At 50.9% G+C, this 255,201-nt stretch overlaps 5 protein-coding genes and 1 long non-coding RNA gene across 37 annotated transcripts; 3 read left to right on the plus strand and 3 right to left on the minus strand.

Annotated features, from left to right (window-relative positions):
• On the plus strand, window positions 19,124-134,347 carry ARHGEF11 (Rho guanine nucleotide exchange factor 11). Of its 14 annotated transcripts, none has more exons than XM_021089639.1 (43): window positions 19,125-20,660; window positions 78,075-78,107; window positions 79,259-79,273; window positions 79,604-79,692; window positions 81,214-81,312; window positions 85,154-85,203; window positions 85,989-86,046; window positions 87,129-87,307; window positions 89,213-89,284; window positions 95,890-96,009; window positions 98,094-98,139; window positions 98,717-98,793; window positions 100,251-100,388; window positions 103,757-103,831; window positions 104,034-104,135; window positions 105,062-105,160; window positions 106,352-106,394; window positions 107,554-107,650; window positions 107,875-107,997; window positions 110,351-110,374; window positions 111,478-111,622; window positions 111,935-112,034; window positions 112,811-112,840; window positions 116,577-116,703; window positions 120,132-120,311; window positions 120,399-120,446; window positions 120,657-120,844; window positions 121,126-121,272; window positions 121,538-121,617; window positions 121,710-121,835; window positions 122,301-122,418; window positions 123,514-123,692; window positions 124,225-124,300; window positions 124,615-124,782; window positions 126,128-126,218; window positions 127,211-127,336; window positions 127,806-127,867; window positions 128,778-128,996; window positions 129,370-129,732; window positions 130,791-130,886; window positions 131,654-131,901; window positions 132,137-132,326; window positions 133,156-134,347. In XM_021089639.1, the coding sequence occupies exons 1-43, from the start codon at window positions 20,629-20,631 to the stop codon at window positions 133,212-133,214; spliced, it is 4,737 nt and encodes a 1,578-aa protein (XP_020945298.1). In that variant the 5' UTR covers window positions 19,125-20,628; the 3' UTR covers window positions 133,215-134,347. The 14 variants fall into 14 exon arrangements, with proteins under 14 accessions (XP_020945306.1, XP_020945298.1, XP_020945299.1 ...); XM_021089640.1 differs by having other exon boundaries at window positions 111,938-112,034; XM_021089647.1 differs by lacking the exon at window positions 130,791-130,886 and having other exon boundaries at window positions 19,124-20,660.
• On the minus strand, window positions 136,044-149,604 carry LRRC71 (leucine rich repeat containing 71). 15 transcript variants are annotated; one of them, XM_021089658.1, is made up of 16 exons: window positions 149,241-149,604; window positions 145,340-145,489; window positions 144,926-145,051; window positions 144,758-144,833; window positions 144,473-144,550; window positions 143,219-143,287; window positions 142,828-142,987; window positions 142,650-142,733; window positions 142,480-142,569; window positions 141,207-141,356; window positions 140,916-141,009; window positions 140,500-140,588; window positions 137,716-137,757; window positions 137,526-137,637; window positions 136,993-137,114; window positions 136,044-136,276 (listed from the first exon to the last, which is right to left on the minus strand). In XM_021089658.1, the coding sequence occupies exons 1-16, from the start codon at window positions 149,401-149,403 to the stop codon at window positions 136,160-136,162; spliced, it is 1,722 nt and encodes a 573-aa protein (XP_020945317.1). In that variant the 5' UTR covers window positions 149,404-149,604; the 3' UTR covers window positions 136,044-136,159. The 15 variants fall into 15 exon arrangements, 7 of the variants coding, with proteins under 7 accessions (XP_020945317.1, XP_001929554.1, XP_020945313.1 ...); XM_001929519.5 differs by lacking the exon at window positions 137,716-137,757 and having other exon boundaries at window positions 149,241-149,601; XM_021089654.1 differs by lacking the exon at window positions 149,241-149,604 and having other exon boundaries at window positions 145,340-145,810.
• PEAR1 (platelet endothelial aggregation receptor 1) lies at window positions 152,445-178,777 on the minus strand. 4 transcript variants are annotated; one of them, XM_001929517.4, is made up of 24 exons: window positions 178,599-178,777; window positions 168,633-168,752; window positions 166,654-166,763; window positions 165,832-165,936; window positions 165,088-165,188; window positions 163,697-163,789; window positions 163,179-163,422; window positions 161,845-161,965; window positions 161,512-161,648; window positions 161,213-161,425; window positions 160,736-160,910; window positions 160,529-160,649; window positions 159,107-159,270; window positions 158,902-159,004; window positions 158,625-158,771; window positions 158,308-158,433; window positions 156,412-156,540; window positions 156,168-156,296; window positions 155,766-155,978; window positions 155,491-155,573; window positions 155,250-155,385; window positions 155,035-155,109; window positions 154,685-154,933; window positions 152,445-153,625 (listed from the first exon to the last, which is right to left on the minus strand). In XM_001929517.4, exons 3-24 carry the CDS (start codon window positions 166,752-166,754, stop codon window positions 153,474-153,476), a joined length of 3,117 nt encoding a protein of 1,038 aa, XP_001929552.1. In that variant the 5' UTR covers window positions 166,755-166,763; window positions 168,633-168,752; window positions 178,599-178,777; the 3' UTR covers window positions 152,445-153,473. The 4 variants fall into 4 exon arrangements, with proteins under 4 accessions (XP_001929552.1, XP_013852407.1, XP_005663319.1 ...); XM_013996953.2 differs by having other exon boundaries at window positions 155,223-155,385; window positions 178,599-178,750; XM_005663262.2 differs by lacking the exon at window positions 155,035-155,109 and having other exon boundaries at window positions 178,599-178,750.
• On the plus strand, window positions 183,795-192,900 carry LOC106510126. Its single transcript, XR_002343414.1, has 3 exons — window positions 183,795-184,143; window positions 184,765-184,861; window positions 192,813-192,900. It is a non-coding gene; the product is annotated as an uncharacterized LOC106510126 (long non-coding RNA).
• NTRK1 (neurotrophic receptor tyrosine kinase 1) lies at window positions 193,100-211,535 on the minus strand. The gene is made up of 17 exons (XM_001929525.5): window positions 211,262-211,535; window positions 208,032-208,106; window positions 207,656-207,727; window positions 205,577-205,645; window positions 204,674-204,819; window positions 204,280-204,422; window positions 201,186-201,318; window positions 198,996-199,322; window positions 198,560-198,577; window positions 198,348-198,400; window positions 197,957-198,059; window positions 197,306-197,452; window positions 196,885-197,015; window positions 196,472-196,644; window positions 195,529-195,769; window positions 195,010-195,168; window positions 193,100-193,493 (listed from the first exon to the last, which is right to left on the minus strand). The coding sequence occupies exons 1-17, from the start codon at window positions 211,471-211,473 to the stop codon at window positions 193,308-193,310; spliced, it is 2,388 nt and encodes a 795-aa protein (XP_001929560.2). The 5' UTR covers window positions 211,474-211,535; the 3' UTR covers window positions 193,100-193,307.
• On the plus strand, window positions 213,269-231,666 carry INSRR (insulin receptor related receptor). 2 transcript variants are annotated; one of them, XM_001929524.5, is made up of 22 exons: window positions 213,269-213,885; window positions 217,862-218,413; window positions 220,483-220,786; window positions 220,882-221,024; window positions 221,268-221,412; window positions 222,286-222,500; window positions 222,792-222,918; window positions 224,794-225,032; window positions 225,244-225,411; window positions 225,509-225,704; window positions 225,892-225,933; window positions 226,010-226,230; window positions 226,437-226,573; window positions 226,657-226,819; window positions 227,026-227,131; window positions 227,810-227,862; window positions 228,046-228,275; window positions 229,214-229,324; window positions 229,445-229,604; window positions 229,890-230,019; window positions 230,143-230,277; window positions 230,554-231,666. In XM_001929524.5, the coding sequence occupies exons 1-22, from the start codon at window positions 213,759-213,761 to the stop codon at window positions 230,795-230,797; spliced, it is 3,948 nt and encodes a 1,315-aa protein (XP_001929559.3). In that variant the 5' UTR covers window positions 213,269-213,758; the 3' UTR covers window positions 230,798-231,666. The 2 variants fall into 2 exon arrangements, with proteins under 2 accessions (XP_001929559.3, XP_020945319.1); XM_021089660.1 differs by having other exon boundaries at window positions 230,558-230,647.

Genomic DNA, 255,201 nt, shown 5'->3' on the forward strand with positions numbered 1-255,201 from the left:
TTACCCTCACTTATTCATTCTCCAGTGCTCTTCTTTCTTTGCATAGATTAGGGTTGCTGACCTAACTATTTTCCTCCTCTCTGAAGAACTTTTTTTTTTTTTTTTTTTGTCTTTTTGCCATTTCTTGGGCCGCTCCTGCGACACATGGAGGTTCCCAGGCTAGGGGTCGAATCCAAGCTGCAGCTGCCCGCCTACGCCACAGCCACAGCAACGCGGGATCCAAGCCGCATCTGCGACCTACACCACAGCTCATGGCAACGCCAGATCGTTAACCCACTGAGCAAGGGCAGGGATCGAACCCACAACCTCATGGTTGTTAGTCGGATTCATTAACCACTGCGCCACAACGGGAACTCCTCTGAAGAACTTTTTAAAATTTTTTTATTTATTTTTTTTGACTGCACCTGCAGCATGTGGAATTTCCCAAGCCAAGGATCAAACCCGTGTCATAGCACCAGCTGAGCCACCAGGGAACTCCCTGAGGAACTTTTTAAAGCATTTCTCGTAAGGCAAGCCTGATAACAAAAAAATTTCCTAAATATGCCACAAATGTGAGGGGGAAAATTTTCCTCAATTTTTGTTTGTCTGAAAAAGTCTTTATTTCTCCTTAGTTTCTTTCTGTCCTTGCCCAAGCCAAGCAAAATTTCCTGAGCCAGGGATCAAACCCTCACCTCAGCAGCAATCCAAGCCACTGCAATGACAATGCTGATTTTTTATTTAACTTAATGAATTTTATTACATTTACAGGTGTACAACAGTCATCACAGTCAAACCCTACAGCATGTCCATCCCAAACCCTCAGTACATCCCCTCACCCCCAACCTGTCTCATTTTGAAACCATGAGTTTTTCAAAGTCTGTGAGTCAGTATCTGTTCTTCGAAGTTCATTGCATCCTTTTTTTTTTTTTTTCTTTTTTGTAGGGCCACACCCGAAGCATATGGAGGTTCCCAGGCTAGGGGTCTAATCGGAGCTGTAGCCACCAGCCTACACCACAGCCACAGCAATGCGGGATCCGAGCCACGTCTGTGACCTACACCACAGCTCATGGCAACACCGGATCCTTAATCCACTGAGCAAGGCCAGGGATCGAACCTGCAATCTCATGGTTCCTAGTTGGATTGGTTAACCACTGAGCTACGATGGGAACTCCCGATCGTGTTCTTTTTTTAGATTCCACATGTAAGTGATAGCATTTGATGTCGGTGTCTGGTTGTCTGACTGACTTCACTTAGCATCATAATTTTAGGTCCATCCATGTTGCTAAAAATGCCGTTATTTCTTTCCTTTTAATGGCTGAGTGATATTAACGCTGAATTCTTAACACCGTGTACCACAACAAACTCCCATCCATCTGTTCTTTTTTTTTCTTTTTTTTCTTTTTCTTTTTAGGGCTGCACCCACAGCACATTGAAGTTCCCAGGCTAGAGGTTGAATTAGAGCTACAGCTGCCAGCCTACACCACAGCCACAGAAACGCAGGATCTGAGCCGAGTCTGTGACCCATGCCACAGCTCACAGCAATGCTGGATCCCCAACCCACTGAGAGAGGCCAGGGATTGAACCTGAGTATTCATGGATCCTAGTTGGGTTCGTTAACCACCAAGCTACGACGGAAACTCCACTATTCATCTACTTTTTCAGGAGTTCCTGTTGTGGTGCAGCAGAAATGAATCCGACTAGTATCCATGAGAATTCGGGTTCAATCCCTGGCCTCAATTAGTGGGTCAGGGATCCAGCATTGCCAGGAGCTGTGGTGTGGGTCACAGATCCCGAATTGCTGTGGCTGTGGAGTAGGCCGGCAGCTGAGGCTCCAATTCGACCCCGAGCCTGGGACCTTCCATATGCCGCAGGTATGCCCCTAAAAAGCAAAAAGCAAAACAAAACAAACAAAAAAGTCCTGAGCATATTAATCATAGCTTTTTGGAGTTCCCTTCATGACTTAGTGGTTAACAAACCCAAGTAGGAACCATGAAGATACGGATTCCATCCCTGGCCTCACTCAGTGGGTTGATGATCCAGCATTGCCATGAGCTGTGATGTAGGTTGCAGACATGGCTCAGATCCCGAGTTGCTGTGGCTGTGGCATAGGCTGGCAGCTGTAGCTCCAATTCAACCCCTAGCCTGGGAACTTCCACATGCCTCAGATGTGGCCCTAAAAAGCAAAAAAAAAAAAAAAAAAAAAAAAATCATAGTTTGTATTTCAGTTCCTGGTGGGGTAATTCCAACATTCCAGCCATATCTGAGTCTGGTTCTGATGCTTAGTAGTTCTCTTCAAACTGTGTTTTTTGCCTTTTAGTATGCCTTATAATTTTTTGTCAGCATGTAGACATGGAGTTCCCTAGTGGCTCAGCAGGTTAATGATCTGGCATTGTCATTGCTGTGGCTTGGGTCAATGATGTGGCATAGGTTTGATCCCTGGCCAGGGAAATTCTACATGTCATGGACGTGGCAAAAAAAGAAAACACACACACACACACACCGCAGTTTAATCCTCTGAATAATAGTTTCTCCTGAGGGCAAGCCTCCTTAAGAAGGACAGAATACACAGATGTATTTCAAAATGGTTCCTTTTCTTCCCCCCAGACCAACCCACCCAGAACACAAAGGGATTCTTCTCCAATATTCATTACGAGGACCTGATAGAGCTTCCAAAAGTAAAACTCACATAAATGGGTACCCCCACCCACCCATGACTGGGTCTTCCTGGAGTTTTTTTTTTGTTTTTTGGTTTTTGTTTTTTTTTTTTTTTTTTTTGTCTTTTTGTCTTCTTTTTTGTCTTTTTGTTGTTGTTGTTGCTATTTCTTGGGCCGCTCCCGCGGCATATGGAGGTTCCCAGGCTAGGGGTCCAATCGGAGCTGTAGCTGCCGGCCTACGCCAGAGCCACAGCAACGAGGGATCCGAGCCGAGTCTGCAACCTACACCACAGCTCATGGCAACGCCAGATCGTTAACCCACTGAGAAAGGGCAGGGACCAAACCGCAACCTCATGGCTCCTAGTCGGATTCGTTAACCACTGCGCCACCACGGGAACTCCCCTGGAGTTTTTTGGATTAGTTTTTTTTTTTTTTTTTTCTGATTATAACATGTGCTTTTATTTATTTATTTATTTATTTTATTTTCCCACTGTACAGCAAGGGGGTCAGGTTATCCTTACATGTATACATTACAATTACATTTTTCCCCCACCCTTTCTTCTGTTGCAACATGAGTATCTAGACATAGTTCTCAATGCTATTCAGCAGGATCTCCTTGTAAATCTATTCTAGGTTGTGTCTGATAAGCCCAAGCTCCCGATCCCTCCCACTCCCTCCCCCTCCCATCAGGCAGCCACAAGTCTCTTCTCCAAGTCCATGATTTTCTTTTCTGAGGAGATGTTCATTTGTGCTGGATATTAGATTCCAGTCATAAGTGATATCATATGGTATTTTGTTTTTATGGCCACACCTTCAGCCTATGGAAGTTCCCAGGCTAGGGGTCCAACTGGAGCTGCAGCTGCAGCTGTGCCACAACCATGACAGCACTGGATCCCAGCCTCATCTGTGACCTTCTCCACAGCTTGGGGGGGGCAACACTGGATCCTGAACCCACTGAGCCACAATAGGAATTCCATCCCTGGAGTTTTCATTTTCAGACTTGTCTACACTGAGCCCCCAGCAATTTGTCAATCACAGGTCAGGTTTTTCTATCCCAGCTCTGGTTCCGATGGAAGTTTCTCCTCATGGGTTTCAGCTCTGGTAAGATGTGATTCTTTGTATTTGTCTGTCTATTACTCCACTTTGGGAGAGCAGCAGTTTGTCCTGTGATGTCACTTATTTTGTGGATCAGAATTGCATTTTGATTTTGCATTTTCTTCAGATTTTACTTTTTTTAAAAGATGGACTGTTGGCTTCTAAATTCATGAATACGTGGCAGACTAGAACAGAAAGCAAAATTTTTTTTTTTTTTTTTTTTTTTTTGGCACAAGACAAGAATGAGAAGGGCTATGGTGAGGAAACTTCGGGCAAGTGGGGAGATTTACAATAGCTGCTGTAGAGAAGAAGAGAGAAGTTGATACCTCTCAGAAATACACAGGATCAGAGTTCCCATTGTAGCTCAGTGGTTAACAAATCTGACTAGGAACCATGGGTTCGATCCGTGGGTTAGGGATCTGGCGTTGCTGTGAGCTGTGGTGTAGGTCACAGATGCGGCTTGAATCTGGCATTGCTGTGGCTGTGGCACAGGCCGGCAGCTGTAGCTCCGACTGGACCCCTCACCTGGGAACCTTCATATGCTGCAGGTGCGGCCCTAAAAAGCAAAAGCAACAACAACAACACAGGAATTCATGGCAACAGACAATGAATTTGTACTGATTTTAAATTCCATGGTTGGATGACCCTCCAGCCGTCCTCAGCAGCGCAGATATAGGGTCAGAAAAGGAGGACAGGTATGCTGCTCTTTGATTAGAGTTTACAAGAAAGCAATGGATTGGGGAGTATTGATAAGTGAGTTATTGAAGTGACAGATCATGGATCTAGGCCAATAGACTGAAGAAATTGGAGTGGTAGGGCAGGAAGTTGTAGTCAGGGATACTGGGCATAACATGAAGAATCAGGTGATAATAAGGTGATGATATGGCCAGAAGAGTAAGTGGATGAGGAGTTCCCATTGTGGCTCAGTGGTTAACGAATCTGACTAGGAACCATGGGTTCGATCCTGGGCCTCACTCAGTGGGTTAGGGATCTGGTGTTGCCGTGAGCTGTGGAGTAGGTTGCAGACGCGGCTCGGATACCGAATTGCTGTGGCTGTGGTGTAGGCTGGCAGCTACAGCTCTGATTAGACCCCTAGCCTGGGAACCTCCATATGACACAGGTACGGCCCTAGAAAAGACAAAAAGACAAAAAAAAAAAAAAAAAAAAAAAAACCTGCACCACAGTGACAGCAACACCAGATCCTTAACCCCTTGCATCACAGGGGAATTTCCTGTCCATCTTTGTACCCATATCCTCCAAATCCCTCCTTCACTCAGCTCCTCTCAAATAACTGATTCTCTGCTGACTCTCTTCTGTTCCTCACAGCCACCAACACCTTGAAGACTTGTTAACCCCATAAGGAAAATTCCACGCTGCCAAGGGCCTCTCCTTCTCCCACCTAAGAACCCCCAGACTGCCTCTTGTTGGATTAGAGTTGCCCCTTTCATCCAATGCCCATTTTACTCATTTCATTTCTGCTCCTCAGGGGTTCCCACTCTGGCACAAAGGGACGGGCAGCATCTTGGGAGCACTGGGATGCAAGTTCGATCCCCAGCCCATCACAGGGCATTAAGGATCTGGTGGCTTAGGTCGAAACTGTAGCTCAGATCTGATCCCTGACCCGGGAACTCCATGTGCCTCGGGAGGCCAAAAAGAGAAGAAAAAAAAAAAAAATCTGTTCCTTCATCTTCATTCATTTCTTCTTATTATTATTATTATTACTCAATTCATTCATTTTAGAACGAAATTTTTGCCTGCCCCACGCATTCATTTTAGGACTCCCAATTCCAGCTTTAGCCTTCAGCTCCACCCCCTCCTCAGCCTCTCACTTCTATCCTTAATGCTAACCACTTTTTAGAAAAGTCCACCTCTATCCCCCTCTTGGAGTCTTCAGGGTCTTGGTAGAGGATCGATCCAGTCTGCTGTGTGCTCGCCAGCTGTGAGGATTAGTGAGGCATCAGAATAGTCTGGCAGCCACGCTGGGCTCTCCCTGCAGCTGCCACACACGCTTCTGAGAAACCACCAAGCAGGGAGCCCATCCTGCTAGCAAAGAGCTGCAGACAGCAAGACAGCAGCAGCTCCTCGTGACAACCCTCTCAAAATGCAGATCATTATGTGTGCAAGTCCTTGCACAGGACGCCCCAAAAGCTCCTGGAGAAACTCACTCAAGTATATAAAGAAGTACATTCATCAGAATATCTGGGTCTTATCCATCCCACTTTATGTAGTGCTGTTAGAATTGCATACCATAATTACCCTTTTCCTTCTCCACCAGATAATCTTGCTGACTCCTTGCTGTCCTATATTAACGTTAAAATAATGTAAAAAATATATTCAAAGTTTTTATTAAATACATATAGGTTATTGCAAAAAAAACTTGGAAAAAAAAGAGACATATAAAGAAGATATAAATCGGGAGTTCCCGTCGTGGCTCAGTGGTTAACGAATCCGACTAGGAGCCATGAGGTTGCGGGTTCGGTCCCTGCCCTTGCTCAGTGGGTTAACGATCCAGCGTTGCCGTGAGCTGTGGTGTAGGTTGCAGACGCGGCTCAATCCCGAGTTGCTGTGGCTCTGGCGTAGGCCAGCGGCTACACCTCCGATTGGACCCCTAGCCTGGGAACCTCCATATGCCGCAGAAGTGGCCCAAAGAAATAGCAAAAAGACAAAAAAAAAAAAAAAAAAAAAGATATAAATCACTGGTGTGATGGTGTGATTTACGATAGCATATAGTTGGTCTTTGTCCAGTTTCTGACACAAAGCTCCCAAAACCCTTGGAATTTCCTAAGTGCTGAGAGCAATAAAAAGTGTCTTTTGTTATGTTAACGAGGTGACTTTTGGACCACACCTGGGATGGGGACTGACTGCCTACACCACAGCCACAACAATGTGGGATCTGAGCGTTACCTACTAACTACCCCAGAGCTCACTTAACGCTGGATCCCTAACCCACTGAGCCAGGCCAGGGATCGAACTCACAACCATGGTTACTAGTCGGATTTGTTTCCTCTGTACCACAATGGGAAGTCCTTTTTTTTTTTTTAACTGCCCCTGTGGCATGCAGAAATTTCCGAGCCAGGGATCAAACCCATGTCACAGCACAGCACAGCACAGACAATTAGAAGGTTGGAACTTGCAGTCTCTCCACTTAGGTCCCATCACCTCCATAGAGAGGAGAAGGTGTAGAGGTTGTTTAATCACCAATGGTCAATGACTTGATCAATCATGCCTATGTGGAAAAAGCCTCCATAAAACCCTGAAAGGACAGGGTTTGGAGGGCTTCTGGGCTGGTAAATACATGGAGGTTTCAGAAGCACAGCATTCAGAGAGCATGGAAGCTCCAAGGCCTTTCCCACATACCTTGCTCTCCGCATCTCTTCCATCTGCTTTTATCTAGTAAGTGAATTCTGAGTTTTCCTGAGTTCTGTGAGCTGCTCTAGCCAATTAACAGACATCAAGAAGGGGATTGTGGGAACCTCTGATTTACAGCCAGTTGATCAGAAGCAATGGTGACAACATGGACTTGTGATCTGTGTCTAAAGTGTAGAGCACGGAGTTCCTATTGTGGCAAAGCAGAAACGAATTCCACTAGTACCCATGAAGATTCGGGTTCGGTCCCATCCATCTTACCAACCTCACTTCTCATGATTTCCCACTAATCCACATCCCATAGTGACCAAGCTCATCTGATGGCACTCTTCACACGTGTGAACAGCTCACATGCAATAATCATCTACTACATATTAGGCAATGCACAGTGCTTTACAAGTATTAACTCATTTAATCCTCACAAAAACTTTATAAGGAAGGTATTATTATTATTATTCTATGCATTTTAAAATGTGGGTACAGGGTACAGGCATAAATAAATTAACATTCCCAGGATCACACACAGCTTGAATCTTGGAAGATCCAAATTTCAAACCCAAAGAGCTGGCTCTAGAGCCCATAACAGGTTCCCTTCTAAAATGGTAGCATGAGAAGGCTTCCTTTAAAATTTAATTCCTCCAATAAGAGTTTTTCAAATTTTAAGTACAGAGTTTGGGCTTAAGTTTGAAAATAGAGAGGAAGAAGTTCCCTGGTGGCCTGGCAGTTGTCACAGCTGTGGGTCGGGTTTGATCCCTGACCTGGGAACTTCTGCATGTTGTGGGCATGGCCCCAAAAAAAAAGATAAGAAAAGAAAAGGCAAGTCAGAATTTCCTTACCTGAATAAGAAGGAATAACAGGGACTGATTCAGTTCTTTCAACTGAAACAACTAAAAAAATTGACGAAATATGTGAAACAACAGTTTTCAAGAGATTGGTACACAGTGATTTCTGGGAAAGAGGAAACAAATGAGGTGAGCCCGAAAGTTGCTCCAGTTTACTTCCTGGACAAAGTTTCCAGGCCAAGGCACAGGGAGGGGGAGCCCAGGTGGAGTCCAGGAGTGCGCCAGAGTTGAGAAGACAAAGCTGAGAGTTCTGGAGGGGCAAGGTAGCTGGAGGCCAGAAGCCAGACCATTAGAAAGACCAAAGCACAGGAGTTCCCGTCGTGGCTCAGTGGTTAACGAATCCAACTAGGAACCATGAGGTTTCAGGTTCAATCCCTGGCCTTGCTCAGTGGGTTAAGGATCCAGCATTGCCGTGAACTGCAGTGTAGGTTGCAGAGGTGGCTCGGATCCCACGTTGCTGTGGCTGTGATGTAGGCGGGTGGCTACAGCTCTGATTAGACCCCTAGCCTGGGAACCTCCATATGCTGTGGGAGTGGCCCTAGAAATGGCAAAAAAAAAAAAAAAGAAAAAAAGGAAGAAAGAAAGACAGAAGCACAGAAAGAAGACTCCAGAGATGTTCATGGGGCGCCCACTAAGCATTCAGCTGAGTTTAGATCAGTGCCTATGTGTGAGGAAACTACCTTAGATTGAAAAGAGAACTACCTGAAAGGATTTGGAAGAAGAATCCTTGAAACTCACACAGGTCCAGGAAAGGTACCTGTTTCAACCCACCAGAGTGAAAGGTTTCCAAATTCATGGGACATAGTAAAGGAGTTCCCCTTGTGGCAGAGCATGAACAAATCTGACTAGGAACCATGAGTTTGCAGGTTCGATCCCTGGCCTCACTCAGTGGAGTAAGGATCTGGTGTTGCTATGAGCTGTGGTGTAGGCCAGCAGCTGTAACTCCGAGGAGACCCCTAGCCTGGAAACCTCCATGTGCCGAGGGTGTGGCCCTTAAAAAAAAAAAAAAAGTGTAGGACATAGTAGAGAGTATACAGATATACCCTCAGTAGTGGGGCAGGGGGGTGGGGAACAACTTTAGACTAAATGCTATCCTCGTTCCACCTAACAAAGCTTAAATGCAAGAACTGAAAGTGTCAAACTGCTTCTAAGAAACTTAAGTGTGTTCTATAGTGAAATTCAAGAATATATATATATAAGGGAGTTCCTGTGTGGCTCAGCGGAAACGAATGTGACTAGTATCCATGAAGACACAGGTTCACTCCCTGACCTTGCTCAGTGGGTCAGAGATCTGGCGTTGCCATGAGTTGCGGTGTAGGTCGCAGGGATCCCAAGTGGCTGTGGATGTGGTGTAGGTCGGCAGCCACACCTCTGATTCAACCCCTAGTCTGGGAGTTTCCATATGCCTCAGGTGCAGCCCTAAAACAAAACAAACAAACATAAAGACTATATATAAAAATATAACAATCTCCAGTAACCAACTGAAAGTTGTAGGCATGCAAGAAGGAGGAAATCATGGCCCATAATGAGGCAAAGTATCAATCAACTGAACCTGACCCAGAAATGACACAAACAATAGAACTAGCACACAAAAATAGTTATTATAACTGTAGTCTGTATGTCCAAGAAGCAAGAAAAAAGACTGGGCCTATAAAGTATAGGTGTATAAGGGATTTTTGAAAGAATGTAACTGAACTTCTTGGAATAAAAGCTCTAATACTTGAGATGAAAAATACCCTGGATATGATCGCCAGCAAATAGACACTGCATAAGGATGACCTGACCCCCTTGCTGTACAGTGGGAAAATAATAATAAAAAAAAAAATAGACACTGCAGAAGAAAAGATGAATGAGATTATAGAATAGCAGTAGCAACCATGCAAAATGAACCATGCAGAGAAAAATGTGCATCTTGAGCCGTGAGACACCTCGGTGGTCTAATAAACACAAAGCAGTCTCCAAAGGAGAAGAAAGAGATGGGAACAGACAAAAATATCTGAAGAAATAATTATCCAGTAAGTGTCCTAATTAACAAAAACTGTAACTCAGATACAAGAAGTGCAAGGAACCCCAAGCACAAGAAAGCAGTAAAAAATTATACCAAGCACATCACCTACGCCAGCAGACCTACATGAGAAAAAATGCTTTTTTTGGTTTTGTTTGTTTGTTTTTTGTCTTTTTGCCATTTCTTGGGCTGCTCCTGCGGCATATGGAGATTCCTAGGCTAGGGGTCTAATCGGAGCTGTAGCCACCAGCCAACGCCAGAGCCACAGCAACTCGGGATCCCAGCCGTGTGTGCAACCTACAGCACAGCTCACGGCAATGCTGGATCATTAACCCACTGAGCAAGGCCAGGGATCGAACCGGCAACCTCATGGTTCCTAGTTGGATTCGTTAACCACTGAGCCATGACGGGAATTCCAAGAAGAAATGTTAAAGGAAATGTTTCAGGATTGTGATGATCATTGTGCAACTACAGGTGTGATAAATTCACTGAGTAATAAAAAAGAATGAAGCAGAAAAAAATTTTTTAAAATAAAATAAAATTCCATTTCAAAAAAATAAATAAATAAAATGACAGAAAAGAAAAGAAAAGAAATGTTTCAGGCAGAAAGAATGATACCCGATGAAAATTTCTTTTTTTTTTCTTTTTTTTTTTTTTTTTTTGTCTTTTTGTCTTTTGTTGTTGTTGTTGTTGCTATTTCTTGGGCCGCTTCCGCGGCATATGGAGGTTTCCAGGCTAGGGGTTGAATCGGAGCTGTAGCCACCGGCCTACGCCAGAGCCATAGCAACTCGGGATCCGAGCCGCGTCTGCAACCTACACCACAGCTCACGGCAACGCCGGATCCTTAACCCACTGAGCAAGGCCAGGGATCGAACCCGCAACCTCATGGTTCCTAGTCGGATTCTTTAACCACTGCGCCACGACGGGAACTCCCCGATGAAAATTTCAATTTACACAAGGGAATAAAGAGCACTAGAAACAGTCACTATGTAGGTAAGTATAAAGACTTCCTTTGTTTGGCTGTACCTGCAGCATGCAAAAATTCCCAGGCCTGGGACAGAACTCATGCCACAGCAGTGACAACACCAGATCTTGAACCACTAGGCCACTGGAAAACTCCAAAAGACTTTTTTTTTTTGGTCTTTTTAGGGCCACACCCACGGCATATGGAGATTCCCAGACCAGGGGTCAAATCGGAGCTGTAGCTGACAGCCTATGCCAGAGCCACAGCAAGGCAGGATCCAAGCTACATCTGTAACCTACACCACAGCTCACAGCAACGCCAGATCCTTAATCTACTGAGTGAGGCCAGGGATGGAACCCGCATCCTCATGGAAGTTATTTGGGTTCATTAACTGCTGAGCCACTACAAGAACTCCAAAAAGACTTCCATTTTTATTATTCAATAACTTTAAAAGACAATTGACTGTTTAACAATTTATTATAACACATGTAGAAGTAAAATTATATATGTTAACAATAGCATAGGGGTTCCCATTGTGGCTCAGTGGTTAACTAATCCAACTAGGAGCCATAAGGTTGCAGGTTCAATCCCTGGCCTTGCTCAGTGGGTTGGAGATCTGTCGTTGCTGTGGCTCTGGCGTAGGCCGGTGGCTACAGCTCTGATTTAACCCCTAGCCTGGGAACCTCCGTATGCTGCAGGAGCGGCCCAAGAAATGGCAAAAAGACAAAAAAACAATAGCATAAAACCTGTGGAGATTATTATATGTGAGGTAGTATAATATCACTTGAAGATAGCCAATGATAAATTTTAAGAGGTATGCTATAACCCACAACAAAAAGTTATATTTAATAAACTAGTAAGAGAGATATAAAAGAAATTATAGCGAATCCCCATTGTGGTGCATTGGGAATGAATCCGGCTAGTATCCATGAGGATATGGGTCCGAGCCCTGGCCTCTCAGCAGGTCAAGGATCTGGTGTTGCTGAAAGCTGTGGCTAAGGTAGTCTGCTACAGATGTGGCTCGGATCCTGCCGTTGCTGTGGCTGTGGTGTACTGTGCCGTAGTTCGGCAGCTACAGCTCCAAGTCAACTCCTAGCCTTGGAACCTCCATATGCTACAGGTGTGGCCCTAAAAAAAAACAAAAGCAAAAAAAACCATAAAACCATATTTTGGAGTTCCTTGGTGGCTTAGTGAGGTAAGGATCCAGCATTGTCACTTGCTATGGCTCTGCTCACCATTCTGGCACAGGTTCAGTCCCAGGCCTGGGAACTACTACAATCCACAGGCACAGCGGAAAAACAATTCCCAAAGCAAAAGACCAAAAATAACTGTATTTCTATGTATTTGCAGTGAGCAATCAAAAATTGACATTTAAAAATGCCATTCAGGAGTTCCCGTAGTGGCTCAGTGGTTAATGAATCCGACTAGGAACCATGAGGTTGTGGATTCGATCCCTGGCCTTGCTCAGTGGGTTAAGGATCCAGCATTGCCGTGGGCTGTGGGGTAGGTTGCAGACGAGGCTCGGATCCCACATTGCTGTGGCTCTGGTATAGGCCGGCAGCTATAGTTCCGATTAGACCCCTAGCCTGGGAACCTCCACATGCCGCGGGCTCGGCCCAAGAAATGGCCAAAAGACAAACAAACAAACAAAAAATGCCATTCAGCAATAAATTGATATACTCAACAATGTAGATGAACTTCGAAAATAATTGTGCTGAGTAAAATATGCCATACCAAAAATAACACATACTCTATGATTTCATTTACATAAAACTCTGGAAAATGCAATTAATCTATAGGAACAAAAATCAGAGCAGCAGATCAAAGATGGCTCAAGTATTGGGAGGGAAGAGAGGTTCCAGCTGGAAGCAATGAGAAGCAAGAACTAGAAAAGTAAGCTTTGAGATAATAAATATGTTCATTATCTTGATTGTGAGGACTGTTTCATGTGTGTCAAAACTTATCAAGTTGTACATTTAAGTTGTACATTTTATTGTTTTAATTATTATTTTATTAATTTATTTATTTATTGGTCTTTTTAGGGTCGCACTCGCAGCATTTGGAGGTTCCCAGGCTAGGGGTCCAATCAGAGCTGTAGCTGTTATTCTATGCTACAGCCACAGCAACTTGGGATCCGAGCCTCGTCTGCGATCTACCCCACAGTTCATGGCAATGCCAGATCCTTAACCCACTGAGCAAGGAGGCCGGGGATTGAACCTGCATCCTCATGGATGCTAGTCAGATTCATTTCCGCTGAGCAATGATGGGAACTCTTTAAGTTGTACATTTTAAATATGCATAATTTATTATATGTCAATAGGTTGTTTAAAAGGACATTTTTCCGTTTTTAAAGCAAGCGTTGAGGAGTTTTTTTTTTTTAAATCTTCCTCTGAGTACCTCACCTTTTTTGTAGCTCGAATTTGATCCAGTACTTTTTCTTATTAGGAGGAAAAAAAATAGCACACAAACTCACCCAACTTCTGAAAATATTAGCCTTCAATCTAAAACTGGTTTTCTTTCACACATTTTCCTTTACAGCTTATCTTGGCACCTTCCCTGGTATTCACTTCATCTCAGCTACCAGGGGTGTTGATGGGAGAGAGCTGGTTTCTAAGGTAACAACAGACAGGATGGTACCATGCTCGGGAGGCTGAGCACACACCTGAGAGGTGACACTGTAGACAACCTACACTTCCCCTCAACGGGAGTTAAGATGAAAAGCCCCTTCTTCACTGAATGCCTTGAGATCCCCAAAAGTGATGAGGAAGCAAACTTCTAGAGTGATATCCCAAGGGACACTGAGAAGGGAGACAAAGAAGTGAGGGCGCTAAGGTAAAATCTGTCACTTCACCATGGGAAAAATGAATGAGTCTGGAGGGCTGAGGAGTTAAACTGTTGACCTCTACTTCCAGCTCCACCCTCCCCAGTTTCTCCTCAATAAGCCCTGCAGCTCTTCTGCCTTTCTGATAAGGTTTTGTCTATGCATTGGTTTTCTTTTTTTTTTCCTACCAGTGCCTGTACAGCAGTACAGTTGACAGTTAAGCCTAGACTTTGGGGCCAGACTGCCTGGGTCCCCAGATCTGTGACCCTAAGCAAGCTATTTTACCTTTCTGAGCCTCTGTTTCCCATCCGAAAATGGGAATAATGATAACCACCTCGAAGTTCCCGTCGTGGCTCAGTGGTTAACGAATCTGACTAGGAACCATGAGGTTGTGGGTTCAATCCCTGGCCTCGCTCAGTGGGTTAAGGATCCGACGTTGCCGTGAGCTGGCAGAGGCAGCTCAGATCCCGCATTGCTGTGGCTGTGGCGTAGTCCGGCAGCTGTAGCTCCGATTAGACCCCTAGCCTGGGAACCTCCATATACTACAGGTGTGGCCCTAAAAAGCCAAAAAAAAAAAAAAGAGAAAGAAATTCCCTGGTGGCTCAGGGGGTTAAAGACCTGGTTTTGTCACTGCTGGGGCACAGGTTCAATGCCTGGCCCAGGAAATTCCACATACTATAGGCATGGCCAAAACATTTAAATAAATTTTTTTTTTTTGTCTTTTTGCCTTTTCTAGGACCGATGCCACGGCATATGGAGGTTCCCAGGCTAGGGGTCTAATCGGAGCTGTAACCACTGGCCTGCACCATAGCCACCATGGGATCTGAGCCGAGTCTGCAACCTACACCACAGCTCACAGCAATGTTGGATCCTTAACCCACTGAGCAAGGCCAGAGATCGAACCCACAATCTCATGGTTCCTAGTCGGATTCGTTAACCACTGAGCCACGACGGGAACTCCTAAATAAATAAATAAATAAATAAATAAATAAATAAATAAAGCAAGCATAATACTTTCTCATCCTTAGGACTTGCACAATACCTTAATTAAGCAAGCCTCTCCACATTACCTTTCTAACTGATGAAGGTTGAAGAGGGATAAAAGATCTCTAATAAACAGTAGCACTGTCCCTCCAGTGGTGATTTTATTTTGCTAGGCCTGTCTGCTAACAGCACCCCAGAAGAAGAATGACTGAAACCTGGAGTCTGTCTTTCTAGAAGACACACCTGGTTTGGGCTACGGATGTTTGCACATGAATAACAAGTTTCTTCTCTAGAACTCATACCGTGAATCATTCAAGTACCTCCCTCCCAGCTCTCTCTCAGCTATTCAGTTAAATGCTAAGTTTCTAGAACCCCTCTCAGCAAATAAGTTTTTCCCTTCACTTCTCACACCTAAAAATGAAGAACCGTAAATTCAAGCTTCAACCTATCAGAATAATGGGATTTCATGCAAATCACCTAAAACCTCTCTGTGCCATAGTTTCTTTCAGTGTAAATGAATTTAATGTAACAACTAATGAACATAACAATGAATGCCCTACCTTATCTCACACAATGATGGGCACAGGAGAGGGTCCATTTATGAATAGAGTTTTGTTTTTGTTTTTTGTTTTTGTCTTTTTGCCTTTTCTAGGGCCACTTCCCGAGGCACATGGAGGTTCTCAGGCTAAGGGTCCAGTCGGAACTGTAGCCGCCAGAGCCATAGCAACTCGGGATCCAAGCCAAGTTTGCAACCTACACCACAAGTCACGGCAACGTCGGATCCTTAACCTACTGAGCAAGGCCAGGGATCGAACCCGCAACCTCATGGTTCCTAGTCGGATTCGTTAACCACTGAGCCTCGAGACGGGAACTCCATGAATAGAGTTCTTGAACAAAAGTTAAAAGGATTATGTGGCTATTACTTCTTAATGTTTATCCTGATTTTCCTGCCCAGCAGTCTATAGTTTACAGAGCCCATGCTTGACCTTATTTAATCCTCACAACCTGCAAACAGCAGTTTACAAAGTTAGAAAGGGATACAGCCCCAAACAAACCCAGTTCTTTGGTTTCCTAGTCTAGAGCCCTCTTCATTAACTAAGAGTTGCTTGCTTTCAGATTCCTACAATCTAGTCTGCCTTGGACACAATCTAATTTTTTTTTTCCTCCTTTTTCCCTAAGCTGAGACTGGCAGTTCACTTAGATGGCTAACTAACTTCAGGGAGGTCTATCCTGCTAAGGCCACCCCCCTGCCCACAGTCTTCAAGGTGGAGGATACGAAGAGATGCACTTCTCTGCCAGAGGCAAATATTTAAGTGCATTCACAGTAGCATTTTTCTTTTGTTTTTACAGCCACACCTGTGGCACATGGAAGATCCCAGGCTACAGGTCAAATCAGACTGCAGGTGCAGGCCTACGCCACAGTGACAGCAACACTGGATCCAAGCTGCAGCTTGTGGCAACGCCAGATCCTGAGTGAGGCCAGGAATTGAATCCACATCCTCATAGAGAAAAATTGGGTCCTTAACCCGCCAAGCCACAACAGGAACTCCCGCACTGACTATAGTAAAAACAACTATTTAAGCTTAAATCATATTTACCTTTTAATATATGGACTGACCTGGCACCCCCACCAGGTCACTACTTCAGAAGTCATCCCTCACATGAGATGTTTCCAGGAACCTGTGGGAATGCCACACACAGGTCAGATATTGTTTCTTTACAATGTATGCCATCCACTGGATAAAAATAACCTCTTAACTGCTACAAACTTAACAATTTTTAGTAAAGATAGGGAGAATGACCATGAAAATTCTTATGCTGCAGAGATTCATTGGTTATCTCTTGGGAAAGGCCTAAAAAGAGGACAATGAATGTAGCAGGAATACACATTTTTTTTTTCCTTAGGAATACACATTTTTATTTTACAAAATTCTATGAGAAATAGCTGGCAATACTATCTAGCACTTATTTTTTTAAAAAAAGCAAACAACAAAAACAAAAATCCACTTAATCTGTCTCTTCAAGGTGAAGATGACAGTCTATTAATGAGTGAGAAAGTTACAGTTTTTCTAAAGAAACTAATGCTTATGGAGAAAGCATTTTGAAAATGCCCTACTGGAAATGGTTCCAAAACTGTTTTTTTGTTTTGTTTTGTTTTTTTTTTTTACCAAAAACAGTGTGTTTCACCTATAAAACTTTTGCATAGTTGAGGGAAAAAAAAACCTCTAAAATTTGTTTTAAAAATCTAAATGACACTTCCAAGGGCATTCAAACCCATTGTTAAAAATATAAAAGCTTCCAGTCATTCAGGAAGGAATGATTGACTTAAGATGTAAATTTACAAGCTGATTTACAATTAAAAGTCTTTGCCATAGAGTTCCCGAGTGGCTCAGTGGGTTAAGGATCTGGGATGTCACTGCAGTAGCTCCGGTTATTGCTGTGGTGAGGGTTCGATCCCTGACTGGGAAATCCTTTTTTTTTGCTTTTTTGTAGGGCCACATCCATAGTTCCCAGGTCAGGCGTTGAAAGAGAACTGTCAGTCTAGGCCACAGTCACAGCAACTAGGGTTACGAGCCTCACCTGCAACCTGCACCACAGCTCACAGCAACACTGATCCTTAACCCACTGAGCAGGGCCAGGGATCGAACCCTCATCCTCATGGATCATAGTGGGGTTAACCACTGAGCCATGAAGGAAACTCCTAGCCTGGGAATTTATGCATGCTACATATGTGGCCAAAAAAACCAGCCTTTGCCTTGTGGTGAATGTGATTGGAAGAGGAGTTATCATGATTTAACAAAAACAATCAAGAATGCACCCCTGGAGTTCCCTGGTGGCTCGGAGCTGGCGTTGCTGTGGCTCTGGTGTAGGCCGGTGGCTACAGCTCCGATTAGACCCCTAGTCTGTGAACCTCCATGTGCCGCGGGAAGCAGCCCTAGAAAGACAAAAAAAAAAAAAAAGAGAGAGAGAGAGAGAAAAGAAAAATGTTTGGTGATACCACCAAAGACGTTTAGGAAGGGAATAAAGAAAAGGCTAATAGCAATTTCAACTGTGACGCCTCCGATTTCAGGCAGACCTGTCTTTGCTATTTCTGGTTTAGGGACTGAAGCCAGATGGGGATGGGGTGAAATTCTTATATTTACTAACTTGTACCTGGTATAATTCAGAGGAAGCTTCTAGTTCATTCTGAGCCCGCAGCAGATGCTTATTAGTCTTTCTTCTTGCTCTTTGCAAGCTCATCACTTCTAACACTGCTGGGGTCCCTCAGCTCCCTCTTTATTGCTTCTGGATGTGTGCAGCTAAATACACATACACATGTAGTCCCCCCAGAACAACCAAGATGGTGTAGAAGGGAGAGAACATAATGCAAATACATCACTGCCAGCAGGGTGTTTTACAACAGCATTTACCTAGGCAAGAAGACAAAGTTCATCTCCCAGTCCTAATGAAAAAGGTTTCCTTGCTGTCTTAATTATTTTTAACTATAACGCTTGGGACCTTCTGACTAATGTCATGTTACTTGGAAAGATTTAGAAACTGTGATTCTATGAGAGGGGAATTGTGGAAAGAGAACTGTCTCTGAAAGGATTTTCCATCTAGTTCAAAAACACTTTACTCAGCCTGGTATTAAGATGCCCAAACAACAGGAGAGGGAAGAGCCAAAGGGTCTCTTCCCCCACCTTCAGTGGGTGTTAGAAATGAGGAGAACCACTCAAAAGGGAGGAAACAGTTAAAAGAGCTCCGGGAGCCCAGGCAGGAGGGCGCGACAAATTTTTGCAAAATAAGGAGAGGAAAAAAAGGTGGGAGAAGGGACGCAGGGGCGGTGGAGAGCAGGGGTGATGACTGGGAACGCAAAACCCAGGATACGTGGGGAGGGGGCCTAGGGGCGCCGGGCACCGCAGCGGGGGTGGGAAGAGGGGAAGAAACAAAGGTCGGGTCCGGAGGGCAGGGCAGTAAAAGGGGGGAAAGCACCCAAGAGAAAGCGGAGAGAAGGCGGTAGGGGTGGTGGCGAGGGCGGCGCGCGGTGCCTCGCGGGGTCCGGGCCGGGGCCGTCGAAGGACCAGGCCAGGAAAAGCCGGGGATTCGGCCAAGCCCGGGATCAGCTAGGCCGCAGCGACGGGCAAGGCCGGCGACTGTGGGGCCGCGGAGGGAACCGGCCGAGGAGCGGCGGCGAGGAGTCAGCGCGGGGCAGTGCGCGCAGGGAGAGCCGGAGAGGGGCCGGCGGGGCGGGAGCGGCGGCCGCAGCATCGCGGCAGGGAAGGGCGGTCGGTTTCCCGCCCCCGCCCCCCGGCCGCGGCGTGAGGGGAAAGGCCGGCGGGCAACGCCGGGAGGAGGAGGAGCCTGCGGCCCCGCCCCCGCCGGAGCGAGGGAAGGAGAAAGGCTCGCGGGGAAGGAGGAGGGAGGGCAGCGCGGGGAGGGGGCGGCCGGCCGGGCCTGCGCCCGAGTGAGCGGCGAGCCGGGGGGGAAGGGGCCCGGAAGGAGGCGAGCGCGGCCGCGACGCCGGGAGCCGGACGCCCGCCCGTGCCGGCCTGCCGCCGCCGCCTTCCCTGCCTGTGCCCGAGCCGGGAGTCCCGCAGCCGCCGAGGCCGGAGCGCGGCGGTCGGGCGTGGGGCGAGCGGGCGAGCGGGGCCGGGAGCCGGAGGCCGCCGGCGGTCCTGCGCGAGGCGCGGTGGGCTCCTGCCTGCGAGATTAGGCGAGGGGCGGAAAGGGAGGAAAAAGAGAGGCCGAACGAGAGAAGCCAGGCGATCGGATTGTCCGGGAGGCTGGTGTGGAGGAATATCCCACCCCGAACTCAAATCCACAATAATAATCCAAACTAGTAATAATAAGGGAGCAGTTTTTCTGGCCAGGCGAGAGGCAGAGCAGGGGGAACGCGAGGAAGCGAAATCTCCGTTTCATGGAGGCTGAGGCAAGAGAAATTTTCGGAGCCTGGATGTGGAGGAGCAAAACAGAACTAACTCAGGAAATTGTCTTTCAGAAAAAGGCCGAACCTGGGCTGGGAATCAGGCTGGGGTAGGTGGAGAAACCTGCAAGTTTAAAGGAAAAAGAAAAGGGGGGAATATTTTCAGAGACTTTTTTCTCTGATTTGTGGCATTGCTACCAATTTAAAGGTTAAAAAGCATTGCATTTCAGGTGTTTTTTGATTTTTTTGGGGGGGCTGCGATTGGCTCATTTGAGGATTTCAGAACCTTTAATGTAAAAGCTTTTTTTTTTTTTTTGAAGGAAATTCATAATTTTGGATCCCAGGGTTGCACTGGACTTGGAAGGAGTGCTGTTGTGTACATACTATTATATGGTTTATTTATTTTTTTACTGTGCAAATCAGCTGCAAGATTTTTTTTTTCCAGGTGCCAATTTGGATTTATTCTTTTTTTTTTTTCTGTCCCTCAATATATCTGTTGTTGTGGTTTTAAGCATTGGAGGCCAGAGAATTGTTTTTCCCCCCTTTGGAGCTTGAGGCTCTCTTGCCAACAGAAGGACAGCTGGGAAAACTGGATTAAAAGGATGGTTTTTATCCATGTTTTGCAGTTAAGACTGATATTTTGAAGGCACATTCTTTCTGTGATTCATTTTTTTTTTTTTTTTTTTTAAGCCCATAGCGCTAACCTTGAAGAGATTTGTGGTTGGGTTTTTGGTTTCTAAGAAGGTCACAGTTTTTCTCTTTTTCTTTCTTTCTTTTTTTTTTTTTTTTTTTTAAGAGGGGGGAGGGGAAAGGGGGCTGAGAAAGGAGACCATGTTAACTGGTAGAAGTAGAATGGAGCTTCAGTTACCAGGGTCCTGAGAGCTGGAGGAAAAAGGATTCAATCTTCAAGTTGAGAGGCCCTCCTCTCGCCCTTCTAAAAAAATTGCAAGCGATTCAATCTCGATCAAGACCTCAGAACTACAGGATTCTGGAACCGTGGAGACACCGAGAAACCATGAGTGTAAGGTTACCCCAGAGTATAGACAGGTAGGTTTGCTAATATTGTGGGGTTGTTTTTTTTTTTTTTTTTTTTTTAAACCTTTAAGGAAGAAGACTGAGAGGGAAGGTGTTGCATTTTGATAAAAGGTTGCAAAAGGGTCTGGGTGGGCTGTGGGAATTGGTGGTTTAGAAGCATTGGTCTTGGGTACTGTCTGGGCATGTGTGTTTATTCTCCCTCTGTGTGTGTCCATGTTCAAAGCATATCCCTGATTCAGTGTTTTTTTTAATATAAGCGATAGACGGTGATGCCAGGAGTGGGGAAAGAGAGGGAAATGCTTCCAGCCGCCTTTGACTTTTGCCAGGCCAGAGGCTGAATTTGAGTCTCCAACTTGCCAGCCTAGGGGTGGGAGGCGTGCACAAGCCTGGTCACGTGAGACCTCAGGGTGAATTGGGACCGGCTTTAGGTGTTGGATCTGCAGGGGGAAAGGCCCTGGCAGGGGCGTGGGCCTCCACCAGGCTGGTCATTGTGGAATGGTGGGGCTTAGTGGATGGATCCACTGAGAAGTGGGTGGATCCCGTTTCTACCTTGAGGAGGGTGTTCTTGCCCTGAACGATGAGACAGAAACACCCTTTGCACCCATGCAGGTCTGGATTTTTACCAGTGGCTGGTAATGGCCCCCAAATGCATAGATCACACTAGAATTTCTTCCTCTTCAAGCTTAGGGTTTAAATGGAAATCTGCCAATCAGCGGATGCGCCAGGTTTAATCTTCCAACCGTTTTTAATAAGCTTGACTCTGCGAAATGGGCCTTCCCTCTGCCTAGAGCCGGAAGAGGTTGTGTGGGGCTCTTAGGCCTGACAGGCAGAGGCACTGGGCCCTTAGAGTCTGAGCACAGGATGTTCTTACCCCCCACCCCAGAGTCTGCCCAGCCTCCACATCCCCAGTAACACCACAGTTTACAACTTTGTTAAGGTGTCTGCCTTTGCTTTTCCTCCCCTTCTCTTCAACCCTTTCTCCTTGAGGATCCTGAGAGAGGGTTGTTGTGTGGGTGCTGCACACGTCCTAACTGGACGGATGGATGGTTGGAAGACTGAACAAGCCAATGAAAGGCCTGGGGCGGGGGGTGGGGGGGCAATGGTTACTGGAGAGCTAGGGAAGAATATTTGGAAGGGAGCAATTGCTTTCTCCCTATGCAGTTAACCTTTGATTATCCATGGTAATAATAATTTCTTTTTGGCTGTGGAATGTGGCCTGAAATGCATATAATCTCTCGCGCGCTCGCTCGCTCTCTCTCTCGAAAACAGTAATCTCAGTATTGCCTCAGAGTCCCGTTTAGATTAGTTCAGCACTCCCCAGACGGGGACCTGACTTGGCAGTGGAGAGAAGGCAGACAGCCACAAAAGACAGAAAGTGTATGTGGCTGTTTGGAACCTCATCCCTTCCCCTTTTTGTTGGCTTCTCTTTAGCTTGACTCTTGTAGAGGGAGAACTGAGGCATGTCAAGGCAAGGAGTTGAAATGGTTTCATGGCTACCTTTCCAATCCCCTTGGAATTTGGGAATTAGCGCACTTGCCTTTTTGAGATTGGGGTGTGTGTGTGTGTGTGTGTGTGTGTGTGTGTGAACTCTTTCTCTGAATTCAGAGATGTGAGAAGACAGAAACCCAGGGGTTGGGGATGCAAGAAAGAGGCAATGAGGGTTCCTGGGCTGGTGTGAGAGGCGCCTCTGGGAGTTTGCATATCCTCCCAGTCTTCTCGGGATTTGTATAGCATGGTTTTTCTGAGCATTTTCATAGGAACATATTTCATTTGAGCCTCAGACAAATTGGAGATTATTAGTCCCCTTTTCCAGAAGGGGTGATGGAGGCTGAGAGAGGATCCTTGGCTAGTCCAGTGCCATCTTCCCTGATGAATGGCAGACTCTGGACAAAAACACCGGTTTTCTAATCCTGAACCTGAGGCTCTTTTTGTTGCCCCACCCTGTCTAAGAAGGTTTGTATCCAGGTCCTGTGGAATAGGTGGAGGGACTGTTTTAGTCTCCTTGTCTGGCGGTAGGGTGAGATGCTTTTCAGCACCCTCTTGCGCTGTTGGTTTTAATTGTCTTGGGGCTGGCACCTATAATTTCTGTGGTTATAGCACCATTTTCTTCTGTGGGATAATGCAGCCTTGCAGGGTGAGAGCGTTCCTACCTCTGCTCCGCCTTGATTCTCTTCCCCTTAAAGGATCAACTCTGGGGCTTGGGTGCCCTTCTAGATATCGCCAGTTGCAATGGATCTTACCCCTTTAGCTGTAAGTTCATTCTGTTGGTTGGACCTTATGACATCTCAGGTTCAAGACCCTAGGGATTTTATTTTATTTTATTTTTGTCTTTTTGGCTTTTCTTGGGCCGAGCCCTCGGCATGTGGAGGTTCCCAGGCTAGGGGTCTAATCGGAGCTGTAGCTGCTCTCCTACGCCAGAGCCACAGGAACGTGGGATCCTACACCACAGCTCACGGCAACGCCAGAACCTTGACCCACGGAGTGAGGCCAGGGCTCAAACCCACAACCTCATGGTTCCTAGTCGGATTTGTTAACCACTGTGCCACAGCGGGAACGCCAAGACCCTAGGGATTTTAAATAATTCACAACTGTACACCATACTGGAGGGATTGAGTGGAAGGAAATGCCCCAGGTTATGGAGTCAGGGATTCCCTTTGAGTTTATCAATTTGCTTGTGTAGAGTCCAGTGTCAGGTGCTGTGTTCTAAGAGAGTTTCAGAAATTCTTGCCTACAAAGAGCATGCGGTCTACTTGGGAACTAGGAAAGGTATAAGTTTCCTGAAGATCGTGTAAAAGCAACACTGGACTGTAAGCTCTGTAGAAGCTGGGATTATCTTTGGTTTTTCAGGTACATCCTGCATGCCTAGCTTAGTACCTTGCATGGGGTGAGTGCTCACTATTTGACAGATGAATGTTGGGATGAACAAACATGTCAGCACATATAAATTCTTCCGTATTAGATTTTTTGACATTCATGTATTAATTTCAAATGGAGTCAAAGTAAGGTCCATTAGAGAAGGCTTCCTAGGTGATGTGTATTTTCTAGGACATAAGCAGCATGGTGAAGGACCATGTCTGTGGAGAGAGATTGTGGCTCAAAGTGTAAAGGGCTGTGAAATATTTATCCAGCAGAGTCTTTTTATTTTTTTCTTCGTTTTAGGGCCACACCCACGGCATATAGAGGTTCCCAGGCTAGGGGTCGAATCAGAGCTACAGCCACAGCAACGCCAGATCTGAGCCATGTCTGTGACCTACGCCACAGTTCACGGCCATGCCGGATCTTTAACCCACTGAGCAAGGCCAGGGATCAAACCTGCAACCTCATGGTTACTAGTCAGATTCGCTTCCGCCGCGCACCAAGGGGAACTCCTCCAGCAGAGTCTTTAATCCCCTCTTGGGGGAGTGACTCCTGGGGCCAAAGAAACATGAAGTATTTGTAGCTCATCTTGGTCTTGAAGGGTCAATCAGTTGTTACTGAAAGTTAGGCTCCATTGTAGCCGTTCACGTCCCTTTCAGTTTTGTCCCTGGACAATTTATTGCCCATTAATGTGTGTTCTTCTCAAAAGTTTCTAAAAATGCGTTTGATATTGCAAGCAGAGATTATGATGCTGAATTATTTTTACAGGGATGATAATGAGTTTTGCTAAGCCATCTATATCCATTTGCCTTGTTCTCCATGGCAAATGTTTCCGAGATGGCCAGATGGGTTAGGAGTTTGCATCCATAAAACAGCTTTTCTCTGTGCAGAGATAGTTAGCTCATGTGAGGACCAAAGCAGATGGAGAAGTACTAGATTTAAGCTGAGAGTTCTTGCTTTGAGCCCTGGCATTCCCCTAATTGTGTGACCGTGGGCAAATCACATGCCTCCTCTGGTTTCCTCATATGTAAGGCAATAGCTTATTTATATGACATGCTTTCCGGTTTACATTTTCACATAGCTTGTCATTTGAGGATTATAACATTTATTATATCTTTCTTACGGTGCTATTGAAAGGAGCAAATCAGATTAGGTAATGTATTTCACATTCCTTTCTAAACTGTAAAACCCTGTAGATATAAGATGGCAAACTCATGGATTTGATTTAGCTTCATGCACTACTTTCTCAACTGGCCCCAAACAAATTAAGAGTGACTGAAAGATCTTTCCATTGTTTTGAAGAAGTTAACCAGAGTGAACAAGCTTTTTTTGTTGCAGAAATGCGTGAGGTTAGAAAGAAGGAATACTTTTCCAATGGTCAGGGTCGGGTGATGGTACTAGAACATGAGAAGGGGGGGAAGGTTATTGAATCTCTACTCCAGGAATTTTGATGAATGGGAGAGGCCTGAGCTACCTTGGCTTCCTTAGATGGGGTTAGAAAGGATTTGTTTTATGGTCTCTGGCTGTTCCTTGTTTTAGAAGCATCTGACTCCCTAATTCAGAATAAACCCAGACCCAGCCACTGCTCCTTATCAGGGATCTAAGAGTGAATGTAACTTTCTTCAGCCTGTAGCCTTTTTTTTTCTGGAAGAGTCAAAGTCTCGTATGGAGGAGGAGGAAAAAAGACGCAGAGGAGGGAAGAAAGAGCCTTCAGGCTGAGGGGACATTTGTAGAGAAGAGAAGCTGGTAGCCTAGGCTGAGGAGACCGGGCTGGTCTGAGGAGGGGGTGGAGGAGGTTTCCAGAACCTTTCCACTTCAGGCTCCCTACTCCCACTTCCGGTTCTTTATTGAGCCCTGGGACTAAGGAGTCCCTAGTCACTCAGCTGAGTTTCTGTCTACCTAATTTAAAGGTTGACAGTGAGCGGGATCCAGAGCTACAAATGGCATGTCTCCTGAAATGCCAGGTCTTCTCCAAAAGGTCCCCATGTGCTCTCCAGGCGTGAGATGAGAGATGGCAGTGCCTTTGGAGATGAAACGTTTGGCGAGTCATCACTGTTATCAGTAGCAGCAGGCTAAGTTTACCTTCAGATACTGGAAAACATTTCTGAAAGTGCACCCTTTGATGAATAAATTTATTTAGCTTTTTATTTTTTTTTAATAGTCAAAGTACTATCAGAGTCTTGGTCATTCCATTTAGGAGCATAGACAAAAAGTGTGAAAAATTAAATGGCAAATATGAATTCATCAGAAATAAAAAAAGATTCTAGAGTTCCCATCATGGCTCAGCAGTTAACAAATCTGACTAGTAACCATGAGGACACAGGTTCGATCCCTGGCCTCGCTCACTGGGTTAAGGATCTGGTGATGCCGTGAGCTATAGTGTAGGTTGAACACACAGCTCTGATCCCAAGTTGCTGTGGCTGTGGTTATAGGCCCGCAGTTGTAGCTCTGATTCAACCCCTAGCCTGGAAACCTCCATATGCCTAAAGAGCGGGCCTAAAAAGAAAAAAAGAAAGAAAGAAAAAAGATTCTATGAAGGATACATGGCTACTTCCCAAATTAGTATAAAGACAAAGGAGTTCTGGAAGCTTATAACCTCCGTGGAGTAGAGTTTGGAAACTTTTGGATAGTGTCCCTTGCTGCTTTGATTCTGAAGTTCCATAGAACGTAAGGGGCATGATTTTCATCTGCAATGACCGAGTCTGCTTCCCATCTTCATAGTGGCACTGCTTTTAAAAATATGCTTTATCAGTTGGTTATTTTTCAAACTTAATTTCAAGATTTATCCTGTGCCTTGGAAACCCTTTACCTCGTGGACTGTGCATTCTTCTTTTCTGGATCACTGTATTGGGAAAAGACCCGCCAGTGGCATCCAGGGTCTCGCCTTTGCCCCGTGGAGGGAAGCAGGACTAAAGAAGTTGCAGATGCTGGTCTCAAAAGAAAAAAGTGATCATGACTTTATGACAAGTTGTGGTGGATCTCCTGTGAAAAAGGAGGTCTGGAGTTCTGAGGGAAGAAGCCGGGCATCCGAATAAGTAGATGAGAGAATTCGGGTAGCCAGCCTAAGATTTGATTCCTTCTAGCTGTTGATGTTCTCTGAGCCTCTGAAAGCAGGATGCCTGTGTCTTTTCTTTCAGTGAACCAGGACTTTTTTCAGGAATCCTATCTGGCTTCCTGAAAACCAGTGAAAACGAAAGTTTTTTTGTTTTTTTAAAAAACCAAGGGACAGGGGACAGAGTTATGGGAGAGGAAAGCGGAAGAAGTACCGTGTTGGGAGCATCGGGAGGGACAGGAACATCTCTGGCCCCCAGGAGAACTGGAGTAGGATTTGGAAGGCGTTTTCAAGGCCTGGGAGAACATCCAGATTTGTGGTAGCAAAACAGTTGGACAGATTTGAGGGGAAAATCACAGGCGTCTTAAGTCATAGGGGATCCTCTTCCTGTCCCTCTTGACTCCAAGTAGGGTGTCTCTTGAACTGGTTCAGAAAGTTTCAGGGCTCCCATTTTCAGTGATCCCTTGTGGTTCCATGAGTTGAATAGTTATAAACTCTATTGGATACCAGACTTCCCTTTGCTAGGCTTTAAGTCCATCTTCCTATGTTTTTTTTCTTTTGGTCTTTTTGTCTTTTTAGGGCTGCACCTGTGGCATATGGAGGTCCCCAGGCTAAGGGTCCAATTGGAGCTGTAGCCACTGGCCTACGCCATAGCAACTTGGGATCCGAGCCGCATCTGCAGCCTACACCACAGCTCACAGTAATGCCGGATCCTTAACCCACTGAGCGAGGCCAGGGATCTGAACCTGCCACCTCATGGTTCCTAGTCAGATTCGCTAACCACTGAGCCACGACAGGAACTCCCATCTTCCTATCTTTTACTTCTGATTTTAGTACAGGTCTTAAAGTCACTAGTCATCTCTATTGACTTCTTCAAGATTCTCCTCATTCTAAAGAAGAGCAAACTTACACATGAATGTGTGAGCAAGGGGCTTTGAAAAGTTAAGAGGAAAGTGATTTCAGAGCCTTGATTTCTAGCACTTGCACCCCCAGTATTTAAAGCTACCACAGAATAGTGTAATGGGATCTATAGTCACCAGTCATGGCCTGGCACCAAATCACAGAGGGAACCAGACCAATCTAGCACCCTTCCAGATGATGACCTATCATCTGTGGCACTTGTAGTCAATCACTTGGACGGCAAATATTTATCAAATAGCTCCATGTTCAGCTCAGTTCTTAGTGTTCTGGTAGATAATTTGTAAGAATGTGGAGCTTACATTCTTGTTGGGAAATGTAACTAATGAAGCAACACGGAACAATAAAGATAGTACATCATTGTTGAATCTTGATGTATACCACTTTTATTTTTTTTTTTTTTTTTTTTTTTTTTGTCTTTTGTCTTTTTTTGTTGTTGTTGTTGTTGCTGCTATTTCTTGGGCCGCTCCCGCGGCATATGGAGGTTCCCAGGCTAGGGGCTGAATTGGAGCTGTAGCCACCGGCCTACGCCAGAGCCACAGCAACGCGGGATCCGAGCCGCGTCTGCAACCTACACCACAGCTCACGGCAACGCCGGATCTTTAACCCACTGAGCAAGAGCAGGGACCGAACCCGCAACCTCATGGTTCCTAGTCGGATTCGTTAACCACTGCGCCACGACGGGAACTCCGATGTATACCACTTTTATTGTTTTTTCTTTTTAAATAAGTATTTATTTATTGAAATGAAAAAAATTTTTGCACTGATTAAAATACATATATAAAAATTATTAGCATTACCAACACTCCCAGTTTACCTGGGGCAAAGGGGCTTTCCAAATTGTTTTCTACCAAACAAATCAGCTTAATTAATACTAAGAGGTCTCAACATAATTTTTATTTATTTATTTTTTTATTGCTCAATGAATTTATTACATTTATAGTTGTACAGTGATCATCACAATCCAATTTTATATGTATACCTCTTTTAGAAAAGAGGAGAAAGTTGGTGAAGTGTAGTTAGAAATTATTTAGGTCAGGAGTTCCCACTGTGGCGCAGCAGAAACAAATCCAACTAGGCACCATGAGGTTGCTGGTTTGATCCCTGGCCTCACTCAGCAGGTTGCAGATCCATCGTTGCCGAGAGCTGTGGTGTAGGTCACAGACATGGCTCGGATCTGGTATTGCTGTGGTTAGTGGCATAGGCTGGCAGCTATAGCTATGCTTAGACTCCTAGCCTGGGAACCTCCATATGCCATGGGTGAGGCGCTAAAAAGACAAAAGGAAAAAAAAAAAAAAAAAAAAGGAAATTATTTAGGTCAAAGAGAGGAGGCCATTTCAGACACGGGAAACGTCAGAAACAAAAGTTCTGGGGTAGAACCAAGCATGGGGTGGTCTCCGGATGGTGGGGGTGTTGGTCTTCATAGAGCAGAGAGAAATTAGGGTGTCAATGTGAGCAGGGTGGGAGGGTGAGGGGATAAACATATTCAGATCGGATGTGGTAGGAAAAAGGGAACCAGTGAGGTTTGTGTAATATATGGTGATAAAAGGAGGGTTTCAAGAAAGACTTCTGATATTAATATGTAGATGGGAGGAGAGCAAATAGCTCTCTTGTGGGAACAAAGAAGAGGGCCAGGAATTGAAAGGAAGTTTCAATAAGGTGTGTATGTTAAGCCTGAATCAAATTTGGTTCCCAGGTTTTGGAGACTGACTAGAAGGGTAGTGATGTTGCTAGAGAGAATAAGATCATCAGTAGGTCATTTTGTCTCCCATTGGTACCCAGCAGTCCCTGAACAAAGCATATCAAGTGAAACTTATCTTCCGTTGCTACCAAACAGTTGTGTGGGGTTTTTTTTTTGCCTTTTTAGGGCCACACCTGTGGCCTATGCAGGTTCCCAGGCCAGGTGTCGAATCAGAGCTGCAGCTGCTGGCCTACACCACAGCCACAGCAACTCAGGATCCAAGCCTCGACTGTGACCTATACCACAGCTCACGGCAACGCCACATCCTTAACCCACTGAGCAAGGTCAGGGATCAAACCTGCGTCCTCATGGATCCTAGTCGGATTTGTTTCTGCTGCGCCAGGACAGGAACTCCTAATGCAATCTTTTAAAGGGAGGGAGAGAGGAGAGTGAGTACTGGGAGATCCCTTAGGAAATTGGGTCACAATTTAAGGAGATTAGCATATATTTGATAGATCCTGATTGATTAATCATACCCCACGCCCACATAGCCAACACAACTCCAGGGCTAAAGGGATATCTATGCAGACACCATCCTAGTAGCATAATTATAGAGAGTTTAGGACTTTAAGCGAGAAGAGCTTTCTGTGAGCCCCAGCTCAGCCACAAACTAGCTGTGTGACCAGGATGATTTGTGTGAAAGCATTCTGTGCATTCTATAGTGCCAAACATATGGTGAGTGTCGCTGAGGCCTTTGGTTTGGCAAGGACCCCAGATTGGCCTCAACTCTCTTCAGCTGCCACTGGAAGACCTGTGCTTGGGGCGCTCAGGCCTCTGCTGATTCTGAACCAAGGACTGACAGTCGTGGCTCTGGGAGTATATTGAACAAACACAGGACCGTCATAGTTAAAAATCAGGTGTGGAAGAGCTCATCCTAAGACGATCCTTCTTTGCTAGGAACCCACGGTATCTTCCTTCCCAGCCCACACTCCCCAGCTGGGAATCTTTGTCTTTTTCCTTCAGTTCAGCCCACACCTCACTAGTTGTGGGTCTTATCACTGTCCCTTGCCAGCCCCCTTCGGTAGACTAGCCTGTTTCCAAGCCCATATCACTGTTCACACACCTTTGTATGAGTGTTCGCTTTCTCTCTGCAACTCCCCTCAGTCTTATTTCCCTTCAGGGAGACCTTTTCTGGTTAATATCATCAAACTCTGTAGTACGTTTCTGTTATTCAGCATTCCTTTCGCACAACCGTATAGCAGTTAGACTCTTAATATCCTCTATTCCTTTGTATAAAATAATTTATGTGAAAGTTCTGGCAGAATCTCTAGCCCATGGTCTGCTATTATAAATAAATGTTGGTGCTCTTCCATTCTTCGCATGCTTTATATTGGCTCTTGTGTCTCATCCTGTTTCTTGGGATTCAAAAGTGATGTCTCTTCCTTTTTCTAGATTGTCTTTTAGTGCCCAGTTGAGTTCTCTTTGTAGAGGTATATTCCTCCCTGCACTTAACCTGACTTGAACTGTAGTTCATCCTTTTTTTTTCTTTTTAATATTTATTTATTTTTGCTTTTGCTTTTTAGGGCCATACCCATGACATATGGAGGTTCCCTGGCTAGGGGTCGAATTGGAGCTGTAGCCGCTGGCCTATGCCACAGCCACAGCAGTGGGGGATCTGAGCCATGTCTGCCACCTATACCACAGCTCATGGCAACACCAGATCCTTAACCCATTGAGCAAGGCCAGGGATTGAACCAGAAACCTCGTGGTTACTAGTTGGAACTCCTTCATTCTTTTTTTAAAACAAACAAAAATTTGTTTTGGTCACGCTGGTGGCATGGGGAAGTTCCCTGGCCAGGGATTGAACCTGAGCCATAGCAGTGACCTCAGCTGCTGCAGTGACAGCACCAGGTCCTTAACCCAGTGTGCCACAAGGGAACTCCAGTGGTTCATCCTTGATATTGCCAGTTCCCTCCTTGCCTAGCCAGAGGATATCAGGAAAGCCACTCTAAACATTGCTGCTAGGAAGGAACTGAGCCCACGCGCTGCCCTTGTTCTCACTGAGGACTACGTCTTGGGCACTTGGATTTCTTCTAGGGACAGAGCAGCCTTGTTGGGGGTGCTTGCCTTCAGCTTCTCTCAGCTCTTGGGGGATTTCCCCATTGGCATCCCCCATTGGCGGCCTGATTTCCGGGCTGCTATTCCCTACAGGGGTCTCCCGGGCACAGGGCCCTCCCTGCTATTGTCCTGCTGCCCCAGGCTGGCCCCATTCATTTCCCAGAGCACGGCCCTCAGAAGCTTCCCTGCAAGAGACTTGCTGCTGCAGAGAAAGGCCACTGTTGTTCTGGGGGGAGGTGGCTAGAGAGAGTGGAGTAAATAGCTCTGTGAATGGGACCTTGTCTGAGACTAGAACCACAGACCCTTTGCTCCTCAGAGCCCTGGGGGTGGGGGCAGAAGACCACTAGGGCTTCAGCGTCTTCACAGGAACCTCTTCACAGGAGGTTTAGGAATAGTCACGCTATCCCTCAAATGAGGGGATTGGGCCGTTCGACAGATCTTCACTGGCTGGTACCCCTCGAGCCTCTAGGATTCAGCATGAATAAATTGCCTCCCCTGCCCTCTAGGAGCCTGTGGTTTTGGGGGCCGTGGTAGAAAGACATAGGTAAGTAGGGACTGTATGATAGCATGGAGGGGACAGCAAAAAAACTTTCCTGGAGGAAGGGACCTTACCTTCCATTGAGGCCCAAAAATGAGAGACAGGCTAGAGAGAGGGAAAGTCCAGGAAGAGGGCACAGCTACACAAAGACCGAAGGCAAGGAAGGGCATGGCGTGGCCAGAACTGAAAGCGGCTGTGGTCTATAGCAAGACCTTCCAACAGTTCATAAAATGAAACAGGAGAGCTGATAGGAGCTAGGGCCTGTGGTCCGTGTAATCCTCCTTGTCAGGGGTTTAGACTTTATCCTGAGGGCCGTGAAAGACAAGCAGGGAATGACACGGGTCAGATATGCTTCGAGGAAAACAAGACCACCTTGGCTGCAGTGTGGGCATTTCCATTGAAAGGATGAAAGAGAGAGGGCGGACCCAATAGGAGCCCATCACAGTGATCGGGGCAGGAGGCGAGGGTGGCCTCTGCTAGGGGAGTGACAGTGGAGATGGAGAAAAGGGGAGGATTAGAGACTAAGTAGTTATGTGGGCATAAGGATGACAGCCTTGTTCTTGGCTTGGGCTGCTGGGTGGTTCTGTTGAGTGGAAGGGGGGACTCAAGAGGAAGAGCTCTAGAGGGAAGGCATCCTTTTGGGGCATGATGAGTTCGAAGGGCCTGTGGGAGATCCCAGGGAGGGTGTTGGGTGTTGGGCAGGAAGGCAGCTGGTTATACAGGCCTGGAGGTCGAGGTTCTGGAACAGAGTCACAGTGGTGGGTCATCAACATCTAGACAGGACGGTGGAAGTGAGAGACTGTCCAGGGCCAGGGTGTAGTATGAGACGTGGGCCTTGGGCAGAACCCCCAGGGGTACTGCATTCAAAGGTGAGGCCAAGGCAGAGGATCCCACACCAGAGGCTGGTGGGGCGTGGCAGGAAGGCAGGAGCCGGGGCAGTGTGGAATCTCAGAAATGAAGAGAGGGAGTGGTCAGCGGTGTCAGATGCTCCCAAGAGGCCAAGGATGGAAGGTCTGGATTTAGTAACTAGGAGGATTTTCATGCCCTTGGGGACTTGAGGGGAAGAGCTGGTTTGTGATGGATTTAAGAGAGAAGAGGAAGTGAGGAAAGGGTGATTGATCAAGTATTTTATGTAGTTTGGCCAGAAAAAAAGAGGAGAAAAAAAAGTAGCCCTCGGTTCCCATCAGTAGGCTTTGAGTTCATTTTTTTTCCAAGGTAGAACTAGGTTGCCTTCAGTCAGAGGTTACAACCTTTAGTGTGCATCAGAATCGGCTGTGGGAGACGTGTGACAGGAAGAAAGGAGAGATTAGATGCCTGGGACTGGGTACTGAATGGATGCTCAGGAGTTTGACTAAGTGAATGGATACAGTTTTTTTTTTTGTTTTTTTTTGTTTTTTTTTTTTTTGCTACACCTGGAAGTTCCTAAGCCAGGCATTGAATCTGAGCTGCAGCTGCAGCAATGCCAGATCCTTAATCTACTGTACCACAGTGGGAACTCCAGGATACGGTTTTTTATTTTTATTTTTATTTAATTATGTTTTTGCTTTTTTAGGGCCACACCTGGGGCATATGGAGGTTCCCAGGCTAGGGGTCTAATCAGAGCTGTAGCTGCCAGCGTTCGCCACAGCCATAGCAACACGGGATCCAAGCCACGTCTGTGACCTATGCCACAGCTCATGGCAATGCCGGATCCTTAACCCACTGAGCAAGGCCAGGGATCGAACCTTCGTCCTCATGGATGCTAGTCACGTTCATTTTCCCCTGAGCCATGACGGGAACTCTGGATAGTTTTTTAATTAACAGCTTTATGAGATACAATTCACAGACCATAAGATTCACCACGTTAGAGTATATAATTCGGTGGTTTTTAGTATGTTCATAGAGTTGTGCAGCTATCCCCTCCTATCTAATTCCAGAAAGTTTTCATCACCTTAAAGGAAACCATTAGCAGTCCACTCCCTCTTGCCCCTCCCCAGCCTCAGGCCACTGTGAATCTACTTTCTGTCTCTATAGATTTGCCTATTCTGGATATTTCCTATACATGGCATCACACAATTTGTGCCTGGCATCTTTCACTTGGCGTGTATTTTTCAAAGTTCATCCATATTGTAGCATGAATCATTGTTTCATTCCTTTTTATGGCCAAATAATATTCCATTGTAGGGATTTACTACGTTCTGTTTATTGTTCATCAATTGGTGGGCTGTCGGTTGTTTCCGCTGCTGGGCTATTATGAGTAATTCTGTTATGAACACTTGCATACAAGTTTTTGTGTGGATCTATATTTTCGTTTCTCTTGGATATAAAGCAAGGGTGAGAATTGCTGGATCATATGGTATCTCTGTGTTTAGCATTTTGAGGAACTGCCAAACTGTCTTTCAGAGTAGCTGCACCATTTTATATTCCCACTAGCAAAATGTGAAAATCTAGTTATCCCACGTCTTCACTAATACTTATTTTATTGTCTTATTTTTTTCATTTTTTTGTTTTTGTTTTCTTTGTCTTTTTTATTATAGCCATACTAGTGGGTATAAAGTGGTATCTCATTGTCATTTTGTCTTTTTTGCTATTTCTTTGGGCTGCTTCCTGCGGCATATGGAGGTTCCCAGGCTAGGGGTTGAATCGGAGCTGTAGCTCCCGGCCTACGCCAGAGCCACAGCAATGCAGGATCCGAGCCGTGTCTGCAACCTACACCACAGCTCACGGCAACGCCGGATCGTTAACCCACTGAGCAAGGGCAGGGACTGAACCCGCAACCTCATGGTTCCTAGTCGGATTCGTTAACCACTGCGCCACGACAGGAATTCCTCATTGTCATTTTGATTTGCATACCTTAATGACTAATGATGTTGAGCATCCTTTCCTGTGGTTATCGGGGATTTGCATGTATTCTTTTGAGAAATGTCTATTTAAATCCTTTGCCCTTTTGTTGTTGTTGTTGTTGTTTTCATTTTTGGCTGACCTGCAGCAAATAGAGTTCTGGATCCTTTAACCCACTGCACCAGGCCAGGGAGCAAACCTGCATCCTGGTACTGCAGAGATCCTGTTGCACCACAGCAGGAATTCCCCTTTGACCATTTTTATTTCTCTTTTTATTGTTGAGAAATGGATGCAATTTTAAGCTAAGTCACTTAACCTCAGTAGGCCTCAGTTTTATCAGTTATTAAATGGGAAAGTTGGATATAATCTTTGAGATCCAACTCTGGTCATTCCTTTAAGATTCTGTGTACCACCATGTTGCAGTACAGTTTAGTTGTTCAGAGTATGTTTGTGTCCGATAGACCTGAGTTTCCTATTGCTCAATCCCACTAGGCCTCAGTTTCTCCGTTTGGAAAATGAGTCCCAAAGTATTTTTCTCATAGAGACCTTGTAAAAGTTAAGCAAAAATAATTCATGTAAGGCACTTAGCAAAATATCTGACATAGTTGAATTTAATAAATACCAGCTGTTATTATTATCTCATTACTACCTCATATCTTACAGTCTCCAGTTGGATGAGCCAGGTTCCCATCCCTTAGGTGTAACTTGTCCTGATCATTGAGGCTTTGCGCAGATGAGTGTTGTTCAAGGTACCCATTGCTGCATAACAAGCAGCCCCAAAGAGTGGGTTATAATACTAATTATTTATTTTGCTCACAGTTCTGGGGCTTATTGGGTTGAGCTAAGCGTTGTTCTTGGTGGGGATCACTTACACAGGTACGGTTATATAGGGGCCAACTTGACCTCAGTTTCAACGGCTTCCTTACTATGGCCCCTTATTGGGAAGACTCAAACAGCTGGAACTCTTCAGGCACACCTCTCTCTCTCTCTCTCTCTCTCTCTCTTTCTCTTTGCCTCTCTCTCTCTCTCCATCCCCGACTCCCTCTGGAATCTCCAGATTCTCTTTCCACTTGGTGGGGTCAGGATAGCCAGACTTCTTGCAGGGTGGCTGAAGGCTCCCAGAACAAGCATCCCAAGACATTTGCAAAAGCTGCATCACCCTTTTTGAACTAGCCTCAGAGGTCGCATTGTGCCACTTTCATCCCACTCTTACTAGTTGAGGGAGACACAAAGACCTGGCCAGGATCAGAGAAGGGATATAGACTCCACCTCCTGATGGCAAGGCTCTGGAAGAGCACGAAGGGTGGGAAATAGGGTTGCAGTTACTTTTGGAAAATTCAGGGAGTTCCGTCGTGGCGCAGTGGTTAACAAATCCGACTAGGAACCATGAGGTTGCGGGTTCGGTCCCTGCCCTTGCTCAGTAGGTTAATGATTCGGCGTTGCTGTGAGCTGTGGTGTAGGTTGCAGACGCGGCTCAGATCCCGCGTTGCTGTGGCTCTGGCGCAGGCCGGGGGCCACAGCTCTGATTAGACCCCTAGCCTGGGAACCTCCATATGCCGCGGGAGCGGCCCAAGAAATGGCAAAAAGACCAAAAAAAAAATTCAATTTGCCACAGTTCCTTAGCTTCTTTATGGTTAATTTTCATCCCTTCTCTCCTTCAGATACCAGGTCAAAACTTAGTTACTAGTGAAGTCTTACCTGATGAACTCCTTGATTCGGCTTTCTTCTTTTTCCTGTATCTCTCAACACATAGACCCCTGTTGATTTTTATATGACATCTGCTTATCTTTTCTGTCATCTCTAAATACTCCCACAGTACTCACAACTGGGCTCTCTGCTCTTTAAATGGTGTCAGCAAGTGCCCTACATTCTCCAGTTGGGGTTTTTTCCAATGACTTTAATTGGCTAGTCTTCAAATGTTGACTGGTTCTCTCTTGGTTAAAGGTTCTTGCAGTTTTTCAGACTTACTAACCCCTAATTGTCATCCTTCTGGCACCTCCTGGCACATCCTTCTCTCATATGATACCACATCCAGCCCTATAAGTATATAGAAGGGCAGATAGGGGAAGATCCATAGAACAGCTGGTATTTGTCCAATACTGTTTTTTGGAAAGTGCTTTAACAGTCATTCTGATATATTCTTATTTCAGATATTATTCTTCTTTATAGATGAGAACACTGAGGTTTACAAGAGTTAAGACTTGAAATCACAATTGTAGTGAATCTAATTCTCTGGCTCTAAATCCTCGGCTTCCTCTTCTTGATTGAGGAGGGCACCTGGTTTGGTCCTTGTGTAACACTCTCAATCATCCAGAGCTCTGGGGAGCCCCACAGTACGGATCTCAGAAATCACTTTCCACCTCCTAGTCTTTGCCGAAGGAGGTAAACTCAGATGAAATCTCCTTCTTCTTTTCCAGCCCTGCTTTCTCTATGAGATCATCCAGTGATCTGGGACTCTGAGTTTGTTTTCCTCCTATGATCTTGCCTCTGCCTCTTTGATTCTTTTTTTTTTTTTGGCTTTTTTTAGGTCCCCACCCGTGGCATATGGAAGTTCCAGGCTAGGGGTCAAATTAGAGCCGTAGCCACTGGTTTACACCACAACCACAGCAACATGGGACCGAGCCACATCTGTGACCTACACCAGAGCTCACGGCAACACCAGACCCCTAACCCACTGAGCAAGGCCAGGGATTGAACCCAAGTCCTCATGGACATTAATCAGGTTCATTGCGGCTGATGTGAACTCCCGCTTTGATTCTTAACAGCAGAGATTGAGTTGCTTGGGAGCCCTGTGAGCTTTGGTGCTTTGGAAAAGGGCAGTCTTCAGTTGAGAAGAGTACAGTCTGATACAGAACTAATGCTGACTTTGCATCTGACCCTGCTGGTGATCTGCCACTGCCTCCACATTGATGCTTATGTCATCAGGAGCCCTTCACTGAGAGTCTGCTTCATTTCATTTCCTGTCTTGGTGAGCAAGTGCTTGGGGAGTTTTATTAGGATACTTTTGGACGAACTGGGATACAACCAGGCAAAGGATAAGAACTACTTAGTATAATAATCCTTGCAGTACTGAGCATTTATGTAGTGCTTTTATTCTTCGAGCACTTTCCGTCTATTGTTATACTTTAGCCTCACTGCATACTTGTGAGGAAGAGCCTAGAGCATGATGAGGGAGGCATCTTCTTCAGTTGACTTAGTTTCTCTTTCTTCGTCCCCTTCTGTGGAGCTGGGTTCTCCCAGAACACACTGTTTTGATAGCTCTTTCCCGCTTTTGGAATTTCCACCCTTCTGATACAACCTAGCTCCTCTGTCTTTCCTGTGAATGGGGTGCCTTCCCTCTCTGGTGGTCATTGACGGAGGAGCCCACTCCTCTGTGTGGCTGTCCTGTCTGTCACCATCAATCTCATGGAGAGAGCCTTTTATGTGAAACCTGCAAGATGAGAAACTAAATTGGCGGAGGCAGAAGGATTACTGACTCAGAGGCTGGGAACCCACAGCTTCAGGAAGGCATGGGGGCCAGGCGGTAAGGAGGGTAGGATGAGATAACTAGCTGGCAGCATGAGTCCTCCTGGAATCTGCAGTTCTTCCCTCTCTATGGACTTATCCCCCATCTCATTCTGGCTGCCTTCATCTCTGTCAGCATCTACTCCTGCCCTGTGTTTTATGCTCATCTCTCTTCTGGATGCCTTGGGGAAGATAATGGAGATAACTGGCCCCTGGTTTTAGGGAACCTAAAGGCTTGTTGGGAAGACACCTGCAAAAGACCTCAGAACCCTTAAGCAGCATAATGCTTCACTGGTAGGGTGGAGTACAGGCACCACCACCCATGCCCGGTGAGCTTACTGTCAGCTTGGTAGAGATAGGAATCTCCTCTGCTTTCTGATTTTACCTTCATGTCTTATTTGGCAATTAACTGACTTCAACAAGAAACGTTTATTGATCCCAAGTTGATATGCCAGCACAGTGCTTGAGGTTATGGGGAGTTAATATTTATAAGCAGATCCTTAACCTGAGGTATGTGTTCAAAACATGTCAAGTGAATAAAGGAATAGTCTCTCAAGATACTTGAGAAGTGACATATCTGATGCACTTTTTAAAAGATTTTCTCTGGTGATAAGAATAGACTGGGGTTCATGAGAAAAGCAGGAAGGACTCTTAAACTATGGCAGTAGTCTAGGCAGGAGATGATTTTTACTGAGTTAAAAATCTCTATTGTTTTTCCTGTGGCACAGATACAAACAGCTTTTTTTCCCCTTAACCAACACACTGTGCTTTTATTTTTTAAGTTGAGGTAAAATTCACATAACATAAAAATAACTATTTAAAATGTACAATTCAGTGGCATTAAGTACATTCACAGTTTTGTACAACCATCACCTCTTTCTAGTTCCAAAACATTTTGTCTCCCCAAAGGGAAACCCCATACCCATTAGCAATCATTCCTTTTTCTTCCCCTCTTCCCTGCCCCTAGGATCATCTTAAACTTGCGCATAGGGTAGGTTTCTATGGGGTTTATGTTCCCTTTCCCCATAATCCTACCTTTGATGTATCTTTATTGGTCAGAGATAAAAAGGGAATTGTTATAAATGTACCCTAAAGTCAAGAGATGGATATGCTAGATGTAAAATACATGGCAGGCTGGGCACCTCCCATACCTGCAGACTTTTGAGGATTAGTGAATTGGCTGGTTTAATTGCTACTTCGTCTGTCCTTCATGACTTCACAATCCACAGCCGTTTATTTGTATCATAATAATCGCTTGTGTTGTGCATTACTTTGCAGTTTTACAGTTTGAGTGTTTTCACATATATTCTATTTTTTTTTTTTTTTTTACAACAGCTTTATTGAAATATAATTCACATGTCCTAAAGTTCACCCTCAGGTGTGAGACTATCACCACTATCTAATTCCAGACATTTTCATCACCCCAGAAAAGAAACCTCCTATCCATTGGCAGTCACTTGCCATTCCCCTCTCCCCACAGCCTTGGGCCGCTGCTCATCTACTTTCTCTCTCTCTCTCTCTCTATGCCTGTTTGGGACATACCATGTAAATGGAATCATAAAATATTCTTTTGTGTCTAGCTTATTTCATTTAGCATATTTTCATCTATGTTGTAGCATGTATAAGATTTTTATTCCTTGTTATGGCTGAACAATATTCTATTGTGTATGTATACCATCTTTTATTTATCTGTTCACCTGCTCATGGGCATTGCTTCCACATTTTGACGATTTATGAATAATATTGTTGTTAACATTGGTGTGCAGATATATGTTTGAGCCCCTATTTACAGTTCCTTTGGGTATATATGTCATAGGAGAATGACTGGATCATATGATAGCTCTGTGTTTCGCATTTTGAGGAACTGCCACACTGTTTTCCAAAGTGGCTGCACCATTTTACATTCCTACCAGGAAGTCTATGTGGGTTTCTGTTTCTCCACTTCCTCCAACACTTGTCATTTTTGTCTTTTTTATTTTAGTGGGTGTGAAGTAGTATCTCATTGTTTTGATTTGCATTTCCTTAATGACCAATGATGTCGCGCATCTTTTCATGTCATTATTGGTCACCGTATATCTTCTTTAGAGAAGTGTCTTATGTTAAACCAACCTTGCATTCCTGGGATAAATCCCACTTGGTTATGGTATATAATCATTTTTACAAGTTGCTGGATTCAATATGATAAGATTTTGATATTTTTGTGCATAGTCTTATTTAATCTTTATATCACCCTTATAAGATTGGGCTTCTCTTGAAAAAACTGAGGCATAAATTAAGCAGTTTTCCTGAGACTGTGTAGTGTCAAGACTAGGATAGGAAGGCAGGCCTTTTTGAATTTAGTCTAATTTTTTTTCTATTGCTTTACTTTGCCCCTCTTTGTAGCATAGATAACCAACATTTGATTTCACTTACTTGGGCTGTTTTCCTCTTTTGAAATCCTATCATTATTGCTTAGATTGAAAACTCCCATTGCATGGCCATGCAAGACTTAATATTAGATGCATTTTGAATGATAGTGAAATTTATATCCTTGATGGTTATTAATTTTATTTTAAATATGTCCTTGTCGTCTCTTTTTTGAATGAGGAGCATTACAGAGCAAGGGCATATGCGGGATTCTTCTTTCTTTTTAAGTGCTCAGCATTTGCTGTGCCCAAGTATATACTTAATAAAGGCTTTAGGATTGGAAGGATGCATCTCTGTAATACCACCTGCAAGCATCTAAGAATGGTGTATTCTGCTGACCTGAAATCCCAGTGTCCTCTTGAACAGCTCTCTTCTACCTAAACTGTGTACCCCATCACACCTCTCTCTCTGCCTCCTTCCTAAATAGCAGCTAGTTCACTAGAGACTATAATTGCTGATAATTTACTGACAGAATCTCAGCATTAAATCTTTGGCTTTTTCCACCTTTTCTGATGTGTGCATAGGCAGGCTATAACACATTTCACATTGAAGTACAAGCATTCAGAGACCCAGAAAAGCTCTTTGGGACAGCTCAGGGGAGTGAGTGGGGAGCACATGGGCAGGCATTTATCTGTAAGTGTATAACATTGGTGGGTGAATACTTTTGAATTCTTATTGTCTGCATGTAATTCAGTTACTTTATCTGTGTCAACATGTAATTTATCCTTGCCGTCTGTGAACTCCTTTGTTCCTGCTCTAGTATAAAATAGGGGGAAAAAGACTTTTTTTTAAACATTATCAAAGCCCAGCATCCCTAAGAATATGTCTTCTGCAAAACAAAACCAGGTATTCAGTGACAAAAGCAAATGAAAATGCTTTTGGGATTATATGTTTTCGCTGATTATCTGTGCTGCCCCTCCATTAATGTGGGTGTTTGCGACTTGCCTGTGCATCGGTTGATTAAATAATCATTTGTACGTGCAAACAGAATTCAAGAGTGTATGTTCATATTGTGATTTTTCTCCTGTTTCGAATCCAGAAACTGTTGCCTCATTTTATGATCTAGCAGCACTATGACCTTGATAATAAACAGAATGTCTTGGGACAGACTGTTACCAGTTAATAGAGTCTGCCTGTATCTCTATAATTGAGAAGGACAATGTTTAGTTTCTAGTATGGACCCAGAGTATTTTTTCCCCTTAATTCATCTTTTAAAAAATAGTTTTATTCTGGTATATTTGATCTACAATCAAAGTATCAATTTAAAGTATATAATTTGGTGAGTTTTGACATCTGTGACACTATCCCCACAATCAAGATAAGGAAACATATCTACATCCCTGAAAATTTCCTTGTGCTCATTTATAATCTCTTTCTCTTTCTTCTCCTCTTTCCCATTCCCAGGAAACTGTCCTAGGGAATTTCCTTTCTCTCACTGTAGATTAATTCAAATCTTCTGTAACTTTCTATAAGTGAAATTATACACTATGTCCTTTTTCTTGTCTGACTTCTTTCACTCAACACGTTAATCTATGCTGTTGTGTGTATCCGTAGTGTATTTTTTTTATTGCTCAGTTATATCCCATTTTATGGATAATTTGTATATCCATTCACCTGTTGATAGACATTCGGGCTACCACAGATAAAACTGCTGTAAAATTTATGTGCAGGTCTTTGTGTAGACACATTTTCATTTTTCTTGTGTAAACCTTAGGAGAGGAATGGCTGGGTTATATGGTAGGTGTATGTTTAATATCATGAGAAATTGCCAAATTGTTTTCCAAAGTGGTTTTACAATTTTACATTCCTACTAACAGTGTATGAAGGTTCCAGTTGTTCTACCTCTTGGTCAGCACTTGGTATAGTCGATCATTTTAATTTCAACCATATTAATATGTGTGTAGTGATATCTTATTGTGTTTTTAATTTGCATATCCCTGATGACAAATGATGCTGAACATTTTTTGTGTGCCTGTTTGCCATGCATATGTCCTCTTTGAAGTGTTTGTTCAGGTCTTTTGTCCTTTTTTTTTTTCCGTTTTTTTGCCATTTCTTGGGCCGCTCCCGCGGCATATGGAGGTTCCCAGGCTAGGGGTCTAATCGGAACTGTAGCTGCCAGCCTACGCCAGAGCCACAGCAACGTGGGATCCAAGCCGCATCTACGACCTACACCACAGCTCACAGCAACGCCGGATCGTTAACCCACTGAGCAAGGGCAGGGATCGAACCTGCAACCTCATGGTTCCTAGTCGGATTCGTTAACCACTGCGCCACGACGGGAACTCCCTGTCCATTTTTTAATTGTGCATCATTGCTCTGCATTAACTCAGGTATTAAATTGTAAGAGTTCTTGGTATATTCTAGATACAATTTCTTTGTCATATGTTTTTTGCAACTCTTTTCTCCAAGTGATGTGCTTTTTTGTTTTTGTAACATTGTCTTTTAAAACTTGTTTCAAATTTGCATATAGTAAAATACAGTCTTTGAAGAGCAAAAGTTCTTAACTTTTGTGAAATCCAGTATATCAGTTTTTTTCTTTTATGGTTTATACTCTTTGCATTTATTAAATAAACCTTTGCCAAATTCAAAGTAAGATTTCCTCTTAGAATTTTTTTTTTTTAATGGCTACACCCACAGCATATGAAAGTTCCCAGACCAGAGATTGAATGCAAGCTGCAGCTGCAACCTACACTGCAATGCCGGATCCTCTAATCCACTCCCCAAACCTCTGCAGCAACCTGAGTTTCTGCAGTCGCGGATTCTTAACCCACTATGCCACAGTGGGAAGTCCTTCTCCTAGAGTTTTTATGGTTTTAGCTCTTATATTAGATCTCTGCTTTATTTTCAGTTATTTTATTTTTTTTGTATACAGTGTGAGCTTAGGGTTGAAGTTATTTATTTATCTGTTTTGTCATATGGACGTCTAGTTATTCTAGCAACGTTTGTTGAAAAGAGTATTCTTCCACATTGAATTGCATTGGTACCTTTGCTAAAAATCAGTTGATCATATGTGTGTGGCGGGAGTCTTCTTTGTTCCATTGATCTGTGCCAGTAACACACTGGTTTGGTTCTCTTAACTTGGTATCAGATAATCACATTTTCTAGCATTGTTCTTTTGTTTTGTTTTGTTTTGTTTTTTTTGTCTTTTGTCTTGTTGTTGTTGTTGTTGTTGTTGCTATTTCTTGGGCCGCTCCCGCGGCATATGGAGGTTCCCAGGCTAGGGGTTGAATCGGAGCTGTAGCCACCGGCCTACGCCAGAACCACAGCAACTCGGGGTCCGAGCCGCGTCTGCAACCTACACCACAGCTCACGGCAACGCCGGATCGTTAACCCACTGAGCAAGGGCAGGGACCGAACCCGCATCCTCATGGTTCCTAGTCGGATTCGTTAACCACTGCGCCACAACAGGAACTCCTGTTCTTTTGTTTTCAGAATTGTTTTGGTTATTCTAGGTCCTTTTCATTTTCGTGTAGGTTTTAAAATCATTTTGTCCATTTTTACAAACATGCACTTTGGGTTTACAGTTGAGATTGTGTTGAATCCATAGATCAGTTTTCAGGAGACTGGCATCTTAATAATATTCAGTCTTCCAGCCTATGAACAATATATATTTCTCCATTTATTTAGGTCTTTAATTTCTCGCAGCAATGTTTTTTAGTTTTTAGTATGTAAGTCTTACACACCTTTTGTCAAAGTTACCTCTAAATACTTTGTATCTTGGTTGCTTTTTTTTTTTTTTTTGTCTTTTTAGGGTTGCACCCATAGCATGGGGAGGTTCCCTGGCTAGGGGTTGAATCAGAGCTGCCGCTCCCAGACTACACCACAGCAGTGCCAGATCCAAGCCATGTCTGCGACCTACACCACAGCTCACAGCAACGCTGGCTCCTCAACCCACTGAGCGAGGCCAAGGATTGAACCTGCATCCTCATGGATGCTAGTCAAATTCATTTCTGCTGAGCCATGCTAGGAACTCCTGGATGCCACTTTAAATGGTAGTTTTAATTTATTTATTTATCTTTGGCCACTCCCACGGCATGTAGAAGTTCCCAGGCTGGAGATGGAGCCCACAACACAGCAGTAACCAGAGCCACAGCCTTGGCAATGTTAGATCCTCAACCCACTGAGCCACATGGGAATTCCTAAATGGCAGTTTATAAATAACAATTTTCAGTTATTTTTTTTGTCAGTATATATAGATACAATGAATTTTTATATATTTACCCAGTATCCTGCTACCTTAATTCTCATAGCTTTTTTTGTTGTTGTTAATTCCTTGAGATTTTAGAATGAACTTATCTCATTCCAAGTCATGTTTACAAATAATGAGTTTTACCTCTTCACTTCCTACCTATAGATTTTTGGATTTTTGGAGACAAATCGGGATTTTAGAACTTTTTCTTGATGTGTGAAGCAGATGTTGGATTCTCTCTTACTAGAAAATCTTTAAAAATAAAAAAAGAAAAGAGATTATTAAATCCTTCTATCCATTTCCTTTCTTCATTCAGTGAACATTTAGTGTCGGTCGCTAGCTAGTGACTAATGGAAGAGGTAGACATATAAAGTAATTTTAATTTAACAAGTAAGTACAGTAAGTACCATAGTAGTTATTGATACAGAGTACATGGAGAATTTAGAGGCAGGGCTCTTCAGAATCAGGGGAGAGAATGAAATGATCTCTGCAGGCCTGCTGCCCTGGATGGGTATGACTGACAAAGGAGTAAGCCAAGAGGTTATTGATGGCAAAATGTTTAAACTATACTGTCCTGAGAAACTCTCCATCCTCTCCATCCTGATTGTTAGTTACAGTCAGCCTTCGTATTCTTGGTTTTTGCATCCATGGATAGCCAAGCATGGATCAAAAATATTCAGAAAGGGAGTTCCCATCATGGCGCAGTGGTTAACGAATCCAACTAGAAACCATGAGGTTGCAGGTTTGATCTCTGGCCTTGCTCAGTGGGTTAATGATCCGGCGTTGCCGTGAGCTGTGGTGTGGGTTGCAGACGCGGCTGGGATCCCGTGTTGCTGTGGCTCTGGCATAGGCCGGTGGCTACAGCTCCGATTCAACCCCTAGCCTGGGAACCTCCATATGTCACAGGTGTGGCCCTAGAAAAGACCAAAAAATAAAATAAAGTAAAATCAGAAAAAATAAAATTCTAGGAAGTTCCAAAAAGCAAAACTTGAGAGTTTCCTGTGCACCCGCAGCTATTTACATAGCATGTACGTTGTATTAGTAAATATAAGTAATGTAGGAGGATGTGCAGAGTTCTGTGCAAATACTGTGCCATTCTACATAAGGGACTTGAACATCCGTGGATCTGTGGATTTTAGTATTTGCAGGGCACTAGCGGGTAGAAGGGTCCTGGAATTAATCCCCCACAGATACCAAGGTACCACTGTATTTACTTTATTGTTATGGAGAGTCTGAAAGGACTGCATCTTTATCTATAGTTCTTTTTCTTCTTCTTTTTTTTTTTTTTTTTCATTTTAACATGTATGGTAACAGTTTTTGCTTCTTGCCTTAAATCTTACTGACCTGAGGCCAGGAGCAGTGGGAGCAGGGATATTTGATATTGTGTTATTCTTTTTCTTTTTTTCTTCTTCTTTTTAGGGCTGCACCTGTGGCATATGGAAATTCCCATGCTAGGTGTCAAATTGGAGCTGCATCTGCCAGCCACAGCCACAGCCACAGCAACTTGGGATCTGAGGCGTGTCTGCGATATACACCATAGCTCATGGCAACACTGGATATCCTTAACCCACTGAGCAAGGCCAGGGATCGAACCCACATCCTCATGGATACTGGTTGGGTTCATAACCTGCTGAGCCATAATGGGAACACTGATATCGTGTTATTATCCTTAATACTGAATTATGCTGCTGTACTCTTAAAGAACCCTGGGAGTTTGGCACTATTGCCATTTCTGCAGTTTTGTTTTGTTTTTTAAAAAGCACTTCAGCACGCATCCTGTTTGTTTTTTGTTTTTTTTACTTCTCAAAGCAACTCCTGGGAAATTTACATTTCTTCTGTCATGTACATTGAAGAGGAAGCACACTTCTGACTTTATAGCTCCAACATATTTTCCAGAATCTGGTGAGTGGGAGGTGCTAAACAGACACACTAATGTGTGTGTATTGGTATAGTTTCTCTTTAGCCTACTTGTCATACTTTGGGCTCCTTTAAAAAGTGTAGGATCAGTCCTGTTTTACAGATGAGGAAATTTCTCCAGGTCAATAGAAAACAAGTGATTTTAGATACCTTTTTTTTTTTGTAGAGGCTTTAGTGTTTTATTGGTTTGCAGAATGGTATAATTGAAGAAACACTAGAATAGCACTCTTCATTTTAGAGGCGAGGAGTCTTGTTTGCTGTCAGAGAGGACGACTGAAAACTTAGAGATGTCCACTACCTTGGCAGTCATGACCTCACTCTTCCCATCACCCTAGGGTAGAAAGAATCTCTCACTTTTCTGAACCCCCAGAGGGCAGGGAGCAATATATAGCAAATCGACTAGCATTTAGAATCAAATAAACATTCTTTTTTTTTTTTTTTTTTTTTTGCTTTTTTAGGGCCACACCTGCAGCATGTGGAAGTTCCCAGGCTAGGAGTCCAATCGAAGCTACAGCTGCCAACACACACCTTGGCCACAGCAACCTGGGATCTGAGCTGCAACCTACACCACAGCTTATGGCAACGCCGGATCCCTAGCGCACGGAGTGAGCCCAGGGATTGAACCTGCGTCCTCATGGATTCTAGTCAGGTTTGTTAACTGCTGAGCCACAAAGGGAACTCCTCGAATAAACGTTCTTGACCAAGTAAATGAGTGCATCCAGCTCCTCATGGGAAACACACCCACTGGACCAGCGCATTGAGAAAATGGTGGGTGATTTTCCATTCCAATGCTTCTTCATCCTTTGGGGGTAAGAAGAACTGAGCTGTACATCCCTGTGCTGTGTGTGTTAAAGCCCTCTGTGATCCTAGGATCATTAACAGACACATGCTGAACATATGTGACCATAGACCTTCAGGCTGCAAGAGTGAATATGACAATCCCTGCCCCGAGTTGCTCACAGGCTGTTAGGTGGGTAACTCCAGTGCACGCTGAGTGCAGTGATGAGGTTGTGCACTGTGAGTTAGGGGCATGGAATAAAGATAACTGACCCAGGAGTTCCCGTCATGGCTCAGTGGTTAACAAATCTGACTAGGAACCGTGAAGTTGCAGGTGGGTTAAGGATCAGTGGGTTAAGGATCCGGCATTGCCGTGAGCTGTGGTGTAGGTTGCAGACGTGGCTCAGATCCCGAGTTGCTGTGGCTCTGGTGTAGGCCGGGGGCCACAGCTCCGATTGGACCCCTAGCCTGGGAACCTCCATATGTTGCGGAAGTGGCCCAAGAAATGGCAAAAAGACCAAAAAAAAAAAAAAAAGATAACTGACACAGTCAGGGAAGGACAATGAGATTGCATGTTTGTTTGTGTAATAAAAACTAAGACAGTGTTCGTTGTGTTATCAGGCACTGTTCTAAACAATTTGCAGGTATTAACTCCTTTACTCCTCATAACAGCCCTTCAGGTTAGGGACTCTTACTGTCCCCATTTCACACTGAGGACAGTGAGCTATAGAGAGTTAGGGTCACACAGCTGGTAGGGTTAGGGTTAGGGTTAGGGTTAGAATCTCAGCTGGTAGGTAGTGGAGCTGAGATTCAAATCCAGGCACTCTGGCTCTAAAGTCTGTGCCCTTAGTCACAGTGCCATTCGGTCTCTCGTAAGTCCTGGAGTAGAGGGGAGGAAATTGAAGAATATAAAGATTGTATCAAACTGAGAGGATTTATTGTTTAACTGGCTATGTGGTTAGAGAAAAGGAAGACTCTAGATTGATTGCCAGAGTATCTACATTGGGCGAGAGAGAGATAGAGGAGGAGGAAGGAAGTGGGGTGTACGGAGATGAGATTTTCAGGGCACTGACCTTGAGTGTCTACAAGTCAAGGTGTCCCCCCAGAAAGTTACATATAGAAGTCAGGGGAGTTCCTTTCGTGGCTCAGGGGTTAACGAATCTGACTAGATTGCAAGTTTGATGCCTGGCCTTGCTCAGTGGGTTAAGGATCCAGTGTTGCTGTGAGCTGTGGTGTAGGTCTCAGAAGCGGCTCGGATCCCGCGTTGCTGTGGCTCTGGCATAGGCTGGTGGCTACAGCTCTGATTGGACCCCTAGCCTGGGAACCTCCATATGCCACAGGTGCTGCCCTAGAAAAGACCAAAAAAAAAAAAAAAAAAAAAAAAAAAGAAGTCAGAACCTTGAAAGAGTCTGAGGGCTGAAAATAAGATTTGTGAGTCATTAGTGTCCGAAGATCTGGTTTAAAACACCAGAAAAGACATGGTTCCCTATGAAGAGAGTGGCAGGCCCTAAAGAGTGGTCATTAATGTCAGGTGCAGAGAGAGGTCCAGTTAGATGAGATCTAGAAAAGAATTTCAAACTTTCATTTAAGAGACTATTAACAGTTCAGGGTCAAGAGTCTTACTGAAAACAGCCTCTTCAGTGTCTGGAGGCAGAAGTCAGATGGAAGAGTAAGTGGGAGGTGAACATGTGAAGGCAGTAAGTGTAGACTACTCTCTCCAGAAGTCTGCACGAGAAAAGGGATTGCCTCGTAAAAGCTAGAGGAGCTTGCTGGGTAAAGGAAATATTTTTTCTTAGGATAAGAGAGATTTAGGCAAATTTGTGGGTTGAGATGGTCAAGCCAGTCGAATTAGAGGGATCTTGAAGATTTAGGAGAGGGGTTCCTGAGGAACCAGAGGGAGTAGAATCGGGCATGAGAGGGACTGGGCTAGAGGAGTGTAGCTGAGATGTCTGTGGATGTTGATTGAGGAGCTCATGGATGGAAATAGGACACTGAAGAAGAAAATGCCTAAGGGCTCAGTTATTTCAGTGAGGTGGGGTAAGGCAATCTCATGGTAGAGTGAGGGCAGGCTTTAAATATGGAACTTGAGGAGAGCCATAGATGCCTGGAGTGGTGATGAAGGGGGTGTGGAAATATAATAAAGCCTGGACCAGCACTAAAGGCCTAACAAAGGCTGGAGACCTTGGATCTGCACCTAGGATTGCCAGGCAGTGTGGTTTTCTCCCCAGCTGAGTTCATCTCCCTGGAATTAGGAGCAAAGGCCTCAGATGGGAGTGTTGGTTTGCTGGGGAGATTGGCTGCAGTGCTGGTTTGCTGGACAGATTTGATGGAGGATCAGGGGTACAGAGGAGTCAGGCCTGTGACTTTGGGTCATCAGCTACAGGAGAGAAGCCAAGAGGGGGCTGACTGACACTTGGAAGGAAGATGGGAGGGTCTGGTGAGGTCTCTTACAGGTGAAAGAGCAGAAGTGGCAGGACTGAACATGAGTGAGAGTGAGGGAAATTGGAGTTTGTGTCTTTGGAGGTGGCGGTATTCTGAGCAACGTCAGGATCCAAAGTGTGGTTCTGGGAGTGAGTAGTGGAGGTGAAAATCATAGGAATTAAGGGATGAAAAGAAAATACATGCAAGGAATTCAAAGTGTGTTATAAGAGACCCATAAACAGAGGTAAGAGGTGTTGTAATAGAGAGAGGGAGGGTGTGAGCAACTGTACTGGGGAAGAGGCAGGGACATGCTTCACCAAAGTATTAATATGTCTGATCTGAAGCTTAAGAGAAATAAGCAGGAGTTCGCTAGGCATTCAAGGAGTAATCTTGGCCAAGCACAGCTGTGCTGCTTAAGGCAGGATAGGGAAAACCAAAATGACTCTGCCTTTGAAATAAACTCACCCACTGGACAAGGCTCTTTTTTTGGGGGGGGGAGGGCACACCTATGACTGTGGAAGATCCCAGGCCAGGAATTGAACCCGTGCTACAGCAGTGACCCAAGCCACTGCAGTGACAATGCCAGATCTTTAACGTGCTGCACCACAAGGGAACTTCTGGACATGGCTTTTGATGTGTGTGTGCTGGGATGGGAGATGCAAGGAGTTGGGAGTAGACCCAAGTACAAGCGATGTAGGGAAATGGAATTCAGCCCTGGAAATAAACCAGATTTCTCTAAGGTAGAGTAACCATGACCAACAGTTCAGGCATGTAGTCAGTTATAGGTGTTTAAGACTAGCTAGCAGGTAGGATGAGGAGTCTGTACGAATGCCAGTAAATTTATGTACCTCCTCCCATGTCACTGTCTCATCAATCCCCCCCCAAACAGCACCTATATCTAAAGACCCTTGATGACTTTGCACCAGACAAGGAAGGAAAATCTGACTTGTGTCTTGTTTTGCTTTTCTCCATGAAACCTAGCTGTGCTTCGTGTGTGTGTGTGTGTGTGTGTGTGTGTGTGTGTGTGTGTCTTTTTGCCATTTCTTGGGCTGCTCCTGCGGCATATGGAGGTTCCCAGGCTAGGGGTCGAACTGGAGCTGTAGCCACTGGCCTAACACCAGAGCCACAGCCACACGGGATCTGAGGTGCGTCTGCGACCTACACCACAGCTCACGGCAACACCGGATCCTTAACCCGCTGAGCAAGGCCAGGGATAGAACCCGCAACCTCATGGTTCCTGGTCGGATTCGTTAACCACTGCGCCACGACGGGAACTCCTAGCTGTGCTTCTCATACACATGAGGCACACTCTGTAAATTGCACTGAATGAATGGCTCAGAAATGATGATGCTGGTGATGATGGTGATGCTCGTAACTAAAACTTATATAGCACTTACTGTATCCCAAACACTGCTCTAAATATCGATTAATTCTTCACAGCAGTGCTGCAAAGGAGGCTCTCTTTTTATCCAGATTCAACATAGATGATTTGGCAAAAATACTAAACTGACAGATAAACTGTTTACTTCGGGTATACGAGGAATAGCCGTCCATCTGGAGTATGAGGAAAGCAGTCGTATGAGAGTTCCAGGAACAATCTTTTCTTCTAGTCAGTAAAACTGGAAAAACGGGGGGGAGTTGGTTCATGGCTGTTTCTTTTTTGTTTCATTTGTTTTTTTACAGCTTATTGAGATAGATTTTGCATACTTTTCAGTGTGTTCACAGAGTCGTAAGACCATCGCCACAGTCTGATTTTAGAATTTTTTAATACCCCAAAAGTGGCAGTTGTCCCCCTTTCCTGCTCCCCACCGTTCACCCTAGCCCCGGGGAGCCATTCATCTGCGTCCTGTCACTATGAATTTGCCTACTCTGAACCTTTCACATAAATGGAATCATACAACATGAGGTCTTTGTGACTGGTTTCTTTCCCTTAACGGGTTTTCAAGGTTCATCCATGTTACAGCATGTATCAGTGCTTCATTCCCTTTTTCATTGCTCGTTAATAAGTCATTGTATGGACACACCACTTTATCTCTTTATCAATTAATGGACATTTGGATTGTTTCTTCTTTTTGGCTTTCATGAACACTGCTACAATATGTACAACTCTCTGTGTAAATGTGTTTTCAGTTCTCTTTGGTATATACACCTAGGAGAGGAATTGCTGTGTCATATGGTATTTCTTTTTTTTTTTGTTTTTGTTTTTTTTTTTTTTTTGTCTTTTTGCTATATCTTTGGGCTGTTCCCGCGGCATAAGGAGGTTCCCAGGCTAGGGGTCCAATCGGAGCTGTGGCCCCCGGCCTACGCCAGAGCCACAGCAACGCAGGATCTGAGCCGCGTCTGCAACCTACACCACAGCTCACGGCAACGCCGGATCATTAACCCACTGAGCAAGGGCAGGGACCGAACCCGCAACCTCATGGTTCCTAGTCGGATTCGTTAACCACTGCGCCACGATGGGAACTCCTCCTCATATGGTATTTCTGTGTTTAATATTTTGAACAGCTGCCAAACGCTTTGTAAATAAGTGGCTGTGCCATTTTACATTCTCACCAGCAATATCTGAGGGTTCTGATTTCTCCACATCCTCACCAACACTTGTTATTTACCATTATTTTGATTCTAGCCATCATGATGGGTGTGAAGTGGTATCTTATTGTGGTTTTGATTTGCATTTCCCTAATGACTAATGATATTGAACATCTTTTCATGTGCTTATTGGCCATTTGTGTATCGTCTTTAGAGAACTATCTATTCACAATCTTTTGCCCATTTTTTAAATTGGGTTATTGGGTTTTTAATTGCTGACTTTTTTAAGATTAAAAAAAATATATTTTCCAGTTACAGGTTTCTTATCAGATATATGATTTGCAAATATTTTCTTCCACTGTGTGAATTACCTTTTAAAAACTTTCTTTTTAAAAATATTTAAAATTTTTATGATTGCACCTGTGGCATATGGAAGTTTCTGGGCCAGGGATTGAATCTGAGCCACAGCTGTGACAATACCTGATCCTTAACCCACCGTGCTGGGCCAGGGATCGAACCTGCATCCCAGCACTCCAGAGGTGCTGCTGATTCCATTGCACCACAGCAGGAACTCCTTGATCTTGTGCTTTGAAGCACAGAGGTTTTTATGTTTTTTGTTTTTATTTGCTTTTTGGTCTTTTTAGGGCTGTACTCACAGCATATGGATGTTCCCAGGCTAGGGGTTGAATTGGAGCTGCAGCTGCCAGCCTACACCACAGCCACAGCAGCACAGGATCTGAGTTGCATCTGCAACCTACACTACAGCTCACGGCAACGCCAGATCCTTAACCCACTGAGCAAGGCCCAGGATTGAACCCACATCCTCAATGGGTGAGCCACAATGGGAACGCCACACAAAAGTTTTCAATTTTAATAAAGACCAATTTATTTTTTTCTTTGTCACATACACTTTTCAGTTTTATAACTAAGAAGTTATTGCCTAACTCAGGATCACAAAGATTTATACCTATTTTCTACGAAGAGTTTTGTAGTTTTAGTCCCTATATTTAAGTCAGTGATCCATTTTGTGTTAATTTTTGTGTGTGATGGGAGGCAGGGGTCCAATTTCATTTTGTGTGTGGATTTCTAGTTGTCCCAGCACTGTTTATCGAAGACTGTTCTCTCCCTGTTGAATTGTCCTGGCATCCTTGTCAGAAGTCAGCTGACTGTAAATGTAAAGATTTCTTTCTTGATTCTCTGTTCTGTTGACCTATATGTGTGTCCTTATGCTAGTCCCATACTGACGTTATTACTGTAGGCTTTGAAATTGGGAAATATGAATCATCCAGTTTTGTTCATTTTTCAAGATTGTTTTAGCTATTTATTTTTATATGAACTTTAGGATCAACTTGTCAATTTCTGCAAGAATAAAAACCCTGGGATTTTGATAGAGATTGTATTGAATCTATACATCAATTTGTGGAATATTGGCATTTTAACAACCTTAAGTTTTTTAACACATGAGCATGGATTATCTTTCCACGTAATTTCTTTCAGTGGTATTTTATAGTTTTCACTAAACAAATCTTCTACTTCCTTTGTTAAATTTTTTCCTAGGTATTTTATTTTTTGCTGCTATTAAAATAGGATTGGAGTTCCCGTTGTGGCAAAGCAGAAACGAATCTGAGTAGGAACCATGAGGTTGTGGGTTCGATCCCTGGCCTCGCTCAGGTGGTTAAGGATCTGGCGTTGCCGTGAGCTGTGGTGTAGGTCTCAGATGTGGCTCGGATCCTGCGTTGCTGTGACTGTGGTGTAGGCTGGCTGCCGTAGCTCCGATTGGACCCCTAGCCTGGGAACCTCCATGTGCCACGGGTACGGCCCTAAAAAACAGCAAAAAAAAAAAAAAGGATTGTGTTCTTAATTTCATTTTTGTATTTTTCATTGCTAGTGTGTAGGGATATATTTTTTTTATATCAACCTTGTATCCCGTGACCATTTATTAGTTCTAATAGTTTTTTTGTGGATTCCACAGGATTTTCTATATACAGAATCATATCATCTGTGAAGAGAGGTAGTTTTACTTCTTTCTTATCAATGTGAATGCCTTTTATTTCTTTTTCTTGCCTAATTGCCCTGGCCAGAAACCCTAGTTGAATGGCAAGAGCAGACATTTTTGTCTTGTTCCTGGTCTTGGGGGAAAGGCAGTCTTTCACGTTTGAGTGTGATGTTAGCAGTGGGTTATTTGTTTGCTTTTGAGGGAAGGGTGGGGTAGAATTTGATAGATGCTCCAAGTAGCAAGTTCATGTTGGGAGAAGGCAAGAGAGGTTCAGAATGAGATTCACTGGGAGTTCCCACTGGCTCAGCAGGTTAAGAACCTGACATAGTAACCATGAGGATGTGGGTTCGATCCCTGGCCCCACTAAGCGGGTTAAGGATCTGGTGTTTCCGTGAGCTGTGGCGTAGGTCGCACACGCAGCTCACATCTGGTATGGTGTAGGCTGTGGTGTAGCTGCAGCTCTGACTCGACCCCTAGCCTGGGAACCTCCATATGCTGCAGGTGCAGCCCTATAAAGAAGAAAAAAAAAATACGCAGAATGAGATTCACTGAATATTGAACTGAGGGTGGGGTGCTTTTATATTTTTTTTTATAGGGGATGGGGAATGAAATGACTCAGAGCTGGATTACTTAGTGTGCTGCAGACTTCACAGCCAGATAGCCTAGCTTCGCCCTTTAACCCTGTAGAAGTTTTCCACCAGCCAGCTTAGACTAGCTCGTGAATTTGCACTGATAAGGCATCCATCCCCTTGTGTTTAGGTCAAATCATGGTTCACTTGGGTTTAGAAGTAGGGAAAAATAGAGGGTGTTTATCCCTTCTGGCTACCTTTAAGAGTTTAGTACAATACCAGGAACCTCGGGTTTGCTCTTCTTACAGGGTCCCATCTTCTCATTACTGAATTTGTTACTCAGTATATACAGCTGGCTCTTTGTGGCTTTGCACTTAACTTTTCTTTGTACATTGCACAAACTTAAATCTCTTTTGCCTGTGTCTTCTAATTCAAGGCTATAAATTTCCCAAGGGCAAAAATCATACCTCTACCTTATGTATGCCTCAAACATCTAAATCACTTCTGTGTACCAATTAACTATTGGTAAAGATAAATGCAATCATGAATATGAAGATTTCTGAGCTATTTGGGAAGCATATTAAGTATAAATCCATTTTGTACTTGATAAGCAGATTTTTGGAAGAGATTAAGGAGGTTACCTGATAGTCATGACTTTGAAGTTTAATATAGGAGTTCCCGTTGTGGCTCAGTGGAAACGAATCCAACTTGGGACCATGAGGTTTCGGGTTCAACCCCTGGCCTCGCCCAGTGGGTTAAGGATCCAGTGTTGCTGTGAGCTGTGGTGTGGGTTGCAGAGGCGACTCAGATCTGGCATTGCTGTGGCTGTGACATCAGCTGTGGCTGTGGCGTAGGCTGGCAGCTGTAGCTCCAATTGGACCCCTAGCCTGGGAATCTCCATATGCTGCATGTGCGGCCCTGAAAAGACAGAAGACAAAAAATATGTATATATGTAAATAAAGTTTAATATAGACTCACTTGAATTTTTAAATATGTGCAGGAGTATTGGTTCCAAACTGCCCCTGAAATTTATTTCAGTTCATTCTTACTTATCTGCAGGTGACATAGCAGGCAATGACATTTCACTTCCTGTGGACCTGGTCTTTACTAACTCCTACTCCTGAGTGCACCCTTGTGACTCAGTAATAGCTGGGAGGAAAAGCCTTTGAAAGCAAAGCTGTGCCTTGCCTTTTGTTCCTTTCCCCACCTCCTAAAGGAATGAAGCAGGACTTAGGAGTAGCTCCCTTTGTATCTTTCCCAGAGCCAAAGCCATTGGCTGTAAATATAGAGTGAGAAGCTCTGAGGACTTGAATAAAGGGTGAGATGGAGACACTGAAACCATTTTCCCGGCTTCTCTCATTGTTGTTAATCTCCAAGGTGTCCAGCACCCCTACACTGATGTGCAAACACATTCCAAGGCCTTGGTGTAATAGAAAACTTACCGGCCTGGGATAGGAGCCCTACCTAGGTTTTACCCTGTCCCTAGAGGACCTTCAAAAACTCACTTAAAGGCAGTCTTACTCAGCAGAGGCCTCCATGACAAATACCATAGACTGGGTATCTTCAACAGCAAAAATGTATTTTCTCACAGTTCTTGAGGCTCGAAGTCCAAGACCAGGTTGCCGCCATGGTCTCTTCCTGGCTTTCACTGTGTGCTCACAAGACCTTTCTTTAGTGTGTCCACATGAAGCGGGGAAAGACACCCAGGGGGGACACCCAACTTTCTGATGTCTTTTCTCATAAGGGCACAAATGCCACTATGAGGGCCCCACCCTCATGACCTCATTCAGCCTTCTTTTTTTTTTCTTTTTGGTCTTTTTGCTATATCTTTGGGCAATTCCGTGGCATATGGAGGTTCCCAGGCTAGGGGTCCAATCGGAGCTGTAACCACTGGCCTACGCCAGAGCCACAGCAACGCAGGATCCGAGCCGCGTCTGCAACCTACACCACAGCTCACAGCAACGCCGGATCGTTAACCCACTGAGCAAGGGCAGGGACCGAACCCGCAACCTCATGGTTCCTAGTCGGATTCGTTAACCACTGCGCCACGACGGGAACTCCTCTTTCAGCCTTCTTTACCTCCCAAAACGCATCTCCAGATACCATTACACTGAGTGTTAGGGTTTCAACATAATGATTTAGAGGGGAACACAAACATTCAGTCCGTAACAAAGGCCCTCAGTTTCCTTGTCCGTGAAATGAGAATGTTGAGATTCTTTCTAGCGCTCAACGTTTATGGTTCTGTGAGAAGTACATTTGCATTATTTCCTTTTTTGAGTCATATGCAATACTCCCTGCTCCATTCTCTCGGGCAGCTGAGAATTGAATAGGTTTAGATTTAAATGGAATTAGGTTTATTCTTTCATTTAATAAGTATTTTTTGAGCATCTGAGCATCTCCTTCGTGCCAGGAACTGTCATAAGCACTGAGACAATAGCGATGAAGAGACAAAAAAACAAAACGAAACTTTGCTTTCCTGGAGTTTACATTCTAGGTGAATTAAATGAGAAGTAAAATGTTACTGTGTTAAGTAATCATTGCTAAAGAGAAAGTAGGAAATATCAGGGTTGCAGTTTTACATCAGAGAAGTCCACCTTAGGGGTGTTTGAGTTGAGAGGGGAGAGAGTGTTTCATTCATTCTGCCCAGCCAGACTGGAAACAGACTCTGGGAAAGCTCTGTAATCCGGAAATCCTACAGCAAACTCGGTTCTTGCTTGCCATCTACCCACTTCTCTCTCCTGTAACCTTTTTCCCCACCACCCCGTCATCCTGTTTTGTGCCAGACACTCTGTGCTAATTAATGATTTCACAGCCCTTTTATAAATCTCAACCCAAAGACTGTAATAAGAAGTTCTCCTTAACACCCCTGCTGTCAGAGTCTGGGGGAATCTGGCTGGTTTAGAATCTGTACCAACTCCTGAGCTGGTATGATGTTTAAATAGTTCTACAACTCCCTTCTCTCCCCTTTTGAATGTTTGTTTGTTTTTCCTCTCTTTTGCTCTAATTTTCCCTCTCCTTTCTCCAAATCTTTCTTTCTTTCTTTTTTCGGTCCGCACCTGCGGCATGTGGAGGTTCCCAGGCTAGGGGTCTAATTGGAGCTGTAGCCACCTGCCTACACCACAGCCACCGCAACTTGGGATCTGAGCCGCATCTGCGACCTACACCACAGCTCATGGCAATGCGGGATCCTTAACCCACTGAGCAAGGCCAGGGGTTGAACCCGCAACCTCATGGTTCCTAGTTGGATTCATTAAACCACTAAGCCATGACGGGAACTCCTCTCCAGATCTTTCTACGTAGTGCTTGATCCCAAATCTTTTTATTCTGTCTTTGTTGCTTTACTCTCCCCTTCCTTTTGTGTCTTCCCTACTTCCTCCCCTTCTGTACTTTGTTCATCTCACATCTGCATTTATTCCATCTCTGACTCTTCCCATTCCATCTTCTCCTTCTCCCCATGCCCTGTGATGTATGCAGAGAACAGGGTCAACTTGAGGAGCCCTCTCCTTTTCCACGATGTGGCCTCTCCTGTCTCCCCCAAACTGCTGCCTGAGTGTACAGAACACATTAGGGCAGAGAGTCTAACAAGTAGGTTAGGATTTAAAGGGCTGCTGGTCTTGGCCAGGCTGGTCCTGTAGGAACCCCATCCTCACTTGGCCTGTGGCATGGCGCCCATGCTACAGATCTTGGGTTGCCACTTCATCCTCTGGCTCAGGCCCTTGACATATTTACAGTCTGTGGATTATGGGGATGGTAGCACATATCAGTCAGATCATTAAAGGTTCAGCGTGATCCAGGGACAGGGGTACCAGCAGATGGTAAAACCATTCTCACTGCCTTTCTGCCCTGACCCTTGTCCAAGTGCCTGAAAAGTCAGAGCCTCCTGACTTTCCCTCTGCCACCAAGAACCAGAATGTTGAGTCCTGTTCCGGAGCAGCCTTCTGGCTCTCAGAACCCTTTTTTTCCTCAGCCCTGGAAAGAGTGACAGAGAAACTAGATCCTGCCATATCTACCCTGTGGTTGCAGTGTTTTTGATGGGCTGCATCCCTACTTCCCATCTCCCTCCCTCAGCCTCACTCTGTCTCCAAATTAGAATCAGCCTCAGGATTGGAAGGAATCTTGGCAGACATCTAATTAATCCATCTCTCTGATTCTTAGTCCCTGTGGTGGTGTGGTTCCATTTTGAATGTCTCTCCTTTCTCTTTGGCCCTCTGGCCCCTTAAATTTGCGACTTGTGTCAGTGGCCATTTGTCAGCTGGTTTGAAGAATAAGTGAATTGAACAGTGGTTTGTAGATTCCTCTTTTTTTTTTTTTTTTTTTTTTGTAGTGGAGGCTGTGTGTGTGTTTGTGTGTATGTGCCTGTGCAAAAAACAAACAAAACAACAACAACCAAACCACCTGTTTCATCCAGATGGCCAACAGGGGAGAGAGAATGCAAAGATATTTCAAAAGTGGTAGACACATCCTTTCCTCTCAAGGAATTTACAGCTTAGTGGGGAAACTAAAGATGTAGAAGTATATTGATTTAAGAATACTTAGAAAAAGAGTGTCAAAACAAGTGCCATTTAATGCACAAATCAGGTCTTTGTAGAATGAACTCCAGAAAGTGGTCATCTTTGGTCGTGCTGGATATGTCAAGTGTAACTTGAAATAAATGGTTTGAATGACTGTTTGTTTTTCACTGAGATTGTTGTAAGTAATTAACCAATAATACAGAGTGAGTTTATGAGGGCTGAGGTTATGCCTGCCTAGGGGGAGAGGTTGGTTAGGAGAAGCTAAAGTAAGGAAAGCTTCTTGGGATTAATATGTTTTAAGTAAGGTTTTGATGGGTGGAATTGGGTCGTACCAGTCTGCTTTGTGGCTTTTCTCAGTTTGCTCTGTCACACAATTCTGGGGCCTCTGGACTGGCCTCAAGAAACTGCCCTGGGAGTTCCTGTCATGGCTCAGTGGTTAATGAACCCAACTAGTATCCCTGAGTATGCGGGTTCGATCCCTAGCCTAACTCGGTGGGTTAAGGCTCTGGTGTTGCTGTGAGTTGTGGTGTAGGTCACAGATGCAGCTCAGATCTCTTGTTGCTGTGGCTGGGGCGTAGACTGGCAACTACAGCTCCGATTCAACCCCTAGCCTGGGAACCTCTGTATGCTGCAGGTGCGACCCTAAAAAGACCAAAAAAAAAAAAAAAAAAAAAAGGAAACTGCCCTGACAACATTCAGTTCTGGTCCCTGAACCGTGACTGTTTCAGAGCCCTCTAGGATGTTGAAGCTCATGACCTATTTGGGATGCCACCCCATCCCTATGCTCGGCACTATCCAGCATTCGCCTCACCTCCTGAGCGTCCCTGGAGGTGATTCTGGGGTCCTCTTCCACTGAAAGCCTTTAGCGTTGTAGGGGTGGGAGGTGGGGACAGTCCTGAAACCACTGGCAGTGAGCACTAAGGGACAGTGTTCTCTTCTGTAGTGGTGTCTCCAGGGCAGTCATCAGAGCTAAACTGAGCAAATCCACCACCCAAGCAACAGACAGTGACCCTGGAAGGAAGAAGGAAGGTACTGCGTAGAGTGCCCTTGTGCTGGAGTTTGAGGGAGCTGGAGCATCAGTCCCGTGTTGCCGGATAGAAGAGCGGCATATTTAGAAAAGAAGGCCAGGGCTGGCGTTCCTTCCCATTAGCCAAGGTTGGGAGGTGCTGAGGGTGGGGTAGACTTCCTATAGGACCCTTCCAGGATCTGGGAGATAAAGAGTTCGAGTCCTAGATCCCCTTGGCCTTCTAGATGTCATCTTTCCCCCATCCCATCTCTGGCCAAGATTATTCCGTCCGAAGAGCTTGAGGTTGCTGCTTCCTATTCCACAGGATCCCCTTCATTTTCCCATTTGGGGGACTCATCCACAGAACTTCTTCCTGGATCATCTTTGTGGGAAATAAAGGCTGGAATAAGGGGAGGGGCCTCAAGCACGAGTCTCTTTCTGTGAAAATTACTTGCGGCTCTTGCTGCCACTCATCATCCCTTATATCCATGGAATGGCTTCTTCCCCCTCGCCTCACCCCACCCTTCTTCAGTTTCCTGGAAATGGAGCAGGGCTGCAAGAGAGAAAGGGTGGAAATTCCCATTGCATCTCTCTACACTGAGCAGTGGTTGAGATGGGGTTTGGGGAGGGGGGAAGGGGGAGGGTAGAGAGATGGAGTCAGCCCTAGAGGGAGAGGCCAAGAGACTGCTGAGCCGATGCTATGGGCCTAATTACTCCTCTGCCTTGAGCTTGCCTGTAATTGTGGTTTCTGGGAGCCAGCGCGTCCTGGAAATCTGCTGGAACAGCAGAGATTTGGGGTTTCCGCCTGGGATGGAGTTGAATTTTCCACTTGGAACAGCTTGCCCAGCACCCGTTTTTTGATTGGGGGGCAGGGTGAGTCCCTAAAGCTCTAAAGGGGCAGTTAGGACAGTCTTAGGACCTACAGGGCCCTCCTCTGAAAGTGAATGAGAGGTTGTGTATCCTGAAATTCTGGGCATTTTTGAAAAGTTTAGAGAGGCAGCAGATAGCTGGATCTGGTGAAGAGTGTACTCTCAAAGATAGGAGATGAACTGTATGCCGAACCCTGAAAGTAAGAGACGTTTCAGTGTCTCTAGACCTTGGTTTTCCCATCTGTCATTTGATTTGAACATCTGTCTTTTTCACAGCGATCTTCCTAAGTAATAGATGAGGAAATATTAGACTAATATAAGGGAGCAACTCAAGTCCCTTTTTCCCATGGTGGCAATAATGGTGATGGCTAATATGTATGTTGAGTATTCACTGTGTGCCCTGTGCTAAATGCTTGAATGAATGGCACCATTTACTCTCACACCAATCCAGCGAAGTAGTCATTAACCTCTGCTACAGATGGGAAAACCTGAGGTTGAGAGATTAAATATCTTGCCTGAGGTCACAGAAGCCAGTGTCAGCATCAGGATTACCAACCCAGGGAGCTGATTGCAAAGCCTGTGCATTTGGCCGGCAGATATATAAATGGTAATCCGCATTGTGTTTTACGCTTGTGCCAGGAAAAACCTAGAGCCAGACAGGCTTAGTGAGGACTGGCTATTGGACCCGGAGTCAGGGAAGCTGAGTTCCAGTCCTGGCACAAGCCATCACTAACCGCGGGGCCTCAGGCAAGTCCTTTATCTTCTCTGAACTGCAGCCTCTTCATCTGTAAAATAGATATGTTCAGAGTCGTTCTGAGAATCAAATGAAATACTACTTTGCACTACACCTGCCACCTAGCAGATGCTTCGTAAGTGTTAGCAGAAGCTCAGTTCATGTATGGAAAAGTAAGCACCCAGTCCTTGTCATCTTAAATTTGTTATGTGAGATTTCACGGGAACACTGACGTAAGTTAAGGATGGATCTATGGCAAAAAGAAATTTATGGCTACCAAAGGGGAAGGGAGGAGAGGTACATTAGAAGTTTGGGGTTAGCAGATACAAACTACTATACATAAAACAGATCAGCAGATCAACCACAAGGTCCTCCTGTATGGCACGGGAAACTGTATTCAATATCTTTTAATAAACCATAATGGAAAGGAAAATGAAAAAGTATATGTGTATATAAACTGAGTCACTTTGCTGTGCACCAGAAACTAACACGACATTGTAAATCAGCTATACTTTGATTTTAAAAAGAAGAAGGATGGATATATGGCAAAGTAAAATGGATGGTAAGGACTCAGTCTCTGAGAGAGCAATGTGTTAACAGAGAAAGGGCTCTGAAGTTAGACTGAGCCATGACGGGAACTCCCATGACCAGCGTTTCTATCTGGGAGAGGGACTCAGGAGCCTACACTCCTGATTGTACTGTCTTGTCTCAGTAAGTGCCTAAGAAACGTGCTAGCTCCCATCATAGTCATTGTAGGAATCTCACCTATCAGTTACCTCACAATCAGCATTACTATAACTGTATGTTCAGCACTGTGCTGGTTGCTGTGGGTTCTATCAACAAGGAATGTGGCAAGATTTCTCCTCTTAAGTTTGTTAGCTATTTGGAGGGAGACATGATCAATTGGTCAACATAATTTGAAAACAGTCAAGTACGAAGTGGTACAGTATGCCTCAAAATGCAGCAAAAATGGATTTAATAATTAAAAAGGTCATTGGAGTTAATAAGGAAGCTTCCTAGAGAAGGCAGTTCTCTTGAGTTTAGCTGCGGACAACTGGGCCAGAGGACAAGGGTGAACTATTAGGAGCACTGGAATTTGGGAAGAGTTAGAATTTCAAGGTTGGTCATTGAGCATTCACCGCATGTTCATTGGGTGTGTATTGAGTGCCCAGATGAGAGCAGCCCTGGTGCTCAATTGCCATTGTTTCTCTCGTGGTCAATCCAGGGGGGATCCCTAAAGATTGCATTTTAGAGACTGGCAATTTCCAAGTTGAAATACTGTTACTACCCTCCTCAAGGTGGTCCTTTGACATAATAAAATCTCATTCTAATATGACCTGTGCCTGGATAGAGGAAGAATATGTTTTCCAGGTGCCTGGAAAGGAGCTGCTGCGGGGAGCGTCTGGGTTCCTCTGTTCTCTCCCTACCGCTCCCCTCCACACATGCACGCACGCGCCCACGCCACCGTTCTCTTTGCTTGTGGGGAAACTGAGACGTGGAGCTAAGATTATAATCCAGAGCTTCAAACCCCAGGACACTTTACCTAAATGACCCCGTGCTGCCTGATAGTAAACTCTAAGATAGAGCTGCACAGAACAGACGGTTTTAGTTTCTGTTCACCTACAGAGCGGGTTATAGTCCATCTCCCAGCACCAGTGATTTTATCTTCTTTTTTTTGTCTTTTTGCTATTTCTTTGGGCCGCTCCCGCGGCATATGGAGGTTCCCAGGCTAGGGGTCTAATCGGAGCTGTAGCCATTGGCCTACGCCAGAGCCACAGCAACGCAGGATCCGAACCGCGTCTGCAACCTACACCACAGCTCACGGCAACACCGGATCCTTAATCCACTGAGCAAGGCCAGGGACCAAACCCGCAACCTCATGGTTCCTAGTCGGATTCGTTAACCACTGCACCATGACGGGAACTCCGATTTTATCTTCTTAATCACTTTCACTGTTGTGCACCCCACACCCCCGTATGAAAGAGTTCACTCAATAGGAAAGGGTATAAGCAACAGCAGCGCTTGCTGGAAGTGGTGGCAGCCATTGCTTTAGAAACCTACTACCACCACCATGTCTTCCCTCAATATGGTTGAGCATCTCCCCCAACAGAGAAGGCAGCCGCTGGTTTCCTCTCTTTATGTGTATGAGCAGGAGGAGTCCTTCCTTCAGAACAGGTCTTTTGTTTTATGGCCACACCCACGGCACGTGGAAGTTTCCTGGGCCAGGGGTTGAATCCAGGCCACAGCTGCGACTTATGCAGCTGTGCCAACACTGGATCCTTTAACCCATGGCACCAGGCCGGGGACGGAACCCACACCAGTGCGGCAACCTGAGCCCACTGCAATCGGATTCTTAACCCACTGTTCCATGGCAGGAACTCCCAGAACAAGTCTTTTATCAGACAGAACACAGAATACATCAGTTCCCTTTTAAAGTAATATGGTGGCAAGGATATATGTGTTTATAGACAAGTCAAATGTTTAAGGGCTAGCAGGATGCAAAGGATAGGAGTGGTTATCATTCAAGAGTTAATTGAAGAAAGCTTCTGGAAGGAGGGGAGTTCCCGGGCAGTTTTTAGAAGGATGGAACAGGAATCTGTTGCATGCTGGAGAAGAAACTTCCTCACCCACCCTTCTTTCTTTCAACCTCCTAGGCTTCCTGAGGTCACTAGCTAAGAATGTGGAGGGTAGTGACACTCAGCCTGTGATGGTCCGGGTCCCCTCCCCCATTGCAGTTGGTAGCTTAGATGCTGTGACTAGATTTGCATCTTTCTGCAGTTACCTCAGCTGAAGAAAAGGGCACCGCCTCCCTGAGGTAGAAAAGGGATTGTGAAGAAGAGCAGATGCGCTGCTGTCAACTCTGGTCAACTCACGTTACCTCTGGTAGTTACTCATTTTATGTTTTTTTTGAGGTTTTTTTGTCTTTTTTTTTTTAGGGCCACACCCACAGCATATGGAGGTTCCCAGGTTAGGGGTCCACAGCCACAGCAATGCCGGTCCAAGCCATGTCTGCAACCTATACCACAGCTCATGGCAACGCCACATCCTTAACCCACTGAACGAGGCTAGGGCTCAAACCCGCATCCTCATGGATACTAGTCGGGTTAACCTCTGAGCCACAACAGGAACTCCTCATTTTATGGTTTAACCTCAGCAGTTTTAAAATCAAAGACCAAATAACTTTCTTCTGCCACCAAGTACTTTCCTGTTGATTTTGTTAAGAACAAAGGGAGGTGAAACCACTAATTTAAAATCCACCTTAACAAAATAAATCAAAAAGGTAACTCCTCTTGGAGTTCCTCTTGTGGCTCAGTGGGTTGTGAACCCAACTAGTATCCATAAGGATGTGGGTTCAATCCCTGGCTGTGGCTGTAGTGTAGGCAGGCAGCTGCAGCTCTGATTCAACCGCTAGCCTAGGAACTTCCATATGCCACAGGTGCGGCCCTGAAAAGAAAGAAAAAGAAAAGAAAAAAAAAAAAAGATGACTTTTCTGAGCCAAATGACAAAATTTTTTAAAAAGCAAAATGGAGACTTCTTGGATTGGCTGTTACTCTGGGTTATTTGTTTTATGGTTGGTTCTTTTTTGTGCCAACAGTAAAAAATTGACTTAAGGAGTTCCTGCCATGGTGCAATGGGTTAAAAATCTGACTGCAGAGGCTCGGGTCTCTGCAAAGATGTGGGTTCCATCCTGGCTCGGTGCACTAGGTTAAAGGATCCAGCATTGCTGCAGCTCGGATTTGATCCCATACCCATGTGCCACAGGTGTGGCTATAAAAAATGAAAAATAGAAGTTCCTGTCGTGGCTAAGGGGTAACGAACCCAACTAGTATCTGTGAGGACATGGGTTTGATCCCTGGCCTTGCTCAGTGGGTTAAGAATCCAGCATTGCCATGAACTGTGGTATAGTTCGCACATGTGGCTCAGATCCAGCATTGCTGTGGCTGTGGTGTAAGCTGACAGCTATAGCTCTGATTTCACCCCTAACCTGGAAACTTTCATGTGCTGCAGGTGCAGCCCTAAAAGGCAAAAAAATTTTTTAATTAAAAAAATAATAATAAAATTTGGGAGTTCCCATCGTGGCATAGCAGGAACAAATCTGACTAGCATCCATGAGGACACAGGTTTGATCCCTGGCCTCGCTCAGGGGGTTAAGGATCCAGCATTTCCATGCACTGTAGTGTAGGTTGCAGACGCAGCTCAGATCTGGCATTGCTGTGGCTGTGGTGTAGGCTGGCAGCTGTAGCCCTGATTCGACCCCTAGTCTAGGAACCTCCATGTACCTTGGGTGCGGCCCTTAAAAAATAAATTAAATAAATGAATAAAATAAAAATTGACTTGAATAACAATTCGATTTGTATGAAGTAAACCCAGTCTTTTGAAAGTTTGTATTTAAAGTGTTATTATCACCTTCAGAAAGATTTCCTTCAGAGCACATTTCCCTATCTTTCCAGGAAAACTTTAGGTAAAACAAGATATACCTGTTGAGTGATTTTTGGTTTACAAATAATTTATCACAGTCCCCGTTGAGAAGTACTAATTTTATCAACATGAAAGCTGAAACTTAGAAACTTACACCACAGCTCACGGCGCCAGACCCTTAACCCACTGATCAAGGCCAGAGATCGAACCCAAATCCTGGTGGATGCTAGTCAGATTCGTTAACTGCCGAGCCACAACGGGAACTCCGTGGCTCCACCATTTAATAGCTGTGTGTCTTTGGGCAAACTGTTTAACTTCTCTGAATCTCATTTTTCTCATCTGTTAAGGAAAATAACAATGTCTACCTCACCAAGTTACTCTGCGGATTAAATGAATGCCTGTAACATATTAGGTGCTCATTCTATGTAATTTTCTTCTCCTTTTTCAAGGGTATACAAAAAAGTAGGGCAGAGTTGGTCTAGAACCCAGATGTCTAGACTGTCAATCCCACCCTCTCACCACCTCGGCCTGCTCCCTCCCTGCAACTGTGGCAGCCTCAGTGACTTCCCTTCCTGCCTGCACCCTGTCCCCAGCTTGAGCATGCATGTGGGGCACACACAAACACACACACTCTCACCCAGCTGGATTTTCCTAAATCTCGCTTTGCTGTCTCCGTGTCTGGAGTTATACGGCTAGTGAAGGAAGCATTAGCACCCATGCTGAGGTCTCCTGGCCCCTTGCTGTCCTAAAGCACATTGTTTTCATCAAAGGTAGCAGTTGGATGGAGGATTCTTAGACAAAAGTAAATGAGTGTGGACTAAATATAACAGCAGTAGGTCATTTGCTTCAGGGAAGGTCTGTGAAATGGTTGCATCTGCATAGATAACTTAAAAAGTGTTTATTTTGTTGTTGTTGTTGTTTTGTCTTTCTACTTTTTAGGGCCGCACCCGCGGCACATGGAAGTTCCCAGGCCAGGGGTCCAATCGGAGCTACAGCTGCTGACCCACACCACAGCCAGCAATGCCAGATCTGAGCCGTGTCTGTGACCTACACCACAGCCCATGGCAACGCTGGATCTTAACCCACTGAGCCAGGCCAGGGATCAAACCTGCAACCTCATGGTTCCTAGTTGGATTCGTTTCTGCTGCACCATGATGGGAACTCCAGAAGTGTTTATTTTGTGTTATGAGGTAGAATGTGATGGCTTTGGCAGTAGGTTACTAATTATTAACAAGAATAGCAGTCATTTTTTGAGCATTGCTCTGTGCCAGGCATTGTGCTAGAGACTTCACTTACACGTTACGCCAATTCTTACAACAGGGTGGGTAGTCAGTATTCCACTTCTGTAGATGAGAAAACTGAGGTTCACAGAAAGTCATTTTTCCCTCAGCCACACAAATGATCAGAGACAGAGCCAGGGTGCAAACCTGTTCTGTCTTTAACTCCACACTCTCCCACACCATTCCTCAATACCAGTTTAAATTCCTAAGCATATCCTCAGCATTGAGCTTTTTCTAAGGGACCACATGTCACAACAAATTAGAGAAATCAGCTATGCATCTATACCTGTGCTGGTAGATCCTGGGGGGGGGGGCGCTAGTCGGGTGTTGGGTTCTGAGTGAAGAGAAGGGTGCCCAGGCAGGCTGGTGTGGCCTCGTTCTCTGCTTGGCATGGCAGGTGGCTGCCCTTGGAGACCCAGAGATCATACGGCACGCTTTCAGGAGCTCACAGTGCAGCAAGCAAGGGAGAAAGCTTGGCGCCTGTGTACAAAATATTTTGGCGGAGATATATACCAGGTGCTGTGGGAAACAGGAGCTTGGGAGAGGTGACTCTGGGAAGGCTTTTAGTTTCCTTGGACAGGTCTGAAGGGCAGGAGGCCCTGCCATGGGAGAAAAGGCACAGAGTGGTACAGCTGCGGCCAGAGGCCACTGGACCAGCACTGTCTGATAGAAATAGAATGCCAGCCATGCGTGTCAGTGAAAACTTTCTCGTAGCCACATTAAAAATAGTAAAGAGAAACAGGTGAATTAATTTTAATGTATATTTCATTTAACTCAGTATATTCAAAATACTGTTATTTCAACATGTAATCACTATTTTATTTTATTTTATTTTATTTTATTTTATTTTATTTTATTTTATTTTATTTTATTTTATTCTATTTTTGCTTTTTAGGGCTGCACCTGCAGCATATGGAGGTTCCCAGGCTAGGAGTCGAAAGGAGCTACAGCTGCCAGCCTACACCACAGCCACAGCAACGCAGAATCTGAGCCACATCTGGGTCCTGCACCACAACTCACGGCAACACCAGATCCTTAACCCACTGAGTGAGGCCAGGGATTGAACCTGCATCCTCATGGATACTAGTCGGGTTCATTTCTGCTGTGCCATGATAGGAACTCCTCAGCATGTATAAACTATAAAAAGTTACTATTTTATTTTATTTTTATTATTTTTTTGTCTTTTCCTAGGGCGGCACCCACAGCAGATAGAGGTTCCCAGGCTAGGGGTCTAATTGGAGCTGTAGCTGCCAGTCTGCACCACAGCCACAGCAACATGGGATCCGAGCTGTGTCTGCAACCCACACCACAGCTCACGGCAACACCAGATCCTTAACCCACTCAGCGAGGCCAGGGATCGAACCCGAAACTTCATGGTTCCTACTCGGATTTGTTAACCACTGAGCCACGACAGGAACTCCAAAAGTTACTAGTTTATATTCCTTTTTTTTGGTACTTAGTCTTTGAAATCCTGTGTGCATTCTGTACTGAATGTGGCATTCAGTTCAGACTAGGCACATTTCAGGTTGCCTGTAGCCACACGGGACTCACGGCTCCCGATTACCCAGTGCAGGGTGAGAAGGTACTCCTGGTGTCAGCCTCCAGCCCCCACTCTGGGTGGTCTCTCTCCCGTCCGTGCTGTTCTGTTCGAGCAGCAGGACTTTCATGCCCATGCACATCCTCTCTGTCCCCCTGTGTGGAGCTGCTGTGTGCTCCAGAGAACGAGAGACAAGGAAGTTTGTCATTCAATGGAGAAAGTAAGCATCCAACAGTCCAAAAAATACGCAAATAATTGGTTACTATTGAGTTAGGCCCTGCAAAGGGCATTTCAGCGGAGGTCCAGCTTGGGTGTCGGAGAAGGCTTCCCTGAGAAGTGAACGCTGAAGCACGAAGAATAGGTGTGCGTTGGCCTGGCCGAGGTGAGAGAGAAAGCCCCTGGGATTGGCATATGGTGAGCAAGGTGGGAGGTGACAAGAGATGAGGACCTCACAGAGGACCTTCTAGGCCGTGCTGAGGATTTGGAACTTGTACGAGGACAGTGGGAAACCAGTGAAGGGTGACACGTGTTCCAACTGAGGCTTGGCGAGGCCGAGTGACTTGCCTGAGACTACACAGCCAGGACAGGGCCGAGCCGGAGCCGGAGCCCGTACTTTACCCCTAAAGCTGTGCTTTGCAAACCATACCTTCAGGGCTACGTGCCAGGTATGAAATGTGGAATCAGGCTGGCCAACCCTTTCACCATAGCAGTTCTCCGCCTCCCCTCCCTCCATATGCAGCTGTCTGCCAAGCTCCCTGCTCTGATTGTCACACAGGTCCTAAAATCTCTTGTCCTCCAAGAGACCTTCACAGAAGTAGAAAGGAGAGCTTTCCTGGCCCTGCCCTACCTAGAATTAGAACACAGCAGGAGCCACCCCCACTTTTCTGTTTATTGTTCACGCTCACCCATTCTTCTCCGGTTTCCCCTCACGTCTGACACATGGTGAGTGTACATCACCCAGTGTGGCCCTGGACAAGACTTCAGGAAGCACCATAACGCCCATTGTAAAGTGCCCAGGACCTGACACTTCTAAAGACCTGAACAAATACTACCTCTTTGGTCCACACCTCAGCTCTGGGAGTAAGAAAGGACATGCACGCTCCTTCAGCAGACATTTTGGGGTGAGTCCCCGTCATACACCAGATACTTGGCTGGCGATCCAAGGGCAAGTACGATGCTGTCCTTGTTCTTAAGGGGTTAAGATCTAGTGGGGAAAACTGATGACAGGCTCAGAAGTTAAGGGGCTTGTTTTGAGAGTTCCTCAAAGTTATGATACTCTCAATAAGCAACCACTTGGGCAGTCTGTTAAAATGAAAATAATATTCACACCGTAGACCTGCTGAGTTGAACCCCCAGGGGTTGGAGCCTCCAGTGATTGGTATGCTGCTCTACGGATAGTAAATGATCCACTTGAGATGTGAGCCTTTTCTGGCTATATCGCCGGAGACTTTTCTGCTCCTGTTTTTCTGCCCTCTACCTTTACAGGTGGAAGAATGGACACAAGAAGTCAAGTGGGTGGTGGCCCAAGGGCCCACAGTGAACTAGAGACAGAAATGGGTCAGCACCTGAATTCCCCTGATTTCCAAGCCCAACCCCTTTCTGCAGTGCCATGTAAAGTGTTAACTTTGGAGTTCTGTTGTGACACAGAGGATTACAAACCCAACTAGTTTCCATGAGGATTCTGGTTCGATTCCTGGCCTCACTCAGTGGGTTAAGGATCTGGCATTGCCGCAAGCTGCCATGTAGGTCACGAATGTGGCTCGGATCTGACGCTGCTATGGCGTAGCGGGGTGGCTATGGCTCTGATTCGATCCCTAGCCTGGGCGCTTCCATATGCTGTGGGTGCAGCCCTAAAGAGACCCCCCCCCAAAAAAAGTTAATTTTGCACTCTGGTTCTGATTGTAACTGCTACTTTTATTTGATCTGTACCCTTTTTTTCTCCCCTCTGAATGTTTTCAATTATGTAAGCTCTTAGGGAGCATTTGTATCATATTCTATTAGCAAGGGTTGTCTGCAGATAGGCCTCTTTTCTTTACTCGGGAGATGTACAGTGTTTCCAGTCTCAGACTGTAGGGAAACTTCTACCCAGAGGCAGAATCCTTGCAAAGTTAGGGTGCCAGGAGGCTGCTTAAAGCTCCACCCTGGTAGATAAGAGAAACCAGACCAGTAAGACTAGGTCAGGGTTCAGTGAAGGTGGACTTTTATCTAGAACCGAAGTTCTGGCAGGGTAGCTCTTTCCTGGTTTACTGCTCCTCACTTTTTTTTTTTCCGCCAATTCTAGGGCCACTCCTGCGGCATATGGAGGTTCCCAGGCTAGGGGTCGAATTGGAACTGTAGCCACCAGCCTGCGCCGGAGCCACAGCCACATGGGATCCAAGCCATGTCTGTGACCTACACCATGGCTCACAGCAATGCTGGATCCTTAACCCACTGAGCAAGGCCAGGGATCGAACCCACGACCTCATGGTTCCTAGTTGGATTCATTAACCACTGAGCCACGACAGGAACTCCAACTGCTCCTCACTTTAGGGAGGGATTTAAGAACATTACTTTGCCCCAGACTCAAAAGACCTAGTTCAGCCCATGTATAGTGTGCTTTTTATATCTATCATATGTGCTTTATATGTCTTTATATACCTATATTGAATGTATGTATTATGTATCTATCTCTTATGTATGTATCATGTCACATGGGTGTACACATGTGAGATGCAGCTGCCTGTGTGTGTGTGTGTGTGTGTGTGTGTGTGTGTGTAAAAGGAAAAAGAGAAAGTCCAATAAAGACCAGTTACCCACATATGGCCATAGGTCATATAACATTGTATTTAGGAGCACAGACCTTGAAGTCAGACCAACTTTATGTGCATTTTAACTCCGCTTAACCTCTCTTTTCACTCATCTGAGGATGGAGATGTGTGCTACCTACCTCACCAGGCTCTTGTGATGATTACATGAGATAATGTAAGTCACATGTGTAGCGCGGTACCCGGTCAGTAGTGAGAACTTAATAATTATTATCTCAGGAGTTCCCGTCGTGGCTCAGAAAAACGAATCACCCTAGTATCCATGAGGACACGGGTTCAGTCCCTGGCCTCGCCCAGCGGGTCGGGGACCCAGCATTGCCATGAGCTATGGTATAACTTGCAGATGTGGCTTGGATCTGGTGTTGCTGTGGCTTGTGGTGTAAGCCAGCAGCTGTAGCTCTGATTTGACCCCTAGCCTGGGAACCTCCATGTGCCATGGGTGCGGCCCTAAAAATAAATAAATAAATAAATAAATAAATAAATAAAATCTCAGGAGCAGGGATATTCTAAGCCTTTTCCTCCTTCACACATTTGTAGTGGAGGGGGATGAGTTGACCAGGAACCTCCCATTGAAGGGGCTGATACCACCTGCTTGTCACTGTGTGTGAGACTAAAGCCCCAGTGGTTCCAAAACTTCTGCCTTTTCAAGGGAAACCAGAAACCTATATTTCTTTTTAATGTGAAATTACCTGATTTTCAACATTTGTAACAACTGATTTGAAGTACTCACACACACACAAATACCACACATTGGCCAGTGGAAGGGCTCTGTGGGCTGGTTACCACTCTTCAGCTTTGCCTTTTTCTTGCTTCATCACACACCCTCTAGGCCAGGCTGAGGATGCTGTTTCACCACGTTTTTACAGAGTGCCTATTCTGTGCCTGCTGCTGGAGGGCTTACCGGGAAGGATCACAACCTTTGCCCTCTGGCCGAGAGGCGGGACTAACACACCAGGTGATAGGGAGCAGTGTGTGAGGGAGGAGCTTTTGTGCGACAGTGTGGGCCACGTGGTAAAGGAAAGGATGAGGAAGTGGAAGATTTCTGTGACCTGATCGTGGGATTTCTTTGAGGATATATTAAATGAAAAAAGCAAAATGTTAAAGATGTAGGAGCTACTACCTGTTGTGAAAGTAAGAAAGGGAAATAGGAATGTTTATATGTATTGGCTTAGTTTTTCCAAGAAGAAACACAAAGAAAACCAAAAACAAATGAAGATGGTTACTTACAGAGGAGTGGGATGAAGGGACAGGGATGTTTCTTCTCAGTGTACCCTTTAAATTGCATGTTGAGTTTTCAGCCATGTAAATGTTTGACAGATTCACAAAAAATTCAAATAAGCCTGAAAAATCAAACCCTAGAATTTAGTGCAAATATAAAAAGAAACCTAAATGCATTTCAAATTGATAATATAAAAAAGAATTAATCCAAAGTAACTTACACGCCCAGCATTGGCTGTGTACCTTTAGTGGGGTATAGCCCAAGGACAAAAAGAATTGCAGGGAAACTCTGGACTTTACGTAGAAAGTTTGATGCTACCAGTGTTATTGGTGTGGTAACCCTAGAAACAATCTTATAGAGCAAATGAGTAAATATATTACTGTTGTTTGTGAAAAAGGTTCTCACTGTGGGAAAAGGAAGATAAAATAAGGAATTGGGGAAGATGACGAATCATGCTGTACTGTTGGAGTCAAACGAAATTTCATCGTGAACTCACAATTTCTTAGTCATTCCTAACTCTGTCCGTTGAAAGGGCCTAAAAGCGGTAACACCTTAGCAGCAACGAGCACCTAGCATCCAGATCTTGTTTCTAAATACATTTCCTACTAAAAGGAACCAGGGTACCTTAGAGAAATGTTTGAGTCCAGTTCTGGCATAGGGAAAGTACAAGGTAAGCCTAGAGTATTTTTTTGTGTGTTCCAGAAAGCAAGGATGCACTCTAAGACAGATGGTGACACTTTAAAAGGATACAGGAGCTGGCTTGTACAAGCTCCCATCAGCCAAATCAGGACAATTTTAACATTTTTTTAAAAGCAGTAATGGATTATAATGCATTGGGGGAAAAAATTCCTAAGTTCATAGCACTACTTCAAAAAAGGGATAAAATGGCAAGATTTCCTGCTAATAGATGTAGAAGGCATGATAGAATTAGCAGAGTGCCATTTTGCAAGCACCAGTGCAAGAAGTGTTCCGGCAGTAGTCATCAGTGGATAGAAATCTTATTGGATGACTAGCATTTGGGCAAGATATTTATACAGTCTCCAAATATCTTCCCACAGATTTCCTTTTAATTCGAAAGAGAAAATACACTTACCATTGAAAAAAAATAGCTGGCCTGAACTCTTCCAGAAAAGTGGGCAGGTTGGGGAGGAGGATTGGGTACTCTAGATTAAATGAATCTAAAAGCCATGAGTGGAGTTCCCGTCATGGCTCAGGGGCTAACGAATCCAACTAGGAACCATGAGATTGCGGGTTCAATCCCTGGCCTTGCTCAGTGGGTTAAGGATCCGGTGTTGCCGTGAGCTGTGGTGTGGGTTGCAGATGCAGCTTGGATCTGGTGTAGGCTGGTGGCTACAGCTCCAATTAGACCCCTAGCCCGGGAATCTCCATATGCCATGGTGCGGCCCTAGAAAAGGCAAAAAGACAAAAAATAAAATAAAAGCCATGAGTAAATGCAGTTCTAAGATCTATGATTGGATCATGGATTGAGGCAGTTGGGGAACAACTTTGTAGGAGATTCATGAAACAACTGAGGAAATTTGAATATGGACTCTCTATTAGATAATATAATTGTATCAGAGTTAAACTCAGTGGGTGTGCTGATAGCATTGTGGTTATAGAGAATTCCAAGGGCCTTGGGGGACACATGCTCAGATATTTAGGAGGAAAATGTCACAATGTCTGCAACTTTCAAATGGGAAAAAGTGTCTAATCATAGAAAGAAAAATGTGACAAATGTTAATTGATGAATCTAGATGAATCTAGATGAAGGTGTTCATCATGCTACTCCTTCAACTTTAATAGAGGTTGGAAATTTTTCTCAAAAAATATTAGAGGAAAAGAAATGCAAGCTGTAGTGTCCCAGGAAGCCTTCCCGGAATCAATGCCACTTGACCGGAGTCTTGAAAAAGGAATAAGAAGGGATGGAGAGAAGGGAGGACAGAGGCCATATGAAGGCAGAGGTGAGAATGAGCGCAGCACCTTTTAGGATCTGGCAGAGGTAGGAAGAAGTGTACAAGTAATAAGAGGGAATTGGAAAGGTACTTGGATCCATTTGATGAAAGGCCTTTAATACCAGGTGATTGCACATACATCTAATCACATGGATAGTAAGAAGGGAAATCATGGGTTCTCAATTGGGGGGCCCAAAGAAATAGTGTTTGGGAAAGTTAGTCTGTTGTGGTAGAATGCTGGACGGATGGGAGAGTGAAAACAAGAGGTTTGTTTTTTTTTCCCCAGCATCCAGGCTTGAGGCAGTGGGTTATGTGGCTTAAAGTGATAGATATCAATGATAATACAAAGAAAGGAGCAACTCTGGGAAAGCATAAGAGGACTTACCAGGCTCCATAACTGACTGACTAAATAAGAGGGTTACTGAGAAGTTGGATCAGAAGATCCGTGTCGGCGATGCCATTTAGAGAGCCACAAATTTGGGGGAGAAACTTCTGTATTCTCCTGAGCCTTCTCTATACCCCTCAGGTGTGTATCTATTAGAGTAATACTTAGGCTGTAATCCACCTTGCCCTCCACTGTCCCTGCCCTAGCCTGTGATTTTTTTTTTTTTTTTAAGAGGAACTTTCAGTGGCTGCTGAAATGATCCTTGGCTATGCCCCTAACAGTCCTCTACAGCCAGGTACATGAACCTTGGCTTCATATACCATCAGTTATGTTGAACAGCTCCCAAACCAGGTTAAATGCAAACCCAAACTAGGTTAAGTTACCAGAGACCGCTCCTTCTAGGCTTTAGTATGGGCATAGGAAACCAGTTTCCTACAGAGCCAAGCAGAACAAGGCAAGGAAGAGGCCCAAGCTGTCCCAAGATAGAATGGACTTTCTCCTGGAGTAATGAGAGAGGAGTTTAAGCCTATTATGGGTAACCCGGTGGTGGGGTGTTGTGGATGCAGCCAAAGACAGTAGATGAGGAGCTGCGATTAAAAGACCTTTAAACGTCTATTCTGAGACTCCTTTACTGATGGGGGTGGGGTGGGGTGGGGTGGGGAGAGCTCTTGCCACTCAGTGTTTGCACTAAAGTTTTGTGCATTTGCTAGTCACCTGCAAGTGACCGTGTCTCATTCAGTTTTGAACCCCCTAGTGCCTGAAGCAGCCCTGTGCAGCAGGACTTTGTGCAGTGATGGCAGTGTTTCATTCTGCACTGGCCTGTACAGTAGCCATCAACCAACCGTATGTAGCCACTAGCCATAAAACAACTGAGAAACTGAGTTTTAAATTTAAATATCTACGTGTGGCTAGTGGCTGTTGTATTAGATAGCTAGCACATGTCTAGATTCTAGTACTCTTTTTTTTTTTCCAGTTTTACTGAGATGTAGTTGGCATACAGTGTTGCCTAAGTTTAAGATGTGCAGCATAATGACATGCATGTATTGCAAAATGATTACCACCGTAAGTTTAGTTATATCACCCATAGATTCTAGAACATTTATTAAATGGCGAACTAAGTTGACGCTTTACCTTGGATGAGGAGGCGGGGGGCTGGGGGTGGGCAGGGCATGATGAAATCTGAGCACCAAAAGTTGTAGCTTCTGAATTCTACGTTCTTGGAGTTCCCATCGTGGCGCAGTGGTTAACGAACCCGACTAGGAACCATGAGGTTGCGGGTTCGGTCCCTGCCCTTGCTCAGTGGGTTAACGATCCGGCGTTGCCGTGAGCTGTGGTGTAGGTTGCAGACGCGGCTTGGATCCCACGCTGCTGTGGCTCTGGCGTAGGCTGGTGGCTACAGCTCCGATTCGACCCCTAGCCTGGGAACCTCCATATGCCGTGAGAGCGGCCCAAGAAAATGGCAAAAAGACAAAAAAAAAAAAAAAAAAAAAAAAATGAATTCTACGTTCTTGACTGGCTGATAGAATGGGAACGCTAGGGAGCAGAGTAGCAAGAAGGAACAGTATGGGCAAAAGCAGGCGCTGGAAACCACATCGAGTGAAAGGACAGTGAAGGGCAGGGACCAAAAATAGGATGAAGGAGTTCCCATTCTGGCTCAGTGGTAATGAACCTGACTAGTGTCCACAAGGGTTCGGGTTCGATCCCTGTCCCTACTCAGTTGCCATGAGCTGCGGTGTAGGTCGCAGACGTGGCTCAGACTCTGCGTTGCTTTGGTGGAGGCCGGCAGCTACAGTTCCCCTAGCCTGGGAACTTCCATATGCCGCAGGTATGGCTCTTTAAAAGAAAAAAAAAAGTAGGATGGAGCACTTAACTGTGTCAGACACCAGGGACGCTGACCATCAAGACTACCTGACTTCATGGACTTTACAGCCTAGTCTGCATAGCCCTACAGACAAGCAGACAAGCAGGTCCGTTGGTTGGTCGTGCTGCAGTAGGGATAGGTCCTGGGAGCTGTGGAAGCCTGGCGGGGGGGCAGGGGGGGCTGGGGGAGGTTGGGGAGGGAGGGAAGCGCTGACTGGCATCAGGCAGTACTTCCTGTTCAAGGCTATGGCTAATAGCCTCACTTGAAGATAGGGTGACCTTTCTCCCGGGGACAATGGGGAAGCTCTGAAAGGTTTTAAACAGCAAAATAGTGCAGGTAAATTTGCGTTTTATTAAGATGGCCATACTGCATTGTGGCCAGTTTCCACCCTTGGGTCCTTCTTAGCTCAGTTGTGGCTTTTCTTTTGAACCGTCTCCAGTGTCTTGTCTGGTTTATGTCTTGTTTTGTTTTTCTTCCTTTCTTCCTCCTTTCCTGCGTCGTTCTCTCCTGGGCCCCACGCTCTCTTCTTCCTTGATGTCCTTCTCTCTCTGATCCAAAGATCAGCCAGTAAAAAGCAGTCTCACCTGTCCAGGTAAGTGGGGTGCCAGGGTGAAAGGGGAAGAAGACCCTCCCTTTAAATCTACAAGTTATTTATTTGTACTTTATAATACTTATTATTTGAATAGTTAGTACCTTTACAGGACTCAGAATTTAAATGGTACAAACAAGAATATAATGAAACGATTCCATCCCTTTGTCCCAGCACAGTTTCCTTCTTTAGAGGTAGCCAGTGGTATAAGTTTCTTTTGTACCCATCCAGAGGTATTTTAGATATTTTTTGTATGTGTAAACAAACATATAAGCAAATCATTTCCTTCTCTCCTATTGTCTGCTTAATTCTGCATCTTGCTTTTTTCACTCAACAACATGTCTTAGAGACCATTCCTTATCATATATAAAGAGCCTACTCATTTTTTTATGTGACTGAATACCATGTCAGTATATTGATATAATGCAGTTTATTTACGCAGTCACCCATTGTGAACACTTGGATTCTTTGCTGTGGTTTGCCGCTGCCCACGGTGCTTCCATGCAGACCCTTCTACATAGTCATTCCATAGATATGAGGAGCTGATGCCCTTTGGAGGGGGAGCAACTGTTGATTAGGAACTGGCAGCCCATAGGCTTTTCTAAGAAGGAGAGGCACAGCACTGGTCTGGGCTTCTGTTCTTGCAGGGGCCCTATTAAAGAGAGCGAGTGATAAGCCTTCTGGTTTGGTGATGTGTGGTACCTTGAGGTTTTAGGGCCTTATAGTTTCTAAGCAGGGTGCCTTAGCCGCCTGTAGGAAGGGGCTTGGAATACTGCCATCAAACCGACCAGATTCCTGTTCTCCTGTGGCACACACAAAATGAACAGAATTTCAGAGGCCTGAGCCATTGTTGTACCTCTTCCGTCTAGAAAAGTGTCTAAGTTGCCAATTACTCAACAGGTAAAGGTGCCAGTTACTCAACTGAAGGCCTCGTTACCCTAGGAGAGGGCCCAAGGGACAAAGCTCAGTGAGGGAGATTGTGCTACAGCCAGTGCAGTGCTCTGCTGTGTCCCTGTGGGCTTCTGTGTGTTTTGACCCACCCTTGCAGTCTCCCCCTCCTTGCAAATCATCGCCTAAAACTAACTAGCTGTTTGTTTTTCTCCTGTCTTTTTCTCGCATTCATTTTCTCTGCTGCCTCCGTTCTGTTCCATCAGCCCCATTGCAGCCTGGTAAGACCCACCAAGCGTGTGTATTTGTGCACACCCTGTTCTTGCTATTGTCTCTTTGTCTCCTGACTCCAGGATGGGCTATTTCCCTTCACGCCTTGCTGGGTATTAAAGAGATCATGCTTGCCCTGCCAGCCTAGGAGTCCAGATAGGTGGTATTGCCAGTGGGGTAGATGTGGCTCATCTCCCACTAGATTGAGCGGGTTACAGGGTGAGAGGGTCAGTCTCTCGTTACCCAAGACCTAGGGCCCCTTTTCACAGAGCTTCCTTCTCCTGCAAGGCTGGTCGCTCTCTGCCCAGTTCACTGATGTGCTTTTCTTGCTCTTTCTCCAGGTTAAGTAGCCTGTCTTTGGGAGATTCAGCACCCGAACGCAAGTCCCCTTCCCACCACCGCCAACCCTCTGACACCTCTGAGACAGCAGGTAAGCACCTTCTCAGGCATTAACACATGGACACAGGCGTGTTAGCCCACATAGATCTGCAGAGCGCAGATGTTAAACAGCTTAACCTTTATATTGAACTCGTATCGTGTTATATGTTTTGTACAAATTGCCCGCTTCAGTCCTTTTATCAATGGTAGAAAGCGGACTTTTATTATCCCTATTTTATAGATGAGGAAGCTGAGACCCAGATGGGTTAAGAAATTTACCAAGTGTGCAAGCTTGTCGGAGACAAAACCAGGACCTGAAACCAGAAGGGGCTTAATTCTAGAACTCGTGCTTTATCCGTTACGGGAAACAGTCACACATATATACCTACATACACGCACGATGTCGCGTACACACCCACAGGGATGGAGACCGTTGGGAGTTACAGTTATTTTTCTTTTTCTTTTTTGCTTTTTAGGGCCGCACCCATGGCATAAGGAAGTTCCCAGGCTAGGGGTCGAATCAGAGCTGTAGCCGCCAGCCTACACCATAGCCACAGCAACGCAGGATCTGAGCCCATCTGCAACCTGCACCACAGCTCAAGGACAATGCTGGATCCCTGACTCACTGAGCGAGGCCAGGGATCAAACCCATATCCTCCCAGACACTGGTCGGATTCGTTTCTGCTGCACCACAACAGGAACTCCTAGCCTTTCTTTCTTTTTTCCTACGGTCTGCATATGGTTGTACATGTGACAGAAGGGGTTTTCTCTTGTCATTTATCCTTCCCTGGATTTGGCAAGGGGCCAGCCCTGAGTCACCCCACATGACTTAGCCAACTTCTCAGAGAGTCAACAAGCACTGGTGTCCCTCCTGCTGAATTCATTGGACATAATTTGATGGAAAACTTCCAGTCTCATTTAGGCTTCAATCACAGGGCTGTTTCTCTGTAATATTAGTTTTTTGTTTTTTGTTTTCTCTTTTTTAATGGCTGCACCTGTGGCATATGGAAGTGCCTAGGCTAGGGATTGAATTGGAGCTGCAGCTGAAGCCTAAGCCACAGCCAACAAATCTGAGCCACATCTGGGGCCAGCGCTGCAGCTTGTGGCAACCCTGAATCCTTAACCCACTGAACGAGGCCAGGGACTGAACCTGCATCCTCATAGAGACAATGTCAGTAGATTCCTAACCTGCTGAGCCACAGTGGGAACTCCCTGTGATATTAGTCTTCAGCCTGGAGTTGGCTATGCTCCTTCTTTGGTCAGTCTCATCCAAACAGACCTAAAAAAACAGACACACAAGAGAGACAGACATCTCAGCGCCTCAGAGAAGGGAATTTCTTGTATAGAATACAAAGTTGATGAGAGGGTTTTGTCGATCACTGAGAAAAGCATGCAGTGCAGTAGTGTGTTTGGACAGGATAGATAGGTCTGGGGAATCTGGTTCAGTCTGGAAAGGCTTCTTGGAAGAAGAAACGCACCGGGTTTTTCCTGGGTTGGTCTTGGCTCGTGTGCACTAACTTTGCAATGACAGTTCCTACCCAACCCCTTCTTTCTCCTTCTTACCTCTCACCAGGTCTTGTTCAACGCTGTGTCATCATCCAAAAGGACCAGCATGGCTTTGGCTTCACAGTCAGTGGGGATCGCATCGTTCTGGTGCAGTCTGTGCGGCCCGGTGAGTGTTGTGTCCCTGCCACCTGTGTTCGTACAAAGCCATCATGTGTGTGACAGTGCCGTAGGCTCAGAGAACTTGTGTGTGCTTTCCCTACAGGCCCGGGCGTCCTGGGGCATAAATGAATTACTCTAGAACTGGTTCCACAGGGTGTCTCAGGAGGTCTCCACAATGCTGAGCCTCCAGGCAGAATTTCAGGCTCACAGGAGGCTTGTTTCCCCTGTGGAAAGTGTGAAACTGCCAGAATAGCCCTCAGGTCATCAGGCAGGCACCTGATTGCCCTCCAGGGGAGCCCTTCTTCCTGGGTCAGAAGATGCTGTGGAGAAATCCAAGACCCCCTCTTCACACTCACCTTCACGTGACCTTGCTCAGTGCGCTGTGGTGGTCACGTTGGTGCTCACAGTTGTTCACAGTTATGTTCACGGTTGAGCCAGGCCCAGTGGTCCCAAACGTATTTGCAAGTACCGTGAACACTAAGTAATAAATGACCAAAAGATGCGTGTTGGACAACACCCAGGAGGAAAGGGCGTTTGGAAGTTTGTGTTACGAAGCGTAGTCGTTTCCCTCTGATCGGTCTGGGAAGCCTTCTGAGAAGAAAGTGGGATTTCAGGGGTGGTTGGAAAGATGGAAATGGAAAACACACTGGCAGGATGGGGATTTGGTGCGAAGGGAGTAGAGAGTGGGAGGGCATTGCAGGCAAATCAGTCGAGGAACCGTCTATGTGTGAAAAAGCTTCGGATGTTTCAAAGCACCGTCATATGTCACATGGTAGAGTCATTGCTGTTAAGTGACCCAGAGTGAAGAAGACGGTCAGGAAGGACATGGGAGTGGGGGAGAGTGTGGGACAAGTATCCCTAAGAGCAGTAAACTTCACCGTAGCGCATGGGATTGGGCCTGGCAGGTGGCACATCACAGGCTTGAAGAAGAGTAGAAGGAAAGAGTCGGGAGCTGGCCCGCGTTTCCCCACCAAGTACGGGGCAAAACAGGAAGGAGATAGACTTTCCATAGTTTGGGACAAATATTTGGGATTTATTTATGGGAAAGGTGAAAGGAGAATTTCAGATTTATGAACAAAATGGGGTGTGAGTATCATACAAGGCTGTAAATAGTCATAGCTTCTTTATGTTTGTGAATTATCAGTGGGTGTTTCATTTTTCACATCCTAGGGTAGAACTCCAATAAGATACTTTTATTCGTTGCTTCCGTGTTCTGTCAAGGTTCCTGGACTAGGATGAGCCCGAGCGAGTGGGACCGCCAGTAACTTAGACTTTGCTTGATACAGAAAGTATGGGGATCCCCTCTGGTGAAGTGTGAGTTCATCACCCCTCCAGTTCTTTCTCCTCTGAGGCCTGAGCAGAGTCAGACTAGAGAGGAAAGAACAAAAAGATGGCTTGCAGTAAAATAGGAGTTTTGGAAAATGTGTGTGTGTGTGTGTGTGTGTGTGTGTTTTGGGCAGGAGAGAGGAAGAGACTTCATTTGGATTGGCATCGAAATCACAAGAGTAACAAAGCAGTTGTTATCTTTTCCAGATTTGGGGTTTCTCAGCTCACTAGTTCTCAAAGCGTGGTCCATGTCCTGCCTCCATCAGATTACCTAGGCCCTAGGACGACTGAAATCTTCTTTCCTGGGCCCAGTCCCAGAGGTGCCAAGTCCCTTTCTGGCAAGGGTCCAAGAAATATGCTTTTTAACAAATCCTCCTGGTGATTCTCCTGTTTACTGAAGCCTAGAACCTCTGCTCTAATTCCTTTACTCTGAAGAGTTCGTTTTGAATCACTCAGTTACGAGACGTTGTCTCACGTGTTTCATACAGTCAGGCAAGCTGTGCTTTCCTCTCCACCTTTAGTTTGTAGATGACCATGGAAGAGAGTTTTCGAGCTACTCACAAGTACTCTTCCATAAATAGCAGATGAGGGGCGTCTTGGTCCGAATACTGAAAAGCCAAATTGGAGTGTCGTCATCACTGTAATTTCTCTCTTGAGACTGGAAACATCTAGATGTGCTTTGTGGGAGTTTTGTTTTGATCAGATGAATGTAACTTACAGATTTAATGATCATCTTGGGGCACATTTACAAAAGACATAATTTTAATGTTTCTCATGAACTTATTTCAACATTCGTGTTTCCTATGCTTCCTGGGTATAACTTAAACGAGGAGTCTAGTTTATTTAAAACGGCATTTGGCTCTCCTTATCTGTAAGTTTTGCAACTGAGAATTCCACATCCACGGGTTCAACCAACTGCAGATTGAAGTTTCCATCTGCAGTTGGCTGAATCCACAGAAGAGAAACCCGTGGCTGTGTACTATGTCATTTCAAGTAAGGGACTTGAGCGTCTGCAGATTTTGGTGTCCATGTGGTCCTAGAACCAATCGCCACTGGATACCGAGGGATGACTGTACCTGGTGGTCAAAACCACTGCAGCTCGAGCTGAGTGGTTCCTCACCTGGAACAGTTGAGATGTGTTCTGAAAACCTCTCGGTCACAAATCAGAAGCTCTTAACTGAGTCCACTTGTCAAGGAGAAACTAAATAGTCTAAAGCAATTTTTTAAGAGAAAATAAAGCAATTTTCATTATCACCTCTTTTTTTTTTTGTCTTTTTAGGGCCGCACCCGCAGCATATGAGGTTCCCAGGCTAGGGGTGAAATCAGAGCTGTAGCCACCGGCCTACACCAGAGCCACAGCATCTGCCAGATCCGAGCCACATCTGTGACCTACATCACAGCTCATGGCAATGCTGGATCCTTAACCCACTGAGCGAGGCCAGGGATCAAACCCACGTCCTCATGGATACTAGCCGGGTTTGTTAACTGCTGAGCCATGCCAAGAACTCTCATTATCGCTTTTAATCATATGAGCCCCCAGAATATCTTTACAGGCCTCTCAGGACTTAGGGGCCACGGTTTGAAAATTCTTGCTGCAGTAGCCTTTATGTGAAATGGTTGTGTCTCCATTACCTGAATGTATTATAGGTATGGATATTGTGTCTGACTGAGGAATGCTTTTTCTCCTTAATTTTGTAAAATATAAGGCATATAAATTCAAAAAACAAAAGAAGAAAACCCACAATCCTTATACTTCTCTTAAAATGATTATTAATTCTTAAAAATGATTATTACTTTAATAATTTTATTTAATACAGTGGATTTGTTCTTCCCACTGTATAATAAAAGTGACTTTTTTCTTTTTCAGCTCGCCTGGTGGCATAAGGAAGTTTCCCGGCTAGGGATCGAAACCAAGCCACAGCTGCAGCAATGCCAGATCATTAACCCACTGTGCCCCAGTGGGAACTTTGAAATAACTCTTATTTGTCCTTGGAATACATCTGGACGTGTTCAAATAAAGTACACGTGTAGTTCCCATTGTGGCACATTGGGTTAAAAATCTGACTGCAGCAGCTTGGGTTGCTGCGGAGGCGTGGGTTCCATCCCCAGCCCAGCACAGTGGGTTGAAGGATCTGGCATTGCTGCAGCTGCAGCGTAGGTTGCAGCTTTGGCTCGGATTCAATCCCTGGCCCAGAAACTTGCATATGCCGCGGGTACTGCCATTAAAAACAAAAAAAAAAAACAAAACCAAAAAAACAAAAAAACACAGGCACTCTCCCCAGAGCCTGGTCTGGAAGATAGAGCAGGAGCTGTGACCTTGTACAGTCCACTCTAGCTCAAAGGTAGTTATGTCGCTGAAGCAGAATAGCGGACTAGGATGTACACCCAGCATTTGAGGGACTTAACCCAGAGAGGCGAGAAGAAATTTGTGGGGGAAGGTGATCTGACAGGGTCTTTGGTGTAGATTCAGCGACCTCTGGAAAAGTTGTGGGGCTCTGCTGACCAGGTCTTCTTCCTCACAGGAGGTGCAGCCATGAAAGCCGGTGTGAAAGAGGGCGACCGGATCATCAAGGTGAGTGACCTCCCACTCTGCCCTCAGCCAGAGGAGGGGGTGCGCTGTCACTCTGCCCTTGGCCCATCCCGCACACTTCTGTTTTGATGCTAGCTGCTGTCAGCCACTGAGGAGGGGGTGGTACCGTGAGGGTGAGTGGTATCCTGTGACAGTGTGGGCACTGAGATAGCTGCGTTCCGTATTCTAGGCCCCTCCTGGCTCTGACAAAGCTTCTGTGACAGGTTTTACTGTTCCCATTTCGAAAATGATGAAAGGATTAGGAGGGAGAGATTGAGACTAGTCAAGGCTCCACCGCCCTTGGATTCTCAGGTTGAGATTCCTCCATACAGCGCCCCCTTGAGGTCCCTGCCTCTGTTGTAACCTGTCTGCCTCATTCATTCAGTGCTTTCTTCTGCCATTCGGAGTCCTTGAAGCATCAGGGAAACCTTAGATGAGACTCCTCAGCCCTCCGGTGAGGAGGAAGCACACTCCTGAGCTGCCATGGATACAGGCTAATAGTTGGAAAAGGATATACAAAAATAACAATAATAAAAAATAATGAAAGAATGAACAGTTGAATGAATGGAGCTGCAGGTTTTATCCCTGAAAACTTACATGTGAGGTGGGAAGGGAGACCATTTGGCAGATGTGAACGGGAGCCAATTCCCAATGTGAATCTGAATAAACAAGTGAGCAGAGGGAGCTAAAGTGCATTGGGAAATGGCTCCCTCAGGGGGTGGCATTTGACCTAGGAGAAGCATCCCCTGGGTTTCCACTATTCAGTAATGTCATTTGTCCCCCAACAGGTGAATGGCACCATGGTGACCAATAGCTCACACCTGGAGGTGGTGAAGCTTATCAAGTGTGAGTTGGAGAGCACTGACAATGAAAGAAAATACGGGGGCAGATGGGCTGGGAGGACGGGACGGGGGGGAAAGCAGGCCTGTGGACCTGGGGAACTTTTTTTTGTAGACAAGTGAGGCGACCAGAGTCACGTCTTTTTTTTTTTTTTTTTTTTTTTTTTGGCTTTTTGCTATTTCTTTGGGCCGCTCCCGTGGCATATGGAGGTTCCCAGGCTAGGGGTCGAATTGGAGCTGTAGCCACTGGCCTATGCCAGAGCCACAGCAACATGGGATCCAAGCCGCGTCTGCAGCCTACACCACAGCTCATGGCAACGCCGGATCGTTAACCCACTGAGCAAGGGCAGGGACCGAACCCGAAACCTCATGGTTCCTAGTTGGATTCGTTAACCACTGCGCCACGACGGGAACTCCCAGAGTCACGTCTTTAATCTTGGCGTGGTCATCTTAGACTACCGCAGCGCCCTACTGTCATCTTAGGCGGAAGCACTGTTAGTCTCCCATCAGACTTCTTTATTTTCCCACCCATCTCTGCAATGCATTTAGAGCACATTCCCTTGAGACCAGGTCTCACTCAAGTACCACTCCTTCCCCTCTCCCAGGCCCAGGAAACAGGGACTGAGTGGGCGGCTCCCAGATAGTTACTTGGGGGATTTTGTTTGTGGTCTCTGCCTGAGGAGACGGAAGGAAGGGATACTTGTGTTGATGCAGGATAGAAGGACCAGAATTAGAGAATAGGTAGGGCATCAAAAGTGAGGAGAACTTGGAGTTTTCTGCTGTGGCGCAGTGGGATCAGCGGTGTCTCTGCAGCGCCAGGACGCAGGTTCGATTCCCTGCCCAGCACAGTGGGTTAAGAATCCGACGTTGCCCATAGCTGTGGTGTAGGTTGCAACTGTGGTTTGGATCCGATCCCTGGCCCGGAAACTCCATATGCCACGGGGTGGCCAAAAAAGAAAAAAAAAAAAAAGTGAAGAGAACTTTACAGAATTATAAGGTTAAAGAAGGGAAGGAAGACGCCCCGCTGTATCTTGAAAGTCTGCCGTCCAGAACAAACCACTTAAGACGCCTCCCTTTGTCTTCCTGCAGCTGGTGCCTATGTTGCTCTGACCCTCCTGGGCTCTTCGCCCTCATCCGTTGGTGTCTCTGGGCTCCAGCAGGACCCGGCCCCAGCAGGAGCTCCCCGAGTCACCCCTGTGGTTCCGCCACCACCTCCTCCTCCACCTCTGCCACCTCCGCAGCGCATCACAGGACCAAAACCTCTGCAGGTAATGGTCCTCCTGTGCTTCTCCTCATCCTGGGGTCCCTTTGAAGAGCTCCCCATGGGGATGAAAGCAGGTTAAACTGAATGGCTGGTAGGAAGAGACAAGTCAGAGAGCTATATGAAGGCTATCACGAAGTGGAACAAAATGAGAGCTGCGTTAAAACCGTGTTCCAAGCCTTAGCGTCCTCTTCCCATGTAAGTGCATTTGCGGTTTTTATCAGACAGCAGCAGGCAGTGTGTTTCCCGAGTGTGGATGACTCTCAGAAGGCCCTTTGAGAGTGCTCCTCCCCATCAGGGAGAGGGTGCACACTCCAGGCACGGTCAGAGGCCTGTAAGGGCTGTTGCCGGTCACTGTTAGAGGGGCATGGCGTGAGTCAAGGAGTAATGGAAAGGCTTCCTGCGGAAATAAGGCTGCTTGAGGAATGGTAAATGGAGCCCAGGAGTTCTCGTTGTGGTCCAGCGGAAATGAATCTGACTCGTATCCTTGAAGTTGCGGGTTCGATCCCTGGCTTCGCTCAGTGGGTTAAGGATCTGGCGTTGCCATGAGCTGTGGTGTAGGTAGCAGACATGGCTCAGATCCTGCATTGCTGTGGCTGTGGTGTAGGCTGACAGCTACAGTTCTGATTCGACCCGTAGCCTGGGAACCTCCGTATTCTGTGGGTGTGGCCCTCAAAAGACAAAAAATAAATAAAAAAAATTAAAAAATGGAGCCCAATCAGAAGGCAGAGAGAGTCAGGAAAGGACAGCAATAGGAAGGGAGCCCCAGGACCAGGGAAAAGCTGCGTGAAGAGTTAAAAGAGGACAAGAGGCAGACACAAGTAGACAGTGGGGTTTTCTGGTTGGAAAGAAGACTGAGCAGCAAGTCCTGGGAGACTTTAGAGAGCGGCTTGATATCAGAGGTGATTACCGCCAGGGTCTCTAGGAAGTTAGGAATGAAATCAAAATAAGATTTTTATGGAGAGTTCCTGTTGTGGCTCAGCAGGTTAAAAACCCAACTAGGATCCATGAGGACACGGGTCCAATCACTGGCTTCGCTCAGTGGGTTAAGGATCCAGCGTTGCCATGACCTGTGGTGTAGGTCGCAGACGTGGCTCAGATCTGGCATTTGCTGTGGCTGTGGCATAGGCCTGCAGCTATAGCCCCGATTCAGCCCTTAGCCTGGGAACCTCCATATGCTGCAGTTGTCGCTGAAAAAGAAAAAGAAAAAAAAAAAGGAGTTCCCGATGTGGCGCAGTGGTTAACGAATCCGACTAGGAACCATGAGGTTGCGGGTTCGGTCCCTGCCCTTGCTCAGTGGGTTAACGATCCGGCATTGCCGTGAGCTGTGGTGTAGGTTGCAGACGGGGCTCGGATCCCGCGTTGCTGTGGCTCTGGCGTAGGCCAGTGGCTACAGCTCCGATTCGACCCCTAGCCTGGGAATCTCCATATGCCGCGGAAGCGGCCCAAGAAATAGCAAAAAGACAAAGAAAAAAAAAAAGGAGTTCCTGTCGTGGCTCAGTGGTTAACGAATCCGACTAGGAACCATGAGGTTGCGGGTTCAATCCCTGGCCTCACTCAGTGGGTGAAGGATCCGGCGTTGCTGTGAGCTGTAGTGTAGGTCATAGACATGGCTTGGATCCTGCGTTGCTGTGGCTGTGGTGTAGGCTGGTGGCTGCAGCTCCAATTAGACTCCTGCAGCATATGGAACCTCCATATGCTTCAGGAGCAGCCCAAGATATGGCAAAAAGACAAAAAAAAAAAAAAAAAATTATGTTTACTGAATTCCAGTGAGATAGTGAGTGTTATACAAAACATTCTTAGGATGCAGGCTCTATTCTCATGCTTTCCTTGCCCAGGAATCCGCAAGTCAAAAAGAATAAAGCTATTGACCTGGTCCCCAACTCACTACTGTCATATTTTCCTTTCCCAGGATCCCGAATTTCAAAAACACGCCACCCAGATCCTTAGGAATATGCTGAGGCAGGAGGAGAAAGAGTTACAGGTAAGGTCCCTGCTGAGAGTAGTCTGACCATTGCCTTAATGGAATAATACTTTATCAGAGCAAGCTACCAATGTGTACAACTTAATTTGCAGGCCATAGCCTATCACAGTAAAACCTTAAAAAGTCAAACTTGGAGTTCCCATTGTGGCTCAGCAGGTTAGGAATCTGACTTGTGTCCATGAGGATTCGCGTTCAATCCCTGGCCTCTCTTCGTGGGTTAAGGATCTGGCATTGTCGCAAGCTGCAGCTAGGTCACAGATGTGGCTGGGATCCAGTTTTACCATGGCTGTGGTGTAGGCTGGTAGCTACAGCTCTGATTTGACCCCTGGCCTGGGAACTTCCATATGCCACAGGTGCGGCCCTAAAAAACAAAAAGGAAAAAAAAGTGAAACTTTAGGACTCCTCAAGAATTGTCATAGGCCAGTGAGATTTGTTAAAGCAGAATTGGACTGATAGACTGTATATTGTCCAATAGAATGAACGGAATGATAGAGCTCATGGGTGATAGATTAGAATGGTGAGTATGTAGACCACATGCAAGCACGTGATGAGACAAGTAACATAAAATGAAGGAATGTTAGAACTGAGAAAAATCGGTTGGAATTGATCTTGCAGGTTTCTGGGAAAGGAAGAGTAGGAGGGAAGGAAAGTGAGGATGGGGGACTGGTGAATGCTGGGCTGGGCTGATGGAAGGGGGGTGCAGTGTTGTGGAGGGGCTAGAGGGAAGGGAATGATGCAGGGAGAACAAAAAGAAAGTAAATTTGGCTGGAAGGGAATAACCAGATTCCTATAATGGCCATGGCTTACAGTGGGCTCCTCACCCCTTCGTTTCTGTCTTTTTTTTTTTTTTTTTTTTTTTTTTTTGTCTTTTTGTCTTTTCTAGACCCGAACCCACGGCATATGGATGTTCCCAGACTAGGGGTCCAGTCAGAACTGTAGCTACCAGCCGATGCCAGAGCCACAGCAACGCGGGACCTGAGCCATGTCTGTGACCTACACCACAGCTCACAGCAATGCCAGATCTTCAACCCACTGAGCAAGGCCAGGGATTGAACCCGCAACTTCATGGTTCCTAGTTGGATTCATTAACCACTGTGCCACGATGGGAACTCCTTTGGGGGTTTTTTTTGTTTGTTTTTTTGTCTTTCACCCCTTCATTTCAATTCAGGAAATTTCTGTTAGGTGCCCACTGAACATGAAGCGTTGTTTCAGTTCCTATGGTATACAGAGATTAAGAAGATTAGACAGCTCTTGCCATCACCATGTTTCCAATCTCATGGGAAAATTCATATCACAATAGGAAAGAGAGCAGGAGGAACAAAGAGCTTGAAACAAGAGAACAAAGAAGAGAGCAGTTAATTAATAATGGGAAATGTGGGGCAAACTTCACTGAGAGGATTGGATTTCAGCTGGGCCTTGAAGAACAGGACTTCAGTAGGCAAAAGAGATGGAGAAGAGAATGCTAGTGAATGGACAGCAGAGGTCAAAGGCCCCAAGACATGGAAATGCACTCATTTATTTAACAAACACTGAGTTCCTACTGTGTGCTGGGTACTGTGTGTGTTGCAGTGGAGCCAGGGACCAGTGCTCGGGACAAAGGTTAGAATGGTTATAAAGATAAGTAAGAGATGAATCTTTCCTTTCAGGAATTTATAATCCAGTAGAATACCAATGGATGAATGAAGATAGAGTTATATTATATTATAGGTGCTGATGCTTATATTTTGATGTTATAGAATAATCAAGATATGTGGTATTGGTATAAGGTTAGACCTGTAGATCAACAGAATGGAATTCAGGGTCCAAAAATTAACCCGTGCATCTGTGGTCAATTGGTTCGTGACAAGGTGTCAAGATAGTTGCGTGAAGAAAGAACAGTCATCAACAAATGGTTCTGGGACAACTGGTATCTGTAATGCAAAGAATGAATTTGGGCTCTTACCTCGCACAGTAAATAAAATTTAGCACAAAATGGATCAAAAGCTTAAATGTAAAAGCTAAAACTATTTTTTAAAACCTCAAAACTCAGAGTTCCTATTGTGGCATAGCAGGTTAAGAACTAGACTAGTATCCATGAGGATGCAGGTTCAATCCCTGGCCTTGCTCAGTGGGTTAAGGATCTGGTGTTGCCGCAGCTGTGGTGTGGGTTGCAGAAGCGGCTCAGATCCTGCGTGGCTGTGGCTGTGGCATAGGCTGGCAGCTGCAGCTCCTATTCTACCCCTAGCCTAGAAACTTCATATGCCGAAGGTGCAGCCCTAAAAAGAAAAGGAAAAAAAAAACTGTAAAACTCTTTAGAAGGAAACACGTAAATCTTCATGACCTTGGATTAGGCAGTGGTTTCTTAGATACGACACCAGAATTACAAACAACCAAAAAAAAAAAAAAGGATAAATTAAACTTTATCAAAATTAAAAACTTGTGTGTCAAAGAACATTATTGAGAGAATGAAAAGATGACCACACAGTAGGAGAAAATATTTGCAGCTCATATGTAACAGACATTTATAGCTCAGTGCCATTTTAAAGTTGGCAAAAAGGAATTCCCTTTGTGGCACAGCAGAAATGAATCTGACTAGTATCCTGAGATGTGGGTTCTATCCCTGGCCTCGCTCAGTGCATTTAGGATCCAGCTTTGCCATGAACTTGGTGTAGGCTGGCAATGGCAGCTCCAATTCGACCCCTGGCCTAGGAACTTCCATACGCCATGGGGCGGCTCTAAAAAAATTTTTTTTAATTAAAAATAAAAATAAAAGTTGGCAAAAGATTTGAACAGACAGTTTAATAACGAAGACGTACAGGGAGATCCTGTCATGATTTAGTGGTTAACGAACCTGACTAGAATCCATGAGGATGCGGGTTCGATTCCTGGCCTCATTCAGTGGGTTAAGGATTCAGCCTTGCCGTGAGCTGTTGTGTAGGTCACAGACACAGCTCAGAACCTGCGTTGCTGTGACTGTGGTGTAGGCTGGTGGCTACAGCTCCAAATTCAACCCCTAGCCTGGGAAACTCTTACATGCCACAGGTGCGGCCCTAAAAAGCAAAAAAAAAAAAAGAAAGAAAGAAAGAAGAAGACATACAGATGACCAATAAGCACATGAAAAGGTGCTCACCATCATGAGTCATTAGGGAGAGGCTACCCAAAACTACAAGAGGCCGCTTTACACCTACAAGGATGACTAGAGCCAAAATAACAGTTATTTGGTGAGAATATAGAGAAATACTTGTTTACATTTTCTCTATGTTCTCTATCCTAATCTGCTCCCACCATTGATAGTGAAAGTATAAAATAGTGCAGCCAGTTTGGCAGTTGTTCAAAATATTAAACCCAGAGATAGGATCTGTCAGTTCCACTCCTAAGTATCTACCCAAGAGAGTTCCACACATAAAGCTGGTACATGAACATTTGTAATAGCATTGATTAATAGCATAATAGCCAAAAAGTGGCAACAACTCAGATTTCCATCCACCGGTGACTAGATAAACAAATTGTATCCTTAAAATATGATATTATTCAGCCATAAAAAGGATTGAACTACTGATGCATGCTTTAACATGGAAGAACCCTGAAAACATACTAAGCGAAAGAAACCAGACTCAAAAGGCCACATAGCGTATAATTCCATTTATATGGAAGTCCAGAATAGCTAAATCCATGAAGACAGAAAGTATATTAATGATTGCCGAGGGGTGGAGGAGGGGAGAAGTTGGGAGTGACTGCTTTCTTGTTGGGCTGATGGAAACGTTCTGGAATTAGATAGTGGGGTGGTTGTACAACACAGTGAATATGCTAAAACCCACTGAATTGTATACTTTAGAATGGTAACGTTTATGTTACGTGAATTATACGTAATTTAAAAAAAAAAAAATTCAATGCCATTAAAGCCCAAAAGAAAGAAGATTTCATTATGCAGTGATCATCTGGAATTGGGTTTGGTCTGTTTCACTCTGGAAAGTGCTCTGGAGACAGTGGGAACTGATCAAAGGATTTGAGTAGGGGCGTGATCCTATCTTCAAGTCAGCGTTCTTTAAAAAAGTATGTTACGTGGATTGACACAAGGAAACCATCTCAGAGGCTGTTGCAGTAGATGAGAAACAATGACAGACTTAACAAGAACAGTAGGCGTAAGAACAGAAAGATGGGGATGGCAATGGGAGACACCTCAGGGATGAGCTCGATAGAACTTATGGACTGGAAGGGGAGGTAAAGGAGAAGAGAGAAAAGTTAGCCCCAAGGTTGGGTGCCCAGATAGATGGTGCTGCCATGGATGGAGTGAAACGGAGGAGAGGAGCAGGGTTTAGGAGGAAAAAATGAAGGTCAGCTTAGGATGTCCTGAGTTTAAGGTGCCCAGGAGACATCGAGATACAATAACTATCCACCAGGCCTATGGAGATAACCAGAATGAACCTCAGGAAAAAAGACTGGGTTGAAAGAGAGTCTCAGGTAGTCTCAGCATAAAGCTGGTCATTTTAAACTGGTGACCTGATGGCATTACCCTGCAGAGAAGAAGAAAGAGCTGAGGGTGGAATTTTGAACTTCCGTGCTTCTGGAGCACACTACACCAGCCTCTGACATCACACCAGCTGCTGTTAAATTTGTATTTTAATTATTTATTTGTCATCCTCTATTGGACTGGGCTCCATAAAGGCCAAGACCGTCCTGTATTTGCATATTTCTCCTGCTTAGCTGGTCCAGGGCCTGGCATGTATCAGTTCTCTGTAAATGTGGAGCGGAGAGCTCGCTTAGATTTAAGAGAGGAGGCAGGCATAAAGCTGCAGTCAGGGGAGCGGTGTGAGGCCACACAAGATGGTGTCGAGTTAAGAAGTCAAAAGATGGGGGGCTCTTCTACCCCCTCCCAGCAACCCTGGGAGCTGTCTGCATTCCTTTACTAAAGACTTTGCTTGCTTGCAAAAAAGAAAAAAAGTCTAAAGATGATAGTGTTTTTGAGGAGATGGGTATTTAAAGAAATCTGGAGGAGCTCCCATCGTGGCTCAGTGGTTAACAAATCTGACTAGGAACCATGAGGTTGCGGGTTCGATCCCTGCCCTTGCTCAGTGGATTAACAATCCACCGTTGCCGTGAGCTGTGATGTAGGTTGCAGACGCGGCTCAGATCCCGAGTTGCTGTGGCTCTGGCGTAGGCCAGTGGATACAGCTCCGATTAGACCTCTAGCCTGGGAACCTCCATATGCCACAGGAGCGGCCCTAGAAAAGGCAAAAAGACAAAAAAATAAAAGTAAATAAAGAAGTCTAGAGAGATGGGACTATGAAGAGACCATTGGATTTGACCATTAGGTCCTTTCCCTCCTTGGCAGAGTGAGGCGATAGAGGAGCTGTATATGTTGGTGAGTGGCTGGAAAGCTAGGAAGCTGAGCTCTACACATAGACCCTGGTTAGAAACATGGCTGTGCGAGAGAGGAGAAAAGACTGAAGAAGGCTTGAAGAATAATCAGAGTTGATAGCAAGAGTTTGGGTGTAGTGGTTTGTTTGTTTTAAGACAGGGAACTTGAGCATTTTTGTAAGATGAGGGAAAGGAGCCATCGGAAAAGGTGATATGAGAACACCGCCCAGGAAGAGCCCGCGGCAGTTGGAGGCATTTACTTTGTTGAAGGTTTAGATAGTTTCTCTTCCGAGACAGAAGGAAAGGATGGAGGCAGATGCTTTGAAATGGTTTAAAGAGGATGTTGTCTGTAGAGACAGAAGGGGGCTTGAGAGGCATGGAGCAGAACTAACAGTAAGTATGAGGGTTTGGGAGTAGGGGGTCAGGTAGCAGGGGGCGCCCAGCTGAGCTTGGAGGAAAATGTGTCTGTTGAATTACTTGACCTGCCAGCTTCATTGAGCATTTCCTTTGGTAGTAAAATAATAATAGCTGCCGTACAGTCAGTCACGTCATCATGCACCAGTCGTCGTACTTAGCACTTTACAGACAGTTTCTCATTCAGGCCATAGAGCCGTCCCTGGAGGCAGGTACCATCATCTCCATTTTATCAATGAGGACGTAGTAAAGCTTGCCCAGGTCTACACAGCTAGTAAGTGGAGGTGCCAGAGTTCGGAGCCAGGCATCCCCGACTGCAGAGCTCAAGCTCGGAACACATGCTGCGTTCTGCCGCATGCTGCGAGGATGCAGATTAGTGTCAGGGGGGTCCCCGGCTACAGGGCTGGGCACAGGGGTGCTGGCTGCCCTGGTCCTCGCTTCTTCCTTGTCTCCTGCAGTTCTCTCATTGCGTGTGTGTTTCCTCCTTAGCGCTTTTGTGTGTGTGCGGGTCTGGCCAATCACTTAAATCTCTGACCTGGGGTAGCAGTCGAGGGAGACCTCATTTTGCACATAGGCCTTAGGAACAGGTCAGATTAGGACAGGCCTTTGTGTTGTGTCTTCTCTCTCCAGTTGCCTCATGTGTTCTGTTTCTCATGTGTTCCGTTTATACCTCTTTCCGCTCCTGAGTGAAGGTGACACAACACGCATCTCCTCGGAGGCAGAGATGTCCTTTCTCTCGTCTTTGTGTTGGGATAACTGCCTGCCCTTTCCCCACTGGTGAGTCGTCCATTCTCTACTAACCACTCCTCTGCCTTTTGCCTCCCTCCCTGTCGTCCTCGCCCCCCCACCCCCAGCGAATCTGTGAGGTGTATAGCCGGAACCCCGCCAGCCTGCTGGAAGAGCAGATCGAAGGCGCCCGGCGGCGAGTCACTCAGTTACAGCTGAAGATCCAGCAGGAGACTGGTGGCTTAGTGGTGAGTGATGGTAGGCACAGCTCTAGGAGGGAGAATGAGGGAGAGAGCTAGGACAAAGGCCTCCCAAGTCATATAGGCCCCCCAGGCTGAGCTAGTGAGTGTTTTGTGTTTTACAAAGCAGCAGAGGGCAACAGTTCTTTATTTAGCACCACAGAGACTGATCACTGTCCTGACCCTTGGGACCCATAAAAAGAAGTAGCCTGTCCTACCCTCCAACAGCTTAGAGCTGCCATGGAAAGAAATAAATATGCAATAAATCAGACTGTCAGCCTTCATCTCCTAATGATCCGTCCTCATAGCTGATGTATATTCTGACACTGATTTTACTTGGTATTCATCTGGTGGCTTTTCCCACCACCTCTCCCTCCAGTAATGGGTCTTTCAAAGAAATAAGAGCACTTTTAAAAGTCTCATTTAAAGCCTAGGGAGTTCCCATTGTGGCTTAGCGGTAGCGAACCCAACTAGTAAACATGAGGATATAGGTTTGATCCCTGGCTCCGCTCGGTGGGTTAGGGATCTGGCATGGCTGTGACTGTGGTATAGACTGGCAGCTATAGCTCCAATTTGACCCCTAGCTTGGGAACTTCTACATGTTGTAGGTATGGCCCTAAAAAGCAAAATCAATCAATCAGCCTAAGTGAAGGATCCCCAGTCAGTTGAGAGGGATCTAGAGCAGCAGTGTACCCACACTTTGTGGGACATCCCAGAGAGGAGACCCTTCCTTATCTGTCCCAGTCAGGCACTTGACTGTGTGGGCCTTACTTCTCTCCATCAGGCCTTCATTCTTTGAGTAAATAAGAAGTGACTCTCCAAAAACTTTAGGATCTCCAAGAATAATATTTGCCAAAGCCAACAGAAATTATTTGAGGATTATCTACTTTCTTTTTCAGGACATCCAGATCAAAAAAAAAAAGTCAGGGAAACAGCCTAATCAGATTTAAACTGTTCTATTTTCTGAAGGACTTCTCAGTATCACATGGTCAATAGGAGCTCAGGTTCAGGACTTAGACCATCTGTGTTCACGTCCCAGCTGTAGTGCTCACCAGCTCCAAGACTCTGGGGCAGGATCTGCCTGCTGGTGTTATTGTCAGAATTAAAGGAGGCCCTCAGCACATGGGCCAGTGCATGTTTGCTGTTGCTGCTGCCTCTGTGTTCACGTGCTCTGTTAAGTGGTGAGTCCAAAACGCTCAGCTTAGAATCTGGAGGTCTGAGCGCCAACCCTGGCTTTAGAGTTTACCTGCTGTGTAGCTTGGGCAAGTTACTTAAGATTTCTGGGCTTGGAGTTCCCATTGTGGCTTAGTGGGTTAAGGACCCAACATTGTCTCTGTGAGGATGCAGGTTTGATCCCTGTCCTCGCTCAGTGGGTGAAGGATCCAATGTTGCCACAGCCGTGGTGTAGGTTGCAGATGCAGATCAGATGTGGTGTTGCTGTGGCTGCGGTGTAGGCCTGCAGCTGCAGCTTGATTCAACCGCTAGCCTGGGAACTTCCATTTGCCACAAGGGTGGCCATAAAAAAAAAAGAAAAGGAAAAAAAGAAAAAGATCTCTGGGTTGCTGTTTCCTCATTTATAATATGGAAGTAATATACCTGCTTCAGAGTTGTTAAGAAAAACTAAATGAGATGGAGACAAGAGTGCTTCATGAACAGTAAAACACTAGCAACCTCATTCCCTCCACAGTGGCTGTCAGTCTTCAAAGATCTTTAGAGGCAGAGCTTTCATCTGCCCTCAGTCACCTGCTGGAACTTTTCTTACTCCCTTATAGTTAGGAAGTTCTTTCTGTGTCCAGCCTAACTAAGGCAATAGACGATGGCTTTGAGGTCCAGAGTGAGAAATCAAGGGAGATTTTAGAATTTTACTGACAGTAAAGCTTCCTTTCCACCAGTAGGGGTCACCATTCTCCTCAAACTGTGCAAATGAGGCAACAGCTCTTCTAACTGGGCATTTTTAAGGCAATGAAGCAGAAGAGGCCACTAATTGTAAGCAGATGTTATCTGCTGAGACTGAGGGAAGGGCTGATTGGAAGAAAACAGTAGGGGGAGAGAGGTTCACAGACTTTGCCCACCCTCTGGACCTTTTTTTTTAGGACATACTTCCACTGTATGGTGACACCAGCCAGAGGTCATCAGAAGGTAAGTCCCCTCGGTACCCCTCTAGTCCCTTCTGGGCTTCTTATCTGTTGTCCCCCCAGCTTGGGTAGATTCAGGGGTGCAAAAAAATACATAATCCCTGCCTCTGGGAAATGGAATAATGAGAGAAAGCAGTACTGGTGTCAGGGATACAACTTATTCAGTAGAAATGAGAGTGTGTAACTAACAGCCCTGGATAGTTAAGTGCCAGGGAGATACTGGAATGCTGGTGGTCCAGACAACAGCATGCCTGCCAGCACCTGGCAGCTGGGAGCTGAAGAAATGCTGTCGTAACAGGAAGTGGATGGGAACCCAAAGAGGGCTGGGATGAGCTGAGGGCTAGGACACGTGAGATGGCGCTGTGGAGGATTATTTTAGGAGATGGCACGCCTGGGCACAGGTGTACAGGGGGGGTGAAAGCTCGGGGTGGAGGGTCTTGGGGAGAGCTCACGGGAAACTGGGAAAGAAAGGCAGGTGGCAGCTTCACCCTCCTGCTCTGGGCACAGGTTCCCAGCATAAAGGCTCTTCTTTCCCCTAGGCCACAGCTCCTTCCTTACTGAGTAAACTCTTTTCTTCTCAGGCCGACTCTCTCTGGACTCGCAGGAGGGGGACAGTGGCTTGGATTCTGGCACAGAACGCTTTCCTTCCCTCAGCGAGGTGAGTGCCATCCGGGGTGGGGGAACCCCATTTAAAACTATACTTTCAGTATCCCTTCTCTGGGCATCTAAAGGTTTTCTGCTCGCTGCTTGCACCAAGGGCTTCTTGGGCCTTTCTTCTGTGGCCCTTTGCTATGGACCCAGTTCCAAGAGTTGTAGTCATTCTGCTCTGGGTTCCAAAAAACGGGTTTCAAATGCATCCTACATACAAGATCATCAAATCTGGTTCTATTTTATCATAGTCACTCTGTTATGTAAAGAGTGAGGAGAGAAGCCATGTCGTTAACTGTAGTGAGCCCTCTTTGAGTATAAGGGAAGGGAGCAGAGACGGAAATCCTCTGAAACAGTGACTGGACCAAAACCACATTGCCACCTGGCTCTGAGTCACATCATCTTAGAGTAATCCGATGAACCCAGACTGATCAGAAGTGGCAGGCTCTCTTTCTTTGTTACAGATCTTTTATTTTTATTTTTTATTTATTTATTTATTTTTTGGTCTTTTTGTCTTTTTAGGGCCTCACCGGAGGCATATGGCAGTTCCCAGGCTAGGGGTCCAGTCGGAGCTATAGCCACCGACCTACACCACAGCCACAGCAATGCGAGTTCCGAGCCAAATCTGCTACCTATATCACAGCTGATAGCAACGCCAGATCCTTAACCCACTAAACGAGCCAGGGATCGAACCTGCATCCTCATGGATGATAGTCGGGTTTGCTAACCACTGAGCCACGACAGGAACTCCTATCACAGATCTTTCTGTACTTGAACAGCTCATCTTCTCCGGAGTGGTCCAAAGAACTTCAGTCTTGGGCCTCAAAGGTTGTCTTCTAGGTGTTCTCAGTCTGCATCTATTAATTGCAAATATAAACTTGCAGTATAAAAATAAGGGTGAATGGAAGAAGTAATAATGATGTTAGCAAAACATTTACTTAGCCAGGTTAATTAAATATGTGAATAAGTAATTGAAAACATGTTTAAAACCGAATTTTAAATAATAGTTGGGATTTTATTTTTTTACTGCTCCTGTCTATTTGTGGGAAGATGATGAATGTATGTGGAAGGATCAGTATGTCGGAAAGACACCAAGAAGGGGGAGAAGGTCCTAAATAATCCACAGTTGACATTCTCCTCCGGGCCCCACATCTGGAAGCAATGCAGCCTAGTGGGCAGTGGCTTTGGACTGTCTGGGTTGCATCCAGGGAATACCACACTACCAGCTATTCGACCTTCAGCAAGTCCCGGAACCTCTCCAAGTCTTAGCTTCCTCATGTGTTAAGTGGGAGGAATAATAGTTTCTAGCTCAAAGGGCTATCATGAGCATTAATTGAGGTAGGACATAGCCAAAGGCTAATACAATGCCAGGCACAGAGTAAGTATTGGATTTATATTGGCTGATGAGCAGAGCCCTGAGGATCTTCCAGGCAAGTTTCCTTCTCAAGGAATTTTCTGTTCCTCCAGTCATTGATGAATCGGAACTCAATCCTGTCAGACCCTGGGCTAGACAGCCCTCGAACCTCCCCTGTGATCATGGCCCGGATGGCCCAGCACCACAGGCGACAGGGCTCAGACGCACCGCTTCTCCCCAGCAGCGACCAGGTGAGTCAGAGCCACCCTGCATTTCCCTTTGCCTCTTTTCAGAGCTGGGTTACCCATCCATGGCCTTGAATAATCAGACTACACCCGTGTTTGGGGAGACACACTTGCTAGAGGACAAATAGTTTAAAAAAAAAAAAAAAACCACGGTATAAATACATACATGGAAGTTAGGCTCAGTTTCTGACTAAAGAATCCATGAATACATCTGTAGGGAAGTGATGTCTAAGGAGCGGATCGCTTGTCTTCCTTTTAGTGTCTGTGTCAAATAGGAAATAATTTTGTCCAGTGTTTCTCCAGGATACTAATTTTCTGTCATCTCTTTCTTTAGCAAAGTCCCTTTCTTAAGCAAAATCTTATATTTGGCACCCTAATACAGAAAACTCAGCTACCTCGGACTTTCCTTAAGCAACCTCCCCCCACCCTCAGGGGCACTTCTCTGGAGCCCTAAGTTTCTGCATAACCTGATTTGAAAGCCACTGCTTTCAAGGGTAGAACTGAGTCCCGGTGAGATTTCAGGAAGACAGATTTTGGCTCCATGGAGAAAGTTGCAAAGAATCTGAGCTGTCAGATGATGGAATGGGCTGACTCAAGAGCCAGGGATCTGCCTGTCATTGTTCAGGCAGAAGCTAGGTCACTACTTGTTAGAGATACTGGCAGAAAGCTCCAAGTTTTGTAAAGCAGTGTTTCTTAAAAGTTTGTCTGTACCACCACCATAATTTTTGTTTCTGTATCCTCATACCAGCTATAAAATGTTGTTTAATGTTTTTCTACAATATAACTCACTTTTTAAAACTTAAATTTATTTTTAAAGGAAATCTACCGTTACCTTAAATGAAAGCCAACATCATATCATTTGTTGCTCTAGTTCTACCCGTAGGGTAGAGTTGAGTTACTTTCAGATCTTGGCGGGGGAAAGGCAGAGAAATGGGTCTCAGGTGTATTAAAATGCCTAGTGCACCAGCTGCTGTGTTAGATCCTTTAGAGAAAAAAATCTCATTTAATTCTCTCCAGCAGGAAAGGAGACAGGCATTAGAATTTTCGTTCGGTGAGAAAACTGAGACAAAGAAAGGCTAAGGGATCATTCAGGGACTCAGCTTGCTAATGGTAGCATCAGACTAGAACTTAGTTTTTCTGCCTAATGCAGGGCTGCTGCCTGTCCTGGCTGCTCTTAGATTGCCCCTCCCAGACTGCCCCTTCCCCCACCCCTTAGTAGGGCCACAGGACCAAGGTCAGGTTGCCTGGTAGGGTCAGGTCTGGTACAGTGCACATCATGTTCTTTAGGGAGGTTTTCCTTTAGGTGGCTAATAGGAGCAGGTGTGGAGTAATTGATCTTAAAGTCCTTTTCTTTCTTCTCTGAATTTGTTCCAACTTCTGAAAACTATTTGAATTTGTTATTTACTCATAATATAGTTCCAGCATCTTAATAATAATCTATGTTAGTAAGAGCAAAAGTGGAAACCTATACAAGCTACGAAACTGTCAGCAGCTGGGGGTTGAATCATAGGGAACTCAGGCTTTGTTACATCATTCTGCAGTGTTTGATTTTTCTTTTTTTTCTTTTTTTTTTTTTCTTTTCTTTTCTTTTTTTTCTTTACTTTTTAGGGCATATGGAGGTTCCCAGGCTAGGGGTTGAATCACATCTGTAGCTGCCAACCTACGCACACCAGAGCCATAGCAAGGCCATATCCGAGCCGCGTCTGTGACCTACACCACAGCTCACAGCAACACCAGATCCTTAACCCACTGAGTGAGGCCAGGGATCGAACCCGAAACCTCATAGTTTCTAGTCACATTTGTTTCCCCTGAGCCACGACAGGAACTCCTTGATTTTTTTTTTTTAAATGATAAGCATATTCTGCTTTTGTAATCAGAAAAATTACATGTTTGTAAAGACTAAAAAACAAGCAAAAATGTAGTGCTTTCAGGTTTCGCTAGAGCCAGAATGGTCATACAGTACCCCCTGGGGATCCTGGACACCCCCCTGCCCCCAGGGATTCAGAGACGAGGGTGTTGGGAGAGGAGGATTCTCAGAATGAGTCTGAGAGATACAGACCCAGCACATCAGCCTGACTCTGCAACTTGGAATGTTCCATTGTGAGTGAGTGCTAGACTCTGATCCCCGAGATGTCTTCTGAGTCTTTCAGCTTCTATGACTTGCTCATTCTGAGCACAGAGTCTGTAAATACCCAGGAGGACAAGAGTGAGGAGTGTCAGGAAGGAACTGTCAGGAAAAGCCCCTTGAAAAGGTGGAGTAGGAGGGTGTCTTAGACCTGGGAAAAGGCAGGCATGAGAAGTGCCTACTCTAGATGGATTCCAGAGCATAGCCTTTAATGGGGAATCACTGGAAATGAGGTAGAGGAAATTGAGTGAAAAATCCAGTTGGCAGGAAATCTTTGAATGCTCAGGGAGCTTTTAGGAGAAAGGCATATCTAGCGAAGCATCTGAGAAGTTTATACAACATGAAACCTCTCATCGTCCTACCTAATCAGTGGCATGGAGGGGAACTCCAAAAGCCAAGCTAAGAAGCTTGGATTGACAAAAAAATAAAAATAACAAAGAGTTCCCGTCGTGGCTCAATGGTTAACGAATCCAACTAGGAACCATGAGGTTGCAGGTTCGATCCCTGGCCTTGCTCAGTGGGTTAAGGATCTGGCGTTGCTATGAGCTGTGGTGTAGGTCGCAGACGCGGCTTGGATCCCACATTGCTGTGGCTGTGGTGTAGGCTGGCGGCTACAGTTCCGATTAGACCCCTAGCCTGGGAATCTCCATATGCCACGGGAGGGCCCTAGAAAAGGCAAAAAGACAAAAAAAAAAAAAAAAAGAAGCTTGGATTGTAGACAGGAAATGGGGGTCTATCATAGATTCTTGAGCAGGCAGGGGGAGTGATGAAAGTGGAGTTGAAGAAGGATCAGCTCCATCCCCTTTTGCTCAAGGAGGCAGAGACTACGAGGGGACAGCACACAGGAGCTCGAGAGCCGTAGCTTTGGAAGGTATTGTGGCGGGGGCTGTTGAGACCAACAAAGCCCTCAGCCCAACAGTCCAGCAGGAGCTCTAGGTTCTTGTTTTGTGGGCTGACACTCCTTTCACAAACAGGAAGAGAACACTTTCTCTCACTTCCCATCTTCATGCATCATGTGACCAGGCTGCTCTGAGTCTGCCTGGCCCCACCCAGAAGCAGTTGCCTTCCTGCAAATGGAAATCATTTGTTCTGTTCTCTGAGATTTGGGGGTGGTAGTGAGACGCCAGTGTTTACCAGCCCCGTGTGGCTTTCCCTGCCAGCGCTGTGCTGTCACTAACCAGACACCATTGAGGGGGCTAGACTCCTGTCCTCTAACCTCTCATCTCTACAGCTCGACTCTCTCCCCCAGGGTGTAGATCAAAGCCCAAAGCCTTTAATTATTGGCCCAGAGGAAGATTATGACCCGGGTTATTTCAACAACGAGGTAACGGTTTCCTGATTTTCTCCTTTCATCATTCTCTGTACCAGCTGCTCTGGACTAGAAGCAGTTGGACTGGCACCAGCTGCAAGGCAGCATGGGAGAGGGGGCCGCGCTTATCAGCCCTGGAAGGCGGGGCACATGGGAGCTCAGCTGCAACAGGCAGTGCTGCTGTGCCCCCAGCCCTGTCTGTCCTTCTGCCTTCCAGAGCGACATCGTTTTCCAGGACTTCGAGAAACTTAAGTCCCGGCCAGCTCACCTGGGGGTCTTTCTACGGTACATCTTCTCTCAGGCAGACCCTGGACCCCTGGTAAGTCACAAGGATCTGCCTCAATTGCATGCCCGCTTGTGCTTGGCCTCTGACCCTGTTCTCTAGGTGTCATAAGTCAGATCCATGGACATGGCCAGGCATCTCGAGGACAGAGACAGAACAGAAAAGAAGATGCAACCTAGAAGGAGGGGACTCTTCCATAGCACAGGGAGGAGCAGGAAGAACCAGTCCAGGAAAGCTGTCATTCTGGGTCAGCTTGGAGGGAATGGTCTTTCTAGGTTTTTTGAATGAAGGTGGATTCAGGCTGACTGTGGGAGCTGAGAGAGCAGGCCTTGAGGATACAGTGTTACCACGAGAAAACTTGGCAGAGGGGCAAAGCGATAAAAGGTCTTCAGGCTGAAGGTGATGACAGGAAGGATTGTGAGGGATGGAGGGTGGGGGTCCTGCAGCAGCGCTCAGAGCCACAGCCTTCCTGGTTTCTGTCCTTCTGCTCAGCTGCTTCGAAAGGAAGGGGGGTGAGGGAGAGAGGCAGCTGTCCTGTTGTTCAGAATAAGCTTCTTGGCCATGGCACGCACTGCTGGATTTTCTTTCTGGGCCTGCCACTGGTAGAAGCCAGAGTCAGCATCCACTTGCTCGGGGTTCCCTTTGTGGCGCAGGGGAAACGAATCTGACCAGGAGCCATGAGGTTGCGAGTTCAATCCCTGGCCTCACTCAGTGGGTTAAGGATCCAGCATTGCTATGAGCTGTGGTGTAGGTCGCAGATGGCCTCTGGGATCCCAGGTTGCTGTGGCTGTGGTGTAGGCCGGCAGCTGTAGCTCCAACTGGACCCCTAGCCTGCGAACCTCCATATGCTGTGGCTGCGGCCCTAAAAAGAAAAAAAAGTGTCCAGATATGCTAGTTGTCCCCAGAGGGGAGAAGCAGTCCAGGCTGAGAATCACTGCTCTCACCCATTTTCTCTCTCCTAGCTTTTTTACTTGTGTGCAGAAGTTTATCAGCAGACAAACCCCAAGGATTCCCGAAGCTTGGGAAAAGACATCTGGAATATTTTCCTAGAGAAAAATGCGGTAAGGCAGTCATTGAGTGGATTACAATTTTACTGTATTGTTTAGACCACTCAGAGGCAGAGAGGAAAAACTGAGCAAAAAGTTCAGGCCAAATGGAGACAAGCTCTTGGAGGGATTCCTGGATTCTGTTCCTAGCCCCACTCTCTGAAGATCGATCTCTCTCTACCTCTTTCGATCCGCTTGGAGCAAGGTCGGATACACATTACATCTCCGAAAGCATCTCTGAAATGTTTGGAGAAAGGAGGAACTTGCATTGCCTCCTGATTACTCTCCCCTGCATTGGTTCCATGGTTCGCTTCAACCCTCTTGGCCTTGCCCACCCCGGGACAAAGAAACAGGCTCAGAGACATCAGATGATAGAATCAGTGAGCCAAGAGGCACACCCAGATTTCTGAGGCTCAGCCTGTCTTGCTGTGACTGCCCAGAGGGAGGGGACCCCCGAGTACCAGGGCGGATGCGCACGCCACCCCTGGACGTGGTTCCCAAGGATGTGTCGGGGATCCCGCTGCAGCGGCACCTGGGCCTGCAGAGGGCAGTTCCCATCTTAGGCTTTCTAATCTGATCAACTAAACTCATTCCCAAATGACTTGACTCGTCTGGCAGTAAGCTACTAGGACTAATGAGATTGAGAAATAAACTGTTTTTACCTCCAGATTTTAATTTTAGCCCCCTTAGTGGGTCTTGAGTAAGGAGATTAGAGCTGCCAGTTGTTCCTTGGTGGTGGTTATGGAACCACCCCAGGATCCAGCTGTCAGGTTCTCGTAAAGCCAAAGCCAGGCCGTGCGCACTCACTGGAAGATGCAGTAGCAGAAGGCCCGTGTTCCCTGGGGGGTGAAGGAGAAGGGGAGCCCATCGACTCACCTCGTAAGACTCCTCCCCTGCTGCTAAATTGTCCCCCCCTCCACTTTTTGGAACCTTTCCATTCAGTACAGCCTGAGATCCTTGAAATAAGAGCAGGAAAACTGCAGGTACCACCCTCAGAATATACAGTCCCAGCTTGCCTCGTAGCCTCCGATGCCAGTTCTCAGAATCCCTAGCTAGAGTTCAGTGGAGATGGGTGAGCGGAGGTGGGGTCGTGTAGGGAAAGGGGGAGGAGAGGTAGTGCCCAGAGCCCTCCTTGCCCCCGCACGATTCCCACCATGCCCTGGGGTGTGTGGACCTCACCACTCTGCCCCCTCTTCTGTTTTTCAGCCTCTGAGAGTGAAGGTCCCGGAGATGTTACAGGCTGAGATTGGTAAGTTGGCTCCTTGGTCATCTAGTCTCTTCTTCAGAGGTGGCTTCAGGGATGGAAGGGACATAGTCTCTACCTTGGGCAGCTGTTCTCTAATAGGGGATATGGGGACCTTTCCTCCAGAGCTCCTCAAAGTAGCTCATGGACAAGCACAACCACTGGGAGCTACTCTGCCTGATCAAGCCTGTCACGGCAGGGCACGAGTTGGTCAGGAGACCAGGGTCACTTCTGCCAACCTTGCACCTGACCTCTGTGGGCCTGGGTTGGGTCATCTGTACAAAGAGGAAATTGGATTCCTAAGCCTGGTCATCATCAGGATCCCTTGGGGGCTTCTGTCTTAGAATTACCAAAACCAGGGCCTCCCCCACCCCACCCCACCCGCAGAGTCAGACTCTCTGGAGTGTTTCTGCTCTTGTGTTTTTGGTGGTGTGTGTTCCTAAACCTGTGCTGGGTGGGGAGCCAGTGAGCTAGGTGATTGCTCTGTTCCCTTCTCGTTGTCAAATCATGAGTGGAAGAGCCAAGGAAGGGTGCCAACCTGAGAGGCTAATCACAGGAGCTTTCTAGAGGGTCTTGGTTCAAAGCTGCCTTCAAAAAGAGGTCCTTTAAAGGCCTGGATGATAGGAAAGCTAATGGGCACAGACAGAGGGTAAAGAGAACTTGCTCCAAAGCAGAGCAGAGGGTGGCCAGCCACTCCCGGAGACGTAGCCTCAGCTGAGTGAAGCCAGGTGCAAGGACAGGAGAGACACCTTCCAGTTTCTGGTGGGAAGTTGGGTTTCCTGTGCAGTGCTTGCCTTTTGCAGCCTTGTGAGCTGACCCTGGGGCGGTGGAATGAGGATGAGCCTTGCAGAGGTGTGCATTTAATGTCAGAGGGCAGTGTCTGGACACAGGCAGAGAGGGGATTTAATAGTTCTCCACTCAATGGAGTGTGGAACATCCCGGAAACGATTTTGTCCTTGCCTTGGGACTTGGATGTCAGAATTCCAGTCCTGAATTCAGGAATGACCTGGTAGGTCCAGGCCTCCACTTCCCTTGGCTGACAGGAGGGCAGAAAGCCAGCCTCTGCCCCCGGTGCCACAGGCAGCTAAGAGGCTTTGAGATGCTCAGCAGATGTGACCTCCTTCTCCCGACATCCCTCCCCTTCCTGTCTGGGCTCCCACCACAGACCTGCGCCTGCGGAGCGGCGAGGATGTGCGCGCTGTTCTCTGCGAGGCTCAGGAGGCCGCCATGCCCGACATCCAGGAGCAGATCCAGGACTACAGGTGCCCGGTGCCCCCCGCCCCGCTCTCCCCTCTGCCTCCTCACCCTTGTTCTTGACCTGCGGGGTATGTGTCTCGTGTGTGTGTGTGTGTGTGTGTGTGTGTGTGTGTGTGTGTGTGTGTGTTTGTGTGTGGTGTGTGTGTTGGTGTGTGTGTATGGTGTGTGTGTCTGTGCACCTCTCTGTCAGACGTTGGTATACGTTTGTTTCTTTCGCTCTCTGGCTCAGAACAAAGCGCACGCTGGGGCTGGGCAGCCTGTATGGTGAAAACGACCTGCTGGACCTGGATGGGGACCCTCTCCGCGAGCGCCAGGTGGCGGAGAAGCAGCTGGCTGCCCTAGGAGACATTTTGTGAGTCTCCGGTTCCACTCCCACCCCTGAACATGCCCAACAGTTTGACACAGTTTGTGGGTCTATTTCCTAGTCCCTCCCCCTCTGCCACTTCTTGCCTGATCCTTCTTCCCCCGAAAGCTGGGGAGAATCCTGCCCTCCTGCTCCATTTCTCAGGCCGGGTCTGTGGGAGTTTCAAGGGAATTGTGGAGCCTGGAGCTTCTGAGGGCAGTTTGGTGGTTATAACAAACCTCGGGCCTCAGCATCGCAGTGAGCTTTCTGGCCCCTTCCTGCCGCTAAGATCGCATCTGACACTGAGTACAAGAGCCATGCAGTGATTCTCCAGGGGGTAAAGTTCCTTCAGGAGGCAGGCAGAACTGGCTTACAGGAATCAGACCGTTTTTAACTAATCATATCGGAAGACTAACCAAACTAAACTTACGAAGGAACTCCTGGCACAGCTGCTGTGAATGCCTCTTTCCAGCCCTATTTTCTAAAGTGTTTCAGGTGCCTGGGTTGACTTTGTGGGGACACTTCCAGGCTTAGAGGTAGATTTTCACCCCAGTACTGCTTCTCCACTCAGTAATTGTGTAACCTTGATCAAGCCATTGCATCCCCCTCGGTCTCATCTATAAAATGACAGATCTTGGGCTAGACAATCTCTGTAGCCTCTACTAATGCTGATACTTCAAGCCAGCAAGTTTTTATGGAGTCTCCGATGGTGCTAAGCACTGTTCTAGGCTCCTGGGATGCATTAGTAGAGAAACAATGTTTGTGGAGCTTGTGCTATTGTGGGAAGAAAAAGCAGTGTGTATTATGCAGGTAAATTGCAGAGTACATTAGAAAATGAGGGTTGGGGATCAGGGAACAGAGCAGGCCAAGGGGGCCCAGGAGCATCTGAGCCAGGGGATTGCACCTTCAAATAGCGCCTCATCCAGACGTTTACATGTAGGGGGCATGGGCATCCTCGGAAAGGGGGCATGGGCATCCTCGGAAACATCTTGGAGGAAGAGCATCCCAGGCAGAGGGAACAGCCAGGGCAGAGGAGCGACATGCTTGACATGTTTGAGTGCAGAAGTCAGAGGGGCGACAGGAGAGGCGGCCTCCCAGAAGCTGTGGACAGTTGTAAGTTTCTTTCCTCCCAGTGAATGAGGAACCGTTGGAGCCGGGAGCAACTTGAGAGTGGTGGGAGAGCAAAGGAGGGTTCCAGGCAGGGAGGTCAGTTACAGGAAGTCCCCCGGTAGGGCTGGCATGGGAGCATTGCCCCTGGGGCTGTGAAAGGAGTTCCAGGTATGTTTTGACAGGAGGGCCAACGGGAGGATTTCCTAACAATTGATGTATAGGATGTGAGAGAAAGAAAAACCAAGGAAAAGGAAAAAAACTCCACGTTTTTTACCTAAATGACTAAAAGGACGAAGCTGCCATCCGTTGAGTTAGGTACAGCTGTGTGAGAAGCGATCCTGTGGTAGAAAATCAGGGCCTCGGTTTCAGACGTGTCAAAATCTCAGATCTCTTTTAGACATCAAAGTGGAGAACCGAGTAGGCAGCTGCCAATAGGAATCTGGCATTTGATGAGAGGTCCCACGGAGAGGACATATTTCGTCTTTGAAAACAACCCTCCAACCTTCAGCTGAGCCCTGAATCTTTCTGGGCCTTAGTTTCCCTAGCGATCAGATGGCGCTGATCACCCCGATGACACCAGGGATGGAAGCAAAAAAGCTGCCAGAGCCTGTTCTGAGATTGTAGGCACCACAGAATTACATGGGATTGTTATTGACAGCATAGGCACCCTGCTTCTAATGGCTTGTATTTAAAAGAATGCAGCCTCCGTTTCATTAAATGGAGATGTAATGGATTATTTGGGTATAAATAGTATACATGTAAATAGCCCTTGGCCCATAGCGAGCACACAGATATTAATTGCTGTTCCCACTTACCTCTTTTAAATAGGTTCCCCTGAATCAGGTCCCAAGGTATTATCTCCGCTGTCTCACCGTCTTTCCTCTTGCCTCAGTGTCAGCCCGACCCTTCTAATTGAGTTCTAGGTGGACACAGGGAGGAGCCTCTTCCTCCCTAACTTCAGAGGCTGAAACAGATAGCAAGCCAGAGGCTGCATTTGCCACGCGCCCCTTCCTTTTAGCTAGAAGGACTCCATCATCATCATCACTCTCTGCCCATTGAGTCCCTCAGCGGAGTGAGGACCCGCACCTCCTGAGCCCCAAGGCGGCTCCAGGGCTGAGACCAGGAGTCTGAGTCTGACTCCCTCCCCGCCATCCCTTCCTCTAGGAAAGAACTCACCCGCCTCCCGGTGTGGCACAGGCGGACAAGCCTCTGCCTTTGCAGTCTGAGTCATCTGTTCTTTCTTTTGTTCCAGGTCCAAATACGAGGAAGACAGGAGGTGAGTGAGTCTGTGGTGTGGTTTCAAGGTGGGAAGGAGTGGAATTGAGCTACCGGGCTTTGCATCTCTGCCCATCACAGGGGAACCCGCAGCATCATAGGATCACCAGCTGTGCAAGTTTAGTTCCCAGACGCCCGTGTAACCATAGCACAAGGAGGTCGCTGCCTGGGACGTGTGTCTGCTCCTCGGTGTGAAGACACCAAGCTGCCAGCCCTCCCGGCACTCCTGCTCCTGGTCTCCTCCACCCACGTCGCCCTGTGTCTGCCTCCCCACTTCTCTCTCGTAAACCGCCTAAAGAAGGAACAGTGATGGGGTCACCCCCCGGGAGCAGCCCCTGCATTGGGGAGCTGGGGCACAACACACGGCTTTTCTTGGCACACTTTTTCCCTTTCAGCCTGTATACATACATGTCTTTTTGTTTCTCAGCAGGCGATGTTAAATGAGTGTGCATTCCTTGAGCATACACACACTTCATAAGGGAGAGACGGTGGGGTTAGAAGTCTGTTTGAGAGAGGAGGAAAGCCAGGGCCAAAGCATTTGCTTCATTGAATCCGCAAAGTGGATAATCCATCTTCCAAATTGAGAGCCAAATAGATTTTTAAACACAGAGATCTGGATAGTTTCATTCGTGGCACTTGGAAGCGACTCGCCAGATCCTTTCCATCTCTTTTTCCCCCCTGTCCCGGGGGTGGGAGCTTGGTGGCGAAGGCAACTGACCTGTACTTAGAGGGGCCGCTTGGCATTTTTCCCCCATCCGTCTGCCACTCAGCCCTCTCGTGTGTGCCTGAGGACATTAGCCGTGGGCCACAGCGATTCTCCAGGCCTGTTCTCCTTACCTGCTTTTGTTTGGGGAACTGACACGTCCTTCCGCAGACCCCTGTCCTCTCGTCAGGTGGAGTTCTGTGTAGGAAAAGAACACAACTTCTAGAAGTCATGACAGCCAAGACTTTTGCTGGCTTCTGCCTGCTGTCCCATTTGAATATCCCAGGCGTCCTTCCGAACACCCTGGCTCTTCGCCACCCACCGGGTGGTGGCGAGATTTTGTGCAGCAGAGTTCGGGCTCTGCCACCTGCTGAGCTTTCTCACCCCCGTTCCTCTCGCAGTGCCCCCATGGACTTCGCCCTCAACACCTACATGAGCCATGCGGGGATCCGCCTTCGAGAAACACGACCTTCCAACGCAGCTGAAAAGGCCCAGTCTGCTCCTGACAAGGACAAGTGGCTACCCTTCTTCCCGAAGACCAAGAAGGTGACAGAGCTGCCCCAGAAAGCAGCCATCTCTGGGTGTGGCCCCCTGCATCTCTGGGTGTGGCCCCCTGCACTGAGGCAAACTGGGGTCTAGCTGCCTTTGGACGTGGAGTCATTGAGAATCCCCAGGCTAGAGCCATGCTCTCCCTTCCTCCAGCCCCAGGCCAGAAGCACATGTGCTGGTCCTGGGTACAGGCATGAGTCTGTCTTCCAGTTACTTGTTTAGGGCCCGTCATTGGGGCAGTGACAGGGGGATCCATGGCCAAGTTAGGGTACTGGGACCTTCTCCAAACCCTAGCGTCTTTTGTCTCAGCAGAGCAGCAATTCCAAGAAAGAAAAGGATGCCTTGGAGGACAAGAAGCGAAACCCAATCCTCAAGTACATCGGGAAGCCCAAAGGCTCTTCCCAGAGCAGTGAGTATTTGGGGAGAAGGCACTGGGCGGGGATCCCAGCTCCTTCACAGGCCAATTCATGGGCAGAGGGTCTTCCTGTGCATCTGGGAGCCACAGGCCCAGACTCCGAGATCGCAGCCTGCCCTCAGCGCTCCTGTCTTCTCCCTTCGCCACCCCCAGCACAGGCGCCTGAGGTACAGGTAACTGCTGCAGAGCCAAGGAGGCCGAGCCAGTCCATGGGTCTAGAAACTCAAAGCCGGTTGTAGGTACTGAGCAGCCATGAAGAGGAACTTTCCCCCTGGGCAAGATTGCCCTATTGACAGTCAGTGCCTGCTTCGCCTTCATCCCTGGGATTGGTCTGTCCTGAGGGCCTGTGTGTTAGGATGGGCCCTTGATAGTGAGTTTCAATTACTGTTTAGCAGAATTAGGTAGAAAGGGGGCAGGTTGGGGCCCCAGAGGTTCCCCTCATGCCATTGGTAACCAGACCTCCATTGAGCTTGTCACCCATTCTTCCCAGCTGTGTGTCATCTCTGAACGTTGCTGCTGGCCCTCCCAGTCACTATCTTAAGACCCCAGAATTAGTGTTGGGAACCCGGGAAGGGCGATGGCCCGGGGCCAGCTGCCTTTCCGGAAATTGCTGCCTTGGAGGAAGTGGGGGAAGGCGGGGACTCGCTAGCTCAGCCCTGATTTTTGCCACTACCTTTCATTTTCCTGCTTGATATAATTTTTATTTTGACTCTTGAAACATTAATTCGACTTTTCATGGTTTACTTTTGTTTTTGTTTGTTTTCTTTTAGCATTTCATATTCCCTTGTCCCCTGTGGAAGGTAAAAGGACCATTTTCTTTGGGTTTTTCTTTGCATTAGCATTGAGTTTCCATTTCCCAAGTCCTGTCTGCCCTTCTCCTCTCCTTCTTCGTCTCCTCCTGCCCTGGCTCTCCTTCTTCCTTCCCTTTCCTCACCCCATTGCTCTTATATGCACCTCCATTGCTGTAGAAGCTCCCTGTGGCACAAAGCCCTGCCCAGGGGTTCCTGTCCTCACGCTGGGCACAGGATTCTGCCTGCCTGATGCAGGGTGGGTGGGGCTGGGGCGCTGCCCCCCAGGAGCAGCTCCTCTAGGTGCCTGCAGAGACCAGCTTCTGGGCCCTCAGAGACTGTTCCATGGCCTGAGGCCTTTCTCCCTCATTGTCACCTTTCCATGGATGGGGCTCCAAAATCCAGGGCTCTGTGTCAGTGAGGAAAACCCTCACATGTTGAAATGTCCCATACGAATTCCTCAGATTTTGTTTTCAATTGAAAAAATTATAAAAATCCTTATTTTTGAATGTTATGTGAGGGGTTTTTTTGGTTTTGTTTTGTTTAGTTAATAATGAGCCTTTAACAGTTTTGCTTTGGGGTATTTTAATTTCTGTCATCTCCTTTACTTAAGCCCTTCACTGTAGCACCTCTGTCTCTTTAGACTCCTAACTTTGCAACAGTTAAAAACAATGACCCTAACCCATGTATGTTAGAGGACCTGATATCTTCTAGAATCTGTGTATTAAAAATAAATATATAGGAAGTTCCTGTTGTGGGAACAAACCTCAGCAGGAACAAACCTGACTAGTATCCATGATGATGCAGATTCGATCCCTGCCCCACTCAGTGGGTTAAGGATCCGGCATTGCCTTGAGCTGTGGTGTAGGTCGCAGATGTGTCTTGGATCCTGGCTTGCTATGGGGCTATGGCTTAGGCTGGCAGCTGGAGCTCTGATTTGACTCCCTAGCCTGGGAACTTCCATATGCCTCAGGTGCAGCCCTAAAAAGCAAAATATATATATATATATGTACTATATATTATATGTATATATATATATATACATATAATAGATAGTAACCCAAAAAGGCTTATTAGCACTTAGAACTAGACAGGTTTATTTCCCATCAACAAGGTCCATATGCATACAATTAAGTGATTAATATATTCTAGGTTCTGTAGTAAATCAAGAGGAGAGATAGCAGTGAGATGCAATTAGGAAGTTAATCTTTGCTAGAATTCATTTCATATAAAGTGACGAAAATAATGGTTTTCAAAATTATTTTTACAGTTAAATTCCTAGGCTTGCTATGCTATTGTAAACAATAAAAATAAAGAATTCAGAAAAAAGGAGTTCCCTCTGCGGCACAGTGGGTTAAGAATCCAACTGCAGGGGCTCAGGTCACTGCAGAGGTGCAGGTTCTATCCCCAGCCCAGCACTGTGGGTTAAAGGATCCAGCTAGTCACAGCTGCAGCTCTGATTCAGTCCCTAGCCTGGGAACTTCCATGTGCCATGGGTGCGGCCATAAAGAAAAAGTCCATAAAACAATGGGAAAAAAATAAAAGAACAAGCTTGAAACCCAGACCCTTAGTTCTTAACACATACTTCCTCCCATCCACCCTGCCCCGGGCCAGCATGAGGCAAGCAGCGGGCCTGAGACCAGCAGCCCTGCCCAAGTTGCTGCTTTGTGTCAGCCTGAGAGGGGACAGGAACACCCAGGGTGGGGCTACAGATCCCAGGAGCAAGATAAGGATGCTGGGGATTCACCACCTTTGAGTCAGATCTTTCTATTATCATTTCAAGATTGGATTTGATGTTCTCAGGTTCCCAGGACATCAGACAAATCTGTATGTGTATCTAAAGACCAAACACCCACCAAAGCTAAAAAGCCTCAGTGTTGAGAACTTGGCCATTTAGGATCATCGCTCTTGCCCCTGTTTATTAGCAAAAGAACGTGATTGTTAGTAACGTACAGTTGACTTTTGTTTAGTTTCATGGTCACTCAGAAAATGGAGGAAGGAGAGCAAATGCTACCAGTGAAAACTGCTCTTTTTCAAAAATGTGCTCCTCTCTAGCTGTTTGTTTTACTGTTGCTCTGGGTTATTCACTTATACCAAATCTCAGGACCACACCTATTGCTTGTCACAGCTAGAGTGTAACTATATCCCAGGAACAACTGGGCATTTTCCGGTGGCCAGTGGGAGAGGGCGCTGTGGGCTCCGCCTGGAGGCGTTCTGTTATAGGATGTTCCCAGGCGGCCGCATCATCACCCAGCCAGGGGACGCTCAAGGCTGTGGCTGTGCAGCTGCCCCTGGCTCCTGCAGCTGCCCCAAGGTCTTCAAGCACACTCAGTCTGGGACAGGTAGATCTGACGCTCATCTACAAGATGGGAGTGATGGTAACAGCCCCTGCTCCAAACGCATACACACAGCCACATATTTTCCAGTTTCAGCAAAATGTCACCTGCCTAAAGAACATGAAGTGGTGAGCTTTGAAGAGACCAGCTAAATGTTTTTCTGTTTCTTCTGGCTTGGAAATTCTCTTATGAATCTCAAGCTTAGATACACAGGAAGATTTGTAAGAGTGTATGTGCCAATGTCAGAATCTCTCATTAGGAGTTCCCATCGTGGCTCAGTGGTAATGACTAGTATCCATGAGGATGAAGGTTCGATCCCTGGCCTCGCTCAGTGGGCTAAGGATCCTGCATTGCTGTGAGTTGTGGTGTAGGTCACAGGCATGGCTTGGATCCCGAGTTGCTGTGACTGTGGTGTAGGCCGGCAACTGTAGCTCTGGTACAACCCCTTGTCTGGGAACTTCCATATGCCGTGGGTGCGACAGAAAGAAAATCTCTGATTAATATGGTTAAGACCAGGGCCTGGTACCAAGGGTTATTTGTCTTAGCTTCCCCATCCCACTTATCCTTCCTGTTGGTCCAGGCAAAGCAGCATCTCTAGCCCACCTCCTGTTCTGACATCCTGGACCTGGAGCTGAGCTAAATGACCTTGAAGATGGGAACTACTGAGTCCCTGAGCCTAGCTTCTCCGGGGTCTCCATGTGACATCCCTTACGGCTTTTTACTCTTTTATCTGCCCCCTCAGCTTTGGATAAGAGCAGCTCTCTTTTGCCTTAGCTCTGAAAAGCATCTGGATTTGAATGTCAGAGAGTGACATCTCTCTGCTGTTTCTCCTAAGACAACCCCCCCCACACACACACACACCGGTAATGAAGGGTCTGATTCTTTAATGACCAAGAGGCAGGGGTGGGGGCAGAAAGAACAAGAAGGAAAGTCAAGGAAAACTAGAAGCAGTGAACTTGGAAAGTAACATAAATTTGAAAAATGCTCAGGATAGTCTGGCAACATGGCCAAATCACAGGTAGATGTGTTTTTGGTCTTCCTGGCTATTTTTTTTAACCTGTTCCTGGCTCTTGGGAAAAACCTCACCACGATATTCAAGCCTTAAGAGTGATAGAGAATAAAGAATGATAAAGAATGTGAACGCCAAATGGAATAGCCACAGCAAATGTGCTTCCAGACCCTCTCACTCTGCACCTGAGGAAAGAGTGTACTGAGAAAGGTGGAGAGATGGGCCATGCCACGCGGCGGAGTAGAAGAGCCAGGGTTCGAACCATGTCTCCTGACTCTCAGCCCCATACTGTTCTCATCCATGCTTGCTCATCGCTGTCTTCTGGGCTAGAGGGGAGTGAGGGCCCTGAGAAGTCGTCCCTGAGCAGAAAGCAGAGTACCTTTCATTATCTTTCTGCTTCCAGTCAAACCAGGCAACGTGAGGAACATCATTCAGCACTTTGAGAACAACCAGCAGTATGATGCCCCCGAGCCTGGGACTCAGCGACTCTCGACAGGAAGCTTTCCTGAGGACCTGCTGGAGAGCGACAGGTAGCAGTGGCTACAAGGGGCCTGCTAGCTGCCCAGGGAGGGAGGCACGAGCAGGGTTTGGGGCTCGGGTTTAATGCCAGCTACTTAACCCACCCCCACCCCCAGACTATAAGGCTTCACTATAGAATGCGCTCTCTCTCTCCCGACAACCTTCCTGCCTGGATATCTTCAGCGGACATAGTATGTGTTGGTCATTAGGCTAGTCAGAGAGAGAGAGAGAGAGAGGCCTCTTTGGAGGCCCCTGACCTTCCAAAGAACCCCATGCCTTTAAAATTTCCTCTGGGAGTTCTCGCCATGGCACATATTAAGCATCCAACTATGGAGTTCCCGTCGTGGCGCGGTGGAAACGAATCCAACTAGGAACAGAGAGGTTGTGGGTTCGATCCCTGGCCTCGCTCAGTGGGTTAAGGATCCAGCGATGCTGTGAGCTGTGGTGTAGGTCACAGATGTGGCTCGGATCCCTCGTTGCTGTGGCTATGGCATCACACGGTGGCTACAGCTCCAATTCAACCCCTAGCCTGGGAACCTGCATATGCTGTGGGTGCGGCCCTAAAAAGACAAAAAAAGAAAAAAGGAAAAAAAGAACCTGACTGCAGCAGCCTGGGTTGGTGCGAAGGCACGGGTTCCTCCGTCTGGCACAGTGGGTTAAAGGATCCGCATAGGTCACAACTGTGGCTCAAAATCAATCCCTGGCCCGGGAACCTTTCATATGCTGTAGGTGGGGAATTTTTTTTTTTTTTTTTTTTTTTTTTTAAGTTTCCTCTGGATTCACTCCCTGGCTACTCAGCAGCCTCCACCCTAAGAATAAGCTAGATTATATTATAAAGCAGCTATAAAAGACTACAGAGAGGGGCAGGGAAATCCTGGGAAATCGGAAAATCAGGCTAAAGATCGTATTTGGCACCCGTGGAGAAGAGAGCTTGAGAAGAGGTCTGCTGGGTGCTTTAAAGGCAGATGATTAAACTTGGGCATCCGATGTCCATCTCAGCAGAGAAATCCAAAGCTCATTGATCCAAAATAAACTGCTCTTCTCCTTTCAAGAAGAAAAAGGGGGAAAGAGGCTGTGGCATTGCTCACATTCTCCATCTTTGGCCGGGTTCTAATGAGAACCCTGCTCTGGCACTGAAACGTACACTTGGACTTGACTTGGTCTTGACTGTGACATGACAGCCATCAAGTCATGTCTAAAATTCTACAGCCAGCACTTAAAGTGAGAACTGCCTGTAGTCAGAAACATCCCTGCACATTCTTTCTGTCACATTTGAGGTAGCATAAATGCGGTCTTGTGTATATGCAAATAGTTCCCGTGTACACTGCCAAGCTGGACCACATGCTGCACAGAAGCAAGGCAGCACATAGCAGCCCAGATGGTCAAAGCATTTCACCCCCAAAATAACCATTTACCAAACTCTTAAGTCAGACACTCCTGCTCATATGCGAGGTTACTCCTTTCTGTAATACTAAGTCTTTATAAGTTTAACACATGTTAAAGACTTTGGCAGTAGTGAGAATTAACAAAGATTTAGGCAGGATAAAGATTATATCTGCACTCGGGTGAGAGGTTGAGTTCTGATAGGACTGGGTAGATTAAATATACAAAGGATGTGATTGCTGGGGTGGGTATGGTTTTATAGATGTTTCAGATACACAGTTAGAAGATAGACTGTCAACACCTGGAGAAGATACTTGGGACCGTTTGTAAACTTGTGCCCTGAAAGTCGTTAGGTAACTTTGCCCTGAGACATGGTCCCAAATGTACTGAGCAGCAGCCTTTGGATCTGATGGTTATAAGCTCCCTGACAAGTTCAGAAGTGGCATCGGCAGCAATGGTGGGTCAGAGGCCGTCATAGACACTAAACAGGTAGAAGCACCACCCGCACCCACCCCAGTTCTGGGCAGGGGTTTAGGAATTTGAGGCCAGAGATGGGTTGAATACCTCGCTTGTTGGTGGGAACGTTCCTCGCTTCTGGGTACCAGTAACCTCCATTGTATGAGGTTTGTTGTGACACCAAAGTGACCCATGGGCACTGGCGAAAGTGTTTGGAGTTAGTCTGTGTCGGAATTGTTCTAACAGACTTCAGGGGGTGAGTTCAATAGGGAATCAGCTGTTAGTATGGTTTCTAATCCTGCAGACGAACCCTCAAGACCCAGGGAGGAGCGGCATTTTGGGGCCTCCGGCAGCTCAGAGAGACTTGAGAAATGGAGACCCAGCCATTTGGCTCCTTCATGGCAGCAACCTGCTGTGCTCTTAAGAGCCCTCCAGACTCTCCAGGCCGTCTGTGGTCCTAGAGGCAGAGCAGGATGTAGATGAGTAATAATGTCAGCAAAGAACCAGCCCAGCAGGGCCACGGGGGGAGGCACCATCCTGGGGCAGCTAGGGGTCAGAGATGGCGGCTGTCACAGGGCTGGTGCCCTGCAGGACTCAAAAAGAGCAGCACCCAGTCGTCAGCATCTCGCCAGGCCCCACAGACCCTCTGTGGTCAAGCCTGGCGGGCCAGGGAGCAAGTTCCTGCCCATCAGTACACAGGCCCCTGTCAGCACCCTCCTGAGTCATCTGCTCCCAGGAGGGGCCTGGAAGCCCAGAAAGGATGCCTTCAAGATAAGAATGGAAGAAACCCACAACCCACATCACAACTAGAGGAGTAGGAATCCAACAGCAGGTAGAATTTCTGAAAGGCAGTGTGGAGAATGAAAGAGTGTGAAGGATCCCTGGCCTGCGAACTTCCACGGGCCGCAAGCATGGCCAAAAAAGGGGGGGAAAAGAAAAACAAAAAAAACTGTGTGAAGGTGGAGCTTGTAAAAGATCTCGTAGAAGGAGAGAGATCCACCTCAGGCAGAGTCCGAGGCAGGACATGAACTCCCAGCCTCTGTTCCAAAGCAGAGGGTGGGAGTTCCCTGGTGTCCTAGCAGATGAGGATTCAGCGTTGCCACTGCTGTGGCTTGTAGTCACTGCTGTGGCTCGGGTTCAGTCCCCAGCCCAGGAACTTCTACATGCCACAGACTCAGTAAAAAAAAAAAGTCAAAGCAGAGGGCAAGATGGGCTGGCCACAAGACGGCCCAGGGGCAGGGAGGGTGGGCCCTTGTGGTCCCTGATGAGGGACTTCAGTGTCCACAGCTTTCCTGTTGAGGCCTCAGGGTCTTTGGCATCTGGACACCCCACAAGTCTGATGGTTAGTCCCAGATTTCGCCTTCCTGTTAGGATCCCTTCCTGACCTGCCATGAGGAAAGTGAAGAGGCTATGCCCCTCACGCCTGGCTGGGGAGAAGGAGCTGTTAGCAAAAGCGGTTTGTCAGCTGAGCAGCACCTGCCGCCAGAGTTCGGGTCCTTTGGTTTGGTGTTTGGGGTGGATGCGTGCAGCACTGAGATGGGGCAGCAGATAAGAGCTGGCCAGATACAGGATCCCAAGGCCTCTTGCCCTTTCCATCCAGTTCACGCTCGGAGATTCGCCTGGGCCGCTCTGAGAGCCTGAAGGGCCGGGAGGAGATGAAGCGGTCTCGGAAGGCGGAGAACGTACCCCGCTCTCGCAGCGACGTGGACATGGACGCCGCCGCAGAGGCCGCCCGCCTCCACCAGTCAGCCTCGTCCTCTGCCTCCAGCCTCTCCACCAGGTGGTCAGGGCTCAGTGGCTCAGCCTGCTGATGGGGGGTCGGGGGGCAGCGGCAGAGGGTGGCTGAGAGTTGACATTCTCTCCACAGGTCTCTTGAGAACCCAACCCCTCCCTTCACCCCCAAAATGGGCCGTAGGTGAGTGAGGACAGGCCTGGTAGGTATCCGTGTCCCCGCCATGCTCGGCTGCCCCTGCCCTCTTCCAGTGGCTGGTCAGTGGTGCAGCTCCTCTTCGTGGCCTGCTGGTTTCCCATAGGCCCAGGGCAGGCAGGTGGGGCAGGAGAGGGAAGGAAAAACCCCACGTTTGCATTCTTCCTCCGAGTGATGCTGAGCTGCTTGTTCCCCCAGGAGTATTGAGTCCCCCAGCTTGGGGTTCTGCACAGATGCCCTCCTCCCCAACCTCCTGGAAGATGATCTGGGCCATCTGTCTGATCTGGAGCCAGAGCCAGATGCCCAGAACTGGCAGCACACAGTGGGCAAGGATGTGGTGGCTGGGCTAAGCCAGAGGGAGATTGACCGGCAGGAGGTCATCAACGGTGAGGACCAGCTCCACCTCCCCCCGTCCACCCCAACTCATGTGGGAACAGGTGCAGAGCATCTCAGATGCAGAGGGTGGTAGAGAACACAGGATGGGGCCCTGGGGGCAGGACTGTCGATGCTGCGGTTCTCGCCAGCCCTGGGGAGAGAGGAGTTGATGCGCCATCTGAAACCAGCACCAAAGGTATAGGGGTTCAGAGGTCTCAGTTGTGACTCTAGATCCTTGCTAATTGGTTTTCTTCCCACCTCTCTGCCCCTCCTCGTCACTACCCCCGCTCAGAGCTGTTTGTGACAGAGGCTTCCCATCTGCGCACACTCCGGGTCCTGGACCTGATCTTCTACCAGCGGATGAAGAAGGAGGGCCTACTGCCCCGGGAGGAGCTGGCCCGGCTCTTCCCCAACCTGCCCGAGCTCATCGAGATCCACAGTGAGGAGCCCGCCCCGCCTCCCCCTTCCCTGGCCAGCCTTCAGGTTCCTGCTCTGGTCTCGCCCGCCCCCACCCCCTCCCTGAGCAGATAGGCCCCGCCAGTCCTCTTTGGTGGGAGAACCTGATGTTCAGCCTGAAGCCAGCATTCCAGCTCCCCCATAAGTGAAATGGCTTCCGGACCCTTCCCCATGGCACTTCTCTCATCGCAGAGAGCCCGGCCGGGCAGCTTCACCCCAGGCACTTGTGTCTCTTCTCTTCGCCCCAGATTCCTGGTGTGAAGCCATGAAGAAGCTCCGGGAGGAGGGCCCCATCATCAAAGAAATCAGTGACCTCATGCTGGCCCGGGTATGGCCACCAGGCCTGGAGGAGGCGGGGGGTGGGGGCAGGGGGTCCCAGGCAGGGGTATGAGGCCGAGTGGTGTCTGTTCTGCCTCTCAGTTCGACGGCCCTGCCCGGGAGGAGCTCCAGCAGGTGGCCGCGCAGTTCTGCTCCTATCAGTCCATCGCTTTGGAGCTGATCAAGACCAGGCAGCGCAAGGAGAGCCGGTTCCAGCTCTTCATGCAGGTGCTGCTCGTTGCCTCTAAAAGCAGCCAGTTCAGTCACAGCGCAGCAGAGCTGAGGGGGAAAGTTAACTAATTCGCCCGGCGTCTCCCCAGCTCTCCTCCCGGCCCCAGCTCTGGGTGCCTTGGCCTCTTGTCTCTGCCAGGGAGGGTAACCCAGCAACTTGCTGCACCCTCCACACCCTCCCCCACCCTGCTGTTCAGAAACACCGACACATACCCACCCCCAGGACAGATGCTCTGGACTTGCCGTCAGAAGGGCCCCCTCACCATAGCCCTTCCTGGGTTGTTGTCGCCCCACCTCCACCAACCTCACTCTAAGTATTTAAGCAAGAAGCTGTCACCACTACTTCTCAGTGACCCTCTGGGATTAGGACCTGTCTGGCATTTGCACCCTCCTCCGGGTCCTGAGCCGCAGGCCAGCTCCTACCCTGGGCTCACATCTTTCTCTGTGCCTCCTTCCATCCAGGAGGCCGAGAGCCACCCTCAGTGCCGGCGGCTGCAGCTTAGAGACCTCATCATCTCCGAGATGCAGCGGCTCACCAAGTACCCTCTGCTGCTGGAGAACATCATCAAGCACACGGAAGGTAGGGCTCAGCTCAGACCCTGCTTCTAGCACCGACTTGCTCTGTGACCTGCGCAAGTCACTTGCCCTCTCTGGTCTTCAAGTCTTCATCCTTGTGTTGTCAGGGTCAGTCTCAAAAAAAGATGATTATAAATGTGCTTTGGGAGTTCCCCTCATAGCTCAGCAGTTAATGAACCCGACTAGCATCCATGAGGACTTGGGTTTGATCCCTGGCCTCGCTCAGTGGCTTAAGGATCCGCCGTGGCCGTGAGCTGTGGTGTAGGTTGCAGACGCAGCTCGGATCCCGCGTTGCTGTGTCTGTGATGTAGGCCAGCAGCTAACAGCTCCGATTCAACCCCTAGCCTGGGAACCTCCATGTACCACAGGTGCGGCCCTAAAAAGACAAAAGACCAAAAGTAAATAAATAAATAAATAAATGGCAAAAGTTAGGTGCTCAGTAGCAGGAGGAGGGAAGGGCCGCCTGTGGCCTCTGTGGGGCCTCTGCACATCAGTGGAAAGCCTCTGATCGGACGCGGGTTGGCACACAGGGGCGCCGCGGCTCCTCTGATGATCGTGGTCCCCCACCAGAGGCCTTGGCTGGATTTTAACCCCATCCATCCCCCCGCCGGACATCTCTGCGCAGTGCACTAAAGATACAGTTGTGCGTGGTTACTCCAGAGGAGTGCCAAAAAGAAAGTCTAGCCCCAGGTTGCCACTGTCCCTGGGATCCTGAGTACCTTTTCGCCACCTTCAAATTTGGGCCATCGATGTCTGGATGTAGAAGTGGGAAGAACTGCAGTCTGGTTTGAACAGGTGTTGCTAGAGGGAGGCACCATCATTACCGTTACCCAAAGCCCCCCTCCTTCCCACCCCCACCCCACAAAGCTCGTTGTGGTCTAGGCAGGAATTCCTGGGAGCCATCAGCAGTGCTCTGAAACCCAGGGACCCTCGGTATGAGTTATCCTTATACTGTTAGGCAAGGGTGGCGTGTCTACGCCCATACCTGCTGGTTTGTGACAGGCCAGTCACCATGGCTGTGGGTAGCCAGGTACTGTTGGGCCCTGACACACTTCTCAGGCAGGAGCCCTAACATCCTCCTGTCTACCTCGATGGGTAGGTGGCACCACTGAGCACGAGAAACTCTGCCGGGCCCGGGATCAGTGCCGAGAAATTCTCAAGTACGTGAACGAGGCTGTGAAGCAGACGGAGAACCGGCACCGTCTAGAGAGCTACCAGAAACGCCTGGATACCACCTCCCTGGAGAGGGCCAGCAACCCCCTGGCAGCGGAGTTCAAGGTAGGAGGCAGAGGCTGCAGCGCCGTCAGCCCCACGTGCACACGTACTTCTCGGGCACCCCTTGGGGCAGAATTCGGGTCAGGGCGGGGAGGAGGCCTGGGCTGTCTGTGATGGGATGGCGAAGGGGGTCCCTCTGACCATTGTCCCCCCATCCCTGAAGAGACAAGAGCCTACAGGCCCACCGTAAAGGCTACATGTGAGAACTCGGCCTGGGCGAGCAGGGGATGGGAGTAAACTCGAGGTGGAGGTGAAGGTCATTCGGGAGGGAATAAAGCCGAAGGGATGGGCAGGTACAGAGAGTCGTCTTAGGAGGGTAGACGCAGGTGGTAGGCAGTCGAGAGGCCCCAGCCAGAGCCATGACTGTGTCCCCCAGCACTTGGCACGTGACCTTTGACTTGTCTGCATCCCCACATAAGTGTGAGGCACAGACTGTTCTGGGCTTGCCACTGATTCCCAGCACCTTAGCACAGTGTCTGGCCCAGAGCACGTTCTCAGATACTTGGTGAATAAATGAATGGTGTCTCCTTAACAGAGCCTAGATCTTACAGCCAGAAAAATGATCCACGAGGGGCCCCTGACCTGGAGGATCAGCAAGGATAAGACCTTAGGTAAGTGCAGGGGGCCCGGGGCTGAGAGGGGATCTAGGCTGTCCCCTCTCCCGATCATAAGCCCTGTATCTGGGTCTCTGGAGAGGTAGTAAGGTGGCCGGAGAGGCAGCTTGAAACACCACTGGAGATGACGGCTCAGGGCTCCTTCAGCACAGCCTGGGGAGGGAGGACCAAAAACAGTGGAGTCGGAGGTCACCAGACTCCAGGGCTTCCTAGACCCTGGGGATGGTCGTCCAAGAGCCTCTGGTACCCCATGCGTCAATGAGGGGTGAGCAGGCAACAGGGAACACCTCACAAGCACCACATCCCTCCAGACCTCCACGTGCTGCTGCTGGAGGACCTCCTCGTGCTGCTGCAGAAACAGGATGAGAAGCTGCTGCTCAAGTGCCACAGCAAGACGGCCGTGGGCTCGTCGGACAGCAAGCAGACCTTCAGCCCCGTGCTCAAGCTCAATGCCGTGCTCATCCGCTCTGTGGCCACAGGTACCCGTGAGGAGATGGTCCCAGCTGGCCCAGGCCTCGGGGCCATGATCCCTGTTACTCATGTCCAGCGAGCACTCAGTGATACGGGGCTGATCTGGGGCCATACGAAACTTCCTGGCCCTATTTGTTCCTTTCCTCCTACGCTGGCCCATCTAAGCAGGAGGATGTGGTCCAGCATGGTGTGGGGTGACGGGTAGGATGGGGGGACCAAGATGAAGATGGACAACCTGATGCAGGATGGGATCCGGGCATCTAGGGTGGGCTGAGGAGGAAGAGTGAGCAGCGTTGGGCAGGGACAAGCCTTTCTGCGACAAGAGTGAAGGGCAGGAGTTCCCGTCATGGCTCAGTGGAAACAAATCTGACTAGTGTCTGTGAGGATGCAGATTCAATCCCTGGCCTCACTCAGTGGGTTAAGGATCCGGCACTGCTGTGAACTATGGTGTAGGTCTCAGACGCAGCTCAGATCTGGTGTGGCTATGGCTGTGGTGTAGGCCAGCAGCTATAGCTCCAATTCGACCCCTAGCCTGGGAACCTCCATATGCCACCGGTACAGCCCTAAAAAGACCAAAGACCAAAAAAAAAAAAAAAAAAAAAGAGAGAGAGAGAGAGAGAGACAGGGAGAGAGGGCGGGGCAGAGCTCGCTTGCAGAGACCAGTGTACCCACATCCAGAGCCCAGTCCAGTGCTCAGAGCATTGCAGTGAGCAGCAGAGCTTGTACAAGAAGGACTCTGGAGCAAGAGCGAGGAAACCACATTCTCTGCACTTGCTTTTTTTCCCCTCTAACATGGGAGGTGATACCTGCCTCTAGGGGCAGGGGATATAAAGGGAGGATGGGTGTGATGTAGTTTTATAACCCCAAAGCACCTTACACCTGTCAGGAAAGCAGGAAGTAGTGGGGGTGGCTGTGAAGATGACCTTAGGGGACCCAGAATTGCCTATGTCCTTTTTGTAAATGAGCCCCAAGCAGTTCTTTTTTTTTTTTTTTTTTTTGTCTTTCTAGGGCCCCACCCACAGCATATGGAGGTTCCCAGGCTAGCAGTCGAATGGGAGCTGTAGCCGCCAGCCTACACCATAGCTCACTGCAACACTGGATCCTTAACCCACTGAGAAAGGCCAGGAATCAAACCCACGTCCTCATGGACGTTCAATTCGGGTTCATTTATGCTGAGCCGTGACGGGAACTCCACCCCAAGTGGCTCTGACGAGCCAGGTCCATCTCTCGCTGCCTTCTCCATCTGGTTGAAGGTCAGGGCTCCCGGTCAGCACTCTGTCGCCCTGGCCCAGGCTGCAGTCAGGCCTCTGCCACCCCCAGTGTGGACCCTTCTCCCTTCTCTCTCTCACACAGATAAACGAGCCTTCTTCATCATCTGTACCTCCGAGCTGGGCCCACCCCAGATCTACGAGCTAGTGGCGTTGACATCATCGGACAAGAACACGTGAGAATTGCTTGAGGGGTTACACGTAACTACCATCCTCTTGGGACATATGAGGATGTGGACAGTGAGGCCAGGGCTGAGCCCCAGGGCAGTCACAGGAGGAGCCTTGGCGGGAGTGAGAGAGAAGATGGACGTAGAGAAGCCTGCTGAGTGGCTGTCCTTGACCCATCAGTAGGCTGTGGTGCGGGGGTGGTTCTTAGCCTTCTTCCAGCCTTTCTGCTGCAGCTTTTCTTTCTCTGGTGCCTCTCCCTTTCCCTTGGCTTCTTCCCTTCTCTCATCAAGCATTTCTAATGCCTGCATTCTTTTTGTTTGTTTGTTTCGCTTTTTAGGGCCGCATCTGTGGCATATGGAGGTTCCCAGACTAGGGGTCTGATAGGAGCTAACAGCTGCCAAGCCTACACCACAGCCACAGCAACGCCAGATCCGAGCCACATCTGCGACCTACACCACGGCTCACAGCAACGCTGGATCCTTAACCCACTGAGCGAGGCCAGGGATGGAACCCACAACCTCTTGGTTCCTAATCAGATTCGTTTCCCCTGCGCCACGATGGGAACTCCAATACCTGCATTCTTCAAAGGTGTTTGCCTCCAGGACCCACACCCCCATGCTGGGCATCCACCCACCCGTGTCCCCTGACAGTGGCCAGACAGATGCAGCGTGGCTTGGTGGCAGGAGACAGGCTGAGTCAGACAGTTTTCTCAGGCTCAGGGCTTTTGTCTGTAAGATGTGGATAATGCTACCTCTTGAGAGTTATTTTGAGAGACCAAACAGATATAGAACCAAGCAGAACAGAGGGCTGGTATTTCGGAATTGGTAGCTGAGAGTACTAGAACCCCACGGGAGCAGCCTGTCAGGACACGAGGGAGGCGGGACGCCGCCGGGCAGGGCGTGAGGAAGCTTCGCAGCTCTGACCCACACTTGGTCAGGGGAGGTGCTGTGAGCCTCGGTCCATTCTCACCCCTGGTGCTCTCTGTTCCTACCGGCAACAGGTGGATGGAGCTCTTAGAAGAGGCCGTGCGGAACGCCACCAGGCACCCCGGAGCTGCCCCAACGCCCGTCCACCCCCCGCCCCCCGGCCCCCAGGAGCCAGCCCACCAGAGCCCCACACCCAGCAGGTGCTTAGGCCCCCAACCCCCTCAGCATCCCCTCTCCAAGCCACCTGTTTGCTGCTTCTAAGCCCTTCCCCACCTCCACCCCCAGGATGGGCAGCCTCTGCTGACAAATGTTAGCAGGCACGTGGAGGGAGGTACCCCACACTTTTGCCTTCTGTCCCTGCCTGCTCTCCCCTCACCATCCTTCCCTCCCCTGGCTGTAATGGAGACAGTGCCTGAGGCAGGGTGAGGGGGTGGGGCGCAGAATCAGGACCAGGCGAAGTGTAGCTGGCACCCATCCTCCTCTCCAGGTTACCAGCCAGACAGCAGGTGCTGAATCTAAACCCATCCCTTCTTAGACCCTGCGCCTCCATTGCGCCTTCTGACTCAGGAGGCCAGAGTGGAATTTCATGACCTGGCCGTCACCTGGCTGGCAGAGAGCCAGGATTCCCAGCGCAGGATCTCCTCTTACCCCAGCTGTTTCTTCCCTCAGGGTAGAGCTGGATGACTCAGAGGTGTTCCGAAGTGGACCAGAGCCTGAGGCGGTACCTGGAGGTAGGCCTTTTTGTCGGCCCAGGTAGGGAGGTGTGCAGGTGGGATGATGGGAGAGAGGCATCGGGCCAGAGGTGAGAGGTTTTGATAAGAGCAGAGAAGAAACGGTGAGAAAGAGAAAGTGTCTGGAAGAGGAGAGAGAACAGACTGGAGCGAGTGTAGGCCAGCTCCCTTGAGCAGAGCTTTCCACCTGGGCTCTGTAGGTGACAGGTATTTAGCAGGGGAGGAGGAGAGGCTGTCGGGTAGAGTCCAGAGGTTCCTAAGGGAGAAAGAGCTGCACTCGGAGACTCTGCAGGCCCTGGAATTATCAGGATGGGGAGCGGAGCTCAAAGGGCTGAAGCTACTGTCATGGGGCTGGCACGAGCAGAAGCGAGGGGGTCCCAGACAGGATTCGCATTGGGTTTGTATGTGAAACACCTTAGGATCTCGGGTTTAGAGAGAACTCTCCCCTGGCGGGCTCCCTGGCTGGGTGCCTTTTCTGTCTCCTTCTGCTTAGAATGCTTCGTCTAACCCCACATCCCCTCCAAGTCCTGTGCCCAGGTTAGCTTTGCGCCAGTGTGTCTTCTTTGACCACTCAGCTGAGTATCACCATTCCTGATCTGCCATCCCCTGCTCCGTAGCTCCTTCTTTCCTATAGCACGTCTCACCTTCCAGTTTATTTAGTTGACTTACTGATTTTATTTTTCTGTGTGTCCATCCACTGGAATTTAAGTTCCCAGGGCAGGGATCTCTGTTTTGTTTACTCATGGACGCCAAGAGCTGGGCCAGCGATTGGCCGTAGTAAGTGCTCCTTGAACATTGTGGAGTGGATCAGCTAGTGTTCCCAGCCCCCTGAAGCCAAAGCCGGGCTTGGGATCAGCCCGTTCGTGGCTTTCGTCTCCCCCTGCCATACACTGTCCTCCCACCCGAACAGGCCCTGGACCCCAGCAGAGGATCAAAGGGAAGCACCCAGCCCTGCTGGAGGATCCCGAGCAGGAAGGCAGCAGAGAGGAAGAGGAGCTGGGTGCCCTGCCTGACCCTTCCACCTCCCCGGATAGAGAGAAAAGGGGCAGCAGGACAAGGGACCCCATCCTCCGGCCCCTCCCAGGCCCTCTGTTCATGGAAGGACTCGCCGATGCAGCCCTGGAGGATGGTCAGTGCTTCATGGCCCCTACTTTCGGCCCCTGGCGCCCCAGTAGCGTGGCCAATGTGAGCGGGCAGCCGCCTCCACCCACTATCTGCTCAGAGGCTCTTTCTGTTGTGCTTGAGGAAAGATGAATGCAGGGAGACAACTGTCATTCTTGTCCCAACCCCCTCCTCCTAAGCTCACACCCACCACCACCACCCGCCGCTTGGCCAGGGTCCTCCAGCTCCACTTTGTGACCCAAGAAGCAGTTTCACCAAGTTGGGGGTGGGGGTCGGGGAGGGGAGCAGCGACCTCCCCACCGCCTCTGCACCGCTACCCCCACCATTGGCGCAGTGTGCGGTCCTGGGTCCGGGAAGCCATCACCCTGTTTCCCCTCCAGTGGAGAACCTGCGGCAGCTGATCCTGTGGAGCCTGCTGCCAGGTCACCCCATGGACCCACAGGCTGCTGGGGAGCCCGAGGACGACCTGACACCTACACCTTCTGTCATCAGCATCACTTCTCACCCCTGGGACCCAGGCTCCCCAGGGCGAGCTCCCCCTGGGGGTGAAGGCGACAATGCCCAGCTCTCAGGGCCAGAGCGGGGCCAGCCAGGGCAGGAGGACGTAGCTCTCCGTTCTCTGGAACACCTGCCCCCAAGGACCAGAAATTCTGGGATCTGGGAGTCTCCTGACCTGGACAGGAATCCAGAGGAAGAAGCTTCAAGCACAGAGGCAACAGGAAGTTACAAAGTTGTGAGAAAAGGTAAAATGAATTGGGTTGTCCACTGGGGAGACAAACACCCCAGTTTCGCTAGCATCGCTATGAGTCTTCCAGACGGTCCCTTTCTTCCCCGCCTTTATCCTGGAAACCGAGTTGGCACCGGAAGCAGAAGGGAGGGAGCCAGGTTGATACCATGCAGAGGCTTTGGGGTCGCACATCCGAGATGCAGAGCCCTAGGTCCATCACTTAAGATCCCTGTGACCTGAGGCAAAATTCTGGGTCATCTCTGGACTTCATTCTACAGCATGAGGATATTACCTACTGGCTGGCACAGATCAGCTACCAGCGTGACAGTTTCTGCCCGCATCCCTCACTGCCCTTCCAGTCCTGAGGAAAAGGAAAGGTCCTGGCACATCTCAGGAGCCTCATTCCCAGAAAGACAAGGGCAGGTGCTCACCACTGGTCATTGCACACAGCAGCCATGAAGGAGCTAGCGGGTGGGATGGAGAAGGCAGCGAGCCTGGAGGTGGAGCCCAGAGGAGGGGCCGCAGGACAAGGCTGGGAGACATGTGAGAGGGGAACAGGGGGCGAGGGAAGGCCCCCAGCTTGTGGAGGACGGAGGATGGCTTTAAGACAAGAAAGGGCAGCCCTGGCTGGGCTGGGGGCCCAGGGAGGGGAGAGGAGGCTGAAGAGGGGGAAGCCCAGTCTGAAGAGTGCAGCAGGAAAGGCAGATGCAGGGTGCTCATCCGGGCTGGGAGAGGGTCTCCTGCCTCGCCTGGTGCCCAGCTCTGCCTCCTTCTCCAGGAGCAATTTTCTTTCCCTCCACCCGAGGTCTGCGCTCACTCTCTCTTGGGTTTCTGGGACCTGGCCTTCCTTCTCTGTCCTCTGGTGAATTGGTGGAGCGGTTCTCTGCAGCTCCCCGGGGTGTAATCATGTGTGAGCCTGTGTTCACTTTTGTTCTCCCCTTTTTCTTTTTCTCCACACCCCCCCACCCCACTCCCCTCCCCCCGCCCTCCCTTCTCCTTCTCCTTCCTACTCTCTCTCCCTTCCCTGTCCTTCTCTCTCGGCCTCTGCTCTCCCTGGTGGTGGTGTCGGTGCAGCTGAGGTGGCAGGCAGCAAAGTTGTCCCCGAATTACCAGAGTGTGGCCAGTCAGAACCTGAGCCACCCGAAGTGGAAGGCGGAGCAGAGGCAACGGGTAATGAACTTCTCCTCGGAGCCAGAGACAGGCCAGGGCTGGAATTCAGGGCCTACGGGGGCAGAGCTGGGCATGGGGAGTTAGCGCCCTGCCTGCAGTCACGTGGGCCTAAAGATGGGGGGACAGAGCGTAAGCCAGCCCCTCATCGAGAGCTGGCACTGGCCCCGTTCAGAGCAGCAGGGGTAAGCAGCCTGGGTTTAGTCATGAAGGGGAGGCGGGGAAGCCTGGCCCAAGGGCCCAGTGTCCTTGGCTGATCTTCTGAGCCACCACTCCCCCCCCAGCAGCCACCATCCAGTGTCACCATGGAAAAGGGCTCACATGGCCTCCCAGGCTCCTGGGAGTTTACCTGTGCTTACTGCCCTGTTGGGGGCCCTCTGCACCCTTCTCTAGCTGTCACTGTCTCTGATGAGTTGAGGCATCTCTAGGACTGTGAAATAGACGGCGGTTGGGACAGGGGGCTGTGCAGACATTCCTCAGCAGAGCCCAAGATGGGCCTCCGTAAAGGACGCTGCTGCCCACCCCTTTCTCAGAAGGACCTAAAACCAGCCCGTCCACCTTCCCAGAGGGAACACCTGCCCTGCTCCTCCTCCTTTAACTTCCACCACGAAGCCTCTTCCCCTGGTCTGGGCCAAGCTGAGCAAATCGCCATCTCGAAGGCTCCGTGGAGGAGAAGGGCTTTGGGGAGACCGGCAGGCAGCGTGAGGGGAGCAAAGATGGCTTCGGCTTCCTCTCTTTGCCTCCTGAGCTCTTTGTCTTGCTGGGGACAGGGAACTGCTTTTACGTCAGCATGCCGGCGGGACCACCAGACTCCAGCACCGACTCCTTGGGGGCACGCAGGAGCCCCTCCCAGCCCGACGGCCTCCCTGCCTGGCAGACGGAGCCTCGGCCCCCGCCGCGGGGAGGCAGTGGAGATCAGAGGCACCCTGGCCACTCTCCCCCAAGCCTGGCCCTCAGGGACGTGGGTATGATCTTCCGCACCATCGAGCAGCTCACTCTCAAGCTCAGCAGGCTCAAGGTGAGTGGCTTGGGTCCCTGGAGGCCTCAGGCCATCACCCCAAGACCCGTCACCTGCACGAGTCAGCTCCACCACTTGTCTCCCTGGGAGCCCTAGGTCCTGGCCTCGGGCTCTACCCTCAGCCCACCCGGCCACCCACAGACCCAGCCCCATCCCCTGGACTCCAGAGCCCCTTGCCCAGGGCCCCCATGCACAGAGGGGCTGGAGAGCAGCTGTCCCCCCGCACCTCTTCCAGGACATGGAGTTGGCCCACAGAGAACTGCTCAGGTCCCTCGGGGGAGAGTCATCCGGTGGCACCACGCCTGTAGGCAGTTTCCACACAGAGCCAACTAGATGGACAGACAGCTCCCTGTCCCCTCCAGCCAAGGAACCCCCAGCCTCTGACTCCAGGGACAGTCACGAAATGGGGCCCTGCCCTGAGGACGGTGAGTGGAGCCCACAGGGTTAGGGTGGAAGGGGCAGGAAGAAGGCCATCGGCTGGAGAGGAAACACGGCCATGGGGCCTGAGGAGACGGAAGAGAGAAAAAGGAGCCCATTTCCCCCTGATTACGGTTCGTCCATTCACTCTATCAGCTCCACAAGAGGACATTTCAGGGAAGCCCCACAGAAGCTCCCCTAAACATAGGATGCTTAGAACTGAGCCCTGTTTTTCCTTGGCTTATGAAGATAACAAACCAGGGGAGCCTAGTCTCCCCTCTGAACCCTGCTCTTTTTTGTTTGTTTTGCTTTTTAAGGCCTCACCTGCGGCATATGGAGGTTCCCAGGCTAGGGGTCAAATCAGAGCTGTAGCTGCCAGCCACAGCCACAGCCACAGCAACACCAGATCCAAGGCACGTCTTCAACCTACATCACAGCTCACAGCAACGCTGGATCCTTAACCCACTGATCGAGGCCAGGGATCGAACCCACAACCCCGTGGTTCCTAGTCGGATTCGTTTCCCCTGTGCCACGACGGGAACTCCTGAACCCTGCTCTTAAGCAGTAGATTGGGCGGCTGGGGCCTCGGCTGCGTTCTGGCTCCAGAAGGAGACCCACGCCTACCTGTGGGCTTGGAGGGTTGACTGGCAAGTGGGTGTCAGTAGCAGCCCTTTCTGGGTCCTACGAGCAACCCCAGGGTTGCTGGGGGAGGAGAAGGCCTTGTCACAGTGGGTGGCTCTAAAGAGCGGCTCTCGCAGGCTGGGGACTCTCCAGGCAGAGCAGAGGGTGGGTCTCTCAGAGGCGAGCTCCTCACTGGCATCCCCGCACCCTCCGCAGGCCCCAGCACCCTGCAGGAAGCCGGCGCGGCAGACACGGCCACCTCCCCAGGACTGTAGCCGCCCGGACCACCACCGCGTCCTCCATATCCCTGCTCCTCCTCTAGGGACTGGCCTGAGGCGGGCCACCGGGTGGGGAGCCCCCAGATCTCCTCCCGAGGTGGAGGCGGTTGAGGAGACAGCTCCAGCCCAGACCCAGGGGGGAGACCCGCATGTTGCTTGGTCTGCTCAGATTGGAGTCGCGTTTCAGTGTCTTTTCCGCCCCCTTCAGCCCAGCCCTTCAAGGCCTCGTGTCTCCTAAGCATGCTGACTGCATCTGAAAGCTCCCCCGCCCCACGTACGTGTGCAAGCCTGTGTGTGTGGGCGCCCTCAGACATGCAAGTGCGCGTGAAAGGAGGCAGCTCCGTGTAAATGCACTTTCTTCCTCCCCTCCTGTCTCCGCAGGCCCCCCAGGCTGAGGTGTCTCCACCTCGCCTCTCTTTGTCACTTTGGTTTCCTATAAATATGTATGTATTGTATGTTCATCTTTGCTCTTGTAAATAACTTGGACCTTTTTTGTTTCTGATCCTGGCGTGCCGGAGGCAGTAACAGAGGGACCGCTAGGGAAGAGGAGATCCACTTGGGTCTCCTAGTTAGCAGCCCAGCTCCAGGGTCAGGGCCCAGCAGTGCAGCCAGCCCTGAGCACGTCCCGGTCCCCTGCGGGCGAGAAGGCCTCCAGCTTCCGGGCCTCCTGGCCCGAGAGCCCAGCCTCTGCGGCCGGTGCTGAGCTACTCCCCCCACCCCACCCCATCCCAAGACTTCCCATCTTCAGGGGAACTTCCTACCCCACCTGTGTCCACCCTTCCCCACCCTCTCCCTAGAGAAAACCAGTGTATCAGGTACGGAGCTGAAAACTGGGCCCCAGGAGGTGGGAGAAGGGGGTTGAATGCTGGAGTCCCCAAACTAACCTAGGACCATCCCAGGGGCCGCCGCAGCCTTGGCCCCTATTACCACGTCCACTCCACTCCCCAGTGACTAATAGAATATACACACTGTGCTAGGTGTATATATACATATATATATATAAATATATATATAATATATAAAATATAGATATGGAAATGACTGTTTTGCTGTTAAAATAATGTATACTCTTTTATTTTCTTCCTTTCATGGTTAAGATTTTTTTTTAAGAAAAGTTAAATATTCTTCAACTGTGGCGGTGTGTGTGTGATTCTTGGAACTGCCGTGCTCAAAAGACTTTGTGATCATTCCCTCTGAGACCGAGGAGAATTGAGTAGAGGGACCAAAGGCAGCCCCCTAGGCCCAGGCCTTGCCCTTTTCTCTCCCAAAGCTCTGTCTGTGCACTCGCTGAACTGCAGTTGGCAAACTAAGCAATACAGCCCCACAGCCAAAACACAAAAAGACACTGAACTCACTCAGTTTAAACACACACACTGGAGTTCCCGTTGTGGCTCAGCAGAAATGAATCTGACTGGTATCCATGAGGGTGCAGGTGCAATCCCTGGCCTCGCTCAGTGGGTTAAGGATCCAGCATTGCCGTGAGCTCTCGTGTAGGCTTTAGCTCTGATTCGACTCCTAGCCTGGGAACCTCCATGTACCGCAGGTGCGGCCCTAAAAAGACTAAAATAAACACACACACACACTCACACAGACAGAGGAGCAGTGGCTGCAGAGTTAAGAGACTTCATGAGCTGCCCTCGTGAGCTTCAAGACTTTAAAGGCAACACTCAGGCAAGGGTCATCTCAGAGGCCCAGCCGGCTACCCTGTCCTCAGCCCTCCGCGTCCTCCAGCAGGCAGACACGGCCACATCCCCAGGACTGTAACTGTCCAACCCTCATTGCTGGGCAAGGGGACAAGTTCTCTCCCCGCCTTAACCGTCTAATGTCTTCCCTCCCAAACCCAGCATGATGCTGGGCGCTGACCTTGGGAACTCAGCCTAGTCGGGTATGAGAACTGATACACGAGTTGTTCTTGATAAAGGGGAGGGATGAGGACAAGGGCTGTAAGGATTCACTGAGCTTTAGAAGGACTCGGGCAGGGCCGACTGGTCGTGACCAGTGCGATGTTCTCCGTGCTGGGAAGTCAAAGGCCTGATCCATCTTCCCTGCAGCAGCTCCGTACCAGTTGCCAGATGGCTGAGTGGCAGCGCAGCAGTCGGAAGCAAAGAGGACTGTGAGGGCCACGGAGCCTCAAGGAGCAGGGGTTCGGGCAGGCGGGGTAGGGCTGAGAGGACGTGGCCAGGTTACATCTACCCAGGGGTGAGGAAGGGCTGCTTCTCAGGCAGCTCCCTGTAGCGTGATGTCCGCTCCCCAGAAGCCAGCCCTGTGTTCTCTGGGCACCCAGCCCCCAGCCCTCCTGACTCCTCTGGGCCACACACTGTCTGGGTGGCTCTGGTTTCAGATGGCTGACAGCAGCAGGCAGTGTTACTAAGGTTTGAGTTTAGTGCTTGGCCTTTGCTGCATAGATGCTGAAAGACTTGGCACCCTCCCCAGAGCAGCCTGCCAGCTCTACAATTCCACAAGCTGAGCGCTTGTCTCTCCTCCAAACCAATCCAGACACTGGGGCAGCAGCGGGGAGGTTGGGCTGGTGGAGCCAACTCTCCGCCCCACCACACTCTTCCATCGGCTTGTGCATGCCCGTTGCTATCCCGTCTTTCCTTTCTGCTTCTGAGAACAGAGACGATGAAAACCCTGGCCTAGCACATGTCCTCTAGGGAGCACAGAGGGAAAGTAACTCGGGCCACCAGAGGACCTAGGACACCCCCCCTTCCCCGCCCAAGCAGAACCATAATGCAGCTTGGCCAGTTCTGGCCACATAACATGAACAGGCTCAAAGTCCAAGTGTCCTGAGTGGTTCAGGAACAGATTTCAGACAACCTCAAAGGAAAAAGTACAGCAACAGGCTTTGTTAATGATCTGAGCTCTCCCCAGGGAGGTGTAGCCACACATGGAAAGAGATGTGCTTCCTGGCCCAGGATCTCTGGGAAGAAGGTGGGAGGGGGCTAGGAGGAAGCCATGGCCTCCTCCTCTCTGTGCTTGGCCTTGCTGATAGGATCCCTTGGCAGCATCAGTTCCTGGATCATGGCATACGCAGGACATTGTGGGGAGAAGTAGTTTTTCTGGAGGGAGAAAAGGAAGGCTGGAGTTCCCATCATGCCTCAGCGGTTAACCAACCTGACTAGCATCCATGAGGATGCAGGTTCGATCCCTGGCCTTGCTCACTGGGTTAGGGATCCGGCATTGCCGTGAACTGTGGTGTAGGTTGAAGACGCCGCTCAGATCTGGCGTTGCTGTGGCTGTGGTATAGACTGGCAGCTACAGCTCCAATTAGACCCCTAGTCTTGGAACCTCTATATGCCGCGGGAGCGGCCCTAGAAAAGGCAAAAAGACAAAAAAAAAAAAAAAAAAAAAAGAAAGAAAGAAAGAAAAGGAAGGCTGACAGCTAACCAAAGCAATGAGGATTAATCATCCAGAAGAAAAACATTTCCTGGGACGAGGTGGGTGAGGGGCCGGAGAACATGGAGAAAAGGCAAAAGGAGTGTAAGCTGCCAATCCGGCAGCAAGCGGGATGGAGGCTGTGTTGGAATAAAAGAACTGTGGGAGGGAGTTCCCTTCTTGGCTCAGCGTTTAATGAGCCCGACTAGGATCCATGATGGCCAGCAGCCACAGCTCCGATTAGACCCCTAGCCTGGGAACCTCCACATGCTGCAGGTGTGGCCCTAAAATGTAACAACAACAAAAAGAAACCACTAGAGGAACTACAGGCCTGCCTTGGAAATGGGGAGACACAAGCTGCCTGTGGCAGCTGCATCAGGAGACAAAGATGGGCACTCACCGCCAGGGACAGCCACAGCAGTCCCACAGGGCCCTTGGACGCGCTCTTGGACTTGGAGAACTGCACCTGGTACTGCACTGCGGTGAGGAAGGCCTCCAGCCCCACCTCTGTGATGCGGTTTCCTGGTGGAAGGAGCCCACGAGGTGGCCTCCGACACCACCAACCTCCAGCCCGCCTACACCTTCACGGGACACCTGTGCACCCCACTCGCTCCACAGCTAACCCCTCGCCCCCGCAGCCCCCAGCTCACTCACCCAGGACTAACTCCCCACCCAGCTGTGCACCCCAACTCTCTTCTCAGATGCCTCCTTTGACTTCCCTCAGCCTTTGATGGTCTCACTCCCCTCATTAACTGCCCAACCCAGAGCCCAACTCCCCCTCACCCTGTGCAAGAGGGCCTTCATCGTCAGGATGCCCAGCCATGGGAGAACCAGGTTCTGTTCCATGGAGCTGGGCCGGGTGCCCTCATGGCCGCATGGGCTAGCCTCCTGCCAGGAGGGCAGGGGGTGGAGGGGATGAGTTGGAAGACGTACGGAGAAGGTTGAGGTGCAAAAGGACCTTGTTCCCAGGCATGAAAACTTTCCCATCTCGGTGCTCCACAGGCTCCAGGAGAGGGTTGACCATCTCAGTAGCTTCCCCAACCAGCTGCTAAGGCAGAATACTAGTTGCAGCAGAGGAGAAGGGAGCTGGTCAACAGGCCATTCATTCATTCATTCAACATACATGTTTTGAGGGCCGGCTATAGTCCAGGCTTTGTCCCAGGTGCTGGGGATACAAAGACAAATAAGCCCAGACCCTCAAGAAGCAGCTTTGTGCGCAGGAGCCTGACAGTGAGAGGGTAACATGGTAATGGAGAGCTGGCAGGGGTACTCCGGGGTACCGTACCCCTCGGTACTCCAGGGGCATAGAGCAAGGACAGCTAGCCAGCCTCAGGAGGCAGGAGCAGTCTCCTGGAGGAAGTGACCCTGTGAGCTGATGTCTGAATAGTATGTGGTCCTGATCAGCTGAAGATGAGGGGAGAGGTGCCAGCTGAAGGCATGAAACAGTGGGTTGGCATTCAAGTTCGCTAAATATTTCCTAACAGTGGAACACTGAGGATGGATGGATTCGTGGCAGATGATGCTGAAGGCAGGATGAGAGGAAAATGGCAACAGTCTCGAGGGAGTTCCCGTCGTGGCGCAGTGGGTAACGAATCCGACTAGGAACCATGAGGTTGCGGGTTCGGTCCCTGCCCTTGCTCAGTGGGTTAACGATCCGGCGTTGCCGTGAGCTGTGGTGTAGGTTGCAGACACGGCTCGGATCCCGCGTTGCTGTGGCTCTGGCGTAGGCCAGTGGCTACAGCTCCGATTGGACCCCTAGCCTGGGAACCTCCATATGCCGCGGGAGCGGCCCAAGAAATAGCAACAACAACAACAACAAAAAAGACAAAAGACAGAGTTCCCGTCGTGGCGCGCAGTGGTTAACGAATCCGACTAGGAACCATGAGGTTGCGGGTTCTGTCCCTGCCCTTGCTCAGTGGGTTAACGATCCGGCGTTGCCGTGAGCTGTGGTGTAGGTTGCAGACACAGCTCGGATCCCGCGTTGCTGTGGCTCTGGCGTAGGCCGGTGGCTACAGCTCCGATTGGACCCCTAGCCTGGGAACCTCCATATGCCGCGGGAGCGGCCCAAGAAATAGCAACAAAAAAGACAAAAGACAAAAAAAAAAAAAAAAAAAAAAAAAAAAAAAATGCAACAGTCTCGGGAAGAGACAGCAGCCTGGATCAAGCCCAGGGCAGGGTCCGAAAACTGGCACTGAGAGGCAACCCCCACCACCTCTTTTGTAAGCTCTTGTCTTGGGCGCCAGAGAGAAGACTCCTAAGAGGGGAGGGGACATTTTCTACCTAGGGTCAGGGAGGTCTTTTTTTTTTTTTTTGCACAAACATGTGGAAGTTTGCCCATGGAAGTTCCCAAGCTAGGGGTCAAATGGGAGCTGTAGCTGCCAGCCTACGCCACAGCCACAGCAATGCCAGACCCGAGCCGGGGCTGCAAACCTACACCACAGCTCATGGCAACGCTGGATCCTTAACCCACGGATCGAGGCCAGGGATCAAACCCGCATCTTCATGGATGCTAGTCGGGTTCATTACCACTGAGCCACAATGGGAACTCCCTCGGGGAGGTCTTCTGATGATGGAACACAGGCATACCTCGAAGATATTGCAGGTTTGGTTCCAGACCCCTGCCATCAAGGGAGTCACATGAATTCTTTTGGTTTCTAAGTATGTATAAAAGTTATGTTTACACTATGCTGCAGTCTATTAAGTGTGCAATAGCATTAGGTCTAAAAAAGCAATGCGTATACCTTAATTTTTATAAAGCTGTGTTGCTAAAAAAAAAAATGCTAACCATCATCTGAAGCATCAGGGAGTATAGTAGTAACGTCAAAAATCACTGAGCACAGATCACCATCACAAATCTAATAATAATGAAAAAGTCTGAAACTTTGAAAGAACTATCAAAAGGTGACTCAGAGAAATGAAGAGAGCCAATGCTGTTGGGGGGGGGGGGATGGCACCAATAGAAGTTCCCATTGTGGCGCAGCGGAAACAAATCCAACTAGGAACCATGAGGTTGGGGGTTCGATCCCTGGCCTTGTTCAGTGGGTTAAGGATCCGACATTGCCATGAGCTGTGGTGTAGGTCGAAGACGTGGCTCGGATCCCGAGTTGCTGTGGGTGTGGTGTAGGTCGGCAGCTATAGCTCCGATTAGACCCCAGCCTGGGAACCTCCATATGCCGCGGGAGTGGCCCTAGAAAAAGCAAAAAGACAAAAAAAAAAAAAAAAAATGACACGGATAGATTTGCTCAAGCAGGGCTTGCCACAAAACTTCCATCTGTGAAAACACAATTATCTGTCAAGCAAAATACAACGAAATATGCCTGTGTAAAGACAGAGAGAGCCCCTCAGGCTGCTGACCCCACCAACAGCTGGAGGGCTGGGGAGGGGTGGGTACTATGGAGTCCAGGAACGATTCCAAAGAACAAGTTTGATCCAAGTTGAAAGAGTAAAGGGAGGCTCCAGGGGCAGAGGAGAGAAGGTCTCAAGTTGCTGGGCACAGGGCGGGGGCAATACCACACCTAGGAAAACACCCTGCCTTCCTGGGGAGCTTCCAGGAGGGGCAGAAGAGAATGTGCTTTGTTCCTGTGCATCTACAAGTAACTCTGGACCTGGTGGTGATGAACCAATGGCCTTTTGGAAAGCAGGTGCCTTGAGGCCAAGGATCAAATGTGTGGGCTCCTAATGAGCCAGGAAAGGAAGAAAGGGGCACTGAGCTCTGTTAGCCCTGCAAGCCCAGGCTGGGATGGTGAGGGGGGCAGGAGCGAGGACTCTGTGTGAGTCGAAGTGGCTGCTTCCACTGCACAGGGCTGGAGACTCTACTCCAGGAGGGGCCCCCCGGGGAGGGGGGGTGAGAGCTCCCAGGCAGCCTGGACCCCAGGGACGTGCTCCCACCCCACTCTCTGGGAGCTACCTCTGACTCCAGGAGGATGCTGCGTTTCTCTTTGCTTCCGCTCTTGGTCCCTTTCCCCTTGCCTGGTTTCTGCTCAGGGATGGTTACCTCTGGGGTGGGAAGAGGAGCAGAGTATGTGGTGCAGACCTCCAATACCACCCAGTTTCCCCAAAGAATGGGCAGGGGTGGAGAAGGAGACCCCGACAGACTTTGGGTTTGGGTGTGACAGAAAGAGTTGGAGGGGGCCCCCCAGCGAGGTAAGGTGCGGCCCTAAAAAGAAAAGGCCACGTGGGTGTGCAGCCCGGGGGAACCGGTGTGGAATGTGGTAGGTCAGATATGAGGGGCTTCCAACATCATCATGAGAAGACATCATGGCAGCCCCTCGGTTGCCCCCTTCCTCCGCCCCACGCGGCGCCACAGAGGGTGCTGGCACTTACTCCCCTTGCTGGCCTTTGTGGAATCTTCCTTCTTAGGGGTTCCTTGGGTGGGCGACTGCCCTGTCCCTGACTTCTCCTCTTTCTTCACTACTTCCTGTGGAGGGGGCCACAGAGCAATGAGAGCCCTACCTCCCTGGGGGACCGGGAGCAGGTGTGGGAAGGGCCAGCACTGGGCCCCTGGGCTGGAGGTGGACCTTCAAAGACCTCCCCTCCACCCCCACCTGTGTATCTAAGAAGCTGCCTCCCCTGTTCCTCCACCGCCCAGGGCCCTGCTGCCCATAGCGCACCTACCCCCAACTTCTCCTTCTTCTTGCCCAGGCCCTTAGGGGTCTTCATGGCCTGCGTCTTGTCTGTCTTGTCCACCACTGCAAAACTGCTGACCCCCATCAGCTGATTCTTCTCACGCTCCGGTTTGGAGTCCCCGTGTCGGGAGTTGGAAGGCTGTGCTCACAAATGAGAGGAGACGGAGGGGTGAGGGGGGCCTCATGCCAGCCCCATGCCTGGGTGCCTGGGTGCAGCACCACCTACCCCCATCTCCCTGCCTAAATGCTAACATGACGCCTTTGGGGCAGGTGCAGGTTTGGGAAGAAATGGCACAGAGACCCCAGGATGAGCTGGGCTGGGATGGGGGAGGGGCAGTCAGAGTCTTATAATGAGGGAGGAAATAGTAGCTAACATTTTTTTTTTAAGGCTGCAACTGTACCATACAGACATTCAACAGGAGCTGCCGCTGCCAGCTTATGCCACAGCCACACCAGAGCCACCATCTGTGACCTATGCTGCAACTTGCTGCAACACCAGATCCTTAACCCACTGAGCAAGGCCAGGGATCAAACCCACATCCTCAAGGAGACTATCTCAGATCCACCCTCTGAGCCACAACAGGAACTCCAGTAGATTTTTTTTTTTTTTTTTCTTTTTAGGGCTGCACCCACGGCATATGGAGGTTCCCAGGCTGGGGGTCAAATCGGAGCTGCAGCTGCCGGCCTACACCACAGCCACAGCAACATGGGACCGAGCTGCGTCTGTGACCTACGCCACAGCTCACGGCAAAGCTGGGTTCTTAACCCACTGAGCGAGGCCAGGGATCAAACCCGAATCCTCATGGATCTTAGTCGGGTTAGTTAATCACCCAGCCACGATGAGAATCCAGCTTTTTTTTTTTTTTTTTTTTTTTTTTAACTAAGTGCCAGGCACTGTTCCAAGTGCATTGATGAATTAACTCATTTAATCCTATCAACAATCCTACCAGGTAGGGACAATTATCCCCATTTTAGAGATGGAGAAACTGAGGTCCAAGGTCCCAAGCTGTTTTGTGACAGAGCAGGATTTCAAGTTCCTGAAGTTTTTAAATCTAGTCCTTTCTCTTAACCAATACACTCTACCAGTAGCCCGGGACAGTTGTTCTGCAGTTACAGCCCAAAGGTTTGTTAAATGTGTTCAGAAGTCGGAGAGAAAAACGGTCATGGCACAGGGAGGGGGGACGGGTTAGGACACGGCCGGCCGGCCTGCTGAAAAGCAGCGGAGCTGGGAAGTGGCTCCAGGGGCTCAGGGAGCTCCTCACCGATCGCGAGCGCTCCTGCGACCCTTTCTCCAGCAGGAGGCGCCGGCGCTCCACCACCTCGGTGTGCGTCAGCTCGAAGGGGCGCAGGACCTGGGGCGAGGCGGCGACTGGCAATCAGCCGCTCGGGAAGCCGGGGTCGCTCCCCGGCCCCGCCCAGTCGGCACACCCACCTCGGCCAGCTTCAGGGCGCCCTTGTCTTGGATGCGGTTGTGGGCCAGGGACAGCCAGAGCAGGGAGCGGTTGAGCCGGAGGCCCTGCGGAGGCAGCGAGGGAGCGCGTGAACCGGCTGCTCCCGGGCCGCCGCCGCTCGCCTGGGTCCCCGCCCGCCGCGCGCGCTCCCGCACGTACGTCCGCGATGTAGCCCGCGCCCTCGTCCCCGATGTGGTTGAAGGCCAGGTTGAGCGACACCAGGTTCCGGTTGCAGCTGTGCAGCGTGGACAGAGCCTGGCCCAGGAGCTGCGCCCCGTGGTCGTCGATGTTGTTGTTCCGCAGAGACAGGTGCGCGATCCTGGGCAGCGGGAGGGAGAACGTGGGTCCATGGAAACATGGGGTCCTGGGCGTTCGCCCGAACCTCCTCGGCAAACTTGGGGGTATGAGGAGGCCCGTTAGGTCTGAGGGTGGAGAGGCAGGAATTGAGGAACCTTGGGGAGGTGCCAGAGGGGCAAGGAAGGGTGGGAACGAAGGATGACTTGGGATGGGGGTCAGGCCCAGAGAAAGGGGCTGAGGCAAGGAGTCTCACGTGCTGTCCACTGCCATGAGCTTGTGATACGACTGCTCCGGCAACGGGTTCCCCTCCAGAGACACCTTCCTGAGGGTAGAGGAGAACTGAGATCCAGGAGGCACCCCTGAGGCCAGATGAGGGAAGGTGACAGGAAGAAGGGTGGGGCTCCTGGGAACAGCTTGGAAACGCAAAGAATGCCTTCTTTTTTTTTTCTTTTTTTTCCTGTTTTGTTTTGTTTTTTGTTTTTTGGGTTTTTTTTTTTTTTTTTTAATCTTTTTGCCATTTCTTGGGCCTCTCTCGCGGCATATGGAGTTTCCCAGGCTAGGGGTCTAATCGGAGCTGTAGCTGCCAGCCTACGCCAGAGACACAGCAACGCAGGATCCGAGCCGTATTTGCAACCTACACCACAGCTCACGGCAACGCCGGATCGTTAACCCACTGAGCAAGGGCAGGGATTGAACCCACAACCTCATGGTTCCTAGTCGGATTCGTTTACAACTGCGCCACGACGGGAACTCCTTTTTTTTTTTTTTTTTTTTTTTTTTTTTTGGTTTTTTAAGGCCGCACCTGGGGCATGTAGATGTTCCCAGGCTAAGGGTCGAATCGGAGCTGTAGCCGCCGGCCTACACCACAGCCACAGCAACGCCGGATCCGTAATGCACTGAGCTAGGCCAGGGATGAACCCACAACCTCATGGTTCCCAGTCGGATTCGTTTCCATCCCACCACGACGGGAACTCCGGATCCCCCCTCCCTAGATACAAGAAATTATGTGACAGTTCTCCTGCCTATAAACCCAGAAGGGTGCCAAGTGAAGAGGTACTCCCTGGAGTTAGTGACCTGCGATAAGGTGGCCTCTAACACGACTCTTGTGGAGTTCCTGTTGTGGCTCAGCGGGTTAAGAGCCCACCAGTGTCCACAAGGATGCAGGTTTGATCCCTGGCCTTGCTCAGTGGGTTGGGGATCCTGCGTTGCTGTGGCTGTGGTATAGGCCGGCAGCTGTAGCTCTCATTGGACCCCTAGCCTGGGAACTTCCATATGTTGTGAGTGCAGCCCTAAAAAAAGCAAATAAATAAATAAATGAGAATTTAAAATTTTAAAAACAAAACAAAATACCCTCAGACTCTAGCAGCACCCTCTTTCTACAGGGATGCCAGCCAAGGCCACGGAAGCCCGGACCTGCCACTCCTGTCCCCAAACTGCTCCCCTGTGACCAGCCAGCCAGCCGGGATCCCCAGGTAGCCTCCCCCCTTGCCTGTTTGCCTCTGCTGACCTTAGCGTGGATGAGCAGAGAGGCAGGAGGGCGATGAAGGTGGTCAGGGTCTTATCAGTCAGCCCCACCTTCCACAAGCTGGAGAGGGTGGGAAGCACAGAAACAAAGCTGGGGGTGTCACTTCCTTCCCACGTTGTCCTCAGCAACCACTCTGACACCCTTCCTCATCCCCCCACCTCTCCACAGTCCCCAGGGTCTTCCGTGCCCCTTCAGTTCTCCCAGGCCACCAGAAGCCGGTGCCCCCAACCCTGGCCCCTGCCCCTCCCCCATCCCGTATCCCCTCACTTGATGGCCTGCAACTGGCTGAGGGAAGGCAGACACTTAGAGAAGATACCCAGGATCCTCTCCTCAACCTTCCAACCTGCGGAAGGGAGGGGAGGAAGGAGCCTCAGGCCAGGAGGGGAAGGATGGGGTGGGGGGCAGTAGGTGAGAGGGGCCGGAGGGAGACCTCACCGCGGATGTAGATTTCCTTCACCGACTTGTCCTCAGACTCCACCTCCACCTGGATGGTGGGCCGGAAGAACACGTATTTGCTCTCCAGGCTGTTGAGGCTGCAGGACCCCGACAGCCGCTGATCGTCTAGAAGGCAGCACGAGGGAAGGGGAAGGAAGAAGAGGGCAGTCACCTGCTTGGGCCCCACGCCCACGGTGCCAGAGTGGCGGGATCGCAGGACTCGGCCAGTCCGGACTCTGCGAGGGTTTGGAAAGACAGGCAGAAACTCCCCCACCTCCCCATCTGCCTCCTGGCATCCACCCCCCTCACTCACACACACACACGTTGCCCTGCATCCCGGCCATTCGGCTGGCGGTGCAATGGGAGGCTAGCGGTGGATGCAGCAGACACACGGGGGGCTCCACTGTCACTCACCTATGGTGGGCTTTTCCGACGTAGAAGCGGAGGGGACGAAAGTCGGGTGCGGGCGGGGCCGGGAGACCACTTTGGGGAAGTCCGTGTAGCCCCACCGCGTGCAGAGTTCGGCGAAGTCCACCTCCAGGAAGCCGGTGCACTGGTACTCCTCTGCGGGGTGGGGGAGGAGAGCCGCAAGGGAAGCGCCGCGCCGCGCCGCGCCGCGCCGCGCCCGCCGGCTGTAGCCCAAGGCCGCCACCAGAGGGCAGCAGATACCAGAGGACGCCCACCCGGCCCCGCGCCTCCACCCGCTGAGGATCCGTGCCGCGTTCCCACGCTCTGTAGTCCGAGGCTTCGGGTGAGCAGAGGCCCCCTCCTCGGACTCAGACATCCTTACAGTCATTTTTTTGTTTTGGTCTTTTTGTTTTCTCTTGGGCCGCTCCTGCGGCATATGGAGTTTTCCAGGCTAGGGGTCGAATTGGAGCTGTAGCCACCGGCCTATGCCACAGCCACAGCAACGCGGGATCCGAGCCACGTCTGCGACTGACACCACAGCTCACGGCAATGACGGATCCTTAACCCACTAAGCAAGGGCAGGGATTGAACCCACAACCTCATGGTTCCTAGTCGGATTCGTTAACCACTGCGCCAAGACGGGAACTCCCTTACAGTCATTTTTAACATGTAAGATGCGTTGTAGAAATTGACACTGAAAACACTTAAGTGGAAACAGTGGGAAATCCAGACCTGGGAGAAGGGACTAAAGAGCGTGGAACAGAGACGAGGAGGGCACCTCTTTTACCTGTGGGCGCCTCCACCCACCGCATGGGCAGAGGCCCCTTACACCCTCGCTTCCCATAGGATGTCCCCAGTCCAGCCTGCTCCCATGTTCCTTCCTTGCTAGGACTGCCCAGTGTCCCAGGATTGATGTTGAGCAAAGCAAAGAACCCAGGAGGACCTCACACACCTCACATGTACAGGGAGCCAGCGGGGAGGGTGCGGGGGGGACTGGGAGGACCTGTGCTCAGCACGTGTGAGGGTGAGGCGCAGAGAGGTTTGAGGGTTCTTGGGGCAAAGGGGTAGGAGGCATGTTTCTCATGCACCCAGCCATCAGGGGAACAGAGAGACCCAAGACATTAACCGACTGGAGGAGGTGGGTGAGGGAGACACAGGGAGGCTGGGGGACCCCCTTGTACAGCGGATCCCTGCACACTGCCTGCTTTCCCAGGCCCTTCCCCCTGCTGGGAAGCCCCCCACCCTTCCTTGTTTCACTCACACCACACCTCTGTCTAAGCACAGATTCTCAAACTTTTTGTTGGTTTGTTTTGTTTTTTCTGTTTTTTCTAGGGTCGTACCCGCTGCATATGGAGGTTCCCAGGCTAGGGGTCTAATTGGAGCTATAGCCACCAGCCCAAGCCAGAGCCACAGCAATGCCAGATCCGAGCCGCAGTCTGTGACATACACCACAGCTCACAGCAACGCCACATCCCTAACCCACTGAGCGAGGCCAGGGATCGAACCCGAAACCTCATGGTTCCTTGTCGGATTCGTTAACCACTGAGCCACGACGGGAACTTTAAGGTACGTCTGTAAGAATCACCAGGAGAACCTGTTAAAACAGTTGCCTGGTTCTCTGCCCTCCCATTCTGATTCCAAGGGCTGGGTGAAGTCCATGAATTTGCATTTCTGACCAGCTCACAGGTGATGCCAAAGATAGTTCAAGGAGGGCACGTTTTTTTTTTTTCTTTTCAGGGCCACACCTGAGGCATTTGGAAGTTCCTAGGCTAGAGGGTGAATCAGAACTGCAGCTGCTGGCCTATACCACAGCCACAGCAACATGGGATCCAAACCTTGTCTGCGACCTACACGACAGCTCATGGCAATGTGGGATCTTTAACCCACTGAGCGAGGCCAGGGATCGAACCGCATCCTCATGGATGCTAGTTGGGTTCATTGCTGCTGCACCACAACAGGAACTCTCCTGTGCAGTTTTCACTCTCGTTCCCTCCCCTCTGACCTCATCCCTCCCAGCCTCCTCCTCCAGCTCCTCCTCCTCAGCCCCCCCCATCTCCCTCCTCCTCCTGAGCCCTTTCCTCTCTCTGATTACACCCTCCCTCCCAGGGGAATCCTCCTCATTCCCAGGGCCTAGATGCACCCAAACATCAGCAGCTCCCTGACCTCTTTTCCGTGCTCCAGACCCATGTGTCCAGCTGCCCGGCTGACATCATCCCTTGGAGGTCTCTTGTGGGCTCTTCCTTTAGGCCCTCCACCTTAACCCACCCTGTGCCCAGTACAGAAACATGGAATCATTCTAGCTACCTCCCTCACTTGCCACTCCATCCGCTACTTCACCAACTCTTTCTAGCCCGGAAGTGGTTTTCCAAGAAGACTAATCCATTCTCTCTTACTACCCCAGTCCAACTGCCACTGTCCCTCTCCTGGGCTATTTTGAAATGCCTCTTAACTCAGCTCCCTGTCTGCATTCTTTCCCCTGTCATTCCATTTTCCACACAGCGGCCAGAATGATGTGGGAGAGAGAGAGTGTTTCAACTGTGTTCATATCTGTAGGAGATTCTATACTGTTTTGTCTCTCCTTCTGGAAAATTCTCTTCCTCCAGCCTCATAACTTCCCCCCCCCCCCAAAAAAAAACTACCAGCACTGACAAGGAGATGGCATTTGACCAAGTCTGACAAGCAGAGCTTTTTCTTCCCAAGTTGTTTTTCCATGAGTCCAGAGAGAGCAAGTTCCAGTCCCTCTTTGATGGCAAATCTGGTGGATCTGAATCAAGAAGACTTCCAATAGGAGTTCTCATCATGGCTCAGTGGTTAGCATCCATGAGGACGCAGGTTCGATCCCTGGCCTCGTTCAGTGGGTTAAGGATCCAGTGTTGCTGTGAGCTGTGGAGGAGGTTGCAGACACAGCTGCGATCCTGCATTACTGTGGCTCTGGCTGTGGCATAGGCTGGCAGCTACAGCTCCAATTGGACCCCCAGCCTGGGAACCTCCATATGCCACAGGTGCAGCCCTAAAAGGACAAGAAGACTTCCAATAAATTCCACTTTGTGGATCATTTGTTTGGGTTGGGGTTCTATCAATCGCAATATAAAGAGCCACTCTCATACCCATACTCTTCCAATGGTTTTCTCTTCCTAGAGAATGTAAATTCCATTCCAGCTGGACTGTGTCCATCTCCTTCTCTCTGTATTGGACCTGGCTGCAGAGCAGGCATCCAGAAAGTAATTGTTGAATAATGAGTGAATACCTATAAAACTCAACTCAAAGTCACCTCCTGGCAGTGCCCCTGTGTCTTCCCATCACTTCTCAGACCTTCTCTCATATATATTAGCACATCTTACCGTATTTGTCAGCCTCCCGAGCCAGCGTGGGTTCTTTAAGATCAAGTTCAATTCAAACATCTGCCAAGCTGAGTTTTAGGAACTGTGCTGGGAATAAAACCGTGATTCATATCCCAGGATGGAGTATGGCACTTGGCATACAGTGGGTGCACAATGTATGCTTGTTGAGTGAAGAAGTGAATTTGCAGTTTACAAAATACTTTCTTACCTTCATCTCCATTGTCCCCCCCCCAGTAGACAGGGCAAGACTCCGACTAGAGAGAAGAAACGTGCCTAATAACGTGCACATCTGATAATGGTTACCACTTACAACACTCTTAACTATGTGCCAGGAGCTAGTTACATTCACATACTGAACTTCAGCCAGTGGCGCCCGTTTCCACGCTGCACTCCCTAAAACCAGAAATTCTATTAGTATTGGCTGGCTCGCCTGTCTCGGCTGCCAGTGCCTGGCACAGCGATGACGCCACTCTAACCCGGCTAGCCGGAGCGATGAGCAGCTGGTTGGGAGCGCGCGGAGCTGAAGCCTAGAGGCCATGATCCCCCCAACCCCGCCACCACTGTACCAGGGTTTTTGGGCTCCTCCTCGCCCACCGGCGGCAGGACAGTCGCCGGCTTCTCCTTGGCCCCGCGATCCCCCTTCTTGGCCACTGAGCCGGATGACTTCTGGATGCCGGGACGAGGGGTCCTGGGTGAGGCCACCGGTGGTGCGCTCGCCTCGCCAGACATGCTGGTGAGGTCTGCAGGACTCCGGGGGCGGATTCAGGACGGGGCTCTATGGGGCTCGCCCTGGAAGTGGCCGAATCAAGGGTCTCTGTTCCGCCTCCAGGGACCAGACCCACCTGCCGTGGCGTCGACTCTGCGTCCCTCTCCACGACAACCGCGCGAGGTGGGCGGGTCCGCGGGCAACCGCAGAGCGCACGCGAGGCCGACAGGGGGCACCACAGAGTCATGGGGGGAGGCGGGGCCCGGAGGGCGGAGCCGCAGAGCCAGAGCAGGATGGAAGGGCGGGGCCAGGGCGGAGCGGGCAGGACTGGGAGGCTCGGGGTCACAGGGGCAGGGAAGCCCTGGAGCACGGACCCCGTCGACCTTGTGCGAAGGGAGAAGGCCTAGGGTGGCTGAGGACCTGGGAGGGGCCGTGGCGGCAGGAGACGAGTGGATCTCTTACTGGACCGGAGAGGGGGCGTGGCTAGGGCGAGGCCAGGATGCAGAGGCGGGGCTAGAGGGCTGGACAGGACCCCTCCAAAGTCAACTCTGATACAGCCCAGGAAAGCCGGGAGCCGACCCCAAATATTAGGGACCGCCGAATGGGAGGATTGTAGGAAAGCGGCGGCCAGGTGGGAACAGATTCACTCTCTGGAGTCCGCCCTCCTATCCTGTAAGGAGAAGCTCTTGATGGAAAAGGCCCAGAGATCCACCGAGGTAGCGAGCTAGCGTGGCTCGGTTTATAATCTCGGCTCCATCTGTTTAGTCACCTGGAGGTCTGGGACTTAGTTGATCGGCTAACGAGTTAAGGAGGCGGGTCGCGCTTTCCAGAAATCTTAGATTCAAAGTCTTCAGGTAGTCTAGCCCCTGCGGGGGCCCCCCATGTGAGTATACCCTCTCCCCTCTGCTTTCCTAGCTCCAGGTCCCCACACCTTCCCTCCCCCTCCCCCACCTCCTTTGAACCTTTGTGCTGTTCCCCTGTAGATATGGCACCCTTCCGGGAAGGTTCCGACCTATGAAGTCTTTCAGTGCTCAGAGCAGCAATTTGCCCATCTGTCTTTCTTAGCACTTGCCAGTACTTACCGCTGGTACTCTTTTTTTTTTGTCTTTATAGGGCCCCACCCACAACCTTTGGAAGTTTCCAGGTTAAGGGTGGAATCAGAGCTGCAGCTGCAGGCCAACACCACAGCCACCGCAAGGTCAGACCCCAGCTGCTTCTGTGACCTATACCACAGCTTGCAGCAACACTGGATCCTTAACCCACTGAGCAAGGCCAGGGATGGAACCCACATCCTAATGCATTTTAGTTGGGGTCCTTATTCCTGAGCTACAAGGGGAACTCCACCACTGGTACTTTTTTTTTTAATGATTTTTATTTTTTCCATTATAGTTGGTTTACAGTGTACTGTCAGTTTCTACTGTACAGTAAATGACCCAGTCTCTCTCTCTCACACACACACATACATTGTTTTTCTCACATTATCCTCCATCATGCTCCATCACAAGTGACTAGATATAGTTCCCAGCACTATGCAGCAGGATCTCATTGCTTAGCCATTGCAAAGGCAATAGTTTGCATCTATTAACACCAGATTCCCGGTCCATCCCACTCCCTCCCCCTCTACTTGGCAACCACAAGTCTATTCTCCAAGTCCGTGAGATATTTTTCTGTGGAAAGATTCATTTGTGCCGTATATTAGATTCCAGATATAAGTGATATCATATGGTATTTGTCTTTCTCTTTTTGACTTCACTTAATGTGAGAGTCTCTGTTTCCATCCATGTTGCTGCAAATGGCATTATTTTGTTCTTTTTTATGGCTGAGTAGTATTCCATTGTATATATATACCACATCTTCTTAATCCGTTCCTCTGTAGATGGGCATTTAGGTTGTTTCCATGTCTTGGCTATTGTGAATAGTGCTGCAATGAACATACGGGTACATGTATCTTTTTCAGGGAAAGTTTTGTCCAGATATATGCCCAAGAGTGGGATTGCTGGGTCATACTGTAGTTGTATATTTAGTTTTCTCAGGTACCTTCATACTGTCTTACATAGTGGTTATACCAATTTATATTCCCACCAGCAGTGTAGGAGAGTTCCCTTTTCTCCACATCCTCTCCGGCATTTGTTATTTGTGGACTTATTAATGATGGCCATTCTGACAGGTGTGAGGTGGTACCTCATGGTAGTTTTGATGTGCATTTCTCTGATAATCTGTGATGTCGAGCATTTTTTCATGTGCTTGTTGGCTATCTGTATATCTTCTTTGAAGAAAAGTCTACTCAGGTCTTTTGCTCATTTTTCAATTGAGTTGTTGGCTTTTTTGCTGTTGAGTTGCCCAAGTTGTTTGTATATTTTAGAGATGAAGCCCTTGTCAGTGGCATCATTTTGAAACTATTTTCTCCCATTCTGTACCATTTTTTTAATGGTATCCTCTGCTGTGCCAAAGCTTGTCAGTTTGATTAGGTCCCATTGGTTTATTTTTGTTTTTATTCCTATTGCCTTGGGAGACTGACCTAAGAAAACATTTCTAAGATTGATGTCAGAGAGACTGTTTTGCCTATGTTCTCTTCTAGAAGTTTGATGGTGTCTTGTCTTACGTTTAAGTCTTTAAGCCATTTTGAGTTCATTTTAGGGCATGGTGTGGGGGTGCATTCCAGTTTCATTGATTTACATGCGTCTGTCTGTCCAGTTTCCAGCACCAGTTGCTGAAAAGACTGTCTTCTTCCCATTTTATATTCTTGCCTCCTTTGTTGAAGATTAGTTGACGGTAGGTGTCTGGGTTTATTTCTGGGTTCTCTATTCTGTTCCATTGGTCTGTATGTCTGTTTTGGTACCAGCACCACACTGTTTTGATTACTTTTTTTTTTTTAAGGGCTGCACCCATGGCATATGGGATCAGTAGCTGTTGGCTATAGCCACAGCCACAGCCACGCAGGATCCTTAACCCACTAAGTGAGGTCAGGGATTGAACCCACATCCTCATGAATCCTAGTCAGGTTCATGGCCATTGAGCCATGTAGGGAACTCCCCACACTAGTACTTTTAATTCACTCAGCCACTCAGCCTTTGGGGGAACATTTATTGAGGGCCTGCTGTGTGCCAAGGGAACCAATGTTGACCATAAACACAGGATTCCTGATTTCAAGAAACTTACAGTCTGGTGGAGGAGGCAGAGAATAATCAAATAATCCCATTAAAAAATAACACATTAATAAGAGGGGCCTGGCATCCTGTAGGCCTTCTGCAGGTATCTGTGATCTGTGATCCGTGCTATGAAAGAGGTGGGGGGAGGTATGTGAAGGATGAGCAGGAGTTAACAGGTGAGTGGGGGAGGAAGAGCATTCCAGATGCTCAAAGTCCCCGTGGTAGGAAGAAGTGTGGCTCATAGGCAGATCTAGAGGCCAGGGTGACTGGAGCACAGGGCACAGGGAGCACAGTTCAAAATGAGGCTGAAGAGACAGACAGGCCAGCAAAGGTTTTAAGGTATTTGACAGTTTTGACCATGCCCCAAGAGCCCTGGAGCTCTCATGAAGACGTTCAGGCAGGGATAACCTAACCAGCTTGTATTTTGAGCAGCTGTTTGAAGGGAGTACCAAGTGAACGCAAGGAAGCCAGTCAGGCTGTTTCTAGAGTTAACATGGGTTTGGGCTGCCTCTCTGCTAAATAGTGAATGCCAGGATCTGTGCCTGGCACCCCTCTGAAATCACACACACACACACACACACACACACACACACAGAGCCTAGCCCTAGAGTGCACAGAAAAGTTCCCAATATACATTTTTTACATCAGTCTAAAATCAGAGTTATCTAGCAACACTCAACCCACCAGTTTATGTACACAGGGCCCTAGGGGCCTTGGGGAGCAGTGGGCTGGGGAAAAGGAACACAAGCTTCCTGCTGACCAGTGTCTCCCACGATGGAACCTGGGAGCCAGGCTCCCATCTCCATTCATTTCCTCTATGAAACATGTTCATGTTCACGGCCTGCCGCTTCTCTCCCTGCTCCTGGCAGGGTACAGCAGCTTCTGTCCTCAGCCTCGGGCAGCAAGGAACAGGTGTGCTGACCTCTGCACACCATCCCGGCCCCTCAGCGGTCCTGGCGCCGAAGTGGGGGTGATGGGGGATGCCGGACTGGAGGCAAATCATAGTGTCCAGGGATGTGGCTGTTCTTGGGCGAGTCGTAGTGGCCCGGAGGCAGGCCTGGAGGCAGAGGGGGCTGGGAGCCCATGGAGTCTCGGTCTGGAGACAGAAGGGAGACGATGAGGAGAGGTTGGCTCTTCCCCTTCCCTCCACACCCCTTCCCTTGCCAGACTTTCTTTTTCTTTCTTCTTCTTTTTTCTTTTTAGGACCACACCCAGGGCATATGGAGGTTCCCAGGCTAGGGGCTGGATCGTAGCTGTAGCCGCCCACCTATGCCACAGCCATAGCAATGCCAGATCCGAGCCTCGTCTGTGATAAGCGACACCACAGCTCACGGCAACACTGGATCCTTAACCCACTGAGTGAGGCCAGGGATCAAGCCAGAAACCTCATGGTTCCTAGTCGGATTCCTTTCCGCTGTACCACGACGGGATCTCCCGCTTCTCCAGACTTTCTGCCCAAAGCCAGATGGAGGGTGCTGGGCTATAGACCAGTTTGTGCAGGTCCTTAGCTGACAGTGGGGGAGGCCACCTCGACCTGCCCATTTCTCAGGCTAGAAGGACACTGTCACCTGCCTTGTTCCCAGATTTTCTGAATACTAACTCCACCAACCCAGGTGCTGTAAAACCAATTCAAATTCTCAGCCCTGTGAGGTAGGTACCGCCACCTACAGGCTGGAAGAGGCAATGCGACTTCCTGAACATTGTGCCTGTTTTTGTTTTTTGGGTTTGTTTTTTTGTTTTGTTTTGTTTTGTTTTGTTTTGTTTTTTTCCTCTAGGGCCCCACCTGCGGCATATGGAGGTTCCCAGGCTAGGGGTTGAATCAGAGCTGTAGCTGCTGGCCTACACCACAGCCCTAGCAACGTGGGATCCGAGCCGCGTCTGCGAGCTTCACCACAGCTCATGGCAACTGGATCCTTAACCCACTGAGCGAGGCCAGAGATCGAACCTGCAACCTCATGGTTCCTAGTCGGATTCGTTAACCACTGCGCCACAACGGGACAGTGTGCCTGTTTGGAGCCCAAGTCTGACCCCAAAGGCCTTGCTATTGCCGCCACTTTGTGCTGCCTTCATAGCCTCTCGTTCTGTGCTTGTTCTTTTCCCACCTCCTGGTCCCAGTTCTCTCCAGTCCCTGCCCCAGTGGAGAAGGAGGGCTCACCATGGGTCAGGGGGCTGGGCTGCTCATAGGTGCCGCTGTCTCTCTGTGGCTGGGGGTGTCGCCGCCTCTGGCTGTCCCTTAGCTGAGGAGGCTGCCTGGGGGGTGACCCTGAGGGAGGGCCTTTCATCTCCACGTAGCTGCTCTCCCGGGGGCTCCCTAGCAGGCTGGGCAGGTCCCGGATGGTGGCGTAGGGGTTCTCGCTGCTCAGGGAAGCCATGCTGGCCCCCAGCCCCTCTTCAGAGATGGGCCCTAAGGACAGAGGAGAGAAGTCAGGCTGGGTGGAGGTGCTGGCTCCTAAGCCCCCGTGCAGCCTCCCCCCTCGTGCCACCCCCCCCCCCCAGTGCCCACACCTTTGCTATAGAATGGGCCTGGGCCATTACTGTTGCTGTAGCTACAGCTGTAGCTTCGGTCCAGGCGGCTGCTCCCTGAGGAGGAGGAAGCAACATGCAATCAGACCCTGGTCCCCCTCCTCTAGAGCTGGAGCCCAGAACCCCCCTCAGATGGCGCAGTATGCCAGGCTGCACGCATCCACCCTCACCAGAGGCCTTGGCTCCCAGGCTCCTACCCCTGTCCAGAGGCCCCGGAGGGGGCTCGCGGCGGTGCTTCCAGTCAGCAGGCAGGGTGGCGTGGTTCTCATGCCCAGGGGTTCCACCTGGCCGCTCAGGGGTCTGGAGGCTGACAAAGAGCTGACTGCCTGGAACCTGGGAGGGGGTGAACAGGACAGGAAGAGGAACATGCAAGTCTGGAGCATGGCAGAGAATGGGGGGGGGGCATGCCCACAGTGCATCCCTGCCCCCAGCACTGACCTTGTTGGGGGGCGGAGGGTTAGGTGAGCACAGTGTGTGGTAGCTGGGGTTGGAGTAGTAGTGACTGTAGCTTGGAGGGACATCTGTACAAACACACAGGCACCTGCTGGGTCAGACACAGGCCTGGGCCCAAGACAGTTGTTCTGTCCCAGAAGATCCAGTAAAAGGTCTGGCTGCCTCCCTTCCTCTCCCCAACTCCCCACTGCCCGCTTCCCAGGTGCCCCGCACCCCGCCCACCCTGTGACTAAGAGTCCCCCACCCCCAGGCCAGCTCACCTGGCATGACGTACTCAGAGCCATCCAGTCGCCCGCTGCTGTAGGCCACTGCCAGGTGCTGGTGCTCCTTGCCTTTTTGCCAGTGGCGGTAGCCAATGAACAGCACCACCAGGGCCACCACCAGGGATCCCAGCACGGCGATGCCAATCACTGCTCCCACTGAGCTATAGGCCACTGGAGCCGTGGGCATCATGGTGAATGGCTCCTGGCTTCCTGCATGGGATGGGGTGGTCACTCAGGACAGCGTCTTAGCTCCGTGGGTGAACTTGGGACGTGCGCATGGGAGAGGGCCCAGTAGGGAGGCAGGGTGGTACAAGGGTACCACCTAGCAGAGATCTGGGCAGGTACCTGTGTCTTGGCTCCCCAGGGACAATGGGGTTGGGGAGCTAGAGGAGAACTCACCGATCCTGCAGGGGGCACCACTGTGCCCTGGGGGACACACACAGGCCCCGGTCTCGGGGTGGCATCTCTCTCCAGAACCACACTGGCATGGTTGGGAGCAATTGGCACCGAACATCCCTGGAGGACAGCCTGGGAGAAAGCCAAGGAGGCAAGTGGGGATCAGAGGGGCTGCCAAATGGCAGTCCCCTCCTTGAGGTGGGGCTGACTTGGGGGAAGAGGCATGGAGCTCCCCTTCTGTTGGTACCTTCCAAACAGAGATGTCCGATCCAGCCTGGGGGGCAGAAACAACTCCCATCCTGGGGGTGGCAGGTCCCACCATGGCGACACTGGCAGAGCTGGGCACAGTTGGCTCCCCAGTGTCCTAGAGGGCACGCTGCAAGAGGCAAGGTTGGAGCCTGTCTGGTGGGCAGGGCCAGCCCCTCCTGGGTGAATTCTCATCATTGAAATCTTCCACTGAGCTTTGGTCTCCCCAGGGACACCAAGGCTTCGAACCCACTCTACACACAGATGACTTACAAATGTTTATCTGCAGCCCTGTCTCTTGACCAAACTCCAGATCCATGTGCCCAACTGCCTGCTTAACTCCTACACTTGGCTGTCTAATAGATTTTCAAAATAACGCGGTCAGGGCCGGACAACCAAAGGCTTCCAAACTCCTCTGTATTGCCTAGCTCTGGACCTCAAAATAAGTAAATAGATAAACAAATAAGAGAGAAGTAAATGGCAACACTATTCAAGGCATAATTTTTGTGTACTTGACACTAGCAAATAATCTAATCTAGCAAATAGTAGTTACTGAATTCTATGGGGAAAAAAAAAAAAACTATTGTCCAAGATCACTTTCTTCTAGGGAGTTCCTGTCGTGGCACAGCGGAATTGAATCCGACTAGGAACCATAAGGTTGTGGGTTCCATCCCTGGCCTTGCTCAGTGAGTTAAGGATTCGGCATTGCCATGAGCTGTGGCGTAGGTCACAGACACAGCTCAGATCTGGCAATGATGTGGTTGTGGTGGAGGTTGGCAGCTGTAGCTCCAACTAGACCCCTAGCCTGGGAGCTTCCATATGCCACAGGTGCGGCCCTAAAAAGCAAAAAAAAAAAGATCACTTCCTTCTACCCTTTCGTCTTTTTTTTTTTTTTCTTTTTTTCTTTTTTTGGTCTTTTTGCCTTTTCTAGGGCCACTCCTGCAGCATATGGAGGTTCCCAGACTAGGGGTCTAATCCAAACTATAGCCGCTGGCCTACGCCAGAGCCAAAGCAATGCCAGATCCAAGCTGAGTCTGCGACCTACGCCACAGCTCACGGCAACGCCGGATCCTTAACCCACTGAGCAAGGGCAGGGATCGAACCTACAACCTCATGGTTCCTAGTCGGATTTGTTAACCACTGAGCCACGAGGGGAACTCCTACCCTGTCGTCTTTTTCAGCTGGTTGGTTTGTTGGTTGATTTTTTGGTTTTTGGTTTTTCATTTTAGGCATACAGAAGTTCCCAGGCTAGGAGTTGAATCAAGGTGGCAGCTACTGGCCCACCCAACAGCCACATCCAAGCCAGCTCGTGGATCCTTAACCCACTGAGCATCCTTAACCCACTGAGCGAGGCCGGGGATCAAACCTGTATCCTCATGGATACTTAGGTTCTTCACCCACTGAACCACAATGGGAACTCCCTACCCAGCTGTCTTTTTCGTGGTAACAGCTTCTCATTTCCCCTTTTCAAAAATGTGCTTTACTTGTTTTTTTTAAACTAATCTTTTCAAGGATGTTCTTCTTATATTTATGTGGGGAAGAGGCCACATATAAATAAATGAAAAGAAGTTGGCAATGTGAAAGAAAAAAAGAGAATGTGTCCAAAAGAGTGCTTATAGTTTTCTCTGCTGTCCCCCAGGCCTCCCACGCAGAGGCGGGGAGGGTTTTCTTTCCTGACCTGTTCATTCTTGCATCCTGGGCACCTAGAACAGTACATAGCATATAGGTGATGCCCAAGACATAGTTGTTTTAAAGGGTTAGTATAAATGGCTGAAACAAGTTGGGTTCAGATGCTTTTCTACCCAGGAGTAAAGGAATGGAAGCCGCTGGTCCTCAGCCCCCACCCCCCACCCCCCACCGCATGTACACACGCTCAGACACATAAGCCACCACATACGTTGGGAGCAGTCAGGGCCGGTCCAGCCTGCCAGGCAGTAGCAGGTTCCATTCGAGGGGTGGCAGGAGGAGTGGTTAGCACACTTGCAGGGTACACAGCGTTTGCCATAGCGGCCGGGCTGACAGGCTGGGGGAAAGGGGCTCGTGGTGACTGGGGGCAGGGGCCAACCCTCTCTCCCTCCCTCTTTCCCACTGCGGTAACTGGCCCAGAGATTGGAGTCAGCACGAGAGATCCAGTGGGGTAGGGTGGGGACTTTGGGCATTGCCACTGCCTGGCCCACTACTGCTGGCAGGTGGAGGGAGGGGAGGGAGACTCACGTCTCTGGCAGGAGGGGCCTCGGAATCCGGGTGCACACACACAGTTGCCATTCTCGGGGATGCAGGTGCCCCCATTCTTGCAGGTGCAGGTGTTGCTACAGTTGGTTCCCCAGAAGCCCTCAGGGCAGGGCAGGTGGCAGCGGGTACCTGTTGGAGGGGTAGGATGAGCCTGGCCTGTGCCCCCCTCTCCTATAGGAGTTCTTCTGGACACATATCCTGTGAGATGCCTCCTGCAACTCCACAGCAAGCCTGGGATCTGGACACCAAAAATGCTCACCCGTCCAGCCAGCCTGGCAATGGCAACGTCCATGAACAGGGTCACAGCCATCAGAATGGTCACAGTCGCAGTGACTGGCACAGCCTTCACCAAACTGCCCCTTCTTGGGAGAGGGAGTGGGTGGAAGAACAGGCCAGTCAGTGGGGTAGGGGGGTGGGGGCCATACCCTCCTCTCCACAGGGCAGGCAGGCTGTTGTGCACGTACCGGGCAGGGGAGCTGGCAGTGGGCCCCGTGCCACCCAGGGGTACAAGTACAAGCTCCAGTTTGGGGGCTGCAGGCTGCCCCATGGGCACACTGACAGCTAGCATTGCAGTTGAAGCCCCAGGTTCCAGGTGGGCAGGGTATTGAGCAGTTACCGCGCTGCCAACCTGAAAGAGGAGACTTGCAGTTAGGCATGGGGACCCAGTTCCCCTCCTGAGCGAGCACACCCTGGACATCGGCTGTGCCAGGCTCCACACTGAGCTGGGGATGGGGATGCTCAAGGCCCCACAGGAGACAAGCATATAAACTGTTAGAGGGCTGAAGGCTGGCCGGGGCTGCACCACCCCCTCTGGGTCTTGGTTGCTTCTTCTGCAAAATGAAAGGGGTTGGCAGCAAACCCAAATGCTTACAGAGTCCCCATGAGGTAACTAATCGAGTTCTCCAGATCATGTGTAACACAATAGGGAGGAGTGGGGAATGGAGACAGGACTTTTTTTTTTTTTTTTTTTTTTTTTTTTTTTTGTCTTTTTGCCATTTCTTGGGCTGCTCCTGCGGCATATGGAGGTTCCCAGGCTGGGGGTCTAATCAGAGCTGCAGCCGCCGGCCTACGCCACAGCCACCGGCCTACGCCACAGCCACAGCAACGCTGGATCCTTAACCCACTGAGCAAGGCCAGGGATCGAACCCTCAACCTCACAGTTCCTAGTCGGATTCGTTAACCACTGAGCCATGACAGGAACTCCTGGGCTTTTTTTTTTTTTTTTTTTAATTTAATGCTTTTGTCTTTTTAGGGCCCAATCCGGGGCATATTGAGGGTCCCAGGCTAGGGGTCGAATCGGAGGTGTAGCTGCCAACCTACGCCACAGCCACAGCACCACCAGATCCAAGCCAGGTCCACAACCTAGACCACAGCTCACGGCAATGCCAGATCCCTGACCCACTGAGCGAGACCGGGGATTGAACCTGCATCCTCATGGATGCTAGTCAGGTTCTTTTCCGCTGAGCCACGACAGGAACTCCTAGACGTTTGTTAAATATGACAGAGAGCTAGTCAAATAAAACACATCCATGTCAGAATCTAGCCTGAGGGTTGCCAACGTGCCACCCCTGGTAGCTCTCCGAGGCCCTTCCTGGCGCTGCCATTCTGTAATTCGTCTGATTGAGAATGACGAAGGTTCAGCGAAGAGCTGCCTCTGGCCTGGGTCTTTAAGGACAATTGGGATATTTGCGGTTGAAGAAAAGCAAAATGGATATTCCAGGAAGGAAGTAGCCTGGCTACTTTCCCGCCGTCCAGCTGCTGCGCAGTGGCTCCGCCCTTACCCTGCAGCCTCTCTCCTACTCTTGGCCGGCCCCTACCCTTGGACTCGCCCTTCTTCTCACGGCCCCGCCCCCAAACCTCCCTTTCCGGAGACCCCACCCCATTACCTTCCTTGCAGATGCAGGCGCCGTCGACCGGCGAGCAGGCGATGGCATTTTCGCAGGAGCAGCGCGAGGAGCAATTGACGCCATAGGAGTCGGGAGGGCAGAGGCTAGCGCAGTGCGGGCCCTGAAAGCGGGCGGCGCACTCATGAGAAGGGCGGGCGGGCTCCCGGGCCTCTCCCCGCATCTCCCTTGCTTCGGGGCGCGCCTCACCGTGTAGCCCGGCGCGCACCGGCAGAGGCCGCTGTCGGGCTGGCAGACGCCGCCGTGCAGGCAGAGGCAGTGCTCCTGGCAGCCTGGCCCGTGCGTGTCCTGCGGGCAGCTCTCGTTGCAGTGGAGGCCTGCCCAGCCCGGCAGGCACGAACACTCCCCGCTCATCGGGTGGCAGCTGCGGGCGGAGGCGGGGACGCGGCGCGGGGTCTGAGTTGGGGGGGTCCGTAGGCCGACATCCTCGTCCCCTCAGTGTGGTGGGAGCGAGGCGTCGCCGAATTAAGGGGGCCATGGGGAGACTCGGTGATGTTCCGAGAGAGCGGTCCTTCCCCATCCCCGAGGCCCCTCCCCTTTCCCTTCTGTGACATCTGTGCCGCCCTAAGATATACCTCTGTCCTTTTGGTGACTCCTATGGCTTCAGCACCAAAGGCTTCTCGCGTTGGCCTCCTGACCCCTTGACCAGAGTGTCCCGCGGCCTACCTGAAGCTGTGTTCCGGGTCGCAGGTGCAGGGCACTTGGCAGCTGAGGCCGTAGAGACCGTCGGGGCAGAGGCGCTCGGCGCAGCGGTCCCCGGTGAAGCCGTGTTCGCACAGACACGCGCCGTTGGCCGGGAAGCAGCGGGCACCAGGGGCGCAGTCGCACATCTCAGCACAGTCCTGCCCAAAGTAGCCCACGGGGCACTCCTCTCGGCACCTAGGGGCCTCATAGGAGTGAGCTTGGTCGTGCCCACCTCCTCCCGGCTCGGCCCAGCCACTCCAGCCCCCACCAAGGCCTCTCACCGGTCCCCCGTGTAGCCCGGAGCGCAGCGACACTGCCCAGTGAATCGGTCGCAGAGGCCTCCGTTGTGACAGCGACATTCCTGGGAGCAGTTGGGTCCATGGAAGCCCTCAGGGCAGGGCAGAGAACAGATGGTGCCCTGTGGAGGTGAGAGGTCCATGGAACCCCAGATGCCCAGCCCTTTCACCATAGCCACAGGAGCCCTCAATACCCCTATACCCCAAACCCTCAAAACTCTGCAGGGCACGCATAGCCTACCTTCTCACAGCATCCTCCTCGGAGCCCTGTAGAGAACCACCCACAGAATTCACACCCACAGGCCCCACCCTTCATACCATCCAGCCAGGTGGGCAGCTGCAGGAGCCCTGGGAGGCCTGGAAGACACCCCCGTTGTGGCAGGGAGGGATGCTGGGGCAGGAGAAGCCAAAAGTGCTAAGTGAACAGGACTCCTCGCAGCTGTTGGGCAGAGGGGGTGAAGTCTTGTGTAAGCAAGCAGTGCTGGCCTCTCCTCTTGCCTCCAGGGGCTGCCCAACCACACTCAGGCCCTCCCCGGAGGAAAGCTGACCCCGGGGCTCAGTGAGTCGCATACCTCCCTCGAGTCTCATCCCCCTTCCCTGGTGGGTACTGCAGGGGTCAAAAAGCCAAGGCTGGAGTTCCCACTGTGGTGCAGTGGGATCAGCAGAATGTCTGCAGTAGGTTAAGGGATCTGGCTGGGTTAAAGGAGCCAGCACTGCTGCAGCTGCAGCATAGGTTGTACTGTGGCTGGGATCTGATCCCTGGCCCTGGAACTCCGTATGTAGCGTGGCAGCCAAAAAAGGAAAAAATAAAAATAACACCAAGGTTTCCAGGACTGGAAATGGCAGGAACACCCAGCGCCATCAGGCGGGGCAGAATGAAGAGCCAGGGGTGGCATGTCTGTCTGCTCCACCTCCACCTTTGCTCATGCTGCTCCCTTTGTGGGAGCACCTCTGCTGACTGTAGTTTTCTCTCCTGAGGCTCAACACCAGAGCTCCTCCTTGAAGCTGGATCTTCAACTAGATGCACATCCTCTCTCCTGTGACTCCCCAGCTCTCTCTGCCCCCTGCCTTGCACTACTTTTCTCTGCATCCCTGTCTCAACCCTACTTCGGGCTGAGCCTTCATACTCATGCCAGCTCATATTATCTTCACAGCAAGGCTTCTAGGTGGACACTACTGCTCCCGTTTTACAGGCAGGAAACAAGCTCATGAAGAGCCAACAATTTGGAGTTCCATCGGGGTGCCATGGATACGAATCCGACTAGGAACCATGAGGTTGCCAGTTCGATCCCTGGCCTAGATCAGTGGGTTAAGGATCAGGCGTGGCCGTGATCTGTGGTGCAGGTCACAGACGGGGCTTGGATCTGGCATTGCTGTGGCTGTGGTGCAGGCCAGCAGCTGTAGCTCTGATTGGACCCCTAGCCTGAGAACCTCCACATGCCGTATCTGTGGCCCTAAAAAACAAAACAACAAAAAAAGAGTCAACAATTTGCGCAAGGGTGCTCAAGCAGCGAGCAACAGAGCCGGTACCATGACCTTGGCCTCTTGACTCCATCCCAGCGTTTAGGATCCTAAGTCTCCTTGCATCCCCTGCATGCCCCGTGCATCCAGTGTTTGCCGCCCCATTAGTATGTGTTCCTCCTGTTACGCACCTAGGCCCCGTTCTCTCTGGGGGGCAGAGGCAGGCTCCAGTCTGGGGGTCACAGGGTGCCCTGTGGCACTGGCAGCTGTATTGGCAGGCAGGGCCATAGCGTCCAGGGGAGCAGGGCTGAAGGCAGTGTGGGGGCTGCAGGCCAGGGGGACAGGAACATGCCCCACTCTTGGGGTCACAGGAGCTGCTATTGCCGCAGTTGCAGGGCTTGTCACACTGTGGCCCCCACACTCCTGGGGCACACGCTGTGGAATGGGGAGGGCAGAAGGGGGTCACCAGGGGTCTTGCCCCCTCCCCAGCCTCTAGTTAGCCTCTGTCTCTGCCTCCCAGACCCCACTCAAGCCCCATGCCAGTTTGGGCCTATCTCCTGCCCCAGACCTCAGGAAAAGGCATCTGGCTGCTCTGGGAATCTGCTGCGTAACTGCCTAAGCACCTGTGCCCTGGCAAGGAGAGTGTGCCCAAGGGTCCTTCTTCCCTGAGGACACAAGAGACCATGCCCAGAAGTCACCAGGCACTCACCACTGGAGCAGTCATCACCCCGCCAGTCTTGCACACATTGGCACTGATTGGGCGCCACGCAGCGGCCATGGACACACTCCTGAGAACAAAGCGCTGAGGCAGAAACAGGAGGAGGGGGGAGGAGGGAGATTATTAAGATGCTTCCAGAGTTCCCGTTGTGCTGAAGTAGAAACGAATCTGACTAGTGTCCATCAGAATGCAGGTGTGGTCCCTCCCCGGCCTTGCTCAGTGGGTCGGGGATCCCATGTTGCTGTGGCTGTGGTGTAGGCTGGCAGTCATAGCTCTGATTGGACCCCTAGCCTGGGAACTTCCATATGCCATGGGTGTGGCCCTAAAAAGCTGAAAAAAAAAAAGATGCTTCCACCCCTGCTCTACCCACTTTTCATCCTCTGAAGCCCAAGCCCAGCTTCTTCCCTCACCAAGGACCTGGAGTTTACCAAGCAGCAAGTTTGCCTCTAAGATGCAGAAAGACAGAGTAAGCAACTCAGGTCAGTACTTGTAAGACCTCAGGATTCTGGGCTCCCCAGCTCCTTTCTGTAAATTTCTCCAAGTACCTTGTCGGGAAATGGGGGTGGGTACATTCCTCACATAAGGACCGGACATGGATGCTGTCCAGAGAGAGGGTAGGGGTTGGGGGCAGGGGGCAGACTGAGCAGGAGTTTCTCTAGGGCTGGTGATGGTCCATGGCTGAGTGGAAGGGAAAGAGAGAAAAAGCAGGCTCCGCTCTGGGGGTTTCAGAGTGGTGGGGGCAGGGGACAGGAGAAACTGGACAGTGACAAGTCAAGACAGATAGCAGCAGGAGTTCCCATTGTGGTGCAGCGGAAACCAACCCAACTGGTATCCATGAGGACTCAGGTTCAATCCCTGGCATCATGCAGTGGGGTTAAGGATCCAGTGTTGACATGAGCGAGCTGTGTCGTAGGTCACAGACATGACTCAGATCTGGCATGGCTGTGGCTGTGGTGCAGGCCAGCAGCTGCAGCTCCATTCGACCCCTAGCCTGGGAATTTCCATGTGCTGTGGGTGTGGCCCTAAAAAGCAAAAAAAAAAAAAAGACAGATAGGCACAGAGAGATAGGGACAGGAAGAATCAGAGAGAAAGCCAGACATCAAGTCCCGAGACATGGTAATAGAGAGACTCAGGCAAAAGGAGAGCTCTGGACAGAGATGCTGAACCAGAGACCACTGAGAGACATGGAGATAGGGGATGGGAGAGACATGGGGTCAACTAGAGACGGAGGTATGAAGGGACAACTTCGTCCCTAGAGACACCAAAGCCAAGGGAGGGGGAGGGCAGAGGAGGAGGAGTAGCCCCCACGCTGGTGGGGGCAGGGAAGGCCTAGGAAGGTGAGTCCAGGCCCCTCCCACTCCACGGCCCCACCCATGACTCACGGACACAGGCCCCTCGGCTCTCATAGAAGCCCTGGCAGCACTGCAGGCGCTTCCGGTGCTCCGTCTTCACCACCTGGCGGTACACAGTCCGGTAGACAACCCTGGGGGAGACCAGGAAGGTGGCCCACGTTCGTCTTTGCTGAGGGGCCGGCTCCCACCCTTGACAAGGTGGCACTGGGGGAGGCTGGGGCACTGCCCACACTCTGGGCTGGAGGGGCATAGAAAGAACATTCCCGGAGTTCCCGTCTTGGCTCAGCAGTTAACAAATCTGGCTAGCCTCCACGAGGACGCAGGTTCGGTCCCTGGCCTCGCTCAGTGGGTTAAGGGTGTGGCGTTGCCATGAGCTGTGGTGTAGGTCACAGATGTGGCTCGGATCCCGCGTTGCTGTGCCTGTGGTGTAGGCTGGCGGCTACAGCTCCGATTGGACCCCTAGCCCGGGAACTTCCATATGCCATGGGTGCCGCCCTAGAAAGCAAAAAAAAAAAAAAAAAATTCCCTACTTCCCCCCACCCAACCACACACACACACACACACACACACACACACACACACACTACACCATGCCTGCACACCCCAAACACACCCCCACCACAAACCACACACATAGCATGTCTTGAGGGCCTTGAGGCTAGATGCTTCCTCTGAGTTCTATTCTGAGAAAAGAAAGGGGGTACAGAGGGCGTGGGCCTTGGCCGAGGCAGCTACTCGGGCAGCCCATCTGCCCTCGGGGCGGGGGGCACTCACGTGGGCCGCGGGCAGGTGTGCGGGCTCTCCCAGGGCCGGTCGCAGGGCTCCGAGGGGAGCAGGCTGAATGGGCGCAAGTGTGACTCCTTGGTGGTGGTGGTGAAGCTGCAAGACAGGGAACAGGGTGGGGGTGAGGCAGAGAGAAGCCTGAGCTGGCCCAGGGAAGCAGGGGTGTGAGGGCTTTGCCACAGTGGGGAATATTTAGCTTTGCTCCCCCAAGTCTAGGAGGGACCCCATCCCACCCCCTTCAATCTGGAGAGGTCCTCCCAGAGCTGGCATATCCCAGGGACACTCCCAGCAGATCCCTCTTCTCACCCTCTGCCATCCACCACAGCCTTCTAGCCCCCTACTCCCGCCCCTGCATTTGGAGAGCTTGGCGTAGAACTTCTGGACTTGAAGAAGTCTTGAACTAGAACTAGACTTCTAGAGCCAATGGAGATGAGTTGAAGCACTTCTGGCCAAATCTTGTCCTGGAGCACGTTCCCTAACCCTGTCCCCTTTGCTCTTCCCGGGGCGCCCCTCTGCTTGCTCCACAGTGAATGACTCCTACCCATGTCCTGTCCTGCCACCAGACTCACTCAGGGACCAAGGGACTGGGCTTAAAAAAAAGGTCAGGGTCAGAGCCAGGATAGAGACTGAGACAAGGTCAGAGGTGTGGAGTCTGGGGCAGCCCATTGAGGGGAGCAGAGAGAGCAGAAGCAGAAAGAGGAGGGAGCTGAGGGCTGGAGAGGGGGTGGGAGGGATGGGGGGAGGAGGGTAGGGGAGAGGCATGGGGATCTGGCCGCCTGGAGCCCTCCGGGCACAGCAGGGGCCCTCTCTCACCTTTCCCAGAAGCTGCAGGTGTTGGGATCCTTGGGGTTGAGGGTTCCAGCCAGCCCCAGGGCCAGGGCCAGGAGAAGGAGGGAGCGCAGGGGCGGTGACATTGCTGAGGCCTGTAATGGACCAGGTTCGGAGCAGGTGAGGGGCACTGCAGCCAAAACCTGGAGGAGCAGATCTCTGCAGAGACCGAGCAGGGCTGGCAGAGAGATGAGGCTACTGCCTCTGGTCCTCCGGCCCCTGCTCCATGGGCTCCAGGTCTTATTCCCGAGCAAGTGGAGCACTGCACTTGTCTCTGAGCCTTTTTCTCACATGCTTTCCTGTCTGGACACCCTCCCCGTGTTCTTCGTCTTGAGTATTCACCTTTCAAGATCTACCCTTGGTGTCACCCTTCTTTCTCTGCCCTGTTCCCGACTCCCACTGGCAGACTCCCCCCACCTTATCCTTTCTGGGACCCCCCCAGCACCATCCACCCCCACACCCATGTTCTAGCGCCTGTTTCCTGACCATGATGTCTAGAGGCAGGGACCTGTGCCTAAATTCCCAGACCCCAGCCCAGCCCCTACGCAGGGCACTTTGATATTGTACAAATAGATATGAAATTGGAGCTCACGAAGGGAAGTTATGACGGAAACTGACTTGGGCTTGGTTGGAGGAAGAGCTGTCCAACCATCAAAGCAGGTCTGTAATGGAATCAGCGACCTTGGGTGGTGAGCTCCCCGTCACTGGATGTATGCAGGCAGAAGCCAAAACCACCCTAATGCAGTTGGGGGCTTCTTGCCCTATGGGGTGGGAGGAGGGCTGGGTCCAGGTGACCTTGAAGAAGGCCCCTCCCTACCCACTGGTGGGCTGGCCCAGCTTATACTGACTCCTGAGAGCCAGTTGTGACCTCTCTTCCCAACTCCTGGTTCAGTGCTGTTACATTTGCAGCTTGAAATCAAACATGGCGGGGGTGGAATTATTTACACCATGGAAATTGGCAAACAGCACAAACCACGGCCCCATCCCCACCCTCCCCAACCCTCCCAGCAGAGCTGGTTGTTAAAGACTTGCCCAAACACCCCTGTCCCTGCCTCTAGGCCCTATCACCAGAGAGGTCCCCAACCTGGTCTCAGAGATAAGGAGAAGCCCCCACCTACCTCTGACCACCCACTCGCCATCTGGAAATGGGCTCCTCCCCCTCTCCTCCAGCCCTGGCCTTGCCCAGTGGGTGGGAAGCCGGTCAGGACCTCAGAGGAGTCTGTTCTGTCTCCTGAGCTCAGGAGCAGCTGAGCCCTTTGAGCGCCCGCCCCCGCTGGCGGTTTCAGATTCTCTGTTCAGTGTTCCTAAAACTGGCCCTGGCTCCCGCCTCTATGCCTCCCTGAGGCGCCCACATCTGCTTATAATTTTGCCGAGAAGAGAGAGAGGTCGTGGTAGCTGGCCCCTTACCCCCCTGAGTATCTCTGGAATGCCTGCCGCCCGGCCTCCACCCCAGGCCCCCCACCCACACGCTCCCAGGGTCCGAGGAGGCCGTTCAGCTTCCACCAGGACAGCCCTCAGAAGGATGCTTCCTGCCCTCGCCCCAGCCCACTTCTGCATCCGCCCCACCCTGAAACCTCCCAGTGGTCTGCTCACCACCCTCTCAGCATCTGGGAGGCTCCCTAGGCTCCCCTACGCTCTCCAGGCTCCCTCCCCGCCACAAGTTTCTACCCCCCCGCCCCCAGTCTTGTAGAGCAGCACTGGCTGCCCAGGACTCTGGTTAGTTGCCCCATCACAGCTCCCCTGGGGCAAATTTCCACCTAGTTTTCTCCTCCTTTTTTTTTTTTTTTTTGATCATGCCCATGGTATGCAGATTTCCAGACTGGGGATCAAGCCGCACCACAGCAATAACCAGAGCCACAGCAGTGACCACGCCAGATCCTTAACCCACTGAGCCACCAGGGAACTCCTCCACTAGTAGTCTCTTTGAGTTCTTTCCATCCGCCCCCAGTCCCCAAATAACTCACCAGGCCTCTATGGCATCCTGGGGCCTGAGACACTCAGGTGAGCCAGAAGCAGGGAGATGTGACCTTGAGCCCCAAAGCTTGGGGGTGGGGCAGAGAGAGAGTCCTGGGGGATCCTGGTACCTGAAAACAGGAAAGAAAGCCTGACTGGACTGTGGTATGTGGGGAGGGCAGCAGGGAGTATAATTATGGGTGGGGTGGCTCTGACCTACCACCCTCCGAATTCAGAAGGTGGGATGAGGGCAGGGGGGTGGGGGGCAAGGCCAGAACTCTCTTTCCAGCGGCTTGGCTCCTGAGCTGAGCACTGTGGTCCACTCTGAGGGTTGGGGGGTGAGGGAAGGGACCCAGCCTGTCCTCATAGAGCCAGGCCACAGTCAGGAATGTCCTTCAGATGACCCTGTAGTCTGTCCCAGCACGCCACCTCCATAGCATCCCCCACAAGCCCCCTCCCCCTCCCCAACAGAGTTGGCTCCTTCTCCCAACATCCCCAAACCATGCCCTCCACCCCTGCTCTGCCCTGGCTGCCTTCCCAGGCCCAGTGTCCCCTCCGGGGTTCAGCCTGTCTGGTCCCAGCTGACTTTCTCCCCACTTCCCCCTCGCATGTGGCTTGGTGACAGGGCCACGGGCGGGACCCTGAGCCCTCCACGCATCTCCCTCCCTTCTTCCCTCAGTCTTGTCCACACTCCCCTCTTCCTGGAGCCCCTGCTGTGGCCCTGGGATGCGGGGGCTCAGATTGGAGCTCATTCCGTCTAGATCCAGGGTCATCACCCTTGCCCCTGGGTGAGCCTCATCTCCAGCTGCACAGGGATCCCAAGGTTCCCCTGGCCCAGATCTGTCCCTAGAGCTCCAGGTTGCAGTGAGGTGGACAAGACCTGTGGCAGGAAGGCCCCATGAGCACGGGGTGGGGGGTGGGGTGCTGCCTGTCCAAAGAAAGTCCCTCCTCTCACTTATAGCAGCCCCTTCCCACCAGCCACCTCCTCTTAAAGAACTTTTAGAGGAAATGGTTCACTTGGGTTTTTTGGTTTTTGTTTTTGTTTTTTTGTTTTGTTTTGTTTTGTCTTTTTGTCTTTTTAGGGCTGCACCTGCAGCATATGGAGGTTCCCAGGCTAGGGGTCTAATCGGAGCTGTAGCTGCCAGCCTACACCACAGCCACAGCAACGCGGGATCTGAGCCACATCTGCAACCTATACCACAGCTCACGGCAACGCCAGATCCTTGACCCGCTGAGCGAGTTGAGGGATCGAACCCACAACCTCATGGTTCCTAGTGGGATTCGTTTCCGCTGCGCCATGATGGGAACTCCCACTCGGGAGTTTTGAGAGGGACCCTGAGCTGGGCAGGGGAGCACGATGAAGGCCTGATCCTAATCCCAGCTGCGTGACTCTAAGAACTAGAGGGGTGGGGAGAGCCTGTTTTCCCAAAGGACCTCAGGCTAGAGCCGGAGTGCAGAGCTGGCCTCAGCTGGTCAGCAGTGGGGCTGGAAGCCGGGGCCAGGGCAGGGGGTGTAGAGGGGCGTTGGTGACATCAGTGGGAGGTTGGGTCAGCAGGGAGGGGAGAGATGAGAGGGAGATCCCGGCAGGAGGGGGCAGGGTTTGGCCCGACCAGCCTCAGCCCCCGAGGAGGGGACACAGGCCAGGCCAGGAGGCCAGAGCCCCAGCCTGGGGCCCTAGGCTTGTGCCCCTCTGAGCCTTTGTCCCTGAAATCTTGGCCCACCCTCCCCAGCAACTTCCATCTCAGCAGCACTGGGGCCCATGTGATTACACATGCCCCTTTAAAGGGTTTATTTAAATTTTTTTTCTTTTTCTTTCTAGGGCCGAATCTGAGGCATATGGAAGTTCTTGGGTTAGGAGTCAAATCGGAGTTGCAGCTGCTGGCCTACACCCCAGCCACAGCAACTCGGGATCCAAGCGTTGGGATCTGAGCCTCAGGATCCAAGCTGCATCTGAGACCTACACAAAAGCTCACAGCACCAGATCCTAAACCCACTGAAAGAGTCCAGGGATCAAACCCATATCCTCATGGATAGTAGTCAGATTTTCAACCTGCTAAGCCACAATGGGAACTCTCTTTTAAGGGGTGTAATTATTGCCTCCCCATCTGGTTCCGGGGTCCTCACTCTAGGCTCCCTTCTCTTTCTTCCCATACAGATGTCCCTTTCCCTAGGCAGCACCCCCCATCTTCCATTGCACCTCTGTTTGGTTTTGTTTTTGTCTTTTTCCAGCCATACCCATGGCATATGGAAGTTCCCAGGCTAGGGGTCAAATCAGAGCTGCAGCCACCAGCTTGTGCCACAGCCACAGCCACTCAGGATCGGAGCCAAGTCTGTGACCTGCACCAGAGCTGGGGTCTCGCAGCGCTGGATCCTTAACCCGCTGAGCGAGACCAGGGATCGAACCTGCATCCTAATGGATACTAGTTGGATTCTTAACCCACTGAGCCATAACGGGAACTCCTTTCAGCCCCACTCTTGCTCTCCATCTTCTGTGGAAATGGATCACCTCCCGTCTGCTAGGGACGCTACTCCCCTCCCAGGAGGGGCTGGAACGCAGTGCGTTGTAGGGGCGCTCCCCACCAGAGAGAATTTGGCTGAACCCAAGAAGAGCTGGGGAGGGCCAGCTGGGCTGGACCCTGTGTAGGCTTGGAGGCCAAGAGGGCAGGGGATGCTGAGGGCCAGGCAGGCGTGCAGGCGGGACTGGGGACTCAGGGGGCCTGGCCAGGAGCCCAGCTGCTTTGCATCTCGAGGTGGAGGAGAGAGAAATGTCAGCTCATTCTTGACTGTAAACACATCCCGGTTCCCACGCCTCTGATCGCGTTCTTGCGGCCGACCCCACCCCCATCCCCTTCTCCAGTCCAGCCCCCTGCCAGGCTCCCCTCTCCCCATAACTGAGACTATTAAAAAGATATGCAAAGCCTCTGGGATTCCCGCTCCCTCGCTTGCTCGCTGGGGCTCTGGAGAGACTAGAAACCGCAGGGAGGGCTCTGCCGGTCTGGGTTTGGATCCCAGCTTGGGGATTACTGGCTGTGTGGCCTTGGGCAGGGGACTTACCCTCCCCCTGCCTGTTTCCTCATCTGTAAAGTGAATAACAACACCTACCACAATGGGTTGACATAAGCTTTACATGAGATGATCCACATAAATCGCTCAGCACTCTGCCTGTGCTGAGTAAACGATACATGCGCTCTGGGCATTATTCTTGTTGTGAGGAAAAGTGTGTGGGGCCTTCCATCCAGGGTGCAGTAGGGAGTTCCTGTTGTGGCTCAGCAGTAACGAACCCACCTAGCATCCACGAGGTTGCAGGTTCGATCCCTGGCCTCATTCAGTGGGTTAAGGATCTGGCGTTGCGAGTAGCAGATGCAGCTTGGATCTGGCATTGTCGCCGCCTGTGGTGTAGGCGACCCCTGAAGCTACGATTCGACCCCTAGCCTGCTGATGGCAGTGAGACAGCAAGAGGGGCTCCCCCACCAGCTCCCTTCCAGCTGCTCTCCTCCGGAAGGGGGGGCAGCAAAGGATACCCTCTGAGCTCTGCACCCCCTCCCGCCCCCGTTCAAACCTGGGTGCAAATCCCAGCTCTCTGTTCCCTCATCTCTAAAACAGGGAGGATAATAGTACTTCCCTTTGTGGCATTGTTGTGCAGATTGATGCATGAGTTGATACAGATCAAGCGATAAGAAGCTAATGAACTTTGCTCTTTCCCGTGACAGCATTCTCAGCCCTGCACCCAGCACAGCCCCTTCCCCACTCTGCTTGGCATGGTCACAGCCTTTGAGTGTTAGTTCCCAGCCTTTGAGTGATAATTCCCGGGAAAGCAGTTTCTTTCTTCTTCCCTTTCTTTCTTTTCTTCTTCTTTTTTTTTTTTTTTTTTCCCCCCTGAAGAACCCCCAGGATGATCCGGGAATGGGAATGGGGCCTTAGATGCTGACAAAGAGAAAGGAAGTGGAAAGGGGAGGGGACCGGGCTCCCCCGAGAAGCTGATCCCCCAGAACCATGGGCTGCCCGCCAGGTACTTCTTCAAGCCAAAGGCTGTTGACGAGGCAGGACGCCTGGATTCTGCTTCCATCCAGTCCTCAGCCTGAGCACCAACTCTATCTAGCTCCTAGCCTGGTTCCCCTGGCGCCTCCCCTCTCTTTCAGTCTCTCTCTCTCTCTCTGTCTCTCTCTCTCTGTGTCTCTCTCTCTTCCCTGTTCCCATCTTGGAGTCCAAAATTTCTAGAACTGACAAGCTGTGTGACCTCAGGCACGTCGCTTGAGCCCTGTGAGCCTCCATTTTCTCATCTATAAAATGGGTGAATAACCCCCCACATCTCTCAGGGTTTAGTGGGAGCTGGAACTGCTGGTCCCAGGGACCAGCCTGGAACAGAACCTCAGAACAGAGGCTGCTCAGTGGACATGTGTTGATGCAAAAACAGAACCTCCCCAAGTTCTAGGCTCTCTGCCTCTTTCTTTGGCCTTTTGTCTTCTTCTTCAACAGAAGCTCTCTGTTTTCTGTCTTTGTTTTTTTCCCCTTCCTCCATCAGTTGCTTGGTCTCCGTCTTTCTGCTTCTCTCCTTTTTTTTTTTTTCCTTTTTTTTTCAGGGCTGCACCCATGGCATATGGAAGTTCCCAGGCTAGGGGTCAAATCGAAGCTATAGGCACAGCCACAGCAACACAGGATCCAAGCCTCATCTGTGACCTATACCATGCGCACAGCAATGCTGGATCCTTAACCCACTGAGCCAGGCCAGGGATCAAACCCACGTGCTCACGGATACTAGTCCGGCTCATCACTGCTGAGCCACAGTGGGAACTCCTTAGCCTTCCTTTTCTGAGTCAAGGTTACCATGTACAGTTGCACAGTATGTTCACTGCACCAGGGCATCTGCCTTCAGGTAAGGAGCGGAGGTAGAACTCCAGCCCGGTGTCTTAGCTTAGTGCCAAGGTGGCCTCGCCCTGTGGCTCTCTGGTCTTTCAGGCTTTCCCTGTGTCTGTTTGTGCTCCGTGCTCTTTTCCAGCCTCTCTTGGCCATGGGGACAGGATCACTCGGCCCTTTCCACTCAGCAGTGAGATCTCAGTCTAAAGAGTCCCCTTCCCTCCTCACACAAGGACAATGCTCCTCTGACCCAGCTCCGCTCCACGTGCATACAGAACACACGTGTACACGCTTGTACACGCACGCGCAGAGCCCTCCAGCATCCAGCCGAGCCAGGCCTCCGGCATGCCAGGCATGTCTGCCGGATGGAGGGACAGGAAGCCTGCATGTGCTCCAGAGGCTGGGCGGGAAGGGGGCAGGGGTGAGGGGCCGGCCTTGTGTTCTCTGTGACTCAGGAAACAGAGGCTAGAGGGTCCTCAGCCCGACCTGTTTACTCATCAGGAAATAGAGAAACTGAAGGGATTTGATTCACCAAACACTCACCCCGCACCTACTGGAGGCTGGAGGCAGTCCCAACCCTTGCCGACACACATAGGGGTAAATATTGTCACCCCCACTTCACAGGAGAGACCATGGAGAGTGTCAGGTAAAAATGACTTGCCCAAGGGCCACTGGTGGTCAGAGACAACAGTAGGATTAGACTCTGCTTCAGAGATCAAAGCAGGGTGGGGGGGAGTGGGGGTGGGGTGGGGGGAGTTTAACCCCTGGGGTGACCCAGGCCAGGGAGTAGCTCCCTTTCTGGCTCTTTGCACACTCACCAAGGACCACTCCCAGATACCCTCCGAAAGCTGCAGCTCTGCTCTAGTCACTGCCTCTCTCTAATGCCTCTGTGACTCCCCACACCACAGGAAAGGCACCCAGGGCCAGGTGCCCAGGCTCAGCTCCTGCTCCCGTGCATCTCTCACACTGGACAGCCCATTGCCCCTACGGGCCTCTTACTGTTTGGCCACCTCTGCCCAGGTGCCCCCTGGAAGGCCCAGGTCCTACCCATCCTTCCAGGCCAGCCCCCTCCAGGAAGTCCCCTCAATGGCTCCACAGCTCACCCATTCCCCCTGTCCCTCAGACTTTCCTCCAGGCTCTTTGCACCCTCACCATGGACCCCTGTGGCCCAAAGGAGCCCTGGGTTGTTCTCTCCCAATGCTTCCCTGAGGCTGGCTCCAAACTGGACACAGATCAGCCCCTAGAGGCCAACACTTCCCCAAACCCCAGCCCTAGACACCCGTGTCTCCTCTGGGGCAGGTGGGAGGAACTCAGGTCGAGCCAGGAGTTTACAGCCCCTGGAACGCCTCAAGTCTGATGGACAGATGAGATGATGGGTCCTCACCTTGGCTTTTTTTTCTTTTTTGCCATTTCTTGGGCCGCTCCCGCAGCATATGGAGGTTCCCAGGCTAGGGATCTTATCGGAGCTGTAGCCACCGGCCTACACCAGAGCCACAGCAACGCGGGATCCGAGCCGCGTCTGCAACCTACACCACAGCTCGCAGCAACAACGGATCCTTAACCCACTGAGCAAGGCCAGGGATCGAACTCGCAACGTCATGGTTCCCAGTCGGATTCATTAACCACTGAGCCATGATGGGAACTCCTGGGTCCTCACCTTGGGACTGCCAGCTGTGAGTCTTGTCCCCCCACCCCTGGAACAGCCTCTAATTCTATTCCTGTCCCAGGCTCTGCCAGTGGGCTGGTTGCCCCCTGGATGTTCCCTCATGGCTCCCATCAGGATGTTTTTATTAAGGTCTGTCTTCCCCAGTGGAATAGAGCTCCAAGGGGTCAGGGCACTCCTCTGCCTGCCTCGCCACTGTGTCCCCAACACTGGCCAGCACCTGCCTACACGCACGCTCCCAGGGTGCCTGGCACCCCGTGGGCCGAAACTAATCATTGTGTGGAGTGGATGGACGGATAGGTCCTGAAATCCTTTCTGACTTTCCATCCTTACTCTGTGGGGAATGGGGGAGAGGGAGAAAAGTTTGAACTGGGCCTTCCTTCTAGGGTCCTCAAAACGCAACTTTAGGGAGTTCCCGCTGTGGCTCAGCGGGTTAAGAACCCAACTAGTATCGTGAGGACTCGGATTTGATCCCTGGTCTTGCTCAGTGGGTTAAGAATTGGGCGTTGCATGCGCTGTGGTGTAGGTCGCAGACACGGCTCGGATCCCACATTGCTGTGGCTGTGGTGTAGGCCAGCAGCTGCAGCTTCGATTCACCCCCTGGCCTGGGAACTTCCATATGCCCCACGTGTGGCCCTAAACAGCAAAGAAAAAAAAAAAAAAAAGCACAACTTTGGGAAGCTCATTGAAGGTGAAGTTCAGAAAGAACTTCCCAAGGTTAGGAAGTGAAAAGCAGCTCTAGACCGGCCCTCCTGAGCGCAGGCAGGAATTCCTCAGGGCTGGCCTCCAAGTTCCTTTGGGATGAGTGCACCCGGAGTGCAAGGCACTGAGTCACCTGGAGAGGAGGGGGCATGCCCTTGTCCTGCAGGCTCTGCCCATGGACCACGCCCCTCACTGTCCAACCACACACCTGCTCCTACAGGGGGGACTAGGTCTCCCATGCCAGAGTATGGGGGTGGGGTGGGAGGCAGAGGCAGGAGAGGGGACTCCTGAGGCAGGAGAGTGGCCCAGCACCCATCCATGGGCTCTTTCTAGAGACCTCCATCTTGCCAAGTGTCAGGGCCATAGCACCAATTATCACCCCTTGTTCAATGGACCTTGTGAGCTGGATCCTTTCTTTTTTTTTTTTTTTTTTTTTTGCTTTTTGCTTTTTTTAGGGCCATGCCCTAGGCATACAGAAGTTCCCAGGCTAGGGGTCTGATCGGAGCTACAGCTACCAGGTTACGCCACAGCCACAGTTAACGCCAGACCCGAGCCACGTCTGTGACCTACACCACAGTTCACGGCCGGATCCTTAACCCACTGAGCAAAGCCAGGGATCGAACCCAAAACCTCATGGTTCCTAGTTGGATTCATTTCCACTGCGCCACAATGAGAACTCCTGGATCCTTTCTTTTCATTCCCTCAGCAATCCTAAGGAGTAGATGTTATTACACTGCCCCTTTTGTAGATCAAGAAATCCCAGCCCCTTTAGAAGATGAAGAAATCCCAGCGAGGTTAAGTAGTTTGCCCAAGGTCACACAGCCAACCAGTAGCAGAGCGGGAATGTGGACCAGGTCGATCGAGCTCCAAAGGCTATGATGTCCCTTCTAGGTCCTTCTGCCTCTATGATTTCTCGCTGGTCTTTGGACTCTGTCTCTTCTATATCTACCTCCTTCTCAATCTTTCTCTAGTCTCGGTTCTATTTTTCCAAGCATGCCTCTCGCTTCCCCCTGGGCCTTATTGTTTCCAGGAGTCGCTAGGCCTGGGTTTTTGCATCTGTCAGTCTCTGTCTCTGTTTCCATATTTCTGTTCCTTGATGACTCTGTCTCTGTCTCTCTCTCTCTCCTTCCCTGCCTTCTCTTGCTGCTCCTGCTGGCTTCTAACCCATGGGTTAGGTGCCAGGAGTGGTACCACCACCCTCCCCACGGCTGGGATGGGCCCCGGGGGCCCCCCATGCATCTCAGGAGGCCTCTTTTTCAAGGCTGCCAAGAGAGCTGGAAGGAGAAGCTCAGAGCACCGTGGTGGCAGTGCTGCCTAGCCTGAGTCTCCTCTCCAGTGGTGGCAGCGGGGGGTTGGGGGGGTGGGCAGGCGACAGCAGCCCAGCGGCCTCTATCTCTATCCAGGTTTCCGAACCCTGGATGGGGCTGCCTGGAGAGCCAGTTTCCTCTTCTGGGAAAGTCCGATAGGGAATGGAAGGGAGGGGCCCTGGGTAGTGGAGAAACCGACGCCAACCCTCAGTGTCACATCCCAGTGAAGAGAGTGAGACAGAGGGAAGACTGGCCAGCCCAACTCCTAGGCGGCAGGGAAGGTGGCCCCAGCTGCAGTGGCAAGTGTGACGAGTAGACCTGGGGAGACCTCAAAGGGGGAAGAGGCAGCAGCAGGAGAGAGATGGCTGGAAAGAGGACAGCTGCCCCCAGGCCCTGGCTCCCATGGACACACACACAGGTGCTGTATCGTGGATTGGGATGTGGGGGGATTCAGACAGCTCCCCAAGCTCCCCAGGCCCAGCTGAGGCTGGGGTTGAGCACTGACCCCTTGCCCAATCCTGCTTGGAGCCGAGGTCTGGCTGAGCCTGGGAAAGTAGGGCCAGTACAAGCTGTTCCCATTCCCAGGGACTGAGGTCACAGGCAGCCCTGGGAGAGGCCACTCATAAAAGGCCAGAGCAGGACAGCTGAGAGTTGACTACTGGAGGCTGGAGATGGGGCAGGGGTGAGGGATGGCCTTGTGGGGGCCTGGGCCCCTGGGGCACCCTACCCTCACTCCCCTTCTTCACACCCACCAGCCCTTGGGGGGCTTTCTGAGGGTCCACATGCCTGAGACCTGTAACCAACTTCTAGTCCTCAAAACCGCCAAAGCTATGCCTGCAAACCTGGGTCCCTTCCCTACCTCCAGAAGGCAACGCTGTCATGAACACAGACCAGGCACCCTTCTAAGCAGGAGACATGTTTGTGGGCATCTAAGCCTCACAACACCCCACGAGGTAGACACCATATCTGATGATTCCCCTTTTAGAAATGAGAAACCTCTAGGGAAACTCTCTAGACCAAGGCCTTGTCAGCGCAAATGAGGACGAGAGGAGGATTTGAACCTGGGCGGGCTTGACTCCAGTGTGGGTGCTCTTAACACTTACACATCCCTTCAGCCAAGTAGAGGGCCTGGTCTGTCCCCTTCTTTCTCCAGCCCTGAGAGGGGGCATCGGGCAGATGACTGCCCCTGGCGCACGGAGTCCCATCCGCCGGGCTGGGAAGCAGCCGCATTTGCACATCATTTACATGCTGCTTCATTATGGATGCCAGCCCCTAATTCTCTTGGCCCAGTTCCACCGCCCCTTCCCCTTCAGGTCTCTCTGTGGGGCTTTCTTTTTCCCCCACTCCCCTCCCGGGGGGGTTTCTCGGCCCCAAGAGGAGACCTCAGAATCTGCTTGCCGGTCCCCCCGAGGCAGGGTGGTCGCGAGACCAGGGGTGCAGTGTTCACTCACCTGCCACGGACCCTATCTCTCCAAGTGCTGGGGTGGGCTCGGAGGAGGACAGGGCGGGGGGGTCCTTGCGTTGAATCCCCACCCGACTGCGGGAGTGGCGGGGAGGCCGAACATTGTGGATCGCAGGGCGGGGAGGGGCGCGGAGGGGCGGGGGCAGGAAGGGGGTGGGAACTCGGGCTCACGCCAAGGCAGGAAGTTTTGACAAGGAAGCCGGGAGCCGGGGGAGGGGAGATCCAGAGTGCCGGGGAGGGAAGCTGTGTAGGGGTGGGACCACGGAGGTCTAGCGGCGGGGGCCACTCCCGGCAGCCTGGACCGGGAGCAGAGAGGGCAGGAGCAGGGGAGAGGAACAGGGGCCCCGAGTCCCAGTCCCTCCTCTGCGATTCACCCGCTGGGTGACTTTGGCGTACTCCGCCTCTCCGGCCTCAGCTTTCCTATCTGCAAAGTGGGGTGGTGGAGGAGCATCAGTGAGATTGTCTAAGTGGGACACCTTCCCAGGGCTGCCCAACAACTGTTATTAAAGACTCAACCCGGGGACCGACTGGTCGCGTCCCAGTCTGGGAGAAGCGGATCGCGGAAAGGCCTCTCTTCTCTAGCCGCCAAAAGCACACCGAGGGAGGGTGTGATCCTGGGAAGCAGTGTTCTGTGGAGTCTCCGCCTTCGCCCGCCCTCTTGCTCCAGGGCCCCAGGCGCTTCTGTGCGTCGCGCGCCGAAGCCTTTGAGCGGAAGCAGCCCGAGCCGAGCGCCACCTTGCGGCCAGCGCCTGCCTCACAGCCCGCACACCGGACCTGAAAGTACAGGTATACAAACCATCACCCACAACAGAAAAAGCTACAACAGTTCGGAAAGAGCAAGACAGGGACATTCACCTTTGGCGACTTTTAAAGTTCAGCCTTCTTTGAGTATTACTGACATATAGTAATAAAAAAATACCCCTTGAACTGAGTTGCCCCCATGGAGCACTGCAGGCAACTCGGGTCGCCGCGGAGGTGCGGGTTCTATCCCCAGCCTGACTCAGTGTGTTAAAAGATTTGGCATGGCAGCGGATACGGCCATACATTTTTTTTTTTTAAATGTAAGGTAGCCCATTTAGAAATGTACAGTTGGATGAGGGTCTTTTAGATTTTTTATTATGGTAAAATATACACAATGTAAATTTCACCGTTTTAACCAATATTTTTTTGTTTTGTCTTTTTAGGGCTACACCCGAGGCATATGGAAATTCCCAGGCTAGGGGTCTAATCGGAGCTGTAGCTGCCAGCCTATGCCACAGCCACAGCAATGCCAGAGATGCAGCTGAGACCCACACCACAGCTCATGGCAATGCTGGATCCTTAACTCACTGAGCAAGACCAGGGATCAAACCAGCAACCTCATGGTTCCTAGTCAGATTCGTTTCTGCTGCAGCACAATAGGAACTCCATTTTAACTATTTTTAAATGTATTCTTCAGTGGCGTAAACTACATTCGTATTGTTCAATATTCACCACCATACATTTCCATAACTTTTTTATTATCTTAAAACAAAACTCTATACCCATTAAACTATAACCCCCCCTTTACTCCCTCCCTAGTCCCCAGTAAACTCTATTCTCCTCTATGAATTTGAAAACTACTTTAGGTATCTCATGTAAGTGGAATCACACAATATTTGTCCTTACAATATGTGTCTCGCTTATTCATTTAGTCTGATGAGTTTTGACGTATATGTTCATTTGTGTAACAACTACCCCAATAAAAATTAAAATATTTTCCCTCTCCTCAAAACTTCTCTTGGAGTTCCTGTCATGGCTCAGTGGAAATGAATCTGACTAGCATCCATGAGGACACAGGTTCAATCCCTGGCCTTGCTCAGTGGGTTAAGGATCTGGCATTGCCATGAGCTGTGGGGTGGATCACAGACGGGGCTTGGATCTGGTGTGGCTGTGGCTGTGGCTGTGGTGTAGGCTGGCAGCTGCATCTCCGATTCGACCCCTAGCCTGGGAATCTCCATATGCCTTGGGTGCAGCCATAAGAAGCAAGACAAAACAAAACTCTTGTGCCCCTTTGCAGGTAATACACCACCCACAACTCCATCCTTACTCCCCAACTCCAACCTATGAAATCTCTGATTTGCTTTCTGTCGCTGTAAATTTCTTTGTTCTAGAACTTCATATAAGTGGATTCATGCAATATGTATTGCTTTATGTCTGGCTTCTTTCATTTACCATAAGGCTTTTTGATAGTTCCTTGCTCCTTATCACTGCATTGCATAAAGATACCACAGTTTGTCTTTACACCAATTAAGGGGCTCTGGGTTTTTTTCCCTCCAGTTTTAGGTACTATGAATAAATCTACTATGAACATTCGTGTACAAGTCTTGTGTGAATATATCTTTTCGTTTATCTCTATAGCTGCTTAGAAGTGGGATTGCCGGGTTATAACCATTATGAATTCTTTATGCATTCTGGTTCCAAGTCCTTTGTCAAAAATATCTGTTGAGAATTAAAAATATGTGTCAAAAATATTGTCTCTCAGAATAGTCTCTGAGAGACAAGCAAGTATTGTTCAGTTTGGTGCTTCCAGAAGTGGAAGGTGAAGGGGTGGGAGGATCAGAGGGTGCTGCTGCTTTGGGGAGGGAAGGAGAGGGACAGGTTGGACGTTGCTTTTCCTGGCTTCGGCGTTACCAAAAGTCTCCAGCAGGGGGCAGCAGAAACCAGAACACAGATCCAGGGTCCGGAGGCCAAAGACCATAGAGCTGCAGCATGTCTGAGGCCTGAGGGGCCTAGAAAGCGGTCTGATCATCTCTTTACAGGAGTAAAGGAGAATGAGGACCAGAGAGGAGGAGCATGCGCGCCTCCCTGCTTCACCTGGCTCACTTGTTCTCATCCTTCCACATTCAGCTCAACTGCCCTTTCTCTGGGAGCCCTTTCCAGCCTCTGCCACTCCCTCCCCGGTCCACTCCTGCATGTGAAAGTTTAAGTTGCCCTCTCTCCCTAGACTCTCAGTTCTTCAAAGACTGGGGCCAGGTCAGAATCATCTTTGTGATCTCAGGGCCTGCCACAAAGTAAGTGCACCGCTAACATTAGAGTGAATAACTGCCACCCTATGCTATGCACTTCCAGGTCTGTGGACCCCAGCTGTGCCTCCAGGACCCAGCCCTGCAGCTGGAAGGATGGACAGTCCCTCTGTTGCCTCCCTGGAAGGTACAAGGGCGCCCAAGATAAGCTCCTCACTCAACCTTTTTTTTTTTTTTTTTTAACAGCACTCCATTTCATTTCTTTTCTTGTCTTTCCTTTTCTTTTCTCTCCCTTCTTTCTGTCTTTCTTTCTTTTTAGGGCCACGCTTACAGCATATGGAAGTTCCCAGGCTAGGGGTTGAATCAGAGCTGCAGCTGCCAGCCTACACCACAGCCACAGCAACGCAGGACTGGAGCTGTGTCTTCGACCTACACTACAGCTCACGGCAACACCAGATCCTTAACCCACTGAGCGAGGCCAGGGATCAAACCCGCATCCTCTTGGATACTAGTTAGGTTCAGTTCTGCTGAGCCACAGTGGGAACTCCAGCACTCCGTTTTCTCTTTGCCTGATGTTGAGCTGCACCCCACAGGCCTGCAAACCCTGTACTTGCCCAGCCTCAAGACAAAGAAAGAGCCCAGAGTCAGCAACAGAGACACTGATGGTTTAATAGATGGAAGATCTTAACAAGTCTGGAGCAAGGTCCCAGAGTGAGGGGTGGGTGGGGGTCGGAGGTTACCAGTTATAACATGGAATTGATTACAGGTTGGCTTATCGGTTACCAGGGAAACCAGCAAAGGGGCACACCCTTTTGATAAACTATTACAGTGGAGATAGTTGTGACCTAAAAATTAGAACAGTCACTAGCTGGGGTGGGGCATATACATAGGAATTTACTGATTGTGCTCTATGATTTTTTTATTTTTATTTTTATTTTTGTCTTTTGTCTTTTTAGGGCTGCACCTGCGGCCTATGGAGGTTCCCAGGCTAGGGGTCTAATCAGAGCTACAGCTGCCAGCCTATGCCAGAGCCACAGCAATGCCAGAGCTGAGCCACATCTGCGACCTACATCACAGCTCACAGTAACACCAGATCCTTAACCCACTGAGTGAGGCCAGGGATCGAACCCACAATCTCATGGTTCCTAGTCAGATTTGTTTCTCCTGTGCCATGACAGAAACTCCTGATTGGGCTCTATGATTAAGAGGGAAAGTCAGTCATAGGAGTAGGGTGCAGGGGAAGCAGAGACTGGTTGAGAAGGAGATATACAGACAGCAAGAGGACAGCCATCTTGGTGGCCTGATCATACACCTAGTGCCCAGGATACAAGGGAAATGACATCATAATGATACTGATGATAACTACTAACTTGTATTAAACAAAACCTTCTGATTCCTAAGCACTCTTTTAGGACCTTTATATGTTACAAGTTATTTAGAGAAGAAATACAAGTTTCCTGCCCTCAAAGAGCTCATGTGCTAACTGGGGAAAGAATCAATTTGGGTAGTTCCTGTCATGGCTCAGTGGTTAAGGAATCTGACTAGGAGCCATGAGGTTGCGGGTTCGATCCCTGGCCTCACTCAGTGGGTTAAGGATCCGGCATTGCCATGAGCTATGGTGTAGGTTGCAAATGAGGTTCGGATCCCACATTGCTGTGGCTCTGGCCTAGGCTGGCAGCTACAGCTCTGATTCGACCCCTGGCCTAGAAACCTCCATATGCCATGGGAGCGGCCCTAGAAGAGGTAAAAAGACAAAATAAATAAATAAATAAAATAAAAATAAAGACTATCTTTATAAAAAAAGTCAATTATGCATTCAGAGTCAATTAGTCATTCATTCGTGAATAAAGATTTGTTGAGCACCTATTATGTGCAGGCATAGGGGTTGGAGCCATGAATAAAATGGACAAAAATATCTGCCTGAATATCAAAGGGAAAAAATGGGAGAGTCCCCATCGTGGTTCAGTAGTTAATGAACCCCACGAGCATCCATGAGGACAAGGGTTCGATCCCTGGCCTTGATCAGCAGGTTAGGGGTTCGGTGTTGCTGTGAGCTGTGGTGTAGGTGGCAGACTCGGTTCAGAACCCGCACTACTGTGGCTGTGGCTGTGGCATAGGCCGGTGGCTACATCTCTGATTGGACCCTTAGCATGGGAACCTCCATATGCTGCAGGTGCCTCCCAAAAAAGACAAAAAAAAAAAAAAAAAAAAAAGGAGCTTTCATTTTAGTAGTAGTGCTGGTGAAGAAATGATAAACAGTATCCATAAAATCATGACACTTTCAATAATGATAAGTGAAAATATCCTGAAAAATAGAGAAAAACAAACCAGGAAGAATGACAGGGGGTCACTGCTAGGGGTACAGTTTTTGGAAGGGTGGGCAAGGAAGGCCTCACTGAAAAGGTGTCTTCCAGACCAAGCTGTAAATGAGGTGAGGAGGGAGCCACACAGACTCCTGGGAAGAGCATTCTGGACAAGACAAGAGCAAGGACGAAGGCTCTGGGGCCAGAGCATATGCCAAGTTCAAAGACGCCAGGAGACTGGAATCAGGTGAGTAGCAGGGAGCATGGTGGGAGATGTTGAGAACAGAGGCGGACTGGTGCTCAGATCTGCAGGGCCTTGTAGGCTGCAGCAAGGCTGCTAGATTTTGTCCTGCATGAGATGAGGGGCCACTGGAGGATTGGGGATGGAGGAGGAACATGGTTTAACACGGGTTTGGGGGTTTGTTTTGTTATTAGGACCACACCCACGGCATATGGAAGTTCCCAGGCTAGGGGTTGAATCCGAGCTGCAGCTGCCCGCCTACGCCACAGCCACAGCAAAGGCGGGATCTGAGCCCCATCTGCGACCTACACCACAGCTCAGGACAACGCCAGATCCTTAACCCACTGAGGGCGGCCAGGGGTGGAACCCGAGTCTTCGTGGATACTAGTCGGGTTCATTACTGCTGAGATGCAACGGGAACGCCTAACTCAGGTTTTGAAAGAATGGCTATTGTGTTGAGAAAAGGCTGTAGGGAGCACAGGTGGAAGCAGGGAGAGAGGGAATGAGGCCATGGCACTGGTCCAGGTGAGCCACGCGGTGGCCTGGACCCGCGGAGGCGCTGAGGAGTGCGTGGGCTCAGATCGCTGTGGCAGGTGCGAACAGGGAGTGGGTGCCTCTTCCCTCCAGGATGAGAAGGGGTTGCTGAGGATTCCCGGAGGCCTTGAAGGAATTGGAAAGGGCTGGACAGGACTCCTGGATCCAGCTTGCAAAGAGCGGCTCAGAGGTGAGCACGGGGCTGTCTCTGTCTTCTGAGTACACAACTCCTCGGGTTGGATGCCTGCGCGCGCACCTAGCGTGCCACTCCCTGCCTCAGCCACAGAGGGGCGCTCCAGAACACAGACACAGGGAGCCAGCGGCCTTGACCCCACGCAGCCCACAGTGGCGGTAGGAGCTGAGAGGTTGATAAGGTTCTCTCAGGAAAGCCCAAAAGGAGAAAGGCTGGCATGTTCTTGCAGCTCTCCTTGCCTCTCCAGCCAAGCTTGTCATAAATGCTTGGCAGTGACACTGATGACAGTGGTGAAGATACCCACTCATGGGGGGGTGCTCATCTTAATATGGGGGGAGGGGCTGTGAAATACAAACTGTGACCCCCCCATTGCCTACCTTCCAGTCTGGCCTCCTGTTCCTCCTTCAGGCTCCCAGTTCCCTGCCCACCCCCCACCTCCCGGGGGAGGGTCTCTGGCCTGAATTTACCCAAAGGCCCCCACCCCCTACGGGCCCCCTCCCAGCCCTGCCCATGGCCTGCCCGCCAGCCTGCCTGGCACTCAAGCTCTCTCCCCCACCCCCTCCACTCTAGCTGTAATCACAGCTCAGCCCAGACCGCCTCCCCCCCGTCCTGTGAATAATTGGGGCTGATTTAGGGGCTATCAGGGGAGGGGGGGGCTAATGGAGTTCGTGGGGGGCCGCCCTGGTGATGAGGGGAAGGTTGAGAGGCAATTAGCAGGGCTGACAGCCTCGGGAATCACCTAATGCGCCCGCCTGCCCGCAATAAGGGTTAGGGAAGGGTTGGGGGGGCTGCCCCACCCCCACATCCAGGGGTGGACTTGGACTTGAGGAGGCATCTTGGCTCTCCCTCAGCAGGGGGCTGGAGGACAGATAGCAGGAGGGACTTCCAGAAAAACAAGGGCAAGCTGGTGGGGGGGCGCACTATGGGGAGGAGGAGGCTGAAGGGGTGAGTCAGGAGGTCTTGGTCCTCCATAGCCCCCCACATCCCAACACAGACACACACACACACACACACACATACACACGCGCACAATGCCCCAGCTGAATCCTATCCCTCGCTGGGGACCAGCTCCTGATTAATACCAACATTATCCCTGAACACTCTCCCCTCCTGGCCTCCCTGTCATTAATTACCTCCTCGCCCAGCCCAGCAGAGGGGAAGTCAACTCCTCGGGGCACAAGGAACCGAGACTGACCCCCTGCAAGAAGCTCCTCCTGCTCCTCCTCCCTGCTTCCAAAGGAAAAGAGAAGAAAGGAATCTGGAGGGAGGGAGAGCATGCCCTCCTGTCCCCAGCTCCCCCACGTCTCCCTCTCCCAGGCTCTCGCCCCCCACCCTCCAGAGTCTTTGTGCAGTTTACGTTCCATCCCCGCCCTGCAGAGTGTCAGCAGGAAGCTGAAAAACCTCTGGCCAGAAGGGGGCCCCCCTGGACGAGGTAGACAGCAGATCCCTGAACCCCTTCTCCTGCCTACATCCCTTGTGACTTCAGGCTGGGAACCAGACTCTCTACAGACACGTGCGGAGAGCCAGGTTTACACACACCTGCACACAGGGACCGCCACCCACAAACGCAAAGCCAGACACACTGGGACCAAAGCCACCGTGGAGGTGGGAAGGGGTGACACCCTCCCCTGTGAGGTAGCACCGACCACCACCCATGGAATCACACCAGGAACATTCAGTCGGCTGCTTGGAGCGGGGCGGGTCAGGTGTCACTGAACAGCCAGTGTCAGTGGAGGAGGCTTTGCCTCAGCTGAATGTATATGAGCCTCAGGAGGGATTCCTGCTTTCCCTCTGTCTCCCTGCACCCCCACACACACACCCCTTAATGCAAAGGGTAGTGTACTGAAACCAAGCCCACGCCCACCCCAGCCGTCTGCCTGCCCCCGCCCCACCACACAGTCTGCTCCTTGCCCGGGGCGCCAAGCCCTGTCTCTCCCCTCAGCCCCTCTGCCTCCCCAGAGCACTTGCCTCCCAAACTGTGTCTTTGTGTGTCTTTCTTTGGGAAAACCCAGGCAGCCCAGCTCCTACTCAAGGAGAAGGGCTGGAGGCTCCGTGAGATTTGTCTGAGCCCCTCCCAGCACCCCCGTGAGCCCCGTTATAAGACCAAGGGAGCCTGGAGACCTGACAATCAATACCCCTCAAAGATGAAGATGCTAATAACTGTATCCCCTCTTGTCCTCCAACTCTTGCCTACATTAGCTCTGACCACAGGCCCCGGGCAGCTGGGACCTGCAGAGGGCGGACCTGCAGCTAAGTAACCCCTTCAGATCCAGGTGGCAGGCAGGAGGCTAGACAGAGGGAAGGACTTCCTGACACTCCAGAGTGGGAAGCCACAGGGATAAAGGATAGAAAGACCCAGAAGCATGTTTCCCACTCCTGGATGTATACACTGGGGACCTGACTTGGGGCCTGGGAGGATTCGTGACCTCAGAAGCACTCGACAGGGGTGCCAATGTCCATGTCTAATCCCTGAGGGCTGCCTGGAGGAGGTGAGCTAGGAGAGGAGTTCCCACTGGGGGGAATTAAGGGAATCGGGGGATGGGAGTTGATGGCAGTAGTGAGTGGGGGACACTCTGGCCCTGCCTTCCCTGCAGCACCCAGGGCTCATCCTCCACCAGGGCGGCTTGGGGCAGCCCAGAGACCTGCAGCCTGTGGGGTTTCAGAGGCGGGAGAAGCCCTCTCCTCACTCACACACTCCACAGCCAGGCTAGCCCTCTCTCTCACGCTGCTGCAACTGGAGGAGGTGGTGGAGCCAAGGGACAAGAATTTCTCTTCTGTGAGCTCCAGTCCCCCAAAACATTTCTCCTGCCAGCTTGGACTATCACCCCCCCTCCCCCAAAGACCAGGGTCAGGTCCAGGACTGAGGAAGCTCAAAGTCTGTCCTAGGAGAGAGAGAAAGATCTGGAAAAGGAGGAAGAAGAATGAGAAAGAGAGAGGAATGAAAATAGAAAACATTATGAGAAAAAGAATATATGTATATACATGGAGTTCCCCTTGTGGCTCAGCAGGTTAATGAACCTGACTAGTGTCCTTGAGGATGTGGGTTTGATCCCTGGCCTCGCTCAGTGGGTTAAGGATCCGGTGTTGCCATGAGCTGTGGTGTAGGTTGAAGATGAGGCTCAGACCCCACATTGCTGTGGCTGTGGTGTAGGCCGGCGGTTATATCTCCGATTCAACCCCTAACCTGGGAACTTACATATGCCATGGTTGTGGCCCTAAAAAAAAAAAGAATGTGTGTGTGTATATATACATATATATACGTATATGTGTGTGTGTGTGTGTGTGTGTACATTCAGCAGAAATGTATATATTCAGAAATTGACAGAAGATTGTAAATCAATGGTACTTTAATAAAAAAAATTTTTTTTTAAAAAGAAAACCAGACACAGCACCTACCACAGGCCAGGCCCCATTGGAAGAGCTTTACACATGAGACTTGTTTAAACCTCATAATGACCCTATTACTATCCGTATTTTATTTTTTATTTTTTATTTAATTTTATTTTTTACTTTTTTTTTTTTTGTCTGCCCCCTTGGCATGTGGAAGTTCCCAAGCCAGCAATCGAACCCGTGCCACAGCAGTGACAATGCTGGATCCTTAACCTGCCGAGCCTCAAGAGAACTACTCATTTTTTATTTTTGACCTGCATCTGTGGCATGCAGAAGTTCCTGGGCCAGGGATCAAACCCGAACCACAGCAGCAACCGGAGCCACAGCAGTGATAACACTGGATCCCTCACCTACTGAGCCACCAAGGAACTCCTGTTACCTGCAGTTTATAGAGAAGGACACTTAAGGTACAGAAAGGTTGAGTAACTTGCTCACTATCACACAGCTGCTGGCAGGTGCAGAACCAGGCCCTCTGGCTGCAGAGCCTAGAAGCTTAACCTCCAGGGAACTGAAACCTGGAGAAAGAGAAGGGGCTCAGGGGGTGGGAGGGGTGCTGAAAAGCTCTGTCTTGGGCCTCAGTCCGAGGGAGGACTCAGAGTAGAATACACTGCCCCACGGCTCTGTTCCGCATCGGGTGCTCTCTGCTTTTTTCTCTGTGCCTGTGCACAGACCTCTTGGCTTCTCTGCTCTGTTTCCTTCTCCCTCTTTCCTCTACGTGGACTCCTCCAGCAGCTCTGGTTCTGTCTGTCTCTGTCTCTCCTGGCTCCAGGTCTCTATCCTTGTTACTGCCCCAGAGCCAGAACTGCTGAAACTTTCCATCTCAGCACTGGAGAATCTATCAGAGCCAGGGCAGGAGCGCCCTCAGAGAGAGAGAGCCAGTCAAGGAGGAACCTGATCCTGGGAGCCACAGAGTCACTTCACTGCCCCCTGGGAGCCTGGACTGCCTGAGGGTTCAGCCTGGCTCTAGGCTGAAAGTTGGGATTGCAGGAGTTCCCATTGTGGCTCTGTGGGTGATGGACCTTACTAGTATCCATGAGGATGTGGGTTCAATCTCTGGCCCCACTCAGTGGGTTAAGGGGCTCTGGCCCCTCCTGGGACTGTCAGCCCCTGTCTCATCGAACAGCCTTTAGGAATTGGGCAAGACAAGCTTTCTCCAGCTGGCATTAGAGAGCCCAGGGCCTACAGGGTCTGGAATTTTCTCTAGGATCTCTCTTCAGCTTGGGGGCTCAAGGGGACACAGGACAGGACATTCTCCACCCAGGCTGCCCCAGCAGTCTGCCTGCACTGTTCCTGGAAACTCGAACAGATGCTCTGCTCTCCTGTCGGGAATCTAGCTCCCTGAGGGAGCAGGCGGGAAGGAGGCAGAGGCTGGTTAGGAAGGCTGAGGGGGTCAGGCTGGACTCCTGGGTTCTGTAGGGAACCCATCCACGCACCAGGGGCCCCTGGGAGCCACACCGGCTTTTGCACACTGATACCACTGATGCCTTCTCTCCAGAGCCCTATGGAGGAGCTGGCAGGAGCTTCCTTAGAGTGGGGAGTTTTGGGTTCTTTCCTCAGTGCTGGGTGGTTGTTTTTTGTTTGTTTGTTTGTTTGTTTTTATATGGCTGCACCTGCAGCATATGGATTTTCCCAGGCTAGGGGTCGAATCAAAGCTGTAGCTGCTGGCCTACACCACAACTACAACAACGTCAGATCCGAGCCACATCTCGGCTACAGCACAGCTCACAGCAATGCTGGATCCTTAACCCACTGATCAAGGCCAAGGATCGACCCCAAATCCTCATGGATACTACTTGGATTCGTTTCCACTGCATCATAATGGGAACTCCAATGCTAGACGTTCTTGAAGTACCCGCCACCTCTTCTGAGCCTCTGTCTCCCAACCAAGGCAGCGTTCTCTGAGAGGGAGGGGGAGGAGGGGTGCCTATGCCAGATCCAGGGGACTCACATTTCTGATCCCTTTGGCCTCAGGTGGCTGTCCCTGTCCCAGCACTCCATGGGTCCTCGGGGCCCCATTCCTTTGATCCCTGCAAGCGTTCATCTCAGCTGGTTGCTTGGCCCCTGGCGTGTACGTGTGTGTGTGTGTGTGTGTGTGTGTGTGTGTGTGGCAGTTGGCAGGGCAGGGGTGGGAGCTAATGGACTTGGCACAGCCAGGAGGTAATTAACAGGGAGGAGGAACGTGCCATAGTGGGGTGGAGGGGAGCGCTGTTAATGATAATGAGATCCAGCATTTACAAGTGGAAGGTGCTGTGTGTGTGTGTGTGCGCGCGTGTGCGCGCACGCACATGCGTGCGCGCCTGTTTGTACGTACATGCCTGGCTGCGTGGGGTAGGCCATTGTGCCTGTCAGTGTGCTCATCTGCATGTCCATCAGTGAGGGGGAGGGACCAGGGGGCCTTTTAGGCCACAAAGCTGGCATTGTGAGGGTTAGCCCCCTCCTCTTCCCCCAGGACGAGGTCCCAGGGCCCCACCCAGCTCAGAGCGACTGGCTTCAACTCCTGTTCCTAGATCAATGAAAACTATCCAGTTCCCTCTCCCATGCTCTCTCGGAATTTTCCTCTCCCTGTCCTAACCTTGCGCCCAGAACCCCTCACCTCACCTGCCCAGATTTTCCAGCAATACCTACAGCTGTGGTTTTAAGAGCCTCTGAGGGCATGATGCTTTCGACCTTGGAATGGCTCCATGGGCCCTGACGGATTCCTTCCGCTACCTCCAGCCCCTCTGCTTCAATGATGCTCAATGTGGACCAAACCCCGGGTCCCCTGTGTCTCTACCCACAGAGTCTCCAAGGCCCAAAGTGTGTCCCACCTCCCTCCTCAGCCCTGAGGAGAGGCTCAAGGGGCAGAGGAGGAAGTGAGGATGGGGCTGTGGGCGAGACAGAAAGCACCCGCCTGCCCCAGGAGTCCATCCTAGTCTCCAGGACTCTGATTCAGCTGCCTGTCCCATCTGCATGTGTTTCCGCCACTCCTCTGTGCCTCTGTTTCTCCATCCGTGTCTCTATCTTTCTCCTTCTCTGTGCCCTCTCTGTGGACTCTCAGCCTGTCTCCACATCTGTAGGTCCTGTCCCTCTCTCTGTCTGCATTGCACCTGTCTCTGAGCCCACCTGTTGGATCTGATCCCCTGACCCTGTCTCTCCCAGCATCTTCTGCCCCCCTCTCCCCCGAGTCTCTTCTCTTGCTTTAAACTCTCCCTTTGGGGGGGCAGTGCCGCCCCAGTCCCGCCCATCCTAGGGCCTGAGAGGAGGGCCTATGAACTTGGCCCTTAGGGACCAGACCGACCCCCCGCCCCATCAATCAGCCTGCAGCCCCAGGTCAGACCTCTATTAGCAGTAACCAGCCTGGACAAGAGGCAGACACCACTGGGATAGGCCTAGGGGTGATAAGACCCAGATTGAATCACCGGGAGGGTTGGGGGGGAGCTGGGCATTCAGGGACATGAGACAGCCACACCATTAGCCCTGAGGAGCCATGGGGAGTGTGGGTTATTGCAGGAGCTGGGCAGGTGATTGGAAGTGATGGGCCTGAGGGTGGGGGAAACGGCTCCTCCAGGGAGAGGAAGATGGGGGCAGGGCCCAGGTCCTGGGGAGGGAACCACCCAGCCTCGGAGCTGACAGAAGCCTCGGGCCAGGCGGTAAGGCCATTGGTGACAGAGAGGAAGGGTGAACCTACCTCTTCTCTCGAGCAGGGATGGGGAGATGGCTCTGTCCTTTGGAAACAGCCATCTTGTTTGATCCCTGGCCTCCAAGTGCTGATCTCCAAGCACATAGAGACAAGAAGAGTAACAGAGGGTCCTGTTTCCCTTACCTGTTCCTTTTTTTGTTTTTTTTTTTTTTTTGGTCTTCTTAGGGCTGCTTCTGTGGCATATAGAGGTTCCCAGGCTAGGGGTCCAATCGGAGCTGTAGCCAACTGGACTACACCACAGCCACAGCAATGCCAGATCCGAGCCTTGTCTGCGACCTACACCACAGCTCACAGCACCACCAGATCCTTGACCCACTGAGCAAGGCCAGGGATGGAACCTGCATCCTCATGGATGCTAGTCAGATTCATTTCCACTGAGCCACGATGGGAACTCTTCACCTATTCTTTTATCCTGCTCCTTCCCTGCCCCTGCCACACACACACACACATGAATGCACATGCCCGCATGCTCTCTCTCTTTCTTTCTTTTCTTTTCTTTTTTTCTTTTGGCTATTTTTTTTTTTTTTAGCTTTTTTTTAGGGCTGCATTCATGGCACATGGAGGTTCCCAGGCTAGGGATCTTATCGGAGCTACAGCTGTCGGCCTACGCCAGCCACAGCCACGCAGGATCTGAGCCGCATCTGCGACCTACACCACAGCTCACAGCAACACCGGATCCTTAACCCACTGAACAAGGCCAGGGATCAAACCTGCATCCTCCTGATTCCTACTCTGATTCGTTTATGCGCCCCGACAGGAACTCCCCTCTCTCTCTTTCTTACTGTGTGCTTGCTCTATTCTGGCCGCATCAATACAAGGAAGGACCCAGGCTTCCGTCCTGTCCACCACAATCTCTGACTTCCATCCCTCCCACTGCAGCCCCAGCCTTCCTGAACCCAAAATACAAAGATAGGCAGTCGGAGTCTGAAGATCTGGAAAGCTCAATTTGAGGCTGCCTAACCACCAGGCGAACAAGATGATCATGGGACAGGGAGGCAAACCACAGCCACAAGGCGGAGGTGACAGCTGCATGGAGTAAGGGTAGGTGGTCAAGGGTAACCAGAGAGGGGGAGGATCCCAGAGAGTCACCCCCCTACCTGAGTCCCTGTAATGACCCCCTTCCAGAACGACGTCATCCCAAGAATCGGCAAGAGACACAGCCAAGGGATAATAAATATAATTGCTATGATGGAACCCTGCCTAGAGAAACAGGCCCGTCCTCCGCTCCCAGACCCCACTTGTCCCCTCCTGCATGCTGAGGGTGAGTTAGATGCTTTGAGATCACCCTGGGGCCCCTGGGAGCCATGGGTGTTGCTGAGGGCAGGCTGCAGCATTCCAGCTACCCAGCCCCAGCCCCAGCCCCGGGCCAGCTTCCTAGCCCAGGACATCCAGGTAGACAGGAGGCGCCTGGGCCAGGGCTTGCAGCTGGGCATGTACATCCTTGATGCTGTGGCGTTGTTGGGGCTCCCGCTGCCAGCAGCCCCGCATAATGGCATAGACCTCTGGCGGACAGGCACGCGGTCGCTCCAGCTCACGTCCCTGCGTGATGCACTCGATCGCCTGGGGCCACCAGAGGGAAAAAGAAGAGGGCAGATGGAGCTGAGGCTGACCCAGCACTGCCTCTGCCTCTCTCAGGCTCCCAAGGTGGGCCTCTTGGCTACTAGCAATCTAAAAGGATGCAGTGAATCCCAAGATTTCTTTCCACTCTGACACTGAGCAGCAAAAAGGATGGAACCCAGAAAGACCCTGGGAAGGTTGGGCTGGGGTAGAATTGCTTTCCAAAGGGCTGGAATCAGACCTTCAGAGGACATGCCAGGTGGGTTGAGAAAGGGGAGGGGCCAAGGCCTTTGCCAAAATCCATCAGCTTAGGGCTGAGGGCTGAATGAAGGAAGGTGAGGATCTTGTCTCTCAGCCCCAGAGGGCAAGAAGGAAGAAAAGAGCAGGGCTGCAGGTAAGGCCTTGAAAAAGGTCTGGCCTATTTTTAAGTCAGAGGGAAAACCCACTTCCCACTTTTTTGTTGTTGTTGTTTTTGTTTTTTAGGGCCATACCCAAGGCATATGGAAGTTCCCAGGCTGGGGGTCCAACTGGAGAGACAGCTGCTGGCCCATGCCACAGCCACAGCAATGCGGGATCTGAGCTGTGTCTGCGACTTACACCACAGCAGCACCGGATCCTTAACCCACTGAGCAGGGCCAGGGATGGAACTTGCATCCTCATGGATACTAGTCGGGTTCATTTCCACTGAGCCACAGTGGGAACTCCCGAAAACCCACTTTTTTTTTTCTCTTCTGTAGCTAACACTTTGTGGGGACCTTGCTCCTCTAAAGAGAAACTGCAGCAGGAAAGCCCAAAGTCAGACTCCAGGAAGGACTGCTAGAGCAGCTAAGGGATCCAATGAAGGAGAGATGGTGGCAGAGAGATGGTTGAAGGGGCCTGGAGCTACTTCCCTCCTTCTTCCCTCCCTCCCCATTAGAGGACTTGGGTTATGGGCGGCACTAATTCCATTCCTTCTCTCAGTGCTTGAGAAAATTAAAATCTATAACCCTCTCCCCCACCCCACCAGCCTCCAGGGAGCAGACTGCATTAGGAGGAGAAATGGAAACTGACAGCTGCGAGCCAAGAAGGGGGTGGGGGGCAGCTGCTCTGGGAGAGGAACACCTGGGGTCTGCTCCGGCTGTGTCCAGCCAGGAGGGCAGAGGAAGGGGGGCAGGACTGTCCTTCGTACAGTCTAACCTGCAACCTTCCTGCTGCAGGCCCCTTTGTGCTGTGTTCCTCTTCACGTGCGTCTCCCTTTCAACCTGATAATGCCTACTCGTCTATAAAATGCAGCTAGGAATGGGGGTCTGGGCTCCATTTACAAAGTGCTTTGGCCCCAGGAACCAGTTAGAGTAGGAGAGGGAAGAATGCGAGAAAAGCACAGGTTAGGGTGGAGGGAGCAGTGTCTGCAGGATGCTGGATGGATACTGGAGCGGCAGTAGGATGAAGGGCAGAAGGGGACAAGATTCCCTGAAAACGAGGCCCAAAGGGGCAGGGGAGGGGGCGGCCGGCGGGGAGTGACCCAGCGAGTGAAGCTGACCTCGGTGTTGGAGAGCTGGTACCAGGGTTGCTTGCCATAGGTGAAGATCTCCCAGAGCACCACGCCGAAGCTCCACACGTCGCTCTCGGTGGTGAACTTGCGGTAGAGGATGCTCTCGGGCGGCATCCAGCGGATGGGCAGCATGGTTCGGCCTCCCACCTGCCGGCGGGCGGGCGCCGCGTCACCTCCAGGGGGCGCCCGCCCCGGACAGCCTCTCTCCGCGCCGCCCGCCCCAAGTTCCGTCATTAAAAATAGATGGAAGTGGCTCTCCCGCCCAGGGCTAAGAGGGAAAAACCGATGGTGCCGTTTCCGTCCGGGATAGTGGAGACAGACCCTCCTCCACTGGGGGCCGAGGGGATAGGAGGAGGCTTAAAAACCAGAGCCAGAGAGTCTCGGACCCTATTCCGCTCGAGGAAGGGGTCGTGCCCGGTAAGGGCAGGCACTTGGAGCGGGGGGACTTGGCATCAGGGTGTCTACAGTTCGGACGCCGGGGGAGGGGGTGGGATGAAAGGGCCTTACGCGGTAATAGTCGGTGCTGTAGATATCCCGGCTCATGCCGAAATCGCCGATCTTGACCACGAGGCCCTGACCCACCAAACAGTTGCGCGTGGCCAGGTCGCGATGCACGAAGTGCAGACCCGCTAGGTACACCATCCCCGCAGCGACCTGGCTAGCCACAGCCAGCAGCTGCCCCAGGCCCAGGGGCCCTGGAGCCACGTCTTCCCCGCCGGCCAACAGCTTGGCATCAGGCCCGTGGGACCTTCGAGAAAGAGTCGGGGAGAAGTGGGGAGGCTGGCAGGAGAGAACCTCCAGAAGCCGGAGGAAAGGAAGCCCCGGGAGCTGGGGGTGGAGTGGGGGACTCTGGGACTGGAGGAAGGAAGGAACAGGGGAAGCTGCTGTCCGGTGAGCGCGAGATGGGAGCTAGGGTGCTCTCACTTCCAGAGCGTCCCCCAGTGCCCAGGTCTTCCACATTCATGCTTTCCTCTCAGGCAGCCGCCTTGGACCCCAACCCCAGAATCTAGCTGCCCACTGGCCTCTACATCTCTTGCCCAGGTACACCTCCGACTCAGCCCTTGCCAAAATGCAACTTCCTGCCAGCCTGCCCCTCCTCACTGAAGGTGATCTCCCTCCCCCAGGCCAAAAAAGTCCCTGCCACCTCCTATAGGCCTGGCTGCTGCGTGCCACACATGAGTGTGCACACGCTCTCTGCAAAGCCTATCCACCCCAAAGGTTCAGCTCCTGGCTTCTGCTAATGTAACTTCCCCGACTGTCACCACTCTATCCTCCACACAGACTCTCCCCACATTCACACCTCTGCCTTAGAACTCCCTGGGGACAGGGGCTGTGCCTTCCTGCTCCATCCTGGTGTCCCCCCTCAACACAGTTCAGCAGTCAGGCAGGGATGTGCTGGTAGCCAAGGGACAACAGGCCAGGGGCTGGCACCAGGGCTGGGCCATCGTACCGAAGGAAGCGGTTAAGGTCCCCATGCCGCATGTACTCAAAGACCATGAGCAGCGGACGGCCCTCGGTGCAGACGCCAAAGAAGCGCACGATGTGCTGGTGCTGCAGCATGGTGAGCAGCTCGGCCTCCCGCTGGAAGTCCTGCCTGGCGCTCTCGGACACTTCCTTCAGCGCCTGGATGGTAGGGGTGGGGACAGGCCTGGGTGGGAGCCCCAGTTCGGCCTCCCCACATCCAAGGTGGCTCACCAACCCCCTAGCCTGACCCTAGCCTCTCCCCCTCCTCTCCCACCCCCCCAACCCCTCCCAACCCTCCAATGCCCCCCCAGCCCCCAGCCCCCAGGCCTGGAATGATGGTCCTCCGGGAGGTGGCGAGGGGGTGGGGGGGGGTGCAGTAGCTCAGGGCCAAAGTCTAACCTTGACGGCCACTAGCATCTTGTCCTGCTCGGGCAGCAGGTTGTGGCACTCGGCAAGGAAGACCTTCCCAAAGGCGCCCTCACCCAGCTCCCACTTGAGCACGATATCCCGGCGCTTGATGTGATGAACACCTGGGGGAGGGGCTTGCAGGATCAGAGGGGAGCCCCAGTCTTGGGAAGGGTGGGGAAGGGGCTGGGACGGGGGCTGTCCAGCAGGGCTGTGCTCTGTACAGGGGTGCCAGGCAAGGGGGGAGGATGGAGACTGAAAGTGAGCCTTCGCACCTTCACCCAGCCCCCCTGTGTGGACATGGGTGGGGGAGGGGGGTGGGGAGGCTTGTTCAGGCCTGGGGTGATGACACAAAAGCCCCCAGGCACACACAGGCTCACCCTCCCCCACCCCTTGACCCAGCATAGCCCCTCACAGGCATCACTGAAGTACTGTGGGTTCTCAATGATGTGGCCTTGGAGCCCAGAGCCTTTGCTCTCGGTGGGGGACAAGGAGCTGCCACCCAGTGTCATGAAATGCAGGGACATGGCCAGTCCATCCTCTGGAGCCAGCACAGCGGGGCCTGGGGAGAAGACACAGTCACGTGGCGGGGTCACAGCCCAGGCACGCACCCTGGATCCCGCCAGGTGGCAAGCAGGGTGCCAGGCGACCCCACCTGAGAACTTGCATGGAGGGAACAGAGGAGCTAGGAGGCAAGGCAGCAGGCAGGGGGAAGGAGAAACACTACGGCCATTCTCTGCCTGGCTCCTGTCCAACCCCAGGCCCCATGGGCCACCAGAAACTCCCCCACTCCCCCCGCTCGCCGCCCTGCAGAGCTCAGACCTCCCACACCCACTTAGTGTTTGACTACAATCCAGCCACCAATTAGCAGCTGCTGCCTCTGAAACTACCCCAGCCCCGATACACACACACTCACAAGCCCCACAGCAGCCCTCCCGTACCCCAAACACACAGTCCCTGGAACTCCACGGGGGCCCAGGCCCCCACACAGAGGACAGAGAGGGAAGAGCCTGCAGGAAACAAAGCTCCAGGCAGACTGACAGCCCCTCTGCAGCCCCCCACTCACGGTTGATCCCAAACTTGTTCCTCCGTCCACATTTGTTGAGCACAAGGAACATGGTAGAAAGGAAGAGGCAGGCAAAAACGGCCAGGCCCACGGCCATCGAGACCTGGGGATGTGGTGTGGTTAGATCTGGGGGTTCTCCTGGGCTTTCAGCGCTCCCCCGGCAAAACATTTCTCCATCCTGCATAGACGCCCAGAACCGAGCCCCCAGGCCTGCCTCTTCCTCCTCCTCCTCTCCCCCCGGAGGCCCCAGGCCACGATGTGAAGGAGGCCACCGAAGCTCAGATCAGACTCTTGTGATCTCCATGCTCTGACCAGAAATTATATGCAGGTGCGCCTCTAGCCCAGCCTCCTGATCCCGAGTCCCAGACTAGCTTCCGCTTTCCAAGCTCACCCCAAAAGGTGTTTCATCCTTCTCCACTGGGTTTCCAGATGTGCTGTTGGTGTCTGTGGGGACACAGGGCAGGAAGTGTGGGCTTTGGCACACTCTCTGTCTCCTCCACCAGCTCCCCACCCTGGCCCCGGCTGACCCCTCAGGGATCAGGATAAGTGGACCCTCTGCCCCAGGGACCAGAGAGAACCTGCCCTCCAGCCTGGGCTACTCACCGACTGGCGAGAAGGAGACTGCAGCAGGAGGGAGGAAAGAAAGCAATCAGATGAGGTTAGAGAGCAGTGAGACCCTTCCCCCTCTGGGACTCATCCCTTCTTGGGGTAGGGGCGGGGCCAGGAGGCAGAGCTGCCGACCTCAAAGGAGAAGATGCATGTGGCCCTTTTCCAGCCGGGCGGGGGATGCCCTGGTGTCTGGCTTTCTCTTCAGCCAGCCCGAGAGAATAGAATTGCTCAGGGGTTCAGGACTCCTGGGGTAGGAGCAAGGAGGCCAGCGCAGAGCTGGACACCAGATCTCCAGGCTCCTTTCTGTCCAGGACCAGGCACTCCAACTTCTGAGGGCAGGATCACAGCAGGAAGTGGGTCGGGCATCCCTGGTCACCTGGATCTGTACCCAAGTAGAGCCTGAGGGTGAGGACAGGGTTCAGGGTCGCACCAGGGATGGGGTCCTCAGGGTTGAACTCAAAAGGGTTGTCCATGAAGGCGGCCATGATGGAGGAGGCATTCTGGCCCAAGGGGTTGGTAGCCAGCAGCGTGTAGTTGCCGTTGTTGACGTGGGTGGGCTGGTTGAGGCGCAGGCAGCCGTGCCGCATAGTCTCATTGGCTGCCGGCTCCATGAACTCAGTGAAGATGAAGCTGGTCTCATTGAGCACGGAGCCATTGAAGAACCAGCGCAGGGAGGGTGCGGGCTGCCCGTCCACCGAGAAGGGAATGCACCAGTGGTGCTGCTCCACTGCTGTGTGCAGGCTCACGATGGGAGGGACTGTGGGCCAGAGAGGGGGACAGTGAGAGTCAGGAGGCAGCTGCAGGGAACCCAGTGCTGACCTGACAAGTCTCAGGTTGGGGTGGGGGAGGGGGGTGGACAGCCTGAAATCAGGGGGGTGGGCCTAAGAGAAACTGGTCTGCAGGCCCTAAGAAATTCACAAGGAGAGACATTTTGAAGAAAGGTGACAGTAAATCTTAAATAAATCAGGCAGCAGGTGCATAAAATTCAGAAGCTTAAAGAACTTCGGTGGTCAGTTGAATGTAAGTAAGTAAGAGTCCTAAAGCAGTGGGGTACCAGCTTATTGGAAATTGGAGATTTTTGGATGAGGGATGGAGAAAAATAAAGTGTAATTAACATTAAAAGGATTGGGGAGTTCCCCTGTGGCACAGCGGGTGGAGGACCTGGTGTTGTCACTGTAGCAGCTATGGCTGCAACGGTGGTGAGGGTTCAGTCCTTGGTCCAGGAACTTCCACATGCTGCAGGCGTGGCTGAAAAAAAAGATTGGGAGGGGGCCTAAATATGAAACAAGAAAAACAAGAAACAATTAAAGAACTTCTTGAAAAAAGATAAGGGTTTGAAATAGACCCAAAAGAGGCAAAAGCTCTTCAATAACAGAAAAGATATATGTATATATATATATATATATATACATCTATAAACGTATATAATTGGTACTGGAATTCTAGCCAGCATTCATGCAATGGAATACTATTCAGCAGTGAATGGAAGGAACTAATTGTTACCCCCATTAATATGGATAAATCTTACAAACGTTGAGCAGAAAAAACTAGACACAAAGTAATACATGAGGTGTCATTCCATTTATATGATGTACAGGAACAGGCAAAATTCAACCATGTTGATGGAGAAGCATATGTGTGTAAAATTATTTTTAAGAGCAAGGAAACGATTATCACAAAATTCAGGATGGGAGTTCCCGTTGTGGCTCAGAGGGTTGAGAACCCAACTAGCATCCATGAGGATGTGGGTTTGATCCCTGGCTTCACTCAGTGGGTTAAAGGTGCTATGAGCTTCGGGGTAGGTGGCAGATGTGACACTGATCTGGCATTGCCATGGTTGTGGTGTGGGCCAGCAGCTCTGGCTCTGATTAGACCCCTAGCCTGGGAACCTCCATATGCCATGGGTGCAGCCCTAAAAAGACCAAAAAAAAAAAAAATCAAAAAGTCAGGATGTGGTGCAGGAGAAGAATGGGCTTCTGAGCGGGGAGAGAAAGGGAGTGTCTTCTGAAGTGCTGGTAAGAATAGCTATTGTTTAGGATTTCCTCTCTTGGATCAGTGGGTTAAGAACCCAACTAGTATCCATGAGGACACAGGTTCGATCTCTGGCCTCGCTCAGTGGGTTAAGGATCTGGCGTTGCTATGAGCTGTGGTGTAGGTTGCAAATGTGGCTCGGATCTGGTGTTGCTGTGGCTGTAGCGTAGGCCAGCAGCTGTGGCTCTGATTCGACCCCTAGCCTGGGAACCTCCATATGCCGCGGGTGTGGCCCTAAAAGGAAAAAAAAAAAAAAACCTAGGATATAGGGCAAAAGTTCGACAGAGGGATGGATATGAAGAAATACAGTGGAGCAGTGAGAACGGGCAAGCAGCTGGTGTCGAGGGCCTCAGGTAGCAAGACTTGGGCAGTGGGCCAAAAAGAAATCCATCTCCATCCCTCTGGCCTTGACGAGCCCACAGGACTTCCCTCAAAGGATCAGGTTTTCATGGGAATCTGGAAACAGCTGGGAGGGAGCAGCTGTGGACACACACACATCCCACCCCTTTCCTCCAGCCCCCTGGCTGGGGCTGACATCTTTGGGGAAGATGGGATGGGGGTGCGTGCCAGGGCAGCCTTGGGGACTCACAGGAGACGTTGACCTGGACGGAGATTTCAGCCCGGCCCACATGATTCTCGGCCCAGCACGTCACGTTCTTCCTATTGAGGTCACTGGTGACATGGGCCAGGGTCAGTCCCAAGGACGGCAGACTCCCAGATTGCTGGGTCAGAGAAGAAAGGAGAAAATCCAGAAGAACATCAGCTGCCTTGGGGCTAGAGGCGGGGTGCAGGGGCTGGGGCTGACGTCTTTGGGGAGCCCCTCTGGTTGCAGATGGAAAAGAGAGGAGGGATGAAAGGGAGGGGGAGGAAAGAGGTGTGGGAGAGAATAGAGCAGAGAATGGACTTCCTCCGCGAGAGCTGGTTTGCAGGCTCTCCTGGATCATTTATTTAATGATCTGAAAAATCTAGAGCACAACCAATAATCTCAAAATCGGCACAACACATCCCAAACCGTAAAACCACCCATCTGAACAACTCGGTAGATATCAGAGATCCCAAGTTCCAAATGGACACAGCGAATCAGAAAACCAGCTAGGACCTCACCACCTACACAATCTGTTTTACGCATAGTTCTAAGAAACTCAGGCTCAGCCCCAGAAAGATCAGAAACAAAGAGATGGTGCCGATAACAAGGCAGCAGTTAGAAGCAACGGCAGCATCATGACAACTGCCTTTTGGCAGATGAAAAAGAAGAGTGAAGTTAGAGAGGCTCGGTGACTTGGTTCTGAATCATCATCAACAGATTGAATCAGATTCAGATTCTCTTCCTAAGACACTATGGACCTCATAGGACCTTAAGACAATCCTTAATCTTACTGAACCAAGATCTTATTCTGCAAGCTGGAGAGGGAGGCAAAATGATCTTCTGACACGTGATAAAGCTATTTCCCCAAAAGGATGAAAACGAAGGACGGGGTGGACTAATCCGAGTTATCTGGAAATTTCACAAACACGGAATCCCTTGAATAAATGCCAGCGGAGGTGAAGTTGCAGGGGGCTTCCATTGGAACATGTGAGTTCAAAGACTCCAGAAGAGCTTTCCAGCCTCTCTTGCAAGCCCTGGGTTCCAGCAACCCCAAGGGGAAGCCCTGCCCTAGGCTGTCCCCAGTTCCTCCAAGTCCCCCTGGGGTACTGCATCCTCTCAACCTTTCCCTTGTGCTGCTCTGCCACCCTTCACTCTCCTGAGGGTGAACAGCTTTCCTGTCTCCATTTGACTCAGTAAGGATGTGGCTTTTCTTTTCTTTTTTGTCTTTTTGCCATTTCTTGGACCGCTCCTGCCGCATATGGAGTTTCCCAGGCTAAGGGTCGAATCAGAGCTGTAGCCGCCAGCCTACACCAGAGCCACAGCAACGTGGGATCCGAGCCGCATCTGCAACCTACACCACAGCTCACGGCAACGCCGGATCCTTAACCTGCTGAGCAAGGCCAGGGATCGAACCCGAAACTTCATGGTTCCTAGTCGGATTCATTAACCACTGCGCCACGACGGGAACTCCAAGGATGTGGCTTTTCTATAGAGTGTCTCCAGAAAACAGAAGTGGTGGCAAACATGTAAACCTCCCAAAGAGAAAAGCAAAAACCTGGAATTTCCCCAAACAGATAGCTGATTAAAGGTCTTTTCACAGACGATCATGGCCAGCCTCCTGCTTCTCTCTTGTCCCCTTTCTATTACTCACTCTCAGTGGCTTTGATCTCTGGGGTGGGAGGAACTGCTCAGTGGCTAGCGGTCCATCCGTCACATCTGGACTCCCTGCTCAGGGCTCTCTGGTTCCTTTTTCAATCTTGTTCCAGGGGCCATCAGCAATGCTAAGGTTGACTCCACTCCCAAAGCGAGGGTCTCCAACCTGAATAGCACCTGCCTCCAGCTTTCAGTGGCTTGGCTCCTCCGGGGGGCTGGAGCCTGTATGTCCATCAACAAGGGGGCCAGATTTGGGGCACATCGCCAGCCTCTGCTGGCCTTGTCCATGAGACCTCCTGAATCATCTAGGGCTACTCTCGGCTGTCCATCACCAGCCTGAGGACAAAGGGCAAGACTTGGGAAGGTGCCCAAAGACAGAGCTCTTCAGAGATGATAGCTAGAGGCCAGTGAGTGCCCAGAGGCAGGCCGGACATCGCAAGGCCATCATGTCCACCTCCTCAGTTGACAGATAAGAAAACCAAAATGCAGGCTGATAGAGCGATTTTTCCAAAAGTCACTCTGAGAATTAATTAGTGAGAGAGCTAGAACCAGACCTGCGCCTCCTCTACTAAGACACGTATCACACACCCAAGAGTATGTTGCTTCTAGCATCTCTAGAAAATGACCAGGAGGTTCCTGAGAACTGGTGTGGGTGCAGGACCACAAATACTGTGCCCTCTCCCTGGTTCTCAGCTTCCTTATCTAGAAAGGAGGTGGATGGCAGAGATGGTCTCTTGGGTTCCTCCGCTTAGCTCCAGTAGGAGGGATCTGTGACCCTCTCTCTTGCAGCCAGCACCATGTTTGCAAAGTGAGGGCCTATGCTGGAGTACCCATCATGACGCAGTGGTTAACGAATCTGACTAGGAACCATGAGGTTGCAGGTTCGATCCCTGGCCTTGCTCAGTGGGTTAAGGATCCAGCATTGCCGTGGGCTGTGGTGTAGGTCCCAGATGCAGCTCGGGTCCCGCGTTGCTGTGGCTCTGGTGTAGGCTGGCAGCTGCAGCTCCAATTAGATCCCTAGCCTGGGAACCTCCATATGCCGTGGGAGTGGCCCTAGAAAAGGCAAAAAGACAAAAACAAACAAACAAACAAAAAAAACCCAAAGTGAGGGCCTCTATGTTTTGACAATCAGAGGAGCCTGGGGCCCAAATTCCATGGGTCTAAACCATCTCTGTCCATCCCTCACCCTCTATGTGCTTCTTCTTCTTCTTTTGGCTGCATCTGCAGGCTGTGGAAATTCCAGGGCCAGGGATCAAACCCCAACCACAGCAGCAACCCAAGCCACAGCAGTGATAATGCTGGATCCTAAACTCCTGTGCCACCAGGAAACTCCAATGTGTTTCTTATTCATTGTCTCTCTTTCCCTGTCTTTGTTCCCTGTGCCCTGTCCAGGCCTTAAATGGGAAGGAGGGGTGCAGGAGCAGGGTGGCAGAGGGCTTCTTACCATCACTGTGGCTGATTCCTCCAGGTCCATGAGGATCCAGCCGGCCTGCTCCAGGCCCTGCCCCTCCACCTGGCACTGTAGCAACACGTCGTCCCCCACATCCACAGAGCCATTGGGCATCTGGATCTTCAGCTCAGGCTCACCTGGTGGCCCAAGTTGTCCCCGGGGTGTTAGAGCCGGGAGGGGCCTCAGAACTCCTACTGAGGGCCACACTCTTTGTCCCTCCCTCAGTGACTCTGTCCCTGCCCCCCAACCTTCAGTTCTCCTCAGATCCTGCCAACGCCAGTCCCCCAATCCTTGTTCAGGGCTTGCCCCCCACCCCAAGCCCTGCCCAATGCCCTTGCGCCAAGCATGTGGCTCTTTCCTAGCCCCTCACCCCACCTCCGGCACCTACCACAGCTGGCATTGGGCATGAGGGCCAGGGGTCCCTGGCCCGGACACTGCAGCTTCTGTTCCCGCACTCCGGCCCGCCCCTCCTGCTCCCAGCGCTGCAGCCAGAACAGGGCACAGGAACAGTGCAGAGGGTTTCCCGACAGGACTCTGGTGGGTGTGGGAGACACCAAGAGAGTCAGGGGAAGGGCAGGCATGAAGGAAGTACTACAGCCGAGGGAGTGCAGTTAGACTGCGGTGGGGCGGGGTGGAATGTGCCCGAGGTGAAGGCTTGGGGACAGAGGATCAGCTCCTCTCATGGACCCTGCCCCGCCTCCCAAGACCTTGTTAAAAGAAATAGAATCCCTGGAAGTCAAAGGCAGCCAGCTGTGGGCTACATGGAACTCTCTCATCCCGCGCTCCGCACATGACAAGCCAGGTGAGGGTCCCCAGTAGGGTGTGACAAGAAGGGAAGGGCACTGCTTTCGAGAGTGGACCCAGAGACCTTGGGCACCCACCAAGCTGTCCCACCTATCCCATGACCTTGATGTGCTAGGAATGTGGGCAGATGTGCTCACGTGCACAGGCCCAGTGAACGCACAAGCTCAGCCTCCTGAGCATACCCTGGTCAGTCCTCAGGGGGCTGGCTCTCCGCCCCCACCCCAATGCGCCCAGGGCAACAGCCCCCTTGTGGGTGGGCCTGCGGACTCTGCTTTGCTGGGGGTTCACGGGCACGCGTGGTCCCCAGTCTCGGCTCACTGCCAAACATGCTGTCCCCCCAGAGACTCCCCTTCCCCCACAGTTCCACACAGACACAGTGACATACCTTCACACAGAGGTATAAGTGCCCCGGGCACATGCGTGCATGCGCGCGCACACACACGCATACACACTTGCAGCCCTTGGCACTGGAAGCCCCCACACTCACAGTTCCTGTAAGGAGAGGCCCTGGACGGTTTTCCAGGAGAGAGACTCCAGAGCATTGAAGGAGAGATTCCTGCGGGAGTTGAGACAGAGCAGAGCAGACAGATCCCGTGAGCGACCCGACCTCGCTCTGACCCAGTGGCGGGGGGTGGGGGGGTCTTCGGGGAGGAGCCAGGAAGAAGTTGACATCTGGCTCCCCCACTCGGACCCTGGCAGCTAGAACCAGCCCAGGGAGCCATGGGGGGTGGGGGAGAGGCTCTTTGAGTCCCACTCTTCTCCCTGGGACAACAAGGGTTAACCCCACTTAACCCCCTCCCCAGACCCAGGGTTGGGGGTGGGGGTCTGAGGGAACAGCCGCTCCCTCCTCCCCAACCCTTGGCCCCAGCTGGCAAAGTGCTGAGGCCCCAGCTGGGGGCAGGGACGCCATCTGTGCTCCCTGCCCGCAGAGCCCAGGACTGGACCAGAGGAGGGGGCGGACAGGGCTCCCACACTCCCTTGCCCCCTGCCGGATGCTGAGGATCTCAGAGTTCTTCCCCTGCCTCTCTTTCCTTCTCCGCCTCAGGGCCCAAGGAAAGTTGGCTGGAAGGCACCCCAGGCCCCCAGCAACCTAGTGCTAGAGGTGCAAAATGTGAGTTCAGGAGTTCCCATTGTGGCGCAGCAGCAACAATCCGACTAGGAACCATGAGGTTTCGGGTTCGATCCCTGGCCTTGCTCAGTGGGTTAAGGATCCGGCGTTGCCGTGAGCTGTGGTGTAGGTTGCAGCAACAGCTCCAATTGGACCCCTAGCCTGAGAACCTCCACATGCCTTGGGCGTGGCCCTAAAAAGACGAGACAAAAAAAAAAAAAAAAAAAAAAAAAGTGAGTTCAGCGAGGGGCTGGTTCCAGGACTCTGTGCCCTGTGCCAGGCTGCCCCGCCAGGGACCCTCTGCCTCTGAGAAGCCTGCCCTGACCCCTCTCCTTGCTCACCTGTCCTTCCGTTTGTGGGTGGCTGAGTTGGAGAGTAGTCACACAGAAAGATCAGAAAGACTACACACTTTAGGGCTGGGGAGACCTCAGTGTGGTTCTGTCCCGCCACTTACAGCTGTGTGACCTCAGCCTAGAAACATAACCTCTCGGATCTTCAGGATCCTCATCTATAAGATGAGGATGACACTCCCTCTCTCACCAGGTTGATTGTGAAGATTTACTGACGTAAATATCGTAAGATGTCACTGAGTACACATTTTTTTTTAATTAGGGCTGCACCCGCAGCATATGGAATGTCCCAGGCTAGGGGTTCAATCAGAGCTGCAGCTGCCGGCCTACACCACAGCCACAGCAGCTCATGTCAACACCGGATCCTTAACCCACTGAGCAAGGCCAGGGAGAGAACCTGAATCCTCACAGATACTAGTCAGGTTCTTAACCCCCCGAGCCACAACGGGAACTCCTGAGTATACATTTTTAACTGAAGCCCCAATACGTAGTCAGTGAGGTAACATCCCCTTATTTTGCTATTGTTGTTAAATCCCAGGATGTAATAGAGTCGAGAGTACCCAGCACAACTCTGTGAATGGCAGGCTTGCACCACACTTCCCATCTCTCCACCTGCACGTAGTGGGAAAGAGGAGCTAAACTCCTGCCCTCAAAAGGCTGCCTCCCCACCCTCTACAGAAGGGGGAGCTGTGACTCCCAGAAATGGGGCATACCCCAGAGCAGCAGACCTGATCCCCCAGCTCCCAGGCTGTCCCAGGGGCCAGGGGGCAGGTGGGATTTGGAGTTCAAGGCCAGGACCCAGAGTCCTGCTCCTGCTTCTGCTCCTAGTCTTGCTCCCTTTGGACTGGTATGTATCTGAACCCCGGGAAGAAAAATGAGGCAGGCACCTATGAGAAGTGTCCCTGTAGCATGAAGCATGGAAGTGAGACAGCAAGAAGGACTTCCTAGCTGGCAGGGGTGGGAGCTGAGAGCACTGCCATCCCTCCGGCAGATGAGAAGGCCTGGGAGAACGGGTGGGAGGACTTGCCTTCCTCAGAAACGTTTCCTGCATTAGCCGCCCCAGCCTGGGGGTCCTCCCACCTCCCTCTGCCCAGCCCCGGCCACTCACAGATGACTGAGCCGAGGAGTGAAATGGAAAGCATCTGGCGCCACGAAACGGAGACCACTCTTCACAATGGTGCTGAAGAAGGTGTGGCAGAATCAGCTCCCAGGACGGTGGCAACCCTGGCCCCAGCTCCCTGCCCATGCCAGCATCACCACCCCCCACCCAGTCTGCAGTGCATAACCCTGGACCCTTCCCCACACCCTCAGAGCTTTCTCAGCCACCTGGGACCCCTATGAACCCTGAGATCTGACCAGCCATCCTCTCAGTCTTCAGCCTCTCAGGTCCTCCCAAGCCCCTAGGACCCTTGAGGCCTCCCTGACCCTCTGGCCCCCCAGGCGCTGTGTGGAACCCCATGCCCACACGGTCCCCAGCCCCTCACAGGTTCCTCAGCTCCCCCAGGCCTCTCAGGTCACTGAGCGTCAGATGCTGCAGGTGCTGCTGGTTCTCGATGTAGCTGTGGGGAGAGGGGATGGGAGTCAGGGGCCCAGGCCCACGAGTTCCTGCACTCACCCACCCAATTCCTTCACAATCACATGCACATATGCAGGCATGCACATTTGTGTGCCACATGCACCCCGTCACGCAGAGACCTGTTTACACGTGGACACATGCACCAGCATGCACACAGGCATGCATCCAGGTGTGCACAGGGACCCACTGCCTCACGCACAGTCACACACTCCCATGCATGCATGAGTCCTCACACCATCACACAGGCGCACTCACACACACTCAAGCATGCACACACACACACACAGGGACGTAAACACAGGCACAGAGTCGCACCTCCTCACATACAGCCACACGTGCATGCATGAACCTACGGATGTGCACAAGTGCATCTCACACTCTCCCACATGGACACACATAGGCATGTAGATCTCATGCACACACACACACAGAATGTGTGGGCATACTCACATTCACAAACACACCCAAGTCCATTCTCAGCTTGGTGTTCTGCTTTTATACACAGAACCTCTCCTGCACACGCTCAATAACGGGGGTCATGCTGAACCAGTTCCTTCCACAAAAGGCCTGTGCCCGGCGCTGCCACTGCCCCACCCAGCACAAAGGAAGCCCCGTGGCCATGTAAATATGCGCTCCCAAACATGCTGGCTCAGGGGCCACGATCTGGGCTCACCCATCCTGCTACACACACACACACACACACACACACACACACACACACACACACCACTCTCTCCCCCTCAAAGCTGCTGGCCCCTCCCCACACTCAAGCAGCAACCCCCTCACTCCCCATCTTTCAGCAGAGCAAATGACAGGCATAGAGGCTGCCTGTCAGGGACCCTTTGAAGCCCTCCTTGCCCCAGGAGGGACCCCAAAAGGTGGAGAGGAGAGAGTCAGAGCTGGGGCAGTGAAGAGGCACCGACTAGTGGCCTCGCACAGTGAGAGCATGATGGGAAGGCTGGGAGCACTGGGGCAGAAAAACAAAGAGATATGGAAACAGAGACACCTATAAGAAGAAGGAACTGACGGGAAGAGACTGGCAGAGGGACAGAGACAGCCAAGGAGAATGACAGATAAGGAAAGGGAGACAGAGAGACAGATAAGGATGGAGAGCCAGAGAAAGCAAGATAGGGAGAAGAGAAAGAGGCAAAAGCAGGCGAGGGGGGCTGGGGGATTTCGGATGCCCTGGGCCCTGCCCAGCATCTGGATCTAGCATATGCCACACGGAGTTCCTGAGAAGTCAGCTGCCCTGCAGTGGCATGTCAGCCCCCACCCCCTCACCCACAGGGGGCCCTGACTCACTGCCTGTTCTCAGAACTCACCCCCTCTTCCCTGTACTGTCCTCAACTTGTGGGAACAAGGACCAGCCCGAGTGACCCCTCCCCCAACCCCTTTCCGGCCTTGGTCTCAGCAGGACAGCTGGGTTTCAGGTCCTCAGCTCCCTAAGGCCTAGGGAGTGAACTCCAGGGACTCTCAGAGAGTAGGTCCTTGTCCTACCCACTCCCCCTCCCCCAGCCCCTTAGGGCTGTCCCACCCACTCCCTCACCCCCAGGGCTTAGGGCTGTAAGGACCCCAGAGCTGGTGAGAACGCAGTGTGGCCCGGGGTGTGCAAACCGTCAGGCAGCGTGCTCACAGCTGCCTCATTCGTTTGGATTTATAATCAATCTGTCTATTGGAGTCCATTATCTCCTCGTTAGCTCTGCGGGTGAGGGAGGAGGAGGGGACAGTGCCGGCGGAGGCAGGGGCTTCGATGGCCACCCCACCCAGAGGGACAGCTCAGCTCACCACCCTGCGTGGCCTCCAGTCCCCAGCCCCAACCTGTCCACCTCCACCCCACCTCTTCAGGCTGGAATCGGGGCTGGGAAGGGAATCGAGAAAAGAGAACGCTGATGGGGAACGTTCACGAGCCTGGGCTCTGCCTTGAAGGCCCAGAGGGATGAGTGGACAGGACTGGGGTTGGCAGCCTGGATCTCAAGTCCCCTCCCATCATGCCAAGACCTAGGTCCAGACCAAGACAAGGCCATCTCCTCTCCCTAGGGCCATTAGGGAGTGAGATGGAGTACCTTCCCGTTAATTACACGCGATACCCGAGTAACTCAGGACCAATTATCACAGGCTGCTCAGGTCACTTCCAGACATCAATGGCCACTGCCTCAGATATGTTTCAGCCCATCGCTGCATGAGGCCGGGGTTCATGGCCCACTCCCTAACCTCAGGCCACAGGAGGAGGATATTCTAGCAGTTCCTCTTTTCTTCTAGAAGTCCTGCCTGGCTCTGCCAGCCACATAGAACACTCAAGTATTTCCCAGCCATCACAATGTGGTGGCTGGGCCAGTTATTACAGAACACTCCCATGGGGTTCAGCAGCTGCTAAAAGGTCCTTGAGTATTTTGTAACCAATTACTGCAGAATGTCAGAGTACCTCAAATGCTGGGGATTTCTCCCAGTTTGGAGTTGAAGGGAGGAGAGTCTCTCAGCAAGGGCCCTGACTCCCTGCCCAAAGTAGGGAGACGTGGGTGATGAGGGTGATGAGGGTGGGGAGACGAAGTCAGGAGCTGGTCTCACTTCCTACATCCAAATCAAGAGGTGATGAGGACAAGAGACGGTGGAAACTGGGAGAAGAGAGCAGGACCACCAGGCTATGGCACCTTAGCACTTCCCACCTATTCCAGTTCAATTTCCCAATTCCAGGGGGAAGAATTGTCATTGCCTGGTCTTGACAAGGAAGAGGGAGGGGGCTGATTTCTCCCTGGAAAAGGGAAATGATCAGGGTGCCAAATTGGGCGCGGGGGTGTCTCTATGCAGCTAACCACCCCCTGTATAGGGCAGAGGGTGGGCTCCTTCATGGCTGAGCTCCAGAAAGCAGTTTCTAGAACGCTGAGCTCTCTCAAATCTGGTCCATGGAGAGCTCCCCTTCCTCTCCCTGAAGCTAGCGCCACAGCGGCCCTGAGCCCAACTTCAAGGCAGTAACGGCGGGGGCTGCCAGGGCAGCCGGGCACAGCCGAGCGCTGCGCTGTTATCAGCCTGCCGCCGCGCCCGTTCCTCCTGACCCAGCAAGCAAGCAAGCAGCGAGTCCGCGCCCACGGGGCACAGCTATGCCCGCCTGTCCCTGCGTCCCCTCGCCCGCCAGACACTCACAGCTCCGTCAGATTCTCGGCGCCCGGCAGGTGGCGGATGATATCCAGGGCCGCAACCTTCGTGCAGCGCAGCCCCGAAGGGCCGTGGGGGCAGCAGACTTCGGGACAGGATGCGGCGCCCGCAGATGCCAGCATCAGCCAGGCCAGTAGGCTGCCCAGCCCCTTAGCCCGGCCATGTCCGCCGAGCTGCCCGCGCTGTCCGTCTCGCGGCATCACGGCGGAGCCCGCCTCGCCCGGGCCGGGCCGCCGTCTGTGCGCTTCCAGCCGCCGCTGCCCGGCCTCCCCCGACATGTGCGCTGGGCGGTGTTAAAGACCCAGCCGCCAGGAAAGGGCGGAGCCAGGGGCCCCGCCCGGCCCCGCCCCGCCCCCTCCGGCTTCAAACCCTCCCCCTCCTCTCTAAAGTCCCCAAATCTGCCCGCATCCCATTCGGGGCCCCAGCGCCAGCCTACTCCCCGAAGATCCCTCCTGCTCCAGGAGACGCGGAGGGGCATTCGCAGAACGCCTCAGAGGTGTCTCCTGAGTGGGGAAACTGGGAAGTTGATACATTATTTCTCCCAGCCTTTAGCAGCTGCATTTAGGGGGGAGGGGAGATGACTGAGCTTGGGAAGTCTTGCGGTCCAGGTCATCCTAGCCAGCCCCCGGCCTCAGATCTCGCCCCGCACGGTAGGCTTGCCTGAGGGAGTGTGCCTGCCACTTGGGATAAATTAAGTGAAACACTCTCTAATGCCTAGAAAGAAATCAGAAGGGATGCCGAAAAAAACCAAACAGGACCTGGGGAAGGAAAATACTGAAGAGACGGAAAGGGAAGGTGTCTCCCCAAACGACCAGAGAATGGAGACCCAGGAGCCGAGACGCCGATTTCCATGAGAGGCCACGGGGTGGCGCTAAAAGCACGCGCCCAAAGGTGTGAGCTCTGTTGGGGTTGGGTGGGTGGGGACGAGGTCTGCAGCCCCCACTGCGCTGCGCCTCAAGACCCAGCATCAGCCCCTGACCCGGGCCAACCAGCACTGGCCCCCAGGCCGGGTAGGGCCAAGCTGGGCTGGGCTGGCATTGATCGCCGCTCTGACAAGAGCATCGATTTCTGCGCGGAGAAATTAATAGATCTTCTCTTAGCTCCTCGGACGCGGGAGCCGCCTTCGGGCGGAGCTGGGGACCCGTCGGTCCAAGGAGCCGCGCAACCTGAAAGCCCCGGGTCCCTAGCACCAGCCAGAAGACAGATCCCATCCCCTCCACACCGCGGGTCTCAAACAGAGGAAAGGGGGGAAAAGAGAGTCCGGGTGCAGGGACTCTTGAAGAGGGGAGGGCAGACAAGTCCCGCAAGGTACCTGCGAGGGAAGCCATCGGAGGGGAGAGTTCTCTCCAGGGCCCCAGCACAGACTGTCTCCCAGTCCCCCCCACCCTCCCCGCAGAGACAGACTGATCAGCCTGTATTCAGGAAGAGGCGGACAGAGGCGGGGCCCCACGGAGTGACTCTCCTTTCCACGAGGATTTTGGCTAGAGCCCAGGGACTTGGCCAGAAAGGAGCCTCGCGCCCCAAAGTCAACGTGACGGCCTCCTGGGAGATTGTGAGCTGCTCAGAGAGGCGAATGGCAGGATTCTTCCGGAGACGGGTCTCGTTCCTGCCAGGTTTCAAGCTCACCGGGTCTCGGCTAACAGCAGTTACCCCGCAGGTGTCAAGGCACTGGGTGGCAGAACCTAGAACCACCCCTCCCCGGGGGACCCGACGGTTCTGGCGGCTCCAGCCGGCGGGCTGCGCAGCCCCACTTGGGAGAAATGTGCAGGGGCGGCGGAGGTGGGGAACCACGCCAGCCGCATCGGGGTTGGGGGGAGCTCGGTTCTTGGTCTGCCAACCTTCTGTATTTTGGCCTTATTTCCCCAACAGACCTGTCTCTCCCCCGTCAGTTGTTAGGCTAAATATTTTGGCTTGGCGGGAGGGGCGGAGAGAACCGAGAGGTCCCAGAGAACCAATCCGTTTGGGGTGGGTGGGGTGGGGCGGGGAGGCGGCAACCGGGCGAGGTCTCTGCGTGCGGCTCGGGGAGACACCGCGGCCGCGCGGCCAGCTGGCGCTGGGGAGCCGAGCGCGCCCGTGGGGATCCGGGGAAACCCTCCCGGGCGAGCCCCGTCCGCCCCGGGACCCCCTGCTGCCTGTTCCCTGCTCTCTGGGCTTCTACTCTGCCTTCCGGGTTGACTGGCCTCCTGCGCCGCCCTTAGCTCTGAACCTTATGTGACTTTGTCCCTCGGATGCCTCTCTGAGTCCCTCCCTGTTGCTGTCTGCACCTCTTTCCTCGTCTCTCTGTCTCTTGGTTCACACTGAGTCTTGCTGTCTCATCGCTGGCTGTGTCTCTGTGACTCTTGGCTCTTTTGTTCCCCTGTCCCCTGCTATGTGAATCACTACGTGGGATTCTTTGTCGCTCTGTCCCTTCCCTTCCCCTTCCCTCTGAAGCCTGCGGCTTTGTGTCCCTTAAGGCCTGTCAGACCCTTCTCCTCTCTGGAGCCGTATGGAGAAGAGCCAGGACTGGGCACAAAGCAGGACTGGGACAATGGCAGTGCCCAGTCTGTGGCCATGGGTAGCCTGCCTGCTTGCGATCCTCCTCTCCCTGGGATTTGGCCTGGACACGCTAGAGGGTGAGTCCCCAGTACAGCCTCCTGGAGCCCCATCTCCCTCCCCATCCGCTGGGAGGCCAAACACCTGAGCTTCCAGCCAGAATACCTCTAATTACCTACTGAGACGTGAAGACAGGGGTTAGCTCTCAGAAGGACTTCCCACCAGGAAGAGCAGTTTGTGTCCCACATGAGGGTCTTTGCCTTTCAGTTCCCTGGGAAGCGAGAAGGGCCTTGAAACAGGGATGAAGAGATGTCCTCCATTCCCACTTATGAGACAGTCATCCCAGTGAAGCCTGAGTGAGGACCAAGGTGGGGGTGGGGGCAGACTTAGAGGTCATTTCTAGAGCCAGTGAATGGGAAGGGGGCCAGGATGGGAAGGGGAGCTGAGAACTAGGCAGCATCGAGTGACTGCACCCATTGTGCAGACAGGAAACTGAAGCTCAGAGAACTGAAAAGTCAGGGTAGACCGGATTCCTGAGCTCCTGCTTCTGGGCCCTGTCCCCTGTCCCCCACTTTGAGGGCCCACCCACTGGGGTGTCGGGCTGCTTTTGATTAGTCCCCAGGCTGAATACTTCCCATGTATAGGGCTTTTGGGGAGATGGGGCCATGGAAACTACAAGGCCCTCGTGGAGGTACTGGGGGCTTGGCCAGGAGAAGAAGAAAAAATATTGAGACTGGAAGATTCAGAGAGGGAAGGATTAGGAGATGCCCCCTTCCCCAAACCCGGCATTGCCTTCCAGACTGAGGGAGCTCAGGCATCCAGCACTCTGTGCCTGCCTGAAGGATCCCTGTGATGCCCTCAGACTGGGGGCTGCCAGGGGCAGGGCAGGGTCTCCCCTTCCTGCAGAGACAGAGGGGTTCTGTGAATGGATTGGAGGAGGGGGTGCCCTGAGGAGTGCCAGTCACAGAGGCATAGTCCCTCCCCTGCTCCCCTCCCCACCTCCTCTGCTGCTCCAGGACAGGGCACAGCAGATGCCAGCCAGAAGCATGGTTGTCAGGACAGGAGCACGTCCAGGGAGGGGCAGAGGTGGGTGTTTGGCCAGGGGACCCAGATGTCCTATTCCCAGTGCAGCTCTGCACAGGGCCGCATCCTAAGGGGAGGCAGGCAGGGGTTAACCTGTGAAGGTTGGAGATTTGTTTTTCCAAATGACTCCCATCAGGGGAGCCTTAGAGAGGCTGGGGCATGATGGGAAGTGGTATGTGGGCTCCTGAGAGAACCCCCCATCTGCCTGCAGAGCCTGATTGGCCTTTGCCTGGAGGGACTAGAAGTGTTTTCTCATTCTCCCTCTCTTTTGTGTGTGTGCATGCGTACCTGCATGTGCACACACACACATACACACACACACACACACACACACAACTTACTGGGCAAAGCCAAGCACAGGGACCATTCATGACAACAGGGAAAAGGTATGAACTAAGCCCCTGGGAGCCAGCCTAGCCTGCCCACCCCCTTTTAACCATCAGAGGATGTGCCTAGGTGTGTGTGATGTGTGCCACGTTGCTCAAAGGCTGGGTAGGGAGGGAGCAGGGGCTGGAGAGCTTAGCAAGACTTGAATGGCAAGCTGAGGGATTCAGATTTGACTCTTCCACACCGGGGACCATGGAAGGTATTGCTGGGAAAAGTGAGTGCAAGAAGCAGGTATGCAGCCCATTATGGGGGTGGCCCAGGTACCTGGGGAAAGAAAGGGAAGAGGGTCTTGGGCCCTGGGATCTGAAGAAGCCAGAGACACTCTGGTCCCCAAGGGAGGAGTGGATTTGGGATGCAATGGTCCATCAATTCAACCCACAGCCCCTGAGTGCCCAGTGGTTTTTGCCCTGAACTGGGCACCATGGGGGATGCTGACTAACAAGGGCCCCATCCTCAGGAGAGTCCCTCCTTGGAGAGGGTGACAGAGATCTAGACAGCAATGTTAGGGCAACGCCTAGGTGTTCTGGTGTGGGTGCTAGACTAAGTGCTCCCGAGCCTAAAGGGAAAGTAATTAACTCAGGGTTAGGGGGTCAGGGAAGGGAGGGCTTGACCTGAGGCTTTCAGGATAAGAACTTAGGGTGTTGGGAGTTCCTGTTGTGGCGCAGCAGAAACGAATCCAACTAGTAACCATGAAGTTCTGGGTTCGATCCCTGGCCTCCCTCAGTGGGTTAAGGGTCTGGCATTGCCATGAGCTGTGGTGTAGGTTGAAGACTTGGCTTGGATCCTGTGTTGCTGTGGCTGAGGCTGGCAGCTACATCTCCAATTAGACCCCTGGCCTGGGAACCTCCATATGCCAAGGGTGCAGCCCTAAAAAGCAAAAAAAGAAGAAGAAGAAGAAAAACTGAGGGTGTTACAAGGCCAACGAACTCTTCTGAGCCTGGGGGTATTGGTGGGGTCCTGCTTAACAACACCCTGGAATGTCAGGCTGAGGAATTTAAACTTGAACTTTTGGCAATAGGGAGCCATGGAATGTCCCTTTGAGAGTAAACAATTGCCGGCATCTAGCTTGCTTAGGCCTAGGAGATAAATGGAGTATATGAAGCTTACACTATTGCTTCCCAGTCACAGAATTCATTCATTCATTCATTAAGTATCAATTGAGCACCAGTTTTGTGCCAGGCACTATACCAGGCACCAAGGATACAGCAATGCATTATGCAAAGATCTGTGCCCTTCTGGAGCTTACAGTAAACAAAACAAATAAGTAAATTATATGTCAGCCAGTGTTAAACACTTAGAGAAAAATTAAGTAGGAGGCAGGGTAGGGAGTGTTGCCATTTTAAACAGAGACGCCCTCATGGAGAAGGTGCCATCTGAGCAAAGACCTAAAGGAAGTGAGGGAGCCATTAAGAGGGCAGAGTGTTCTAGCCAGAGGGAACAGAAGGTGCCAAGACCCCAAGGCAGAAGCTTGGCTGGCTTGTTTGAGGAACAGCAAAGGGGTTGGTGTGTCTGAAAAAGAGAGAAAGGGGATGAAGCCAGAGAGGTTGCAGAGGCCCTCTAGACTAGGAGAAGGACATTGGCTTTTCATGAGTGAGATGAAAGCCATTGGGAAGCTTTGAGCAGTGGAAGAACAAGATCCAATGTGTACGTTACGTTTCCACTCTAGCTGTGGAGTGGAGCATAGAACAAAGAGGGGACAGGGGAGAAGTTCCTGTCGTGGCACAGTGGTTGACGAATCCAACTAGGAACCATGAGGTTGCGGGTTCCATCCCTGGTCTTGCTCAGTGGGTTAAGGATCCGGCGTTGCCATGAGCTGTGGTGTAGGTTGCAGATGCGGCTCAGATCCCACGTTGTTGTGGCTCTGGCGTAGGCCAGTGGCTACAGCTCCAATTCGACCCCTAGCCTGGGAACCTCCATATGCCGCGAGAGTGGCCCTAGAAAAGGCAAAAAGAAAAAAAAAAAGAAGAGGGGACAGGGGAGTTCTGTGGCGCAGCATGTTAAGGATCCAGCATTGTCACTTGAGTGCCTTGGGTTGCCGCTGTGGTGTGGGTTCAGTCTTTGGCCTGGGAACGTCCACATGCCACAGGCGTGGCCAAAAAAAAAAAAAAAAAAAAAAATTAAAGAGGGGACAGGTCAGAAGTGGGGAAACCATTTGCAAGGCTCTTATTGTAAATCCAGGAGAAGATGATGGTGAAAGCAGTGAAGGCAGTGACAAGGGGCCAGATTCTGGATGTATTTTAAGGGTAGAGCCATAGGGCCTGGGGGTTAGAGAAGGAGCGGACTCATGGATGGCTTGAGCCTCAGAGTCTGACTGCAACACTGAAGTTGCAATCACCTGAGAAGAGGACGTGGGTTTGGGAGGGAAAGTCAAGCTCACCTTTGCCCAAGGTGACCCATCTGGTGGAGCCCCTCCAAGCTGCCAATAAGGCCTCTGAGGCCCAGGAAGGAGGTCACTCCACACCCACAACAGAGCCCGGCTTCCTCTCAATGTCCTTCCCAGTGTGGTCTCCTCCTCCATAGCTGCCAGGGAAGATGGGGTGCTTAGCCCAAGTTGTACTGATGGCTGCCTGCCACTTGCATCCACAGTGTGCCCCAGCCTGGACATTCGCTCAGAGGTGGCGGAGCTGCGGCGGCTGGAAAACTGTAGCGTGGTGGAGGGCCACCTGCAGATCCTGCTCATGTTCACAGCCACTGGCGAGGACTTCCGTGGCCTCAGCTTCCCACGCCTCACTCAGGTCACTGACTACCTGCTGCTTTTCCGTGTCTATGGTCTGGAGAGCCTGCGCGACCTCTTTCCCAACCTGGCGGTCATCCGTGGTGCCCGCCTCTTTCTGGGCTACGCACTCGTCATCTTCGAGATGCCACACCTGCGGGACGTGGGGCTGCCGGCCCTGGGGGCTGTGCTGCGTGGAGCCGTGCGTGTGGAGAAGAACCAGGAGCTCTGCCACCTCTCCACCATTGACTGGGGCCTGCTTCAGCCTTCACCTGGTGCCAACCACATCGTGGGCAACAAGCTGGGCGAGGAGTGTGCAGATGTGTGCCCTGGTGTGCTGGGCGCCAGCGGCGAGCCCTGTGCCAGAACCACCTTCAGCGGGCACACCGACTACAGGTGCTGGACCTCCAGCCATTGCCAGAGAGGTGGGTACTGGCACAATACATGACTAGGGGGCACAGGGAGGGCGAGGGCAGATGGAACCGGGTGGCCATGGGATGGTATGGGTCAGTACTTTGGTGACAGTTTAATTCTCTTTCATCCTACGAGGCAGGTACTGTTATTATCCCAGTTTTGTAAATAAGGAATCTGAGGCCCAGAAAGGTTCAATAACTGCGTAACATTAAGGCAGTCAAGGGCTAGAGTTCCTATCTTGGTGCAGAGGAAACGAATCTGACTAGGAACCATGAGGTTGAAGGTTCTCTCCCTGGCCTCGCTCAGTAGGTTAAGGATCCGGCGGTGCATGAGTGTTTGTAGGTCACAGACACGACTCAGATCTGGCGTTCCTGTGGCTGTGGCATAGGCCGGCAGCTGTAGCTCCAATTAGACCCCTAGCCTGGGAATCTCCATATGCCGCGGGTGCGGCCCTAAAAAGCAAAAATAAAAAATAAATAAATAAATAAAGCAGTCAAGGGGTAAGCACAAGACAGCGCCAGGTAGTCATGGAGACGAGTATAAGCTGAGCATGGGGTGAAGGGGAGGGGGGAAGGGTGGCGTGAATGGATACAAGGCAGTCGCACAAGAAGTAGTGTGGGGCAGTGGTTAAGAGCAAGGCCAGGCTCAGCAGAAATGAATCTGACTAGTATCCATGAGGACGAAGGTTCAATCCCTGGCCTCGCTCAGTGGGTTAAGGATCCGGCATTGCCATGAGCTATGGTGTAGCTCGCAAATGCAGCTCCGATCTGGCATTGCTGTGGCTGTGGCATAGGCTGCAAGCTACAGCTCCCATTCCACCCCTAGCTTGGGAACCTCTATATTCCACAGGTGGGGCCCTAAAAAGAAAAAAAAAAGAAAAAAAAGCAAGGACAACCAGCCTGGGTTTGAGTCTTAGCTCTACTCCTTCTTGCCTATGTTCATTTAGCTTGTCTGTGCCTCAGTTTCTTCATCTGTAAAGTGATCATAGCGCTGTGATGAGGAATGAGCTATTCTGTAAAGCATTAGGGCAGTGCCTGAGCCGTGTTAGCAGTTCTGTTTCTGATCAAAGTGGCCACCACATGGGTGATCCAGGGAAGGCCGACAGGGGGAGGTTGGGAGCTGGGTGGGAGAGGAAAGGAGAAGGTGACAGATGGGCCAGACAGGTAAAGACAAATACGTGAAGTGGGATCTTCTTTAGGAGGTAAGGTGCATGGAGGGGAAAGAGTGGGGGTGGGGGAGGGATGAATGGATAAGGAGGGGATGGTTGGAGGAGGAAATGAAAGTTAAGGGGAAGGAAAGAAGACCTTTCAGAAACTGGGAGCAGATCTGGGGTCCCAAAGCTGGGGTTATGCAGTTCCTGGAGGTCAGCTCCCCTCACCCCAGTGCCTCAGCATCAGGGCAGAAGAGTAACCAGATCCCTGCTGTATCCACTGGGCCCCACTTCCCCGATGTCTCCCTGTTGGCTGTAAACACAGCTGCTGCACGTCCTCTCTCGTGTATAGTGTCAACACACCCTGGCTGACCCGTGCCACACGCACGGCTCCCACAGATATCCAGCTGCCACCGTGCAGAGTGGCCAGGCCATTGGCCCCCTTTCCCAAATGCATCTACAGCTGCTTGGGGCCACCTCCTGCCCAGGGCAGAGAGCTGAAGAGGGAAGAAGCCTGGAGCATGGGTCAGATGACCGGGGACCACCCTTCTTTTCACACGCTCCCAGACCCACCTTGCCCAGGGCCTCGCTCCTCGGGAGAAGCTGGCTGGCTCAGCTTGGCACCGTGCCCAGAGATGATTTGGGCACCAGGCCTAGACTGGACAGCAGGTTGGGGAGCAGCAGCCCTGATGGACAAGGTCACCTCTCTGTCCTGAGTTCTGACACCCCTGCCTAGCACTGTGGGAGGTGGGAGCTACAGGGAGGGGCCATGGTCCTTACCTTCTAGAGCCCCTGTCTGAAGAAAACAGAACCAGTGCCACCTGAATTGGAGGGGTTTGAGTGCAGACTAAGGGTGTTAGCCCAAGAACAGGGTGGGGTGAGTGTGGGGCCAGGACCAAGGTCAGATCTAATGCAGCACTCTGCCCACAGTGTGCCCCTGTCCCCGAGGGCTGGCCTGCACAGTTAGGGGTGAGTGCTGCCACACTGAATGCCTGGGAGGCTGCAGCCGGCCAGAAGACCCCCGTGCCTGTGTTGCCTGCCGCCACCTCTACTTCCAGGGAGCCTGCCACCGGACCTGCCCTCCAGGCACCTACCAGCATGAATCCTGGCGCTGCGTCACGGCCGAGCGGTGTGCCAGCCTGCGCTCTGTGCCCGGCCGCGCCTCCACCTTTGGCATCCACCAAGGCAGCTGTCTGGCCCAGTGCCCTCCAGGCTTCACCCGTAATGGCAGTGGGTGAGTGTAAGGTGGGTGGGGGGAGACCCCTGGAGCAGTGAGGAGGCCCCCACTGGTCCAGAGCTCATGCCATACCTTCCGCTTGCCCCTACTAGCATATTCTGCCACAAGTGCGAGGGGCTATGCCCCAAAGAGTGCAAGGTGGGCACCAAGACCATCGACTCTGTCCAGGCAGCACAAGATCTGGTGGGCTGCACCCACGTGGAAGGGAGCCTCATCCTCAATCTTCGTCAAGGCTGTTAGTTCCTGCCTCAGGGCCACACCTCTCCTCCTGGCCACACCCTTCCTCCTGGCCACACCCCTCCTCCTGGCCACACCCCTTGCCATGACCCAGCTAAAGCACCGCTTTCCATCACCTGAAGTCCCAGCCCTGAGGGCCCCTTTCCCTGAGTCCCCATTCCAAATCCTCCCCACCCCACCCCCACTATCATGGACCCTTCACTTTCACTGCCCCCGCTCCAGCTGTCTTCCCCATCCCCAGATAACCTGGAGCTGGAGCTGCTGCGCAGCCTGGGACTGATAGAGACCATCACTGGCTTCCTCAAAATCAAGCACTCCTTTGCCCTCGTGTCCCTGGGCTTTTTCAAGAATCTCAAACTAATCCGGGGGGACACCATGGTGGATGGGTAAGGGGTCAGAAAGCCTCTGACCAGTTTTCTCTATTACTTCTCCTGCCCAACACTCCCAAAACTGTGCTGAAGAGTATGGACTCTGGAACCAGTTCTGCTACTTACTGGCTGTGTGACTCAGGGTAGGTTACCTAACATCTGTGGTCCTCAATTTTCTCATCTGTAAAAATGGGGTTAATATAACACTACTAATTCTTAGGACTGTTGTGAATATTACTTAAGTTGTGATGTATAAACTGCTTAAAACAGAGCCTGAAACATAGTATATATTACTACATAAAATTATAGTTACATGTAACTCTGTATGGTTTGGCTATAATTGTTATCATCTGACCCTCTTATCTGCAAAGCAAGACTGCCTGGCTTTGAAACCTATTCTTACCTCTATCAGTCAAGTCCTACCCTTAATGTAGCCAGGATTTTCCAAAATAAATAAGTGTTTTAAATTACCGCTCAGCCAAATGCCTCATGTACTCCCAGGGGTGCCCCTGCTCCAGCTGGAGAGGCATAGCCCCAGGCTGAGTCCCACTCCTCCCTGTGTCCCCAAAGCCAGGACAGAGCCTGGCACATAACAGGCACTCAGTTAATGTGAAATGAGGGAAGAAGCGAGGCAGAAAAACTGTTGACCCCGTTTCACTGGTGATGAAAACACACAGAATGTGGGTGACTCGCCAGACCTCACACTCCTGGTTGTGGTACAGAGTAGGTGTGTACGAATGGCCTTTGTGTGCTGGCGTGGGTGGACTGCTGAGTGCCCCTCCTTTCCTGTGCCCTCAGTGCAGCCCCTTCTGGATGAACCCGTAAGACATCCCCTTCCTCACCCCTTGCTCCCACCTGCCGTGCAGAGCAAGGTCCCCTGGCCTCCCCCAGGAACTACACTCTGTACGTGCTGGACAATCAGAACCTACAGCAGCTGGGGTCCTGGGTGGCTGAGGGGCTCACGATTCCTGTGGGGAAGATCTACTTCGCCTTCAACCCACGCCTTTGCTTGGAGCACATCTACCGCTTGGAGGAGGTGACAGGCACCAGAGGACGGCAAAACAAGGCGGAGATCAATCCCCGCACCAATGGAGACCGAGCTGCCTGTGAGGCCCTACACCCCAACCCCAGAACAAGCAGCCATCCTGGCAATGAGAGACCCCTAGAAACACCCAGATGCACACACACGCAGACATGCACCCACACTGAAACACACCAGACACGCCCCCGGGTAGGAGGGTACGCTTGAAGAGGACAGTGTGTTAAATTCTCAGAGGCCACGATGGGGGGTGGCACGCCTCGGTGTCAGAGTGGGAGCCTGGGAGTAGGCGGCTCAAGCGGGAAGCGGGTGTTCTCAACGCGGTTAAGAGCAGGTCTTCGCCCTTCACCCCGCGCAGGCCAAACTCGCACCCTGCGCTTTGTGTCCAACGTGACAGAGGCCGACCGCATCTTGCTGCGCTGGGAGCGCTACGAGCCGCTGGAGGCTCGCGACCTACTCAGCTTCATCGTCTACTACAAGGAGTCGTGAGTGGCGAGGGAGGGGCCAGAGCGGGGCGGGGCCATAGAAGGTGGAGCCAGAGCTGGGCGGAGCCAGAGAGGCCAGGTCTGAGCCCCACCCCGTCCGATTTTTTTTTTTTTTTTTCCCTGTCTTTTTAGGGCCTCACCTGCGGTATATGGGACGTTCCCAGGCTAGGGGTCGAATCGGAGCTGTAGCCGCCAGCCTACATCACAGCCACAGCAACGTGGGATGCGAGCCGTGTCTGCGACCTACACCGTAGCTCACAGCAATGCCGGATTATCGAGGGCAGGGATCGACCCCGCGTCCTCATGGATGCTAGTCGGGTTCCTTAACCGCTGAGCCAAGATGGGAACTCCCCCACCAGGGCGATTTGTTTGCTGCAGGTGAAGGCAGAGCCAGCAAGCGAGGAACAACCCCCTTCCCAGCTCGCACTCCCTTGTAGGGTCCTTGTCTCTCCCTCACCTTTTCATCCCTCTGTGCCTCAGTTTCACCTCACCAAGTAACTAGGAGAGGATAATCAGGATTTCTGAGAGCCCAGGAGAGGCGCCCTGCTGGGAGGTCTTGGATAATTAAACTTCAATTCACTATGCTAATGTTTTGTACTGACCACACGCTCCTGCCCCAGCAGCGGTTTGGGAAGTACCCACTAATTTGGCCAATCTTCTGCACATCTTTGCCAGCATTTCATTAAAGCCTGAGAAAGGGAGGGAGCAGGGACAACCAAGGACCAGCTGCTCTTTTCTTCGGAGAGAGTGTACTGACCATAGCAGGATGGATGGTGGTTAGACCACAGGAAGGACTTCTCCAAAAACATGGCCAGGAGTCAAAAATAGAAATCCTTAGAGAGGAGAGATGGTTTAGGGAAAGCAAGCTGGGAGGGCAGGAGTGAGGAGTACTCGCCCTCTATGGTAGACAGAAGATGGGAGCCACCTGGCTTAGAATCATTTCCCATGAATTAAAATTGAGAGATCTTAGTTGCCCAGTAGCACAGGTCCTGCGCCTGGGAGGAAGGGAGGGAAGTCAACTATGTGAGCCCTGCTCAAACGGCCAAGGCTCTCCCAGGCCTCAGTGGAAGGTGAAGGACTCTAGCATGGAAAACTGCATAGTGTGTTAAATACAGATTCCTGGGCCTCACCCCCACAGACTCTCATTCCTGGGCAAGGCCTATATATGTGCATTTCTAAAAAGCTCCCAGGTGGCGTTCCTGCTGTGGCATGATGGGATCGTCTTGGGAGCACTGGGACGCAGGTTTGATTCCCGGCCCAGCACAATGGGTTAAGAGTCCTGCGTTGCAATAGCTGCAGCCTAGGTGGCGACTGTGGCTCAGATCTGATCACTGGCCCCGGGGAACTCCATATGCCACGGAGCAGCCAAAAATAAAAATAAATAAAATAAAAAGCTCCCAGGTAATGCTGAATCTTCTGGTCCATGGACCACATGTTGAGGAGTTCTAACATGACCTGCAATGTAAATGCCTCTCTGCTTCCCACCCCTACTCCCCCACTGGCCTGTGCAGTTCACATTCTGCATAACTATACCCGGGCTAACCTTGTGCTCAAAGGGCAAAGAAGCTTAGAGGTCCTTAGGGGAAACTCTCCTAATGTTTGCCTTGTAGTGTGGCTGTGGCACTCACTCACTGAGTGAGCCTGCTTCGAGCTGGAATTGAGCCAGGATCCAGCTCTGAGCAAGTTCACTCAGTGAGTGTGTCAAGCCCCAAGGCACCTGCCCCAACATGCAGACCCATGCCTGCTTCTGAATGCTCTCACGCATACTGGAAGAAGAACGACCACACAGTCTCTGAGGGATTCAGAGTGGACAGGAGTACTAGAAACTGGGGTTGGGGCTGAGCAGCCCCTCATCTCTAGGGGTGGGGTGTTCAGCCCATTCCAGAATGCCACAGAGTACGTAGGTCCAGATGCCTGTGGGACCCAGAGCTGGAACCTACTGGATGTGGACCTGCCCCTAAGCCGCACCCAGGAGCCAGGGGTGACCCTAGCCCCACTCAAGCCCTGGACACAGTACGCGGTGTTTGTGCGGGCCATCACGCTGACCACAGCAGAGGACAGTCCCCACCAAGGGGCCCAGAGCCCCATCATCTACCTCCGAACCCTGCCCGCAGGTAGGTTGCAGCCTTTGAAGCTGGGTTGGGAACTAGATGCCTGGGTCCTAGTGAGAATGGGGGACCCAGGCACCAGAAAGAGAAGCTGGGTCTCTGAACCCCTGGCCTATAGAGGCTGAGAGGCCAGACCTCAGAGAGAGGGCCCCGTTATCAGACAGTATTTGAAAGGGGGATCTGTGGCCCCTCAGTTGTACCCTACTCATGCCCCCAGCGCCCACAGTGCCCCAGGATGTCATCTCCACGTCCAATTCCTCCTCCCACCTGCTGGTGCGCTGGAAGCCACCGACCCATCGCAACGGAAACATCACCTACTACCTGGTGCTGTGGCAACGTCTGGCAGAGGACAGCGACCTCTACATTAATGACTACTGCCACCGTGGTGCGCACGGAGGAGGCGTGGGCTGGGGAGGTTGGACTGCGGGCCGCGGACCCGGACGCTGCAAGTCTGACTAATTCCTTTCTCACCGCCGCGCCAGGCTTGCGGCTGCCCACAAGCAACAACGACCCCCGCTTCGACCGCGAAGACGGGGAACTCGAGGCCGACAGGGAGCCCGGCTGCTGCCCTTGCCAGCATCCACCTCCTGGGCAGGTCCTGCCACCGCTGGAGGCGCAGGAAGCTTCGTTCCAGAAGAAGTTTGAAAACTTTCTACACAATGCCATCACCATCCCCAAGTGCGTCTCGAGCTGGGCGGGGCGGCCGGGATGCTGATGGGCGGGGTCTGTGAGGGCGGGTCTGGGGCGGGGTAGAGGTTTGGGGGCGGGGCCTGGATTGTGGGTGTGTTTGGAGGCTGTGTACCGTTGCAGAGGCACAGGGGCGCGTTCCAGGCGGGCCTGACAAGGCCTTGCCTGGTCTCCCCAGATCCCCTTGGAAGGTGACATCCATCAATAAAAGTCCTCAAAGGTGAGTCGGGGTGGAGCAGGGGCTGAGGGCGTGGCTCCCGGGGCGAGGCCATGGCTCTGACTTGCGACCTCTCCAGGCACTCTGGGAGGAACCGCCGGGAAGCCGGGACCCTCCGGCTTGGGGGGAACAGCTCCGATTTCGAGATCCAGGAAGACAAAGTGCCCCGGGAGCGAGCGGTGCTGAGGGGCCTGCACCACTTCACGGAATACCGGATCGACATCCATGCCTGCAACCACGCGGCGCACACCGTGGGCTGCAGCGCTGCCACCTTCGTCTTTGCCCGTACCATGCCCCACAGTAAGTGATCCTCTCCCAGCTCTACCCTTCCCCCGCCGCCGACCCCAAGGACCCTATCCAATCAGTGCTCCAACTAGCCAGTTTGACCTCCCGCCACCATCATGGCCTCGCTTTGCCTGCCCCTCCCAGGACTCATAATCCTGGCTTTCTCAAACCTCCCAGTAGAGCCCCCCTGGCTTCGAGCTGCCTGATGCCCTCTCCCGCAGGAGAGGCTGATGGTATCCCAGGGAAGGTAGAGTGGGAGACAGCTAGCAAGAGCAGTGTCCTCCTGCGCTGGCTTGAGCCACCAGACCCCAATGGACTCATCCTCAAGTATGAAATCAAGTACCGCCGCTTGGGAGAGGTTGGTATCCCAGGAGCACCCGACCCTGGCCCCAATTTGTGCCTCCATCCTCTTCCCAGCATGCTGTTCTGTGTTGCCCTCAGGAGGCCACAGTGTTGTGTGTGTCCCGCCTGCGATATGCCAAGTTTGGGGGTGTCCACCTGGCCCTGCTGCCTCCTGGAAACTACTCTGCCAGAGTTCGGGCGACCTCATTGGCTGGCAATGGCTCCTGGACAGACAGTGTTGCTTTCTACATCCCTGGCCCAGGTAAGACGAGAGCCTCTGTCCCAGAACTGGGTCCCCAGCCACATGTCCCATTGTGAAAACCACAGGCCCCCCACCCCACCCCTCCCCCACCCTCATTTCCCACTGTGGCAAGAGAAGTGTCCTCTAATCTCTGACTTCTCTCTCGTCTTGTTTTGTTCTGACTTCTTCATCTTTGACCTGACCCTTTGCTGCCCTCTGGCCACCAGAGGAGGAAGACTCTGGGGGGCTGCATGTCCTTCTCACTGCCACTCCCGTGGGGCTCATGCTGCTCATCATTCTTGCTGCCCTTGGTTTCTTCTATGGCAAGAAGAGGTGATGACAAGTCACTGATTCCTAACCCCCTTCTGTCCCTGAGCCCTCATCATAAGGTCAGTGCAATCAGAGAGTAGTAGATGAGACAGCAGAAAGGACTTCCTTAGAAGCAGTAACTCTTCCCCCAGGACAGCATGAAGGAGACCTACCTTTCAGTTAGGGTGGCCAGCTCATCCACGTTTTCCTGGGACTTCCCTGATTTTAGTAGTAAAAGCCTCACATCCTGGGGAACCTCTCAGTCTGAACACACTGGGAGTTGGTCACCACACTCTCAGCCTGAGAACTAATGAAACTGCTCCTATGATAGCAGAGGGGAGAAGCAGGAGACCTCAGGCTGTGCCTGGGGTTCTTGATGTCAGATCCCCCTGGGGCCTAATACAGGCAGGAACTGGGGGCAGGACTGTGATTAGCAGGGTTCTGAGGACTAGCTGGGGAGACAGGAACCCCTCTGCTCCTGTCCTCCCTATTCCCAGCCCTTCAGATCCCAAGTCCCAGGACTAGGACGAAGACTAGCTTGGAAAGTGTGTGGGGTTCCCCAGAGGTCACCCAGATCAGGGCTGGGAGGATGGTCAGTAACTTCTCTCCTCCTCCTTGCAAAGTCCCTCTTCCCTGTCCTCTGAAATTGCTCCTTCCTTCTTGAGGACCCTGCCAGCCTGACCCCCTCACCCCCCATTGCAGAAACCGCACCCTGTATGCCTCTGTGAATCCGGAGTACTTCAGCGCCTCTCATAGTAGGTCTGGAGGTGGGTGGACAGGTGGTGTGGGCAAGGGAGACAGGAGGAGAGAAGAGGTGGACTTCCAGACCATCTTGGAGAAGGCAGCCTGGGGACCCCAGCCCTTCGGAAGAGAAGAGAAGTGGGTGGAGGGGTGGCAGAGAGTGGTATCCTTGCCTGGTGACCCCCACTTTCTCTCAGTGTACATCCCTGATGAGTGGGAGGTGCCTCGGGAGCAGATCTCCATAATCCGGGAACTGGGCCAGGGCTCTTTCGGGATGGTATATGAGGGGCTGGCACAAGGACTTGAGGTTGGAGAGGAGTCCACGCCCGTGGCCCTGAAGACGGTGAATGAGCTGGCCAGCCCCCGAGAACGCATTGAGTTCCTCAAGGAAGCCTCTGTCATGAAGGCATTCAAGTGTCACCATGTGGTAAGGGAGGGGCAATGGCATTTTCAGAGTCAAACTTAAGGGGAGTTCCCTGGTAGCTCAGTGGGTTAAGGGTCTGGTGTTGTCACTGCTGTGGCTCTAGTCACTGTGTGGCTCTAGTTACTGCTGTGGCGCAGGTTTCATCGCTAGCCCAGGAACTTTCACATGCTGTGTGTGCAGTCAAAAAAAAAAAAAATTGGGGTGAAGGTCATGTGGTAAGAAGGATAAGGTCACAGATGAGGTCAGGGCATTTTCAAGGTCAGAGTCAAGATTGTGGTTAGGATCCTAGTTGGGGTAAAGGCCATTGCTGGAGTAAGAGTCAAAGTAGGGAGTTCCCGTTGTGGCGCAGAGGTTAATGAATCTGACTAGAAACCATGAGGTTGCGGGTTCGATCCCTGGCCTTGCTCAGTGGGTTAAGGATCTGGTGTTGCTGTGAGCTGTGGTGTAGGTTGCAGACGCGGCTTGGATCCCACGTTGCTGTGGCTCTGGCGTAGACTGGGGCTACAGCTCCAATTAGACCCCTAGCCTGGGAACCTCCATATGCTGAGGGAGCAGCCCAAGAAAAGGCAAAAAGACAAAAAAAAAAAAAATAGCCAAAGTAGGATCATGGTAGGGCTGTGGTAAAATCATGACTAGGGCAGATCAGTCATGGTTGCTGGTCAATATTGAGTGTTCAGATCATTGTAAGGGTCATGATCGGGATTGAGGTCAGAGTTGAGCCAATCATGAGGATTGAAATGATAGTCAGATGCAATCAAGGTCATGGGTTAGAGTCAGGGTCACTGTCAGGTCAGGGTCACTGTTAGGATTAGGGTTATGGTCATGGTTCGAGTTAGGAGGGGTGATGTCTGGTCAGGATGTGGTCACAGCCGGACAAAGCTTTGGCCAGGTGGTTCAAGGGGAGCTGGATGGACTGCAACCAGGTTCTTTGTCCTTCCCAGGTACGTCTCCTAGGTGTGGTGTCTCAGGGCCAGCCAACTCTGGTCATCATGGAGTTAATGACCCGAGGGGACCTCAAGAGCCATCTTCGATCTTTGCGGCCTGAGGCAGAGGTGGGGACCAGGAAGACCCCGGTGAGGGGCTGAGGACTTAGGCACAGCTCTAGGGGTGATCCTTAGGCACGAGTCCAGCCTCCAGGTTCCTTCCTCAGCAGCCCCCTCTCTTGGCTCCAGAACAACCCAGGGCTCCCACGGCCAGCCCTGGGAGACATGATCCAGATGGCTGGTGAGATTGCAGATGGCATGGCCTACCTCGCTGCCAACAAGTTCGTGCACCGGGACCTAGCAGCCCGAAATTGCATGGTGTCCCAGGACTTCACCGTCAAGATTGGGGGTATAGAGGGGGCCAGGTGGGGTAGAGGGACTCCCCCTGAGCTAGGCTTGAGGAGACTCAGGCCTGGCCCACAGCTCTGTCCCTGGTAGCCCCCGACCCTGGATCTCCATCTCCTCGTCCGAGGGCAGTGGGATTTGGCTGGGATGATCCCTGAGGTCACGGAGCCCTCACAGTCCGGGAGTCTCGGAGACTGGAGATAGAGAGGCTTGGGAAAGGTATTCCTGGGGCAGGAGCTGGTGCGTAGCTGTGCTGCCCCACACCCCGTCCCCCCCCCTCACTTTCCAGACTTCGGGATGACTCGAGACGTGTACGAGACAGACTATTACCGCAAGGGCGGGAAGGGGCTGCTGCCTGTGCGCTGGATGGCCCCCGAGTCCCTCAAAGATGGAATCTTCACCACCCACTCGGATGTCTGGTGGGGCCTGGCTGGAGCAGAGGGTTCAGGGGATGTGGAGGCAGGGTCTCGGGGCGCACTCCTTAAGGGGTGCTGAGCAGCCTGAAGAGTTCTGGGCTCAGGCCCTCCTCCCGTGTCCTCCAGGTCCTTTGGCGTGGTGCTCTGGGAGATTTCAACCCTGGCTGAACAACCCTACCAGGGTCTCTCCAATGAGCAGGTGCTCAAGTTTGTCATGGATGGCGGGATCCTAGAGGAGCTGGAGAGCTGTCCGGTTCAGCTGTGAGTGCCCCAACCCCCAAGCCCGCAGCTGCCTCACCTCTGCCCAGCCCACTCCTGCCCCGCCCCGTAATTCTGACCCACATCCTCTGATACTTTTACTTACACTGACCCCCAGCTCTGAGCTGTCCAACTCGAAACCCCACTACAACCCCCATGTACCCCCCTGTGACCCTTGCAGACAGAATTGCCCCTACCCGGTCTCTCACACGGATCGGCCCTCTCAGTGCAGGAGGCTGGGGGGGTGCACCCCGCTGACACGGCCCCCATCCCCACCAGGCAGGAGCTGATGCACCGCTGCTGGCAGCAGAACCCACGCCTGCGCCCAACCTTCACCCACATCCTGGACAGCATACAGGAGGAGCTGCGGCCCTCCTTCCGCCTCCTTTCCTTCTACCACAGCCCAGAGTGCCGGGGGGCCCGGGCCTCCCTGCTGCCCACAGATACCGAGCCTGACGTCCCGCCAGCCCCCAAAGAGGCTTCCTCAGACTTCAGCCCCCAAAATGGGGGTCCAGGGCACTGAGGGGCACCCCATTCCCTGGCTGATGGGCCTCCCACAGGCAGAGAGGAAGGGACCTGACCTTTGCAGCCATGAGGGGTTGCGATGTTCACACTTCCACCCCATGCTGAGATGGGGCGTGGCGAGGGGGCAAGGGGGGGTGCAGAGAGCAGGAGCAGGCAAGACAGAGGGTGACAGGGTGAGCAGAGCAGAGTCGTGGTAGGAAAGGTTTTTTTCGGGAGTCGGAGTTCTCCATGAGAAAGTAAGAAAGGCCTTGGTAGGAGGAGCAGAGATTAGACCAAGGACAAGATGTCCTGGCCACGTCCCCCACCCAACCCCCTCAAGGAGAGAGCCTACTCAGACTAAGAACAGAGGCCTGCCCATCCCTGAAGCAGAATCTGGGGAGCCCTACCCTTGGTCTTGGGGCTCCTATGGAATCTGGGCCCATCAATATGCTTGACACCAGATGAGCAACCAGATCACCTGGAACCCTCTCTGTCTGTGTTTGGGATGCTGGGGATGGGCATCCACGTGACTGCTCTTCTTCCCACCGCGTTTCACCTCTTCCCTCTGCCCCGTGCAGCAGGGGTTGTGGGGAGAACTCTGGGGCCCTGGTGCGTGCGTTCCCAGCCTGGCCTATGGGCCTGCCCTCTGCCCTTCCTCGCCTTCTCCACACCCAGGGACCCCAGGCTTGGTGCTTCCCCTTCCTCTTCTCCGGGGCCATCTCGGTGGATTCCTCCCTTTCCCAGTCCCTTCCCCTCCATCTCCCTCCTGCCCTAGGATTATTAAGGCCTTAAGAGCCTTGCTTCCTCCCCGCCCTCCCTCCTGCCCCCCACCCCTGCCTCTCACGGGAAGAGGGAAGAAGGCACAATAAAGGTCGAGGTCTGTTTGTACCCTGGTCCCGGGCAGCCCATTATCTCTCCATCTATATGGTGTTAACACTGGATGAACTTCCTCCCTCCTTCCTTGGGGACTTGAGGTGGTGACCCTGAGGCCGTGATCTAGGATAAATACGCTGCTGTCAAACACCACCTCCATGAGGACCTGAGCAGCCAGGGTTGCCATGGCAGTGAAGAGGGACCATCCTGCTATTATCGGCTGCTCAGGCGGCCAGAAGTGGTGGAGCTCGGCAGGGGAACCTTTGTATCCAGCCTCCCAGCCTCACCAACCCGTCCCCCACACCTCATCGTTAGGTCATCGCTGGCTCTTTTCTCTGGGCAGACATTTCCTGGGGTATGGCGGGACAGATCTCCAGTGGGCAGAACACGGGGGTGGGGGAGGGACCCTGATGACGTCACATGTCCATGCAGGATGCCCCCCCACACACCCCCTGGGCCAAGGCAGGGGAGGCACAGCAGAGCAGAGTCTGTGTGTCTGGCTCCCTCGTGTCATTCCATCCCAAGAGCAGAGATGCCCCGGAGGCATGTTGAAGGAGCACACAGGAGTTGTTTCCAGACTCTTATGCCAGGGCCATGCAGGCACTGGAAGGGAGCTGCCGATGGACGACTTAAAACCCTAGTGAAAGGGTGGCAGCAGAAGGGGTGTGCATGGATCAAGGCTTTTTAGCATCCTGTACCAGCGTTTCCTTGGGGCAGAGGTCCCATGCTGCCACACATTACCACGTGCCACCACACACAGGGGGTCTGGGAAGATTGGGACTTCTAAGCATGCTTTCTCACTCTGGCAGCTGTCCTGTAAACCACATCTCCTTAAGGCAGGGCCTGAGTAGAGTGGGCATAAGCCATCTCTTTGATAACAACTGCAACTCATACACATTATCCTGACAGGGTCATAATGGACAGCAAGGACCATGGGTCCCTCCGCACCCCTGCCCTGCCCCTGCCTGTCACTGGAGGCTAAGGCAACAGTGACCCCTAACGGTCACTGGCAGAACCACAGCTAAGGGAGGAAAATCTGGGAGGTTGTTCTCTCCTGGGGCTGCTCAGAGAGGCCACCATCAGAAGGACAAGGGAGGAGAGACTCCACCCAAAAGCCCTGAATCTGAGGTCCACACACTCTCACAGAGCACGCAGGTACACCTGCATTTACACAGGCCCAGAGGGAAGCACTGGGATCAAGACCTTTCCCCAACCCTGGGTTGGGGGGGACGCTGAGCTCAGGAAGTGCTGGGCATCTGGATGCAGGGGGGGCTTAAGGAAAGAATTGGGAGTCAAAGAAAAGAGGGTTTCAAAAAACTCTGTCTGTGCCTCATCTCCAAACATACGCAGATGGTGACTGGCCCCAAAGAACTTTTTGGAGAGGGATGTAGCAGTGCTGGAAGACAAACTCTACTGCCATCCATGTCGTAGAAAAGAAGTAGATTTACTAAGGTAACAAGGGAGTTCCCACTGTGATTCAGTGGAATTGGCAGCATCTCTGCAGTGCAAGGATGCAGTTTCGCGATCCCCGGCCCCCAAACAGCTGGGTAAAGGATCCGGCATTTCGGCAGCTGCAGCATATGTCACAACAGTGGCTGAGATCTGATCCTTGGCCCTGAAACCTCATATGCCATGGGGCAGCCAAAAAAAAAAAAAAAAAAAGATAGTAAGAAAGATAGGGTTAGACTTCAGAAGGGACTTCCCGGAATTCCTGTTGTGGTTCAGGGGGTTACGAACTTGACCAGTATCCATGAGGATGTGGGTTCAATCCCTGGCCTTGCTCAGTGGGTTAAGGAGCTGGCGTTGCTGTGAACTGTGGTGGAGGTCGAAGACTCAGCTTGGATCCCGAGTTGCTATGACTGTGGTGTAGGCCCGAAGATGTAGCTCTGATTCGACCCCTAGCCTGGGAACTTCTTAATGCCACATCTATAGCCCTAAGAAGCAAAAAAAAACAAAACAAAAAAAAAAACAAAAAAAACAAAAAAGGAAAAGAAGAAGAGGAAGAAGAGACCTTTCAACCATACAGGGAAGAAGTATCTTCTCTGTCAGAAACAGCTAGAGACACAATAGGTAGGCCTGGGGAGAGAGTGATGCCCACTTACCACAGAGGTGGAAGGATGAATGCAGTGACTAAAGAGAGAGTCCATAAACACAATTCTTTTTTTTTTTTTTTTTGTCTTTTGTCAAAAAAGACTGCAACCGCGGCGTATGGAGGGTCCCAGGCTAGGGGTCCAATCAGAGCTGTTGCTGCTGGCCTACACCACAGCCATAGCAATGCCAAATCAGAGCTGCGTCTACGACCTACACCACAGGTCACAGCAATGCCGGATCCTCAACCCACTGAGTGAGGCCAGGGATTGAACCTGCAACCTCATGGTTCCTAGTCAGATTCGTTTCCACTGCACCACGAGGGGAACTCCAAAACATGCTTCTTGATTTCCCCATCTCTCCACTCCCACCCCCGATTCAGACAGAACTCCAGAAAAAATAACCTGAAACTGGCTGGGAAGGGAAGGGAGTGGAGTGGAGACAGATGAGCATAACAGAATTACATGCTTACTATCCATCCCCTTGCAACTGTTCTTGTGTCCTCTTGATGAGTCCCCCACCTGGGCAAAGGGATGCTGGAGGCTGTGGGTCTCATATCCCACCTCCTCCAAGCTCAAGACCAGCTGCTGCATCTTTATGGGGCAGAAGGTTGGAGTCCTCCATGATGAGAGGCTCAGAGACCTGGGGCAGGAGGATCCCAGGTCTAGTGGTCTGAAGTCAGGTGAGCTGTGCCGCTGGTCCAGGCCTCAGTGGAGGCAGGACACATTGGGGTGCTCACAGTTCCTCTCCTCCTAGGTTCTGGGTACAGAGCAGAAGGCTGCAGCCAAGGTGGGTCCTAGCTGTCACCATGTAGGAGGAAGAGGAGGCAAAGGGGACAGGAGAGTCATCCCCCTGCTCCTGCTCTTGAGTCAGCCCGTGCTCCCTCCAAGTCCCAGGGAGCTGGGTGGCAGAACTTCAGGACTTAGATGGCCAGCCAGGGGGCAACCCTGAAGGAAAACCTCAAACCTTCCCCTTGACCTCGTGTCAACAACGCTGTGGAGGCCCCTCCCCTGGTCCAGAAGTCGTCTGTCTCTCCACCCTTCAGCTGGGGCAAAGGATGAGGAAGATGTTAGTCATGGCGAGAGTTCCCATCGTGGTTCAGTGATAATAAACCCGACTAGTATCCATGAAATGCAGGTTCGATCCCTGGCCTCACTCAGTGGGTTAAGGATCCAGCGTTGCTGTGAGCTGTGGTGTAGGTCACAGACACAGTTCAGATCTGGCATTGCTGTGACTGTGGCGTAGGCAGGCAGCTCCAATTCAGCCCCTAGCCTGGGAGCTTCCATACGGCGAGGGTGTGGCCCTAAAATAGGAAGAAAGGAAGAAAGAAAGGAAGGAAGGAAGGAAGAAAGAAAGAAAGAAAGATAGAGAAAGGAAGGAAGGGAGGAAGGAAGGAGAAAGAAAGAAAGGGGAGTTCCTATTGTGGTGCAGTGGAAAGGAATCCAACTAGGAATCATGAGGTTCCGGGTTTGATCCCTGGCCTCGCTCAGTGGGTTAAGGATCTGGTGTTGCCATGAGCTGTGGTGTAGGTTGCAGACGCAGCTCCAATCTCCCATTGCTTGTGGCTGTAACCGGCAACTGCAGCTCCAATTTGACCCCTGGCCTGAGAACCTCCATATGCTGCAGGTATGACCCTAAAAAAAAAAAAAAAAAAAAAAAAAGACAAGAAAGAAAGGGGGCTTATTTAGGAGCCCAGGACATTCCTTCCTGCCTCTCTCCTCACCCCCACCCCCAGTGGCTGCAGGTCTCAAGCACCAAGGCCATTGTCAGATGTCAGGCAGAGGGAGGACAGGAAGGGATGGGGTGCTAGGGAGATGATAAAGAGGGGGAAACAGGCCAGGGGCGTGTGGGAGGGGAGACCCGAGAGGCAGGGAGACAGAGCTTCAGAACAGCTCTACATACACGATCTGGAAGCTCTGAGGACACCCCACTCTCCCGGTTTGAGGGCCCCCCACCTTTCCCCAGTCATGAGGAAACTTTGTGCTTGGTCAGGTCTGGGTACTTCCCGAGGGAGTAGAGGGCCACTCAGGTTCCCACCCTTTCAGGTTGTGTCAAGCTGGTCCCAGAATCGGACAGGAGAGGGGAAGTGAGCAGTGATGCAGGGGGAGAGAGGAAAAGGATAAATGATGCTCAGACAGGGATGGAGCTGGAGCTGGGAAAGACATTCTGAGACTATGCAGGGGATTCTTCTTCTCTTTTTTTTATTTTGTTTTTGTTTTTTTTTGGGCCACACGAGAGGCATATGGAAGTTCCCGGCCTAGGGATCAAATCCAAACCACAGCCGCAAACTACACCACAGCAGCAACAATGCCAGATCCTTAACCCACTGCACCAGGCCAGGGAAGGAACCCACGCTGAAGCAGAGACCAGAGCTGCTGCAGAGACAACATCAGATCCTAAACCCTCTGTGTCACCTCGGAAACTCCTATGTATAAAGATTCTTAAGCAACTGAGACAGAGGCCCCTTCCTCTCTGAGAGGCAGAGAAAGGGGTGACTGTGGACAAAAGGACAGAGGTTGACAGCTGGGTCAAGCAGGAGGAGGTAGAGACGGAGGAGAGGGCTCCAGCCGGCATCCATCTCTCCAAATGGCAGTTGGCGTGGAAATTGCTGCTGAAGCAGGCAGAAAGGAGGTGAGGCTTTAGGAAGCCTTCTGGGGAGCAGCACTGGGGGGAAGCCGAGGAGCAAAGGAGGCAGGGTGGCCTCTTTTGGAAGCAGAATTGCCTAAGGGAGAGACCTCCATGAGGGAAGGCCAAGGGCTGAAATAAGATAATGGACACCAAATGCTTTGTAAGCTATAGAGCACTACACGGAATTACTGTTGTCATTATCTAACTGGGATATCATTTTAAAAGATGCTGCAGGAGTGCATTTTGTGCCATGCAAAGATGGCCATGATGAACTGCAGAGCAAAAAGAGCAGGTTGCGAATAATATAAATGCCATTTTTTGCATTTACATGTACGAACTCAGAAACGTATCTGGAAGTGTAAACATACATCTGAGAGACAGGACTGTGGGTGATTTATATCTTCTCTTAGCTTCTCTTTATGTTTTTTAAAGAACATCCATTATTGATATTGTGAAAAACAAGCAATTGGCTTTGAAAGGAATGAGATCTCCTCCCAGTTGGTCGAGGTCCTGGGCTTGGAAGGGCAAGGTCAGAGCTGGCTGGCCCCCTGGCTCTGCCCTCTCTCTGCCTGCTTGGGTACCTCGGGGTCCGATCCGTACCGACTCTCTGAGAACATTTTTCTCCTCTGGGTCAAAGTCGGTTTTCATGAATGTGGGATTGGCAGCATGTTTTTGTCACCCCGCGAGGTTTCCAGCCTGGAAAATGTAAAACAAGGGGAGGAAGTAAAAAGACAGAGTGACAGAGGACCCAAGGGAGGCCCGTAGCCCTCTGCCTAATGGGTCTTTGGGGCCACCTTCTCCACCCATCCCTGCAGGATCGGCCTCCACCTATAAGTGGCTCCCAGCACGGACAGGAGACTTGGTTTCCCCCAGCCCCTACCCAGCCGGACCTGCATCCCACACCAACATCCAAATGTGGCTTCCTTCTTCATCCCTTCCCCCGGCCTCTGCCCACCCTCTCCTCCCCGGCTGTATGTGGACCATCCCACCCCTGGGAAGCCTCCGCCTACCTTCTTCCCCAATGAGCTCCCACGTCCTCTCTTTCCCAGCCTGAAAATATCCTTACCACCACCACCACCACCACTGCCACCGTGAGCCCCTCCCCCAGAGCTGCTCCTCCCCACCTGCTCAGAAGAGTATCTAAGATCGATAGTTCCTTATGCTGGCAAAGAGCTTCCAGCTTCCAAAGTGTATGGAAAATCCACTTTCGAGAGAATGGCAACCGTGATGGGAGAGACAAAATGACTTGCCTAAGATCACAGAGCCCCTTCCACCACCCACCCTGCCTCCAGGGCTGAGAGTATAACCTGATTTGTCCTCTCTTGTGCTTCAGTCCCTTCTTTATCTCTAAATGGCATCTTCAGTGGCAGGTAAGCCTTCTGCTCCTTGCTGCAAAGTGCCTTGCCAGCATCATGGTCTGCCTTGGCCCAAAACAAACCCCATCTTCTTTTTCTTTTTTTTTTTCTTTTTAGGGCCACTCCCTTGACATACCTTCTAGTATAAAGAGTAATCTGGTGGGCTTTGTTTTTTTGGTCTTTTTCTCTTTTTAGAGCCGCACCTACAGCATATGGAGGTTCCCAGGCTAGGAGTCCAATCGGAGCTGTGGCCGCCAGCCTCTGGCCACAGCAAAGTGGGATCCGAGCCACGTCTGTGATCTATACTGCAGCTCACGGTAACGCCAGCTCCTTAACCCACTGAGTGAGGCCAGGGATGGAACCCGAGTTCTCATGGATGCTAGTCAGGTTCGTAACTGCTGAGCCACGACAGGAACTCCTGATGGGCTTCATTCTATCACTGACATTTTACAGATGGGGGAACTGAGCCTTTGGGAGGTGAAATAAACTTGCCCAAAGTTCCACAACTCATCAATGACAGCGCTGGGATTCAAAGTCGGATGTTTCCACACTTTTCCCACTCGATCCTGTTGCTTACAAAGTGCCTTACACCAGGCTAAGAAGGCTCCAGAGAAGGGTGGGCATGAGTCCTTGTGGGTAAGGATGGTAGATGGTACAACTGTCTGGCTGCAACATCCAACCCCCTTGAGCACGTAGTCACGTGCTGAATACCTGTGTATAGGTCCTGCTGGGAGTTTAAAGGGGCTATAAAGATGGACAAAAGCCAGGTCCTGCCCTTGCACAGCGCCCTGTGTCCTGGGCGAGAAGGAGCGCAGACAGATCACTGTAGGGCCCTGCGACAGCCCCGTGGAGCCAGGCAAGAAGCAGAGTTCTACGAGTCCCCTAAATGAAACTCAAATCTCATCACTTCCCTGATGAAAGCCCCTCGATGGCTCCCCAGGGCCAACCAGCCAGAGACCAAGCTTCCAGGCAGGCTGAGCTCTCAAGCTCTCTGCCCCTTGCACCATGTCATCCCTGGGGACACCACAGCTCTAAGCCTCGGCACTTTGCTCCTTCAACCCAGAACATCTCCACTCTCTCCCCCCTTAGCTTCCCGTGTATCCTGAGGATCAACTTCTCACCCTTTAATCCAGCTCCAAGCACAACCCCCCCCCGGGGGGGGTATGGAGTTTCAGAGCCAAGGATCAGATCCGAGCTGCAGCTGCGACCTAAGCCACAGCTGCGACATCGCCAGATCCTTAACCTACTGTGCCAGGCTGGGGATCGAACCTTCAGCCTAGTGCTCCCAAGACTCGGCTGATCCCATTGTGCCACAGCAGGAACTCCTCTCTGAAGCTTCTCTTTCTTTCTTTCTTTTCTTCCTTCCTTCCTTTTTCTTTCTTTTTAAAAAAAATTTTTAAAGGGGCCACACCCACAGCATATGGAAGTTCCCAGGCTAGGGGTCAAACAAGGGCTATAGCCACTGGCCTATACCACAGCCACAGCAATACCAGATCTGAGCCACATCTGTGACCTACACCACAGCTCATGGCAACACCGGATCCTTAACCCACTGAGCAAGGCCAGGGATCAGACCTGCATCCTCATGGATCCTAGTCAGATTTGTTTCCACTGAGCCATGACAGGAACTCTTCTGAAGATTTTCTTGACTTCACTCTCCCATCAACCTTATCCTGGGCAGAATGGAACCACTCCTTCCTATACCTGCCCCTGACCTCCAGGCTTCTAGTTCAGCTCCTGTCATTCTGAATGATCTGGGTTTGTTTACCTGTGTATCCCCTCTGCCCTCGTATCCAATTTATCTTTGTAGCCTTTCAAATTATCACACATTCCAGCACATAATATGTTTTTAATAGGGGCTCCATGAATTCATGATAGCAAACCAGCCAGGGGCAGAGCGGGCAGAGAGGAAAAAATATTGCCTTTGGAGCCAGACCTGAACTGAATCTTAAACAGACTTACTAGTTTGCTTGAGCAAGTTATTGGTCATTTATTGCTCCTGGCTTCAGTTTAGCACATCTCTCCAATGGTAAGTCCACTGTACACCCCAGAGCATGATGCCTGACCCCAGACATCTGCAAGGCTATCTGCCTTCTCCTTCAGGTCATCCTGGGCGAGGTTCAGATCACAGGGAGGGCCTCAGCCCCAGGGCTGCTCCAGGAAGCCTGCAGGCCTGACATCCATGCCTCTGCCTCAACCACAAATTCTGTACTCAGAGTGTGCTGGAGGAGAGAAAAAGAGAACCCTAAATCTCTCTGGTCCCTCTATTTTTTTTTTTTTTTTTTTTTTTGCTTTTTTAGGGCCACACCTACAGCATAGGGAAGTTCCCAGGCTAGGGATCAAACTGGAGCTACAGCTGCCGGCCTACACCACAGCCACAGTAACACCATAACCGAGCCACATCTGCAAACTATGCCAAGGTTTATAGCAATGCCAGAGGCCAGGGACTGAACCCTCATCCTCATGGATACTAGTCGGATTCTTAACCCACTGCGCCACAATGGGGAACCCTTCTCCAGCCCTCCTGATCTCGAGTTCCAGCTCCCAGAGTCGACGAGACCCTGAACTCCCTAGGACATCTTCCTGCGCGGACCCCCAAACCCCCAGCACCTTTGGTGCCCCCAGTTTCACAGGTTGCTCAGAAACCCCCAGAGCTCCCTCTGCCCATCTGGGGTCCCTGGAGATCCCCAGGATCCTCTACACTTCTCCACTCATCTCCCTTCCTTCTCGAGTACTTCCAGGCAGTCCTGGACCCTGACCCTCAGTCACCAAGAAGCCTCTGTGCTGTCTCTCCTCTCCACCCCCTCCAGGCACTGCAGCTCTAACCTGGCACCATCTGGACACGGGGCCACGGCTGCTGCATTCCTGTCACCGCTGCCCAGCCACCTCTTCCCTCTGCTGCTTTTCGATTCACTCTAACTGCAGATTCAGCCTGAGGAAACATCTGGCCACACACACCTCCCCAAAGGACCCACCGCAGAGGAGAGAACGGGAGCTAAGTGGGAACAGTAAACTGATCTGACCGCATGTGCTCTTCACCCGGCCCCACATCTGGCCCAAACGTCTGGGCCTGGGACGCCCTCTCCACCCACGACTTCTTAGCAAGGCCCAGCCCAGATGCCCCTACATCCCACAGTCCTCTGAGACCCCCTCCTCCATCACCCCAACCAGAAAACAGCTGTCTCCCCGAGGTCCTGGGGGAGGCACGAGGCCCTGGGCATGACTGCTGCTTCTCTGTGGTCCTAACTGCCTTAGGACATGAGCTCCTTTTTTTTTTTTTTTTTTTTTTTTTTTTTGTCTTTTTGTCTTTTCTTGGGCCAATCCCATGGCATATGGAGGTTCCTAGGCGGCTAGGGGTCTAATCGGAGCTGTAGCCAAAGGCCTACGCCAGAGACGCAGCAACGCATGATCCCAGCCACGGCTGCGACCCACACCACAGCTCATGGCAACACCGGATCCTTAACCCACTGAGCAAGGCCAAGGATCGAACCCGCAACCTCATGGTTCCTAGTCGGACTCATCAACCACTGTGCCACGACGGGAACTCCAGGACATGAGCTCCTTGAAAAGGGAGGACAGGTTTGACATTTAGTGCGTGGACTGAATTGTGCCCCCTCAAAATTCATATGCTGAGGGAGTTCCCGTTGTGGCTCAGCAGGTTAAGAACCTAACTGGTATCCATGAGAACTTGGGTTCATTCCCTGGCCTCACTCAGTAGGTTAAGGATCCAGTGTTGCTGTGAGCTCTGATGTAAGTCACAGAAGCGGCTTGGAGCCCAAGTTGCTGTGGCTGTGGTATAGGCAGGCAGCTGCAGCTCTGATTGGACCCCTAGCCTGGGGACTTCATATGCTGCAGGTGCAGCCCTAACAAACAAAAAATAAAATAAAATAAAAATAAAAAATTAATACTTCGAAGGAGTTCCCGTCATGGCTCAGCGGAGACGAATCTGACTAGTATCCATGAAGATGCAGGTTCGATCCTTGGCCTTGTTCAGTGGGTTAAAGATCCAGCATTGCCGTGAGCTGTGGTTGAAGATGTGGTTTGGATCTGGCATTGCTAGGGCTGTGATGTAAGCCGGCAGCTGCAGCTCCAATTCGACCCCTAGCCTGGGAACCTCCATAAGCCACGCTGCGGCCCTTACAAAGCCAAAAAAAAAAAAAAACATACATTGAAGTTTTACTCACAATGTGACTATACTAGAAGATAGGGCCTTGGAAGAAGTAATTCAAGTTAATTAGTCGTAAGGGTGGGGCCCTAATCCAATAAGACTAGTGTCCTTGGAAGAGGAAGACACACCAGAGATTCCCATGCATCCCCAAATGAGCCAGAGAAAAGGCCACTTGAGGACACAGCAAGAAGAGAGCCACCTGCCAGCCAGGAAGAGAGGTCTCACCAGAAGCCAAACTTGCTGGCACCTTGATCTTGGAGTTTTAGCCTCCTGAGCTGTGAGAAGATACATTTCTATTGTTTATGCCAACCAGACTGTGGGTTTTGTTATGGCAGCTCAAGCAGACTAACACCTTTGGGAATTCAGGGAAAGGATTCTGGGAAAGGAACACCAGCAGACAAGCCATCTCACAAATGCTCTTGGCCCTTCCCGTTATCAGCCCAGCAGCTCATGGGGCTGAGGGGAGGGACCAGACCCAGCCTCTACAAGCCCAGCCAGAGGGAAGACCTGAGGTCTGCCCCTCCATCCCCTCCCTGAGGAGACAGTGGTTAAATGTTCTCATCACAGGACTTCCTGTGGTGGCTCAGTGGTAACAAACTCAACTAGTATGCATGAGGATGAGGGTTCAATCTCTGGCCTTGCTCATTGGGTTAAGGATCTGGCATTGCCGGGAGCTGTGGTGTAGGTCACAGATGTGGCTCAGATCCCATGTTGCTGAGGCTGTGGTGTAGGCCTGCATCTGTAGCTCTGATTCAACCCTTAGCCTGGGGCTTTCATACGCTGTGGGTACAGCCCTTAAAAAAAAAAAAAAGCCCCCAAAAGAAGAAAATGTTCCCATCACAGCGCTAAGAACTTATAGGAAAGAAGGGAACAAAATACCTAAGCTTCTCCTACAGATCAGACAGACCCCTCTGCTGGGCTCAGCGCCCATCTGCTGGGTGGTGAAATGGAAGCTCACAGCCAGCCTTCCAGAGAGGTGTTCTTCCCTCATGTTTCCAGACAGGCATCCAAAACTTGGAGAGACTTTCAAGTGACTTTCCCAGGTTGACCTTGGCATGAGGGTGGAGGAGAATGAAGATAAAAGTAAGGGCAAGAGACAGTCACAGCCTCAGAGAAGCTAAGGCTCTTCCAAGCACAGCTACTTGGTGAATTTTTTTTTTTTTTTTTTTTTTTTTTTTTGTCTTTTTGGGGCTGAACCCTCGGCATATGGAGGTTCCCAGATTGAGGGTCGAATCGGAGCTACAGCGGCCAGCCTACGCCACAGCCACAGCCACGCAGGATCCTAGCCTACACCACAGCTCACGGCAACGCCGGATCCTTAACCCACTAAGTGAGGCCAGGGATTGAACCCACATCTTCATGGATACTAGTTGGATTCATTAATCACTGAGCCATGACAGGAACACTAACCTGATGAAATGTTGAGGCCTGCGAAATTTAAACAGCAAGCCCAAAACCTGGCCTGCATTTGTGGGAGGTTCTGCTGTACCTGGGTCCAAGAGAATTCTCCCCTTGCCAGGGCGGCTGGCCCAGGCCCAGGCCCAGGCCTCCAGACAAAGAGAGCGAGTGATCCATCTTAAAGGTGAGAAATGCTTCCACTGCAATTATCTCACAGTTTATCAAAGCAGTGGGCACAGTTTCCAGAACTGGGCGGTGGGTGAGGGGGTGGGGTGGGGCGCTGCGCACAGAGCAGTCAGAGCAGAACCCTGGCATTTGGCAGGGCTTGCGCCGAGCCTGCCCCCCCCTCACCCAGTGATCAATTAAATGGCAAGTTGGGAGAAGATGGAAATCAGGCGTTTGAGTACTGATAATCAGACCTGAGGCGCTCCTATTTGATTCTTCTCAGATGGAAAAGACAAGGAATTCCCATCATGGCTCAGCAGATTAAGAAGCCAACTAGTATCCATGAGGATGCAGGTTCGATCCCTGGCCTCGCTCAGTGGGTTAAGGATCCGCGGCCTTGCTGTGAGCTGTGGTGTAGGTTGCAGACATAGCTCAGATCCTGCGTTTCTATGGCTGTGGTACATGCCAGCAGCTGCCTCTCCAATTCAACTCCTAGCCTGGGAACTTCCATAAGCCATGGATGTGGCCCTAAAAAGACCAAAAAAAAAAAAAAAAAAAAAAAAGAAAGAAAGAAAGAAAGAGAAGAAAAGAAAAGAAGAGAAGACAACTGATGTGAGGGGAGGAGAGGGGATGGATGCTTAGCACCAAGCAGTGCAGAGCGCAGGGGGATTAAGAGAGAGAGTCCATCCCCAAGGTCTCCCTTGTCCAATAAGCAGAATCCTGAGATGGGGGTAACCAGGATTCTGGAATTCTCTGCAGAATCTGGGCTGGGTAGACAGACTTCTGGGCTGGAGAGACCAATAGAGCAAACCACACCCCTCCTTTCTGCCTTTTGTCTTTGTTTCCCATCTTCCCCTACACCTTTCAGGCCTTCTCTGCTCTGCCCCAGGCCTGGGCCAGCCCTCCATTCTTCCTGAGGAAAGAAAAGCACTGAACCAGCACTGGTGTGGCTGGTGTGGGAAAGGCCTGCAAGGGAGCGGTGCTGGCCTCTCATGCATGCAGCTTTCATGTGCTGCATTGGCTGCCTGGCCCTTGGACTGTCCCAGTGCTCCAACCTTTGTAGTCTGTGCCCATGGCATGTGGAAGTTCCCATGCCAGTTCTCTGAGCCCCAGCAGTGACTAGAGCCACAGTAGTATCAACACTGGGTCTTTAACCTGCTGAGCCACCAGGGAACTCCAGAAGCCTTTGTACTTTAGTTCCCCCTGTTTGGGACACTTTCTCCGGACCTTGAAGGGCAGGCTCCTTCTCACCTGCTTAGTGGGTTATACTGTCAGTCATCTCCTCAGGAGAGGCCTCCCAAGGCAGCATCTACTCTACGTCTAAAGCCCTGAAGTGTTATCTTATTACTCTTATCATGAACTGAGATCATCTTTCTGATTTGTGACACATTTGTTTTCCTCTCAGAATGAAGGCTCCCAGAAGGCAAGGGCCACGCACGTCTTTGCAGTCACAAGCCTACGCTGCCTGACACAACACGGGAAGGCTCGACTCTACTGAACTGGCCAGCTAGATGGATCTTTTTTTTTTTTTTTTTTTTTTTTTTGTCTTTTCGCTATTTCTTGGGCCGCTCCCGCGGCTTATGGAGGTTCCCAGGCTAGGGGTCGAATAGAAGCTGTAGCCACCGGCCTACACCAGAGGCACAGCAATGCAGGATCCGTGCCATGTCTGCGATCCACACCACAGCTCACGGCAACGCCAGATCCTTAACCCACTGAGCAAGGCTAGGGATCAAACCTGCAACCCCATGGTTCCTAGTCGAATTCGTTAACCACTGAGCCACGACGAGAACTCCCCCCCACCTTTTTTTTTGGGCTGCACCTGTAGCCTATGGAGGTTCCCAGTCTAGGGATCGAATTGGAGCTGCAGCTGCTGGCTTGCGCCACAGGCACAGCAACGCCAGAGACAAGCCCTAACAGAGACCTATACCACAGCCACAGCAACGCCGGATCTTTAACCCAGTGAGCGAGGCCAGGGATCGAAGCCACATCCTTATGGATCCTAGTGGGATTCTTAACCTGCTGAGCCACAATGGGAATTCCTCCATGTCTTTTTTTTTTTTTTTTTTTTGTCTTTTTGACATTTCTTTGGGCTGCTCCCACGGCATATGGAGGTTCCAGGCTAGGGGTCCAATCGGAGCTGTAACCACTGGCCTACGCCAGAGCCACAGCAACGCAGGATCCGAGCCGCGTCTGCAATTTAACACCACAGCTCACGGCAACGCCGGATCGGCAACCCACTGAGCAAGGGCAGGGACCGAACCCGCAACCTCATGGTTCCTAGTCGGACCCGTTAACCACTGCGCCACGACGGGAACTCCTCCATGTCTTATTATTACGTAAATAACATGATGCTATCCAAACATAGCCTTTTCCAGTTGACAAAGCACCGCATGAGTCACAGGACTTGTTCTACAGGCAACGGCTTAATCTGGGTAATCCCCGTTCTGCATGTGAGGCCACCGGATTTGGGGGTTTATGGGACTTGCCCCAGGTCACAGGGCTTGTCGGTGGTAGAACAGGGCCTCAAATAGACCCGACTTCTGTTCTCTTTCCACAGCCTATAGTCTCCTCTCCCTCTGACACCCTCATCCACGAAGGTGCCCATGGGAGACACAGATGTGCATGGGGAACAAAGTCTGCACCCAGGGGGTTCCCCCTGTGGCTCAGCAGTAATGAACCAGGTTCAGTGGGTTAAGGTTCCGGTGTTGCTGTGAGCTGTGGTGTAGGTCACAGACACAACTTGGATCTGGTGTGGCTGTGGCTGTGATGGAGGCTGGCAGCTGCAGCTCTGATTCCACCCCTAGCCTTGGAAGTTCCATATGCTGCAGGTGAAGCCTTAAAAAGCAAAAAAAAAAAAAAAAAAAAAAAAAACAGTCTGCCCTGAGACAGAGGCTTGCCTGCAACTGTGTGTAAGGAGACACAAGTGCACAGTAGTGGCCTGTAGAAGAGACCTTTATTGCATAGTCTGAGAAGATGGGGAGGTAACAACATGGAGCCATCTCTGACTTGAGGGGCCTGGGGATTTTTTTTCATTATTGAAGTATGATATATAGTTGTTATTTTTCATATTCTTTTCCATTAAGGTTTATACAGGATTTTTTTTTTTTTTTTTTTTTTTTTTGTCTTTTCTAGGGCCGCTCCCACACCACATGGAGGTTCCCAGGCTAGGGGGTCTAATCGGAGCTGTAGCGTCTTCGACCTACACCACAGCTCATGGCAATGCCAGACCCTTAACCCACTGAGCAAGGCCAGGGATCGAACCCGCAACCTCATGATTCCTAGTCGGATTCGTTAACCCCTGAGCCACAACAGGAACTCCCTATACAGGATATTGAATGTAGTTCCCTGTGCTCTATGGCAGGCCTTTGTTTTTTATCCATTTTATGTGTAGAGCAGCTTGTATCTGTTAATCCCAAACTCCTAACTCATCCCTCTCCCACCCCCTTGCCCCTTCAGTAACCGTAAATTTGTTTTCTATGTCTGTGAGTCTATTTCTGTTTTGTTAATATGTTCGTTTGTGTCATATTTTAGATTCCACGTATAAGTGATATCATATGATAATTTGTCTTCAGGCTTACTTCACTTAGTATGAGAATCTCTAGCTCCATCCATATTGTGGTAAATGGCATTATTCCATACTCTTTTTACGGTGGACTAGTATTAGTAGTCCATAGTGTGCCTGGAATACTACACATTGTGTGCCTGTTTTTATTTATTTTCATTTTTGGCCACCCCCCAGCATATGGAAGTCCCAGGCCAGGGATCAGATCAGAGCCACAGTTGCAACCTATGCCACAGCTGAGGCAACGCCAGATCCTTAACTCACTGTGGCAGGCTGGGATCGAACCTGTGACCCAGTGCTCCTAAGACACTGCCGATCCCATTGCACCACAAGGGGAACGCCACACCACATTTTCTTTATCCATGCCTCTGTCGATGGACATTTAGGTTGCTTCCATGTCTTAGTTTTTGTAAATATAGTGTGGTTATGAATATTGGAATGCATGCATTTTTTGAATTAGAGTTTTCTCTACATATATGTCTAACAAGAGTGGGATTGCTGAATCATATGGTAACTCTATTTTTAGTTTTTTAAGGAGCCCTTGTACTGTTTTCCACACTGGCTGCACAAATTTACATTCCCACCAACAGTGGAGGAAGGTTCCCTTTTCTCTACACCCCTTCTGGCGTTTGTTTTTTGTAGACTTTTTTTTTTTTTTTTTTTTTTTTTTGTCTTTTCAGGGCTGCATCCGGGGCAAACAGAGGTTCTCAGGCTCGGGGTCTAATCAGAGCTGTAGCCACCAGCCACAGCCACAGCCACAGCAACACCAGATTCGAGCATTATCTGCTACCTAGACCACAGCTCACGGAAACACTGGATCCTTAACCGACTAAGTGAGGCCAGGGATCAAACCCGAAAACTCATGGTTCCTAGTCGGATTCGTTTCCGCTGCACCACGACTGGAACTCCTGTAGACTTTTTAATATTGGCCATTCTGACCAGTGTGAGGTGGTACCTCACTGCAGGGTTGTTGTTTTTTTTCTTTTTAGCACCACACCTGCAGCATATGGAAGTTCCTGGGTCAAATCAGAGCCACAGATGCTGACCACAGCCACAGCAATGTGGGATCCAAGCCCCATCTTCAACCTACACCCCGAAGCTCACAGCAATGCCAGATCCTTAAGGCCAGGGATTGAACCTTCATCCTCATGGATATTGGTTGGGTTCTTTTTTTTTTTTTTTTTGTCTTTTTGCCCGTTCTTGGGCCACTCCCGCGACATATGGAGGTTCCCAGGCTAGGGGTCAAATCAGAGCTATAGCTGCTGGCCTACACTGAGCCACATCTCCGACCTACACCACAGCTCACGGCAACACCAGATCCTTAACTCACTGAACAAAGCCAGGGATCGAACCCTTAGCCTCATGGGTCCTAGTCGGATTCGTTAACCACTGCGCCACGATGGGACTCCTCCTCATTTTAGTTTTGATTTGCATTTCTCTGATTATCAATGTTGAGCATCTTTTCATGTGCAGAGGAGCTGTTTTTAATTCTCTAAAACCTTTCCTTTTTCCTTTTTAAAATGTTATCACCATGTTAATACATGTTATTGAGTATCTCTGACGTGTCAGCATTTTTCCAGGCACTGAGCATTCAACATAAATAAGAGAAGATTACCACCTAGGAGTGGAAAAGAATGAATAAAAGAAACACAGAAACCTATCTCTTTTGCCATTGATTCATCATTTCCTCTTTTTTTTTTTTTTTTTTTCTTTCCTCCTACCAAAGATGGTGATGTGGGCATCTTTCTTGCAGTTGTGGTCTCATAAGAGATCTTCTGCCAACTTACATTTGGCATTCTGTGAGAATCATTCCACATGAAGATGTATTTTTGATGTGTTTGCGGGGGAAGTAATCTCCTCGTCCTTCTACTCAGCCATCTTGATCCCCTCTACCTGACTCATTGTTTGTTTTTTCATCAATTAATTTCTTAAGAATTGTCCTTTTCTTTTCAGCCACGGCATGCAGAGGCCTCAAGTGGGAACTCATTTGCACATGAAGGGACTGAATCCTTCCACAGAGCTGCAGTGAAAGTGCTGAGTCCTAACCACTAGGCCACCGGGGAACTCCCCTGATTCAGTGTGGCTTTTCTGTTTGTTTGTTTGTTTTGCTTTTTAGGGCTGCACCTGCAGCATATAGAGGTTCCCAGGCTAGGGGTCGAATCAGAGCTAGAGCTGCCGGCCTACGCCACAACCACCAAAACGCCAGATCCGAGCCACATCTGCGACCTACACCACAGCTCACGGCAAGGCCGGATCTTTAACCCACCGAGCAAGGCCAGGGATTGAACCCACGTCCTCTCGGATCCTAGTCAGATTCATTTCCACTGTGCCACAACAGGAACTCCGAGAAAATTTAAAAAATTTTTTTCATACCTTCATAAGAACAAGGAACAACTCTACTAGGCCTGGCTCATTACAAATTCATGTTCTAATTCTATGAAACTGTAATTTAAAAACCCACCCAGACACATGCAGATCCACGAGGTAAATGGGCTCTGAGGTCGGGGCCAAGGGCAACCATTTCAGTGCACAGTCCCTCACTTTTAGCAAGCTTCTTCTGTTACCTGCTGGTTTTCAATAAGAAGTAAGAGACACTAAAAGGTTAATAGGCCATGGGTACTTCTCTTCACCCAGACATGAACTCCAAAAGAACAGGTTGCTGAGTTTTTATTTACTTTTGCGTGCCTAGCCCCTAGCATGTTTGGTATACTGTAGGCAAAGAATACATGTTGACTAAATAGATACAGCAAGAATAACTATAAAGTAATGTCTTTCGTCCTGAAAATGCCTAGAGCTGTTGAGAGAAAAGCCATTATGTGAAATCTGAAATATCATTGTTCCTTTTTCTGTAGTGTCCTCATTGGAATGATCGCTGGGTGAAAAACTACATTCAAAGATGTGGTTCTGGAGTTCCCATCGTGGTGCAGAGGTTAACGAATCTGACTAGGAACCATGAGGTTGTAGGTTCAATCCCTGGCCTTGTTCAGTGGGTTAAGGATCTGGCGTTGCCGTGACCTGTGGTGTAGGTCGCAGACGGGGCTCGGATCTGGTGTTGGCTGTGGTGTAGGCTGGTGGCTACAGCTCTGATTAGACCCCTAGCCTGGGAACCTCCATATGCCGTGGGAGCGGCCCTAGAAAAGGCAAAAAGACCAAAAAAAAAAAAAAAAAAAAGATGCGGTTCTACAAATGGGTCCATGTTTCGGGTTGAAACTGCAGCAAAGCATAGGTTACTAAAACAGTAGAGTGTGTGTGTGTGTGTGTGTGTATTTTCTGGCTGTGCCCATGGCATATGGACATTCCCAGGCTAGAGGTCGAACCAGCATAGGCCACAGCCACAGCAATGCCAGATTCAAGCTGCATCTTCAACCCATGCCAACCCCCTGAGCGGGGCCAGGGATCCTCACACAGACAAGTCAGGTCCTTAACCTGCTGAGCCACAATGGGTCTGATTCAAATGCCTGCTTCCCGACTGTGTGACCTTGGGCAAGTCACTAAACCTCTCTAAATCTCTAAGCCTCAGCTCCCCTATCTGCAAAGTGGGGATGATAATCAGAGTGTGTCCTGTGTGGGTCTGTTATAAGAGTATTAGGGGAGTTCCCGTCGTGGCGCAGTGGTTAACGAATCCGACTAGGAACCATGAGGTTGTGGGTTCGGTCCCTGGCCTTCCTCAGTGGGTTGAGGATCCAGCATTGCCATGAGCTGTGGTGTAGGTTGCAGACACAGCTCGGATCCCGCGTTGCTGTGGCTCTGGCGTAGGCTGGTGGCTACGGCTCCGATTAAACCCCTAGCCTGGGAACCTCCATATGTCGCGGGAGCGGCCCAAGAAATGGCAAAAAGACAAAAAAAAAAAAAAAAAAAAAAAAAAAAAAAAAAAAAGAGTATTAGGACCCATGCCTGTAAAGCATTTAACACGGTGCTTGCTCATGGCAAAACCTAAAACGTGGTGGCTATAATCTCCCTCTCCATGCTCATAGCTAGAGGGCCCAAGTGAGAAGCCCCAGGTTCAGACTGATGTCCTCATTGAGTGACTGAAGCTAAGTCCTTTTTTTTGTCTTTTTGTCTTTTCTGGGGCCACACCCGCAACATATGGAGCTTCCCAGGCTAGGGGTCGAATTGGAGCTGTAGCCGCCAGCCTACGCCAGAGCCACAGCAATGCCAGATCTGAGCCACATCTGCGACCTACACCACAGCTCACGGCAACGCCGGATCCTTAACCCAACTGAGCGAGGCCAGGGATCAAACCTGCAACCTCATGGTTCCTAGTCAGATTCGTTAACCACTGAGCCACGATGGGAACAAAGCTAAGTCTTTTGACTGTGATCTCAGTTTTTTCACCTGTAAGATGGTGACAGGTAATCCTCAAATAAAGTAAAGCCTGCCCTTGGCAGTTATTTATCAAATAATAACTGATTATATGGTAATGGTGGACTTTTGGGAAAGTCTGGTCACAGATGGTTTAAAAAAAAAAAAAGGGTTCCCATCGTGGCGCAGTGGTTAACGAATCCGACTAGGAACCATGAGGTTTCGGGTTCGATCCCTGGCCTTGCTCAGTGGATTAAGGATCTGGAGTTGCCGTGAGCTGTGGTATAGGTCGCAGACTCAGCTTGTATCCTGCGTTGTTGTGGCTCTGGCGTAGGCCAGCAGCTACAGCTCCGATTAGACCCCTAGCCTGGGAACCTCCATATGCCGTGGAAGCGGCCCAAGATGGCAAAAAAAAAAAAGTTAGTTTTCTTCCCTAAAGGCAGACAGCAGGAACAAAAAAAGTAAAGAAAGCCATTTGTATAATCCACAGATCCACAGGGGGTATTATCTTTCCTCTACTGGACACAGACCTCCTTGGATTCCCCCCATTACCACCTCCTTTCCAAAAACCCCAATTTGGAACTTGCTATAAGGGATAAGATTCTAGGAGTTCCTGTCGTGGCTCGGCAGTAACAAACCTGACTAGTATCCATGAGGATGCGGGTTCGATCCCCTGGCCTCGCTCAGTGGGTTAAGGATCTGGGTGTTGCCATGAGCTGTGGTGTAGGTCGCAGATGCAGCTCCGATTCGACCCCAAGCCTGGGAACCTCCATATGCCACAGGTGCAGCCCTAGAAAGAAAGGACAAGATTCTGTTCCACGTGCTTTCCAGCGCTAAGAAAGAGGCGCAGCATTTATTTGGCCTCTGTGCATCAGGAGATCAGGATTTGGAGGTCACTTGAGAATATCACTTCAAACTCACTGTGACGTGACCCAGAAGGCTGCCAGTTTCAAGTGAGTCCCAGGGCAAGAAAGACCCCACCCCAGGTCCAGGCTGTATACAGGCTGCCCTGCCTCTTGGGCCTTGTAATCTGGCATGTCCGATGGTACTAAGAATCCCTGTGGTGGAAAAGGACGCTGTGTGGAGCCTGACACACTGTGATGAAGAACCACAGCACAGGCCCTGGGGTTCTGGAACAGGTCATGCTCTCTCTGACAAAGAATTACATCTGAAAAACAGACCTTGGTTTGATACGGGGCCCTAATAGAGACCGAGTACCCGAACAATAGGCACCACTCCACCTGGGCTGCCCTTCATAAGCTGAATGTTTTCTGATGCATGAGTCAGACAGGCATAACCGTAATCCATTCTGCAATATGTGTAGCACATCTGGACCAGGCCTGAGTAAATTACAGGAGCAGGTGGCCCAGACTGTCAAATCTCCTGCCTCTATTGCTACTCCTTTTTTTTTTTTTAATTTTTTGGCTGCCCCACAGCATACAGAATTCCAGAGATCAGATCTGAGCCTCAGGTGCAACCTACACTGCAGCTGCAGCAATGCCGGATCCTTAACCCACTGTGCTGGGCTGGGGATGGAACCTGTGTCCCAGCACTGCCAAGATGCCACAGATCCTATTGCGCCACATCAGGAACTCTGCTACTGCTTCTTCTTCAGCCACGTTTGTGACCTCATAGGGGTCCCCTATAACCAACTATTAGACGTGCCTGTGTGACATGTTGACACCAGTGTGGTCTCACTGCGGATGTCTCTGAAGGATAATGCTAATGGAGAATTTTCCTAGGGGTCAGAGCTGCAGCCGCGTATACCAGTCATCCACTTCGCCTATAGGGAAAGATGGTCCAGAGCAAGGCTGTGCCTGGACTACGGGGAGTGGCAAATGGCTTGGCCAGCTGGTCAGACAATGTCTGAAACATCTCTTAGTACTTCCATGCCTGGTGGTGACTGTTGTAGCTACACCAACCAACAAGGGCAGGGCAACTGGGGGTCTACACCTTTGGGGAATGAAGGTCTGGATAAACCCCATCCCCACCCCCAGAAAAAACAACCTAGACCAGATGAAGTTCTAACCAAAAGTGAGAATATCCAGAATGAGTGGCAGAGGAGGGAGATGATGACTGTCCATCAGAACCTCTAGGGGAAAAAAAAAAAAAGAGAAAAATATAAGGGGTTCCCGTGGTGGCACTATAGGATCAGCGGGATCTCGGGAGTGCTGGGACACAGGTTAGACCCCCAGCCCAGCACAGTGGATTAATGATCTGGTATTGGCACAGCTGCAGCTTAGGTGGCAACTGTGGCTCAGATCTGACCCCTGACCTGGGAGTTCCATATGCCTCGGGGTGGCCAAAAAAAAGAAAAAAGAAGAAAGGACCTCTGGATCAGTTACAACTATGAGGACTGTAGCTTTTTTGACTAATCCTCTTGCCTCGAACTTTGAGAAAAATACTGTTGACCTCCACTTTGAAGGGGGCTATGTGACTGCCTGGACTTGAGGCTCCCTTCTTGGAGAATAAGTAAGGGTGTCTCTGTTTGTAAAAAACAAACAGGGATTTCCCCTCGTGGCTCAGCAGAAACGAATCTGACTAGCATCCATGAGGATGCAGGTTTAATCCCTGGCTTCGCTCAGTGGGTTAAGGATTCAGCATTGCCGTGAGCCGGGGTGTATGTAGGTCACAGACACAGCTTGGATCTGATGTTGCTGTGGCTGTGGCATAGGCCGGTGGCTACAGCTCCAATTTGACCTCTAACCTGGGAACTTCCACGAGCCGTGAGTGCGGTCCTAAAAAAAAAAAAAAAAAAAAAAAGGAGAACAAATGTAAGCCCTCTCCTGTAGTATAAGAGCTGCATATAATGAGAGGGCACAAGGGGTGGACTGTATTGGACACAAAACTTGTCCAGCTTCTTAGATTCTTTTCACTGGCTCCTTGGCTGCCTGCCTCCCAAACCACTTCCACTTTTATCAGAGGACTTTTTTGTGACCTGAGCTGAGTAGAGGCTAGGCTGAAGTCCTAGGAAGCCTATCTCTGAGTCTCCCCTCCTTTTTTTTTTTTCCTTTTTTGGCCACCCCTTGGCATATAGAGTTCCCAGGCCAGGAATCAGATCCCAGCAGCAGTTGTGACCTAAGCCGCAGCTGCAGCAACACCAGATCCTTAACCCACAGTACCACAGATCGCACCTGAGTCCCAAGACGCCACTGATCACATTGTGCCATGGCAGGAACTCCTCCCCTCCATTTTTGATTAATATCAACCACCACACCATGCGATTTGGCTTCCTGAGTGGATACCAAGGTACAAGGGATGCAGCGTCTAAGTCGGGTCCTAGGGGATCGTCCTAACCAATGGGAAGTGGGAACACTGAGGGAGCAGGGAAGATCAGTACCTCCCCCTTTCTTCCTTCTGTAGGTTACTCCAAAGAGTGGTTTCACCTTGCACCCTGTATGGAGAAAGCCCTCAAGTGAAAATGCATGTCAGGTACCTGGATGTTTCTCTTTGCAACTTGTTTTGAAGTGGTAACCAATGCAGGATTTTTTTTTTTTTTTGCCTTTTCCAGGGCCACACCCACAGAATATGGAAGTTCCCAGGCTATGGGTTGAATTGGAGCTGTAGCCACCAGCCTACACCAGAGCCACAGCAACTCAGGATCTGAGCCACGTCTGTGACCTACACCACAGCTCACGGCAACGCCAGATCCTTAACCCACTGAGCGAGGCCAGGGATCAAACCCACAACCTCGTAGTTCCTAGTCGGATTCGTTAACACTGAACCACGATGAGAACTCCCCATTCCCCCTTCTTGACACCTTGAGACAAGATCCTTTTTCTCTCTGGGCTCTCAAGACTGTTGGCCTAAATCGCAGTGAAATGTGGAAAAGAAGAGCTAGATTCTAGTCCCAGCTCCACCATCAACAGCCGAGACCCTGAAAG

Source organism: Sus scrofa, chromosome 4, assembly GCF_000003025.6.
Source record: "Sus scrofa isolate TJ Tabasco breed Duroc chromosome 4, Sscrofa11.1, whole genome shotgun sequence".
Taxonomy (NCBI): domain Eukaryota; kingdom Metazoa; phylum Chordata; class Mammalia; order Artiodactyla; family Suidae; genus Sus; species Sus scrofa.

What these genes read in the sequence shown, in the direction of transcription:
- ARHGEF11 (XM_021089639.1), top strand. Translation starts at nt 20,629, where the DNA reads ATGAGTGTAAGGTTACCCCAGAGTATAGACAG. An exon ending in TTTTCCTAGAGAAAAATGCG is followed by an intron (nt 105,161 to 106,351) that starts GTAAGGCAGTCA and finishes TCTGTTTTTCAG; the next exon opens with CCTCTGAGAGTGAAGGTCCC. An exon ending in CAGCAAGGATAAGACCTTAG is followed by an intron (nt 124,301 to 124,614) that starts GTAAGTGCAGGG and finishes ACATCCCTCCAG; the next exon opens with ACCTCCACGTGCTGCTGCTG.
- LRRC71 (XM_021089654.1), bottom strand. Translation starts at nt 145,769, where the DNA reads ATGCCGCAGGAGCGGCCCAAGAGAAAACAAAAAGACCAAAACAAAAAA. An exon ending in GAAGGAAATCTACATCCGCG is followed by an intron (nt 144,834 to 144,925) that starts GTGAGGTCTCCC and finishes TCCCTTCCGCAG; the next exon opens with GTTGGAAGGTTGAGGAGAGG. An exon ending in GCATCCTCCTGGAGTCAGAG is followed by an intron (nt 137,758 to 140,499) that starts GTAGCTCCCAGA and finishes TTGTATCCCCAG; the next exon opens with CACCTGGGACAAAGCCTGGA.
- PEAR1 (XM_013996953.2), bottom strand. Translation starts at nt 166,754, where the DNA reads ATGTCACCGCCCCTGCGCTCCCTCCTTCTCCTGGCCCTGGCCCTGGGG. An exon ending in TTGCCAGGCTGGCTGGACGG is followed by an intron (nt 158,772 to 158,901) that starts GTGAGCATTTTT and finishes CCCCTCCAACAG; the next exon opens with GTACCCGCTGCCACCTGCCC. An exon ending in CGGACATCTCTGTTTGGAAG is followed by an intron (nt 156,297 to 156,411) that starts GTACCAACAGAA and finishes GCTTTCTCCCAG; the next exon opens with GCTGTCCTCCAGGGATGTTC.
- NTRK1 (XM_001929525.5), bottom strand. Translation starts at nt 211,473, where the DNA reads ATGCCGCGAGACGGACAGCGCGGGCAGCTCGGCGGACATGGCCGGGCT. An exon ending in CGTCCAGGTCAACGTCTCCT is followed by an intron (nt 199,323 to 201,185) that starts GTGAGTCCCCAA and finishes TCTGGCCCACAG; the next exon opens with TCCCTCCCATCGTGAGCCTG. An exon ending in ACCAGCTCTCCAACACCGAG is followed by an intron (nt 193,494 to 195,009) that starts GTCAGCTTCACT and finishes TGGTGGCCCCAG; the next exon opens with GCGATCGAGTGCATCACGCA.
- INSRR (XM_001929524.5), top strand. Translation starts at nt 213,759, where the DNA reads ATGGAGAAGAGCCAGGACTGGGCACAAAGCAGGACTGGGACAATGGCA. An exon ending in TTCTTCTATGGCAAGAAGAG is followed by an intron (nt 227,132 to 227,809) that starts GTGATGACAAGT and finishes CCCCCATTGCAG; the next exon opens with AAACCGCACCCTGTATGCCT. An exon ending in CTTTGCGGCCTGAGGCAGAG is followed by an intron (nt 229,325 to 229,444) that starts GTGGGGACCAGG and finishes TCTTGGCTCCAG; the next exon opens with AACAACCCAGGGCTCCCACG.